Source organism: Loxodonta africana, chromosome 19 (genome assembly GCF_030014295.1).
Source record: "Loxodonta africana isolate mLoxAfr1 chromosome 19, mLoxAfr1.hap2, whole genome shotgun sequence".
In the NCBI taxonomy this organism is placed as follows: domain Eukaryota; kingdom Metazoa; phylum Chordata; class Mammalia; order Proboscidea; family Elephantidae; genus Loxodonta; species Loxodonta africana.
Genome location: NC_087360.1, coordinates 11,130,367 through 11,411,013, shown reverse-complemented (window position 1 = coordinate 11,411,013; position 280,647 = coordinate 11,130,367). Strand labels below are relative to the sequence as shown.

The window sequence follows — 280,647 nt, the reverse complement described above, 5'->3', positions numbered from 1 at the left end:
GAAACAGACATGCCTGGGACACTAACATCCATGATCCTATCCCTCTGTGGTTCAGGGATGATGGCAACCAGCCTTTGCCTGAGACCCTACAGTAGCTGGCAGACTGGTCAGAATACCCCTATCACATTGCCGTTCACCCTGGTTCTGTTCCATTTGCTCCCCGGGGTGACCTTGCCATCTTAGGGTCTCTGTCTTCCCATATGAGTGATGGGACCCAGAACCATACCTGCAGGGGCCTCTATATTTAAAAATGAAGCTATGCCCAGACAGCAAATGTCCATCAGGTGATGTACGGGTAAGCAAAATGTGGTCCATTCACACAATGGAATAGTAACCTCAAACCAAACCCACTTCCACTGAGTCAATTCCAACTCATGGCGACCCCATGTGGTACAGAGCAGAACTGCCGTATAAGGTTTTCTTGGCTGCAAGCTTTACAGATCTCCAGGCCTTTCTTCTGTGGTGCTGTTGATTGGGTTTGAACCACCAACCTTTGTTTAATTATGGGCGAAAGGTCAAAAAAAAGGGAATGAAGCTTTGGTATGTGCTAAATATGGCTGAAACTTGAAAACATTATGCTGAGTGAAAGAAGACAGATACAAAAGGCCACGTATTTTGATTCCATTCATCTGAAATGTCCAGGATAGGCAAATCCACACAGAGAGAAAGTAGATTAGTGGTTGCCTAGGGCTGGAGGTGGGGAGTTAAGGAGAATGGGAGATCAGAGGTGTAGTGAGGGGGGAGTAGAGGGGGGCACTTGCCCTGAGTGCAAGTCCAAGGGGGCTCCAGATGAGGTGTGGAATGGCATTCCAAGGTGCCACAAATGTGAAAGGCACCCTACCGAGGCAGCCAGACAAGAGGCGGGAAGGCGTTTCTGCCGAGGGATCGCTGCGATGGACATCTATTCATCTTGAAATTGGGGGCAGGTGCAATTTAGAGATTGGTCCTAGGGGCTTGTTACGCTCACTACGCCCCTGTGGGAAATGACTGCTAATGAGCATGGGGTTTCTTTTGGGGGGTACATATATGTTTAAAAATAGATACACTTGAAATAGGTGAACTATATGGTATGTGAATTATATCTCATTAATACTGTTATTTAAGGAGCCCTGATGGCAACAGTTAAGCACTCGGCTTCTAACAAAAAGATTGATGGTTCCAACCCACTCAGCGGCTTAGAGGGAGAAAGACTTGGCAATCTGCTTTTATAAAGGTTATGGCCAAGAAAACCCTATGCGGCAGTACTACTCAGTCACCTGGGGTCACCATGAGTCAGAAATGACCCAGCAGTACCCAACAACAACAACAAAGTTGTTATCGAAAAGATACGCCCAGACAGGATGCCAAACAGTGATACATATTTTATTATTTTCCCCTTTTGGTCCACAAAGTCCTTGGGATTCCTTTCCATTTTCATTCCACCGCTGTCCCCTACCACCTGGGCAATTTTTCTCAGCTCTCTGAGACGTTCTGGGCCTGTAACACGGACTTCAAATGCCCCCTCACCTGGCCGTTTGAGGGTTAAGTGAGTCTCCGCACGGGAAACACCTGGCATGGGGCTGGGCACCAGCAGGTGCTCAGGCAATATGAGTGCCGGCTGTATACACTCAAATCATAGGAAGGGGTCTGTGTCTACATCTGAGCTCCTTGATGGCCTAATCACCCCCACTCTGCCACCCCGTGTCCCCAACACACACCCTACGGTGTGTGTCCCACTGGGGAGGGGGCTTGGGTGTCCCTAATGAAGGTCACAGGGGGGCTAGCAAGAGGGACAGCATGTCCCACAGGGAGAGAGGGCTGCACAGGCTGCTTGTGCCTGGCTGCCTGCTGTCTCATCAATATTCTTGTCCCAGCCAGCACGACAAGAGAGCTTTGTTGAGGGGGCCTGGGAGAGGACTGGCCGGGCGCGCGTGTGTGTGTGTGTGTGTGTGTGTGCGCACGCGTGCACGCGCGTGCACTGGCGTGCACGAGCCCGCACTGCCCCATGGACAGGCAGACCCCTGTACACAGTCTGGAAAAGACAGAGACGTGGGGAGGCATGGCATGGGACGGAGTGATTTCAGATGCGAGACCCTCTCACCCTGCGATGATGACGATGAGGATGAGGGTAGTGATGGCAGTTAACACTATTGAATGCTCACGCTAGGCGAGACCCCTTACATACTTACACTGTCATGTTATTTAATCTTCAGAGGGAGGTACCGTTACCATTCCCATTTTACAGATAAGAAAAGCAGTTTGAACACACCAGTGGCGCCACGGGAGGCTCCACGGGAGAAAAGACCCGAGATGTGCATTCCTAAAGATTACAGTCTAGGAAACCCTACGAGGCAGTTTTTTTCCGTCCTATAGGGTCATTGTAAGTTGGAATCGACTCAATGGCAAACAACAACAACAAGGGCTCAGTGGCAGTTAGACATTCTGGCTGTTATTGTTGTTGTTTCTTGGGCACCTACTATGTGCCAAGCACGCAGTAGGGACTTTCAATGCATGATCTCATACCCTTTTCTTAACAGTCCTTGTGAAGCAAGTATCATCCCCATTTGCGAGTGAGGAAATTGAGGATGGAGAAGGGGAGGTGATGAGAGGGGAGAGAAGACCCCGGAGAGGGAGACAGGAGTGAGCCGCCCTCTCCCCTTCTAGAAGCCAGGGGTGGCCTCAGGCCAGGGGGTGGGTCCGGTGGGGGTGTGGCCAGCCCTGGGGCCCCATTGGCTGCCCGGAGGAGCCAGGGGAATAAAGCCCTGGACTGAGTAGAGCCTGAGACAATTCAGAGGCCACTCTGCCTGTCATTTTTCTCTCCATCCTTCCGTGGACCGTCTACTGCTAGTCATTCCCTCCCTCGCTCCCTCTGTCCAGCCACCGGCTGCACTGCCTTTGCCTGGTATGTAGCCCCATCCTCTGTCCCTCCTCAGGACTAAAATGCTTGGGGCCAGCCTGGAGGTTTGAAGGTGGGGGAAACAGGTGGGAGATTGTTTGAGTATAAAAACCCAGGCTTTGGAGCTAGACTCGCCTGGGTTCATGTCCAGCTCTGTGCCTCAGTTTTCTCATCTGTAAAATGGAGACAATAATAGAACCTTCCTCATAGGCTTGCTGTGAGGGTGAAATGAGGTCATACACTTAAAGTGCCTAGTGCAGACAGAATAATAGTATTTATTGAGCTCTTACTACGAGGAAAGTGATAGGGAGCAACTTCTGACACCCAGGGGTCACACAGGCAGTACCTTCCTGTACCCTCTCTCTCCTCTGTGCCTGCCTTCTTTCAGGCAGGGTGGCCGTCGCAGGACAGTGTGTTTTACAGATGCCTCTTTAGTCAGGGTGCTCGGACAGAGGGGAAACGCCTGGACAGGGTGTGGGAAGATTCTTCCCCAAAGGGGTCTTCTGGTCTGCTTCTCCCACCTCCAACCATGAGGCCAGGGGCTTAGCGATCTAAACCAGCCTTTAACATCTAACTGGGGTGCCATTGTTTGGGGAGTACGCCCAGGAGCTGGAAATTAATTCAAACAGATTTGGGGATGTCCCTGTTTTGGGGTGACTTTTATTCAAGAGAGTTAGGGAAGAAGTGGTATCTGTTTGGGTCCCCCCTCCTAGGCCTTGTGAATTTAGAGAGACATGGGAGCACCCACATTTGGGGGTGCTAAGATTGGTGAGGTGGTCAGAAACCCCACCCCCAATTTCCTTCTGATCCAAGGGTATCTGGCCCAGTCTGGGAGGGGTGATGCCTGAGCCAGGAGTCCCAGGGTGTGGGGACTAGACCAGATGATGCTTTTGGGAATGGAAAGGGGAGTAATTACTCTTGCCTGGCCTTCTGGATGGTGGGAGGGGAAGTCAGAAAAGCCCTTCATCCAACCACCTGATCTTCCCAAGCTTAGCCCAAGTTGGGGAGAATCAAGGGAAAGAGGGAAGGACTCACATATGTATGAGTGCATGTGGCCAGGCTCCAGGCCACCTCAACTTCTCAATCACCCAGAGCCTTCACACTCATGTGTCCTGGACTGAGTCTGGGCTCTGGAGCCAGGGGCGGATTAAGCAGTAAGCAAGGTACGCATGGGCTTACTTGGGTTTACTTATCAATCTAGTGCACAATTTCACATGGGTTTCACAAGCGAAATTGTGCACTACAAATCAGCGAGTAAGCACAAGTAAGCCCATGGAACCTTGCTTATTGAGTAATTCACACCCTTCTGGAGCCAATGGCCTGAATTCGAATCCTGCCTCCTCCTCTTGCTAGCTGTGTGACCTTGGACAAGTCACTTTAATATTCCATTTCCTTTTGCTGTGTAACAAACTCCCCCAAAATTTAGTGGCTTGAACCAATAGCAATCATTTTATTATTATGTGTCATGGTTCTGGGGCTTGGTTGGGCTCGGCAAGGCCGTACTCACTTGGTGTGGCTGGAATCATTTCAAAGGTTTCCTTGCTTATATGTCTGGCAGTTGATGTGGGCTGTCAGCTGGGATCTCAGTTGGAGTATCTTTGTGTGGCCTTTGCATATGGCTTGGGCTTCCTCACGTTATAGCGGCTGGGTTCTGCTTGGGAGTGTCCCAAGAGACAAGGGGGAGTGGGGCTTTCAACTTCCAGCCTTGTCCTGCAGCCAGCTCACACAGGCTCTCTGGACCCAATTGTGTGCTTCTCTCTCCAGCTCTGAGTTCAGGGGCGAGATATAATGTAGCTTGAAATTGGCCGCCGTGGGAGTATGTACAAGAGGGAAATGAGCAAACGCTGCAAACCAGAACTTTTTTTTTTTTAATCCTTCAGAGATTCCATTGTTAAACATTTACTAGCACATCACTACTTGGAAATCACAGTGTCTCTCCCACTGTAGTCACAGAACCCCTGGGGAAACATAGACCCTCACCTCTAGATGAGAAATGAGTCCACATCACATTATAGGAGGTGCATGTGGGATGAGAGAGTTTATGGCCATCTTGAAAAACACTGTCTGAGCCTGTTTCCTCATCATGAGCACTTGGGAAAGAAGTGCACCCCCCTGCTAGGACTGTTAAAAGGAGTAAATGAGTTAATATCTATAAGACATAAAACAGTGCCGGGGATGGGAGAGTCACTTTACAAGTGACTATTCAACCAGGTAATAATAGCTTTCCTGGTTGGGCACTGGGCTGTCCAAAGATTTGTTTTTTAAAAAAGGTATGCATTTAAGTAAGTAATACATGCACGTGGCAAAGCATTCAGACAGTATAAAAGGGGGTGCTGTGAACACAAGTGCCAGCTCTCCCTAGAGCCCCTGCCCTTACCAGTTTCTTGTGTATGTTTCCTGAGATGTTCTGTGTACGTGGAAGCTTCTGAATTGTCTATATGTGCGTATACGGAGTATATGCGTGTCCCCCTGTATTTTTTGCAAGAGGAGACTATGGCTGATATCCTGCCCTTGCTTTGTTCACTTAACCGTCATGCGGTTCTGAACACAGAAGTCCCCCTCCACCTCATGCTTTTCAAAAGCTGCAAAAAGGTCTTATAAATATAGATGCAAAAACCCTCAACAAAATACTGGCGAATAGAAGACAAGAGTTATTGTATTCTACCATTAAATTGATTTATATTAAATTATTATTATATAATATATATTATTATTCATATAGATATTAAATTAATATTAAAAGAGTCATATACCATGACCAAGTGGGATTTATTCTAGGAATGCAGGGTTGGTTCAACATTAGAAAATCAACCAACATAATACACCCTTCAACAGAACAAAGGAAAAGGACCACATCATCATCTCTATGGATGCAGAAAAAGCATTTATAAAATCCAACACCCTTACATGAGGAAAACCCTAAAGAAGATTGAAATAGAAGGGAAATTCCTCAATATGACTCAAGGCATATATGAAAAATCAACAGCCAACTATATGCTTAATGGAGGAAGACTGAGATATTTCCCCCTGGAAATCAACAGCAAGACAAGGGTGCCTTCTCTCACCACTTCTATTCAATATTGTATTAGAGGTTCTAACTGGAGCAATAAGACAAGAAAAATAAATAAAAGGAATCCAGATTGGAAAAGAAGTAAAATTATCTGTATTTGTAGATGATATGATCCTATACATAGAAAATCCCAAAGAGTCCACAAGAAAACTTCTAGAACTAATAGAGGAATTTAGCAAAGTTGCAGGTAAGAGGTCAACAAACAAAAATCAGTTGGGTTTCTATACATCAACAATGAGAAATCTGAAAGGGAAATTAGGGAAACAATTCTATTTACAATAGAATCCAAGAGAATAAAATACTTAGGTATAAATCTAACCAGGGACGTGAAGGACTTATACAATGAAAACTAGAAAATGCTGCTGGAAGAGATTAAAGAAGACTTAAACAAATGGAAAGATGTTCCATGTTCATGGATTGGAAGACTTAATATTGTTAAGGTGTTAGTACAACCCAATGTGATCTATGCATTCAATTAAATATTAATCAATATTTCAATGCCCTCTGTACAGAAATAGAAAAATAAATATTCAACTTTATATGGAATGGCAAGAGGCCCTGAATAGCTAAAACAATGTTGAAAGAGAAGAGCAAAGCAGAAGGACTCACACTTCTGATTTTAAAACATACCATACCGCTACAGTATCTAGTATGGTATTGGTACTGGTATTGATAATAGACATATAAGCCAATGAAATAGAATTGAGAGTCCAGAAATAAATCCACACATCTCTGGTCAACTGATTTTTGACAAGGGTGCTAAGTCCATTCGATGGGGAAATAAGAGTGTCTTCAATAAATGATGCTGGGAAAACTGGATTTCCTCATGCAGAAAAATGAAGCATGATTCTTGCCTCACACCATACACAAAAACAAACTCAAAATGGATTAAGGACCTAAATGTGCAAACTAAAATCATAAAATTCTTAGAAGAACAAGCAGGGACAGCACTCTCAGGCTTAGCTGTCAACTGTGGATTATCTAATACAATAACAAAAGCACAAACAGCAAAAGACTAAGTAAATGGACCTCATAAATATTAAAAACTTTTGTTCATCAAAAGGCTGTACCAAAAAAGTGAAAAGACAAGCTACTGACTGGGAGAATACCTTCAGAAACCAGGTATCTGACAAGAATCTAATAACCAAGATAAATATAAAACTTCGACAACTTACCAACAAAAAGACGAATAACCCAATCATAAAATAGGCAAAGAACTTGAACAGACATTTCACCAAAGAGGACATTCAAATGGCCACCAAACACATAAAAAGATGTTCAGCATTGTTAATCACCAGAGAAATGCAAATCAAAACCAAAATGAGATGCCACTTCACTCCCACTAGGATGGCTAAGATAAAAATAGTACAGCCATTGTAGAAAACAGTGTTTGGCGGTTCCTCAAAAAATTAAAAATAAAACTACTACATGACCCAGCAATTCCACTCCTAGGTATATACCCAAAAGGCTTGAAAGCAGAGACTGAAAAAGAGACTTGTACACCAATGTTCATTGCAGCACTATTCACAGTAGCCAAAAGGTGGAAACAACCTAAATGCCCATCAACAGATGAATGGATAAACACAACGTGGTGCATACGTACGGTACAGATGGAGCTTGAAGACATTATACTGAGTGAAATAAGCAAGACCCTATCATCTGGTCTGTTCCCTTGGGCCCCGAGAGAGTGAGGGGAGGGCTTGCCCGCAGCCATGCTACCCTCCATGGGGCGGCTGCTGACTTCATGGCCAGCTCTGCTGATACTCTGGGTCTCTTTCCTTTCCCCAGCAATGACATCTGAAGAGACCCTGCATGTGAAGACCCCCATCCGGGACAGCATGTCCATGTCCAAGGTGGCAGGTACCAGTGTCTACCTGAAGATGGACAGTGCCCAGCCCTCTGGCTCTTTCAAGATCCGGGGTATCGGACACCTCTGCAAGATGGTACAGGACAAGTGTCCATATCAGCTGGGTGGGGGCAAATCCTCTTTCCTGGACAGGGCAGTGCCAGTGTTGTGTGCAGTCTAAGGGGCCCCGGGGTGGGCCTACTGCTCCCACAATGACTGAGCACCCACCTTTAGAGCTTTTTCTGGTTAAGGGGTGCCCATCCACGAGGGTCCTCTCATGGACTGATCCCTGGGCCATCAATTGCCTATCTATCCTTTACCCTCCCATCAGCCAGATGTAGTCTTGGAGAGCTAGGGCAGTACAGGACAGGCCAATGTAAGTTGGAATCTTCCAGACGGCATTCTAGGTGGGAGGGAAGAGCCCAGGCCCAGGCTGGGAGGTGGGCTTACCCCCTCTTCCCCGCTCCTTGTCTCCACAGTGGGCTGAGCGAGGCTGTGAACATTTCATCTGCTCCTCAGGTAAACAACTTGCAGGCTACGTGCCTCTGCCTGCTCTGGGCTGCATGTCCCAGGGCCAGGTCCCTCACCTCTCTGGGCCCTGATTTCCCCAGAGGTTGCAAACATTTGCAGGATTCCCGATTTGCAATTTGGGGGGCAGCCAGTGGTTACCCAGAGCTCTGAGTCGGGGGTGAGAAGTCCCAGGCTGGGCTCCCAGGCCCTCCCATTCTGACCTGGTCTCCCATACCCACCCCTGGCAGCAGGCAACGCGGGCATGGCGGTTGCCTATGCTGCCAGAAGGCTGGGCATCCCCACCACAATCATCGTGCCCTGCACCACACCTGCTTTCACCATCGAGCGGCTCAAGAATGAGGGTGCCATCGTCAAGGTGATGGGCGAGGTGAGTGCCAACCCAGGGCAGAAGCCACAGAGGCACATGGTGGCAGGGCAGGCTGCCCCAGTCCCTCACCCCCTCCCTCCTCTCCTGTGGTCTTACAGACACTGGACGAGGCATTCGAGCTGGCCAAGGCCCTGGCAAAGAACAACCCAGGCTGGGTCTACATCTCCCCCTTTAACGACCCCCTCATCTGGTACGTGGAGCTCAGGGACACCTGGTGTGGGTGGTGGCCACCTCCCATGCCACTGGGCAGGCACCTGCCACAATGCACGCCATCACCCTGTCATGCGCAGCAGTTGCACACATGAGCACACAGATCTTGTCCCCACCCTGTATGCACACCTTTGTGCAGAAGAACCTGCACACGAGCACGGCCAGCAGGTGCACACACACGTGCCCACAGATGCCCTCTGCCAGAGGCTGCACACAGCACATCCAGCAGGCAGACCAGATATGCAGGTGTCTGAGGTTGGGTTCCCCAAAACACAGACCCTGAGACAAGGATTCCAGGGAAAGCAGCTTATTTGGGAGGGATCTTGGTTTCCTAGTGCTGCCATAACAGAAATCCCACAAGCGGGTGGCTTTAAAGAACAGAAATTTACTTTCTCACAGTTCTGGAGGGTAGAAGTCCCTCTCAGGGTCTTGGCAGTGTCGATTCCTCCTGTGAGCCTCTCTCTTAGTCTCTGGTGTCTGCTGGTGAGCCTTGCAGTTCCTTTGCTTGTAGGCGATCCTCACGTGGCACCTGTACGTGCCTGTGTCTATTCTGCTGTTTGTATAACTCAGGAACGATTAGATCTAGACCCCCCTTTCTCAGGTGCGATCTGATTAACATAACAAAAAGCCCTATTTACAGGATTACATCCACAGGTATGGGGTTTAGGATTCCAACACTTATTTTGGGAAGACACAACTTAATCCATAATAGAAGGTGATCCCAGGAAACACGAGTGGGGAAGGGAAGGAAGCTGATAAAGGGTGCTTTCATGAGCAGGTGACTGCTGGGGACATCTGGGGCTTAATCGCTTTGGGGAACCTTGGGAGCTAGGGTAGAAGATGCACTTCAATGATTCCAACCAGAGGAGAGGGGGATGGGGCATTTATACACCAACTCGTGTAGGCATTGGTGGAGGGCTGCTCTCAGGGGGTGTTAATGCCCTGGCACTTGCAGTTCACACCTGTGGGGGCAGCCCCATGGCCAGGGGAAGTCCTCAACAAAGGGATACAGACTGCTGGCAGTGGGAATCCAGGTGGCATGGGAGTGGGGAAGACTAGTCCAAGGCCTCTCAGCTGCCTGGAAGGAGGGCAAAGGCAGACCCTCCTCAGCTGGATTCTCCAGGAAGCCCAGCCCTGACCAGCCATGCTCCTTTCCCCCGCCCTGCAGGGAAGGCCACACTTCCATCGTGAAAGAGCTGAAGGAGACGCTGAGTGCAAAGCCAGGGGCCATCGTGCTGTCGGTGGGCAGTGGGGGCCTGTTGTGCGGAGTGGTCCAGGGGCTGCAGGAGGTGGGCTGGAGAGACGTGCCCATCATTGCCATGGAGACTATCGGTGCTCACAGCTTCCACGCTGCCACCACTGCCGGCAAGCTGGTCTCCCTACCCAAGATTACCAGGTGAGTAGCTGAGTGCCCAATAAACCTTGGACAGCCAGCTGGGAGCGCCCTCCACCATCAGTGCTGGCTGCAAGTTTGGTCTTGACATCAGTCAGCCCATTTCAGATGAGGACACTGAAGCCTTGGTTACTTGCCCAGAGTCACACAGCGGTGACTCCAACCCAAGTCTGTCTGTCTGACTCTTTACTATTACAGTATAGCAATAATTGTTTATTGAGTTAAACGAGCCTCATTTCATTAATTCACCAGCCATTGATTGAGCTCCTAATATGTGTAAGATGCAGGCTGATCCTGGGGAGTGAGCAGTGAAGAAAAGCAGCCCCTGCTCTCAAGAAAGTTTATATCGCGCCCCAGACCTTTGATAGATGACACGTAGTTAGGATAAGGTTAGGCCGCATTACCCAGAAACCCAAAATAACAACGGCTTAAACAAGGCAGAACTTTCTTATATATTAAAAAAAAAAAAAAAGGCCCAGAGGTGGGCAGTCCAGGAGTGGAATAGTGGCTCAATGAAGCTTCATTTCATCAGCCTACCGTCCTTAGCATGTAGCCTTATGGTCCAAAATGGCTGCTTGAGCGCGAACTATCACATTCACACTCCATCTGGCAGGGTGTCCATTTAAGGACAGACACAATACTTCCACTTGCATCTTATTGGCCAGAACTTAAGTTACATGGCCACACCTAGCCTCAAAGAAGGCTGAGAAATGTCTTTATACCAGGCATTCACGTGTGTAGCTAGAACAGATATTGGGGGTAGACAACAGTCTCTACCACAGATAGGGAAGACCGAGTCCATGTAAGAACTTCCTCTGGCTGCCTGAGTTCGGCACCTGGAGCTTGTGCCTCCCAGGTTGCTGGAAGGCCTCTCTGCTGGCACACACACACACACAAACACACACAAACCAAACCTGTTGCCTTCGAGTCAATTCTGACTAATAGTGACCCTATAGGACAGAGTAGGACTGCCCCACAGAGATTTCAAGGTGGATTGAAACTGCCAACATTTTGGTTAGCAGCTGTAGCTCTTAACCACTACATTACCAGGGTTTCCACCATTAACCCCAAAAACCTTTTGCTGTGGAGTCAATTCTAACACAGCAACACTATAGGATAGCGCAGAACTGCCCCACAGGGCACAGTGTTGGGACTGAAGAAATCATTGAGTGACTACTATGAGCCCCATGCAGGGCTAAGGGCTAAGGTGGTCCAGGCCCTGGAGATGCTGATGGGTAAGAGGGGGAGATGGGAGGGAGAAGAAAGGGGAATAGAACTGGTAGTCACCCCAGGGAGGCTGGGAGAGGATGAACACAGTGATTACACGTGTGGGTTCTGAAGTTACATGAATCCTGCCTGCAGTCTCAGCACCGCCACTCCTACACCTGTGACAAGTGACTGTACCCTTCTCTGCCTCAGTTTCCCAATCATAAAATCAAACAGGTAATAGCAACCACACCAAGAATTGTTGGGAGAATTATGTAATGCTTGTGAAACTCTTAGCACCTGATACTTTCTCAAGAAGCTGTCACTATTCTTATTATTATAGATTGGGGCAGGGAGACTCATTTGAGAATTCTATGCAGGACCAAAGGACTGAATGTAGCCCTGGAGGGCTCCCTGGAGGAGGCAGGCTTCATCCTGAGGACAGGGTAGGACTTGGGCAGGCAGAGCAGTGCTAGCTCGGTGAGGACATTCCAGATGGAAGGTACAACCCAGAGCAAAAGCAGGGGTCCTGTCTGGATTTTTTCAGGCATTTACATCTGAGTTGACGTTGAACAGAATAGATGCTGTTCAGCCAAATTCAAACCATCCATGCCTTATTAAAAGCCCTCCACTGTTTGGGGAAGCCCCTGGGACTTTTCAGTGCCTTACAGCTGCAGGGGGTATACCCCATTGCTTCCTCCCTCTCACTGTCTTTCAGTCTCTTCCTCTCGTCTCTCTTCCTTCTCTCTGATTCTCCGATTCCTGTCCTCTTCTCCTGTTCCAGTGTTGCCAAGGCCCTGGGCGTGAAGACTGTGGCAGCTCAGACCCTGAAGCTATTTCAGGAACACCTCATTTTCTCCGAAGTTATCTCGGACCAGGAGGCTGTGGCTGCCATTGAGAAGTTTGTGGGTACGTGCCAGTCCTTCCTGATGACTCAACAAAGTGGTTGTCTACTTTGTGTGCCAAGGGCTCCCACTCATCTCACATTTTCCTCACAGTTCTATCTCCTATCCCCACCTAGAACTTCTCCATTAAGGAAAGATGATACAACTCAGTGACAAAAATAGAAAGACCAGAGCCACAAATGAATTCTGATGACCATGACATTATATTCTGTTCAACATCAATGACATTATGACTACCAGGTTGTCAATGCTGATTCTGAGCTTCCTGGCAGCCAGGGTAATAAAGGAAAGCATGGGGCTCACAGTTAGATTCAGAAATGGGTCTGTCAAAACCACTAAAAACCAAACCCACTGCTGTCGAGTCGATTCCGACTCATGGTGACCCTATAGGACAGAGGAGAACTGCCCCATAGAGTTTTCAAGGAGTGCCTGGCGGATTTGGACTGCCAACCTCTTGGTTAGCAGCTGTAGCACTTAACCACTGCGCCACCAGGGTCTGTAGCTATGGCTGAAACTTAGACTCTGGGATCAGCTTAGGACAGGGCAATAAAAAGGAAGCATTTATACAGTCACTTAACCCTCTTGTACCCACAACCAACTTGGCTAATCTAGTATGGCACTATTGTTCAAAGAATGCCTCAGAATCCTTTTTTTTTAGCTTTATTTTGAAATAATTATAGACTCGTGGGAAGTTGCAAAAATAGTACAGAGAGTCCTCATGCACCCTTCCCCCAGCTTCCACCAATGGTGGGGTCTTAATATAGCTGTAGGATAGTATCAAAACCAGGAAATTGGCATTGGTGCAGTAATATTAAGTAGACTGCAGACCTCATTCACTTTTCACTTTTTATGTGCACTCATGTATGTGTGCCAGAGTCCCTGGGTGGGACAGACGGGAAAGTGCCTGGCTACTAACTGAAAGGTTGGTGGTTCAAGTCCACCCAGAGGCACCTCAGAAGCAAAGCTTGGTGATCTGCTTCCAAAAAATCACATATGGGGTCACCATGAGTTGGAATGAACATGATGGCAACTGGTTTTTTAAAATTATATGTGTCAGTGTGTGTGTACTTGTTGGTATATCTTAGAGATTTTGAATAGCAGGCCCTATAAATCTACTTTATTATCTTTATGAGCTATCCTTTATCATTTATTTAACCAGATCCTATTGAAGGCCACTTTGGTTCTTTATGCTTTTCAGAATCCTTCTTAACACAGTGCTAAGGCAATTATAATCATTTTAATAGAGTTAGCACTCATGATGAAACCTAGGCCCCAGCTCAGGGCTGGGGACGGTCAGTCTAGGGGCTGAGGGGAGGCTTGGTCCAGGGCTGAGCTCTGATCAGCTCACTGTCCCCAAGAGCTCCCCCAAAGGCCTGCAGTTCCCTTGCCCTCTGTGGAGCTCAGGCCCGGCCCTTACATCCCCCTCCTCCCGCAGATGACGAGAAGACCCTGGTGGAGCCTGCCTGTGGAGCAGCCCTGGCTGCAGTCTACAGCCGCGTGGTTCAGAAGCTGCAGGGAGAAGGGAAGCTCCGTGCCCCCCTAGCCTCCCTCGTGATCATTGTCTGCGGCGGCAGCAACATCAGCCTGGCCCAGCTGTGGGAGCTCAAGGAACAGCTGGGCATGAAGAATGGGCTGCCCAAGTGAGCCTTCACCCACTTGACCCCCTGCCCAGGACGCCCCTACTGGGGCTGGAGTTTTATCCAGCGACTCATCGCAAATAGTATTCTTGTGTTTGGTGGTGAGCCTGTGGCCCGGACCTGCAGCTGCCTCCTGGCTATCAGGAGTCCAATGTGGCGGGGGGGGGGGGGGCTCCCCAAGATGGGGCCATCGAAGCTGTGAAGTTAAGGGCCAGGCTCTTACATTCTTCGGTATCTGTGTGGCCACTCAGTGACCATCCTTAGTCACCCCTGCTAAGGATTGTCCACATGTAAGCCTGTAGCTGCCATTTTAGAGCTGAGGATTGTGCGAAACTCCCAGCATGAGCAGCCAAGTGAAGCTGGCTGTCTCTGTAAAGGTGGGCCCTGTCTTTCCTGGGTCCCCAGAGCAGGGTAGACGGGAGGGACCTGGATCACGGCAGGCCAGATCTTCTTGAAGCAAGCAGAGCCTGCCCCAGACTTTCTCCCTGGGAAAACGGATGGGCCAGCGTCCAAGGTCAGGAAGCCATCTCATCCTTCCCCTCCAGAGGCCTGACCCCACCCTTACTCATTTTTCTAATGTGCAGAACTTTTTCACCGACAAAGAAAATACGTATTTGTGAAATATAGCTCCTTTGAGTTTTTCCATCATCAGCCGTCTTCCCCTCTCCTCCTCCTACCCTACCATGCTGGTTTTCAGCCACATGCTCAAGCCCCGTGTGTTCCACAGAAAACCCTGGGACCAGACATAGAAGCCAGGAAGCTATTCCAGTGGGGTTTGAGTGCCAGGAGGGGGCATCCCTACATCACAGGAAGCAGGTGAGGGAGCTAGAGCTGAACAGAAGGGGCTTGGGACAAGACAAAGGCTGTGCCATTGAAGACAACCCACCGGGGAGGCAGGCCTTGTTCTGATATAACTCCATCACACAACTACAGAACTTGCAAGCACAGGTATTGAGTTCCCCATTCCTGGGGGTGTGTAAACTGACCTGGACACCCACCTCTGGGGAAGGGGAGGGCTGGATTTGAAGTCAGTGTCCGCAAACTCTTGAAAACACAAAATTTTCTTCCAATAAAACCAAATGCTGAAGCCCAGTGTATAAAACACGTAAGTTTTTGGGGGTGTGGGCAAGGACCCCACGTCTGCTCACACATGCCCCGTCATCACCTATAGCAGCCCCTAAGACATTTTTTTTAGAACCCCAAGTTCATAGCTAAATTTGAAAACCACTCTAACCCCCCACAGATACACACCAGTCGCCGCTGGGTGGATTCTGATTCGTGACAACCTCATGCGCTTCAGAGTAGAATGGTGTTCCATAGGGTTTTCGATGGCTGATTTTTCAGAAGCAGACTGCCAGGCCCTTCTTCTGAGATGCCTCTGGGTGGACTCAAACCACCAACCCTTTGGTTAGCAGCCAAGTGTTTGTACAACCCAGGGACTCCCAGATCCACACAGCCTTGCAGAATTCGCCCCCAATCCAAAATAGGGGCTAAAAAGTTTCAGGGGGACAGTGGAAAACAACCCCAAACCCACACCGCAGCAAGCCTACCTACCCATTTTTTCAGGAGGGACAGTGCAGTGCACAGAACGCGGCATTTGGAAAAACTGCAGGATGGGGCTTCAAGGATGGGCTGCCAGAGGCAGGGAAATCTAATCAGCCCCTGGGCCCCAGAACTTCTGCTGAGGGAGTGTGAAACTTTAAAAATATTACTCAGTTCAGGAAAACCAGAATTGCTTCCAGCTTCTACTGCCCTGCCTGAACCAGATATGGGAACCCCTAAAGAGGCAGAGGAGCTCTGGTGGTGCAGTGGTTAAGAGCTCAGCTACTGACCAGAGGGTTCAAAGTTCGCATCCACCAGCTGTTCCTTGGAAACCCTGTGGGGCACTTCTATTCTGCCCTATAGGGTCACTATGAGTTGGAAGTGACTCGATGGCAGGGAGTTTGGTTTTAGTTTTAAAAAGCAGACACGCCTGCCCCCTAGAGGAGGGGCTGAGGCACTGCAGGCTGGGTCCTCAAGGAAGGGCAGAACCAGAGATGAGCCTGCAATTGCCATCTTAAAACCAACCGTTGTGTGAAGTCTGTGTAAAGGTGGACCCTGCCTTTCCTGGGCCAGGTGAAGCCCTAGGGGAACCATCCACGACACGCCCATACCCTGTTAAGAGTCTCCCTGGCTTTATAGTGCCCCCACACCCCCCAGTAAGCAGAAGGGGGCCAAAATCATCCTAAGGAATAGGCTGGAGCTGGCCCTTCCCATGGAGTGACCCTGGACAAGGACCACCACTGCCGTGGGCCTCCGCTTCTTCATCTGTCAGATGGGCCTCATGGTGGCCCCAGCCCCAGGGGTGGTTGTGAAGGTTCTGTGAGTGGCGCACAGTAGGTGTGCAATGCGCGCTACCTACTGTTCCACCAGGGCCTGCACCGTCACAAGGAGATGTGTGTGGGGCGGGGGAGTGGGTGTGGGAATTACTGGGTCCTAGGTAAGTCCACAGGCCTGGGCTCCAGTCACTTCCCTCCACCAAGCCTGCTTCCTCATCTGTAAAAACACATGAAAATCATGGCCTCTCCCACCCAATAGGGGTGTTGTGAGCATCAGAAAGAGGCTCAGGGTACAAAAAGATTCTAGTGGAGCTGGAATTGAAAGCCGGCTTTTTAGAAGCACAAGTTACCAATTCGCAGAAGACAGGGATTGCAGACGTCCAGTGAGGCGCGGGAAGAGCACGCCCTCCCCAGGCCCGCCGTGGCTTTGTCCCCTCCAGGGCATGAATCAGCATCCGACGCACTGGGTCTTTACTTTGCTTCCTGTCTCCCTGGTTTGAATGTGAACTTCACAAGGGCAGGGATTTTTTTGTTCACAGCAGTAACCCTAGGACCTTGTACTAATACCAGGTGTGTACAGTGTCCAGCAAATATCTGCTGATGAATAGAGTGTGTGTGTGTGTGAGGCCCTGTGTGGACCACATCACGGCAGAGAAGCCTCACCACACTCCCACCAGGGAAGTATGGTTCGTGTCATTACCCCATTTTACAGATGAGGTAACCAAAGCTCAGAGAGGCTGAGCGCCATAGCACTGATAGGAGGAGAGAGGATCAGAACCCAGGTCTCTGACTACAGGGCTTGTGTGCTTTCCTCTCCCAAGCACACAGCGCTCGTCTGCAGTGTAAGCTGCATGTGGGCACAGGTGGGAGGGACCCTGTTTTATGCTGGTCTGGACTAACGAGGGTCTCAGTGGTTAACAGGACCCCGGAAATACTGAACATAGTAGGTGCTCAATAAGCATCTGGATGGATGAATGGATGGGTGGACAAAGGGTAGATAGGTTGTCAGAGTATTAGACAGCTGAACAGGTGGATGGATGGACAGATGGATGGACAATGGGTAGACAGGGTGTCATGATTAGACAGATGGACAGGTGGATGGTGCAGAACTCACACCTGAGAGAAGAAAAGGCGTCGACCCAGCCTCCCCGCTGCCCCAAGAAGCACAGCCAAGGGCCACAGCCTCTCCTTTAATGTGGCACAGCCTGCAGTTGGCTCCTACAGCAGGGGGCTGTGGTCACGCCTGAGGCCAGAGACAGACCCAGGTTGGGGGTCAGAGGGACTTGGGCAGGAGCACAGGTGCTGACTCTCCTGCTGGCCCCAGGAAGGAGGAGGACACTCAGGCCCTCCAGCCACAAGTTGCCAGAAACTTTGGTTTTTGTTTTCAAGTTTCTTCCTTGAGGAAGCTGCTCAGAAGAAGAGACAGGGGGCTGCTTCCCCAAGGAGCAGAGGGGCTGGGGCTAGGGACGAGGTGGGGGGATGCCTACTGGAGAGAATGCCCAGGTCCTGCAGCTGCAGCCATCCTGCCCCTGGCAGCTGGGACGTGAAACCCTACAGGTTCAGCATCACCACCGAGGCTGGTCCTGGGAACCTCCTAACCTTCAGGAGGGGGTAGCGATCAGAAGGGGGCCCCAGAGGCAGGAGAGAAGCAGAGAGAGACAGAGAGACAGACACAGAGAATGGGAGATAGAGACAGAGAGATGGAGAGAGAGGCAGACATAGACAGAGGCGAAGGGGACATGGACAGTGCTCACCCACCTCGGGAGAGAATGGGTGTCAGTTCTGGACCCCCAGGGGCACGCCTACCCTGGGAAGACACCTCCCAGACAACAGTGAACCCGGTAAACATAGTTCCAGGGTGCAGCAGGTAGCAAGGCCCCGGAAGGGATGGGGCAGGAGGGTAGCGGCCGGCAGGGTGGAGTTGCCCTGCTGGGGTCAGCAGGGCAGAAGGCAGCATGGCAGTGGACAGGCCTCAGTCCCACCAGACCTCGATGGGCAGGAACTTCCAGAGGTCAGGCTGGCCCATGTGCAGCAGGCTGCGGAAAGGTGAGGTGCTCCACTGGAATGGGGGCAGCTGGTCCCACGTGGGGCCACTAACTGCCAGCAGGCGCAGGGCCTTGGCCATCGCTAAGCTAGTCACCTGGGGGCCAGAGCCGAAGAGGTAGCTCAGTGCTTGCACAGGCCCCAGCCTGCCCAACCCGGGGGGGTGAGGAGAGGCTCTGGCCCCAATCCTGAGCCTATTTCTGGTCCTGACCCCCACCCTAACCTGGACCCCACCCCAGAACCCAATTTTGACCCTGACCCCACTTTAAAGCTGACTCCAAACCTAACTTCACCTTAACCTTGACCCCTACCCCAAGCTCAACTCTGACCGTGCCCCAGCATCTGCTTTGACCCCAGCCTTCACCCCACCTCTCCGCAGGGCTGATGATGACCACTCTAACCCACACCCCTCAGGCTCCCTGGTCCCCTGGGCGGGGGGCTACACCTTCACGTCGATGCCCCCATGGGAGCGCTGGTGCAGGGCTTGGAAAGGGTAGGAGCCGTTGGCAGGGTTGAGGTCGGAGCGGGCCGAGATGGCATTCTCTGCATTGGGCTGGGGGGTGCAGGCACTGCACAATGACAGCGGGTCATGCCGGAAGTCATTGTACCTGGAGGGGCCATAGAGGGGGGACATCAGTCATCCTGGGTGGGGGAGGCCTCCCCATGGTGGCAGCCCCATAACAGCCCCCCAGCCTTCTGTCCGCTTCTTCTCCGTGCCTGGCACCCCTGCCGCCTACCTTTTGCTCAGCCTGTTTCCTCTCCCAGGGTCCCTCACCTGTCACCAAGCCATCCCACACTCAGCAGGCCTCCCCCTGCCCAAGCGAGGACCCCTCCTTCATCCCTGGAGAGCATTTCTCAGAACCCAGACAGTTCTGGCACCCATCTACATCACCCAGAGCTGTCGCCGGATTTCTGCATCTCCCTGAGGATGGTGGGCAGCAGCTTTGGTGCCTGTTTCTCCCAGTCCCAAGCACAGCACCCAGCACAGGGGGGTCATGGTAAGATGGACAGTACCCTTGCCACACCATGAGGACGGTAACAGGTCCACCCTCCTACTGGCCTGGAGGTTGAACACCCTTGTTGCCCACAGAACCCCCTAGGGCACAGAAAGCCCAACTGAACCACAAACTTCTGGGCTCAATCTCCCCCCTCCGCCGCCAGCCCATGCCCACCTCATAAGCTGCATCATGGAGTCCACGTCATGCACCAGGGACTGGTTCCGTAGGAAGATCCGGGCCCGCGGGCTCCCGTCGTAGGAGAACCAGTCCCCGTACCGGGCCACCAGGGCCTGCAGCCCACTGGCGTTGAAAACAGTCTCAAAGGACCTGCCGGGGATGCAGCTCGTCACCCAGGAAGCCCTGGCCACACTCAGCCGCGGCCTGGTAGGCGGAGGGCTCATCATGTCAGAACATTATCACGGGACGTTATTATTAACAACACCGTCAGGGTAACGACAATGATGTCTTTTGCTTGTGCTGGAAGTGGGTGGCCAAGCTCGGGCACTTGGCTCCAACAGACATGGTTCAAATCCTGGCTTCACTGTCCACCGGCTCTGGAACTTTGGGAAAGTTAGGCAATCAATCTCTCAGGGCCTCAGTTATGTCATCTGTGAAATGGGAGCAGTAACAGTAGCTACTGTGTACCATGGTTGTAAGGATCAAATGAGATAACACAGTGAGTATCTAAGAGGTGGGGGCTGCAGAGACCAGGGCTCACAGTTACCCAGGTGGTGCTGGAGAACCAGGGCAGGGCCAATGCCTGGGCCTGGCCACCCCCACCACCTGCCGTGGGTGCCAGAATTGGAAGGTCACATGGATGCTGAACTAAGCCACACTGCCGCACCCCAAAGCTGTCAGGCCTTTCCTGAATGCAGAAGGGTTTAAGAAGTCACCTGGGGAAGGACGAATCCTAACTAGCGTGGAGAGCTGAGCAAGGGGCGAGGCAGATATGGGGGTGGGGAGGGCACGTACGGTAGGTTGTAGCTGGCCCAGTAGGTGTTCCGGTAGAGTTCCGAGGTCTTGTCAGCCACCACAACCATGCCCCTGGGACCAAGAAGTGAGATGGGGTGGGGTGGTCAGAGAAGGAGCCTCCATGGGCACTCCCCTGCTCAAGCACCCCCGATGGCTCCCCATTGCCTGGGGGATGGATTATATCTTGAATCTTCAGCCGTGTATCCACAGCCCTGCCCAACCGGGGGTTGCCCTCTCTTCCAGCCTCACTTTCCTGAGGTTTGCCCCTTCCCACAGGTGTTCCAGCACTTTCACCTAGGCAGTTCCCTCTGGCTGGGGTGCCCTGCCCTCTCTCTCTCAGCTACTCACGGGATCTGCTCCAGGATAGTTAGCACCTTGCTCCCAGGGCTGGGCTTGCCGGGGACAAACGCCTTGTAGTCCACAATCATCCACTGGTTGTTGTACCTGCCATGCCCAAGGACAGAGGGCTCAGCAGAGCCTGGGGCCACTGTCCCAGCCTGCCCTGCCCCCTGTGCCCCACACAGCCAGGAATCACAGGGTGGGGGTGCGGCCTGGGGTATCTGGCCATCAGACTGTCACTCTGACACTGCAGTTTGATCAGGCTTCCAGAAAGCCCTCTCCTGTCAAGCTGCTCATCTGCTTCTGAATATTCTGTGGTTCCCTAGTGCTTATCAGAACAAAGGTCAGTTCCTCTCCCTGACGCCCTAAGACCTGCACTACCCAGTCCCAACCTCCCTGATTCACCTCTTTGGACGGCCCTCCCCAGCTACCTGAGTCCCCAGAGCCCTCAAGTTCCAAGTTCCCCTCCTGCCTCACCTCCAGCAGGCCTCTCCCTGGGCTAAGGAGCCTAGAAAGGAGGGCAAATCCTTTCCTTCCTGAGCCTCAGTTTTGCAAAGTATAAAATGAAGCCGGGGACTCTAGGATACCTTCCAACTCCAATGAGAATCCAGGAGAGGGCTCTGCCAAAGGCGTGGGGCATGTGGCCCTGGCCCACATCAGTTCCCCCAGGGTCTGACTGTTACAGGGAAGTTGCTGCATTTCTTAAGAGCTCTGGTTGCATACTCGGTTGCTAACTGAAAAGCTGGAGGTTCAAACCCACCAGCCACTCCTTGAGAAAAAGATGTTGCAGTCTGCTTCGCATAAAGGTTATAGCCTTGTAATGGGGTAGTTCTAGTCTGTCCTATAGGGCCGCTACGGGTTGGAATCGATTTGGTGAAAATGGGTTTGGTTTTCTGGGTTTAGTCCGTTTCTTAGGCGGAGGGGGGGCATGGTGCCAGGAGCCCACTCACGTGCCACTGTTGAATTTCTTGAAGATATCGGCCCACATGGCCCCATCCAAGGCCAAGCGGTTGGCCACAATGTTGCGCACCCACTCCAGCACACCGCCCTCAGGCTGCACATACTTCCACAGAGCCGGGTTGTTGTTGCCAATGGTGGTCTCCAGTGTCACCTACGGGAAAGCAGAGGGGGCACTAAACTGAAGGGCATGCTGCTACCAAGTGGCGGTGCCACCTGAGTCACAGCTCATACGTTGGATGTTTAACAGCTTTTTTAAAATTCATGACCCAACGGCCAAGGCTATTTTATTGAACCTGACTTCCTATGGTACATGTTATGAATATGGGGGAGGGTTCTAAATATAAAATTATCCTATATTATAAATATCTATGTCTCCAGAAATGCTAATACACCCTTCTAGGGGTGCAGACTGACATCCTTACACCTGGTTGAGAATTACTGGTCTATTTTAAAGTATATGCTGCAGGCACAACTAGCTTAAAATAACAATGACAACCACCCTTAAGTCACTCAAAGACACAGAAACAACACAAGTGTCCTGTGCCAGCCCCATGACTGGTTGCGGATCAGGCCATCGTGATCCATACCATTTCACTGGCTGATTTTCAAAAGCAGGTTGCCAGGCCTTTCTTCCTAGTCTGTCTTAGTCTGGAAGCTCCACTGAAACCTGTTCAGCATCACAGCAACACACAAGCCTCTACTGGCAGGCGGGTAGGGGCTACAGTGAGATGCACTGGCCAGGAATCAAAGCTGGGTCATCCTCGTGGAAGGTGAGGATTCTCTCATCGAACCCCTACTGACCCCTCTTTCCACATTAACAGGGGAGCAGACTACACGCTTTCCTCAAAAAGTAATAGAAAGGCAAAGGAACGGCGAGCCCTCTGCTCCCAGCAGGAGCAGGCGTCCCTGCACTGAGGGTTTTTCTTCACACAGTGGTTTTCCTCTCCTGCAGCCGTTGCCCTGGCAATCACAGGGCTCACTGCCTTGGCTGGGGTGCCAGGAACAGATTTCTAAATGAGCTTGGACCCCAGAGAAGAAAAGATAAAAACAACACATTGTAAACAACACTTATTCAGAAAACCTGACCAGGTAACAAGGGGTTTTGTGGAAGGCAGGAGGGAAGTGCATAGGAGAGACAGCGGGGTCACTGGGGGAGAGAGGCAGTTTATCTTAAACAACACAATGAGTCATCCAAGTGGGGTCGTCAAGGTCAAGGGCAGTTCAAAAGGTCCCGAGACCAGCAATTTCTGAGGAACTGGGTCACAGTGCAGAGTCCTGGCCATGCTTTGGGTTTCAGAGGCCCTGTGTGGAGCCTGGGAATCTGCATTGCAACAAGCCCTCCCAGAGATCCAAGCACCACACCCAGACAACTACTTCAGCCCTGTACGCAGGGGACTGGGGTGAGGGCTGTGTCCCTCCGACTCAGCGCCCAGAGTGAGGCTGACACTCAGGTCCCACTGGCCAAGGAAATGAATCCCGCTGGCCCAGAGCTGCTGGATGGTAACCCATCCTGTGGACGAAGGTGACCTGTGAAGAGAGACTCACCAGCCCGCTGTTCAGCACATAGAAGTCATCAGAGGAGAAGATGGTGCCGGGATAGGATGAGAAGACCATACTGTTGCCAGGAGCCAGCAGGGAGTTCTCTGTGGGGAGAGTGTCCAGGGTTGTGGGGGAGGCTGGTCAGATAGGCCTATATGGGGCCCCGCATTCCCACCCAGCAAGGCAACAGGAGGTCTCCAGCTGCAGAGCCAGCAGGCCTCATGGAAAGCCCCGTCCTCCCTGTCCTTTAGCACACCAGGCCATTTGACATATATAAACGTGTGTGTGCGCATGCGTATAAAAACATTTATTGTAGTTAAAACCCAGACCCAGTGCCATCGAGTTGATTCTGACTCATAGCGACCCTATAGGACAGAGTAGAACTGCCCCATAGAGTTTCCAAGGAGCGCCTGGCGGATTCGAACTGCCGACCCTTTGGTTAGCAGCCATAGCACTTAACCACTACGCCACCAGGGTTTCCACTGTAGTTAGGGGTGATGGAAAAATACAGGAACAGTTCAGGGTGATGGCTGAACAACATGACAAACATAATTAACGTCGCTGAACTATGTATGTGAAGACATAGAAACGGCAAATGCTTGCTGCCTGTATACCTATGTCAATAAAAAGGAAAAAAAAAAGATTTATTGTAAAAAAAGACAATTCAAGACAAATGCATAGAGACCTAAGTTTGTTAGTAGTTGCCAGAGGCTGGAGGTTAGAGGGAACAGGAGTTACAGCTGAAGGGGTACTGAGTTTCTGTTTAGGGGATGAAACACGTTTGGGACTACAGAGGGGTGATGGCTGCCTGACACGGGGAATGGGATTAATGCCACTGAATTCTACATTTAAACATGGCTAAAATGGCAAATGTGTGTGTGTGTGTTTAAGGAGCCCTTGCAGTGCAATGGTTAAGCGCTTGGTTGCTAACTAAAAGGATGGTGGTTTGAACCTACTCAGCCACCCCGCAGGAGAAGAGACCTGGAAATCTGCTCCTTGTAGAGATCACAGCCTAGGAAACCCTACGGGGCAGTTCCACTCTGTCCTAAAGGGTCACGATGAGTAGGAATCGACTTGACGGCACACAACAATATGTATATTAGTGTGTGTATGTCTTAGAATTCTTTGAACTTGGAAATAAAGCGCTCTTTTCACTTACAAATTTTTTCTGATATATTGTGGATCTCATCGAAATTTTTTAAAACTTGACTTGTAAGGTTCCACAGCTGGAATTAATATGCACAGTGATCCTGAATAAGGAACACAATCTTTGACTTATTTAAATCCATTTGTTTTGGAAATAAGTGAAGGGCACATTCATAAATAATACTACTAATAAAAAGACAATTCAGATGGCAAGACCCAGAAATTGAGCCCCTGCTTTTGGGAGAATCCCAGGTCAGCCACTTATTAGTTGTTTGACCAATGGCTAGTTAACTCAGCTTTTCTGAGGTTGTTTCCTTATCTATAAAATGGGAACAGTATTTCCTCATCCCCACACAGGGAGGTTGTAAGGATTGAATTTAAAGATCACAGATGCCAAGAGCTTCTGGCACAACAGGGGACACACAGTAAGCACATAGTAAGCGGTGCCACAGAATCAGATCAGTGAATGAGGCCACCCGAAATCGCCCGCCTGCCCCAGCTGACCTGCCAACTGACTGCAGGAACATCAGGGGGCCCAGCCAAGATCAGCTAAGCCTTGCTGTTACGGACTGACCTGTGTCCCCTCAAAATACGTGTTGTAAATCCCAACCCCTATACCTGTGGCTATCACCCCATTTGGGAAAGGGATTTTTGGTACGTTAATGGGTCAGTATTAGTATAAGGAAGGAGTCCTGGTGGCACAGTGGTTAAGCACTCAGCTGTTAATGAAATCTCAGTGGTTCAAACCCACCGGCCGCTGCACAGGAGAAAGATGTGGCAGTCTGCTTCCATAAAGATTTACAGCCCAGAAAACCATATGGGGCAGTTCTACTCTGTCCTATAGGATCACTATGAATCTCTTCCAACTCATAATGATCCTATAGGGCAATGGGACATCCTATAGGCAACAGGGTCTTTATTAGTGTAGTTTTTTTTTTAATACTTTTTTTTTTTAATTATGCTTTAGGTGAAAGATTACAGCTCCAGTTAATTTCTCATACAAAAATTTATACACATATTGTTATGTGACATTAGTTGCAATCCCTGTAATGTGACAACACACTCCCCCTTTCCACCATAGGTTTCCCGTGGCCATTCAACCAGCTCAGGTCCTTTCTGCCTTCTCCTCCTGCCTCTGGGCCCGCGCCGACCATTTGGTCTCGTGTATCTGCTTGAGCTAAGAAGCATACTCTTCACGAGTATTAGTTTATGTTTTACAGGCCAGTCTAATCTTTCTTTGAAAAGCGGGCTTCCGGAATGGTTTTAGTTCTTAGGGTGTGTCTTTAATTAATTTCTTTTTATAGATAAAACAGCAGATTAAGCAAACAAGCAAGCAAGCAGGCAGTGATGGGGGAAGAGAGACGCCACACCACATGGAGATCACCAAGGAACCCAGAAACAGAAGCTGAAAAGAGACCAGGACCTTCCCCCAGAGCCAGCAGAGAGAGAAAGCCTTCCCCTAAAGCTGGTGGCCCAAATTCGGACTTCTAGCCTCCTAAACTGTGAGAAAATTAAATTTCTCTTTGTTAAAGCCATCCACTTGTTGTATTTGTTATAGCTGCACTAGCTGACTAAGACACTAGCCCAGACGGAGAAAACCACCCGCTGACCCACTGACTGGTGAACAATAATACGTGGTTACTATTTTCAGCATTGGCTATTTTAAGTTTGGGAGTGATTTGTTAACACAGCGACAGCTAACTGATACACTTTGCAAAGGCAAAAAATGAAAGGAAATGAACGTGCTGCAAACAAGGTGAGCTCGGAGAAGGGCCCTGCATTGACCCTAGCGTGTATAGCGAGGCAGGAAGGGCTGCCCACTCCCACGCCTCCTAGCATCACCCCTCCTGCCTGCCCACTCACACTCACACACAGACACACCCACATCCACCCACCTCGGGGGCCTTCGTGGAAGTGGAACGAATACTTCTTGACAACACGCAGCATGTGCTGGTAAGAGTTCCAGGTGTTGTGGGCGACCAGCAGGTCACGCTGGCCAGGCAGCAGCTTGATGAGGGCTGAGCAGGAACCCGAGCCCAGGGCACGCTTGGTCTTGGACTTATTCAGAGCTGGCTCCAGGTCTTCCAGGTCCCCGGAAAGCTGCAACAGGCTGAGGAGGGCCAGGGCAGCAGAGAGTTACCGCCATCTGTGGTGGGTACTATCAGCATACCCATTTCAAGGAGGAGGAAGCTGAGGCTCAGGGAGGTTAGCCGACCCGTCCAAGGCCATGTAGCCAGGAAGTGGCAGAGCAGGTACTGGAGCCCAGGTCTGTTTGACATTGAGGTGCGTGGCCCATTCCCCCACCCTGTCCACTCTTCAGTGGCACTTACAGAAACCCCAAGGGTTTGATGGTGAACTTCCCAGTTGGGAAGGTCATGCGGCCTCCATAGCTGTCCTCCAGGCCTTTCAGCTGCAGGAGGGTCAGCCGTACCTGAGGGGAGGGGGCAGGGGGCAAAGGGAGGGTGAAGCCTCTCCCCCAGGCTTACACTTTCTCTTCTAACAGGTAGGGCTTCAGCCTGGAGACCCACAGACACCCTCCAGGTTCCAGCCAGCCCTGACCCTATTAATCACCATCCACCCCTCCATGCCAAGCACTGCCTTCAATTAATTAACTCTATATCCCCGGCAACCCAAGATCATCCCCACTTCAGAGCCCAACTCAAAAGCCACCTCTTCCAGGAAGCCTTCCAGTTGGTCCTGGCCTACTGCTGAGAGCTCCCTGTTCTGAATGTAGTTACTGGCTGCACTGCTGCCTCAAGGCACCTGTCTCATGTGGCTAGCTTCTCCCCTTTGTCACTGTTCTGCCTCAACAGGCTATAGCAATGGAGTACCATTACCATGTCCCCCATAGGGCTTTGGCCTGTGCTGTGCATATAACAGGTGCTTAGAAAGCACCTGCAAGATGGATGGATGGGAGAATGGATGGACAGATGGATGGATGGAAGAACAAATGGATAGATGTACGAATGAACAAATGGATGGATGGATGGACAGGTGGATAGAGGAACAAATGCATAGATGGATGATAACCAGATGGATGGATGGATGGATGAAGAAACGGATAGACAGAGAGATGGATAAATGATGAATGAATGGATTGATGGACAGACTGGAAGGACTGATAGATGGATGGGTAGCTGCTAAGTTAAACAGCAGGGAAGGACAGAGTGAGAAGCAACTGGCTAGATGGATGGAAGGGAAGAGGGATAGACAGATGTCAGTCAGGTGCATGGAGTGGATGGATAAGACAAGATAGAGTTATAAATCTTCAACAAACATTTATTTATCAGGCACCTACTATGTGCTGGGCACTGGGGATACAGTGGAGAACAAACAGATGTGGTCCTTGTCCTCTTGGAACTCAGTTGGGCTGAAAAGACAGACTCTGGATACCTCCCTATAGTTAGCATTTTCAGTGCTACAGAGACGTCTAGGGACAGAACGCTGAAGGTGAGGACTAAGTAGAAGTTAGCCAGGCAAAGGAGAGGAGGGAGTTCTGGGCAGAAGGAACAGCATGTTCAAAAGCCCTGAGGTGGGAGGTAACACTCTGATTCAGGGAAATGAAAGAAGGCCAAGGGGGCTGGAGCACAGGGAACAAGGAGGGCAGGGAGGTGGAGCTGGGGAAGAGAGGGCAAGGAAGGTGCTGAGGCCACATCAAGGAGCAGGGCTTCATCATGAGAGCAGTGGGCAGCCCCCGACGAGATGCAAGAGGACAGACAACGAGCAGATGTGATGGATCAACAGACAGATGAGGTGAGAGATGCCCGTGTGGCCAGGAAGCAGAAGCAGACAATGAAGCAGATGGGGTTGTCGGAGAGAAGGGTGGGCAGACGGATGGACAAAACTTTGGGAAGGCAGGTGCACAGACAAGTAGACCAGGGACAGGGAGATGGGCAGGCAACCAATCGGGGTCTATCAACAGGGTGGGTGGATGGGAGAAGCAACGTCTGGGCCAAGATGGGCAGGTCGGTGACAGAAATGTTCAATGAGGTAGATAGGTAGATGAGAGGAAGACAGTGACAGATGGAGAGACTCGTGGGTGGGCAGACAAGCTAGACGTGTGAGTGGGATACGGATGTATGGATGGAGGGAGAAAGGGAAGGAGGGAAGGAAGGAGACTGGATGGATGAGTGGTGGATGGGCAGATGAGCGGCTGGATGGGTAGATGGGTAGACAGGCAGATGGGTGGATAGCTGGGTGAATGAGTAGAAGAGCCTGTTCTAATAAAAGTATTAGCAGATGGGCAGGTAGACAGTAAGAAATTCTACTGAAGGGAATGGGGCAAACCTAAGCTAGGTGGAGGTGCCAACAGACACCAGCGGCCATTTTACAGAGACAATCTGTCACGTGTACTTCATATTTAAACTCTCTGAGGTTTTGCAAGGAATCCATAATGGTATTCTTTATTTTTGATGATCTATCCAGCTGCCCAATGGCAGAACACCCTGCCTGGGGCCTCAGCAGCTTACCCAAGGAAAGGAAAACAAAATTCACTGTGCCCAAACCATCTGCACTATCTTTCTGCTCCCCTGTTCTTCTCCCCTCCCCCTCTTTCTCTGCACTCAGTGTAATCAACCTATCGATGTGTTGAGTGATCGTTTCTGTATACACATAAGCTAGCATGCTAACAATGGACTCGATGTCTTTGGTTATTCTTTGACAACAGGAAGGCTAGGATGGATGGCTGGAGTACCATGAAATGGGCAAACAGACATATGGACAGGTGGAGGCTGGACAGATGGATGAATGGCAGGTCGGCTGGGAGGGATGGAGATCATGATGGACAAGGGTAGCTGGGCAGCTGGACAGTTCACAGGGCTGGCCAAGATGAGTGGGAGATGGGGCAGTTGGCCGGACAGAGGACCAGCAGCCACTGGGGCTGCCCTCTCAGGCAGACCCAAACCCCTTCCCCACTATGCTGAGTGTGGTGGCTGTGCCTACCTGGTGCCAGTAAGCAGAGTCTCTGTTCAACTCCATCTCCTCCTGCATCCACTCCAGGTTGGCTTCCAGGAAGCTCTTGAGCTTCTCGCAGTAGCCAGCTTCATACTCGAAGGGGCCGCAGTAATTCACCACTGTATTCATCCAGTGCATGTAGATGAGCTGTCGGGGGGACAAAAGGTGGGCCAAGGCAGGGCAGTGGGGCTGACCCCTTCCCTGAGGACCCCCCTGGACACAGCAGTGAACAAAAGAGCAGATACCCCTCCTGACCCGCTTTGGGCAACAGAATATTGTCCAGTTTCAACCAGGCCTCGAGAGGCCTTCCACATTTTCCTGCCCAGAGGCCCTGTGAATGAGCCTGGGCTAGCCTGCTAGAAAGACCACGTGACCCCAGCCATGTGAACGAGGCCATCCTAGATCACCAGCCTGCCCCGGCTGACTGCACAGCATCAGTGAGCCCAGCCAAGATCACCGAGCCTGGCCCAGACTGACAAAACCACCTGCTGACATGCTGGAGGGAGAAAACAGCTGATCTTGTTGATGTACAGAGGGGTGGTCAGTTGCTCACAGCTAACGTTTAACGACCACTCTTTGAACTGACACATTCAAACCTCGCAGTGACTCTGTGGGGAAGGTGCTAGGATCACCAGCTCTACTTTGCAACTGAGGAAACTGAGGCACAGGTAGGTCACCCAGGTAAGGAATGAAAGAGCCAAGATGTAAACTGGTGTAAGGATGAGGAGCTGTGATTTCCCAAACATTTGGCTCACTGGGCAAAGGTTGGAGGGTACCTTTCAGCCACACCCTCCACCCTGTGGGAAATATTCATTTTATCATTATGCTTCCTTACTTAAAATATATCATGTATTTTTTACATACATCAGATAGTTCATAATGTAATTTTTTTTTTTTTTTTTAAGAATACATGTGAACCTTTTTTTCCCAACTAGATGGAAAGTCCGGGGACCGAGTTCACTCTACATACACCTTGAAACCCTCCAAAGCATCCCAGGGAGCCCACTTGGTCGGGGCAGCCTGGGGCCTCATTCCCCTATAACAGCACTTACCTCCTCAGACACGGCGGCCTCCACCACGCCTGCCGCGTAGGCCTGCAGGCTGTCATTATAGCGGCCACTCGTGCCCAGCTCCAGAAAGGCCCACCTGGTGGGGAGGGGACACCCGGTCAGCGGCAGGGGCACTTGCAAAGCCAGCCCTCAGGCTGGACGTGCAGGCCATCTCCAGTTTAAACCGTGATCAACAATACAGCAATGGACAGCTGTTCACATGAATATCTTGTCTGTCTGTGGGCACTGATCAGATGAAATCCCTAAAAGCAGAACTGTTGGGTCAAAGGGCACCCACATTTTTCATTTTAGCCAGAGTTTGCAGAAAACCCAGATAGGTGTCATTTTAGCTGATGCTGTCAAACAGCCCCTCCAAAAAGTTGTACCTATCTATATTCCCACCACCCCTAACAATACTAGCTAACATTTATTGAGGGGGCCCCAGGCTGTACAAATGGTTAATGTGCTCGGCTGCTAACTGAAAGGCTAGCGGTTCGAGTCCACCCAGAGGTGCCTTGAAAGAAAGACTTGGCATTCTACTTCCAAAAAATCAGCCACTGAAAACCCTATAGAGCACAGTTCTCCTCTGACACGCCTGGGGTTGCCACGAGTTGGAATCGACTTGACGGCAACTGTTTCAACCAGAACACTTAGTGAGGGTGTCCTTTACTCCAGGCACCTGTTCTAGTCACTTTCATGTCTATCAACTCACTGAATCCTCAGGATAGTCCTGCAATCCTACAAGGCAGGCTGTTATTGTCCCATCGCAGGGAAGAGGAGGAAATGAAAGCCTGGAGTTACGAAACTGCCGGGGTAGACTCCCCGACAACCAGTTCCAACTCTCCCCCGCCCTCTGCCCATGCCTTCTGCTCTGTGACTTTGTAGTCCCTCCCACCAAGGCCAAGTGTCCTTCTCAGCCCTCAGATGTGGGCTGGGCTTTGGGCAATGGAATGTGGGTGGAAGTGACAGCTGCCCATTCTAGATTAGCCTTCAGGAGGCCCCTGTTTTTACTTGCCCTCCTGCACCTTTGCCACCCGTCTGTGAGAAGAATGGCCCCAGGCAGCCCACTGGTCCCGGAATAGAGAGACACGTGGGACAGGCCAGGTCCTCAGACCTGCAGCATGAAACAGAGCTGCTGCGGCCACCCCAAAGGTGCACAAGGATCTGGAGGGTATCAGGCCACTGGGTTTGGGGTGGTTTGTCACATGGCACCGTTGCCCATACTAGCTGATACACTTGCCAAAGGTCACACTGCTAGCAATGGGCAGAGCCTCTGCTACCCGATGTGTTCCATAAGACTAGCGTTCTTGGCCAAGTGGCACCTATCCGGGTTTTCTGCAAACCCTGGCAGAAATAATAAAACCCATTTAAATGGAGTCACCCCAGCTGCCCTTGCTGCTGTATGAAATGGGGAGGCTGGGGTGAATGGCCTCTAGAATCCCTTGCGGATGAGCTGCTCAGCAGCTTTGAGAAACTCTACCCCAGCCCCTGACAAAAGGAAACACCTACAAGAGAGTGTTTCTAAAGCCCACCATACTCGTGCAGGTCGTTCTTTATTCAGAGGTTGTGTCCCTCCTGCTCAGTTAGTTCTTAAACAGCTGTTCTTCTGTGAGATAATACTGGCTGAGGTCGATAAATATTGTTCTCTTCTGTTCTTAATGTATGAGCATGACAAAAATAAAAAGTTGGCAGTACTGGATCTATTTCCCCAGATTTTTTTTTCTGGAAAGTCTACTGATTACAATGTCTTTTTGTCATCTATGCCAAAAACAAAAACAAACCCGTTGCCATCGAGTCAATTCCGACTCATAGCGACCCTACAGGACAGAGTAGAACTATGCCATAAGGTTTCTAAGGAGTGGCTGGTGGATTTGAACCACCAATCTTTTGACTAGCAGGTGAACTCTTAGCTACTGAGAGGGACAGCTAATATTTCTTAGACAACATGAGGGTCTGATCCAGGGACCTCTGTCCTCAAGAGAAGGAGTTCCTGGGTGGTGCAAACAGTTAACATGCTTAGCTGTTAACCAAATGGCTGGAAGTGCGAGTCCACCTAGAGACGCCTCAGAAGAAACGCCTGGCAATCTACTTCCAAAAAATCTGCCACTGAAAACCCTATGGGGCACAGTTCTACTCTGACACACACGAGGTCACCATGAGTCAGAACTGACTTGACAGCAACTGGGGGTGGTGGCAGTCCTTGAGACAGGCCACATATGGAAAAAGCCAGATCTGAGATGGGCGGGTATCATAAATCTCTCCTTCTCACCACCCCCGCTTCAGTGGCCCTGGACACCCTCCACTACATGGGGCCTTCTCATCTGTGGTTATCACTTCTTTCTCATTCTTGATGGAATATATTCATTTTTTGTGACTTTTGAAAGAAACAGCTGGGTCTTATATGTCCTTTTTCCTGGGGTGGGTTTTTGCTTGTTGGTAGGTGGATTTGATATTTATTATTCTCTTGATTCTCTGCCCAGGCACTGCATGGCAGGTGACCCGGGAGGAGGGGCCTCATCTCGGAAATAAGGATAGTGATAACCTTGCAGGCTTAGGGAGGAAATCGCATGACAAGGCCTGGGGCCTGAGGCAACAAGGGGGATTCTCAGAGGCTAGGTTCAAGGCCTCCGGTGTTAAAATCCAGCAGCAAAACCTCATTAATGGGAGCCTCCCTTACCCAAGGTGTTCCAGAAAGACTAGTGTTGCTGGGTGCATGCCACCTATCTCGGTGTTACTCGTTAGTTCCCTCTTATTTTTATTCATTTGGCACAGTTTGCACTTTGCTGCTAAACAAAAGGTTGGTGGTTTGAACCCACCCGGCGGTACCATGGAAGAAAGGCGGCCTGGCAATCTGCTTTTGTAAAGATTACAGCCAAGAAAACCCTGTGGAGCTTGGTTCTACTTTCTAACACATGGGGTCGCCATGAATCCCAGGACAAAGGTCAGAGCTAGGATGGAGCAGGAGGTGGCCAAGGTTTTTCTGATTTCCAAGCATCAAAGCCTAACCATTTCTGGGTCATGTAGGGGCTCAAGTCCAAAGTCAGATACAGCACAACTGTAAGAGGCGGGGCTATTGGTGGAGGGTATGTGATTTGTCTTGACGATCTCAGGATTGTCAGCCAAATCTGGGAGAGAGAAAGGACCCCAATTCCAGAGGAAGAGAGGAGTCAAATCCTTGGCCCACATCTTCCAAAAAATATATAAGTGAGTTATACCCAGATCAGAGATTCTGCTGGTTAGGGATCAGGACACTCCAGGTATCTGTCTCTTATCTTATCCCTGAGTTCTCAGGAGGCTGTCTCTGAGGACCTCGGTTTCCCTGCCTGTAAAATGGGGTTCCAGATACAATTTTCCCTGCCAAACTCAGAGGGAAGGGACACGTGAGCATAAGAGAAGGGAGTGTGAGACTGGATAGGTAAGATTCCAGAACCGTGAGGGGAGAGGGAGAAGACCTGGGTCTACCTCTCAGGTTTCAGTTTCTCCAACAGTAAAATGCGGGCAAAGAATAGCTGCTCCTTTCTTCTTCACTCACTCCTTCCTTCAGTAAAAAACAGCGATGCTTTCTATGACTCAACTGAATTTCCATGACTCTGAGCCCTACCTTCAGGAGAGGAAACAAGCTCAGAGAGGTGAAGTGATTTGTCCAAGGTCACACAGCAATGGAGTTGGCCCTGGAACCCAGGGATTCTGGCCTGTCTACCCCTGATTGCCCATCCAACACAATCAAGAAAGCCTTCTCTCCACTTCCCAGTTTTCCATAATGGAGAACAAGCCAGCCTAGTGAGGGCCTCCTGGGACCAAAGCCCCCTCCACATGTGGGCATCACCTCTGTCCCCCTCTCTAAGTTGGCACTCCGGCAGAGGGCTCTCATGCCCCCTTGGGCTGAAATGGTGTGAGTAAGCAGAGGATGGGTCACCAGATCCCAGAGTTATGGCCACTCCTGTGGCCAGCCACAGAGCTCTGATGCCCTCCAAAGAAGCCAAGGCCACACTGTGGCTTCCTCTCCCTGGAAGCCTTCCCAGAATTGCCCCACCTGCTCTTATCTGCAGCAAATCTCCTCCCCCAAACTTCCCACCTACTGTCTATCCGATATCCCCCAAGCATCATAAAGCACCAGAATGGGCGTGTCCTCAGTGTTCTGTATCTCCCCAACACTTGCAGGATGCAATGCACGCCAGCAAAATGGGTGGGTGCTGCGGTGAGAGGTGGCCATGCCTGCTGAAGGGGGCAATGAGCGCTGAGGCATGCTGAGGATAGGGTTGTGGGGGCTCAAGGTTTGCTAAGATACCAGCACTGCCTGGATCCGGGTCCTGGGCCCTGCTGTCCTCCCCATTCCCACTGACTCTGGTTTCTCTTCTGGCACTGTCTCCCCCAGTGAGCAGAGACTGCAGCCTTCCTCAGTTCTGTGTCCCTAAGGCCAAACTCCAAGAGAATGAAATGAATGAATGATTGGCCACAAGCCTGAAAGGCTACCCCATCCCTTGTACAAATTCCAAGGGTTCCCCACAACCTCCCTGCCAGAGCACAAGCTAAAAATCTGGCCACAGATAGAGAAATGAGAGCCCATACAGGCAAAGGAGCTAGGTAAGAGTCATACAAGAGAACGACAGCCTAGGTCCCAGTTATACAGAGAGTCAGCACGACTGCCAAGTATGGAGCTCCTTGCTAATTACCTGGCCAAGGAGAGAAAGGAGCAGAGCCCTGGCAAGGATACTATCTGGGTCTATGTGAATTTAGAGACTCTCCACTTTCAGAGGAAACCCTGGTGGCGTAGTGGTTAAGTGCTACATCTGCTAACCAAAAGGTCAGCCGTTCAAATCCACCAGTTGCTCTTTGGAAACTCTATGGGGCAGTTCTACTCTGACCTAAAGGTTGGCTGTGAGTTGGAATCCACTTTCAGATAGCCTGGAGCCCAGGCTCAGTCCTGCTGCCCTGGTTCTGGAATGAAGAAAGGGGTTTGGCACCTAGAGAGCTGTCACCACCACCCCAGGCCTGGGGACAGGGTGCTGGCCTCCATGGAGTAGGGCACTGAGGTCTGGGGAAGTGGGCTGGCCCCAATGGGGTTGGGAGGTTTGTATTCCTACCTATCCAGGAACCTGGTCCAGGCTGGGCACTGCAGCCTAGAGGCAGAAAACTGGCCTCTATGGGGCAGAGGTACTGTCACTCCAGGATGCAGAAAAGGGATTGGCCCCCATAAGGTGAGGGATGCTGCATTAGCCCCCTAATCATGGACTTGGTCCAGATAGGGGCGGTGCAGCCTCAGAGGCGGGGAACTGAACCCCGAGGGGGAGGGACAGAAGGGGCTGTCACTCGGAAACAGGTTGGCCCCAGGGATATCTACACCTCCGGCAGAGGCAGAAGCCCAGCGCCCTGGTACCCCCTCCCCGTCGGCTCCGCGCGGGGCCAGGCCAACCCTTACCCGGTCTCGCGGATGGCGTTGGTGAGGTTGGCCCAAGCCACCGCGTCAGGGTGGCGGCCGTCCACCAGGCGCAGCTGCCCGGTGGCGGTGTCCAGGAGCACCGAGCGGCTGCGGGAAGCGGGCGGTGCCGGTCCGTCGGGTCCCCAGCGGTGCCCCGCGAGCGAAATCGCGCCCGTAAGGCCGCTCAGGAACAGCCCGACCAGCAGGGCCAGCACCAGAGCCACCGCCAGCGCCTGCGTCAGCGCCCGGGCCAGGCGGCCGCCCGGGGAGCCGTACACCGGGGCCACCATGACGGCGCGAAGCGGCGCGCCGCAGCCCGGCTCACGTGACTGCGCTCCCTCGCGGGGGGCGGAGCCGAGGGCACCGGGGGCGGGGCCTGGGCGTGGCCTGCGGAAAGAAGGCAGGGCCCAGAGAGAGGGGAGGAGCATAGGCCGAGCCTTTCCGGGGTGGGTGGGGCCCAGGGTGAGACGTAAGGGGCGGGCTCGATCTTAAAGGGCCCCGGCACCTCTTTATACCTTTACAAGCCCAGCCTACTTTATCTACTCCTCCTCAAACTTATTAATCCGCAACTTTGCAAGAACAGTTGCACGAATAGAAAAAGAAATCTCCACACACCCGTCATCAATTTCTAGTATTTTACTACAGCTGATTAATATCTCTCTCTATATTTTTGTTGAACTGTTTAAGTAATCGAACACATCATAACATACCAACCCTAAATACTGAGCATGTATCTCCTAAGGGCAAAGACATTATCCTACAGAATGACAATAACATTATAACACTCAGAAAATTTGCCATTTATTTGATACTATTATCTAATTGTTGTTGGTTGGCAGTCCAGTCAAGGTGGACTCATGGCAACCCTATGTGACCCCATAGTTTTATACATAACAGTGAAGGATAATTAATAAAAACATCAGATTGATAGTGAGTTCAGAGGTTTCTTGAACAGGGTGGAGGGTACCTGTGTGTTCATTTTATTGTTTTTTTAAAACTGTAAATAATCACGTTATGCCCTGTTTTGTATGTACAATATGTTCCATAATAAAAGGTTTTTTAAAACTAAGAAAGAAAGTAAAATAAGTTATAAATCTTCAGAGGGAGACAGAACAGAGTACATCTGGAGTATCTTGGGTGGAGATTATGAATTGGTTGTTCTCCAAGAATGGGTGGGAGTCCAATGTTGGGAGGCACCATGAAGAAAATCAGGGAGCTGGGGTGGGCTGGTCTCTGGCCTCATCCTTTCTTTTCTCAATTAGTTCAGAGTTCTTCCAACTTCTCTACATCACCTGAGGTCTAGACTGCTTCCATAAGGCAGTGCTAGAACTGAGGTAGATAAGTTCTAGAAAAGCAGATTGTCTGTCTCTAACGAAGAACTCAAAAGATTTTCCCAGTGCAATACGTGTTTGATGCATTTGAATTATGGTGTTGGAGAAGAATATTGAATATACCATGGATGGCCAGAAGAATGAATAAGTCTATCTTGGAAGAAGTACAGCCAGAATGCTCCTTAGAAGCAAGGATGATAAGACTTTGTCTCATTTACTTTGGACATGTCATCAGGACCAAGCAATCGGTGGAGAGGGACATCATGCTTGGTAAAGTAGACGGTCATCAAAAAAGAGAAAGACTCTCAATGAGATGAATTGACACAGTGGCTGCAACAATGGGCTCAAACATAGCTATAATTGTGAGGATGGCACAGGACCAGGCAACATTTCATTTTGTTATACGTGACGTCTCTGAGTCCGAACCAATTCGATAACACCTAACAACAGCAATGAAGAAGGAGAAAAAGAAGGAAGAGAAGAAACCAAAACAAGAAATTTGGTAGATTTAGTTCAACGGCTAACGGAGAAAGGTTGGCAGTTTGAACCCACCCGGGAGCTCTGCAGAAGAAACACCTGGCAACCAGCTTCCGTGAAGATCACAGCCAAGAAAACCCAATGGGGCAGTTCTACTCATCACGTGGGGTCACCATGAGTCAGGTGGACTGAAAGGTACCCAACAACAACAAAGACAGCCACCATTCTTTGCTGCTCCTCCCACTGAGGAGCGGGGTCTATTTCCCCATCCCTTCAATCTTTAGCCCTGGTGGCATAGTGTTTAAGTGCTACGGCTGCTAACCAAGAGGTCGGCAGTTCAAATCCACCAGGCGCTCCTTGGAAACTCTATGGGGCAGTTCTACCCTGTCCTATAGGGTTGCTACGAGTTGGAATAGACTGGACAGCAGCGGGTTTGGTTTTTTTTTGGTTTTCAATCTGGGCATATGACTTACTTTGACCAATAAAATGAGGCTAAGTGATGTCATGTGACTTCTGAAGTTAGGATTGAAGAGGTGCTACAAAGTCAACCTTCATAAGGTCTTGAGACCACCATGCTGTGAGGAAGCTGGGAATGAAAGACCACAGAAGAGGGAAGCCTGGCTGTCCAGTTGTCCCCATTGAGCCCATCTCCCAGTGGACACCATGAGGGAGCCCAGGTGAGATCAGTAGACAAACCACCCAGCCAACCCACAGACTCACAAAAAAATGCTAAAATTGTTACTGTTTTCAGGCTCTAATATTGGGGTGGTGTCCTACCCAGCAATAAATTACTCAAACAGAAAACATTCCATTGTTTTGAAGACAAAAAGCTCTACCTACTTATCATAGGGAGACCGTGAGTGGTGCAAATGGCTAAGGCTCAGCTGCCAACCAAAAGGTCGGAGGTTCAAGTCCATCCAGAGGCACCTCGGAAGAAAGGCCTGGCAATCTACTTTCAAAAAATCAGCCTTTGAAAACTCTATGGAGCACAGTTCTACCCAGACACACGTGGGGTTGCCATAAGTCAGAGTCAACTCAACGGCAATGGTTGGTATTTATCACAGACAAAACAGAAAATACAAATAAACAATTTTTTTTTTTACCTTTGTTTACCTAAAATTCCTTTATTTACCTAAAATTCCTAGAGAGAGAATTGGCTCAGTGTATATCTTTCTAGACTCTTTTCCACACATACACATAAAGTATATGTTTAAGAAATATAATTTGGATTTTACTGTATAAATGGGTTTAAATGCTTTTTCATTTATAATGTTTTATACAGTTTTAGTGGCACTGAACCAGGATGTTAAATGGCTTGCATAGCTGTGTTTCCTAGGAGGTACTATGAACGATTTACCCAGTCCCCTATTGTTGGATACATAGGTTGTTTCTAGTGTTTGCACAATTGGGAGGATCACTGTAGGAAACATGGTCCAAATCTTCATTTATTTACTTCAGAAAAGCTACATAAACAGCATTGGTGACTCAAAAGGAACATGTGTTTTCAAGGCTCTTAAAACTGACATTTATCAGTGGCCAAATCACTTTCCAGAAATATTCCCACTGAGACTCCTCCCAGAAATGTCAGTGGAAAAACTTCCACACAACTAGAACTAGATCATTACTAACCAGCTGTTAATTGAGCTGCCTTGTGAGGAAATGGGCAGGGGAGGGGGGGTTCAAGTAGGGACTGTGTGACTATTTGCCCAGGGCTGAGCCCTGTGGTGTAGTAGTTAAGCACTCAGCTGCTGACTGGAAGATCAGTGGTTCAAACCCTCCAGCTGGTTTGTGGGAGAAAGGTGTGGCAGTTGGCTTCTGTAAAGATTACGGCCTTGGAAACCATTTGGGGCAGTTCTACCCTGTCCAATAGGGTTGCTATGAGTTCGAATTGACTCCAGGGCAATGGGTTTAGTTTTGGTTTGGCCATGGTCAAGGGGAGACTTTAGCCTTTCAGACTAAGACAGAAAGCTCTGTCTTTCCTCTTTTAAGTAACCCCCAAGCCTTACTGCTTCTCTTCCCAGGTACTTGCATTGTGCCTGGGGCTGCCGCCCACACCTCGAGCCTCCTAACAGGCGTGCCGAGTGTCAAGTGGATCTGGCCTTACCTGTGAATATGGCAGGACACTCCACCTGTGGTGGTGAAGGGCATTCAACTGGGGTCACACAGACTGGGTGCAAATCCTATCTCTGTCACTTCCCAGGGTGTGAGCCTCTTCATCTCCCTGAGCCTCAATTTCTCTCCTTTCTAAAATGGAGATAATTGGACCTCTTACCCCATAGGGCTGTTAAAGAAGACAAACACATGGACCCTCAGAATAAATGTCAATCTTCAACAAAAAACCAAAACCAAACCAAACCAGGTACTGTTGAGTCATTTCCAACTCTTGGAGACCCCACGTGTTTCCGAGTAGAATTCGACTGCATAGACCTTTTATGGGTGTGACCTTTAGGAAGCAGATCGCCAGGCCTTTCTTCCAAGACACCTCTGGGTGGGTTCTAACTTTCAGTCTATCAGTTAGCCACCAAGCATGTTAACCATTTATACCACCCGGGGACTCCTCTTCAATAAATAAATACCTATTATTTGTTTTTATTTGTTTGGGGCTTGTTTATAAGATGCCGAGGACAGGGCCAGCCTGCGTGTGATGCTGTAGGCAACTGTCCACCCAGTGGGATTTGAGAGTCCTTTCTCCTCCCTATCCCCAAAACACAGCTCCCACCACTGTGCATCATGCTGCCCAAATATCCAGTTAGGAGCCCTAGTGGCGCAATGGTTAAGCACTTGGATGCTAACTGAAAGGTTGTCAGTTCGAACACATCTACTGGTTCCACGGTAGAAAGACCTGGCAATCCGCTCTCATAAAGATTACAGCCTCAAAAATCCTATGGGGCAGTTCTGCTCATCACATGGGGTCGCTGTACATTGAAATTGACTCAACGGCACCTAACGACAACAGTCAACTCTGTGGATTAAGGCGCGGTAGCAGATTGTGTTTTCCAAACATAATCGCATCTAAAGCTCTGGTCTCACATGCTCTTCTCACAGTGTAACTTTGACAACCTCCCACGGAGAGGTGGGTCTAGGTTCCCTCTCCTTGACTCTGGGTAGGCCCCTGACTATGGTGGAAGTGATGCTATGTCATATAAGTGTCACTTTCTCAGCTAGTCCTAAAAGGCCAACACAGCTTCCATATTGTCTCCTCGAGCCCTTGGACTGTGCCTTGAGCCACCCTGTAAGCAGTCCTTCTGCCCTGAGGCTGCCATGCTCTAAGGAAGCCCAGAAACCAGCTTCTGTGGACAGAGCACATGGAGGGGCCCTGTGACTACGTGAAAAAAAGAGAAATGTCCAGGCAGCCCCCAGCTGCTCTGGCCCCAGCCACCATTTGACTGCAACCTCAGAGAGACTGGGTCAGAACCACCCAGCTGACCCCTTCCTGAATTCCTGGCCCACAGAAAGCCCAATACATGCTGTTGTATCAGACCTCTAAGTTTTGGGATGGCTTGTTATGTGGTAATAGATAACTGATACAAGCACAGAATCCTCCTCTTAAAGGAAAGGGAAATTAACATTTGTACCTACTGTGTGCAGAAACTGTGCCAGGTTCTTTTATACTCAGTGATAATGATGATCACAACAGTAATAATAGCAGCTTCCATTTATTCAGCTTTTACAAGCACCAGGCATTATGCTATGGGTTTAACACCACAGCCCTGAGTGACCTATATGTGCTCTTATTATTCCCATTTTCCATATAAGGAAACTGAGCCTGAAAAAGATGAAATGGCTTGTCCAAGGTCAAATAGCCAGTGAGTGGCAGAGCTAGGATTTGAACCTGGGTCTGAGTGACTTTCAAGGCTACTTCCTAACAACCAAACACCTTAAAGTACTTAGTCACTGGGCTTGAGGGCTTATGACCATAGTCTCAGGGGACATCTAGGTCAGTTGGCATAACATAGTCCATAAAGACAAAGTTCTACATCCCACTTTGGTGAGTAGCGACTGGGGTCTTAAAAGCTTGCAAGTGGCCATCTAAGATACAATCATTGGTCTCTTCCTGTCCAGAGCAAAGAAGAGTGAAGAAAGTCAAAGACTCAAAGGAAACAGTTAGTCCAAAGGACTAATGGACCACACGAACCACAGCCTCCACTAGCCTGAGACCAGAAGAACTAGATGGTGCCCGGCTACTACTACCGACTGCTCTGAGCAGGATCACAATAGAAAGTCCTGAATGGAGTAGGAGAAAAATACAGAACAAAATTCAAATTCATAGAAAAGACCAGACTTACTGGTCTGATAGAGACTGGTGGAACCGCCGAGACTATGGCTCTTAGACACCCTTCAAACCTGGAACTGAACGCACTCCCAGAAATCAATTTTCAGCCAAAATAGACAGGCCTATAAGTTCTTCCCATGAGGAAAGTGCTCCTCAGAACGCTCAACCATATGAGACCAAAAGGGCAGCATTTGCCCAAAAACAAAGTTCAGAAGTCATGAAGGGGCAGGAAAGATGGGGAAATCGAAAGGGGGAACTCTCAGAGGAAGGGGGTAGAATGCTGTCACACTGAGGGGATTGCAAGTAATGTCATGAAACAAAATGTGTACAAATTGTTGAACGGGAAACTAATTTGCTCTGTAAACTTTCACCCAAACCACGATAGAATGTTCAAAAAACATGGGGTCACCATGAGTTGGAGTCCACTCACCAGCCACTAGTTTTTAAACCCCAGAACTGTGAGATAATACATTTCTGTTCCCCTAAAAAAAAAAAAGGCTGCTCCCTACCTCAATAACAGATTGGCTCACAAAATAAAGAATATTACTCATGAATACTGCGTGCCTTTAAAAAATCATCTAAGAGGAGGCTAGAGGCTGGCAAAATGGACACAAAAAGAGAGAGTGGAAGGAGGGGTTGTCTCACTAGGGGCTGTCTCATAAGCGGGAGAGTAATTGGGAGTATGTAGCAAGGTATATATAAGTTTTTCTGTGAGAGACTGACTTGATTTGTAAACTTCCACTTAAAGCACAATAAAAATTATTTAAAAAAATCATCTATATGAAACAAAACAGTCAACAATTATTTTAAAACAAAGATGAGAAGGTAAGGGTGCAAGGAAACTAGATGAATGGAAACAGAACCACCAGAATGGAAATAATGAGAATGTTCACGCATTGTGAAGAATGTAACCAATGCCACTGAACAACTTGTGTAGAAACTGTTGAATGGGAACCTACACAGCTGTGTAAACCTTCACCAAAGACATGGTAAAATAGTATTTAAAAAAAAAAAAAAAAAAGATCGTTCCCACAATGTAAAAGGACCTTTCCCAGCCTGGAAATAGGTCCTAATACTGATCACCAATCACTAGAGCAGGGGTGCGCCAGGGGTGTGTCCACAGCTGATCCCAGGCCCCGTCTGTCTCGCCTCTATGGTCCCAGTGATTCCTCTCCCTCTGGATCTTTCTAGGGATCCCCCCACAGAAACTTCCACCTTCCCCCCAGGCCCTGGGAGACAGACGTAGTGACCTGCCTGCTGAGCTGACGCAGGATGGATAGGGACACTGAGGGCTCACCCTGACTGGCCCGTAAGTACCAGGGCCCCTGGAGGAGGACTTTGGCTCCAAAGTCAGCAATTCTGGGTCCACTTCCCCAGGCAGCAGGTGACCTAGGGAGCAGCGAACCCCACATACAGATACTAGCTGTGGGCCTGAAGCTGTACTGGCCGTCTGGACATGGGGGCTAGCTGGGACGCGGGTCTGCTCTGAAATAATCCCAGACCTTGGGGGATTCAGGAATGTAAGTCACCGCATTGTAGTGATAATAATGGAATAATGGCAACGACAATGCCTTCCACTGAGGGAACATTTACTTGGCACCAGGCATGGGGCCTGGGACTTTACACACAGCTTCATATTTCATTGTGCAAGGACCTTATGAGGTAAGTACTATTATGATCTCCATTTTACAGGAAAGGAAACTGAGGCTCAGAGAGTCCAGGTGTCTTGCCCAAGGTCACACAGAAACCCAATGCACTGGGATTCCAAACATACCATTTTGTTCCCTACCGCAATGTCATACACCCCACAGGTGGGGCCTACAGTTGTACTCTGAAGGTAAGGAACCCCACGGGGGCGGTAAGGGGCAGGGCGGGTGCAAGGCCACCCAGAGGGGATGGCCTGGCAACATGAGCTGGAGTTTTCAGGTGGAAAGGGGAGGTGGCACGCTGAGGGGAGTCCCTGGGTGGCACAAACAATTAAGCACTCAGAGGCTAACCAAAAGGTTGGAGGTTCTAGTCTATCCAGAGGTGCCTCGGAAGAAAGGCCTGGAGATCTACTTCTGAAAAATCACCCACTGAAAACCCTATGGAGCACAGTTCTACTCTGACACACATGGGGTCACCATGGGTTGGAATCGACTTGACAGCAACTGCGGGGCATCTCGGGCAGGGAGCTCAGAAGGAGTAGACGTGTGGCTGTAAGTACTCAGCATGTTCAGGGAATGGGGAGCCCTTCTAGGCGCCAGAGGTAGAGGAAGAAGAAGGTGGGAATCAAAGTTGAAGTCTGAAAGGGGTCCTGGGGCAGATCAGTGAAGGGCCTGGAAGGCCAGGCTCAGAGCTGGGCCTGTGCTCTGCAGGTGATAGGGAAGCAGGGCAGACTTTGAGTGAGACAGGTGATGGGATTAGGTGTGTGCAGGGTATGGGGGCCTATGGGAAACGCCCTGGAAGAACAAGAGAGCAGGGCTGGAGGAGTGGCCTGGGAGGAGATACTTGGCCCCAGCCTCATCGCCCCCAGTCCCAGCCCCTGCACCTAACCTCTCCTTGGCGAGAGGAAAGGCAGATGACCAGGACTTGTCCAGGAGTCTGAGAAAACTATACAGAGCGGGAAATAGACCCCTCAGGGCAGGTAGATCACTAACTCCCCTGCCTTAACCTGCTTGCCCTACTCTTGTTCGAAAAGTGATGTTAAACCACTCGTTGCCAAGTGGAGTCGATTCCAACTCATAGCGATCCTATAGGACAGAGTAGAACTGCCCCATTGGGTTTCCAAGGCTGTAATCTTTATGGAAGCAGATTGCCACATCTTTCTTCCGCCCAGCGGTTGGTGGGTTTGAACCGTCAACCTTTTGGTTAGCAGCCAAGCACTTAATCACTGCGCTACTAGGGCTCCTTAAAGCATGCTGCTAGAAGGAAACGCTTAACTCAGTTCGGAGGTCTCTCAAATGGAGACATTTCAGACAGGACCGCCAGAATAGTTGTGGCTGGGTGGGGGCTTCCAAGACCTTCTCAAATACTCTTATCACCATCCATTGCCAGAAGCATTCTGCCACCTCCTTGCCCGCTACACTCTCTGGAATAGAGCCCCTAAGTGTCACCCTCTAACTGCTTCTTTCCGACCTCCCCCGTCTTTATCTACCTAGTTTCATCTCAGCTTCCGCTTTGGAGGCAGAAACAAAAGGGACAGTCGCCAGCGGAGAGAGGAGGGTGGCGTGAGGTTAAGACCCTCGAGGGCTTCTCAGACGACTGTGCCTTTAAGGGAAGGGGCGGGGCGAGCATTTGGGGCGGGGCCGGAGGCGGGGTTGTCGCGGGGGTGGGGCGGTGCCAGCGGTGGCTAGTGGATCCAGCCGACGCTGCAGCGGGCGGGGCGCCCGCACCGGGCGGTGTCGGGGGCGGAAGGTCGGGAGGCGCGGGACCGCGGGAGGGACCGGGAAGGCCTTGGGGCCCGACGGAATCCCGGTTCGGAGTCTGTGGGCCCGAACCCGACCTGAGGTAAGAGGAACTTCCCTGCCCGCCTGGGCGCCTCCGGAGGGTCGGGGTACTCCGAATTCAACTTTTCGGTCCAAATGGGGAAAGTGAGCACAGAGACGTTCCCGGGGTCTCGCAACTAGCAAGTGCAGCCCTAAAGGTGGTTGCACCCCAATTTGCTGTCACCACCCCTTCCTATCTAGTCTGCAAATCCAACACGGGGCAGGCACACCGGAGGCGCTCAATAAATGCTCACTGGTGAATGAGTAAAAGAAATTGGCAGCCAGTAGAGACAGATGCATGTTCTGATCCTCAAGTCGGGGACACCAGGGGAGCGAGCATTTATTGAGCCTCTGTTGTATGCCCCCGACGGCCAGTATTTATTTCCATTTTGCAGATGAGGAATCAGAGTCTCAGAGAGGTGAAGTGACCTGCCTAAGGTTGAACAGCTAGTAAGTGGCTGAGAGTGAATGGGAAACGGAGTTTCGGTTCCAAGGTGGTGCCAGGTGGAGTCACAGAAGGACAGAAGAAGGAAGAGTCAGTGTCTTCTCCTAAACAGGAGAGGAAGACGTGCAGAGACAGGGAATCTTCCCCTCACCTTTCTTTTCCTCCTCTCCTCTTCCTTCCTCCCTGCCCTGCCTCTCCCCTGACCCCCCCACATTATCTTAGGCTGCCAGGACATTGAGAAACGTCTTGCAAAGAATTTCCCAAGAAACGAGTGCTTTCTGTTGTTTCTGGACTGCAAAAATTGAACATGGTCATTGTAGAATATGTGGAAAAGCCAAGAAAAAGAAGAAAATTCATGTGCCAAGGACTTGCTTTTTTTTTTTTTTTTTTTAAGTTTAATTTCTTTGGAAGAAAAATGAAGCCATTTTTACCCTACGTTGAGGGAAACAGCAGAGGCTAGCATCCAGCCAGCTCCCCTGCTTGCAGGCTGTGTGACTTTTAGAAAGTCATTTCCCTCTGGGCCTCAGTTTCCCCATGGGAGGAGCTGTTTGCTCTGTGGCTTCCTACTATGTCATTTTGGACAGGCTTTGAAAGTCTTCTGAGCTCAACCGTCTCATCTGTAAAAGGGGTGGGACAGTAACATCTCCAAAATTGTCCTGAGGACTAGATAAGGGAGACATGGTGCAGTAGCAGGAAGACTGGCCTGTCTGCAGCACCTGGGGCCAGCGACTTCACCTGTGTCTCAGTTTGCTTATCTGTAAAATGGAAATAATAATAGTACTACCCAGTCTAGGGGCCCTGGTGGCACAGTGGTTAAGCTTTAGGCTACTAACCAAAAGGTTACCCTATCAGGCAATTCTACCCTATCCTATAGGGTCGCTATGAGTTGGAATCGGCTTGACAGCAATGGGTTTGTTTTTTTTAGTTTTGGTCTGGGTTGTTGTGGGAATTAAATGAGGTCATCTGTGTAAAGGGCTTGGCCTATTGTAAGAACAGCAGCATTGCTTAGAATCCCTAAAATGTGGTGGGCTAGCCTCCTGGAGTCCAACTGGTGGCCTAGAGGCCAAGCCCACCCCTAGAAGTCTGTTTTCTTTGAGTATTTTTCTAGTTTGTCCCAGTCCTCACCACTCCCCACTGCCCAGCTGGCCCCTGAGACATGAGTCTTTGGATCCCATCTGAAGCCCCTTCTAGCCTTGCTATTGTGGTTTCAGGAAACAGACTGGGGCTGAGGGGAGGACTGAGGGTTTCCATGGAGATGCCATTGGGAGCCCATGAAGATGGGAGGTATCTAATCTAGAATGTGGGCATCTATACTGGCTTTCCCTTGGTGAGGGCGAAAGGAGCCGTGGTTCCTCACCTGAAAACATTCTGGCTCCTGGAGTCTTTGGTGACACTGTTATCCTTCTCACCCCAACCCTGCAGGCCACGGCCCACTAACTGTTTGGAACTGAAATACTACATAAGGGGAAGTGGCGAGTGAGGCCCAGGTCTGTGGCGCTGATGGCTGGAAGGTGGCTGATGGTGGAGAAAGTATTTGGAGCAGGGCCTGGGGGTCCCCCTGCAGAGGCCCCTATCAGCCCCCTGCTTCCAACTGCAGATGTGAACAAGACCCTCAAGGTGGATGTGAGTATCCAGGCAGGAAGCTGGGGTCAAGCGGGGCACATTCATCCAGTTGAGTCCTATGTGCCAGGCACTGTGATGAGCCCAGAACAAAAATCGCTGTCCTCATGGAGCTGACAGTCTCTTGGGAAGACAGATCGAGACTAGGATACAGAGATAATGGGGGTAAGGTCAGCACACTGAGGAGTATATCTCCAACCATTTCAGGAGTATATCTCCAACCATTTCAGGAGTATATCTCCAACCATTTCAGATTGGGTGGTTGCGAATAGTTTCTGTGAGGAAATAACATTTAAACCAAGCCCTAAGTGGCAAGAGGAAGCCACCTCAACATACACCTGGGGATGAGTATTCCAAGAAGAGAGGACAGCCAGTGCAGAGGCCCCGAGGGAGGAATGCGTTCCTAGAACAGGGAGGAGGCCAGCATGGCTGGACCAGCGTGAGCGCGGGGGAGAGTATTGAAATGAGGGTGGAGCAATAGGGGTGGCCAGATTACAAAAGGCCTTACAGGCTGAGGCTAGGAGGTTAAAATTGTTCTACAACAGTGGGGAACCACTGGAGGATTTTAAGCAGAGCAATGTCAACATCTGATTTACTTTTTCAAGAGATATCTCTGGCTGCTCTGAGGGGAATGGATTAAGAGGGGTGGGGGTAGTAGCAGAGAGAGCAGTGGGGAGGTCCCTGCTGTCACCCAAGTGAGCAATGGTGGTTGTGGAAGATAGGAAAGGAGTGGTGGGGTTTGAAATAAATGTTGGAGGCAAAGCAAGCAGGAGGTACTGGTGGATGGGGGTGGAGGGACATGATGGTAGGGGAGGGGAGGAGTCAGGGACAGCTCCAGGTTTCTGGGGATGGTGGCACCATTGACTTGGATGGCCAGCACAGAGCAGGAGTAGTTGGGATGCTTCTGTGGGGGCAAGAAGGCTCCCTCCCGGGGCAGTGCCCCAGAAACAGGCTGCAGGGAACTTGCACCAGTCCACCCTGATATCAGTGAGGGGAGGAGAGGGCATAGCGGACCTGGAGTGTAAGGGCAAGGATTGGTCAAGATGACCTCTGTTCTTCCTTCCAGCTGCAGGGGGCTGGAGTTCTCAAATGAGAATAACTAACTCCTCCCCTTTTGGAGGCTAAGAAGGCTTAGTGCCCACACTAACTTTATGGGGCTGCAAAGCGCTTTCATGCCCGCCTTCCAAAGTAGGCAAACGCAATTATGCCCATTTTATAGATGGGAAAGTAGTTTGTGGTTGCTGTGGATATAAAGTTGGCTGCTCCTTCTTGGGGGCAGTAAAACTGGGGTGATCTGTGGCTCATGCCAGACAACCTCTCCAAATATTGAGTGCTTATGCCAGCCCTGTTTCCATGCCATGTGCCCTGTACCTCCCAAATATGCTACTGGCGTTTGAATCTTTGGCTCTGATTCATCTCCAGAGGAAGCTAGCCTAGGATACCCTCTGACTCAGCACTTTCACTTCCTGAATTCCCTCTGACAAAATATGCTCCCATGTATTCAGAGTCACGTGCAAGGAAGCTCAGCGCTGGTAATATGGAAAAACACCCATAAGCAGGGAAATGATTACCTCAGTCACGCACCATCCATAGTGTGAAATTCTATCGTTGTTGTTAGGTGCCGTTGAGTCGGCTGTGACTCATAGCAACCCTCTGTACAACAGAACGAAACACTGCCCTGTCCTGTGCCATCCTCACAATCGTTGCTATGCTTGAGCTCATTGTTGCAGCCACTGTGTCAGTCCATCTCGTTGAGGGTCTTCTTCTCTTTCGCTGACCCTCTACGCTGCTGTTAAAAAGATTCTGCCGTGAGACAGGGACTGTGAACAAGGGCTCAGGGAACTCAAACTACCTAGGTTCAAATCCTGACTCTACCGCCGAGTGAACCCTGGGGCAGTACCTCAGTCTCCTCTGTAAAGTGGGAATAATATTGCCTTCCTCACAGGATTGTTGTGCAAATTAGTTGAGATATATGTTAAGCTCCTAGCAGTGCCTGGTATTTAGAAATCACTCAGTATGTTTTGGCTTTTATTCTCCTCATCATCATTATTTGTGTTGATATAGAAAGCTGTCTGTGATACCTTGGCAGAGGGCTAAGTGGATAAAGCAAATTGCAGAAACAAGAGATTTAGGATGGACCCATTGCCGTAAACAAAATAAACAGTATGATTTCCTGGAAAAGGTTAACACACTAGGCTGCTAAGTGAAAGTTTGGAGGTTCGAGTCTACCCTGCGGCGCTTTGGAAGCAAATCTGGCAGTCTACTTTCAAAACTTCAGCCACTGAAAACTCTATGGAGCACAAATCTATTCCGATATACGTGGGGTCACCATAAATGGAATCGATGGCAACTGGTTTTTTAATCAGGAGCCCTGGTGGCACAGTGGTTAAAGCAATCAACTGCTAACTGAAAGGTCAGCTGTTCAAAACCACTAGCAGCTCCACAGGAGAAGGATGTGGCAGTCGGCTTCCGTAGAGATTTACAGCCTTGGAAACCCTAGGGGGTTGCTATGAGTTAGCATTGACTTGACAGCAAAAAAAAAAAAAAAAAAATTTTTTTTTTTTTTTTTTTGACAGCAGTGGGTTTGGTTCTTCCTGAAAAAAACAAACCTGTTGCCGTTGAGTCGATTCTGACTCAGTGGCCCCATTGGACAGGGCAGAACTGCCGCGTAGAGTTTCCAAAGGCGCCTGGTGAATTTGAACTGCCAACCTTTTTGGTTAGCAGCTGTAGCACTTAACCACCACGCCACCAAGGTTTCTTATCAGGTGAATATATAAATGTAAGGAGCCCTGGTGGTGCAATGGTTAAGCACTCAGCTGTTAACCGAGAGGTGGGCAGTTTGAACCTATGAGCTTCTCTGCAGGAGAAAGATGTGGCAGTTTGCTTCCATAAAGATTTACAACCTTGGAAACCCTCTGGGGCAGTTCTACCCTGTCCTGTAGGATCACTATGAGTCAGAATCAACTCAACGGCAACAGGTTTTTTTTTTCATATACAAATGCAGTGAACTGAGAAATGCGTGTGAGGGTATGATTCAAACAGATCAAGGGAGGGCCTCTGGAAGGAAGTGGGCTTATGGAGGGCAGGGATGCAAGGGAGAATTTAACAGTCTTTATATATTGTTTGATTTTTTAAAAAAATAAATAAGTATTCATGAACTACTTATGTCAGTTTCAAAGACAAGATTATTTTGAAAAATAAAAGTACACAGTTGGTGGCCAAAGGGTGTGAGGAGCTTGGAGATCAGGCTGGAGGGGGGTGATCTTTAGCTGCCTGGATAGGCCTGGTCCAGTCACCCACAGATTCTCAGCTGCTGACGCCCCCCCCCCCCCACAGTGCCGCGACGTGTGTGGCCTGAACATCTCTGACCGCTGTGACTTCATCCGGACCAACCCTGACTGCCGCAATGATGGGGGCTACCTGGACTACCTTGAAGGCATCTTCTGCTTCTTTCCACCCAACCTCCTTCCTCTGGCCATCACCCTTTATGTGAGGGCCTGCCCCTAGGGAGCCTGGTGACGGGGGCTCGTGCCCAGCTGGACATTCACACTTCCTTCCCTCTCTGGCCCTCCCACCAGGCTCTCTGGCTACTTTACCTGTTTCTGATTCTGGGAGTCACTGCGGAGAAGTTGTGAGTTTGGCCTTGTGGTCACACCCATTTTAGAGATGGGAAAACAGAGTTCTAGCAGATTGACATTCAGGTGATCCCTGGGTTTGAGGGAAAGTTGGGGCTGTAGTGTTGCTAGCTGCCATTGAGTCAGCCTCCAGCTCATGGCGAAATGCTGCCCTGTCCTGTGCCATCGCCATGATCAAATGCAAATTGGACCATTGTGCTCCATAGGGTTTTCACTGGCTGATTTTCTGAAGTAGATCGCCAGGCCTTTCTTCCTAGTCTGTTTTAGTCTGGAAGCTCCACTGAAACATGTTCAGGATCGTGGCAACACACAAGCTTCACTGATGGATGGGTGGTGGCTGCCCATGAGGCGCATTGGCTGGTAATTGAACCTGGGTCCCCTCCATAGAAGGAGATAATTCTACCAGTGAATCACCATGCCCCAGGATGGAATTAGGAGCCTGGTAGCTGTGGAAGCATTTAACTGTTTGCATTTTCTCTGTAGTTTCTGCCCTAACTTGTCAGCCATTTCTACCACCCTCAAGCTCTCCCACAATGTGGCAGTATCCTTTGTCCAGGGAGGGAGAGAGGGCAGTCTGGAGGGAGGTCGGGGGCAGAGTGGCAGCCCTTGGCAAAGGGTTGGCCCTGGTGGTCTGCGGCCCTTGTGCTGACCCTCCTTGACACGCTCCTCCCATGGCGTCACCTTCCTGGCCTTTGGGAATGGTGCCCCTGATATCTTCAGTGCCCTGGTGGCTTTCTCGGACCCACGCACAGCCGGCCTGGCCTTTGGGGCACTATTTGGTAAGAGCACCCCTGTTGGGGTGGGGGCAGGGGCAGCAGGAGGGGACAAAGGACAGACTGAGCTGTGCCCACCTCTCCTCCAGGCGCCGGCGTGCTCGTCACCACAGTGGTGGCCGGCGGCATTGCCATCCTGCGACCCTTCACAGCTGCCTCCAGGCCCTTCCTCAGGGACATCACTTTCTACATGGTGGCAGTGTTCCTGACCTTCACTGCACTCTACTTTGGCCGGGTCACACTGGCCTGGGCCCTGGGTGAGTAACCATGGGGCTGGTGCATCCCAGGGCTGGTGGGTAGGAGGCACGGGGACTACCCGGGGACAGAGGGAGACAAGGGGGCAGCCAGCAGGGCACAGAGTCAGCGTTCCTTTGATTCTGCGTGACAGACCTGGATCCACGTTGGCTGGAGCAAAAAGGGAACATGTTCAGATGACTGATGTGGGCAGGGACAGAGGGAGGGTGATGTCAAAGTGCTTAACAAGCAGTACAGCTGGGATGCTGGCTGCGACCATGAGACTTCTGGCAGCAAACACATGCCATTCAGATGGCTCAAAAGATGTCAATGGAGACACTATTCACTGAGGGTTAAAGAGACCAAAGCACTTGACTACTAACCTAAAGGTTGGCAGTTCTAACCCACCCAGCAGTGCTGTGGTAGAAAGGCCTGGCGATCTGCCTTAAAGATTACAGCCTAGGAAACCCTATAGGGCAGTTCTACTCTGTCACGTGGGGTCGCTATGAATTGGAATTGACTCAGTGACAATGGGTTTGGTTTGATTTTTTGGTTTAAGGAGACCAACAAGGGATGCTGAGATGCTGAGGCCCCCAGGGACCAGCTGTTACCTCCTCCCAGGGATGGAGGGGCTGGAAGTGGGGTGACGGGAGCCTAGTGAGGGCTGGAGCCATGGAGATGGGGCTGCCCACTTGAGCTACAGTCATGAAGGGTCACAGACCCTGAGGGAGACACAGTACTACAGCAGGGAAAGAGTGGGGAAAAATACCCCAGGCTTTTTCCTGCTTCCCTCTGATTTCCTGCTGGGCATCCCATTGGCTGAAGCCACTAGTAGCCAGGGCTGTGGTGATGCAGTCAGCAGGGTCAGCCTCCCAGGGCACAGAGTAGGACCCTGAACCGAACGGGGTCCTGGAGACCACTGGGTCAGGCATTACCTCCTTTATTGCTGGATTGACAGGGCTGTGGGGATGGGAAGATGGGTCAAGGAAGGCAGGAAGAAGTGTGGAGGGTTCAGGGAAATGGGCTTTACCTACTGGTACTGGGCTGGCCTAACACAGACAGGCACCACTAACAACAGATACCAACAATGGAACAGCAAGTGCTTGCTCGCTGAGGCCCTTCTTCCAGGACGCTGCTTGGTGACAGCCTGCACCCTTGTCTGCAGGTTACCTGGGCTTGTATGTATTCTATGTGATCACTGTGGTTCTCTGCACCTGGATCTACCGATGGCAGCAGAGGAAATCCTTGGTTTACTCCTCGCCAAACACTCCAGGTAAGGGCCTGAATGAAGCACTCAAAAGAGGGCAGATTAGTGGGGACTGGGACCCTCTGTGCTCCTCACTGCCGCCTTCTCTTGGTTGAGGCCATTCCTGCTGGCCCCGCCAAGTCCACCTCCTTGACTTCTTCACACTTTACACCTTCAAGGTCCCCCCTCCATGCTTTTGCTGCTGCCAGCGAAGCCTGCTCTTCACCTGTTTGTCCAAGTTCATCAGTTCTTCTTCCATGTTGTTGTCGGCAATCTGCTCTAAAAGGGGTCACTGCTCATATCCCTTAATGGCTCCCCACTATCCTCAGGGGGGAATCCAAACACATCTATGCACACAGATACACACATAACACACACATATACCCAAATACACAACACACACACAGATATATAACTTATACACACAAACACACAGCTCACACACATATCAAATATGTACACACCTACATATGCACAAATACATATGCACACTCATACAAATACCTATACAACACACATACGTAAATACATACACCCACACAAATATATATATAACACACACGCACACAAATGCGTACATCACACACACATGGGTAATTTACTGAGTGCTTACAATCTGCTAGGCACATGTATCATTTCATACAATCCTCTCGATGACACTTTGAGGCAGAGACAATTACTATCCACCTTTTATGGATGAGGAAACCTATTCAGGAAGTTAGGTCCTCCCAGGCCAGGGGGTTAGAGAGGGGCAGAGTTGGGACTTGAACTCTGTTCTCCCAAACCCCGAAGGCCACCCTCCACTATTACATAATTTCATGGCACTTGCTAAGAAATCCAGAATGAAGAGGGCCTGGACAGACACTGGAGCCCTGGTGGTGCAGTGGCTAAGAGCTACAGCTGCCAACCAAAAGGTCAGCAGTTCGAATCTACCAGCTGCTCCTTGGAAATTCTATGAGGCAGTTCTACTCTGTCCTATAGGGTTGCTATGAGTCGGAATTGACTCAACGGCAACGGGTTTGGTTTTTTTGTTTTTTGGATGGACACTTGCACCCTTGAAACTGCCCATCCCAGAAGTGCCCCGTGCAGTGGTGGCGGGGGGCAGGCTCCTTAGCTGGGCTCACACAAACCCCCTCTCACCTACAGAGCTGCTCTCAGATTCTGAGGATGAGCGGGTGTCTTCTAATACCAACAGCTATGACTACGGTGAGTCCAGTATCTGTGTCCAGTTGGGGTGGGAGTGCCAGGGCAAGGGCTGGGATGGGAGACAGGGGATGGGCCCATCCAGGCCTCGGCCCCAGGAATGAGGCTCCAAGCCAGCCCAGGCTGAGCCATGGGCCAGGTCATCTGCCCTCTGCAAGGCACCTGGTGCTTCCTTCTCCCCCAGGGTAGGGAGGACTGGTGGGCAGGAGGGGAGAGGGTTCCCAGAGGCTGAGGCAGGCCTAGCTATGTCTTCCCCACCCTCCATCCCTCCCATACACACAGGGGATGAGTACCGGCCGCTAGTCCCCTACCAGGAGACCACGGCTCAGATCCTGGCCCGGGCCCTCAACCCGCTGGACTATAGGAAGTGGAGGAACAAATCAGCCTACTGGAAGGCCTTCAAGGTTTTCAAGGTAGGAGAGGGGGACCCAGAGGACAGGCTATGGTGTCATGACAGTGTAGGACAGTGGCTACCCAACCTTCTCTGGCTCAGCAAGAGGGGAAAGGGCCAGAGTCTGCTGCGACCTTCTGAGAATAGCTCTCATGGGACTTGATGGGGAAACTGAAGCGCAGAGCGTGGCTGATGGCTGGCACTGGGGCTCTGCCCCTATGGAGGAAGGAGAGTGTCTGCCCAGGAACAAAGAGGAGAAGGAGGGGGCCGCGTCTGCCTGGGAGAGGGTGGGGAACTGAGCTGGGCTGAGGGTATTAGGGTAGGGGCATGTGTCAGTCAAGATTCTCTAGACAAACAACCAATAGGAGATGTATATATAATATCATATAATTATATTAACATGTAATATTGCATAATTATATAATATTACATCATTATATTTATAACATTACATACTTACTTTAATATACATTATGACATTGTTAGTTGCTGTCCGGTTGATTCCCACTCATGGGAACCAACTGTGTGCAGAGTAGAACTGCTCCATAGGGTTTTCAAGGCTGCAGCCTTTTGGATGCAGATCTCCAGGCCTGTCTTCCGAGGCATCGTTGGGTGGGTTCAAACCGCCAACCTTTCAGCTAGTAGTCGAGTGCGTTAATGGTTTGTGCCGTCCAGGGACTCCAGTGTAATCACAGGGTCCTTATAAAGGAAAGGGGGAAATAGAAGAGTCAGAGAAGGAGATGTGAGGACGGAAGCAGAAGTCAGACTCATGTGGGGCCACAAGCCAAGGAATGTGGGTGGCCTCTAGGAGCTGGAAAAGGCATGGAAACAGATTCTCTTCTAGAGTCCCCAGAAGGAGTGTTGGATTCAGGACTTCTGGCTTCCAGAACCATAAGAGAAGAAATGCGTGTTGGCAGCCACGAAGTTTGGCGTAGTTTGTTACAGCAGCAGTAGGGTACTCACACAGGTGCCTGGCCCAGCACCTGCTCACAGTTGGGCTTCCCCAGTAACAGCCTTGCTCTGTGTCACTGAGGTCAGTCTTTGGCTCCCTGGCAACACTCTTCCATCTCTGTCCACTTGATAGTTGCCCGTGGAATTCATTCTGCTCCTCACGGTATCTGTTGTGGACCCAGACAAGGATGACCGCAACTGGAAACGGCCGCTCAACTGCCTGCACCTGGTGACCAGCCCCCTGTTCTGTGTCCTCACCCTGCAGTCGGGGGTCTGTGAGTATCCCCTCCCCCACACTGGCCCACCTTCCTTCTCTTCTGTTCCAGACCTTTCCTCTCAACCACACTAGGGGGCCCTGGGCCAGTGGCACAATCCTGGACATACCTATACCCGTTGCTGTCCAGTTGATTCCAACTCATGGCAACCCAGTAGGACAGAGTAGAACTGCCCCATAGGGTTTCCAAAGCTGTAATCTTTACAGAAGTAGGCTGCCACATCTTCCTCCCATGGAGCACTGGTGGGTTCGAACTACACGACCTTTCAGTTAGCTGCTGAGTGCTTAACCACTGTGCCACCTGACCTCTTTCTTAGACATACAGCAGGTGCTTAATATGTGCTTGTGCCATAAAGGAGACCAGCTGTGACATTTGGCTGGTACACAGTCAGTTACAGACAGAGTATGCAAACGGGTAGGGTAGCCCTGGGGCCAAATTCAGCCCTCCGGTTTATTTGCCTATATTAAAAACCTGGAGATTTTGATCTCACATCAGAATCCAGGTTTTGGCTTCTCGAGATCTGGGTCTTGTTCCTGAAGGCAGAAATTGGCTGGAGTTGAGATGAGGCCACCCCCTGGTGGGGGTGGGGGAGGGGACACCTACTGTCTAACTCATCACAGCCCTCTCCATTCCATATTAGGTGACCCTGCTATGTCACTCATTTGTGTGACCTGGCTGCTCCCCATTGGCATTTGAGGTTCCACCATCTGCTCTAGACTGCCCTTTCCTTTTCTGACCTGCACCCTCATGCTTGTTTAAGACAATCTCCAGGAAGCCCTCCCCAACCACCCACAGCCCAGCCATCTCCTGGAACTCCTCCAGTAGGGGCCTTACCTAATACAGAGAAAGGGCTTCATACACCAGTGTCAGGCTCCAAGGCCAGTACCGAAGGTGAAAATCACATTCTGTCAAAGTGACCGCTTGAAATTCACCCGTAATGTATCATAGATAGAATTTGGTATATGCAGCAGCTCCCTCAGGTAATTCTTAGGCATGGTAAAATTTCAGAACCAGTGAAAACCCCCAAAACCAAACCCTTTGAGGTAGAGTCGATTCAGACTCATAGCAACACTATAGGACAGAGTAGAACTGCCCTGCAAGGTTTCCAAGGCTGTGATCTTTACAGAAGCAGACTGCCACATCTTTCTCCTGCAGAGCAGCTGGTGGGTTCGAACGACTGAACTTTCAGTTAGCAGTCAAGAACTTTAAACACTGCGCCATCAGGGCTCCTAGCAGAACCAATAAGTAAGACAAAAAAAAAAAAAAAAAGGGAAAGTCTTGATGCATGTATCTGGTCAGTTAAATCATCACTGCCTTTAAGATCAATACAGACTCCTTAGTGGTAAAAAAAAAAAAAAAAAGATGGGGTGTAGAGAATTCTAGAATGTTCTTTCTGCCTGTAGGTTTTCCTATCCTTAGTGTTTTAGTAGGAAGTCTCTAGAACCTTTATAACTTGCTAATAGATTGGCAGAGTCAGTGAGGAAGGGTGTCTGACTTACTCTACCTTTCATCTCATGGAGTGACACCCATGAATTAGTACTGCCTGGCTGGAAGGTGCTGCCTTGAAGCTCAGTTGGATAAAAGTATCATGGTTGATTAGTGATATCTGCCATGGGGATGGGAAAGGATAATAATGGTGGTACATCGTTTTAGCCATTCCCATCCTAGTTTCATTGCCGTGGCAAGAAACAGCAAAAGGCTGGAGAGAGTCTGTTTTTAACAAGTCTTTCTTTCCTGTCAAATGTGACTATAGCTTGAGGGTAGGGACTGTAGCTTTAATTTCCCTCCATTCCCCTGGAGTGCCTAGGGCAGGTCTAGGCACACAGGAGGCATTGGTCTTGTATCCAAGCAATAGAGTATGAGCGGTTTTATCTGTGAGTCTCACCCCAGTCCTCAGTCATTCTGGCGGACTTCAGGAGGTGGTGCTGAGCTGAGGCTGTGGAGGGTACCAGCGCCCTTTCTTGTCTCTACAGATGGCCTCTACGAGATCGGCAACCTCTTTCCCGTCTGGGCTGTGGTGGTGATCGCGGGCACAGCCTTGGCTACGGTGACCTTTTTTGCCACATCCAACAACGAGATCCCCAGGCTTCACTGGGTGAGAATCAGACTCCCTGAGCTGCGAGAGGGAGACGTTCTGGCCAGTAATCACTTTCCCTTATGGCAGGCGCATAAACTTCAAAGCCACTTTGAGGCTTTTTGTACCTGTTCAGAGGTCTTTTTTTTTAAAACTCATCGCCGAGAATTTGTTACTTACTATTGGATTCTTTTTTTTAAAACAGGTTTAATTAAGATATACATTTATATACCATACTTTTCACCCATTTAAAGTATAAAATTCAGTGTTTTTTAATATATTGACGGAATTGTACAACCATCACCACAATCAATTTTAGGACATTTTTGTAACCTCAAAAAAAAGCATGTACCTTTTAGCTATCACTCCCCCAGTTCCCCCAGCCATAGTCATTACCATTAGTAATCTACTTTTTAGAGCTCTTGTGGTGCAGTGGTTAAGAGCTCGGCTGCTAACCAAAAAATTAGCAGTTCAAATCCACCAGCTGCTCCTTGGAAACCCTATGGGGCAGTTCTACTCTGTCCTGTAGAGTTGCCATGAGTTGGAATTAATGGACAGCAAAGGGTTTGGTTTTTAATCTACTTTCTGTCTCTGTGTATTTGCCTATCTTGGGAATTTCACATCAACGGACTCATATAATGCGTGGCCTTTGGCGACTGACTTCTTTCACATAGCATATTTTCAAGGTGCATCCATGTTGTAGTGTCAAACAGAACTTCATTCCTTTTTATGGCTGAATAATATCTCATCGTATGGCTGTGCTGCCTTTTTGTTTATTCATTCATCAGTTGATGGACATTTGAGTTTCCAGGTTTTGGCTACCATGAATAACGCTACTAAGAACACTCATATGTAAGTCTTCACGTGGACATGTTTTCATTTCTCTTGGGTAGATCCACAGGAGTGGAATTGTTGGATCAAATGGTAACTTTATGTTTGAGGAACTGCCAGTCTATTTTCCACTGTATTAACGAGGAAGCCTCTCCCCATTTTCTAGATGAGGAGCTAAGGCTGAGTCCCTGTTGGGGGCTGGCCTTGGCCCCATCAGCACCCTGTTGCCTCTACAGCTGTTTGCTTTCCTGGGCTTCCTGACCAGTGCCTTGTGGATCAACACAGTTGCCACAGAGGTGGTGAACATCTTGCGGTCCCTGGGTGTGGTCTTCCGGCTAAGCAACACAGTCCTTGGGCTCACGCTGCTGGCCTGGGGAAATAGCATTGGAGGTGGGTGTGTAGGTGCCTGCCTGCCCCCAAGCCCAGACTCAGGGCTGGGTGGGATTCTGGGCTGAGCTCAGCCACATCATACCTTTGTGCTCCCCCAGCCAAAGTTGCATCTGGGCAGGGCTGTCCAGGGCATCCCCTAAGCATGTGCTTGGTGCCTACTGTCCTTTGGGCTGAATCAAGGTGAGGTGGCCTGGACTGCACCTGGGCTGGGAGACTCTATAGTGGCCCTAGCTTCTTCCCCCGTCTCTGATAGGTAGACATTTGGTGGTTCTCTAGAGTTCATGCAGGGCACAGGCCCATTGCAGACAACTGAGCTGAGCGGGTATATAGGTGTGTGATGTGCAGGCATTCACACGTGCACACATACTCTTCTCTAGCTAGAGCTGCTGGGTAAGGTTGGCCAGGTTGTGCACTGCACAAGAGCATCCAGACAACAAGGGGGCAGGGCCTAAAAGACAGCCCTCCTTCCATTCACCTTTTTGGGTACCTTTTTCTAATTCACACAGAGGTGCTGTGTTTCTAGCAGTAGATGGAATTTAGGGGGAAAACTGGCAGCAGAGTGTCACCCAACCCCCACAAAGATGCCTCTGGTAGGAAGGAGTAGGTGAGGAGTATAGGAGGGCATTGTGTTTTATAGGACACTGTGGCTCCCCCCAGCCCTCAGCCGGCTGGTGCCAGGCTCAGACAGGCGTCCATTAATATTTATTGACTGAATGACTATGGGTGAAAGGGAAAGAGTGAATGACCAAGGGCAAGGGGCCAGCCACACTCCTCTGAAGAGCTTCTCTGGTTTCCTCACAGATGCCTTTTCAGATCTCACCCTGGCTCGCCAGGGCTATCCGCGGATGGCGTTCTCGGCCTGTTTTGGTGGCATCATCTTCAGTATCCTTTGACGGGCTGGCGGCTCAGGTTCTGGGAGATGTGGGTATGCTCCATGTCCTGCCCTCAGGACCGGCTCTCTCTGTAACACCTTGGGCAAGTGACTGGCTGCTTAAGCCTCAGGGTCCTCATCTGTAAAATGGGGTATTGGGAGGACCGAGCACATAGGCTTGTCGTAAGGGTGGAATGAGGAAATGCTTGTACCTGGGAGTGCCCAGTAGGTGGCCATAACCTGTTGCCATTGAATTGGTTCTGACTCTTAGTGACCCTATAGGACAGAGTAAAACTGCCCCGTAGGGTTTCCAAGGAGCAGCTGGTGGATTCAAACTGCCAACCTTTTGGTTAGTAGCTGTAGTTCTTAATCACTGCACCACCAGGGTTTCCAGGGCTCCAGTAGGTATTATTAAGGCAGTGGTGTTATTAGTAGATGTCCACATGGTGAGCTTATGTGTGTCCTGTAGAAGACCCCTCTCCCCCTTGCTTGTGAGGACATGTTATGGTCTATATGAGTTATTGGCAGTCTTTCTTAAAGGACCAGAGAATAACTATCTTTGGCTTTGGGAGTCATATAGTCTTTGTCACGACCACTTAAGTCTGCTGATATAAGTGGCCATAGATACTACATAAACAGGTGAGTGTGGCTGTGTTCCAATAAAACTTTATTGACAGAGACAGGCAGTGAGCCAGATTTGGCTTGCAGGCTATAGTTTGCCAACCCCTGGCCTATGGGGAAAATGCAGGTGCAGACAGCCCGGGGCTGTGAAACCCGACTTCTGGTGGGTCCCACTTCCAGTGCTGCCACTTGCCCCGGTGTGACCAGGGGCACATGCCTTCCTCCCTCTGAACCTCCGACATCTCTGTAAATTAAAGATGGGCTGGGGTGAACTGACAATTCACAGTGCCCACCACATGACAGCATTCAACAAGCAGTGGATACTGTGCGTTGTTAAAAAGTAATACTTATTAAAATCCCTGCAAGTACAGCTCTCCCCACGCTCCACGATGAAAGGGCCTGCAGTGGAGGCAAAACACAGTCAGAACTGGTGGGGGCTGCACGGGCCCCCCTGCAGTAGGTAACCCCCAGGCAGAACAGGGCCCTTGGGACTCTTCTGTGCCCACAGGCCTGCTCCTGGCTTTTGGGCTGTGGCCTTTGCTGGCCTCTCAGGTTGGGGGTGACAAGGAAGGAACCCTACCTAGAGCAGTGTCCCCCGAATACCTCCTAGAGTGGCCTTGATCCACACACCATCACTAGTTCCCGCAAAGGACCATGGGCAGGGTACTTCACCTCCCCTAACCTCCATTTCTCCATCTACTGAGTGCTTACCAGGTGCCATGTATTTCTGTCACCTCAACTGATTCTTATAAACCGTGCAAAATGTACACTCCACAGCCACTTTCTTAGAGGTGCTAGAACTGGATAGGGTCTCCTCCTCAGGTTTTGGGGTTTTTTGAGGGGGGAGGGGAAGACAAGGGGAACAGATCATGAAGAAAGCTGAATTCAGGTCTCGCTCTGGCATCCCAAGGCCCAGGGTTGAGGCTGGTAGGAAGGGACAGCCATGCGGTTGGGGTTACGGGGCAGGTTGTTGGAAGAAAGTGTCCTGAGCCGAGCCGCAGATATCCTCGTGGGCGTGGGGCTGGGCTGCCTGCTGCAGATCTCCCGGAGCCACATGGAGGTGAAGGTGAGTGGCCAGAGCTTCTGGAAGGGGCGTCATTCTAATGCTCTCTTTTCGTCCTCTTCTGGTCCTCTGGCCTGGGAGACCATTCAGATCTCTGCAACTTACACTTCCTAGGGAAGAGAACTTGTCTGAACTCATGATTTGTAGAATATTTTAAAAATCTTTGGCACATAGGGTTGAAAAAATGTACTCTTTTCAGTACACAGAGTAACGATGAGGCAGCTGGGAAGGAAGGGGCAGGAAGGCTTTGGATTTTGGTCCTAGTTCTGTCACCTAAGTTTCTTGTTGTGTGACCTTGAATGACTTAGGGTACCTGTGAGCCTAAGTTTCCTCCAGGGCTTCAGACTGGTTCCTTAGGGTTGGAACCACTGCTGAGAATTTGCATTTCTAATAAGTTTCCAGGAAGTTATATATAAAAATCACCTGGCGATCTTGTTAAAATGTAGATTCTGATTCAGTATACCTATGTGGTGAAAAATCCAGCTTCTCAGGAGGGGTTCAAACTGGAATGAACCATTCAAAGCCCTGGTTTTCTCATCTGGAAAATGGGGCTAATGACACCTGCCAAGCTTCCTGGATGAACATGCATGAAGCAAGGGATAGGCTAAACACCATATCCCAACATTGCCCATATGAGAGGAACTGGGATGAGAGAATGATGACCCCCATCTGTTGAAGCCAGCCCAGAACTGGAGTGTGTGTGTGTTGGGAGGGTGGAACCCAACAGATTTGGAGAAGATTCTGGAACACATTGAGCGGCAGAGCTTCTCACACTTCAATGGTGCCTAACAATTTCTTGGGGTACGTGAGACTCACTGACCCCCACATTTTTAATGAGCTGCTGCCGTAGTACAAGGACTCCTTGGGAAACACTGTTTAACAAGGGTCAGAAACGAAACATCTGGCGGGGCCAGGCAGGTAGTATAAATGAGTGGAGAGATTCAGGTGGGCTTCCTGTGGCCAGCGATTCCAATTTTCCTTGGAAAGCAGAAATCAAGATACGTAGGTGACCTTTTTCTATTCGCAAAATATTGCTCAGGGCAAACAAAACCCCCTGCAAGACAGATGTGACAGCCGCCATTATGGTATCTTTGTTCCAGTAGAGAGACTTCAGTTTACAGAGCAAACAAGGTTAGAGTGGGAAGGCAGATGTAAGCAGGGGCTGGTTTTCATCCTTAACCAGGAGCCCCCTGCAGGAAAGCACTCAGAATGTTGTGAGGCTGAAAGATGGTGCTACTGACGGGAACAAGGTCACCTACCTCTGTCTTCCAGAGGTTATCTGGCTCTGAATGCACTCTGGTCAGCTGACTTCTAATTAACTGCTGGGTGGACCCACCTTTATAGTGGCCCCGCCCACAAGCAAATGTTACTTAAGGGCTTAAAAAGTTTACTTTTCTGAATAGGTACAGTGTTAGTTTCCTCTAGCTGTGGTAACAAATTGGTACAAACTAGATTGCTTCAAACAACAGAAATTTACTCTCTCCTGGTTCTGGAGGTCAGAAGTCAAGGTGTCAGCAGGGCCATGCTCCCTCTGAAGGCTCTAGGGGAGGGTCCTTCTTTGTGCTTCCTGCTTCTGGTGGCCGTAGGCATTCCTTGTCTACAGGCAGCCTCTCTCCAATCTCTGCTTCCTTCCTCAATGGCCTTCCCCTCTGTGTCTTCTCCCCTTCTTACGAGGACCCCAGTCATTGGATTTAGGGTGATCTCATCTCAAGATCCTTGACTAATTATATCTGCAGACCCCATTTCCAAATACAGTCATTCTGAGGTTCTAGGTAGACCTGACTTTTGGGCGGATGCTGTGCAACCCACTACATATATAATATGAAGTCTGACAGCTTAGAATCTACCAACTCATCCTCTCAGCTGCAAGGGGTCCGTCCAGTTTGGAAGCTGTTGTCAATTTCTCCCTCACCCACAGAGCAGCTGACACTCTGACCTTCATTTATTCATTTCTTTTATCTTTCCTTCATCACCCATTCATCATTTTATTTAGTTCCCAATCTTTCCTTCCTTTCCCCCTGGTGGTACGATGGTTAAGCGCTTGGTTGCTAACTGGAAGGTTGGCAGTTTGAACCCATCCACTGGCTCCGTGGGAGAAAGACCTGGCGATCTGCTTCCATACTTTGTCACCTGGGGTCGCTATGAGTCAGAATGAGGTTGACGGCACCCAACAACAACAACAACAACACAGCAGAGGGTGTCAGCACAGGTTTTAGAGTCAGGCCTGGGTTCCAATCCCAGTACTGATCTGTGCCTTGAGCAAGTTACCCAATCTCTTAGAGTCTTAGTTTTCTCATCTGTAAAATAGTTAGTCACAGCACCTACCTGACAGTGTTATTGTTAGATCACACAGATAATGCTTGTAATGGCACAGTGCTGACATATAGTAAACACTAAACATACATAAAAAAAAAATACATAAAACCCCAAAAATATATATATATATTACATATGTTATTACATATATATTATCAGACATATATTACACTATATTACACATATATTACACTATAGTACGTTATATATATTATCTATACATATATTATATATATATAAAATATACAAAAAAACCAAAACCAAGCCTGTTGCCATTAACTCTGACTCATAGGAACCCTATAGGACAGAGTAGAACTGCCCCAAAGGGTTTCCATGGAGCAGCTGGTGGATTTGAACTGCCAACCTTTTGGTTAGCTGCCAACCTTTTGGCAGCTAACCAAAAATGGTGAACATATATGTCCACCATTTCTTCAAAAACCATAGAAAGATATTCCCAACATTTTATTAGGAAAATTCAGATGCAGAACTGCTGAGAGAATTATCACCCAGAGAACACACCGGTTCCCACCATCCAGGTGCTCCTAGGAACATCTGCTACATTTGCTTTGTCACCTACCCGTCCATCTGCCCGCCCATTCCATTCATCCGTCTTGTTTTTGGATGCATTTCACAGCACGTGATGGCATCTGAACACCATTAGCTAGAGTTTAATATTAAAAATGTGTAAAAAGGTAATTACATCAGATTGGAGGCAGGGGAGAAGCACCCAGGCAAGTAGAACTGCCTAAAGTTGGACAAGAAGGTTCCTATCTGGCCGCTTCTGAGCCTGAAACATCTGGGATGATGACAATCTGGGTGACTTCAAGGTGGGGCAGCCATCCCCCAGGGCTGGCCTTAAGCTCAGGCCAGAGTCCTTGACTGGCCCTTCATGGGTGCTGGCAAACGTTAGACTGAGGGTGCAGTCAGGAGGGGGTGGACTGTGATGAGCAGTGACCCAGCCTCTCTCCTCTTGCTCTCCCCAGCTGGAGCCAGACGGACTGCTGGTGTGGGTTCTGGCCGGCACCCTGGGGCTCAGCCTTGTCTTCTCCCTGGTCACGGTCCCTGCGCAGTGCTTCCAGCTGAACAAAGCCTATGGCGTCTGCCTGCTCATCTTCTACTTGAACTTCCTTGTCGTGGCCCTCCTCACTGAATTCGGAGTGATTCACTTGAAAAGCGTGTGACTGAAGCCATATGTCAGAGTCTGCCTGGTGGCCTGGGCTGTCATTGCAGGCAGGCACCCAGCAGCTCTCTGTAAGGGGAGAATTGCCAATGGAGGCCCCTTTTGTAGAATGCAAACAGGCACGCACGGTGTGATGGGATCAGGGCTCCTGTGGGGTGGTTGTTGCTGCTGAAGGTTTGAAGTCACTGCTCTGTGCAGGAAGAAAGGCCAAGTCTATCTTACTGCCAGCACCCAACAGTGCCATTTCGGATTTTGGACACCACTGCCCAGGGATTTTGGAGACTGCGCTTTGCTGTGGACAGAGCTCCAAGAGAAGCTAGAAGCCTTTCTTCAACGATCTCCAGAGCATCTCTGAAGAGGGTTAGAGTTTAGGGTGACTGGGATGACTGGGAGCCTTCCAGGCCACTTTTGAAAGACCCCTGAAGTGTTCAGGGCTGGAGGCAGCTGCTGAGACACAGGACCCTCCCGCGTTCACCCCTGCTGCTTTCTGTCCCCCTTACTTAGCTTTAGGCGCACTGGAATCTTCTCAGGGCTCAGACGGCTGCCACACCCTGGTGTGGAAAACCAGGATGACTACACAGCTTCTCACTAAGGTCAGGCAGGGAACCGTGGCCAAGAACGCCTCGTGTGCTGGGGCACTGGGCTGATGGGGGCTGGGCCCTAGATCCACTTTGTCTGACAGAAACCGGATGTGAGGCACACTCATCATTCTGAATTTTGTAGAAGCCACATTAGTAAGCCAAAAAGAAACAGGTGAGGTTCATGGGAACAGATTTTATTTAACCCAGTATATCCAAAATGCCACCTTGGCGTGTAGTACTGGCCACATGAGTAGCTGCCATGCTGGCCGGCTCCTGGCACTACGTCCAGACTCTGCCCTGGCTGTGGACAGACTCCTCTGCTCAGAACTGTGGGCTTCCCCAGCTGCACAACAGGGGTCACTACTGACTGCCCTGCACCTACCTCAGGGGGAGGCTGGACTAGGGGCTCAAATGGCCTCAGACCTCAGGTGGCCAGGTGAGAGCGTGCTGAGCCTTGCTGCCGTAGCCGGTGACCCCACCTTTTAAGCAAGCACCTCCTCAGTTTGCCCAGTGGCCTTATGCTGGCTGTGAAGAAAAGGAACTTTTTTTTTCCCAAATAAAAAAGGTTATTAAATATGTCAAATATACACAAAGCATCATACACCCAACTCTTACCGATTCTTCCTTCCTGGGGCTGCTCCTAAGGCTGCTAGGGGCTCCTGCGGCCTGAGATCTGAACTTTGGAGCTGTCAAGGGTGGGACTGAGCGGGGGTGAGCCATGGCCAGGGATGGGACCTCTCCCCTCTCCCCACAATTCCTAGCAGAAACCACACGGCAGCAGCCAGATTTACAAAGCAGAGGTTCTTTTATTAATATACCAGAAGTCTGGATTCTCTAGGTAGCAAATCACCCATGTACAAAACTTTCCAGCATTTCTCCCATTATCCTTACAAAATGATTGTCTGCATGGTTTGGAGTTAGGCTGGGGAGAGGGGAGCAGGAGGAGGGGCAGAAGGCTCCCCCAAAGCGCCTTCACCAAGGTTGGGGAGGGGCGTGACCCCTCCCTCCCTTTGGCTTCCTTCCGCGATGATGAGGGAGGTGAGAGGGCAGCTGGGTTAGAGGTCATCCCAGGTCCCTTGGGGAGTCCACGGCCTATGGCAACACTTGTCCCCTGCTCTGTGGGCTGTCAGCAAATTGGAGACTCGTGAACACCTGCAAAGGGCTGTGGTCCCCATCCTGGACCAGCCCCTCCTACCTGAGAGGCCCCAGCTGCACTGGGGGGACGCTGCTTTGTCTCTGTCCCCTGGAGGCAGGGAATAGGGCGGGGGCCCAGATTCCCAGGGTCAGAACTCATGCCCTCCTGCAGCTGTCCCTCGAACCCTGGTTCCAAAACGCCCGTTTCAACAAAAGCTAAAAGGCACCCAGTCGTGCAAATAGTTTCTTCTCTGGAGAGGGAGGGGGTTTGGCCTGGGGCTCAATGCAAGGCTCTGTGACAGGCACTAGAGACAAATGTGCAGCCTGCGTCTCCTGATTCCAGTGGGAACCACAGGGAGCCTCAGGATTCACCGTTTGCAAAGGGCTGTGCTTTAAAAAGGAGCCCTGGTGGTGTAGTGGTTAAAGCGCTTGGCTGCTAACCAAAAGGTTGGGTGGGTTCGAACCCGCAAGCCTATCCCTGGGAGAAAATTGTGGCAGTCTGCTTCCATTAAAATTACAGCCTTGGAAACCCTGTGGAGCAGTTCTGCTCTCTCCTATAGGGTCGCTACGAGTCGCAATCAACTACAAAACGAGTCGCAATCAACTACAGCAGTGGGTTTTTGGTGCTTTCAAAACAAACACCTGTGCTGCTCCCCTGCTGAGGGGGCAAATCGAGCAAAATTGATGGATCAAGAAGGCTTGGCCTTGGAAACAGCCAGGGAGAAGCGCCTGCTCCCCTGGTCAGGTCCTGCCCTGCCTGCCCTGTGGCTGAGATAAGGATGTAGTGAGGGGGACTTTGGCCTTCCCCACTGTTCCAAGTCATGGGGAACAGTGGAAGCAGCTGGAAGCTGGGGTCAGGGCCAGAATGTCCACCAGTACCCATTTCCTCCACCCACTCCACACCTCCTCACCGCTGCCTCCGGCTGCCAGCTACCATGTCAGTTTTGCGGCCCAGAAGCACCCCAAGGAGGCAACCTCTCAGCCCTGCTGTGCCACCACAAGCACTGCTCAGGGAGGTGACCCCACCAGGCTGCTCTGGATTTGGGCACCAGTCCTGCCTCCACCAGGCTTGATCTCATCAAGTACAACAACTCCCACCAGGCACCGAGGGGTTGGCTAATGGAGGGTTCAGCTGAGCCCATCTCCTGCTGTCGAGTCCCAGGCATGGGGGAGCAGGGCTGACCAGCTCAACTGGGGGAAGCTCTCCCGTCTGTAGGGGGCGTCTCTGTGCTGTCTGCCTCTCTTCCCAACAGGGGCCCTAACCATACTGAGGGAGGGAGTAACTCTTCCTTTCCTTAGCGGAATCCCTCTTTAACCCAAATGCCTATCTGCCTGAACCGGTAAATGATAAGGAAAAGGGATTTTGTCAGGAAAGCTTAATCCAGGAGTGGTCGGGGATGTAGCCTGCTGTCCTCCTCCTGGTCAGGCAGAAAAGCCTGGACTCCCACAGAGGCCATTTTAGAAGACTATTCATCAACAAAGGTTAAAGTTTGGGAGCGAAGGCTTACAGAGCCAGGAAAGGAGCTCTGTCAGCACAGCGCAGTCTTGCTGCCAGCACCCTGGACCATGTGGACACCATCCCCCCGTCACTTTCCATCGGGCCAGGTCTGTCCCCGTTGGAGCCTCCGGCCACATTATCCCCTACACACAGAAACACAGGCCTTGGGGATGTGCGTTCTTCCTTCCTATATGGTTTTGTCCCTAAAGCCAAACCTGGGAACCCTGAGACAGGAGCTGCTGGGTGGGGGAGTCTGAAAGCAGCATCAACAAACTGGGCCTGGGGCTGGCCTGTAGAGGGCTGACCCACCTTAAAAGCCAGCCCTGCGGAAACGGGCAGAATCTTTACAATCGGTCTTCCCATAGAGGGCATCTCTGAACCCTTAGGTGGTAGGAAGTACTCACAGTGGTCTGACCCCTAAAACCCCACTGGCTTCTGGCGTTAAAGAGAACAGGGCAAGGTAGTTACGAACCAAGCCCCGTCTTGTATTTGTCCTTCTACATATAATAAATATGTGCGTATATATGAATATGTGCATGTATATATATACATATACACATATATATACATATACACACAGGATTTCAATACATCGTAGTAAAATAGTACTATTGTGTTATTGCATAGAAGAAATGGCTCTTGTAAGCTGGGGCTAGGTGATGGTCTGGGAGCGCTGGCGGCTGCCTGGGGGCTGCTGGGTGCTGGGGACCCCACCACTGCCGCTGAGCTGTCGCTGCTGTTCCTCCTGTCTCCGGGCGTGCTCCTGGTACCACTCCTGGGGCAGAGAGCAGGTGGATGCTGAGTGGGCTGTGCCCTTGCTGGCCTCCCGGCCAACCCTGTGCCTCCCCCAGGCTGACGAGGTCACCACATCATGGCAGTGACAGAGGTCAAGCGGTGCTGGACTCTCAGGCCCACAGTGGGCAGCAGCAGCATGCCTCTGCCTGCGAGCGTCGGGAACCATCCAGGATGGAGCAGGCACAGCTGCTGGCCACAACCACCTGGGACCCCCACCCCCAAACCTGGGTTCCAGGTACCACCGGGAGTGGTCCCAGTGGTTAATCCCATACCTCTCCGCCAAGCCTTCAAACTCTACTAAAGACAGGGACTGGCAAGCAGCCCCTGCTCAGCAGGGGCAAGACCCACTCCCAGGATAGGACAGGTGGTGAGGGCCTGGACAGCGCAGCTGCGAGGGCATCTACCTGGATCTCCTCTTGATACATCTTTAGGCTCAGATCGCTCTTGGTCCTGGATCTCCGTCCCAGAAACACCACAGAATTTTGCTAAGGAAGAGCAGAGGCTGCAGGGTCCTCTGGGGCTGGGGCCAGGGCCAGGGGCCAGGCCTCTCCCATTCTTTGGCAAAGGGGCAACCCAAAAGTGTGACTGCCATTTGAGGTGGTGGGCACTGGAGGAGGGACGGCACCAAGCTGAAGCCCACCCAGTGTCGTCAAGGCCCCGGGAGGTTTGCCATCGCTCCTCACCTCATGCCTCTCCATCTGGGAGAGGGTCTTGAGCAGCCGGGTGACATCGGAGGCGGCTCCCCGCACCTCCCGGTAGAGCTCGAGGATGGTGACCAGCTCTTCTTTGGAGAGTTCCTTCTCCAGGGTGATGCCACTGTCCACTGTGAGCAGGGCGGACAGAACGGGAGAGAGCCCAGGGCTGGGAGCCGCTGGCCTAGCCTGGCCTTCATTAGCCATCCTCCCTGCTGCCCCCGCAGGGTCTTCCCTGTCCCTCCCTCAGCTTGGGATGTAGATGACAGGAGTGCTGGCTTAGCCAGCAGCTGACAGAGGACAGAGGGTTTCAGAAGGGAGGCTCCAGGACAGCAGACAATGGGCAGACAGCTTATGCCATGGAGATTCGGAGACAGTAAGAAGAGTAAGGAGCCCTGGCAGTACAAATGGTTAAGCACTTGGCTACTAACCAAAAGGTTGGTGGTTCAAACCCACCGGTGCCTCCACGGGAGAAAGACCCGGCCCCCTGCTACTGTAAAGGTTACGGCCTAGGAAACCCTACGTGGCAGTTCTGTTCTGTCCCATGGGGTCACTATGAGTTGGAATTGACTCAACAGCACACAACAACAGCGAAGAACAGGTGTGGGGCAGTGTTGGTGGGGCATTTGAAAGCTGTACACCCCCAAAAACACGCAGCAATCGTTAAAACCCGGATGACTAATACATTGCAGGAGGAAGTACTATTTGGCTTGGCAGTGAACGATATTAATTCAAGAACCAGCCGTATGAACGTATTGTTTAGAAATATGGAGATAATTAAACGAAGAAACAGCTAAGAGTTCAAAGTCTCTGCACGAAAGATAGGGGTGGGGAAAGGCAGGCCCAACTAGCCACCCAACCAGCTAACCAACCAGTTGCCATTGAGTCAATCCCCACTCCTGACGACCACATGTGTGTCCGAGTAGAGCTATGCTCCATAGGGTTTTCAATGACTGCTTTAGCAGAAGTGGGTCAACAGGGCTTTCTTTCAAGGTACCCCTGGATGGACTCGAACCTGCAAACTTCTGGTTAGCAGCAAGTGTGTTAACTGTTTGCACCACCGAGGGACTCAAGGTAGGATAAGGTATTGCTATTTTTCACAATAAGTCTCTACTATTTGTTTTTTCTTAAAGTGTGACGTGTTCTGTTTTTTATTTTAAAAACTAGATCATAAGCATTTTTTTTGTTGTTAATGATTATTTGAAAACCAGTGCAGATAAGAGGCAAGCCAGATAGGTAAGCTGAACAGAAGTTTATCAGAAGGCTGGACTGACCAGACAACTGAACTGGCAACCACTGGATGACCAGAAAGTTGACTGCTAGACAGACAAAGAGATGGTGGCCAGCGACTGCCCGTGGCACTGACTCTCTGCACAGACCTTCTGAGTCCTGGTTCTTGCGGCTGTAGTTCATTCGGAAGACGAAGGCCTCGAGAATGAAGGCGACGATGATTGTCATCACCACCTGGCCAGGAATGGGAGAGAGAAACAAGCAGAGCCGTCAGATGTGACCGCTGCCCCTTCCCCTCCCCAACACTGCAGCCCCTGTGAGCAGGGCGGCTGGAGATGTTGAAGGTGAAGGAGGAAGAGTGCCCTATAACCCAAGACCTACCATGGTCACGATATAAAAGGTCATGAAGTAGAGACGGCTCCAGTGGGAGGTCTGGGAGGTGACGCCTTCCTGGGGACAGAGTGATGTGGCCACATGGTGAGCCTGGGCAGGGCCATGTGTCTGTCCACTCAGGCCCAGAGCCAAGTGTCATCCAGCTTTTCACAGATCCCTCTGATTTGCCTTTGGTTGTGGGAGACAAAGAAGAGGGAGCCTGCTCCCCTGGGTCTTACCTGTTCTCCCTGCTACCTACACCCCGGAAGTACCCCAGAACACTGGATTCAGGATGAGCCTGGACAAGTCTTCGCCCAAGTGGGGATGGGAGGTGGGAGTTTAAGGAGTGGAAAAAAGAACCCTTGCCACACTCTCTCTTGGCGGAAAGTCACCTCCAGTGGTAGGGAACAGGACAGAGCCTCAGAAGCTAATGGACCCTGGCCACAGGGGAGTGCGACGAGGCAGGTGTGAAAGCCTGTCCAGCCAATGTGAGGGGGCAGATCCTGGTGGATGCAGCCAAGGCCCAAGGCTCCCAGGGTCCTGCACACACTGGCCTCCCTACAGAACACAGCCCGTCAGACTCAGGGCCCCAACCCTGCACAGCCTGGGGGACAGGGCACCCACACAGGGTGAGGAAGACACAAAGCTGGTGGGAAATGCCCAGAAGTTGACTGTGATTCTTACCATGATGATGTACCAGTTGTTGACAACTGTGAGCTCGAACAAGGTCACTGCCAAAGGGAAAGGAGGGAGAGAAGTGTCTGAATCAGACTTACCCTCTCAAAGTCAAATTTTTTTTTTAATTTTATTGTGCTTTAGGTGATAGTTCACAGTGCAAATTAGTTTCTCATTCAAAAATGTACACACAAATGGTTCTGTGACATTGATTACAATCCCCGCAATGTGTCAGCGCTCTCCCCCTTTTCACCCTGGGTTCCCCATGTCCATTTGTCCAGTTTTCCTGTCCCTCCTACCTTCTTGCCTTGCTTTCGGACAGGTGTGGCCCATTTGGTCTCATATACTCGATTGATCAAAGAAGCATGTTTCTCACATGTGTTATTACTTGTTTTATAGGCCTGTCTTTGGCTGAAAGGTGGATTTTGGGAGTGGCTTCAGTTCTGAATTATCAGGGTGTTTGGGGGTCATAGTCTCGGAGTTTCCTCCAATCTCTGTCAGACTAGTAAATCTGGTCTTTTTTTTTTTTTTTGTGAATTTGAATTTTGTTCTATATCTTTCTCCCACTCTGTCCAGGACCCTCTTCTGTGATCCCTGTCAGAGCAGTTGGTAGTTGTAGCCGGGCACCATCTAGTTCTTCTGGGCTCAAGCTGGTGGAAGTCAAAGTCAATTTCTAGTGGCCTCTGCCCACCTATTGTCTGTGGTGTGCACCAAAACGATGGTGTCCCCGTCAGCTAGCTTGGGCTCTGAGCACCAGGAGAAGCTTCAGGCCCAGCTGCCAAGCAACTGCTCCAGGGACTTCTGCCACTATGGCCTGTCCCCAAAAGGATGTGTATTTTGCCTGAGTAGCCTGTGATGGACCATAGCTGTGACTTGGGGGTACAGGAGGGGAGGGCAGAAGCATTCACCCTCTACTGGTGTGGGTCTGGGGAAGCACTGAGGGCCCCCTGTCCTCTTGAGAAGCTGTGTCCAGCAGAGCCACTTCTCCCCTCTGCCCACCAAGGCCTCTCCATGGAACCTGACACAGTGCTGGGGGGTAGCACTGCACTGTGGCAGTGCTGGTGTGGCTGGTTCCCACTCTGAGACAGAGGGGCTGTATTTCTCCCAACTAAGGCATGAAGCTCTTCCCCTCCTACCTGGAAAAGGAGTAAGATCTGGGGGCTGAGGGAGCCCTAGAAGCTGGCCTGGTCTCCACCCCTACAGCTGGGCAGCCCCCACCCTCCATCTGGGCCAAAGAGGAAAGGGCTGGAGAAAGTGGGGCAAAAAGCTTGGTGCTATACACTGGGAACGCCCTACATGACAAAGGTGACATGCACAGGGAGCGTCCCCCCTGTGGTTTCTCGACTCACCAAAGCTGTTAAGGATGTTATCGAAATTATTGAGATAGTAGTAGCCTTCCTCCACCATAGTCTTGTTGCCCACGGTGTGGTTGACCCAGCGGTAGGCATCCGCGACCGTGCTCAAGCTAACCGGGGAGACAGGAGGTAGAAGGGAAGGTCACAAGGCAATCATCACCTCAACAGAGGACAAAAAGTCTAAACAGACCGCAGAAGCAAATCTACGGAAAACAGTGCCCATGGTAAGCACTGAAATTGCGACCCTGGGCAGGGCTGGAGTGGGGGTGATAAGCGCTAACGGGCAATCTCTTAAGTTGTACCCCCCCAAGTCAAGTGTCCAGGGGCAATCGCTAAGTCGCACTCCCCCCCAGTTTCAAGATGAACACATGATAGCAGCAATGTGTCAGGTGAAATGCTTTCCCAGCTCTTGTCTGGCTGCCTCAGTCCGACGCCACTCATATTTGTGGTGCCTTGGAATATCATTTTGTGCCTCATCTGGTGCCCCCTTGGACTTGTGCCAGGACAAGTGCCCCCCTCTGCCCTCTGTGCTCCCCCATGCCTCTGTATCTTCTGTGCTTGAGGAAGGACAGTGGGCGGTACAAGGTTAATAGAAACTGCTCAGTGGCTCTTTGCCCCCTTCAGGTGGCACCCAGGGCACGTGTCATACCTGCTATACCTTAGATATGCCTCTGGCAGACCAAGCCAGGACCAGGGATCTTGCTGGCTGCCTCTCCCCTGGCTCCTGGTCCGGTCCTCCCTAGTTCTTCCCACCACCCTGGATGGAAGGCAGCCCTTGGCCCCTCTCTTCTGCTGGGCTCTGTGTGGAGCCCTCAGGCCGCCACCTCCTATCTACCTTCACTTGGCGTTTCCTTGCTGCTGGCTAGGCCTTGGCGCCCTGCTACCAGATGTGATGCTGCGGGGGGGGCGGGGAGGGGGTTGGAGAAAGGCAAGTGCCTCCTCTGTCTCCCCCACCCAGGCTTTGCTCTGGAGGCTGGTGCTCTGCAGCAACCCCAGGAAGGGAGAAGCCTCGTCACGGTGTCTTGTACTTTGCCTGAGTGTGCCACGTGCTTTAAGAGGCTGCCCCTGTTTTGAAGCCCTATTTGCTACTTTCCTTCCAATCCAATCCTTTCTGGCTGTTCTGTTAAAGTCCATGGCAACATTTCTAGAAGTCTCATTCTTGGACCACAGGGAGCAGGCTCAGACAGCAGAGTCCGAGTGTCTTACCAGACACCCTGCATCAAAGCTTGTGTGAGGCCTGGCATTTGCCCTTAAGAAGCTCCCCTGGCCATTCTGATGTCCTTTCAAAGCCTGTGAACCATGGATGCAGGCTTTCGGCTCCCAGCTCGGTTTGATACACAAAACAGCTACCTGTGCCTTTGGAAACTGTTACCAGTGCACGAGGCCTTGGGGCCAGGTTTGAGGGGGAGCCAGGAATGAGCAGGAATGGCAGAACACACTAATTCACTGGCAGCTGAGGAGGGGAGGGGAAGGGGAGGGCGAGGTCCTGGGAGGGTTTCTCCCTGAACCCAAAGATCTACATGCTGTGTGTCCATCTGTCTTAGCCTAACAGACTGCCCCTGGGAAATGTGTCTCTGCCCGGGTCACCAGCCAATCCTGGAAAGGAGTGGGAAGACATCAGGGGACTCAGGCCTCAGACTCCTTCTGGCTCTGAGGCGGCCTCTATCCTTAGCCCAAAGGGTGAGCCCATCCTGGCTGGCCGGGGTGCGGCTCCCAGGCCCTGCTCAGAGGATGGGAGACGCTCTGATGTGCCTGCTTCTGAGGCACCTGTCTGACGCAGGGCCCTTGCCGAGTGACCTGTACTGGGCTGAGCCCTGAAAGCAAAGCAGAGTGACTCCCAGGGCTTTCAAGGCCCTGAAGCTTGAGGACACGCTGTGGGCTGGTCCGGGATACAGGCTGCTGGGCGGGGTGGGGCGGGGTCGTGCCTACTCACTTGCAGCAGTTGGGGTAGAGGATCCCACAGAAGAATTCCATGCCCACGATGGCGAAGGAGTAGTAGAAGATGAGCAGGGTGAGGCCCAGGCTGGGGAGAAGGTCGACAGGGACGGGGTGAGGGGGGGCCAGCAGCCTCGGCATCTCCAAACCCTGCCCTGCCTGTGAACAGACATGCCCCAGCCAAGTGCGCCAACTGCGAAGTGCCTGTAGGGGAGGGGCCTCACGATTCAGGACTCTATGAACAGATGCCCCTTCAGCAGAGACGCACCCCTTACCTGTGAAGGCAGACTCACAGGTGAGCCCTTACCTGTGAATGTAGACACAGGTGATAAGTGAGGTGACGGCTCCCTGCCCTCCCTATTAAACATTCCAGACAGATCTTGTGGCGGGTGGGATCTTGTCCTCCTTGAAGACCCACCAGGCCTTCGGTTTCAGTCCTTCTTGGGACTCCCCCTGACCCCCTGGTGTCCCCAGCCCCCCGACCCTATGGAGCCAGCCTCCCAAGGCCTGGACTGGGGCCCAGAGGCAGGCAGTACCTGCCCATCCGTGGCAGCAGCTCGAACATGGTGTCCAGCACATTGCGGTAACGTTTCTTCAGTTTAAACAACCTGAGCAAAGGATGAACAGGAGGCGCTTAGAGACTCAGGGGCATGGCCTTGGCTCGCTTCCTAGAGAACACACCGGAGCCCTGCCTTGCTCCCCACCATGGCGGTGGGACAGGCTGGGAGGTCCAGTACCCTCGGGGGGCTCTGGACCCGCCAGCTCGGCACCTCTGCTCAAGTAGCTTGTGCACGTGGTGGCACTGGGACAGGGGCTGGAAGGGACCCTTCCCTGAGGAGAGGCAGAGTTGCCCCATTTCTCTTCATTTGTCCTCCTCCTAGTATTTTACTCAGGTGAGGAGGAGGCCGTGACAATTCACCATGGTTTACACATGAAGCCAGGAGGCTCACAGTGCTCTGGTGTCCCCGAGGCAGAAGAGGCAGGTCCCCGTGCCCCTGGAGAGGGGAGTATGGAGGCATGAGTAAGGAAGGGGTGGGCAGTATGAACTAGAGTAGGCCCTCAGGCAGGAGCAGGTTCTTCCTCTAGAATGATGTCCCCAGGACCACCACCCACACCTGCGCCTTTCCTTCGGGAAGGAGAGGACAGGCGATGGGTGGGCAGGAGGAAAACCCATGCCTCTTAAGAGTGTGAGATCCCCAGTGAGTAAGAGACACCAGGAGCTGTGTTTCTCAGAACAGCTGTGTGTCTGTCGACGGAACGGTGTTTCACTGGGAAATGGTGAGACCTGCCTGAGGGTTTTTTCTGACAAGAGGCTATGCCAGAAAAGCATCAGAAAGGGCCACTGGAGGGGCCTCGAAAGTCCATCTGACCCTCAAGAGTCTGTGGTCCTCTGGTCTATGACTGGGGCATGTTTCTGTGGCTGCAGCTGAGGCCATCTCAGGCAGCTCACCCCACGGGGAGGCATTCCGTCCGCCTGGGCACAGCGACCCCTCCTGGTGGAGACACTGACACCCTGTGGGGCTGGGAGCATGGTGTTGGCCACACTGGGCTTGTGGCTCTTCTGGCTTGTCCCTGGGCCCCTTCCCACACCAGCTCCAGGGCTTTCCCTCCCTCCCTCAGCCCACCTCTGCCCACCCCAAGCCCTGCCCTGTCACCTCAGCAGCTGGAGGGGACGCAGGACTACTATGAAATAGAAGGGCTCCATGTTGAAGGCCAGAGCCAGCAGTCCCAGGAAGGCGAACACTGTGACCGAGAAGTCAAACCTGGGAGAGGAGGAAAAACCACAATCCATTCGGCCCACTCTGAGACTTTCACAAGACAGAGCCACGTACCCAAGCCCTTTTCTCGGCACACACCCTTCCAAGGGGCCCAGACACAACCCAGCAAAACCCACAGCACACAGAGCAGTAGTCCACAGCGGGCAGCTTTGGTGAGCCACTTCTTGCTGCCTCCAGGTTCTGAGGTTACCTTGGCCTGGCCCAGGCTCAGCCATGTCTTGGGGTACAGGCCTGAACTCTCTGGCCCTTGGAGCAGAACCCTCTCCTGGCTGCACTGGTCAAGGACAGAGAGGATGGGCCCCAGCCTCTGTAGTGCCCACCATGGGCCTCTTGTTCCCAGCAGTAAAAACAAACCTGTTGCCGTCGAGTTGATTCTGACTCATAGAGACCCTAAAGGACAGAGTATAACTGCCCCATAGGATTCCAAGGAGGGACTGGTGGATTTGAACTGCGGACCTTTTGGTTAGCAACTGAGTGCTTAACCACTGTTTAATTCATGACCTGTCTCTGACCCTGATGAACTCACTGGGGGCAGGGGCGGGGTCTACAGGTAAGAGTCACACCTGAGAACAGCCGGCCCCGCCTTAATACAGAGGGCTTCTTCTCTCTACAGATGCATGCTAAGACCCTGCAAACAGCAAGACACCCATTCTTACTTTTCTTCTTGGGCTCTTTACTTATTAACTTGTTTTACCCTCATGACCCCTCAGGAGTCTAGTCTGACTTCACAGTGAGTTAACACTAAGGGCCAAGGACATAATCTGCCGGAAGTCTCAAGTAGACCGGGAAGAAGGGCCACTTGGTCTCCTTGTGGCCATCAACTTGCTGCTTACCAAGGGAGGTGGTGGAACTTTCTTCCCCCTCTGTGCACACTGTGGTTGTTATGGAAGAAAAAGAAGCTAAGTGGCTTGGGTAGGTGTAGGGGGTTAAAAGTCCCTTAAGAGGCCCTGAAGAGCCAACCAGCCTGAAGAACCTCAGAAGGCTGTGTCCAGGAAGAGCTGGTACAGATGAACTGAGAGACCTGAGATAAGAAACCAGCCCTAAGCATTCCTGGGCCACAGCAGGTACACCAGGGAGACAGGGCCCTGGGCCAGTCCTCAGATCTCCCTCTCCAGCTCCAGAAACTGCGGGTGCTGTGCGTGTGTGTGGGGAGAGCATTGTGGCTGCTGTTCGTCTCAGACCTGGCCAAGAGGCATGCCGTCCACTTACAGGTTCCATCCCGAGGACAGATACTCAACGGGGCCCAAGCCGGCAACTTTCAGGAATAGCTCCACTCCATAGACTGTGAACAGGAGGAGGTGGTCAGCGCCAGCACCTCCCACATCCTCCCTCCCTGGGCCAGGTTTCCTCCCGAGGCCTCTGCAGGTCTACAGCCACCCCCGCACGCTGCGTGCACTGCCTGCTGCGCCCACTCACGCCCAGGCCCTGCTGGAGAACATGGTGTGGGTCAGCTGGGGCAGCGTAGGTAAGGAGAGAAACGCTCCTTTCCCCTCTGTGGGCATGGCCCAGCCATCCATCTGTCCATCCAACGAGTACTTCCCAAGCCCCCATCCTGCGCCAGGCATTGTGCAGGTGCTGGCGTGCTGCAGCGAGCACGCCGCACAGTGCCTGCTCCCACAGAGCGCACAGCCTGGCAGCGGGGAAGGCAGGTAGACAGGTGGTGACAATACAGCGTGCTCAGGGGTGTTTGGGCTTCAACTCTGGCAGAGACGGGTGGCAAAGGCAAGAGTGTGCCAGGCAAAGAAAATGGTACATGAAAAGGCCCAGAGACAAGAAAGGGCGTGGGGCACTTGGGAACGGAACGCTGCTCTGGAAGGCTAGGGTATGGAGTGAGGGCAGTGGTACTGGTAAACGGTGACACTGAGGAGGTAAGCTGGAGGGGTCATGGCCAGCAGGCAGTGAGTCACACCTAGGATCGGGACTGGAGAACCACTAAAGGGTTTTAAGCAGGAGCGAGATGTGATCAGGATACATTTCTGTCCCATTTTCCTTAGGGTGCCCTGTTTTGGAGAAGAGCCACAAGATTCTAAACCAAAAATGCATGTTCTCCTACTCAGGGTCAGCAGCTTACTCGTAAGAAAGACGAGGTAACTCCAGGGCACGTGTTTGGCAAAGAAGTTCCCACCTGTGAGACAGAGAAGCCATAGCTCAAGAAGCAGCCCGGTGGGCCAACTGGAACATGGCCAGTCCCAGCTGGGGCTCACCTTTCAGCATGAATGTTTCCACCAGGATCCAGATCCCATTGACTGCCACCACCAAGTCTGCAACAGACAGAAAGGACAGGCGGGCTTGGGTACCTAGAGGTCACAGCTGCAGAGATGAAGCTCTGGGGGATGCAGAGAGCAGCGCTGCTCCACACACCCACTCTGACAGGTGATCTCTTTCCGCTGGTGCTTTTTACCCCATGAGCTCAATCAACCAGCGGTTTCATTCCGAAAATAGCCAGGTATTTCTAAATACCCTCAATGTCACTGTGGGAATACCAGTTAAGACGTTTCAGTAAACCCTACAGATTATTCCAGGTCAGTGTAAAAGGTGGACAACTGACAAGGAGTTCAAGTACTGAAAACATTTGCTTTCCCCTAGAGGTGTCTGATTTAAAACGGCTGCGTGAACTATTTCGCAGAACTGCATGGACAATTTTCACCCAGTAATCCGACTTCTAGGGATCTATCCCATGACACACTAGCAAAATGCACCAAGATGTATACTCAAAGCTATTCACAACAGCACTATTTGTGAAAGCCCAAAACTGGAAACAATCTAGATGACCATCAATAGGGGGCGGGTTAAGTCAACCCTGGTACATTCGCAAAGGAGCAGAACTATAAAATGGGGTGAGGAACATCTCTCCATATTCAGATATATTGTGAACTGAAAAAAGCAAGGTAGGCAAAATGCACAGAATATGCTATTGTTTATTTAAGACAAGGAAATGTGGCTACATATGTATCACCTTGTGTTAAACCAACAACAAACAATGGAAGGGTAAACCAGAAAGTAAGTTACCCCATTGTGGGAGGTGACAGGGATATAAACTAAACTCTTGTCAATTTAACTTTGGAACCATATATGGATTGTACATAATTATAAAACAAAACTAAATATAAAATGCAATCCCTGGTAGCACCGTGGTTACAGCTCTTGGCTGCTAACCCAAAGGTCAGTGATTTGAGCCCACTGGCTGCCCCACAGGAGGAAGATGTGGCAGTCTGCTTCTGTAAAGATTTATGGCCTTGGAAACCCTATGGGGCAGTTCTACTCTGTCCTATAGGGTTACCAGGAGTGGGAATTGACTTGATGGAAGTGTTTTTTTTTTGTAAACGTGAAAAATGAAATAGAAACCTAAATATGTGTCCAGTTGGTGACATGCCCACATGGAAAGGAACTATTCCAGGTGACCTTAAAACACAGTGATCTGAATGTACTGTCCTGGAATGATATGCCCTAAATTATAAAAAGAACTAAGGAAAAAAAAAAAAAAACCCAAAAAAGTTCTAGTAATTATATCAATGGGATTGTGTTGATATTGTTATTCTGAGACTACTGTGTGTGTGTTGTGGGATAAAAGTAAATGAGTGTGTTAGTGTTGTTGGGAACCTGGGTTTTCCGTGTGGGAGTAAGGAGATACATATGTAAGGTTCTGTAAGGTTGATAAAGTTAGGTAATGCTCCTAGAGTCCTGAATTTGAATTAGAAATATCAGGATGAACTCACAATATAGTTTATCTTCAAAAACACAAAATCCTAGCTCTGTCCGTGGAAAAGGCCGAGAAACAACAACCAACCCCAAGCAAAGAGCACCTCTAGCATCCCAGATTGTGGTCTCTAAACACCATTTCCCACTAAAAGGAATCATAATCCATTGCCTACGAGTTGATTCTGACTCATAGTGACCCTATAGGGCAGAGTAGAACTGCCCCATAGGGTTTCCAAGGCTGTAATCTTTATGGAAGCAGACTGCCACGTCTTTCTCCCTTGGAGGGGCCTGTGGGTTCAAATTGCCAACCTTTCCGTTAGCAGCCGAGTACTTACCCACTGTGCCACTAGGGCTCCTAAAAGGAACCACAGTGCCTTGGAAAGACTGAATCCAACTAAGTCTCTGGATTGGTACTGTTCCAGAGAACTTTCTGTGACAATGGAAGTTTTCACTCTCTCTGCTGTCCAATTGGTAACCATTTTTGGCTACTGAGCACTTGAGATGTGGCTAGTAAGACTGGGGAACTCTAATTTTAATTAGCTTAAATTTAAACCTTGGTGGCATAGTGGTTAAGAGCTACGGCTGCTAACCAAAAGGTCGGCAGTTCAAATCCACCAGGCGCTCCTTGGAAACCCTATGGGGCAGTTGTACTCTGTCCTATAGGGTCGCTATAAGTCAGAATCGACTCGATGGCAATGGCAGAACAACAACGGCAAATTTAAACAGCAACAGGTAGCTAGTGGCTACAGTATTGGATTATGCAACTCTCTATATAACTGCCAAATTACAGGGAACAAACAACAGAGAAGCATGAGAAAACCAAACTGTGTAAAATCTAAAGGACAAACAACTCTGCAAGAAATAAGGGGGGGGGCGTGGAATGGAAGAGGAACCTATAGATTAAAAGAGAGTTAAGAGGCGTATCAACCAATCTCCCTCTATGGTCCTGGAATTTGCTTCAGAAAAATCTGAGTCTAGAAAGGGGATGGTGGCCCAGAGTGAGAGTCTAGGTGAAACAAGAAAGATTGGCCATGAGATGATAATTGTTGAAGCTGGGTGACTGGTACACGGATGCTTATTCTAATCTTCTTTCTACTTTTATACATGTTTGAAATTTTCTATAATAAAAAGCCAAACAAATGAGTGCAGGACTAATCTCTTGCCTCCCCATCTTCTAGAACAGCAAAGGACTCAAGAGAAAAGGGGCCTAGAGTTGTGATATTTCACACTTACACATGAAATACTGGTAGGCCTTGGACTTCACAAGGATATTAATTCCTATTGGGAGAGATAGAATGGTAAAATCAAAATTTTCATCTGAAAGCACACATTCCCCTACCACGTACTTCGTGCATGTGGCCCATTAGGGGGTCTGTGCTCAGTGGTAATAAAGGAAGGGACTGCTCTAAGAATGACACCCACTTCTGCTCAGACCACCCGACAAGACTGCACTGACCATAGCTGCTCTGGGGCCAGCCTGGGCAGCCCAGAGCCAGGAGAGCAGAACAAAGCTTTGGTGACCACCACTGCAACTTCAGTTGCTGCTCCCCCCATTCTGGGACTTCATTCATCCACATAATTATCATCCCAGTGGACTGAAAAACCCCCTAAAGAAATGGGATAACAACTGTGCCCAAAGGCTCAGCGATCGGAGAAACCACAGAAACAGAACTCACCATCTCTGCTTTTGTTTGTAATGGCCTAGACCCAGGGTTCAGGCTTTTTGCCCAAGAAACTCCCCGTGAGCTAACCATACTCACACTTGGAGCTTTGAAACTGGTGTTAAATTATGGCACAACTGTTAGGCAAATAACATGGGCGCCCGAAGTAAAAAATTTTTGAATTTTATGCTATGTTTATGCAAGCATTGATGGAGATCACATAAGCTAGCTATATATTCTGCCATACAAGAATGGTCAAGATACATTATTAAATGAAAATGCAGGGTTACAGAATATATAATGTGGTCCCATTATTTTAAAAATGCACAGAAAATAATCAACAGGAGGAAACACATCAGAGATTTAACAGTAGTTATTTCTGGGTAGTAAATTTTCATTTTCTTCTAGTTATCTGCCTTTCTAAATTTTCTTCAATGAATATTGCTTTTGTGTAAAGAAAAAGCCACAAAATGTCTTAGCTTGGTTTTCAAGTTACCAATTTTCTTCCTAGTTTAACATTTATTGCCCTGCTACTCTGTCTTTTTTACACATGTGGGCATTCACACACACACACACACACACACACCCACACCATCTGAACATGCTCCTCAAATGCTCCCCTGTTGTCTCTGGTAGCCTCTGCCAGCTATCCGGGCACCATATTGGTTTTGGGCCAAGCTTACCTTTGAAGATGAGGAACGCTGTCCTGGGCAGCTCATCAAACCAGTGCTCTCTATTTTTCTTTGCCTGGCCAGGAAAGAGACCATGGGAGACGGTGTCAGGGCTCCTTTCCTGCCTGTCCAGCTAACTTGGGAACAAGGTAAACACTCAGGTATCTCAACAACAACAGACAGCCAGTGTGCCAGAAACTGCCATGCACTTGCATTATTTTTACATAATCCTCAAAATCACTCTGTAGGTACACAGGATCATTATCCCCTTTGGCGTGTGAGACAAGCCTTGGAAAGGGTCAATAACTTGCCTGATGCCACCTGACTGGGCCTGACTGAGATACAGTGCTCTTAACCATAACACTGCCCTACAGATGGAAGGAGCACAGGGGACACCTGTTCTCCCTGAAGTGCATGCTGCCAAGCTGATGGCTGAGCTGTTCTAGCAGGGGAAGAGCTAGCCCTCAGAGTACCTCCCATCCTCATCGCCCACTGTGCAGCCCCTCCACCCACTCCATCCCTCTCTGGCCTCACAAGAGCACTCACCTTCCACTTCAAGGCGGCAACTTCGTAGATATCATAAAAGTCCTTCAGGCTGTCAGAGTAGAATGAAAAAGCAAAGCAATCAGTGCGTGTTCCCATGGGCTTCAGGCCTCCCATTCACCTGCCTTTGGCTACCTTCCCAGGGTGAGGGTAGGAGAGGAGGAGGGGACCTGTTGTATATATCCCAGCACATCAGTGAAGCAGGGGATCCTGACCCGCAGGCTTTTTGATCTCACCTTTCCTCCATGTACCATGAATACTTAATCCAGGTCTGCACTGATTTACAGTTTCAATTCCCCCTGGAGAGGGAGCCCCCAGACAGGTAGAAACTTAGAGTCTCTACACATGGAACAAGTGGGCCTGTGAGTTCAGCTCAAACCCAGTTCACTCTCATCACTGCTGCCTTGTGCATCGACAGGGCTGTGGTCAGCAATAGTGCAGGAGACCGATGCTATCCACAGAGATTTCGGGGTTGTGTCTTTGAGGCTGTGCCAGGCTTGAGTGCACGCGACGGGTGCGTGCGTGTGTGTGTGTGTGTGTGTGTGTGTGTGTACGTCCTTGCTCCGTTCCTTGGGCTCATGTAGGACTGCCCGTGCCTTACTCGTGGCTCCCGGGCAAAGAGTTAGACTGGTCAGTGAGTGCATCCCTGCTCCCCAGGCCCTGTAACTGCTTCCGGGATGAGCACATGGCTCAGGATGGTCGGTGAGTCCCTCCCTGGCTCCCCTAGCTTCTGCCAGAGCATCTGCTGGGAACAGAGTGCTCTCTTCCTGCTGGCTGGGGCTGCTTAGTGGGGGGAGGTAAACCTGGAGCGGCTCCCTGAGGGGGAGCCAGCCCAGGGCAGTGCAGGGGTGCAGGAAGGGCGAGGGCGCAGGAAGACACAGAGAGACCCCAATGAGATCACTGAGTGCCTGCATCCTGCTTTACCCTGGATTTTCCATCTCACGAGCCAGTACGTTCCTTTTGTATCAAGCCAGTTTACATTGAATTTGGGATGGACTTCTGTCACTTCCAAAGAGTCCTGACAAATACAGCCTATGTGTATAAAGGCCTCTGTGAAGAAAACGAAGACTCTACCAAGCCTCTCTGCCTGCCTACTCACTGGTGCCTTTGCAAGTCCCAGCTCCTGCTTGTGAGAGCCTGGTCTGCCCTCACTGTCTCCACCTGGCATCCGCTCTTACCTGAGCTGAGGCGTGTTGCTCTGGTTCAGGGCCTTGAAAGTAAGGTAGCGCTCGCCAGCATTCATTCGGGGCTTGTAGAACCGCATCAGGCCCTCAAACTGCCTGTAGGAGATGCCAGCGGGCCTCTGGGGGAAAGTGGAGGCTGTGCTGTGGGACGAAGGAAAATACAGGCCCGAGACACCCTGTCCCGTGGGGCAGCCACTCAGATCCCAGGACCCTGCTCTTATTCTCCCAAGGACTGGGCTCCTGGTCTCTAGAGCCACTGGCTGCACCATGCTTAGGAGCAAGGAGTAAGAGAGGGAGACCCCAGCCCAGCCCCGCCCCAGACCCCACACCCCCCTACCCGCTGGCTGATGAGCAGGCGGTACGCATGCTGGATGGCGGTTCGCTTATGTAACAACAAAGACTTGAATTTGTGCTTCTCGATGTCATTGAAGGTGTCAAACACCACGGCCAGAAGCTGTGAGGGAAAAGTAGAAATTTGGCTCCTGATGGGGCCTCAAGCAGTCGGAGTCGGCCCTTTCATGCAGCCACCCCAGGAGGTGGGCTTCAAGAGACCCTCTTCCAGTGCCTTGAGGCATAGGAAGTCTGTCTCCAAGTCTCAACAGAGGAAAGCCCTTCATGGCCCCTGGTACATTTTGTCTTCAGATATACGAAGACAGTTGGTATTTAATTTTCTCCAGGCCCCCTTCTCTCCAACCTTCAGCATTTCCCTGCTGGGCAGTTTTATAACTGGAGGAGAAAGGAGTGAGAAGAACAGGCCTGGGTTCTGAGCCCAGCTCAGCTCCCTATAGCAGCTGGGCAGAGGCTCTGCGTCCACCCTGTGCCCACTCCCGTCCAACCTCACAGAAGCAAGGGACATCACTGGGCCGGATGGTTCCTCACCCTGTCCTCTTGTTACCTCTCCTGTGAGTCAGAGTTTCCCAAATGGTCCCAGAAATAAGGGAAAGGAGGAAGCCTGCACTCAAGGGCATAACATTCTAGAATTGCCTAACACCAAGGCCAGGCAAGTTAGCTTCTAAATAATACAGTCTGCATTATCAGAGGAAGGGTGGGAGGGCGGGGGCAGAAGGTGGAATAATCCCTTTTGGTAACCCTTTGTTTGTCTTTCAAAAATGTGTTCAGAGAAACTCTTGTTCTTTGGACCCCTTTGCACAAAACACTTTCCACAGTGCCTGGCTAAGGCTTAGTAAGTGTCCACTTTTATTGTTATTATAATACATGTTTGCTCTAAGAATGAAAACGTCCCAGGGTATCCTTGTCTTAAAATACGGCTCTGTCAGTAGCAGCCTGTCTTCTGATGTGCCTCTGGGTGGGCTTGAACTGTCAATCCTTCAGTTGGTAGTCCAGCGCTTAATCATTTGCACCATCCAGGCCTGGCGATCTGTTTCCAAAAGGTCGCAGCCTTGAAAACTCTATGGTGGAGTTCTACTGTGCACATGTGGGGTCATCATGAGTCAGAATCGACTTGAGGACAACTAACAACAACAATTGGCAGCGGCAGCATTAACCCATGAGGCTTATACCAACAGTACCCAGCTGAATTCCTTAAGTCCTTCCCAGGCATTCCTCAATACTTTACTACCAGTCTCAGACTTCCTTCCCTGACGTGGTGCCCTTGGAGGCCCGGGACCGTCCTTACTTCTCCATTCCCATGGTGCCCAGCGCCACATGGCCTGGTCACTCACCAGGTTCATGATGAAGTACAGCTCGATGGACAGGTACACGATGAAGAAGACACAGGACCAGGGGTTCCGCGAGTAGGACGGCATCATCACATCCGGGAAGCTGTGCGTGCAGACTGTCACCTGCATGGCCCTCTGTCTGCCTGTCTCCACTTCTCCAAGACACGCCCTCCCCGCCCCCACGCCCCACCGAGCCGACTCTCAGTCTGTGGACTGCGTGGCTCCCCATGCCAAACACCCGGCACCTTTCTCCTGAGACGGGGAGAAGGCCCTGCAGCACCAGCAGAGGGCAGAAGCTAAAGCCAAGCCCAACTTACTTGGCCGTAGTCAGAAGGACAAACAGACTAATGATGCTGTTCTCCAGGGTGTTGAAGTACTATAAGGGAAAAGGAGTCAGAGAAACATGTGGGGCCAGCAGAGAGTACGCAGTAGCCAGGAACAGGCTGTGATGGTCACCTCATGCACCCACCCCCGCCCCAGCCCCGTCTCCTCCCAAGGAATCCCCAAGGGACAGCAGAGGAATGAGCAAACAGAGGAGGCCACGGGCCTCCGCCTTCCTGAACACAATGCTTCCGGCAGAAGCAGACAACTGACTTTGGGTTTTTCTTCCAGGGAACCACAGGTTTGGGCAATTAGCTCGGCTCTTCTCCACTGTTCTGCCACCAAAATGTTCCAAACCTGACTCTGGAAATATCCCTGTCAAGGACAGTAAAGGGCGTTCCCTTAGCTCTCAGGGAAGGAACCTGCTCACGTCTGGGTGAGGGGGAAATTGCAGGTATCACAGGCTATGATCAGAAACCAGGCAGGACATCCCTTTCTAGTGGGGCTTGAGGGAAAAGGCCTCACATGAAAGGAAGAGGCAGACAGATTACTTACAGGGTCTGAAGGATTGGGGGAGAATAAGTAGAAACCTAAAAGGTGGTGGAAAAAGATGGAAAATGTCAGAGCCGAGGTCACAAACCCAGTTGTCAAGAAGACTGGACAAGTAAAGGTAAATGAGTGCAGCGGGCTAAGTGAGGACAAAAGGGAGTGGTGGGGGCTCCGACACACAGGAGAACACGTGGTCTGTCTACTCGCCATCGGATGACTGCTGCCATGCAGGAATGCCGCCCGAGTACTGTCAAGTCTATTATGAAAAGTCGGGAAGCCTACATCTTTATGCGATTTTAATGCTGGCGCAAATTTTTCAGACCAAACAAAAACACATCCGTAGGCTGGCTTTGGAATCCAGACTGCTGCTTTGTAATCTTTGGTTTGAGAACATGACAACCAAGTAACAATTCCAGAGGGATCCTGTTGTTCCCCTGCAGCCAAGGGGTGGGAACACCATGACTTTCCTCCCTCCCAAATCCTTGGAATCCTGAGTGGGACAAGGGAGAAATCTGTTTACTGAGAGGTGGAGAAGGCCCGGGGACACCAGCAGAGGGCAGAAGCTAAACTTACTTGACTGTAGTCAGCACGACCAACAGACTTCCCCCTGAAGGGAAGTTAGTCCTGCTGGAGGAGCAGAAATGAAATTCCATCGAGAGCAGCTGGGGGGTAGGGGGAAGTGGGAGCCAAGGGCTTCCTGGGCTGGGATGAGGTAGGCACGAGGGCCCGAGGGATTCAGCCCTGGCACTGGCCTTTGAGTCAGGACTCTGTGGCTGCACTGTCGTTGCGAATCATGAAGTACTAGAGGAAGGATCTCGGGTTTGCTGGCTGTGTTCGGGGCCTCCACCAACTAAGCCTGAGTCTGCATGAGCCAGCCACATAAACTCACAGCCTCATCTGCAGAGGCCAGGTCCCACAAAGTAAAAAAGGATGTAACCCTGCTTTACAAGGGGGTGTGTAAGCCCCGATAGCCTAGGTATACGCATGCCTTGGAGACGCTCCCGTGGACAGACCCCAGGAAACACACGAGAACGTTCACTGCAGAGCTACATGTATAGTGAAAACTGCCCACCAGCAGAGGGACAGATAAATTATAACAGATCACTGCACACCAACGAAAATAAACGAACCTCATCTCCTTGTGTCAACATGAATAATCGTCAAAAACGTAATGTGGAGCAGAAGAGCAACTTGCAGAAGGAATGCTCACATTACGCAACCATTTATGTAAACTTTTTAAACATGCAAGCGATACCATCTGTCGTTTAAGGAAACGTCGACACGAAGTAAAAGTGTCAAGACACGCACGAGGATGAAAAACTCACGATGGGGGTACATCTCGGGGAGAGAGGGACTGAGACCACGAAAGGATACAAACGTGGCTTCCGTTTTATTTCTAATACTCCATTTTCTGAGTTGGGTGGTGGGGCCATGGGCGCTTATAACTCAGATCTTTGTAAAGCCTTTCTGAGTTTCTAAAAATGTTGTGATGCGTGTTTCTTCCCCTATGGACTGGCCTTTAGGGACGGACGCCTGGGTGGCGGGCACGGTGACTCACCGAGGATGGCGAAGATGGTCATGAAGAAGAGCAGCAGCAGCAGGATGTCCATGAAGGGCGGCAGTGACTGGAAGATCTGCCGCAGGTTCCTGTGGGGACAGATGAGTGGGCGGAGGGCGCTGTCTGGGGCCCCTCGGTGGGGTGCTCCCTTGTCCCGAGGGAGCTCAGAGGATCCTAAATCCCACTGCACCATGGCTTGTGACACTGGGCTTAGTTTTTTCCTAAAGCAGCTTGAGGCTCCTTCACTCAGTGGGTGACCAGGCAGACCTGGGGCAGGTGCAGCACTCGGCCACCTTCTGCTCACTACAAAGCCCAAGCAGGAGCGTGCACTGCAAGGCGAAGGAGCCACGATGGCTAAATATGTGGCCTTCAGTGCAAAGGCCAGCTGCCCTGCATAAGCTGTGGGATACATGAAGCCACCTGGCCCTGGGACACTTGTGTCTGGCTTTGAGGGTGGGCACAGAGAATAGATTAATCCGTTGCCGTCGAGTCAATTCCAATTCAATAGCAACTCTCTAGGACAGAGTAGAACTGCCCATAGGGTTTCCAAGGCTGTAATCTTTCCAGAAGCAGACTGCATTTCCTTCCCCCAAGGAGTGGCTAATAGGTTTGAACCGCCGACCTTTCTGTTAGCAGCTGAACGCTTTAACCACTGCACCACTGGGGCTCCTTAAAGAATAAATTACTAGCCCGCTATCACCAGCAGTACCTAGCCACAGGATTTTCCATATGGAGTTTTCCAAATAAATGTCACTCTAGGCTGATGGTCTGGTTAGAGTTCAACCCTACAGCCTGGATGGAGGTGTCAGGAGAGCCTGCTTGCATCACATGGACTTTGCTGAATTCCTTGCTTTAGGGGACAGCTGATGTGTCTTGGGCAGATAACGTTCCCTGAGAGAGGAGCCAGCTTCTGCAGGCTGCAGGTTGAATGGGAAAGAGCCTAGAGCCAGAACTCCTAAATGGCAGAAGGAACAGCACCCATGTGTGGGTCCCATGGCAGAGAGTAAGTGACATGTTTTCTACTACATTGATGCACCGTACTGATCTTGTCACTAACTGACTCACAGCGTTCTGTTCTGCTGGCCCAGAGGTTCAGGCCAGGCCATGATAGCATCTGTCTGACCAGCGCCTCCGCCCAGCCTTACCGCCGGACGCCGCCGCAGTACCGACAGTCCACCAGGAAAATGCAGCGCAGGGCCCGGGTCACCCGCACGTGGGACGTCTGCCGTACCAACACCACAATGGCCTCGATGAACTGCACCACGAGCACGGAAGTCTGCAGGGTGGGCAGCACAGCACTGTCAGCGCCCCCCCAGCCCTCCCCCTGAACACCCTGAACTGAAGGCTGGGGAGAAATTGCCACTCTGGCCTCGAGAGCTCACGTCCCTCCTTCATCTCTCTCTCATACCTCCCACCAACACCCAGTGGCCACCCCAGAAGCACCCAGCTGGCCCAGATGTGTGGCCCCAGGAAGATGGAGCCCAGGGGGTGCCCCCACCAGCTTGGACTGTGGAAGGGGGGGTCAGAAGACAAAGCCTCCACTCAACCCTTTTCCTTGCCATTCAGCTCACCCAACCTGTACCAGGAAGCTGCCTCCTGAGGTCTGCAGCTCATCTCAGTCCCCAATTACTTGGGCATATTCTCCTGGACAAGTGTGTGCTTTTTACGTGACACAGTGCCACTGACCCAGTACCACCTCCTCCACTCTCTGCCACATGGAGGGAAGGGATACAGCCCTGGCCACAAACAGTGTGGGTGTGGAAGTCATAGCGGGGCGTGGTTAGACACCCACCTCTGGGATTCAGAGCCTATTCTGGCTGGTTCAATGTAAAATTGGGAGAGGGATCTATCTACCTCAAAGGTGACCGTGGGGATCAGCACAGAGCCCAGCACGCCCTGGACACTGATAGCATCAGCTCCTGTCAATCTCATCATGCTATCCAAGCCTCTGGCAAGGCTGGGGCAATCACGAAGACAAAACCAAAAAAACTACACCTGAGACTAGTCGATTCCGACACATAGCAACTCTGAGGACAGAGTAGAACTGCCTCATAGGGTTGTTAAGGAGCGGCTGTTGGATTTGAACTGCCGACCTTTCGGTTAGCAGCCGAGCTCTTAACAGCTGTGCCACCAGGGCTGCATTGTGAGGACAGGGACTCGATTTTACACTTCTGAGCCAGGACTGGGAACATAGGGAGTTCTGAATTGAACCCAAGACCCAGGCTTGAGGGTGATAGGAGAGAAAATGCTGTGAGGAGGTGGACAGACGGACAGATGCATCACCTTGACCATGGTCCGCTTGTGCCGGATGAAGGTGTGGAGACCCAGCCACCGCAGCTTCATGCAGAGTTCAAACACGACCACCATCAGGGCAAACAGTTCCAGGGTTGCATGGACCTGCAGCCAGGGGGTATGGAGAAGGTCGTCACTGCCGCCCTGCCCACAGCCACATCTCTCTTGACCCCACCCTCTCCCAGGACCTGGACAACTGTCACGGGACTCCTGCCCATGTCCCCCCAGTCCACACACATACCACACACACACACACACACACACACACACCAGTTAGAAAACTAGGCCGTGTGCCCAGATATACATAGTTTTTTTCCGAGAACATCTAAACGCAACTTCAATATTCATGAAACAGACACACTGATCCATACACAGAAGAATTAAGAAGGAGACCAGTTTTAAAAAAAAGATGAGATAAAAATTTATATCTAGCCTTGTTCCAGGAATGATTTCATATCGTTTGCAAAAGACCCATAAAATACACTATCCAAACCAAAAACCAAAGCCGTTGCCACTGAGTCAATTCTGACTCATAGTGACCCTAGGGGATAGGGTAGAACTGCCCTATAGGGTTTCCAAGGCTGTAATCTTTATGCATGCAGATTGCCACATCTTTCTGCCATAGAGCAGCTGGTGGGTTCGCACCACTGACCTCTGGGTAAGCAGCCAAGTGCTTAACTACTGCACCACTAAGGAAGCATGAATTGGGGGCCTAAACTTAAGAGTTTGTGTAAAAACAAAACTGAGTGGAAAAAAACACCAGGATACTTGAGAATCTAAGAGCCCAAGAGAAAACGGCTGTTGAGCAGACAGGGGCCCCAGAAATTCTCCTTGGTCCTCACTTGCTCACTTGCGGAAAAGGACAAGGACACACGAGAGGCCCCGAAACGAGCCCCTTTCTACTTTAGGCCGACTGCAGCTCCCTAGGGGCGGGGGCCTCCTCAGCCGTCCTGTTTGTTCCCTGACCAGCAGGGTGGGCCCCAATAAGGGCCTTAAATTTAAATGAACATCAATGCCTATGTGGTCCTTGCCTCACGGGAACTCACTGTCCTGAAGGCACTTCAAGGCCTCTAGGACCAGATGTGGGAAATCTAATCCAGCCGTGGATGGGGCCTCCTGGAGGAGGGGCAGGAACTGGCAGGGTGAAGGGACAGCGTGAAGGGAGGTGTGGAGAGGAAGGAGAACGGGTCGGTTCAGAATGGCGCTGAGGGTTTTTAGGCATGAAGAGGGAGAAGCTCAGGATGGAAAGTGATTTACTCACGATGGACCTCGGACACCCTCAGACCCCAGGCTAGAAAGAGTGCTTCTCTAACAAGACAGGCACAAGGCAAAAAGAGAGAGGGATCCCACTTCTTCCCTGGCTCCCCACCTCCCACACTCCCCCTGAGAAGAGTGATGAGGGTCGCCTCCACAGACAGCCCTGGCTCACGTGAGTTGATGGGCTGGATGTGAGGACATTGTGGGGCTGTGGCTGCCAGGATACACCCCGCCGCCACTGGTGATCACACCCGATTGCCTTTTCTGTTTCTGCTGAGGTTGGATACAATGGTGTGAGCCTCTCAGGAGGGTGTCCTGGCCACCATGGCCAAGGTGTGGGTGCTGGTCTTAAACGAGGCCAACAGGATGCTGCCCCTCCTTGGAATTGGATAGTGAGCAGAGCCAGAGACAGGCTGGGGTACCTGGGCCAGCTGGCCAGGCCACTGCTGCTCCTGAGGCCTCTACGACCACCCTGTGCCTCTCTGTTTCAAGTCTGTTTGCAGTGCCGCCCTTCCAGAACATCCCCTCTCAGGCTTGAGTAGCCCAAGCCGGTCTCTGCTGCTTGCCCGCCTGCAGGGAGCCCAGGGGCACTCACATAGATGCCAAGCCGGAGCGCGGGGACGGCGGGGGCCTCACATAGGGAGAGCAGCAGCAGGAGCAGGGCAGTCAACAGCTCCATTAGGTAGAAGAGGTGGTTATGTACAAAGAGGTAGGCCGCCAGCGCTTTGGCATCCTTGGGGTGGGTGAAGAACTTGTCATTATTCTCGCCTTCCTGGGAAAACAAGAATCATGTGGGTGAACGGGCCTGGAGATGGCACGGCACCAAAGATGTGCGTATGGTGGGCAGGGGAGGGGAGGAAGGTGGTAAGAGAAGTTCAGGCTGGAGACAGAAGACGACAGGACATCACAACGATCCTCTTCATAGAACTGCCCATCGGTCAACCTCACCCTTAGGGCTGACAGGACTCGGAAGACTCACTGCTTCTTAAAAACCACTCTGAGGAATCAAAGAGCAGAAAGGTCCTGAGGGAAGGTGACAGGAAGGCAGCATGTCTGACCCCCTGAGAGGCCAATTCTCAGTCTCAGAAGTGCCTGGCACAGGGGTCCTGGTGTAAACAGACTTGGGTGGGTCCTGCCTGCCGCATTCCCTCTCCACGTAACATTGAGAAAGTTCCTCCGCCTCTGTGGGCCTCAACTTCTTCAACCATCAAGGGGAAGACACTGGTACCTACTCAGAGGGCTACTGTAAGGATGAAATGGGAAAACAATGACAGACCCTTGAGACAGAGGCAGGCACACAGCAAGCTCCCCACAGATACTAGCTAATTAAAATTGACAGTGAAAGAAAAAAAAAATGAAGCTAATAACCATACCTAGTCAGACCTTTTAAAATCATCAAGCGCTAATACACTCAGCTGCTAACCGATAGGTTGGCGGTTCAGGTCCACCCAGAGGTGCCCTGTAAGAAAGGCCTGGTGATCTACTTCCAATAAACCAGCCATTGAAAACCCTGTGGAGCACAGCTATACTCGGACGCGCGTGGAGTTGCCGTGAGTCAGAATCGAATCGATGGCAACTGGTTTTTTTTGCCCCCAGCGGGGTGTCCGCTCTGGCTTTGCTCAGGCTTTCCAATATCCCACTTCTGACTTGCTGTTACTATCTCTTTGCTATTCTTCCTAATTTCCGAATCTCTGCAGGGCCTTGCAGACCTGCTGAACTCACCCTCAATTCTTGCCCCCGGAATAGTCATAAAACAGTGGCCATCAGGGACTGAGTGATCACCATACACCAGGTGCCTGCTCAGTACTGCCCTGCAGCACTCACTCAGTCCTCACAGCCTTCTGGACAGGTGGGTACTTGCATTATCCCATTCACCAGAGAGCTGAGGAAACCAAGGCACAGAGAACTTCAGTAACAACCTGAGGTTACAGGCTCCAAAGGACTCTACTGCCCTCCTGCTAAGGATGCAGAAATAAATGACACAGCCCAGGAATGCCCACTTGGGGACACCAGCAGGTGACACCCCCAAGGCCACTGCTGAGCCTCTGACAGGCCCTGAGAGGGTCAGCCCAAGGGGGCGGAGGGTTATTTCACTGCATCCCTGGTGTTCGTGGGCACAGGCTAAGTAAGGAGTTTTCCCAACTCGGCAGCATCACTGCCCAGCAGCCAACGCTCAGTACTCACCTGGCTAATGCTTCGCATGCATCACCTTGCTGCAGTGGTTCTCAACTTGGGGGCATCTTGCCCCCCGCTCCGGGGCACATCGTAATGTCTGGAGATATTTTTGGTCGTTATACCTGGGGGTGGTGCTATTGGCATCTAGCGGGTAGGAGCCAGAGACGCTGCAAACATCCTACAATGCACAGGACGGCTCCAGAGTTACCGGGCCAAACTCAAACGTCCTGAAGCTGGGAAACCCTGTCCATTTACTCCTTCACTCACCCTCAGGGTTGAAACTGTTCCTATTGGCTCTGCCTCATAGAAGAGGGAAGCAGGCTTAGAGTTCATGTGCCTGGATCCAGCAACCACGAAGTGGCAGAGCCAGGATGTAAGCCTTGGTCTGTTCACCCAGAGCCCCTTTGAAAGTGTCCAGCTGTCTCCAGAATGCACGCATACCTTCGGCTGCTCTACGATGAGGCCACCCACAGCACCCTCACAAACCCTCACTCCCTGGAAGGCTGAGCTCACACATGCCATGGTGATGCACTCGAGAGTTGCACGCAGGAGCTGAAGGGCCAGGCCAACGAGAGAAGTGTCTCTGGGCCGTGGTGCAGGCCCATCCACGGTGCCCTGGAAAGGGCTCTGGCCTGGTGGGCTCCCATGCTAGCCATGAGGGGCTTCAGCACACCGAGCCTCCGCGCCAATGTCAGGAAGGAGGGGTGTGTACTGTCAGTGCCTCGCCTGGCATGGTGCCGGCTACGCAATAGATGTTTATTAATCACACTAGACCCATTGTCATCGAGTCGACTCTGACTCACGGCAACCCCATGTGTTGCTGTGATTTTCCATAATATTTTCTTGGCTGTACTCTTTATGGAAGCAGATCACCAGGCCTTTCTTCTGTGGCACTGCCGGGTGGATCTGAACCCCTTGTGCCACTCATGGCCTTTGGTGTTTTACACATGTTTGGATGAACCACAGCTGCAAGAGACCACTTCTCCAGGCCCCAGCCCAGCCTGGAAACTGTCCAATAGCTTAGGAGGCTGTGAGCTCAGACTCTGGCTGTGGTTTGCTGGGTTATTCTGAGTGAGTCACTTCTCTGAAGGGGGTATGCTGCTTCCCTCATCAGCAAAAAATAAAGGCAAACCGCAGACCTGACAGGGCAGACTGGGCAGAGGAAACAAGCATCTCGGCAGTCAAGCGAAGGGCCAGTGGCAAGCCTCGCTCACATTACTGTGGTTTGCGCAGAGCCGTGGTTTCCGGCAGCAGCCTTCAGGGTGGGGGGTTGGGGGGGAACACACACAGTGGCCTGGGAACCTTCTGGTTCGAATTACTAAGAAAAGCAATTTCTTCTAGCCCATAGCCAGGAATGAAGGTCCAGCTTGAGGCAATCCCTGACACGGGAGGTGGAGGGCTCGGATTTTAACTACAGGACTTGGAATTGCCGCAGAGCAGCGGTGACGAGGTCTCCACCGATGAGAACAGAGTGAAATATTGACCATGTCACCGGACTCTGAGCCAAGACCCCAAAGGAGAACACGAGCCTTGTTTCCTGGTTGCAGATCACCAACTAGGTCAGGAAAATAAGAACACAGGCCAGGGGTACGTGACTTCCAGGCCTCGCTCTCTGCTCCCTGGGGTGGGACTCAGTGCAGAAAACAAGGCTGTCTCAGGGCGCTAGGCTCCCGAGGGTGAGCGAGCTAACAGCGACAATCTGGGAGGAGAGGAAGATGCGGGCTCCAGTTAGCCTCAGAGCAGCGAGCAGCCATTTAGCCAAGCACACCCACAACCTGGTGCAGGGGCTGAGCTACGGCTCAGCTATTAAGCACCAGAAGGAAGAGGCCATCTCGGCACCAGCTAAAGACATCCTCCAGAAACAGCCACAGATTCCCCTTCAGAGCGGCCTGAGGTTGGCTTGGTTTTTATTTTTATTTTTTACAAAATGATGCAAAGGTTTTGGTAAAATAACTCAAATAGTGCACGGGATGAAAAGGGAGTCAAATGACTCAAAATCCCATCAGCCAGAGATGATCAGCGGTAATAGATACACGCAAACACCTACACATACGTGTGCATGTAGCAATGTGTGCATACATTTTATTTAAAAATGATCACACGACACCTGACACTCAGGAACCTCCTTTCCCCACCCACGGGCGCTGAGAACGGGCAGGCCCTGACCAGGTGATACTCACCTGGAGGTAGATGGCTGCTTCTTGATAATTCATTTCCCAGTTGTGTCTGGTGGGGCTTGGGGGGAAACTCTCACCCCCAGAGCTCAGGCTGGGGTCCCGGGAGTCGTCGATGGCATAGCTGCTTCCGTCTGCATTGAAGGAGAGAGAGAGTCACTTACAAACCGGGCTTTAGAGAAAAAAAGGCACCATTCACCAGAAATAAAGTCTGGCGGTCACCTTGTATGCTCACACATCTATCCTATTATACACAGGTCAGATGCCAAGAACTACTACGGTCAGTTGAGAAATTTTTAAAAAGCAAGTGCAAAAGATCACATAGAGTACGCTACCTTTTGCGTAAAAGAAAAAAAAGAAGAAACAAGAAATTATACACATATCTAGTTATCGTTATAAAAAGAAATACCCAAACCCGTTGCCATCGAGTTGATTCCAATTCATAGCAACCTAAGAGGACAGAGTAGAACTGCCCCATAGGGTTTCCAAGGAGCAGCTCATAGATTCAAATTGCTGACCTTTTGGTTAGCAGCCAAGCTCTTAACCACTGCACCACCAAGGCTTCAAACAAACAAACAAAAAATACAGGAAAAATATATCAGAACTCAGTGAAACTTGTAGGGGGAACAGGGTAGGAGTGGATACTTTTGACTTTTGGAAGCACGTTAATATTCTACTGAGTTCTGAGTTCAAAAATAAAAATGGATGGATTTGCTCCCTGGCACAGGGTCATTGGGTATTTTCCCTCCGAGCCTTCTTCTTCCAGTGACCCTGCCCCATTTGCCTTGGTGGAACCACCTCTCCTCTGCTCCAGGTTGCCTGGCTCTTCTTGCCTCCATCCCTGGTTTCTGTATGTGGTCAGGCCTGGCAATCAGCATCCTCAGCAACCCTGAGCACAGTGATTGGTTCAGGCCTGGGCACTGGCTCAAGCCCAGCCAATGAGGGCTCAACCTGGAATTTTTTCCGGACTAATCAGAAAGGAAGGAGCCCTGGTGGGGCAAATGGTTAAGCGCTCAGCTGCTAACTGAAAGGGGGGCAGCTGGAGCCCACCAGCGGCTCCGCAGGAGAAAAGACCTGGTGATCTGCTTCCCTAAAGATTACAGCCTAGGAAACCCTACGGGGCAGTTCTACTGTCACATGTGGTCGCTAGGAGTCAGAATTGACTCAATGGCACCCAATAACAATTAGGAAGGAGGGGCTCTTTCTCTGTTGCTGGCGGCTGCCACCACGTGGGGAGAGCCAGCCTGAGAAGGAAGCCAGAAAGAAGAGAACAAAACTGAGAGAGAAATACCTACTCCTGAAAACAACAATTGCATACCTGGCATCTGGCTATGCCTGAACTCCATCCCTGAACTTTTCCAAAATCTGCACCAATCAAGACGCTTTTTACTTAGGCCCACCTGAGCTGGGTTGGTCATGACAATCAAGGGTCTCCACTGATACACATGATAAACAGTGGTACCAAGGAACGATTCTCAACTCGCTAATTTATTGGGAAGGTGTGAATCTAAGATTAAAATCTGGTTCTCCCCACAACGCAGCCACTAAGTGATCTACCTGCACGAAGATGAAGAATTACAGGTTTGGGTAATGAGATTTGCATAGCTAGCAGGAAGCAAATATAAGGCTCAGCAGGAAACAGGAAGAGGAATGGGGAACTAGTAGGGTTCATAGGGCCGTTGGGTCACAATGGGGTCTCCTGATCTCAAACAGCCAGGTCAGGCCCTCCCACCTGCAAAGCTCTTCCCAGTTTTGTTTCGTTTTTTTTTAACAGTTTATTTAAGGTATAAAACCCATTGCTGTCAAATCAATTTCAACTCGTAGAGACACTACAGGACAGAGTAAAACTGCCCCATAGGGTTTCCAAGGCTGTAATCTTTATGGAAGGAGACCACTACATTTTCCTCCTGCAGAGCGGGCTGCTGGGTTCAAACTGCTGACCTTTCAGTTAGCAGTCAAGCTCTTTAACCACTGTGCCACCAAACCAAAAATCCACTGCTGTCAAGTCATTCCAACTCACAGCGACCCTGTAGGGCAGAGTAGAACTGCCTCATAGGGTTTCCAAGGAGCGGCTGGTGGATTCAAACTGCCAATCTTTTGGTTAGCAACTGAGCTCTTAACCACCGTGCCACCAGGGCTCCTTAATTGAGATATAAGCAGCATACAATAAACTGCACATATTTCAAGTACACAGCTTGGTAAGTTGTGACATATACATGGACCCGTGGAACCATCACCATAATAAATAAGTATATCCATCACCCCCAAAAGTTCCCTTGTTTCCCTTTTGTCTCCCCTCCCCCCCCCACACACCCCCGGCAACCAATGATCTGCTTTCTGTCACTACAGATGAGTCAATAGTTTTTAGAGTTTTATATGAATGAAATGATACAGTACGTACTCTTTTTGCTTGGCTTTTTTCATTCAGCAAATTATTTTTAATTTCATCATGTTATATAGTGTAGCAATTCATTGTGCTGTACTGCTGAGTAGTTGTTACAGATTGAATTGTGTCCCCCCAAAATGTGTGTCAACTTGGCTGGGCCATAATTTTCACTATTGTGTGACTGTCCACCACGTTGTCATCTGACGTAATGAAGCAGGGCTCAATCTACAGGATTAGGTTGTGTCTTAAACCAATCTCTTTTGAGATATAAAAGTGAGAAATGAGAAGAGAGACAGGGGGACCTCATACCGCCAAGAAACAAGAGCCAGGAGAATAGCGTGTTCTTTGGGCCTGGGGTCCCTGCATTGAGAAGCTCCTAGTCCAGGGGAAGATTGATGACAAGGACCTTCCTCCAGAGCCGACAGAGAGAGAAAGCCTTCCCCTGGAGCTGACACCCTGAATTCAGACTTACAGCCTACTAGACAGTGACAGAATACATTTCTCATTGTTAAAGCCATCCACTTGTGGTATTTCTGTTATAGCAGCACTAGATGACTAAGACAGTGGTGTTCCATTATATGGATGTACCACAGTTCGCTTATCCATCTCCCGTTGATGGACATTTAGGCTGTTCCCAGTTGAGGGCTATTTCAAAGACAGCTGCTATGAACACTCATGTGGAGGCCTTTGTGTGCACATATATTTTCATTTCTCTTGGGCAGATAAAAAAACAAAACAAAACAAAAAAACCTGTTGCCATTGAGTCAATTCCGACTCATAGCAACCCTACAGGACAGAGTAGAACTGCCCCACCGTATTTCCAAGGAGTGACTGGTGATTTGAACTGCCGATCTTCTGGTTAGCAGCCTAGCTCTTAACCACTGTGCCACCAGGGCTCCCTTGGGTAAGTAAGTAGGGGTGAAACAGCTTGGTCATACAGGAAGTGTGTCTTTAACCTTTTAAGAGGCTGCTTACAACACTACCATGTCTCGATTCCTGCGGCTGTGTAAGTCTGGAAGATCAGGTAGTGTAGTTCTCTGACCTGTTCGTGCCTTTCAAAGACGAGTTCTCTGCCCAGTGCCAACAGAGCAGCCTCTCCCAATTCTGCTCCCAGCGCCTGTTTGTGAAAGAACTAAGCCTCACGCGGAGACAGGAGAAGGTCAAACCATCTTCTTCAATCTGCTCCCGTGAACTAGGGAGGCACCAGCCAAAGTGCAGCTCCTGAGTAAGGAGAGCCTTGGGCAGGTGGCTGGAGAGGACCGTACCCTCGTGTGCCCGTGCCCTGTCCTCCTCGACCTTCACACACCACTGCAGGCACCAGATCTGGCTACACAGCAGAGTCCTAGGTCAAATAAATAACCACTGACAGAGCGGCTGGGGTGCTGGCGTGGGCACAGATGGCAGCAGACATTAGCGCCACATTCCCACCCTGCATTAAACAGCGAAGTGTCTGTCTGAGGCCCCCCGCCTGGGAGACACCCCATCTGAGCCTGCCTGCCCCTTCCACTTCCTGGGGATCTCAGCAGATTGATCTCAGCATCTTCTTCCCCCCCCCCCCATTAGCTCTCTCAGCCCATCCCTGGCGGCGAGAAGGCACCTGGCCCTCCTCAACGTCCCCCCTTTGCCCCCTCACCACCCACATCCTTAAGCACCACTGGACCAGATGGTCTAAAGCACCATGTGGTGTCCTTTAGTGTCCTGGTACAGGTCAGAGACATCCATCCCCTCTTCCCTGGCACACAACCCCCTGGAAGCCACAAACAATAGTTCTGCCCAGCTTCTGAAATCCGTGAGGACCACGGGGACAGGGGGAAGGACCACCTTGTGAGGACTGCCCTCAGAGACAGAAACCTTGATACCATCTGCTTCACTCCTCAAGGCCCGGAAGTCACCAGGTTTGGGAGGGCCTGTTCTCTCAAACCCACCTCCACACCCATCTGCCTTCTTTTGGGCCTCCTTGTTTTCTACCTACAAGATGGCTCCAGGCTTCAGGCTGGTTCTTGCTGCCAGGCCTTTACCGACCACCCAGCCCCGAGCATTTGCTGCGGGGGAACTCTGTGAAGCACAACTCTGATCAGGTCACCTTGCTGCTTCCAACCGTCCAGTGGATCGCCCTGAGTCAGATTTGGACTCCTTAACAAGGCAAGCAAACTCCAAACCTTCACCCTGGTCCATATAGGATGGTTGCTACCGAGCACTGACAATGCCCAGAGACAGATGGCGCCCTCTGTGGCAATGAACATCATGCCCAAAGACAAATGTGCCCTCCAGGGCTGCAGCTGACACCTGGCAGGCAGGTAAGAGTGGACATGCTGCAGATGAGGTTAGGGGTGGACGTCACAGCGAGGACGGCGTCTGCCACAGCGAGGACGGTGTCTGCTAGACCCACAGAGAGACTTCCTGACAAGCAGAGCTACCCAACGACGGACTGGACAGAATGGGTTTACCTCTGGTCTCCGGGGGCACATGTCTGCTGAGGCAGCAAGCACACATTGCTGGGACCCTCAAGAAGAGGCTCCATGGCCATTATGGGGATGTTTCCAGAAAGGAGGTTCACACGGCAAGTGCGGAGTTGGACTAGCTGCCCTTCTAATTTGAAGCATCTATGCGTCTGCAGGTGAGCAGAGGCTGCGAAGGGGGCCGGGCTGGAGGACACAGATAGCCTTAACAACGATGCCGAATCCATGGCTGCCCTTGTGGGCCAGCAGGGCCCACTCCACAAAGGCCCCGGTGCCCAGATCTTGCTGGTTACTAAAAGGCGTCTGCAGGCACTGTCTGCGGCACCGTGTGGAGAAGACAAAGGCCATCTCCTCAGCACACACTTTCCTCCCACCCCAGGTAACTGCAGTCCCACAAATCTATTCCGCCCAAACCGTAGCAACTCACTTATGATGAAAGTACAAACACAAATGGTATGACACACTCTGTGTGCCAGGCACGTGGTTGTTGGCTGCCATCGAGTTGGCCCCCATCTCCCGGGGACTGCATGCACAACGGAATGAAACACTGCCCGATCCCATGCCACCCCCATGATCAGTTGAGGATAGGACCACAGGGTTTTCATTGGCTGATTTTCAGAAGCAGACCACCAGGCCCTTCTTCCTAGTCTGTCTTAGTCTGGAAGCTCCACTGAAACCTGTTCAGCATCCTAGCAACACACAAGCCTCAACTGACAGATGGGTGGTGACTGCGCATGTGGTGTGGTGGCCAGGAATTGAACCCAGGTCTCTCACGTGGAAAAGTGAAAATTATACCACTGAACCACAGCTGCCCCCTAGGTGCCAGGCACGTGTATACATATATGTGTAAAATTCCATCCTGACAACAACCCTGTGAGGTCTGGTTATTCCTCATTTTACAGTTGAGGGATGGAAGCACAGTGAGATCTGTGAGCCTGCCCAGGTCACAGGTTTAGAAAGTGATGGAGCCAGGGAAAGGACCAAATCTGTGCTGTGAACCACAATGCTAAGCCTCAAAGCAGTGTCACTCCATGGTGGGCACAGCGGGACGGGCCAAGGACAGCACGTCACCGTCCATGGTGGGATACATAAGGGAATTACAGTTGGTGTTTAGGAACTAGCAAGGAGTGCTGCTGGCATGGTGGGTTAAGCACTCAGCTGCTAATCGAAAGGCGGGCGGTACCAACCTACCAGCCGCTCCGTGGCAGAGAGATGTGGCAGTCTGCTTCTGGAAAGCTGACATTACAGCCTTAGGAACCCTGTGAGATAACCCTATAGGGTTGCTGAGTCAGAGCTGACTCGACGGCAATGGGTTGGACTTTATAGTAATTGGCGTTAACGCAGCATTTCCTTTTACTGGTACAGGCAGTCCCCAGGTCATGAATGTCCAACTTACGTACAGCCCGTAGTTACAAACCAACCCCTGTAAAGCCTCTTTTATTAAAAATTTGAGGCACATACGCCATGGTTCGTAATAACAAAACGGGAGCTACTTTGCGACTCACATCGAAACATTATTATTATGTTAAAGATGTGTTAATGTATCTGGAAGTATTTCTTTAATGTTTTTTATGCATAGAAAGGTATACTATATCCTATGACAAACATTTGCCTCAGTGACATTAGATATGAACCGTACCTAACCATTTCAACTTACGTATAAATTCAACTTACAGGCAGATTTAGGAACGAAACTTGTGTGTAATTCAGGGACTGCCCATAATTCATTTTTACTGTATTTTGTGAAAGCACAGGTCCTCTAGCAGACGAAGGCCGAGAAACACTGCTATAGAGCTTTCCTGCTCGGTTTTGGGGTACTTTCAGCAGCTGGTCCTAGAAACAATGGCTATCGGCTCTGGAATGGATCGTACAGACCATTTAATTCAATGCTCACATTTTAGAGTTGGGGAAATAGACCCAGGGAGGCCTGGGCTCTAGACCTAGCTTTGTACCCAGCTGCCCCTGTTACACGGGCCTCCTGGCTTCCAGCCTGGAGCTCCCCCAAGACAAACATTTACCGTTTATCCATCACTGCAGAAATGTTGGGGGTGGTCTCTGTGAGACAAGTTTAGCATCTGTGACCAAAAAACAAAAATGACAATCTGTCCTTGTACAGGCTGTCATTCCCATTAGCCGGAGCCATGAGGGACTGGGGGATAGGCAAGAGGCTGCGGTGGGGTGGCTGCTGGGGGTGTATTTTCCCTGACCTACAGTCACGGAGTGCAACGGCTGCATCGACAGAGGATCCTGGGGCAGGGAGGGTCCTGGGACATTAGGTGGCTCATTCCACGCAGGACTGTGCACAATGACACTGGTTACACAGAGACCATAAGGTCCCACCTGTTGCTGGCTCCACCATGACTGCCATGACCCTTCGCAAACCATCCCTCCCCTGGACTTTGCAATCCCTTCCCCGATGCATCCTCTACTCCCTGCTCCCTGTCCTGCCCCTCTATGATCTAGTCTCTACACTGTCCGAGAATTCCTGTTTCATCCTTGTTGTTTAAGTAAATGCTTTAGTAACTCATCAGATTACAGTGATCCTTGAAAACCCTGAAGTGGAGCATATCATTCCTCTGCCCCAAACTGTATGTTATGGATTGAACTGTGTCTCCCCCCATCCCCTCGCAATATGCATTGTAAATCCTAACCTCTATACTGCTTATAATCCCACTTGGGAATGGGTTTTCTTTGTTATGTTAATAGGGCAGTATTTTTGTAGGGTGTGCCTTGAGTCAATCTCTTCTGAGATATGAAAGAGCAGACTGAGCAAGCAGGCAAAAAGCAGAGATGAGAGAGGACAGATAGATGCCATGCCACACAGAGACTGCCAAAGAACCAAAGAAAAGAAGCTGAAAGAGACAAGGACCGTCCCTGAGAGCAGAGAGAGAAAGCCTTCCCTTACTGCCGGCACACCCTGAATTCGGACTTCCAGCCTCCTAAGCTGTGAGAAAATAAATTCTGTTTGTTAAAGCTGCCCACTTGTGGCATTGCTGTTATAGCAGCACTAGATAACTAAGACACTGTGCCACAGCGATCCGTCTCCCTGAGAAAACACCAACATCCTGCCTGTGGATTTAAAGGTCTTGTGAAATCTGTCCCCACAACCTCTGTCATCCCCTTGCCCCACTCAGCCCCTCGCTCCTGCCCCACTGGCCTCCTTGTCATCCTGGAACAGACTTGGAGCATTCTGCCTGCGGGCCTTTGCACATCTGGTTCCCTCTGCCCTCTCCGGATTTTTAAATGGCTGGCTTCCTCACATCTTTTAGTTCTCTGCCAAACATCCTCTTACCAGAGGCCGTCCTTGACCCCTATAAAGCTACCCTGTCACTCTCGCCCCCTCCCGCTGCTCTACATTCCTCAAGGGGTTGTATTACTGCCTGCTGGGGCATTTGTTGACTTGGTGGCTGTGCCCTGAATGTCAGCTCCATAAGGGCGGGACTCTTGCTCCCTGCTGCACCCCTAGGGCCCAGAACTGCCTGGTACCGGCTAAGTGCTCAGTAAATACATCCGAAGCCAACTGCAATATAAGATCTCGCCCTGAAGATTCTGCACGGTGCATTTAAAGGAGGCCAGTGAGTTGGAGGGCAGACAGTGAGAGCCAAGGCAGGGCTGGGGGTCTCGGGGGAGGGTACAGACAACCTCGGAGTCAGCGGGGAGCACCCCAAGGTGTTAAGAAGGGGCATGACATGATTTCCAGGTGTTTTTCAAAGATCATTCCTTTAAGGAGTTGCTGAACAGTGTCTATTTTGTATAAAAGTAATTCAGGGCAGAACCTTGAAAAGAAAAGAAAGGTAAAATATTACTTAAAATGCTGAGGGGAAAGAATGGAGACTTCTCCCCTCCCAGGGTGGACTTTGTTCAGTGTATCTAACCATTCAATCCTAGGCTTTCTCAGAAAACAAAACTTGGCTTGCGGACAAGGTCCAAAAAGGCAAAATGCAAGAGGCTGTTTGTGGTTTTTATGGGGGGCGGGGTGCTGAAAGGCCAGAGGTGACGCGGGCCTCTGAGGGGCTTTTCAAGAAACCCACAGGTAATTTCAAAGAGCCTCCTTTGTGCCCAGCCCACATGGCTGGGCAGCACATTTGGGGATTATACAAAGGGTGCAAATCAAACGCAGGGAGCCTCGGTGCCGCCCCATTTCTTCTATAGATAACCTCGAGAGGCAGGCAGCAGCTGCCGGGCTAGCCAAGCCTCAGAGCACTTCAGTCCTCAGCCAGAGGCGGGTGGTGGCGCCTCACGGCTTCTCAGTCCCTGCCCTGTCTTCCCGGGCTGGAGAAATGGCCACAGAAGCCATGGAAATGCTCCAAGTCCACGTATTGTTCTGGTAGAAGGTCTGCTCAAAGGCTTAGCGGCTTCCCAAATGAAAGGACAATTCAGTCCGAAAATGCTCCAAGTCCACGTATTGTTCTGGTAGAAGGTCTGCTCAAAGGCTTAGCGGCTTCCCAAATGAAAGGACAATTCAGTCCGCTAAGAAGGGAAGGCAGGAGGGGGAGAGGGAGGTCAGAGGTAAGAGGGTCCAGGTGGAGAGCAAGTCCGTGGGAGACCAAGTACAGACCATACGCTCAGGTAAAGTAGTACCTGGCGGGGAGGGGAGCCTGTTTGCTGGGGGACCAGTTCCAGGGGCCCGACCTCCTCAGAATGAGCTCCACAGAGCCGGACATGGCTGGTCACCGCTGGATGCAGAGCCCAGAGGATGGTCAGTACCCACCTTCCTGTCTAGGCTCCTGTACCACACCTGCTCCTCTGCCCAGGGACCTCTGCCTGGGGAGGCTCAGAACCCAGAGGCTGTCAGCATCCCCCTGCCCAGACACTGGTGTGCTGCCCTGGTCAGCTCCTGCCCACTTCCCACGAGAAACACCAGCTCCTACATGTCTACGTGGATGACTGTGCTCATGTCATTCAGGGTGTCCTCCACACAGGAAGATCCCCCAGCACAGAGAGGTTAGATCGGCCCCATACACCGCTCCCAAGGCCCGAGCCTACCCTCTGATTTGGGAGTATAAGCAACTGCCGACTTGGGGGCCACACTCCCCCAGTGTGGGGCGGGCTGCTCCCCGCACACTGGGAGGGCAAGGATGGAGTCATACCGCATGGGCCCAGCTTGCCGAGACCGGACGAGCTCACCACGGGGCTGTCAGGGAACAGGCCTGCCACAGCCTCCTCCAAGAAGATGCTGGCAGGCCCTTGCCTCTTCATTCCCACCTTTGCCGGGAGGCAGCTGGGCTGGAGACTTGGGAGGGAAGTAGAGAGAAAGGAAAGCAGCCCCAGAGAAAAGCAGCAGAAGCCATCTACCCTGGCTCTCACGGCAAGGGAGCGTCTTCCCTTGTGGGGGGTTTAAAAAGTGCCGGAGGAGGCTGACCAGGAACAATCTTGGCAACCAGGACGATCCCATTCTGCGCCTCAAGGGGAAGTTCCACGAATTGAAACATTTTGTTCTGTGCTCCTGGGCTCCTGCTGCCCCGGGCAGACAGCTCTCATGCGAAAACCGGACAGAGAGGACAGACCGGCTGTTTCAGGCCTGTGGACTTTTGCCACTAGAGATTTATGCCCCTAACTACCCTCCCTGGATCGTGGCCACCCGCCCAGAGAGGTGAACATAAAAGCACTCAGAGGAGGAGGGGAAGGAGCGGAAAGAAACTGCTGAACTGACAGGGATTAGGATACAACAAAGAAAAGGTTGTGACTCCAAGTGCACCCAAGTCCTCAGTGCAGAGAACAGGCAGCCGAAGCTGGATGACCTGTTTGCACAGATGGTAACGCTTCCGCCACGCTGACGTAACTGGGCCCAGGCGCTCCCTGCAAAACAGCTGGCTGCTTTGCATGCAGCCTCCGAAATGACCCTGCGGGGACTCCAAGGTTTCCGTTCGCTGGAGCACTGCCTGCAGCAGCGTCCTGGTGGTGCCGGTTAATAGAAACAGTCTCCATATGCCGGCCATAAAGCTGTGCAAGGGAGGAGAGCGAGTGCCCAGGAGGGGGGCTCCGAGGCAGCCCACGTCCAGCCCGCCCAGGGTCGGGCTCGGGCTGGTGGACCGCCGGGAGTTCGTTTGGGGTGTGGGGCCAGAAGTTGCTTTGGATCCGAGGCCTATGAGCTCCTGCAGGAGGTGGCTCTGATCAGAGAGAATATAAAGGAGCGACTGTTCTTGGGTTTATACTGAGGGCCACACTCCCTTTCAACACTCACTCTTTTTCATTCTTATTTTCTTACGTGTGCATAGCCCCACGCATTGTCAAACACACACACGTACACATGCACGTATGCACGTGCACATACACCCATGCATACGCATACACACAAACACAGATCCATGTGTGTACACACATGCACACGCGTTCACACACAGACACATGCACACACACACCCCTGCACATCCTCTGCAGCCCTGGACACCTGGGTCCACTTCCAGTTGTGCCCTGCCCCCAGCGCCCGGTCTACAATCTTAATCCCCAGAGCCTCAGTTTCTTCATCCATGAACTGGGATCGCTGCCAAGTGTGCTCCAGGCTGTCAGAGAAACAAATGCGAATACCCACAGAGCACCCCGCACCCCCCGGAACCAGTGCTTGCCAGGATGACAACGAGCCATCGCCCAGCCGTTTGCCAGTTGTCGTGGAGAGCCCCGCTCCATCGGAAAAGGCTCAGCGAGGACAGGAAAATGAGCCAACGCAACACCACTGGCTTTTGCAGGCACAGTGTCTCGGCAGTGCTTCTGCACTGGCTGGCTCTTTAAAGGCCCAGGATAAAAATCGGGCGTAAGATATGACACTGGAAGACAGCAGAGGGCACGTGAACCCCTGCTTGGACCTTCTCTTTCTGATAAGTGGCTGCAAGAGGGCATGGGAAGTAGACCCACGGTATCAGTGCCTGTTCATAAAGGCTCCAAACCAGGGCAGAGCCCCTGGCACACACACCCACCCCGACAAAGGCCAAAATGGGCACAGAGCCCTCCCAGTTGAATTGCTGGCCTCAAGCCCAAAACCTGTCCTGCCAAAGGCTTAAGCCTGACAAGGAAAGGAAAAATGGAAGGCTCAACCAGGTCAAGCACTGTTTTAGAAAGAAGGGCTCTGATTTCTGCCTGTGCCACCTCCAACTTTGTTTCTGGCCAGTTGACAGGGACCTAATGGCCAAATCCAGGGGATTCCCTATAGATAATGAGGTTAGCCCTGGAAAGGGAAGGAGGGAGGAGAGCAATGCTTCAAGAAGAGCTGTGGCAAGGCAGGAGGGGTGAAGGTCGGAAACAAAAGGCTCTCGGGAGGCAGAGGCAGAAGAGAACAGACAAGGGGAAAGAGGCCAAGAGAACGATCGCATCTTAGTAACTGGGGTAATGATTACTGCTCAGCCCTAGATGCCCGCCACCAAACTGGCTACCCAGGAACGCACCAGAGGGCAGCCTCACGCTGCAAAACTCACCTCGAGAGCAACTCTCTAGCCTTAATAAATAATCATGGCTGCAGTTTGGGGAAGAAAAAGGGAGGGTGGACTTTAAAGGGGCTGCCCTGTAAAGACAGCCTCTTTAACAAATGGTGCTGGCATAACTGGCTATCCAGCTATAAAAAAATGAAACAAGACCCATTCCTCACACCATGCACAAAAATTAGCCCAAAATGGATCAAAGACCTAAATATAAAATCTAAAACGATAAAGATCATGGAAGAAAAAATAGGGGCAATGCTAGGAGCCCTAATACATGGTATAAACAGAATACGAAACATAACTAACAACCCACAAACACCAGAAAAGAAACAAGATAACTGGGAGTTCCTAAAAAATCAAACACTTATACTCATCAAAAGATTTCACCAAAAGAGTAAAAAGACAAGCTATAAATTGGAAAAAAAATTTTTGACTATGACATATCCAATCAGGGTCTAATCTCTAAAATCTACAAGATACTGCAAAGCCTCAACAACAAAAAGACAAATAACCCAATTAAAAAATGGGCAAAGGATATGAACAGGCACTTCACCAAAGAAGACATTCAGGTAGCTAACACATACATTAGAAAATGCTCACGATCATTAGCCATTAGAGAAATGCAAATCAAAACTACAATGAGATACCATCTCACCCCAACAAGGCTGGCATTCATCAAAAAAACACAAAATAATAAATGTTGGAGAGGTTGTGGAGAGACTGGAACACTTATACACTGCTGGTGGGGTTGTAAAATGGTACAATCACTCTGGAAATCAATTTGGCACTTCCTTAAAAAGCTAGAAATAGAATATCACACAATCCAGCAGTCCCACTTCTTGGAATATATCCTAGAGAAATAAGAACTGTCGCATGAATAGATATATACACACCCATGTTCACTGCAGCACTGTTCACAATAGCAAAAAGATGGAAACAATCTAGGTGCCCGTTAACAGATGAACGGATAAACAAATTATGGTATATTCATACAGTGGGATACTACGACATGATAAAGAACAACAATAAATCTGCAAAATATCTCACAACATGGATGAATCTGGAAGGATTACGCTCAGTGAAATTAGTCAGTCACAAAAGGACAAATATTGTATGAGACCACTATTATAAGAACTAAAGAAAAGGTTTAAACAGGGAAGAAAATAGTCTTTGACAGTTACGAGGGTAGGAGGGAGAGACAGGGAACTCACTAACTAGACAGTAAAAAAAAAAAAAAAAGACAGTAGACAAGAATTATCTTAGGTGAAGGGAAAGGCAACACAAAATACAGGGGAAGTGAGCACAACTGGACTAAACCAAAAGCTAAGAAGTTTCCTGAACACAGCCAAAAGCTTTGAGGGACAGAGTAGCAGGGGCAGGGGTCTGTGGGCCATGGTTTCAGGAGACATCTAGGTCAACTGGCATAAAAAAGTTCATTGAGAAAATGTTCTGCATCCCACTCTGGTGAGTGGCATCTGCGGTCTCAAAAGCTTGCGAGTGGCCATCTAAGATGTATCAGTTGGTCCCAACCCACCTGGAACAAAGGAGAGTGAAGAACACCAAAGACACAGGAAAATATTATCCCAAGAGACAAAAGGGCCACATACACCAGAGACTCCATCAGCCTGAGGCCAGAAAAACTAGATGGTGCCCGGCTACCACCAACGACCACCCTGACAGGAAACACAACAGACAGTCCCTGATGGAGCAGGAGAAAAGTGGGGTGCAGAACTCAAATTCTAGTAAAAAGATCAGACTTAATGGTCTGACTGAGACTAGAGGAGCCCCAGAAGACATGGCCCCTGAACTCTCTGTTAACCAGAACTAAAACCATTCCTAAAGCCAACTCTTCAGACAAAGATTAGACTGGACTATAAAACATAAAATAATACTCATGAAGAGTGTGCTTTTAGTTCAAGCAGATAAACACGAGACTAAATGGGCAGCTCCTATCCGGAGGCAGGATGAGAAGGCAGAAGAGATAGGAGCTGGTTGAATGGACACAGGAACCCGAGGTGGAAAGGGGGAGTGTGCTGTCACTTTATAGGGACTGCAACTAGGGTCACATAACAACATGGGTATAAATTTTTATATGAGAAACTAACTTGAGCTGTAAACTTTCACCTAAACTACAATAAAAGATTTTTTTTTTAAAATCGCTACCCTTCTATATGCAAGCAAGTATGGCTTACTTGAGTTAACATTTAGCACCTTTTTTTTTTTTAAAGGTCAGCAGTTCAAACTCACCCATCAGCTCCGTGGAAGAAAGGCCTGGCCACCTGCTCCTGTGAAGATTATAGCCAAGAATACCCAATGGGTCGGGGGTGGGGAGGAAGCCCTATGGAGCAGTTGTACTCTGTAAATATGGGGTCGCCATGAGTCTGGATCGACTCTATGGCGACAGGTTTGGTTTTTCTGGTTTACTGCATACCAGGCATTGTGTTAGGTATTAGATTTGAAAAGAGTAAAACTCCTGGAGTTCGCTCAGGAAGAGAAAGAAGGAAGGCAATTCTAGTGTACTAACGTCATCTGTTACTCACGACAGCCTCGGAAAAAGGAATGATGACAATCACCTGCTAGTTAAACTGGCCAGGGGCCATCCCAGTCATTTTCATGGTCTAATTCTCCCAAAACAGCCCTGTGGTACAAATGGATAAGCACTTGGCTGCTAACCAAAAGGTTTTGGCTGTTTGAACCAACCCGTGGCTCCATGGGAGAAAGACCTGGCAACCTGCTTCTGTAAAGATTACAGCCTAGAAAACCCTGTGGAGCAGTTCTACTCTGTCACATGGGATCACTGTGAGTCATAATCAACTCGATGGCACCCGACAACAATCCTCCCAAACACCCTTGTCGGGAAGGAGAACTTTGTCTTGCCATGGCTGCGCCCCACCCTCCACCACCACCCTGTTGCCGAGGCAGAGGAAGAACAAGTGGTTTGCTGGATGTCAACAAGTAATTTCACGGTGAGGCAGCCCATCCAGTCTCCTTCTTTAGTCTGTGAACTTTCAGGTCTAACTTGTACCTCCTGCCTCCGTACCGCTGAGTTTATTATGAAACAAAAGACTTTCACTACCCCCGCCCACAAAGTATTTACTGAGCATTGACCATGTGGAAAGCAATTCAGGTGCTTTCAGCACATTTTTAAAGACTCCCCCACATCTCGAAGGCCCTGAGCCGAGCACGCACATGCACACAAACACGCACACGCACACACACGAGCACAGAGGCACGCAGACTCCGCTGTTTACCTAGTGGTGGGTACAGCACCTGTGCGAACATCTGTCCCGTATCCACTTGGAAGCATCAGAAAGGCTGTGAACCGTGCAGGGACGAGGAAGGGCTCACAGGAGAACTGGTGAGGCAAGGCAGTTTTCTCTGCACAGCGGTGCTCCTGGTGCCCCCGTGAGAGGTCAGCAGATGACCTCTGCTCTGAGGGACAAGTCTGGCTGGGAGACTCGACATGCATGAAGGCGACTGATGTGTCAGCTGGCGGTGCCCACTCAGCACAGATTAAAGGTTTACTTTATCCCTTACCAGGAGCACGGGGGCTGGCTGGACCTGGCCTTGATGAATCCTGGTCACGCCCAGCATCTGCTGGAGGCTGCTCTGATCAGAAGAGCAGAAGCAGGGGCAGGTGGCCTGGAGGCAGGGCACCTTGGGGAAGCTACAACTGGGGGAATGTCTACTTGCTGCAGAAACATGGACAGCCTAGGCACTGGGCCTGAGCTTGCCAGGCTGCTGCTGCCCCCCAGGGGAGCCAGCCGGGGGCCTGGAAACCCTAAGCGGTCAATGGTCAGGCATGGGGCTAAGTCCTGCTCTTCTTTTCCTTGGTTTCCCTTTCTGTCAAATGGGAAGACAGCCTGAAAGAGGCATCATGAATAAAGAAAAACACGATGGAAACAAATAAGTGGCCCTGAAGGATGGGCAAGAGATGGGGCTGCTTGATTGTCATTACTCCGGTAATGCAATGCGGACTGCAGGCAATCAAGGAAGTTAACCATTTGACACAAAAGGATCCTTAATAAAATGCAAAACAGCAGCTACCATTCTGTAAGAGGAGGGCAAAGAATTTAACACAAGGGAAAAAGGGCTCAGGTCCTCAAGGCAAGGAGCCTCGGGTTACCTGCCCAGGGCTCAGAAAAAGGGTTACATTGCTTCTTCGTTGAAAACGAAGCCATGATAGTCATTTAGGAGCCCTGCTGATACGGTGGTTAAAGCGCTGGATTGCTAATTGAAAGGTCTGTGGTTCAAAGGTACAAACTGCTTCACAGAAGTAGGATGTGGCAGTCTGCTTCCGTAAAGATTATAGCCTTGGAAACCCTACGGGGCAGTTCTACTCTGCCCTATAGGGTCGCTGTGAGTCAGAATCGACTCAACAGCAATGGGTTTGGTTTCGTTTGGATAGTTTCCATTTATCGAGCTGGGACTGCGATACGTAATATAAAATTTCCCGTGTCATTCTCACACCAGCCTGAATGTAGATGTCCGTATCCCCACTTTACAGATGCAGAAACTGAAGCTCAGGAGCTTGGCTCCTCTTTCAAGGTTGCAGCAACCAAGAGATGAAGCCAGGAATTCAGCTCCAACCTTTGCTGAAGACTGTGAGACTTGAAGAAATCCCTCAGCAGATGACATCACCCCCTCAACACACACACATTCCTAACAACCCAACACACAACCCTAAGAATTCTCCACGACCACCCCAACTCCAGGCTTTGAAGGCCCTAGACCCCCGGCACAATGTGGGCTTTCCACCAGGAAACGACGCACGGCAAAACCAAACAGGCCAGTGGGTCTGGAGGCTATGTGGACGTTGGTACTGAAAACACTCAAACGCCATCGATGCTACCAGACTGGCTCCAGGGTGAGCAGTAAAAACCACGATTCCAAAAAACAAGGCGGGCCAGCCAAGTGTGAACAGCCGACGCCGCAAAAAGAGGGGGCCCTGGAGAGTCACAGAGAGAAGACATCACGCTTGTCGACGACCACCCACAAGTAAAAGCTGGGGCAGCCAGCAGCTTGGAGCGGCTCCAAGCCATTAGCCACCGCTAAGCACAATAGCTCTGCCCGAGCTGATTTTCAGCGAGAGCTCAGAGAGTAAGGAAAAAATATAAAGTAAAATCCCACTCTAACAGAAAGAGAGACAGGAGGCCCAGGAATGGTGGAGCGGTGATGGGAAGGCTCAGATGTGAGGGAAGGTGGGAACTAAGCGCCCCAGGCCGGTACAGCCATTGTGGACACAGGTGGGCTCTCAGAGAAGTGCCAAGTGCTAGCAGCAGAGACCTACCTGTCCTAAAGGAGCCCTGGTGGCACAACGGTTAAATGCTTGGCTGCTAACTGAAAGGTTGGTGGTTCAAACCCACCAGTTGCTCCGTGGGAAAAAGGCCTGGCGATCTGCTTCAGTGAAGGTTACAGCCTAAGAAACACTATGGAAGTTCTACTCTGTTACATGGGGTCGCTGTGAATTGTAATCAACTCGATGGCACCCAAAACAACAACAACCCATCCTAAAAGTGGGCTGCTCCCAGGGGAAGCCAGGCCAGGCCCTGCCTGGCCTATTTCTGATCTGAACACATGTGAATGAGTCTCCTCGTCACCCCAGACAGCTCCCAGGGCTGGCTGAGCTGTGACAGACCGAGTTACCCAGGACTTGGAACCTACTTTTGGAACCTGGTGACTCACCCCCAGATACGTTACTTCCTTCACATCTATGTAGTAAATGCCCAGGGTATGTGCAGAAAAGATGTGGTCCTTGCCTTTGCAAAACCGGGGCTGCCAGAAAGAGGCACAGTTGTGTGCCACATCGGTGCCCAAAATGACAATTAGCCACCCAGGCGTTACACTGGGCTGGGGACTATCCATTCCTGCCCTGTCCAACCAGGTCACCTCAAATGGGCACCGTGGAGACATAAGAAAGAAATCCACACACAGGTTAAGCCTTGATTGATAGAAACATGATTTATAAAACCCAACTTGACACTGGGTGAACTAACGGGGATTATCCACAATGGGAAAGGAGTCCTTGCCAAACCCAGCCCTCCAGCTCATATTCTACATTACTGACTTCACCAAAATTCCATTTTCTCACAATCTTTAGGAATCCATCATTGCACAAAGCAAACCCCGACTCAGCACAGGAGACATTAATCACATATATGGCATGCGGGTGCTGGGGGCAGTGGCGCACAAAGGATGAGGCTTCCATGGCGTCTTCAGAGAGGGGGAGGCTGTGGAGACACAGTCCTGACCTCACCCGCTCAGGGAAGGCTCCCTGGGAGAAGAGGACAAAGGTCTTCCGTTGAAGAAAGCTGAAGTGGAACCCAACGGAAGCAGTGGAGACAGACGCCCAAAGGGAGGTTTGGCAGGGGAGGTGGATTAAATAACTGCACAAAGAGGGGATGTGAGCGGACAGAGCCAGGCGCTGACTGCTGATTGCTGGCTCAGATTTCCAGGATGAAGTAAAAGGATGGAGGCTAGGCACCCAGAAGTGTAACTGAGGCATGATTCCTTATAGCCTGGAACCTGCTGGGGCCGCTGCAGGTTTCAGGAGCCAAGCAGGGAAGGTGGGACTGGATACTTGGTGTTATAAGGCTTCATCTTTCTTAAACCTTAAACCAAAAATACCCACTGAAGTCTTCTTTAAGCCAAACAATAAAACCAAAAACTAAACCCATTGCCGTTGAGTCGATTCTGACTCATAGTGACCCTATAGGACAGAGTAGAACTGCCCCACAGGGTTTCCAAGGAGTGCCTGGTGGATTTAAACTGCTGACCTTTTGGTTAGCAGCCATAGCTCTTAACCACTATGCCACCAGCGTTTCCAAACGAGAGCAACGCTTAATTAGTAAAGACAGTCCGCTGTGAGCATTGTGGTCTTTTAAAGAACTATCTATGTGGGATCAACTGAGCCTTGGTAGTGCAGTGGTTAACAGCTCGACTGCTAACCAAAGGGTCAGCAGTTCAAATCCACCAGCCGCTCCTTGGAAACTCTTTGGGGCAGTTCTACTCTGTCCTCTAGGGTCGCAATGAGTTGGAATCAATGGCAACCGGTTTTAATTTTTGGCTGTGGGATCAAACTGACAACAGCAACTCAGAAGAGCAGATAAGAATCTTAGTTGGCAATGAGTTTATGTCAAGGTGGGAGGAATGATTCGGGAAAGGAGGGTGAGAATGGTTGCACAACTCAAAGAATGTAATCAATGCATTGAACTGTACACGTAGAAATTATTGAATTGGCGTATGTTCTGCTATGTATATTCTCAATGAGAAATTAAACAAATTATTAAAATGAATTAATTAAACCCCAAGTTGGTAAAGCAATACAAAAGGAAAAGGTTTCATCTTTCATTCAGTTCAAGAACTTGGCCTAACCACACCAAGTGAGCTGGCCTAAGTTTGTGGGTTCTTATCTACACTCCGATGTTATTGAAACCTTCAGGACTACCTGAACCTGAGCAGAGAAATGCTTTCTGTAGGCAAGGCCTTAAAAACAGAGGTAGCAGCGCTCTGTGACTAGAGAGAAAGGGCATGCCACACTTCTGACCTGCTCAGGTGTCTGGCAGGCATGCTGAGTGAACGACCCCTACTGTTCCATTGTCTGACTGAACAGATCCCTTCCTTTCTGCGCCTCAGCCTGCACATCTGAAGAATGGGGATAAATCCCACCTACTTCACAGGGGCTATTAGGATACACCATCCGTAAGCATTATTATATGTGTTCTTTACAACGGTGAGCTGTGCTCACTGCCTGTACCAAGAGGGTTACAAGAGTGGCTCTGGGGAAGACTCAGAATTTAGGTGGCATGAAGGATTCTCTGATTTGCAGCTGTTGGACTCATTGTCGCGCCAGGGAGTGGGGATGAAACCCATCACTGTTTGTGTTTACTGAAACAAGAAAACACAGAGCTTGTGGGAGCTGTTTACAAGTGCTCCAAATGCACTGAAGCTGGGAGGCCGCCAGCAAGTTTATCTAGAAGGTTCCCTGAACATAATTGAGCCTGTGGTGCAGTGGTAGAATTCTCACCTTCCGTGCAGCAGACCAGGGTCCAATTCCCGGCCAGCGTATCCCATGTGTAGCCACCATGTCAGTGGAAATTTGTGTGTTGCTATGATGCTGAACGGGTTTCGGTGGAGCTTCTAGATGAAGACAGACTAGGAAGAAAGGCCTGGTGATCTACATCCAAAAATGAGCCAGTGAAAAACCCTGTAGATCACAACAGTCCGATTCACAACCCATCACGTGGATGGCTCAGGACCGTGCAGTTTCATTCCATTGCGCATAGGGTCGCCATGAGTCAGGAGCTGACGGCAGCTAACAACAATATGGAAAAACAAAACCCCTAAACTCACTGCTGTCGAGTCAATTCTGACTCATAGTGACTCTATAGGACAGAGTAGAACTGCCCCATAGGGTTTCCAAGGTGTGGCTGGTGGATTTGAAGTGCTGACCTTTTGGTTAGTAGCTGAGCTCTTAACCACTGCACCACCAGGGCTCCAAGCCCCTAAAGTATGCCTCAAAAAACAAACAAAAAAGACATGGGGAAAGAGATTGGAATTAAAAAAAAATGTTTTTAATCTAAACACCCTCCTTGTTTTCCACGATGCCAATTCCTCAATACATGGAGGGTGTTTGGTTATGAGGACGAACCCTACCCAGCCCTCCTTTTCTCCACTAGGGCAAATACCGGATATTCCGGCTTTATCATGAAGGCTGGGAGGCAACACTTCCTGGCTGAGCAGATGGAGGGCTTCCTGATCAGCCCTCGATTAGAATGGCTTGTTTAGCGGGGTGTGGGTTCCCCTTCATGACAGCCGGGAACAAAGCAGAAACTTATCTGACGGAAACATCCGAAGCCATCCCTTTTTAACCAGGAGATTGGTTCTGGTCCTGCAAGGTCCTATCGGATCCTAACTGTTTGGCATGGCAGGTGGTCAGGAAGGACAGGGCAGGAGAGATGTGCTGGGAACAGCTGAACATATTCATCCCATCGTCCCTGTTTTCCTTTCATTAACTACTTCCTCCTGGCCAGATAGTGCTTCTGATGTTTCTGGTCTAAGAGGCACCCTCCTTTGCCCCAGGCCAGGTGAAGCTGAGAAAGTACTAATATTCTTCAGTATTGTCCAGACATTTCCTGAGTGCCTTTTATAAGCCAGGAACTGCGCTTCAAGGCTGTGCAGATGGGTAGGCTCATCTATACAGGCTTTGCCCTGGGGAGCTTCAGGGCCTGGTCTGGGAGACAAACATAGGAAGAAAAATGCCAAATCTGGCTCTTGCCACTTAGAACATCCTGCAAGTTTCCTCTCCACCCGCCTCCCAATCTCCAGGGAAGGAAATCACCCCCTATTCAGGGCTGGCCCACCCCAAGGTGCCCAGGGGGGTTATGGTGGTGGCGGGAGGAGGCACCCAGAGCTGGCAAAGTGTTAAGTAGGCAGACACTCTGTCATTGTGTCACTTTTGGGCCCAAACACATTTAGTAGCTCTACATGCTCCACTCAACCAGGTCCAAACTCCACCATGGGTATTCCGGGCTCTCCATAAAATGGTTCTGCCTGTTTCTGAACCCCGGCCATGGTAATAGCAGCTACATCCACTGGGGGCTCACCCTGGAGGCACTGTGCTAATTGTCTGAGGTATACCGTCTTGTGTAAACCTCAGAACTACCCGAGTATTATTAGTATTTTCATTCTACAGGTGGGCAAAGTGAAGCTGCCCGTTAGATGGCACGTGTACCCCCAGCATGCCCCATGCCTACCAGAACCCACACGGCCAGTTCCCCACTCTTAACTACAAGAAAGAAGTATAGCCAGCATGCTCCTTAGAAGCAAGGATGGCAAGACTACATCTCATGTACTTTGAACATGTTATCAGGAGGGACCAGTCCCTGGAGAAGGACGTCATCTTGGTAAAGTAGAAGATCAGCGAAAAAGAGGAAGATCCTCAATGAGCTGGAATGACGTAGGGGCTGGAAAAATGGGCTCAAACATACCTACTATCGTAGGGATGGCACAGGACCAGGAAACGTCTTGTTCTGTTATACGCAGGGACGCTATGAGTCAGAACCGACTCCACAGCATCTAACAACAACAACTTCAAGGTCACGTTCTCTGAACCAGGTTCTCCTGAATGGTTTGGGGAGAGGAAGAGCTGCCTGTTTTTGCAATTAGATAAGTACCTCCAACAAAGTGCAGATCAGGCAAAGGGTCCCTGATGCAAATGGCACCCATGGCCCCATTTTAGCTATCCAGGCTGGTCTCCATGTGTGCTCACCTGCCATTGGGAACCATTGACCTCAGAGGGGTCGCCTACCCCAACAATCCCACCCAGCTTCTGAGTCAGCTCTCAAAGCCCAACCCAAGGCATCCTATCCTTTTTGGCCCTTCCTTTCCCATTCTCAAATCTTCGCTCCTATGAATTTCCATTTTCAGCCCAAATTTTCCTGTTTCCACTACCACTATGTACAATTTAAGCAGATGCCTGTCCAGGGAACAAACTGGGGAAGGGCACACATTAAGGAGGAAGCCTTCGTTTTCGCTGGATCGGTGACACCGTGGCTCTTTTTTATCATCTGATCCTCACTTGTCCATGCTGTCTGGCTTCTCTGTGATGATCAGATACAGCGTTTACCATGCAACACCAACTGTTTGGCTATTTTTACAACACGGAAGGGAGCTCCAGGTATGGAATCCCAACTGAGAATAACATGCCTTCTAAGACATCTTTAAAAAAAAAAAAGGGTAAAGATAGAAAGCCAAGTTCATTTTGGAAGAGAAAATACAGGCTTAAATTCTACCTCTTGCACAAAGCTTTACTTCATGGCGTTGTACAGCGCCAGGGGTAAGTTTCAACCTCTCAGGTCCTCAGTTTCGTCTTCTGTAAGACGAGGACACTGAAAACACCTTCCTTCAGGTCTGCTAGGAGGACTGAATGAATCAACACAAGCTGAGTGTGCCGGACACTCCCTGGCACATAGTAGGGGCTTGATACCTGTGGCACAAAGTAGGGGCTTGATACCTGTGAGCCATTATTATTATTGTGTGCAATTTCACTCAAAAGAAGCCCTGGTGGTACAATGGCTAAACACTTGGCTGCTAACCAAAAGGTTGGCAGTTCAAACCCACTCAGTGGCTCCAAGGGAAAAAAAACCTTGTGATCTGCTCCCATAAGATTACAGCCTTAGAAACCCTATGGGGAAGTTCTACTACATCACCCAGGGTCGCTATGAGTTGCAATCAACTTGGCGGTACACAACAATAAAAACAACAACTTCACTCAGCTTGGAATAATGGGGGCTCAGGGTTGGCATCTGGAAATGTTTAAATTAGGGAACACAGCAAAGGAGTAAGAAAGGGCTCCCTGAGCATGAAGGTGGGATGGGGTGGTCTCGGGGCCGATGTCTCCTACAGGCTCTGTCCCTTGGTGCTTCCTCTGAAGGAGACAGGTTTCTTTCCTGGGCCGTGGTGCTGAAATGGCTCCGGGGAGGACACCTCAACCAGAGGCCACCAGAGGCACGCTACTATAAGCCATCAAAGCCCTCCCATGTTTCCTCACCGACATGGAGGCTGTTCTGGCTCATGAATCCCTCTCAGAGCAAATGTGAACTTAGACCTCCCTACGGCAAGCCGTGAAGAGCGGTGCAGCAGGCACTCCAGCCCTCACCCAGCTGCTGCTGCTGCCATTTAGACACAGCAGCGTTCTGTGGGCAAAGAGGAGAACGGCATTTCATGGCGGGGGGCCCAAGGCAACAGATAGGATCCCCCCGTGAAGACATAGAGGGTTGAGGAAGGGAAAGGCTTTGAGTCTCCATCACGAGGCTCAAACCCAGCATGCCGGGTGCTTGCTCATTTTAATTGGCGCCACTGCCGGTCTGGCGACACCCAGCATTCTGCCTGGGCGAGGCCCTAAAAAAGCCAGGGGAGTGACTATGGTGGAGCCAAATGCCTGCGCGCCCAGGGAGCCTGTGAAAATCTAATTGCTGTTTGGTCTCCAGCTGCCATGCTGCCTCTGCTCCCCAGCTGGGCGGTGGCCTCCAACTGGGCCAGGAGCGAGGCAGAAGAAGGTTTGGATCATGGCTGGAATGGGGATACCGACTTGTGGCGGATGTTCCAAAGAAGTAGCCCAATCTCCAGCCATGATAACAACACCCACAACGGGCCGGGCACTTACTGTGTGCCGAGCACAATGTGCCTCACACACGATCACCCTGAATCCCCCACGGCCCCACTCTACAGATGAGGAGGCTAAGGCCTGGGGAAGCCAAGCTCTGTGTTCAGGGAGCACGGAAAGCCTCGGGGCTTGACACCAGAGCCCTCACACTTACCCACTCCTCCACCTGGGACATCACAAGTGACAAAAGCTATGCAAGTCCCTTGGGCACTCTTTGGCAAGTATGCTGGGGCACTTGGTCAGAGAAAGAGCCACAGGCCCAGATTTTTGTGATGGAGAGTCCACCTTGGGGTTAGAGTCCCTCTCCCTCTCCAAGCTCATCTTAGCCACGTCTGCCCCAATGCCAACAGTGTGGGCCCATCCTGACAGAGCCTGGTGCCAATCAGCCCTGGCTGCACGAGGCTCTGGGAAGGTGGCCAGGGCTCCACATGTTGGTCCCCTGCAACGGGGCAGTGACCTCCACATTGTTAGACACAGCACTAGGTAACTCCCAATGGCATGCTAGGTGTCAGGGGGTCCTCTGCTCTGTTACTTTCTTGGGCCTTATCCCTGCTTGGCCTGTCACCTGGAAACCGTGGGCAACTCAGCTCCAAAAGAGCCCATGAGGCCAGGAAGTACCCCGCTCAAACCCTGACCACTCCCCTGACCCATTCTTTCTCACCCAGAAAGGGCATGTGGTGGAGGCTCATCTTATGCAGCAGCTGGGCAACGAGAAGGCAAACACTGAGCATGACCAAAACTACCTTGGAAAATCCCTGTGTTGCCCAAAATGTTCTGACTCCCTGAACGTGGTGGTCCAGCCCACTACCCGGTGCAAAATGTGGACCGTGGGCTGTATCTAAACTGCACCACCGAAGCCAGCCCCGCTGATTGTTTTCAAGGTTATTCCTCAGGTCTGAGCTTTAAATACCTCTGCTCCTACCTGCCTCCTTTATCAGCCTGACACTGTTCTGCCAGTGAGTCATTCATTAGCATGTCAGCAGCCACTTTTATGGCCCAAAGATGTTTGAGTCTTGGATAAAATCCATCCTTGCCCATAAAAAAAAAAAATAGCTTGCCCATAGGAGGAGAAAAATCCCCACCCTATAGATTCTTGCAGGGACATGGTTCTAGCAAGGTCAAGGCTGCAAAAGACCTTCCTAAAGTGTTAAAAAGCAAAGATGGCACCTTGAAGACTAAGGTGCCCCTGACCCAAGCCATGGTATCTTCAATCATCTCCTATGCACGCGAAAGCTAGACAATGAATAAGGAAGACCGAAGAATTGATGCCTTTGAATCATGGTATTGGGGAAGAATATTGAATATACCATGGGCTACCAGAACGAACAAATCTGTCTTGGAAGAAGTACGGCCAGAATGCTCCTTAGAAGCAAGGATGGCAAGACTACGTACGTCTCACATACTTTGGACATGTTATCAGGAGTGTTCCATCTCTGGTGAAGGACATCATGCTTGGTAAAATAGAGGGTCAGTGAATAAGAGGAAGGCCCTTAAAGAGATGGATTGACACAGTGGCTGCAACAATGGGCTCAAGCATAACACTGATTGTGAGGATGGCGCAGGACCAGGAAGTGTTTAGTTCTGTTGTACACAGGGTCTCTATGAGTTGGAACTGACTCCATGGCACCTAACAATAATAACAAGGTCATGGCCATACCACAGGTCATCTCTAGTACAGGGTAAATGTCAGGCCTTGCAGCCAGGTTCCTGGGTACCTGCATCTGAGGGAAGGGCAAGAGGATGTAGGTGGAGAGCCAGAAGAAGGATTCTGCAGTGGCTGCTGGGTCCAGGGCTGAGGTCCAGGCTTGTTCAACACAACACTCACGCACTTAGAAAGCTTGCTCAGTTCTCAGTGGCTAATACCCATATCACTGCCAACTCTGCTAAAGGCCTCTGTCTGCATTCTGCCAACTCCTTACTATCTCAAGGGTTTACATCCACCACAGACTGGTGGCGAGGATGGCAGCCTCCAGGACAATCGGCTGGGCTAGGAGAAATGGGACTCAAAGCACCGGTTAGGAGAAGAGGTAGGAGGGGATGCCACCCACCTCTGATGAGGGCCCTCAGCCAACCACTCCCATGAGCTCCAAGCCTCAGAAACCCAACTAGGTTTGTTTTGCCCTCACGTGTTGAGTACATACATATCGTAGGCATTGAGCTAGGTGACACAAAGATGAATAAGGTCTTTCTGGTGCCTGTGGAACTTAGGGCCTAGTAGGGGATTCAGACGGTTAAACAAGTAATCACCAACACAGTCAGCTACTTGTAATAATAGAAGCCGTATTAAGACACCAAAGCAGAAGAGGGCAGTGAGTAATTAACTGTCAGGAAGGGGAGGTTCAGTGAGGCTTCAAAGAAGAGATGGCATTATCAGAAAGGTTTTCAACCAGTCTGTTCCGGTTCGAGCCCCTGCAGAGAATTTGCATTTCCACCCCAAATATACTGAATCAGAACCCATATTTTAACAAGATCCTCAGGTGATTCTTATATATAATAAACTTTGAGAACCACTGTTCTATTAATGGTTCTCAGAACTGGTCCCTAACCAACAGCATTAGCATCGCCAGGGAACTTGTTAGAAATGCAAATTCTCAGCAGGGGTTCAAAGGAGAATGAACCAGTTCGAAGCCCTGGTGTCTTATCTAGTGCTGCTATAACAGAAATACCACATGCGGATGGCTTTAACAAAGAGAAATTTATACTCTCATAGTCTCGGAGACTAGAAGTCTGAATTCAGGGTGCCAGCTCCAGGGGAAGGCTTTTTCTCTGTCACTCTGGGGAAGGTACTTGTTATCAATCTTCCCCTGGACTAGGAGCTTCTCAACGTAGGGATCCCGGGTCCAAACGACCCACTATTTTCCTGGCTCTTCTTTCTTGATAGCATGAGGTCCCCATGTCTCTCTGCTCACTTCTCTCTTTTATATCTCAAAAGAGATTGGCTTAAAACACAACCTAATCTTGTAGATTAAGTCCTGCCCCATTAACAAGTGTTGCTAATATCACCTCATTAACATCATAGAGGTAGGATTTATAACACAGGAAAATCACATCAGATGACAAAATGGTAGACAATCACACAATGCTGAGAATCATGACCTAGCCAAGCTGACAGATATTTTGCAGAGGAGGAGGACAAAATTCGATTCATGACACCTGGTTTTCAAGACCCAGGTGAAGCTCCTGAGCAAATAAGAGGCTGGGCAAGGCATTCTAGGCAGAGTTACCAGCAAGACAGAGCAGTTTAAGAATGCATGGGGTATTCACAGGACTATCAGTAATCTGATGCTACAGGCTGAGGCAGGAGATGGGACCAGTCAAGCACGAAGCTGCTAGAATACATAAGGCCTCATATGTCAGCCAAAAGTAGTCCTGGTTGTGCAGTGGTTAAAGTGCTCGGCAGCTAATCAAAAGGCTAGTGGTTTGAACCCACCAGCCACTCTGTGGGAGAAAGATGTGGCAGTCTTCTTCCGTAAAGATTATAGCCTTGGAAACCCTACGGGCCAGGTCTACTCAGTCCTACAGGGTCGCTATGAGTTGGAATCAACTCATTGACAATGGGTTTGGCTTTATGCCAGCTAAAGAGCTTGGCTTGTATCCTGTAGGGGATGGGAAGGTCTTCAGGGGCTTCAATCAGGGGGAAGTTCCAGGTCGGATTTGTGTTTTACACGAACTGCCAGATGGGAGGGATGGTGGGGAGGGGTGCCATGGGTAGAAGGTCAATTCCAAAATCCAAGCATGAAATAACAATGGCCTGAAATTTTTTTCTGTGGAGAGGCCCAACCATTTTTCCCAGCCAGGCTTGGTGGAGCAAACACACAAGTTCTTAGACGTTTTAGCAAACGACCCAGGAAGAGGGTAAGAGAGGAAACGGAGGCACCAATGCACAGAGCAGAAAGCACAATTTCCCTGGGTACTGTCAGTATATATTTCTTTTTCTTAAGAAACAAGCTGAAATAAGCCACTGACTTTTCCAGTCTAAGAGCAGCTTCATTTGGGGCCTATCCAAGGTCAGGTCTATTTCCTACTCATCAAGGTCCAGCATCAGTTCAAAAACTTGATCTTGACACAGAACTGGGCTGCTTTTTCCACTTTTACCTACAAGAGAGTTGGACGGCCTATCATCAGCACTGATACTTTGGAAAGACTTAAAAGTGGCACCCACATCCAAGATGCATCAATTGGTCTCAACCCCCCTAGAGCAAAGGAGAATGAAGAAACCAAAGACACAAGGCAATTACAAGCCCAAGAGACAGAAAGGGCCACATGAACCAGAGACTACATCATTCTGAGACCAGAAGAACTAGATGGTGCCCGGCTGCAACCGATGACTCACCTGACAGGGAATGCAACAGAGAACCCCTAAGGGAGCAGGAGAGCAGTCGGATGCAGACCCCAAATTCTCAATAAGACCAGCCTTAATGGTCTGACTGAGACTAGAAGGACCCCGGTGGTCATGGCCCCCAGACCTTCTGTTGGCCCAGGACAGGAACCATTCCCGAAGCCAACTCTTCAGACATGGATTGGACCAGACAATGGGTTGGAGAGGGATGCTGGTGAGGAGTGAGCTTCCTGGATCAGGTGGACACTTGAGACTATGTTGGCATCTCCTGCCTGGAGGGGAGATGAGAGGGTGAAGGGGGTTGGAAGCTGGCGAGGTGGACACGAAAAGAGAGAGTGGAGGGAGATAGCAGGCTGTCTCATTAGGTGGAGAGTAATTGGGAGTGTGTGGCAAGGTGTATATGGGTTTTTGTGTGAGAGACTGACTTGATTTGTAAACTTGCACTTAAAGCACAATAGAAATTATATAAAAAAAAAAAAAGTGGCACCCAGCAGAACAACCAAGATTCCACTTTAGAATCTTGTTGTTGTTAGGTGCGACAGAGTCGGTTCAAACTCATAGCGAACCTACGTACAACAGAACAAAACACTGCCTGGTCCTGCGCCATCTTCACAACCGTTGTTATGCTTAGGCCCGTTGTTGCAGCCACTTTGTCAATCCATCCCATTGATGGTCTTCCTCTCTTTCACGGACCCTCTACTTTATCAAGGATGATGTCTTTCTCCAGGGACTGGTCCCTCCTGATAACATCTCCAAAATACATGAGATGAAATCTCACCATCCTCACTTCTAAGGAACATTCTGACCATACTTCTTCCAGGGCAGGTTTGTTCATTCTTCTGGCAGTCCATGGTATACTCAATATTCTTCACCAACACCATAATTCAAAGGCATCAATTCTTCTTCGGTCTTCCTTATTCATTGTCCAGCTCTTGCACGCATATGAGAATCTTGGGCCTGGCTATTTCCAGACTTGATCTACACCCTTAGTACTTCAACGCTTTCTCTTTCTGTCCTGTCCCTTGTTTTGACTGGGGAGTAATGGCCTCCCTCCCTGGGGGTAGCCTCCTCTGAAGTGAAGTCTGTATCTTATTTATACAGAGAGTAGAAAGATCAAATAGATGTTACTGCTTACTAGTTGTGTGATCTTGGACAAGTTACTTAACGTCCCTGAGACAGTTTCTTCCTCTGTAAAATGTGGATACCAATAATTTTACAGTAACTCTGTAACAAGATGTTGTTGTTGTGGTTAGGTCCATCAAGTTGATTCCAACTCATAGTGACCCCATGTGACAGAGTAGAACTGCCCCATAGGGTTTCCTAGGCTGTATTATTTATGGAAGCAGATTGCCAGGTTTTTTTCCTGAAGAGCCACTGGGTGGGTTCAAACTGCCAACTTTTTGGTTAGCAGTCGAGTGTTTAACTGTTGTGCCACCAGGTCTCCTTATACAATGAGGTAATATATGTAAATATAACATGGAAATAACTGCTAAGGGCCAACATTCATATTTATTATGGGCCTATGAAGACATGGAGGAAGAAGAAGGGAAGGATCTTCAGAGTCAGACAGTCCAGGGTCCAAGTCACTACTCAAATACTTGTTGGCTTTGTGATCTTGGGCAAGTTACTTAACCTCTCTGGTCCATAATTTTCTCCTCTGTAAAACAGGGCTAATACTGCCTACCTTGCAAGGGGAACTTAGTGAGATAACAGATAAGAAAGAACCTAACAATTAGCTTGACAACTCCAAGGCATTTAAGAAAACCAAAAAAACCAAACCCATCACCACTGAGTCAATTAAATCACAGCAATCCTTTAAGATAGACTAGAACTGCCCGCTGGGTTTCCGAGGCTGCAATCTTTATGGAAGTAGACTGCCACTTCTTTCTCCTGCAGAGCACTGGTGGGTTCAAACCACCGACCCTTTGGTTAGCAGCCGAGTGCTTAACCACTGCACCACCAGGGTTCCTTGGCATTTAAGAAGTGTTGCTAAAATCAGAGTCACTGCTTTCTCAGCCCTGAGTGGCACTTAGGGAAATACCTAGTTTATATTCTAGCCCTCCTGCACCACAACCAACCAGCACCAGCTCTGCACCTTAGATGGGATGAACATGCAGAAACAAGGAGAGGCCAGTCTGCAGGGAGCCAGGCCTCCTTGTGCACTCTCACCCCCAAGGAACACTGCTCGCCTTCATTACTTCCAAGGGAGGCTGCTGAGCGCCCTATAACCCACTGTGCTCTCTCCAGACAAAGGAGACCAGGGAGCCAGGCTTGTCCTTCCATGGGCCCAAGTATCCACACTTGCAAACTGGAGAAGAGCAATACCCCTCTGTCCTGGCTGAGGACGAATGGCAGACAGGGGGAACATCCACTTGCCAAGGAGACCCCAAAGCTCTGGTCTCTGATGACTTAGGACCCTCCATAAAAGGCAAGTTATTTGAAGCCTCTCCTGAGCCCGAAGCCTGAGCAAACGAAGCAAATGGCTTTGGGACAAAAACCAGAAACGTTCTTAAGGCCTCCCATTCTGCCAGAAACACAATTAAAATTTAAAAAATTAAAAGCTCATGACCTCTCTTGGGTTCACTTTGTGCTAGGCTTTGGCTTAAAGGAAGACAAAGCAGAACCCAAAACCCTCAAATCAATGGCTCACTTGAGTGCGTCAACAACATCCACAACAAATGCCAGCTCCCTCCCACCCTGTCCTGGGCAGTGCAGGGGCTGAGCTCAAGCAGAGGGAAGCAGTCAGCTCCACTTTCCTGCCAACAGTTTCAGACTGGGACAGGCTGAGGCTGGTGTGGAAATCTGTTTCTTTTTTTAACAGGGAACGGGGCCGGGAAGCTAGCCAAGAAGCAGGTTAGACTGAGGCCCTAGCTAGACATCCACGGTCAAAGCCAAGGTATCTCTCAGGTGCAAGGGATGCAGGTGGCTGAGGGAGACAAGGGTCCCAGGAGGGCAAGGGAGCCCCCAAAAGCATCATGAAGCTGGGTGTGTAGAATGGGAAACGCCAGGGTCTTCCGGTAGTCATTTCAGTGGCACGACTTGGGGGGTCCGATGTGGGTGTGAGGCAACAGGTATACATCTCCCCATAGACCACAAAGCCCACCATCTCTCAGCCCCCAGCCCATCCCACTGACTTACTTTTGCTAGGCAGTTCCTCTTGGGCCAGTCCATTGGAGGGAGCCAGGGGAGTGCTGCTGCCCTCATCCAAAGTCAGGATCAGAGGCACGTCATCATCTAAGCTCACAGCCATGGTGTCCTCTCCTACAGTCCTCAGGATGCGATGGCCAGGGCCTTAAGTAGTCTCGGGTTTGATGTCCCTTTCAAAGCCACTGCCCCCGAGGTGCTTCTCAGAAACTCCTCCATTAGCGGCATCTTCTAGGGTTTCGGGGGACAGAAAAAGGAAGCGAATCATTCATACACAACCGTCACTGAGGGGCATGTTCTGGGAATAGATGGTGGTTTTGGTTACACAACCTTGTGTCTATATTAAAAACCGCTGAATTGTAGACTTTGAAATGGTGATTTTCATGGTATGTGAATCATATCTCACAAACCTGGAAAGAACATATACTGAAAAGTTAAGAGTAATTAAATTTGGAGAGTGAGATTACGGCTAATATGTTCCACCACCCTCCCTAGACATTTGTGTGTGTCTTATAAAGATTTAAAGATTCGGAAAAAAATATATAACCATTAAAATAATATTGGTTAATACGCTTTTTTTGAGCACTTACTATGTACCGGGCACTCTTCTAGCCCCATAAGAAAACCAAAAAAACCAAACCCAGTGCCATCGAGTCGATTTGACTCATAGCGACCCTACAGGACAGAGTAGAACTGCCCCACAGAGTTTCCAAGGAGTGCCTGGCAGATTTGAACTGCCGACCCTTTGGTTAGCAGCTGTAGCACTTAACCACTACTCCACCAGGGTTTCCCCATGAGATAGGTAGGATTACTATCCCTCTATGACAGAGGGGCACAGAGGGGTTAGGTAACTTGCCCCAACACCCACAGGTAGAAAGCCAAGCTTGGAACAACACAGTCTGATTCCAGAGCTGTGCTCCCAGCCACCACACCACGATTTCTCTAAGTAGCAGGCTTGATATTTAGGGAGTACCTAGCTTCATCGACCTTAGCACGCCAGGTTATCTGTCGCTATTAGGTGCTGTTGAGTCGATTTTGACACCCCATGTGACAGAATCGAACTGCCCCATAGGGTTTCCTAGGCTGTAATCTTTATAGGAGCAGTCTGCCATATCTTTCTCCCACGGTGCTGCCTGGGTAGGTTCGAACTGCCAACCTTTTGGTTAGCAGCCAAGTGCTTAACTGCTGTGCTATCAGACCTCCTTTCCATTTCCGTTTAGGAGGACCAAAAGAAAAGCAAAGACTCAGCAGATCTGACTGTGGACCTTTGAACTTCAAAACAGCAGTAGGTTCCGCCCTCCAGCTGTTACCTTCTGGGCTCAATCAACTTTGCCTCCAAGTTGATGCACTGAAATGGCAACCAGGCAACTTAGTTCTTTCACAAAAATCATCAAAATGACTCTAGGCAGACCCTAGTGCATCAACAGGGAACCGCAGAGCTTCTTAAAACAAGGCAGCAAAAAGTAAACACCATTCTACTTACTGCAAGCTTGTAAGTCTGCCTGGCTAACTTCCTGTGAGATTTTTTTTTTTTAAGTTTCCTCCCAATCTGGGGATTTATTTTGCTTTTGAATCTCAGTAGTGAGGAGGTAGAAAAAGAGGAAATCTCACATACGACATCATTATGCTGTCTTGGGAATTCTGTGCGGTTTATCTTGTTTTAACTTTTTACCATTGATACTTTCAAACACACATAAAAGTAGTGAGAATATGTAAATGAACTTCCTTGCATTCATCACCCGCTTCAACAACTACCAACATTTTGCCATTCTCTCCTGTGTTTATTTTGATGAGAGACTCTATCAACCTTCTCCACACATCAAGAAGTGGTTTCCTAATTTTATCGTTACCATAACGGCTACTGGTTTTGTCGGTTTGTTTAACTGTTTAATACATGACTGCTTGCTTGCAGTGTCTTAGCTCAGTGGGTTTTCCCACTAAAGGGAGATTTGACAATGTCTGCAGCCATTTTTGATTGTCACAACTGGCTGGAGGGAGGCAGGCAGGGTTGTTACTGGCATGTAGTGGGTAGAGGCCAGGGATAGTGTTAAGCATCCTACAGTGTACAGGATAGCCCTCCACAACAAAGAATAATCAGGCCCAAAGTGTCAATGGTGTCTGTTGAGAAACCCTACCTTAGCTAATATCCCTGTTTCATAGATAAAGGAACTGAGGCTTAGAGAGCTTAACTGAAGTTGCCTTTTGTAAGTAAACAACAGGGAAGTGGTCCATACCAAAATAACCCATTCCTGTCAAGTGGATTCCGACTCATAAGGACCCTATAGAGAAGTGGTAGAGTCCAGATTTCAACCCAGGTAGTCCGAATTCAGAGACTTTCCCCGTTTAATTATTACCCTATACCTCTTCCCAGAACAGCGCCCCATAACATTCAAAACCATGGTTTTAGAGAAGGAAAAGTTGGGCCCAGAGAGGGGAAGGGACCTACCCAAGGTCACACGGTGCCCAGGCAGAGCTACAGAGCAGACTCCTGAGTCCTAGCCCAGTGCTCCTTCCAGTGGGCTTTGCTTCTCGCTCTATAGAACACCGAGGGCCGCGGGGAGTCATCCCAGGGAAAGGGGATCAGCAGCTGTCCCGTTACCCGCTGGGGCTGCCTGACCCAGGCATGAGCCCGGTGTAGGGCTGCCTGAGGGTGCCAGGGAGAGAGCTGGAGGGGGAGGAGGAAAGGCTGAGGAGCGCCGGCTTCACGTGCTCCCAGCTCTGGGCCCCAAGTGGGGGTCGACCCAGGGGGCCAGGGGCGAGAAAAGGGGGTGCAAAGCGCCGGCCTGGGCTGGAGGAAGAGAAGCACGGCGGTGATTTTCCTGCGCCCCCCCCAGGACCCGTCCTGCCCGCCCGCACACCCCGATGCCCAGACGCAACCTCATACTCAGCGCCTTCTGACCTCTGCCCCCTGGCCTCTCCCCCAGGCCAAGTCCTCGCGCTCCCCAGATTCTTACACGCGCCGCCCCAGCAACCCGGACCACGCGCAGGGGTCCGCACAAAACAGCACAGCCCGCCGGTGCCGCCGCCCAAGCTCCGAGCTCGGAGCTGTTGCAGCCGCCTCCGCCGCCACTTCAGTCGCCGCCACTCCAGCCGCTGCCACCACGGCAGCTGCGCCAGCGCTCCCATCCGCCGCCTACAGTGTCCTCAACACTGCTGGCCCCGCCCCATTTCTCCGCTGCCGCAGTCTATTGGCTTCTTGGGTTGCCATGCTGAACTATGATTGACCAAATCTCACGTCCTTCTTCAGTCTTCGCCCACTGCCTGAGCTAAACTCTCTGCCCCCGCCTTGGAAGGGGCGGGACAAAGAAGTCCCGCCCCTTTCCCCGCCCACTCTCCCCGCCTCACCCGTTTGGCCCAACCCAGAGGGAGTCCCGGCTCTCTCAATTGGTGGAGAGTCAGGGATAGGTTACTCCTGAGTGGTCAGACTCCCAGGAGGCGGGATAAGCTGGGCGGGAAAAGGAGTTGAATGGTGAAAAGGAAAGTCAGTCAGACCCCGAGTCCCGCCTCCTGAGATTGGCGGGTAACCTAGCAACGCGGGGACCTCGGAGGTAAACTGTGGGTCAGGAGACCTGGAGGCCTCAGAACGGGTGAGTGACCAGGTGGGTTAAGGGGTGGAGGTGAGGGGGAGATGTAGAATGGGGTCTAGGCTGCCCTCCTTTGGATCCCTTAGGAATAGTAGCCCGCACCCCATCCTGTCCCAGCCCCAGGACCCTACTCTCCAGCCTGTTTCCCCTCAGTCAAGTGTAGTCACATCATAGTTAATTTATTTCCAGCCAAACATAGGTGCCGGAAGTGAGAAAGTGGTTATAAATCCCCTACCGTTCCACTCAACGACTGTACGTTCCAGGGTGCATGCAATGAAAGGTTTCTCACCTGACTGAGCATTTCAATTACATAATTTTGATTAGGATCCCTGGTGGGGCAGTGGTTAAGAGCTCGGCTGCTAAGAGTCGGCAGTTCAAAGCCACCGGTTGCTCTTTGGAAACCCTATGGGGCAGTTCTACTCTGTCCTGTAGGGTCTCTATGAGTCCAAATCGACTCGATGGCAACGAGTTTGGAGGTTTTTTTTGGGGGGGGGGGGAATTTTGATTACACCAATCTTTGCCTTATGTGCCCACTTTAGAACCTAACTCCCATTCCCATCCTTAAAATGCAATTCCATTGCACATACCTCAGACAAAGTGTTTGTTGTGAGGATTAAATGAGGTATAGCAATGAGGAGCTCAGCAAAACGAAGCAACATAGTAAGTGCTCAGTAAATTGTGGCAAGTATTATTATTACTAATTTTCTAAAAGCACGGGTAGCCACAACTCTTCCTGCTTAAAACTGCCCCAAGGAAGTTCTCTCACATCATACCTTAAATATTCACAAGTTCGATGAGTAATTACTGAATGCCTCTAAAGGGCCAGGCACAGTTCTAGGTGCTGGGGTAGAACAGACAAGAAAGCAGCTTCTCTCCTCTGGTTATGGAGCTTGCAGTCTATCATGGGAGACAGACATTCATCAAATAATATACATATTAATATGAAATGACACCTGTGGACATTCACTTTCTATGATGGAAGAAGAGGCCAACACGCCCCTTCTCAAAAACTTTAACAACTATAAAGCTAAACAAAACTGTCTAGGGGTATTTCATCCCTGTGGACATCAACCAAAGGCATACAACAAGTTGAGAGAGCTTATTCATGAAAACTACTGAACTTGGAGTTTGTGGTATACTTACCCAAGGCTGTTCCTATTCCCCCTCACCCTAGTTCTGTCAGCATGATAGTTCAAAGAGGGTGGGGCAGGCCATGAAAACCAATAGCTTCACTGTCATTGCTCACTTGATTTGGAGTGTTGTCAGTTAAAGTAGGATATGTTGATGGCAAGTAAATAGGGAGGGCCAACAGACCTGGTTGCAGCATTATTCAAAATAGCCCAAAACTGGTTGTTGCTATGTTAGTTGCTGTCGAGTCGATTCCGACTCATGGCAACCTGGCAACCCCACATGGCCAGAGCAGAATGTCTCCATAGGGTTTTTAAGCAAGCTGATCGCCAGGTCGGACTTCTGAGGTGTGTCCAGGTTTGAACTGCCAACCTTTGGTCTCATAAATAATCGCCTAACAGTTTGTGCCACCCGGGGACTCCTCCTGGTCCCACAGGCACCTCTAACTTGATTACATACAAATCTGAACTCACCACCTTCTGTCCCCACACACCACTCCACCCCTCAAGCTCTGCTTCTCTTCCTGTCTTTGCCCTTTTGGTAAACAACCATCCAGCCAGCAACCTGGTTTGCTCTCCCTCCTTCCCCAAGGAGCCTTGGTGGTGCAGTGCTTAAAGCACTTGGCAGCTAACCAAAAGGTCAGGGGTTCAAAGCCACTCCACGGGAGAAAGATGTGGCAGCTTCCATAAAGATGACAGCCTTGGAAACCCAGTGGGGCCAGTTCTACTCCGTCCTATAGGGTCACTGTGAGTTGTAGATGACTTGATGGGACACAACAACAGCAACACAGTCCTCACAGCCAGTCCTTCATCTCATCCTATTGATTCTTCCTCTTCAATATTTCTCAAAGCCATCCACTTCTCCTCATCATCACTGCCTTATCCCTGGTTGAGGTCACCTCATCTCTCTTCCGGACCTCTTCACCAGCCTTCTAAACCTGATCCCCTTGCCATCTTGCACCTGCCAACCCTTTCGTCACCCTTCATCCCAGGCTGCCAATCTGGCCATGTCCCTCGCTCCCTGCTTAAAACACTTCTGGGAGCCTTCAATTCCTCCTCCTGAGTGAGGAAAGCTGCTATGCCCAATTTTCTAACCCCATCAAGTCGGGGGAAGCTGCCTCATTTCCTGGTCCACCTGTAAGGTGATCTAGAGGAAATGAAAATCCTAACCAGTATAACCAGGCCAGGATGGAACAAAAGACCCAGTAGTGGAAGTGGTTGGAAACTTAAGAGTGAGAGGGGGTGAGTGCTGAGGTCACTGTTCCATTATGCCTTGTCTGAGTTAAAAGGAAAAAAATGTTAGTTGAAGGGAAGAATCTAACCTACCCATTCCCTTTCCCAGACTTTACCCTCCACCCAGAAAGCTGAAAATAGCCTTTTGATTGAAAGCAGCCGCGGCATCATAGCATCCATCCCCCTGCCTCCACGCTGGCCAGACTGCCTAGAGCACCCGGACAGGCAAGATGCTCAGCCCTGGCTCTGGGTGGGGCATTCCCTTGGGAACACATTCCAGGCATACATGGTCAGACACAAATGCCTTGGTTTTGGCTTGGGGGTTATACACAGTCCCAGTGAAGGATGAAAAGGGTGGGCCTAGCCTGCTAAATGGCTAACTTCCCCCCACACACTTCCTTTGTGCCCAAGGAGAGGGAAGCTCAGAGCCATAAGGCTGATGCACCACCGGATTTATGCTTCCACATGTAATCATCATCGTCGCTCACCTTTGAAGAGGGCTTTTAACTCTCCCAACAGCTTCCCTATTTATTAAGCCAACCCGGCTCCACACAGCTCCCCTTTGATGTGGCTGGGACAGAGGTTATATCCCTAGTTGTCAGAGATAAGGGACTTGCCCATAGTTATTCTGGAGTCTCCAGCAGGGGACATGTACCAGGTCTCCTAACACCCAGTTTGTGATCTGATCTTGATTCTGTAACTGATGGTGACTTTAGATGATGCAGATATCAGGCAGGACTGGGCCGGACTTGTGAATGAGAATGACTTTGAACCTGGATGGAGCACTGGACTTGGGGGTGGGGAGGCCAGGTGTTTCCCAGCTGACCCAAGTCCATTGTTACTAGGCCAGTGGTTCAGAAGACTGTTTTGATTGTCACAACCGGGGGTCCTACTGGCATCTAGTAGGCAGAGGCCAGGGATGCTGCTAAATATCCTACAATGTGCAAGACAGCCCCCCACAACAGTATATTATCTGGTCCAAATGTCAATAGTGCTGAGGCTGAGAGACCTTGTTCTAAATTGATATTTTCATGCAAGGCAAATGCTACGCACACACACACACTTTTTCCCTTCAGGCCCTAGTTAGTGGAACCAAAAGCTAAAGTGATTAGAAATCAAGAACATTTGAAATACAGAGCATCAAGGAAAGGTATCTCTTTGACCTTAAGCTTTCAAATAATAGCAGCAGGTTATTTCCTGCGGCCAAATACCTTTAACAAAGGGGCTTTTGAACACAGAAGTTTGTTTTTTTTAAACCAGAAGCCAGAGTAAGAAAGATGTTTTCCTTCTCAACCCAGCGCACACGTGTTTAATTACAGAAGAATGCTTGCTCCATGCGACACACCCGATTCCATTTATTTCTAACAGTGGTCCCAACCCGGTGAGACGATTTCACCACCGGCTAAGGGTTCACAGCCTTCAGTTGAAAAAAGCACCTCTTCCACGTGATACCATTACGGGAAAACCAGTCTTTTGCATTTGATAAGGTTGTGATTTAAAAATAGATATTTTTAAGTTGACGAAGTTTATTTTAAGAAGAATCTAAGTTCACTGCTAGGAATTCTTCCTTCCGTTTGAAGCAACTTCAGCGGCATTCTCTACAGTTAGATATAACCAGGGAGAAACATTTCCCAAGTTACACGGCTGCAACCAAACGAGGAATTAAAGACCTGTCAGGAGGAAGAGACTGGAAAACAAGCAGTTTAAGGAAACGCAGTCTTCTTCCATCACAAACAAAAAAATGGGAATAGCGTAGACATCAGCAAAACTAAAATGGAAATAGTGAAGAACGGTTCCAGCTTGGCTCTTGGTAGGCCCTTCTGTTCACAAATGTACACATTATCTTCGGGAAAATTACATCTCCTGTTTTAAGAGGTATTCAGGTGTGAGTATTATGTAAATTTTGAAGTAGTGATAAAAGCTAAGAGGTCCCTGAGTGGCACGAACAGCTTGCGCTTGATTACTAACCTCAGGGTTGGTGGTTCAGACCCACCCAGCAGCATCAAGGAAGAAAGGCCTCATGATCTCCTTCCATAAAAATTACAGCCAGGAAAACCCTGTGGAGCAACTTCTGCTTTGGAACACATGGGGTCGCCATGAATCAGAGTAGACTCGACAGCAACGGGCTTGGTTTGGGTCTTTAAATAAAAGCTAACAGTACTGAGCCAGGATCTCATTTAATACTCACAACAATTCTACCAAGTGTGGGTTCCGCTATTGTTCCCATTTTATGGATGGGCAAACGGATGCTTTGAGAAGTTGAGCAATTTGCCCAAAGCCATACAGCTAGGAAGTGCTGGTGCCCAGGGACTGAACTCCAAATTTGTCTGATGCCAGAACCTACAAACCTAATCGCTGCACAATAGTCGCATGTTTTTGTTTTTCATGTCAGAGATGAGGTCCCGGAAGGTCAAGTGCGTTTGCCTGAGGCTATAGCGTGGCCAGTGGCCAGTGGAGAGCTGTTCATCACAACCAGTGGCTTCAAAATCTGTCCCCTGAAGCACCTCGCCTCCCATCCTCCATTGTTATCCAGTGTCCTTTGTCTCCAAAACACCAGAATTACATCAGAGCCGGCCGCCACAGAGCCATCACCGCAGACGGAACCCCGTCTGTTCATTCCTCCGGCATTCACTGCTGCGACTCCAGCCCAGAGATGTTTCAAAAACCAATTATAACCCACAAAACATGGGTTCTCAAAAAGGACACAAGAGGATTGGGTGGTAGTTCAGAAGTGGTGATGGGAGGAAAAAAAAAATCACTAAACTAGGAAAAAAAACATTAGATTTAAATCATTCATTCTAAATTCCAAGCCCCGAGTGCAGAGGTGAGAAACAATCCAATAAGCCAAACCCTGGCCTGCAGTGTTGGCTATTGAAATATGACTCTATTTTCTGGCTCTAATTGGGAACATAAGACAGTTCCTGGGTTAAGAACGTCCAACTTAGGTACAACCATAGTTACAAACCAACCCCTTTAAAGCCTATTATATTAAAAATCCAAGAAGCATACAATGGTTCGTAGTAACAAACAGGAGCTACTTTGCAACACACATCAAACATTACTGTTACGATCACTGTACTATTACATTAAAGATGTTTTTGTGTATCTGGAAGTGTTTCTTTAATTTTTTATGCATAGCGAGGTACGCTATTTACCAAGACAAACATTTGACTAAGTGACGTCAAATATGAACCATACCGAACTGTTCCAACTTAGTACAAATTTGACTGAAAGACAGATATAGGAATGGAACTCATTCTTAATCTGAGGACCGCCTGTATATATTTTGGAAATAACATTATCCTATTGTACATGGAGCCCCTGGTTGACACAAACAATTGAGCACTCAGCTACTAACCAAAAGGTTGGCTGTTCAAATCCACCTACAGGCACCTTGGAAGAAAGGTCTGGGGATCTACTTCCAAAAGATCAGCCCACGAAAACCCTACAGAGCACAGTTCTTCTCTGACACACACGGGGTTGCCATGAGTCGTAATCCACTGAAGGGACAACTGGTTTTTGTTTTGTTTGTTTTATTTATTGTGCCTGCATTTCCCTGTGAGGAAGTGGGCCCACTGGTGAATCTGAGTTTGCCATCTCTTCGTTTATTCAACAGTTGTTTACTGAGCACCTCCTCTGTCATAGTTGCTTGGGATAGCAGTTTTCACTATGAATTTGCTGCCCCTTCGCAGCCCCTCGTAGCCCTGGTGGCGCAGTGGTTAAGAGCATGGCTGCTAACTGAAAGTTCAGCAGTTCGAATCCACCAGCTGCTCCCTGGAAACCCTATGGGGCAGTTCTCTGTCCTATAGGGTTGCTATTAGTCAGAATCAGCTCCACGGCAATGTGTTTGGTTGGTTTTCGTTCACAGCCCCTCACTTTGCCTGCTCTGGACTTGGAAGCTCAGAGAAAGTATTTAGAAAATCCTAATTCTGAAGAAAGCTGGATGCATAGTTTGCAGGCAAGTGGACCTTCCTGAGGCTAAAAGAAAAAATTCCTGCTGCTTCAAAGGTAAAACCTCTGCCCATTAGCCCAGGGGTCCCTGGGTGGTGTAAATGGTTAAGCACTTACTAACGACACTCAGAGGCACCTCAGAAGGAAAGCCTGGCAATCTGCTTCAAAAGGCCACAGCCATGAAAACTCTGTGGAACTCAGCTGTACCCTGCAACACATGGGATCAGCATGAGTTGAAATCAACTCAACAGCAACTGGTTTGTTTCACTAGCTCAGCAACTAGGTAGTGGAATCAGAACTAAGCAGCCAGGGATCTTATACCCATCAAGGACTTAAAGTCACAAGCGTAGCATCAGAGTGAGGACGAGGCGGGGGTGTTAGGTCCTAGGATAGCAGCGGAGGGAATCATACCGCTCAGAAATCTGACACAGCTGTCAGAACTACAGGGAATCAGCTATGGAAATTGTGAGAGCCACGACACGGTTTTCTTCTCTCTGCAGTTATGCAGAAGTTGTGAATGTTTCATCCGGATACAAAACAAGAACAAAGACCATGAGCTCTGTCACACGCAAAAACTTCTCTGCCATGTCTACCCCCAACTCTGTTTTCCACCCTAAACCATTCTATCTCAGCGCCCTTACGTCTCAGCTGGAAGCATTTTGTTGTGTCAAGCCATGGGGAGTGCCAAGAATGAAGCTCAGAAGACAAAACCTCAGCTGCAGCAAAAATCCATGAGGGAAGGTTTATGTCGTGTGGGAACCCTCGTGCTGGCACTAACGGAGCATGTGTTTAGCTGGTTTTGTTGATGGGATGAAATCTGGTTTAGGACGAGATGTGCAACAACGGCGTGAAAGGGCACTCAGTCCCGTGGTGAGAAGCCATTCCCTTTTCAGGTCTCTCTTAATTCTAATTACCCCAATGAAAGAGGCTCAGCTGGGCATTAATATGCTTTCAACATCTCCCTACCACTTGCTAATCTCACTTTTTAGCTACAGAGGTCTGGGCTCAGACTCAGCACTTTCCTGGGAAATAGTACCTGGCTTTTGTCATTGTTAGCTGCCGTCAAGTTGGCTCTGACTCGTGTAAAACAGAACAAACCATTGGGCAATCCTCCACCATCTTCATGATCTTTGGTATGCTCTAGACCATTGTTGTGGCCACTGAGTATTTTGAGTGCCTTCCAATCTAAGGGTCTCATCTTCCAACACTGTACTGGACATTATTGTGTTGTAAACCACAGGGTTTTCACTGGCTAATTTTCAGCAATAGGTCGCCAGGCCTTTCTTCCTAGTCTGTCTTAGTCTGGAAGCTGCACTGAAACCTGTCCACCATGGGTGACCCTGCTGGTATTTGAAATACTGGTAGCATAGCTTCCAGCATCACAGCAACACAAAAGCTATCATAGTTAGACAGAGCCAAGTGGTGGGGTACCTACCTAAAATAAGCTAATATTAGGATGTAGGCATTGTTATATTCTATTTAAGGAAAGCGATACAAATTTCCCAGTTACAGTGGAGACATAAAGTTTCATTTTTAGTGAAAAGCACTTAAGAATGAAAGTATAGTTAAAGAAACAAAACTGAATTGCTAACAGTACAGCTTGGTCTATAGATTTGGCAGAAATCATACAGGTGGTATCCCAGGAGAGAAATTTGAGCAACTCTAAGGCGTCTTTCTTGACCCACCAGTTTTTGTGCTTCAGTTAGCGTGGTATCATGCTACCCAACTGTTATAGATTGAATTATATTCCCCAAAACTATGTGTTGTAAGTCCTAACCTCTATCTACACCCGTGGGTTTTTTTTTTTATGCCTGTGGTATGCCTGTGGTTTTTTTTTTTTTTTTTTTTAATGCCTGTGGTTATAATCCTATTCGAGGAATGGGTTTCTTTGTTATGTTAATGAGGCAGGATTAGTGTAGGGTGTATCTTGAATCAAACGCTTTTGAGATATAAAAAAGATTAAACAAGTAAGCAGGGGAGAGATGGGGTGAGACAGGTGCCAAGACACATGGAGATCTCCAAGGAACCAGGAAGCAGAAGCTGAAGAGATAGGGACCTTCCTCCAGAGCTGACAGAGAGAGAAAGCCTTCCCCTAGAGCCGGCACTCTGAACTCAGACTTCTAGCGTCCTAAACTGTGAGAAAATAAATTTCTGTTGGCTAAAGTCACCCACTTGTGTATTTTTGTTATAGCAGCACTAGACAAATAAGACACCAACAACCCCTGATCTCCAAGTCGTGATTAGGTATAAAGAGTGTCTTGGTAATTAGTTGGTAATAAGTTCCAAAGTATGTATGTCGTTGACTCAAAAACATAAAAATCAATGAGAGCTGATTCAAGGCTTTTCCTAAAATAACTTAGTCACTCTCACTCACTTGCAGTCTAATAAGCTTTCTTAAGTGAGGAGAAAGGAACAACGGGGTGACAGCTATATTGTTGCAAATTGTATAATCCTGGGTGTGCTCCTGGGAGGATGACACTAGTGTGAACACCAAGTGGCAGTAGAAAGAAAGATGAAGCAATCTAAACTCATTGTCATTGAGTCAATTCCGATTCATCACAACCCTATAGGACAGAGTAGAACTGCCTCATAGGGTTTCCAAGGCTGTAATCTTTACAGAAATAGCTTGCCACGTCTTTCTCCTACAGATTGGCTCATGAGTTCGAACCGCCAACCTTTTGGTTGGAGGCTGACCTCTTAACCGCTGCACTACCAGGGCTCCTTTGAAGCTACTCTAGTGAAGTGGAAAAAGCCCCAGTAACAAGCTCACGCCAATCTGGTTTGTTTCCAGTCCTTGCTACCCTACAGGCATGTGGACTACATATGTATTGCTGCACAACAAACAATTTGAAAACACAGCGGCTTAATACAATACTGCTTTATTTGCTTAGGTTCCTGTGGGTCAGAAATATAGGCAGGACTGGGCCAGGCAGTTCTCCTGGTGGCGTCAGCTGGAGTTACTCACTTGGCCACATTCATCTGGGACTGGGCTGGCATGGAAAGTCCAAGATGGCTTTACTCACATGTCTGATCCCTCAATCCTCCTCCACATGGCCTTTTTCTCTCCATGAGGCTAGCTTGGGCTTTTTCATTGCACAGTGGTATTGAGGCAGTTGGACATCTTACATGATGGCTGGCTTCCAAGAGGGAACATTCCATGCAGTGAAGGGGAAAGAAATTGCAGAAGTCTTAAGGCCCAGCCTTAGAAGTTACACAGCATTACTTCTGCTATGTTCTATTACCCAAAACAAGTTGCAGGAAGAGTCCAGATTTGAGGGGAAATAGACTCTACCTCTTGATGGAGAACTAGAAAAGTCACATTGCAAAAGTGTATATGGGATGGACTGGTATTAGCCATTTTGATTACAAGATCTATCCTGAAGTACAACGCTGCCAGTGATAGGATAATATACATACCCCTACAAGGAAGACCAGGTAATACAACTATTACTGAAATTTATGCCAACTACTAATGCCAAAGATGAAGAAACTGAAGTTTTTACCAACTTCTGCAGTCTGAAATTGATCAAATACGCAATCAAGATGCATTGATAATTACCGGTGATTGGAATGTGAAAGTTGGAAACAAAGAAGAAGGATCAGTAGTTGGAAAATATGGCCTTGGTGATAGAAATGACACTGGAGATCGTGTGATAAAATTTTGCAAGACCAAAATTTCTTCACTGCAAATACCTTTTTTCAGCAACATAAACAGTGACTGTATACATGGACCTCCACTGATGGAATACACAGGAATTAAATCGACTACGTCTGTGGAAAGAGATGATGGAAATGCTCAACATCATCAGTCAGAACAAGGCCAGGGGTCGGCTGTGGAACAGACTATCAATTGCTCACATCCAAGTTCAAGCTGAACCTGAAGAAAAATTAAAACAAGTCCACAAAAGCCAAAGTATGACCTTAATTATATCCCTCCTGAATTTAGAGACCATCTCAAGAATAGATCTGATGCATTCAACTCCAGTCTGGACTGAAAACCAGACCAGTTGTGGGATAACATCAAAGACCTCATAGAATAAGAAAGAAAAAGGTCATTATAAAGACAGGAAAGAAAGAAAAGACCGAATTGGATGTCAGAAGAGACTCTGAAACTTGCTCTTAAACGTAGAGTAGCTAAAGCGAACTGAAGAAATGATCATGTAAAAGAGATGAACATAAGATTTCAAAGGGCAGCTCAGGAAGACAAAGTAAAGTATTATAATGAAATGTGCAAAGGCCTAAAGTTAGAAATCCAAAAGGGCAGAACACGCTCAGCATTTCTCAAGCTGAAAGAACTGAAGAAACAATTCAAGCCTCAAGTTGTGATATTTAAGGATTCTATGGGCAAAATATTGAACGACGCTGGAAGCATCAAAAGAAGATGGGAGGAATACACAGAATCACTGCACCAAAAAGAACTGGCCAACATTCAACCACGTCAAGAGGTAGCATATGATCAAGACCCAATGGTATTGAAGGAAGAAGTCCGAGGTGCACTGAAGTCACTGGCAAAAAAAACAAGTCTCCAGGAATTGATGGAATACCAATTGAGATGTTTCCACAAACTGATTCAGCACGGGAGATGCTCCGTCATCTATGCCAAGATATTTGGAATACAGCTACCTGGCCAACTGACCAGAAGAGATCCATATTTGTGCTCATTCCAAAAAGGGTAATCCAACAGAATGCAGAAATTATCCAACGATATCATTAATATCTCACACAAGTAAATTTTTCTGAAGATAATTAAAAAATAGTTGCAGTAGAAGAAAAACTAGTTACCTGGGAGCTCCTAAAAATCAAACACCTATGCTCATCCAAAGACTTCATCAAAAGAGTAGAAAGATTACCTACACACTGGGAAAAAGTTTTTAGCTATGACATTTCTGATCAGTGCCTGATCTCTAAAATCTACATGCTACTGCAAAAACTCAACTGCAAAAAGACAAATAACCCTATTAAAAAATGGGCAAAAGATATGAATAGACACTTCACTGAAGAAGACATTCAGGTAGCTAACAGATAAATGAGGAAATCTTCACGATCATTAGCCATTAGAGAAATGCAGATCAAAACTACAATGAGATTTCATCTCACTCCAACAAGGCTGGCATTAATCCGAAAAACACAAAATGATAAATGTTGGAGAGATTTTAACACTTCTACACTGCTGGTGGGAATGTCAAATGGTACAACCACTTTGGAAATCGATTTGGCGCTTCCTTAAAAAGCTAGAAATAGAACTACCGTACGATCCAGCAGTCCCACTCCTTGGAATATATCCTAGAGAAATAAGAGCCTTTACACGAACAGATATATGCACACCCATGTTCATTGCAGCACTGTTTACAATAGCAAAAAGATGGAAGCAACCAAGGTGCCCATCAATGGATGAATGGATAAATAAATTATGGTATATTCACACAATGGAATATTACGCATCGATAAAGAACAATGAGGAATCTGTGAAACATTTCACAACTTGGAGGAACCTGGAAGGCATTATGCTGAGTGAAATTAGTCAGTTGCAAAAGGACAAATATTGTATAAGACCACTATTGTAAGAACTTGAGAAACAGTTTAAACTGAGAAGAAAACATTCTTCTGTGGTTACAAGAGGAGGGAGGGAGGGAGGGAGGGAGGGTGGGAGAGGGGTACTCACTAATTAGATGGTAGATAAGAACTACTTTAACCAAAACCAAACCAAACCCAGTGCTGTCAAGTCGATTCCGACTCATAGTGACCCTATAGGACAGAACAGAACTGCCCCACAGATTTTCCAAGGAGCACCTGGCAGATTCGAACTGCAGACCCTTTGGTTAGTAGCCACAGCACTTAACCACTACACCACCAGGGTTTCCTAAAAACTACTTAGGTGAAGGGAGGGACAACACACAATACAGGGGAGGTCAGCACAACGGGACTAAACCAAAAGCAAAGAAGTTTCCTGAATAAACTGAACACTCTGAAGGCCAGTGTAGCAGGGGCAGGTGTTTGGGGACCATGATTTCAGGGGACATCTAAGTCAATTGACATAATAAAATCTATTAAGAAAACATTCTGCATCCCACTTTGAAGAGAGGCGTCTGGGGTCTTAAACACTAGCAAGCAGCCATCTAAGATGCATCAATTGGTCTCAACCCACCTGAAGCAAAGAAGAATGAAGAACACCAAAGACACAAGGTAATTATGAGCCCAAGAGACAGAAAGGGCGGCACAAAAAGCAGAAGCTACATCAGCCAGAGACTAGAAGAACTAGATGGTGCCCAGCTACAACCAATGACTGCCCTGACAGGGAACACAACAGAGAACCCCTGAGGGAGCAGGAGAGCAGTGGGATGCAGACCCCAAATTCTCATAAAAAGACCAGACTTAATGGTCTGACCGAGACTGGAAGGACCCCGGTGGTCATCGCCCCCAGACCTTCTGTTGGCCCAGGACAGGAACCATTCCTGGAGCCAACTCTTCAGACATGGATTGGACTGGACAATGGGTTGGAGAGGGATGCTGGTGAGGTGTTTCTTGGATCAGGTGGACACTTGAGACTATGTTGGGATCTCCTGCCTGGAGGGTAGATGAGAGGGTAGAGGGGGTTAGAAGCTGGCGAAATGGACACGAAAAGAGAGAGTGGGGGGAGAGAGCAGGCTGTCTCATTAGGCAGAGAGTAATTGGGAGTATGTAGCAAGGTGTATATAAGTTTTTGTGTGAGAGACTGACTTGATTTGTAAACTTTCACTTAAAGCACAAGAAAAATTATATAAAAAAAAAAAATAGTTGCAGTAGTACATTGACAAGGAACTTCCAGAAATTCAAGCCAGATTCAGAAGAGGTTGCAAAATGAGGGATATCATTGCTGATGTCAGATGGATCTTGGCCAAAAGCAGAGAATACCAGAAAGTTGTTTACCTCTGTTTTACTGACTATGCAAAGGCATTTGACTGTATGGATCATAACAAATTACGGATAACATTGTGAAGAATGGGAATTCCAGAACACTTAATTGTACTCACGAGGAACCTGTGCATAGATTGACAGGCAGTTGTTCAAACAGAACAAGGGGACACCATGTGGTTTAAAGCCAGGAAAGGTGTGCATCAGGTTGTATTCTTCCACCAAACTTGTTCAGTCTGTAAAGCTGAGCAAATTATCCAAGAAGCTGGATTATGTAAAGAAGAACAAATCATCAGGATTGAAGGAAGACTTTTAACAGCCTCCAATATGCAAATAACACAACCTTGCTTGCTGAAAACTAAGAAGACTGATGAACATCAAAGACCACAGCCTTCAGTATGGATTACAACTCAACATAAAGAAAAGAAAAAAAACCCTCACAACTAGACCAGTAAGCAACATCATGATAAACAGAGAAAAGATTGAAGTTGTCAAGGATTTCATCTTACTTGGATCTACAATCAATGTCCGTGGAAGCAGCCGTTAAGAAATCAAATGACATATTGCATTGGGCAAATCTGCTGCAAAGGACCTCTTTAAAGTGTTAAAAAGCAAAGATATCACTTTGAGGACTAAGGTGCAACCGAACCAAGCCATGATATTTTCAGTTGCCTCATATGCATGTGAAATAAGGAAGACCGAAGAAAAATTGATGCCTTTGAATTATGGTGTTGGCAAAGAATATTGAATATACCATGGACTACCAGAAGAATGAAGTCTGTCTTGGAAAAAGTACAGCCAGAATGCCCCTTAAAAGCAAGAATGGTGAGACTACATCTCACATACTTTGGACATGTTATCAGAAGTGATCAATCCCTGGAGAAGGACATCATGCTTGGTAAAGTAGAGGGTTAGCCTAAGAAAGGAAGACCCTCAACAAAATGGATTGACACAGTGGCTGCAACAATGGGCTCAAACATGGCAACAATTGTGAGGATGGTACAGGACTGGGCAGTGTTTTATCCTGTTGTACATAGATAGCATCGCTGTTGAGTCAGAACTGACTCAGCAGCACCTAACAACAACATATGGGTTGGGAGATATTGTTGTGGCTATCTTTGAAAACCATTCTACCATAGCATATTAATTAAAAATCTTTCAGAACCTTAGTTTTCCCACCTGTAAAATGGGGATGATAATACCTACCTCATAGGTGTCTTGAATATTAACAGGAATAACTATACTTCTTCCAGCTTAAGGCTAAAATTTGACTAATAAAGAGAAATGAAATAATGTAAGGAAGATACCATGCCCAGAAAGGGCGTCAATATTATTTTTAAAGGCCTTCTTGCCTCATCTCTCCATCCAGTATTAAGCTAACCCCAGTTCTCACCGCTTCCATATAGCCTTCTTACCAGACCCTGGCATTATTTCTCCTTCTCATGAACCTCCTCCACTCTGCAATCCACTGAGACATCAAAGCTAGTGATGACCCTTGCCCTCATCACAGCGCCAGAAATGCTCCTGACTTCCTGCTTCTCTCCAGCACCTCTTCTGAGGTTATTGAGGCCATGGTATATATGTACGGAGACTATACATATATACCTACATACATGCATACATATACACATGTATACATATACATACATATATGCACACACACACATAAATACGTAGCTCGAGGGTAAAATACACACATACTGTTTGTATTTGTTGATAATAAGTAGATGGAATGCTATAGGAACTGAATCTTGAGGACATCTAGGTCTTTTCACTTGACAGGATTCATTGAAACCAGGAATCAGTCAGCATTCTACCCTGTCCTCCATAGAAGCCCATCTTAAAATTGAGAGACTAGACCGAATTGTGTTTATGGGGTGCAGGCTCCTGAGAGAACTCACTTAGGCTGAAATGTCAGCTCTGTCGCTTACTAGCTATAAAGTAACTGGAATCACTTAACTGCTCTCTGCCTCGGTTTCCTCGTCTATAAAATGGAGGTAGTAATAGCACCTACCTCATAAGGTTGTGAGGATTAGAGGGGTTCATTCCTGTAAAGCACTTAGAACAGTGTTGGGTAGGTAAAAAGGTCTCAGAAGTTCGCGAATACTGCAATGGCATTCCTTAAGACGAGATTCCAGACACACAGACACCCCTGTTTCTTGAACACCTTCTGACTTCATGTACCACTGGTAGATTTGTGGGGTAGTTGTTTTTTTTTTTTTTTTTTTTTGTAGGTATGAGATTTTCTTCTTCTTTTCTCCTCAGGGGGAAAAATATAATTTTCCTCAAAGCTTTTTTTTTTTCCCAAAATGTTCAGAGAGAGGGAGAGAACATAATAAAATATCCAACAAGCCTATTTGAATAGACGAGGTATAATTTGCATGATAAAGATATATTTCCATTTATAAAGTCCATCAGCAGAATTAATGACAAATAAAGAGAAGATCCAATTAAAACCCCCCATCCATTAACAGCCTTGCTTCACTCTGAGGGCAGGAATTTTAAAAGGCGAGGATGAAGTTGGAAATGATTTAAATATTCAGGTTGGTGGCATTAAAAAGGACGTGAAATGATCATATTAGAATTCAAGGGAAAGAGATTCTCCAGTGATTTTTGTCATCAGAGTGAGATGCATTTCCCCCCCATCCTAGTCCACAGGCTTTTTCTTGTTCTCCCAAATGAGCTGTCAAGAACTGATGGGCGTCATCATAATCAAAGAAAACAAGTTTGCCCTTTAAAGCAAAAGAGGTAATTTGGCTGAAAGCAAATTGGAAACATTTCATGTAACGTTGCATTTCCAGTCGCAATTTCTGATGAATTCAGGCATTTTGATTTATGCCCGAGAGCTTTGGGGGACGATGGGAAGAAGTCCGTTCATTAAACACTTTGTTCACCTCAATCCTGTGGCCACGGGGCAGAGATCCTTCACGCTCAGAGAGGCGGCGGAAGCTCCGCGTCTGCCCCTTAAACCGTGTTGTCAGGAAAAGCCTAGAAGGAACTCACGAGACTGATTGGGGTGTGGATCAACGAGCTGCAAGGTAATGGTGTCCTTCTCTGGCCGTGGTCCCAAGCTCCCCAAGAGGCTCCTGAGCTTAGGTCCGTTTTGGCCAAGCATCCTTACCACTTGGTCTAGCCTGCCTTTCTTCCATGTCCACAGTCAATCTTTGGTTCCGCGCTTAGTTTCCTAGCACTCCTATAACAGAAATACCACAAGTGGGTGGCTTTAAAGAAGAAAAATGTATTTTCTCATCGTTTAGGAGGCTAGGAGCCCATATTCAGGGTGTCAGCTCTAGGGGAAGGCTCTCTCTCTCTCTCTTTCTCTCTCTCTCTGTTGGCTCTGAGGAAAGACCCTTGTCTCTTTTGGCTTCTGTAGCGAACAGGCAGCAAGGTCTGTCTTGTGTGTTAGGAAGGTGGAAGGTTTTCCAGAAGCCCCCAGCGAACTTCTCTTTCTACTTCATTGGCTTGAACTGTGCCCATAGCCAACCCTGCTGAAAGGGAGGCTGAGAAGGTGAACATTAAGGCTCTCTACCTCTACAGCATAGGCAAATGTGATCATTCTCTAGAGCTGCCGAGTAACAAGGTACCACAAATTAGGTAGCTTGTAAGAACATAAACATATTGACTCAGAGTTCTAGAGGCTGGAAGTCTGAAGTCAGGCTGTCAGCCATGTTGGCTTCTTCTGAAGGCTCTGAGGGAAAAGCTGCTCCATGCCCCTCTCCCAGCTCCTGGTGACAGCCAGCATCCCTCATCACGCCAATGTATGACTCCGTCTTCACCTAGCTGCCTTCCCTCTGTATGTTTCTGTGTCTCTTCTCCTCCTTTATAAGGGCACCATTCATATCGGATTAGGATCCACCCTACTCTAGTATAACCTCATGTTAACTGATAATGTCTGCAAAGATCCTATTTCCAAACAAGGCCCATTCACAGGCACCAGGGGTTAGGACTTCAACGTATCTTTTGGGGAGATACAATTCCATCCATAACAGCAGGCAAGAAGGAAGGTGGCTGGAGTGAGGGGTGGTGCCTGGCACAGAGGGGCCTGGCTTGAGAATCTATAGTGAGAATTTGACCCAGTCAGGAAGCCCAGTGAAGACTTCCCTGAGGAAGTAGCACTTGAACTGAGATCTGAGGGTAAGGAATTAACTTGGTGAGGAGGAGGGAGAAGATTGTTTCAGGAAGCCGAAACATCATGTGCAAAGCCCTGAGATGGAAGATTTATGACAGCCCAAACTATCTACTTGTCGCCAGCCTTTTTCCCTATACATCAGCCATTATGGTAGGTCTTTCTCTAAATCTGATTTTATCCTACTACATCCTTGCTCAAAATGGATCCCAGTATCTTACAAGAATGGAGCCATTGCGGTGCAGTGCTTAAGAGCTCGGCTGCTAACCAAAATGTCAGCAGTTCGAATCAACCAGCCACTCCTTGGAAACCCTACGGGGCAGTTCTACTCTGTCCTATAGGGTTGCTATGAGTCGGCGTCAACTCAACAGCAATGAGTCTTGGTTTTTGATCCTGCAAGATAAACTCCCAAGTCTCCACTCTGGTATTGAAGGCTGGTCATAGCCTGGGCCTACTCTGTGAATACAACCTTATCACATTTCTTCTGTAGTTGCTGGACCATCATGTCTGCATGTTTCATATCCCAAACTGGGTTTATCAAAGAGTTTATAACTAATAGAGTTTATAACTCTGGGAGGACAGGAGCCATATCTTGCATCTCGTTTGTATTCCCAGGGGTACAATAGACCCCTGAATGAATGGCTACATGGATGATCTTTATAGCAGGGAACAGGAGCAGATGTGGGCAGACCAGTGAAGAAGCTCTTTTAATCGTCCAAGTGAGGGATTATAAGGCCCTTACTCAGGAACAGAGAGGCTGCTGAGAAACAAATGGATTAGGAGCTGCTATGGAAACCCTGGTGCCGCAGCGGTTAAGTGCTACGGCTGCTGACCGAAAAGTCGGCGGTAATAATCCACCAGGCGCTCCTTGGAAACTCTGTGGGGCAGTTCTACTCTGTCCCGTAGGGCCGATGTGAGTCTCGACTCAGGTAGCTATCGACTCAACGGCAACGAGTGTTAATAGGTATCGATTAAATAGGGAGGCCTGGTGGCGTGGTGGTTAAAGTGCTCGGCTGCTAACCAAAAGGTCAGCAGTTCAAACCCACCAGCTGCTCCGAGGGAGAAAGTTGTGGCAGTTTGCATCCATGAAGATTTGCAGCCTTGGAAACCTTATAGGGCAGTTCTACTCTGTCCTGTAGGGTCACTATGAGTCAGAATTGACTCGACAGCAGTGGGTTTGGGGGATATAATAAACCTAAAAACCAAACCCTTTGCCATTGAGTCGATTCCGACTCATAGCGACCCTGCAGAACAGATTAGAACTGCCCCATAGAGCTTCCAAAAAGTGCCTGGTGGATTCAAACTGCCAACCTTTTGATTAGCAGCCAGGTCACTTAACCACTACACCGCCAAGGTTTCCAGGTGATATAATAGTTTTTATTTATTGAGCACCCAGCGTGCAGGCCCTGTGCTCGAAGCTTCCCGTTGATCCTGGTGATTCCTGTTTTATGACTGAGGAAGCCCAGGCTCAGGGTGATTAAATAGCCAGATCGGGGTCATTTGGGAAGGATTTGGACCCAAGAGGGGCCGCCTGCAAAGCTAAGTACTCTTCACCATTGTGCTATGTGGGCAACATAAATTGTCGGTTCTGATTGCTGCCATAATTTTTCTGAAAAATTTTTTTAAAATAAACTTTTTATTTTGTAGCAATTGTAGATTTACAGAAAAATTGCAAAAATAGTACAGAGTGTTCCGGTATACGCTTCACGCAGCTCCCCCTAATATGAACATCTAACATACCGTGATACATTTATCAAAACTGAGAAAGTAACATTGATACAATATTCGTAGCTAAACTACAGATTTTGCTAGTTTCCCCATTGATGTTCTTTTTCTGTTCCTGAATCCAATCCAGGATCCCATGTTGCATTTAGTGAAATAGTTTTTTGGTGTTTTTGTGTGTTTGTTTTATTTTGAAGTCACTGTTTATCTGCACGCCCCTCACTATTGTTTTTAAGTCAGTACTTAAAACTCAGTAACAAAGCGCTGAGCTGGCCCTAATCTTGTGTGCCCTTAAATCTGTCCCTCACTCCTCCCCTTCTCTGCTCCGTGTCTCAGGTTGCTGATGCCTGCAGGCTGTTGGTTCCCAGGCCCCCTGGTCAGTTGGCTTCCCTCCTGGTTTGGCCAATAGGAGGCACTGGTGTTGGCTTGGAGGGCGGGAGGAAGGAAAAAGCCGGGGTATTTCTCCCCTCTCTGCTTTGGGTTGTGTTCCCAGCAGTGACTGCATCTCCTCTGTACCTCCGGCTCCTCCTGGACAGGTGATGGAGGAGTTGGGAGGCCAAGCCAGCCACAGAAGGAGGAAGTGGTGAGCTTGTGGACCAGGGTCACCCAGAGGACTCTGGAGCCACAGCTGGCTTGGCCTCCCAACTCCTCCATCACCTGTGTAACCAGTTCCTTGTAGTTAAATACTGAGTTTAAATACCGTATTTAAATCCCAAGAGCAGCGTCCGCTTTCCCGGTTGGTCCCTGAGACTCAGTTCTCCACGTTTAGTCCTCTTGCCCTCGCGGCACTAATGCAGTCACAGAGTGAAAAACTGCTTCTAGATTCTGTGCAAAAGCTCCAGAGCCCCTAACGTGCACTCTCAATGACAACAATTTATGGCTGCTGTGCAAAAATTTTTTTTTTTTTTTTTTGTGGCCATACTGGCGAAGTGGTTAAGCATTTGGCTGCTAACCAAAACGTTGGCTGTTCGAATTCACCAGCCGCTCATTGAAAACCCTATGGGGCAGTTCTAATCTGTCCTATAGAGTCGCTATGAGTTGAAATCAACTCAACAACAATGGGTCTGTTGGTCAGTGCCCATACTAGCCACATGGATGCCCCACAACTCTACTAACAGCTCACTCTGTCCTTTTTTCAGGGTTGCCAGAGACAATAAAAGCAGGAGACCGACATAGGCTACTGAAGCCTCAATCTCCTAGGGTGTTCAAAGGCAAAGAAGGCTGCTCACAGAATGTCTCTGGATGTTGTCTCCGTGGCCCCCCTCTACCAAGGCCCTGACTTCCACAGAATAAGGCTGATGACAACAGAGGCAACCAAAAAACCAGCCTCCCCGCTCAAATCCTTTGTCCCCTCTAAGACCAAACTCACCACCATCGAGACCAAGAGAATCATGTCCGTCCTGGATGAGGCCATCCGCAAGGTGGAGTTGGTGACCCTCCTATCAGATGTGGTAGCCAATCAAGCGTCTCTGGAGGGGATCCTGGGGGAGGACATCATGAGGGCAGTGAGTGACCATGAGGACCTCTGTAAGACCCTCCTGGACAGTGTCAGTGACCTGAACGACCAAGAAAGGCAGGTGCAGGAGTTAGAAGACATGGAGGATGAGAGGGGGCTCAGAGACCTGCTCCTTGTCATAGAGGAGCAGAAATACAGTCTCCCACCACTGATGGGACAGATCAAAGCCTCCACCAAGAGCATCCTGCGGCTCTTGCTCAACAACCCCCAGGCTGCCAGGCTCCTGCAGATGCAGACGCTAGGCAGAAGTGCAGAAGCCCAGAGTTTCATCGATAGCCTGGTAGAACTCCGTGGTTTCCTGTTTGAGAAGCTACTCACTAGCCCCATGGAGGTCAGGGACAAGACCCAGTTCATACAGGATATCAGTAGACGGAACAGGAGGAACCAAGAAGCCGTGGAAGCTCTTGAAAACGAGTTGGCCAAAAGCCTCAAGAGCAGGGATGCTGAGGTATCGCCTCACAGTATCCACTGGGTTATGGAAGGAGTCACACTGAGTAGCAGGAATTTTTTGGTGGTTGGATTTTTCCTTAATGATGTAAATGTTGTTGTTAAGTAGAGTCAATTTCGACAGAGTAGAACTGCCCCGTAGAGTTTTTTAGGCTGTAATTTTTTTTTTTTAATTTTTATTGTGCTTTAAGTGAAAGTTTACAAATCAAGTCAGTCTCTCATACAAAAATTTATATACACCTTGCTATATATCCTAATTGCTCTCCCCCTAATGAGACTGCACACTCCTTCCCTCCACTCTCTCAGCTTCTAACCCCTCTGCCCCCTCATCTCCCCTCCAGGCAGGAGATCCCAACATAGTCTCAAGTGTCCACCTGATCCAAGAAACTCCTCACCAGCATCCCTCTCCAACCCATTGTCCAGTCCAATCCATGTCTGAAGAGTTGGCTTCAGGAATGGTTCCTGTCCCGGGCCAACAGAAGGTCTGGGGGCGATGACCACCGGGGTCCTTCCAGTCTCGGTCAGACCATTAAGTCTGGTCTTTTTATGAGAATTTGGGGTCTGCATCCCACTGCTCTCCTGCTCCCTCAGGGGCTCTCTGTTGTGTTCCCTGTCAGGGCAGTCATTGGTTGTAGCCGGGCACCATCTAGTTCTTCTAGTCTCTGGCTGACGTAGCTTCTGCTTTTTGTGTGGCCCCTTCTGTTTCTTGGGCTCATAATTACCTTGTGTCTTTGGTGTTCTTCATTCTTCTTTGCTCCAGGTGCGTTGAGACCAATTGATGTATCTTAGATGGCTGCTTAGTATAGGCTGTAATCTTTACAGAGACAGATTGGCAGGTCTCTCTCCTGCTGGAAACTCTGGTGGCATAATGGTCAAGAGCTATGGCTGCTAACCAAAAGGTCGGCAGTTTGAATCCACGAGGCGCTCCTTGGAAACTCTATGGGGCAGTTCTACTCTGTCCTATGGGTCACTATGAGTCAATAATCAACTCGACGGCAGTGGGTTTTTTGGTTTTGGTTTTCTCCTGCTGGGTGGGTTCGAATGACCAACCTTTTGGTCATCAGCTGAACACTGAGCCATTGTGCCACCTGGACTCATAGTGATTTAAATAGCTTTTTTTCATTCATCTCCTCCACAAATATTGTTTTGAACACTTATTAGCTACCAAAAAACCCATTGCCATCAAGTTAATTCCAACTCATAGCGACCCTATTGAACAGAATAGAACCGCCCCATAGGATTTCCAAGAAGTGGTGGATTTGAATTGCCAGCCTTTTGGTTAGCAGCCGAGCTCTTAACCACTGTGCCACCAGGGCTCCCAATAGGTGCCAGGCCTTGTAAATAAGCCCCATGTGATCCCAGTCTCACGGAGTTCATAGTTGAATAGGGAAGGTAGGTATTAAAAACTGATTTCATTACAGTTGTGAGAAGTACAATGTAGGGTAAGTACAGGGTGATATAAGGGAGTGTCATAGGAGAACAGAACTTAGACCTAAAGGACCAGGAACAATGAAGCCAAGATGTAAAGCAAAAGAGGGAAGGGACCAGCCCCTGTGTGGAGGTGTAGATGGAGATACTAATGTTTTCTGATAAGGGTTTCTGAAGCTTGTTTACAAAACAGCCCCATCCCCCCCACCCCATTCCCGTTGTAGAACAGGCCGAGGGCAAGGGACAAGCCAGGGGCTGACCCCAAGGGAGAGTCTGGGCTGCAGAGGTGTCTTCCTCTCTCCTCTCAGTGTCGCACCCCTGCTGGGCCCCGGGTGGCAGAGAGCTTCTCTGCTGACCCAGAGCTCTCCAGTGGCCTTGTTCGGCTCGCCTGTGCCCCTCACTCATGCCAGGAAACAGAGGTGGTAGCCAAGAACCGGGGCTCTGGGCAGACAGAGCTGCCCGGCTTCAAAGCCCAGCTCAGCTACGTAACCCCAGCCAGCTGATGCGCCCTCCTTGAGCCTCAGTTTCCTCATCTGTACAGCGGGCTGTCCCTGTCCCCTGTGGAGGGGCTGTAGGGAGGGTTGGATGAGGTAATGACGCAGGTGGCATGCCCGGCCCTGAGTGAGCATGCAGTAACAGAAGCAGCTCCTGGGATTGTCGTCATCCTGTAGGGATTAACAGAGCCCCTGCTCTTTCTGGCCCAGGTGGAGAAGGAGAACTTTGTGATCCAAGAACTGAAGAACCACCTGTACCAGGTGCTCAAGTTCTCAGAGAACAGCCTCCTTCGCACCAAGCAGGAAGCCGAGAAGCAGCAGAAGGCAGACTTCCGGGCCTCACAGGCCAGGATGGCCAAGATCCAGCAGGAGATCCTGACGCTGCGCACACAGTACCACAACCTGGTCACGGAGAACCGGGAGCAGGAGCAGACCCTGAGGAAGGTGCCCCGGATGGAGGGGAGGGTGGGACAAGCGGCCGCGGGGGCAGGGGTGGGGCAGGCCTGTTCCATCACTCCTAGGGTTCCAGCAGTGTCAGCCTGTGCAGCTGCTTGGGGAGCACCAGAAGCCCAGCCCTGAGCCACGGTCCCCTGGGAGGCAGGAGGGTGCAGCAGACAGGCCTGGGGACTGGGGACAGGGAGACCTGGGTCTCCATCCCAGCATCACTACATGCCAACTAGAATGCTGCAAGCCAATTAGAACGCCTGTCTTGCACACAGCTGTATCCCCAGCACCCAAACAGTGGCTCAACGAAATAATTGTGGCATGAATGAATAAATGTGGGAAACTGAGGCTGAAGCAGACGTTCTAAAAGGCTTAATCTGATCGAGCTCCGAATCTCTATGAAAGTATCTAACACTTATGGAGCACATAGTGTGTTCCAGAAACCATGCTAAGTGTTGGGAGTCTCATTCCATCCTCTTAACAATCCTACAGATGGCAGAACAGGCTCAGAGAGGTGAGGGAACTTGATAGTAGAGGGTGGAGCAGGAATTCAAACCTAGGTCTCTCTGGCTCCACAGCCAGGAATGATCCCTTCGAGAAGGTCAAGGCCCAGGGGCTTATCTGCAGGGGTGTACCCTGAAGGTGAGCATATAGGATGGAAAACAGGAAGCCTGGGGGAATGAACTTCTTCAACACACTGCTTGAGCACCTGCTGTGTGCACAGATGCTGGGTTATAATGTCTGGTTCTGCCAATAAAGTCTTTTTTCTCCTTTGGAAAATGGAAGTGACTAGTCCTGACTCCCTCATTCTTTGCGGGATACCGTGAAAATAAATTTCACTTCAAGGACTGATGCTCCTAGGGACACGCTCAAAACTCAAGACGTTATTCTCTGGGCAGGAGTACAGAGCCTCCCTGGCTGGCCTCCCAGGTTTTGAACAGCTGGGGGTAGGGAATAGACTGAGATTCACAAATTCCATGGCTCCTGAAGCTTGGGGCTTGGAGCTGAATCCAGACCCATGGCCCTCACTGCCCAGCTGGGTGACCTTGGGCAAATAGCTTCTCCTCTTCAAGCCTTAGCTTCCCCATCTGTAAGGTGGAGATAACAGGGCCTATCTAGATGGTTGTGGTCAGCCATGGGGGCAATAACAGAAACAGCTGTTGTTTACGGAGCATTGTTCTGTGCCAGGCACCAAAGCCCTTGATGCTGTTGGGCGTGGAGGCCTGAGAGAATGTTCTGGAGTCAGACTGCTGGCTTCAAATCCATGACTTACACTCCTGAGCCTCAGTGTCCTCATCTGTGTGATGGGGACAATAGAACCGACCTTATTGTGAGGATTCAATATGGGGAGACGCGTAGCTCTCCCACCACAGGCCCGATGCAAAAGTGCCTGGAGCTGCTTGTTGTTAACCTTGCTCCATCCAACAATGACTATGTGATGTCTTTCTTTTTAGAAGAAATATAAAGTGGAGACAGAAATAGAGAACTGGATCCAGAAGTATGATATGGAGATGAGCGAAAAGCAGGTATTTGGTGCGGAATTTGTCTCTTTCAAGACCTTCTAGACATGGGAGGGGAAACTCCAAGATGGGTCGTGGTTTGTGCTAGGTTCTGAGCCCCCGAGAGGCCCTGGAATGGGCCTTTTGCTCAAGGATTTGTCCAGCCTGGGGCAGAGAGAGGCCAGGTGGGAAAGGAAGAAGCCAGAAGCCCTGAGCCACTAGGAAGAGAAGTGCCCGGGCTCGGCCTAATGATTTTGGCTCCATCTAGTGTCCACACCCCATACTCCTCTGCTTCCTCCTGGCTCAGCTCAGCCAGCACCCCACAGCCGGTAGGTACACACCCCAACAGGGTCAGGTGTGAGGCCCTCCACCACGGCACTCGGCCATTTAGCCGGTTCTTACTGAGCCCCTGAGATGTGTCAAGTGCTGGGGCTGCAGCAGTGAAGACAGGAAAGTGTCACTTAGCAGCTGTGTGACCTTAAGCAAGGGACTCAACCTTCCTGAGCCCACTCCTGCATCTGGTAAGCAGAGGCAATGACATACGTCTTGGCCCCACAGTGGGATCAAATGACACACCGTTGTCACAGATGCTTGTACCCAGCACAGGGTCTGGCCTGGAGGGAGTGCTCAGGGAGAGGCAGCCTACAAACTGGGGCACTCCTGAGCCCTAGGGGACAAGAAAGCCTGGGCAGCACTGAAGATGGCATCAACCTCTGAGTGCCCAAAGCCAGGAGTGCTGTTCAGAGAGGGTGAGCTAGGGCCTTGCTCTGTCTGACTGTGCAGGCCCAGGGAGGGGCGACTTTGGAGACGGGTGCTGGAGGGACCCTGTCTACTCAGCTCTAAGTTCTCTGGAAGGGCTTCGCTTTTGGTAGGTGCTTGGTAAACTTTAGCTGAAGGAAGGAAGTGGGGGGGGGGGAGTAAGGAGGGAGTAAGGAAGGAAGGAAGAGAGATGGATGTAAATTATAGCAGGAAGAGGCTGCGATTAGACCTAAGGAAGAACTTCGGGACTCGGTCACCTGAGGAGGTTCTAGAAATCCCCCTCTGGGTGTCTTTGTGGCAGCAGCCTCCCCTCCTTGTATCCCCACTGTGTGCCTGGTATCAGGTCGAGTACATGGCACCTGTTATGTCACTTAACCCTGAAAAACAGCACCTGGGTTGGGTATTGTTCTCTGCTTTGGATGAGGGAAAACGGAACCTTGAGAGGTGAAGCCCCTGAAGTGGTGGCGGAGCTGAGATTTGAAACTCAGTCACCCAGCTCACAAGCCCATGTTTCTCTTTCCCATTCCTGAAACTATTTCAGTTGGGCCTACCTGGAGCTAGGGTGGACCCCATCACCTCTTAGTGCATGTAGGCGGGTTGGGAAGGGCAGGGTGGGTTTGCAGAAGGGTGGGAGGCCAGCTCCAGCCCTGGTGACCTTGACCCCCCAGATGGAGTACGAGGAGCTGGAGGTCATCCACAAGGAGGAGAAGGTGCAGCTGGAGGAGCTGAAACAGAAGCACGACGTGCTGGTGGAGGAGTTCTCCCAGATCCGCACGGAGAGAGAGATTAACTCCAAGAAAAGGATGGAGGCTGAGGAGCAGCTGGTGCGCATGGTGCGGGCTGCCACGCTCATCCAGGCCATGTGGAAGGGCTACCTGGTCCGCTCCATGCTCAGGTCCAAGAAGAAGAAGCGGAGCAAGGGCAAAGCGAAGGACAAGGCCAAGGAGAAGCCCAAGGGCAAGGAGAAGCCCAAGGGCAAGGAGAAGCCCAAGGGCAAGGAGAAGCCCAAGGGGAAGAAATGAGCCCTCCCATCTGGGAGCCCAAGCACCACCCTCCTAGAGGTTAACCAGGAAGCCCCTGGAATGGAGAGCCCTGTGCTTTATGGCTTCATAAGATTACTTAAATTAAAAAGCATTTTAAACCACATGCAAAGGCACGGCCTACAAATAAACCTCTTTACCAGAACTGCGTGCATTCTTGTGGCCACAGGACTTCCATGAGGAGGGCAAAGCAGGGGTGACCGCTTCTCACCGTAACCTCAGTGGGAAAGCAGACCTGCCTGGGGCCAGTCACTATCATGGCTGCCATGGCCACGTGACCAGCCTTGATGAGTGGTTTTGGGGGCCAGGAGGTAGGGTATTAGAGCTGTGGCGGGGGGGGGTGTGGCACTCCAGGAGCAGGTCCTCAGGATTTCAGACTGCTCACACGGGCCCTGCTCTAGGATTATCAGCTTGCCTGAAACTTCTTCCCCCTCCAGGTCTTGCAAAGCTCAGCAGGAGTCCAGGGGTCATAGCCTACAGCCTTGCCCTGGCTTTATTTGGGGCCTAGGTTGCTGAAATGTTTCCAAATTAGTCACTGGCATTAAGAATCAGGGTCATCACATACAGATCCAGCTTTCTGCCTTCTCTGAAAAATTCTAATCATCAAGGGCACTCTGGGCCTACATCCCCATAGGCAACCATTGTCTGTCTTCTGGAGCTGAGCAACAGCCTCTCTGCAGCTGCCCCAATCCCCACCACTCCCAATAGTCTCTCGGACATGAAGGCCTCACATCAGTTGTCCCATCAGGGCTGTTGTCTCCTTTAGTACAGCTGGGAGGAAAGAGGAGTATTTCTGGGCTGTGTCTATTAAAAACTAGGGGAGGGTAAAAAGACAAATCAGAGTTGGATGTTTCAAGGAAAACCAGAAGAGGGGGGCGCAATTCTTTTTCGAAGTTCTAGAAAGCCTAAACATCATTAAAAAAAAAAATTTTTTTTTTTTATCATACATGTTAAAAATTCAAAGTATGTCTGTGCCCAAAGAACGCAGTCGGTCTGCTCCCCTGGTGGCCCATCTGACCCTGCAGGCATTTGCACTCGTGACCCTGGTCCAGCAATGTCCACTCTGTCCTTTCCCCTCCCCAAGGCAGAGGTTCAAAACCCATGATGCAACCTCCATTGGGCTCCTTGGTGCTTCCCTGCGGGGAGACAGGGGCAGGCCCCAAACCCAGCCCCCACCTGCAAATCAACCAGGGCAAAATGTTGGGGGTCGCGGGCAAATCCATTTGAGCAAAGCCTTTTGCTATCTTTCCCAACTGATCTACTCCAGGGCTAAGCAGCTACAGGAAGCAGAGCCGGGCGGGATACAGGCAGTGCCCTGGCGTGGGGGTGAGGGCTGAGGCCTCTGTCCTGAGATGCCCAGATACACAGGTAATTTTCTGGCCTTTTTGGACCCCGCCTCCTGGCAAAGGCCTAAGCATTGTTTTCTGAAAAGGTGGGAAATACACGCACATATATATGACTTCAAAACAAACAAAAAACTAAGGTTCCTATTCTGTACTCAGGAGCGACCTAGCAGTCATTGGCATTGGCTGGCAAGCAAGGACAGGAGGGATCCCGTGTTGCTGTGTCCTCCAACTCCAGCCACCCACTGGCCACTGTTGTGGGTTCTGCCCAACTTTGTACTACCTGTTATATTACTTAGCTTTGTTATTTAATCAACTCAGGCCTGACACTGGTCTTAAGAAGAAAAATCAGTAAGCATCATGGTTTTGATATATTTAATACACATGAAAATACACGATTATTTGTTCCTCCGAGTACTAACCCAGATCCTCCTGTGTCCCCATGTCCACTATCCTGGGAGTCTCTGGGGCTTCTAGACTCAGCTGGAAATGACTCCTGAGCTGCAAGCTCGGCTTGAAGTGGGGGAAGGAACCTTTGGTCCCAGTTGGCAATCACATTTATTCACACTTGGCACCAAGACCACGTTGTAGGCTTGGTGGGGGAGGGAAAGGGTTCCTCCCCTGGGGGCACCTGGGTTGGCACTGATATGGAGCATGGCTGAGACAAGAGAGGCATCTCAAGGACCGCCTCCCAATCCACGTCAGGAAGCAACTACACATTGTCAGAATGAAGGGAGGTACTGCCCACCATGCTTTCCCTCACCATCCCCTGGGTGCTTCTCCCATACTTGGGAGACTCCAGTCTGGGGCCAGAGGCTAGCGGGCCTCTCTGGCAGAAGAAGCCACCATCAGTGCTATACTCTGAAGCCGTGCCCTTCGCTATGACCCCACAGGCAAACCCAATGCCAGGACCAGGAAGCTCATTTCCAAGGGGGCTTTGGTGTCTGGGGGGCCCTACCACGTCGGGGACTGGCTGGCACTGACACACTGATGGAGTGAGCCCTGGGAGTCACCAGGGGACTCCGGAAGGTCACCCCTGACAGCGGAGACTTGGGGTCCCGAGGCCCATTGGCACGAGGAGGGCTGGCACATGGATGAACAGTACTGGGAACGTTCAGGTGGGTGAGAGACTGGGATCGTCCCCGCCGCAGAGGGTCTGGAGTGTCTAACCCATCCAAGGGTAGCATCTGGGAGTGTGCCGCCACCCTGGGCTCTGTTTTGGAGGGACTGGCTGGGTGGACAGCTCGAAGCGGGGTTTCCCTGGGCCGGGGTGAGTGGCTACCCTTGGGAGTAGCGGGGGGTGTCCAGAAGAGGGCACGGAGTTTTGCAGCATCGCCCTTTGCCATCCATGAGGCCTCCCAGCCAATGCCCCCAGGTCGGGGGCCAAACAGCGACTCGTCACAGTAAGATGGAGTGTGGCTGATCAATCTGGTGGAGGGAAGAGAAATGCAGTGAGCTGGGAGAGAAATAACCCCCAAAACCTTAACACTCCCTCCAGCACCCACAACAGCAGAAGGGTTGCCTGCAGATCCCAAGAGTCCCTGTTCCCCAGCCTGGCACCACAGTGCATCCTGTCCCAATTCCCCAGCATGTGCCCCCGGCCTGGCCAATCAGTTCCCACAGCAGGTCTGTCACAGGAATGCAGATGGCTGCATTGAGTACAGAGTACAGCTCCCTACCCCGCTACCTGTATTTGTTCTTCTTTCTTGCTGTGAGGGTAGGGGTGCTGCCCCTGGGCGGGGTGCTCTCATAGCTCTCGTTGGCCCCCGAGGCCTGCAATGCCCCTATACTCATCCCCCTGGTTCTGCTGGTCTTTTCCACCCAGGGCGGGTCGAAGTCTGGTGGGGTGGGTCGGGTACCCGCAGGGCTGCCAAACAAAGTCTCATCCACGTATGACGCCCTGGCCTTGGGCCGGTGGCCACCCCGGCAGCGGTGCTGAAGGTGGAGGGTCTGCATCCTGTTGATGGCCAGCTCCACGAGGGTCCTCATGGCTTACACTGGGTGCACTCTGAGTGCCAGGCCCTGCCTGCAGGGCTGCCTGTGAAAGAGGATGGTATCAAGTCAACAGCAGTGCTGCTGAGGGAGACTGGTAGCTCCGAATCCCACTGACTCCTCTGGCTGAGTCCCGCTAGCAAAAGGGTATAATTCTCCCTCAACCAGTCCTCCTAAAGTGAGCGTTGCCAACCCCAGGGGCATTCTGGCAATTCGTTGGGGTGTTTCTAGTTGTCACAGTGATGGTGGGGTGGGGCTACCGGCAAATAGTGAACGAGTGAATAAACAGATGAATCGAATAGTTTGCCTGCATGCTGTGGGTTCTCAATTTATGTAACGACTGGGAAGATGAAAGAATGATGGGGTCTGTGTCCACTTGAAACACACTACGGTACGGCAGGAGGGGAAACCCTGGTGGTGTAGTGGTTAAGTGCTTCGGCTACAAACCAAAGGGTCGGCAGTTCGAATCTGCCAGGAGCTCCTTGGAAACTCTATGACACGGTTCTAACCTGTTCCATAGGATCACTATGAGTCAATATCGACTTGATGGCACTGGGTTTGGTTTTTGTTTTTTTGGATGGCAGGAGGGGGAGAAGGGCAGGTCCGCACTCACATACCCTGTGTATATTTAAGAGGGTGGGACTATTGACCGCCAGTATTGACCACTTACCTCCTTCCAAGTGGTTGTCAACCATCCTCTCATTTAATGCTCTCAACAGCCCAGTGAAGCAGCTTCGATTATGTTCATTTCACAGATGACAAAATAGCCTTCAAAAAGTGAACTCAGATGTGTAGGCAACACCTGGAAAGTGATGGAAAGGACATTTGAATCTTTTATGAATTGAGAGTGGTTCCTGGGTGGTGCAAATCGTTTGTGCTTGACTACTAATGGAAGGGTTGGCAGTTCGAACCCACCCAGAGATGCCACAAAAGGCAGGCCTGGAAATCTGCTTCCATGAAGTTTAGAGCCAAGAAGATCCTATGGAGCAGTGCTATTCAGTAACATATGTAACTGTCATGAGACCGAACCCAATGAACCCGTTTGATGTGGGGTTTTTTTGGTATGAATTGAGAGCCTGAGCACTTAACCTCTCTAGTATTTTGGTTTTACTCCTCCGATTCCCCGCTGCTCCCTGGTTAATGCCCAAGCTCTCTATATTCTTGAGTTATTCTCTTACCTGGGCATCTCGGCTGGCAGCCAGCCCCCAGCCCCCGTCTCGAGCGCCCCCTCCCCACCAAGTCAGGACCCCATTGCTGGGGCGCACGAGCACCCGGGGCGCACGAGCACCCAGGGCGCCCTATGCATCTGTGATCGCACTTCGTTCGCATCCGGGAATCCCGGAGCCCAGGCCGCCCCGGCCCCCAGCGCGGATGCACTCACCCGGGACAGCCATGCCCTAGCGACGTGTGCTCGGCGCGCGCTTCCAACAACAACCACTGCGCAGCGGGGCCGAGGCGGCTGGAACCATTCCTGCCTGGCGGCCGCCCCGCTCCTTACGCCCCCGGGGATCTCCCAAAGGCAGGAGACGGTCCCCTGGCAGGGCGGGGGTTTACGTGCCAGGCTTCCGGGGCTGCGAAAAGCGGCGGGGGCGCAGCCAAGGGCGTGGAATGGGCTCCCCCCGCCCGGCCGCGCAGTTGGTGCGGCCCGCAGGCTCCGCCCCCTTCCGTCTCCGTCCGCCGGGCCCGCATGGCGGCCGGCACGCGTCCCGCGGCCGGATCTCGGTCCCGCACGGCCGGATCCCGGTCCCGCACGGCCATGGCCCAGTGGAGGAAGAAGAAGGGGCTCCGCAAACGCCGGGGCGCGGCCTCCCAGGCCCGCGGCAGCGACTCGGAGGACGGCGAGTTTGAGATTCAGGCGGAAGATGACTCCCGGGCCCGGAAGGTGGGAGTGCGGGGCTGGGATACGCGGGGGGGCCGGCACGTTTGCGATCCGGGCGCTGAGAGCCGTGCTGCCGCGGCCTCGGTTTCCCCGCTGTGGGGTGGACACGGCTGAGGGTAGGGGTCGGGTCCGCCTACCCGGCGGCCTGAGCATGGGTCTCGGGGTTTGCCGGGGCTGGAGACTCCCGGTTCCGGTGGCCCGTGCGGTGCCTGCAGGCGTTGCAGCCTGGCTTCTGATAGCGCGCTACCTCATTGGCTACCTTCTGCCCAGGGGGCGAGTCCTAGCCTCCATTCGTCCAATGAAAAGTGCGGGTGAAGGTCTGACTTTGTGAGTTTGGGGGATTCTTGGGAGGTTGCTGTAGGGAGAGGGCTGAGAGACTCACGCCCCTACATCTCCTGGAAAACTAATAATAAATGAAACTTGGCGCTTGTTGAGCGCTTACCACGTGCCGGACCCCGTGCTAAGAGCTTTTTACTTGCCTTATTCAATCCTCACACCAATTCGGTGATCTAAGTACTGGGATCCCCATTTTCCTGACGAGGAGACTGAGACCTAGAGGGGTGAAACAAGTTGACCAAGACCTCACAGTTTGTGAGTGGCATGTTGTTGTTTTGTGCCATCGGGTGGATTCTGACTCACACGCAGAGGAGGACTGCACTCCTTGAGAGCAGGTGCCAGATGAGACCTCGTTCCACCGTTTCCCCACCCCAGCCTCATCAGGTGCCTGGCACACAGTAGGTGCTCTATAAGTGCTGAAGGCACTGAACAGCACAAGAGGGCAGAGATCGTAGTAAGTGCCAAAGAAGAGGAGCTCACACAGTCGTTCAGACCCAGGGCTTTGTCATGACGCAGCCCTGCGTTCAAATCTGCCCCAACCTTGTACTGGTTGTGGGACGTTGGTTGTTGTTGTTGGGTGCCGTTGAGTTAATTCTGACGCGTAATGACCCCGTGTGACAGGGTAGAACTGTTCCATAGGATTTTCTAGGTTGTAATTTCTACAGGAGCGGATCGCCAGGTCTTTTCTCCTGCAGAGTTGCTGGTGAGTAAGGCAGGTAACCACTGACCTTTTGGTTAGCAGCCGAGTGCTTAACCATTGCGCCACCAGGGCTCCTTTTGTGGGAAATTGGAGAAGGTGCTTAACCTCTCTGTGCCTCGGTTTGCACATCCATGGAAGGCAGGTGATTTTATGTGCCTCGAAGACTGTGGAAAGGATTAAATGACAGGGTATGTACATTTATGCATCCCTTCAGTGAATATTGCTAGGACATCATGTGTTCCTGCCACTTTGTTTTTGTGTACCTAGAGCAAGAAACTCAAACCAAACATGTTGCTGTCAAGTTGCGATTCCAACTCACAGTGACCCTGTAGGACAGAGAAGAACTGCCCCATAGGGTTTCCAAGAAGCAGCTGGTGGATTTGAAGTGCTGACCTTTTGGTTAGCAGCTAAACTCTTTCCGCCCCCCCCCCCCGAAGAAAACCAGTTTATTTGACAAACGAGAACATGACTCTAGAGATATAACCTATTGTCTTAGTCATCTAGTACTGCTGTAACAGAAAGTAGGTGGCAGCCAAACTCTTAACTACTGTTTCACCAGGGTTCCTATCTAGAGCAGGGGTTGTAAATTTTTCCTATAAAAGGGTGTGGTGGTAAATAGTTCAGGCATGTGGGCCAGTTAGTCTCTGCCTTTTTTGTTTGAATTTTTCAGTCTTTTAAGAAATGTAGAAACCATTCCTAGCTCACAGGCTGTACAAAACAGGCTGCATCCTTGACCTAGAGAATCATAGTGGAAAGAACATAGACCCTGAAGCCAGTATTCAAACCCCTGAACCCCACTTGCTGGCCGTATGACCTTGGGCAGGTCACTTCCCCTTTCTGAGCCTCTGTTCCCTTCTCTGTGAAATGGACATAATAATAGTGTCTATCTCACAGCCCTCCCAGGGCTGTGATGAGGAGTAAGTGGGTTAATTTATGTGACTGTTCAGAGAGGCACCTGACGTATCGTAAGTGTAGTGTCAGTTTAAGCTTATTATTAATTAGTGCTCCATAAATGTTTCTGAGAGGAAAGGGATCAGCCTTATAGTCTGAGAAGGCTCCGCAGAGGCGGCATCCGGTTGGATTCAGCTTAAAGGACAAGTGGAACCTGGACAGGCAGAGAGAAGGTCAGGGGAGACAGAGGCCAGAGTTGGGGTGGGGTGAGTCAGAAAGGAGATTGGGGAGGGGGCCAGGACAGCTTGGAAGAGTAGTACCTTATACAAAGTAGGTGTTTTCATTGACTTCTTACAGGTTTTAATTTCGAGAGCTCTGAATGACAGGCCAGGGCGATGGTGATGATGTTGATGATAGTACTACCAGCTGTGTGCTGGACCCTACTCTAAGTTTTCCACTTACCCATTTAATCTTCACAACAACTCAGTGAGGCAGATGCTCTTGTTATCCCTATTTTCCGATGTGGAAACTGAGGCCCAGGGAGATTAAGTCACTTGCTTGAGGTCTCACAGCTGGTAAGTTACAGAACTGGGATTCAAACCCAGGCAGCGTGTCTCCAGAGTCCACGTTCTGAACCTCTGGCTTGTCCTGGCCCAGGCACAGGAGAGACAGTTAGCAGAGAAATCATGTGATTTGTGAGGATAATTGGTTTGAATCAGGGAGAAACTGGCAACAGGACAGTCTCTTCTCCTGCCCCCAGCGCCTAGAGTGATGCTGCCTCTGTTCTTCCCTCCCAGCTGGGCCCTGGCAGACCGCTGCCCACCTTCCCCACCTCAGAATGCACCTCGGATGTGGAGCCAGACACCCGGGAGATGGTGCGAGCACAGAACAAGAAGAAGAAGAAATCGGGAGGCTTCCAGTCTATGGGTGGGTTAGCCAGGCATCCGGGGGCCTTAGGGAAGCAGTAACAGGGGTCATCATAGCCTCTGCACTCGATTACTGATGTCTGCGCTGGGCCCAGCACTGTGGTGAGTGGCTGAGGCAGCAGACATGATCTCTAGGCATTCAGGGCCTGACACGTAGGAGAACAGTCAGAGCAGGACTTGGAAAAGGCAATGCCAGTGCAGGAACAGGCAAAGACATTTGGGGATTTAGTGCACGACAAAACTGCATTTCACACCAAGGGGCAAAGTGGATTAGTTGGGCAGTGGTGTTGGAACACCGGGCCAGCTCTTTGGAAATAAAGCTGATCCTTCTGCCTTGCTCTTTACAGATCAGTAGCAGCTGGAGCAAAGATTTGAATGTCAAAGTGAATATTTTTATGATCTTAGGAGGGAAAAGAAGGCCTTATAAGTGTGGGCACTACTTAATCTCACTTTTTTTTTTAAACTAAGCATGCATTTGGCCAAAAAACACTATAAACAAATTAAAATAAATGCCGTATTTGTAACCTATGGGACAAAGGGTTGGTATCCCTCATATACAAAGAGTTCTTTCAAATCAATAAGAAAAAGACAGATACCCTGGTAGAGAAATGGGAGAAGGAAATGAATAGACAGTTCACAAAAGGAATCTTAGATGGCCAATTGATAAACTGCAAAGTGTGCTAAGCTTCATCAGAAATCAAAGAAAAACAAGTAACATCTACGTATGGCAATATTTTGCCATTCCGAACAGCAAAGATGAAAAATTGACCAAAAAGTAGCTAAGGCTGTGGTGCTTTCCTGTCTCCAAGCTTTTCCAGTATCCTCCCATCTCCACACTCTTGAGTCATATTTAGTCTCCAAAGGCTGCCTCCTCTCCCATGTGTCTCACTTCTCAGCACCCACACCTGCACCTTGTCCTTAACACGTTTTTTAAAAATATTTAGAAAATTTCAAACATAATTAAAAAAGAACCTAGCACAGTACAGTGAGTCTCCAGGTACCCATTACCCAGCTTCAGCAGGCTGTAACAGTCAGCCTTGTCTCATGCATATACTCCCCACCCCTGGGTGATTGCAGAGCTGATTGCAGACACCAGGCCATTGTATCCATAAATTCTTCGTATATGCCTTTGAAAGATGGCAGTACCTTCCCACACCTAAAACAGACAGTTCCAGAATTCCACCCTAGACCCAGTCTGGTTCAGAGTTCCCCAGTTGGTCACGACATTTTTAGACCATTTCATCAGTTTGATGGGATCAGAATCCAAATAAGGTTCACACACTGTGATCAGTTGTTTTGTTTCATTTAATCTGTACATTTCTCCTTCATTGCTTTTCTAAAGGGCCAGACAGTAAATATTTTCTGCCTTGTTACACCATTACAGTGTTAAAGTAACCACAGATAATATGCAGGTGAGTGGGTATGACTGTTCCAATAAAACTTTATTAAAAAAAAAAAAAAAAAAAGCGTTGGATTTGGCCCTAAGAAACCAGAGTCTGAGAAGTCTTCAGAGCCTGGAGGGGATTGATTGAGGACCTTTCCCTCTCTCTTCCTGAGGTGGCCTCTCCTACCAGGCCTGGTGTCTTCACTAATCAGTGCTGCTGGAAACACTTAAGGTACCTCAACTCAATTCTCGCAGCCCATCAAGAGAGGCACCATTATGGTCTCTGAGGCACAGATGAGGACCCTGAGGCACAGAGAGGCCAAGCCACTTGGGTTGCACAGCTGGGATTCGAATTTGTGTCTGTCGAGGGTAAATGTCGGAGGGGGTTCCCCAGACCCTTGACTGTTCCCCTGTCTCCCAGGCTTGAGCTACCCGGTGTTCAGAGGCATCATGAAGAAGGGCTACAAGGTGCCGACGCCGATCCAGAGGAAGGTACGAGGCAGTGGCTCAGTCTCGGGGGACGGGGTCGCTGGTTAAAAACCTAGCCCTCCTGTGTGGCCCCTTGACAGCCACCTCTTGTCCCAGCTGTCACATCTGTCATCTCTTACCCTGCTGAAGCTCCACCAAGCTTGCCTGTCTTAACCATGGAGGAAGGTCGACCCAGCAGACTGGAGGCTGAACCAGGCTTCTTTGCCCATCAAGCCTCCCCAGGGCTGCCCACTCACTGCTGAGGCCCTGCCCAGGCAGCTCTCAGTGCCCCTTTCTCACCCAAGGCTCACGATTGCTGCCTGCAGATACTTGGTCGAGAGGGAGACAATGTTTCTCTGGGGTCCCAAGTACAAGGATTAGACAGGGAGGTAGAGTCTGACTCAACCGGAAGAATGCTCCAACAGTGGAAAGAATTTGGGAGTAGTGAGCTGCTTATCCCTGGAGGTGTGCAAACAGGCTCTTTCAAGAATGAGATCAGGGCTGGGTAACAGTCCCTTCCTATTCACTGAGATCTCTAGCTGGCCCACTCCCTGGAGACTTGAAGCTCTGGCTCACGTGGTATTAGGTGCAGGAGCTAACCACCCCCGACCCACCTCCCGCATGTGTTCCTCTCCAGACCATCCCAATGATCCTGGATGGCAAGGACGTGGTGGCCATGGCCCGGACAGGCAGCGGCAAGACGGCCTGCTTCCTCATCCCCATGTTTGAGCGACTCAAGGCCCACAGTGCCCAGACTGGGGCCCGTGCCCTCATCCTCTCACCCACCCGGGAGCTGGCTCTGCAGACCATGAAGTTCACCAAGGAGGTGTGTGAGTGCTGGGGTCAGGAACAGCCGGGCTGACTTGGGGACCTGTCAGGGAGTTTGGAGCAGGGAGGTGTGAATGGGCCGGGTCATTTTCTCTTACCTGGTCTCTCTCTCTCCACAGCTGGGCAAGTTCACAGGCCTCAAGACTGCCCTGATCCTGGGCGGGGACAAGTAAGAGCCCCTCCCCCATGCCACAGTCACCACCATTCAAGCATATCCCTTTACCTCAAGGGCCGATGGAGCCCATGTTGCCTATTAATCATAGCAGCTTCTCTGCACATGCAAAAAAAACTAGCAAGGGGAAACACGCAATAACATGTGAAAGCAAATTGGCCACAAAGTACTGCAACACAAAGATAACAAGGTTCCAGAAAGTGAACTGTGGGTTCACAGTGTTAGTTTAGCTCACCAGTGGGTAATTTAGTATGAATATGTGTGTTTCTTTTTCCTTTTTAAATTTCACTTTATTGTTGTTGTTGAGAATATATGCCGTAAAACATACACCAATTCAACGATTTCTACACGTGCGATTCAGTGACACCAGTTACATTCTTCCAGTTGTGCAGCCATTCTCACTTTCCTTTTCTGAGTTGTTCCTTCTCCGTTAACGTAAACTCACTGCCCCCTGAGGTTCCTGTCTAATCTCTGGAGTTGCTGTTGTCAGTTCGATCCCATGTAAAAAACCACAAACCAAACCCATTCCCGTTGATTCGATTTTGACTCATAACAACCCTGTAGGACAGAGCAGAACTGCCCCACAGTGTTTCCAAGGAGTGGCTGGTGGATTCGAACTGCTGACCATTTGGTTAGCAGCTGAGCACTTAACCATTGTGCAACCAGGGTACCGTACAGATTTTAAAAGAGCATGATGCTCAAGGCAGACCTTTTTTACTAGTTTAGCTTAACTATTTGGTTTTAAAAAGACTTTAGGGGATGTTTTTGGTTTAAAGTTTAAGTCAGAGTAATAGTTTCAAGGGTTTATCCACCCCCCAAGACTCCAGAAATTCTAGAGTCAATGAGAATCTGAAATTTTGATCTGGGTGTCTATATTTTAATATCTCTCATTGTGGGTTGTTTAAAAGTTGAATGCATCGAAATTGAGGAATATTTATAATTGCTCAGATTTGCAATATATATTTCTTGACATGCTTGTTCCATCCTTCCAAGGTAGCAGGTGCCACACGTGTTTTACAGATGAGCAAACTGAGGAAGTGATAGGCCCAGGGCCACGCAACGATTCGCTAGTAGAGCTGAGCTCAGAGCCCAGTCTACTGTGGCCCACCCCCTACTTGTCCCACAGTCTCCCCCTCAAAGGCAGCCCTTCCTTACCCTTCTCCCAGAATGTCATTGTTGACAGTCACTCTTCATTCTGTTTTGCTTCTCAGTGTTCTTGTGTGTACATTATTATTTATTATCTCTAAAGCTTGTGATTGTCAGCCCTCTCTGGCCTAGGCCTGGCCCAGGATTCTGGCTGCTACAGGTGTCCTAAGGGTGTTTCAGAGGAAGATTAAAGTTAGGGATCTGTGCCTAAAAGATTTAATTAAGAACAAGCATTTAGACATTCAGAGAACCTGGCTGCTAGTTGGAGCCAGCAGTTCCAGGGTTAGTTGCTACGTGGTGCTGTGGGTCAGAGGTAGCTTTGTTACTCTCTGCAGCATGGGATCCTGGTAAGCTTTGTGGCTGAGCTCATCTCTTTGGGGAACTCTTGGTTGTAACCAATTTGTATGTTTCAACTTGTATCTCTCCGAGGCAGTGCCTCTGCCTAGCATCTCAGCTGCAGCCTTTCCTCAGCTCTAAGCCCAGGGTCTGTCTTTGTAGGGATGGGGTCAGGGGACTCACCTGGGGACTCATTTGGTTATAGAATGGGAGAGAGACTGAAGAGGCCTGTCCTGTCAAGCTAACACCTCCTCTCCTTCCTAGAATGGAAGACCAGTTTGCAGCCCTGCACAAAAATCCCGACATGTGAGTTTGTAAAACAGGGGTGATATTCTGGGGCCCCTTCCCCAGATGGCCACTGGCCAGGGAATGGGGGTAGTGGCCCTGGTCCTGGGGTGACCTGGTCTGTGTTCCCCCTTCCAGAATCATTGCTACCCCTGGACGGCTGGTGCATGTGGCTGTGGAGATGAGCCTGAAGCTGCAGAGCATGGAGTACGTGGTATTTGACGAGGCAGACAGGTAAGGCTGCAGGTACACCTGTGTGCTCCTGTCAGTGTTGGTTCCAAAGCTGGGAAAACAGAGGGGGCAGCGTTGGGCAGGAGGAAGCAGCTCTGCCGGAAGGGACCTGTGAGGGCAAGGCTGTAGGAGTATCAAAAAGAGTAATAAAATTGCAATCACGTGATTTTTAAGTGATAAAAATAGCACAAAGCTAAGAGCCCAGACTCTGGAGCCAAAGAGGTGCGAGATCAGATCCCAGCCCTGCTACTTCCCAGCTCTGTGAACATGGGCCCCAATCACTGAAGATCTCTGGGCCTTGGTTGCCTCAGCTGTAAAATGGGGACAAGATAGCTTGTACCTCATAGGCTGGTTGTGAGGGTTAAATGAACTCATGAGTGTAAAGGACAGGAAGTCCCCGGGTTATGAATGAGATCCATTCCTAACTCTGTAATTAAGTCGAATTTGTAGGTAAGTTGGAACAGGTACATACGGTTCTTAGTTAGCGTCAGTTAGTCAAATGTTTGTCTTCGTATACAGTATATATTTTACTTTTTTTTTTTTTAATTTCGTACTCTAAGTGAAAATTTGCAGATCGAGTCAGTCTCATACAAATATTTATATGCACATTCCTATATACTCCTAGTTGCTTTCTCCCTAATGAGACCACAAACTCCTCTCCACCCTCTTATTTCCATGCCCATTCAGCCAGCTTCTGACCCTCTTTGCCTTCTCATCTCCCCTCCAGACAGGAGCTGCCCACATAGTCTCATGTGTCTACATGATCCAAGAAGTTCACTCCTTACCAGTATCATTTTCTCTCCTATAGTCCAGTCTAATCCCTGTCTGAAGAGTTCAGTTTGGGAATGGTTCCTGTCTTGGGCTAACAGAAGGTCTGGGGACTATGACCTCTGGGGTTCTTCTAGTCTCAGTCAGACCATTAAGTCTAGTCTTTTTACGAGACTTTGAAGTCTGCATCCCACTGCTCTGCTGCTCCCTCAGGGGTTCTCTGTTGTGTTTCCTATCAGGGCAGTCCTCGGTTATAGCTGGGCACCACCTAGTTCTTCTGGTCTCAGGCTGATATAGTCTCTAGTTTATGTGGCCCTTTCTGTCTCTTGGGCTCATGATTACCTTGTGTCTTTGGTATTCTTCATTCTTCTTTGCTCCAGGTGGGTTGAGACCAATTCATGCATCTTAGATGGCTGCTTGCTAGTGTTTAAGACCCCAGATGCCATTGTCCAAAGTGGGATGCAGAATGTTTTCTTAATAGATTTTATTATGCCAATTGACCTAGATGTCCCCTGAAACGCAATCTCTGCCCCTGCTACGCTGGCCTTCAGAGTGTTCAGTTTTTATTCAGGAAACTTCTTTACTTTTGGTTTAGTCCAGTTGTGCTGACCTCTCCTGTATTGTGTGTCGTCTTTCCCTTCACCTAAAATACTTCTTGTCTACTATCTAATGAGTGAATACCCCTTTCTCTCCCTCCCTGCATACTCATAACCATTAAGAATATTTTCTTCTCTGTTTAAACTATTTCTCGAGTTCTTATAATAGTGCTCTCATACAGTATTTGTCCTTTTGAAACTAATTTCACTCAGCATAATGCCTTCCAGATTCTTCCATGTTATGAAATGTTTCACAGATTCATTATTGTTCTTTATCGATGCATAGTATTCCATTGCGTGAATATACCATAATTTATTTATTCATCTCTTGATGGGCATCTTGGTTTCTTCCATCTTTTTGCCATTGTAAACAGTGCTGCAGTGAACATGGGTGTGCATATATTTGTTCGTGTAAAAGCTGTTATTTCTCTAGGATATATTCCAAGGAGTGGGATTGCTGGATCGTATGGTAGTTCTATTTCGAGTTTTTTAAGGAAACACCAAATCGATTTCCAAAGTGGCCGTACCATTTGACCTCCCCAGCCAGCAGTGTGTAAGTGTTCCTGTCTCTCTGCAACCTCTCCAACATTTATTATTTTGTGTTTTTTTGGATTAATGCCAGCCTTGTTGGAGTGAGATGGAATCTCATTGTAGTTTTGATTTGCATTTCTCTAATGGCTAATGATCATGAACACCTGAATGTCTTTTTAGTGAAGTGCCTGTTCATATCCTTTGCCCATTTTTTAATTGGGTTATTTGTCTTTTCGTAGTTAAGTTTTTGCAGTATCGTGTAGATTTTAGAGATCAGACGCCGATTGGAAGTGTCATAGCTAAAAACTTTTCCCAGTCTGTAGGTAACCTTTTTTCTCTTTTAGTGAAGTCTTTGGATGAGCGTAGGTGTTTGATTTTTAGGAGCTCCCAGTTATCTAGTTTCTCTTCTGATATTTGTGCGTTGTTAGTAATGTTTTGTATACTGTTTATGCCATGTATTAGGGCTCTTAGCGTTGTACCTATTTTTTCTTCCATGATCTTTATTGTTATAGATTTTATATTTGGGTCTGTGATCCATTTTGAGTTAATTTTTGTGCATGGTGTGAGGTATGGGCCTTGTTTCATTTATTCGCAGATGGATATCCAGTTATGCTAGCACCATTTGTTAAAAAGACTGTCTTTTCCCCATTTAACTGACTTTGGGCCTTTGTCAAATATCAGCTGCTCATATGTGGATAGATTTATGTCTGGATTCTCAATTCTGTTCCATTGGTCTATGTATGTGTTGTTGTACCAATACCAGGCTGTTTTGACTACTGTGGCAGTATAATAGTTTCTTTAAAATTAGGTAGTGTGAGGCCTCGCACTTTGTTCTTCTTTTTCAGTAATGCTTTACTTCTCCAGGGCCTCTTTCCCTTCCATATGAAGTTGGTGATTTGTTTCTCCATCTCATTAAAAAATGTTGTTGGAATTTGGATCGGAATTGCATTGTACCTATACATCACTTTTGGTAGAATAGACATTTTTACAATGTTGAGTCTTCCTATCTATGTGCAAGGTGTTTTTCCAATTACGTAGGTCTCTTTTTGTTTCTAGCAGTAGTGTCTTGTAGTTTTATTTGTATAGGTCTCTCATGTTTCTGGAAACCCCGGTGGCGTAGTGGTTCAGTGCTATGGCTGCTAACCAAGAGGTCAGCAGTTCAAATCCATCAGGCACTCCTTGGAAAACCCTATGGGGCAGTTCTACTCTGTCCTATAGGGTCGCTATGAGTCGGAATCGACTCGAGGGCAGTGGGTTTGGTTTTTGGTTTATGTTTCTGGTAAGATTTATTCCTAAGTATTTTATCTTCTTGGGGGCTACTGTAAATGGTATTGACTTGGTGATTTCCTCTTTGATGTTCTTTTTGTTGACATAGAGGAATCCAACTGATTTTTGTGTGTTTATCTTGTATCCTGATATTCTGCTGAACTATTAGTTTCAGTAGTTACTTAAGGATTCTTTAGGGTTTTCTGTGTATAAGATAATGTCATCTGTAAATAAAGATACTTTTTATTTCTTCCTTACCAATCTGGATGCCGTTTATTTCTTTATCTAGCCTAGTTGCTCTGGCTAGCACCTCCAGCACATTGTTGAATATAGAGTGGTGATAAAGCGCATCCTTGTCTGGTTCCCGTTCTCAAGGGGAATGCTTTCAGACTCTCTCCATTTAGGATGATGTTGGGCTGTTGGCTTTGTATAAATGCCCTTTATTATTTTGAGGAAAATTCCTTCTATTCCTATTTGCTGAGAGTTTTTATCATGAATGGGTGTTGAACTTTGTCACATGCCTTTTTTGAATTGATAAGATCATGTGGTTCTTGTCTTTTGTTTTATTTATATGATGGATTACATTGTTTATCTGATGTTGAATCATCCCTGCATACCTGACATGAATCACACATGGTCATGGGGAATTATTTTTTTGATATGTTGTCGAATTCTGTAGGCTAGAATTTTGTTGAGGATTTTTGCATCTAAGTTCATAAGGGATATAGGTCTGTAATTTTCTTGTCTGTGTGCTGTCTTTACGTGGTTTTGGTATCAGGGATATGCTGGCTTCATAGAATGAGTTTGGGAGTATTCCATCCTTTTCTACGCTCTGAAATACCTTTAGTAGTAGTGGTGTTAATTCTCCTTTGAAAGTTTGGTAGAACTCTGCAGTGAAGCTGTCCGGGCCAGGGCTTTTTTTCTTTGGGAGTTTTTTAATTACTTTTTCAATCTTTTCTTTTGTTACGGGTTTATTTAGTTGTTCTACCTCTCTTTGTGTTAGTTTGGGTAGGTAGTGTGTTTCTAGAAATGCATCCATTTCTTCTAGGTTTTCAAATTTGTTAGAGTACAATTCTTTGTAGTAATCTGATATGATTCCTTTAATTTCAGTTGGGTCTGTTGTAATATCGCCCATCTCATCCCTTATCCGGGTTATTTGCTTCCTCTCCTGTTTTTCTTTTGTCAGTTTGACCAGTGGTTTATCAATTTTGTCAGTTTTTTCAAAGAACCAGCTTTTGGTCTTGTTAACTCTTTCAGTTGCTTTTCTGTTCTCTATTTAATTCCGCTCTAACTTTTATTATTTGCCTTCTTCTGGCATCTGAGGGTTTCTTGTGTTGCTCTCTATTTGTTCAAGTTGTAGGGATAATTCTTTGATTTTGGCCCTTCTTTTTGTATGTGTGCATTTATTGATACAAATTGACCTCTGAGCACAGCTTTCGCTGTCCCAAGGGTTTTGATAGAAAGTGTTTTCATTCTCATTGGATTCTATGAATTTCTTTATTCCATCCTTAATATCTTCCATAGCCCAGTCGTTTTTGAGCAGGGTGTTGCTCAGTTTCCAAGTGTTTGATTTCTTTTCCCTGCTTTTTCTGTTACTTATTTCTACTTTTATGGCCTATGGTCAGAGAAGATGCTTTGTAATATTTCGATGTTTTGGATTCTGCTAAGGCATGCTTTATGACCTAATATATGGTCTATTCTAGAGAATGTTCCATGTGCACTAGAAAAGAAAGTACATTTTGCTGCTTTTGGGTGGAGTGTTCTGTATATGTCTATGAGGTCAAGTTGGTTGATTGTGACATTTAGATCTTCAATGTCTTTATTGAGCTTCTTTCTGGATGTGCTGTTCTTCACTGAAAGTGATGTGGTGAAGTCTCCTACTATTATTGTGGAGCTGTCTATCTCACTTTTCAATGCTGTGAGAGTTTGCTTTATGTATCTTGAAGCCCTGTCATTGGGTGCATAAATATTTAATATGGTTATATCGTCCTGGTGTATTGTCCCTTTAATCATTATATAGTGCCCTTCCTTATCCGTTGTGGTGGATTTAATTTTAAAGTCTATTTTGTCAGAAATTAATATTCCTACTCCTGCTCTTATTCAATTGTTGTTTGCTTGATATATTTTTTTCCATCCTTTGGGTTTTAGTTTGTTTGTGTTCTAAGTCTAAGGTGTGTCTCTTGTAGGCACCATACAGGTGGATCATGGTTTTTTGTCCGTTCTGCCACTCTGTCTTTATTGGTGCATTTAGTCTATTTACATTCAGCGTAATTTTGGATAGGTATGAGTTTAGCGCTGTCATTTTGATGTCTCTTTTAGTGTGTTGTTGTTTCTTTTCCCACTTAATTTTTTTGTAATGAGAAGTTTATGTATTGTCTTTTCCTCTTATTCATTGTTGTTGATTTTGTTTTTGCTGAGTCTTTATTTTTTTCTTGTATTTATTTATTTAAAATAATTTTTATTGTGCTTTAAGTGAAAGTTTACAAATCAAGTCAGTCGGTCATATATAAGCTTATATACACCTTACTCCATACTCCCACTTACTCTCCCCCTAATGAGTCAGCCCGCTCCCTCCTTCCAGTCTCTCCTTTCGTGACGATTTTGCCAGTTTCTAACCCTCTCTACCCTCCTATCTCCCCTCCAGACAGGAGATGCCAACACAGTCTCAAGTGTCCACCTGATACAAGTAGCTCACTCTTCGTCAGCATCTCTCTCCAACCCATTGTCCAGTCCCCTCCATGTCTGATGAGTTGTCTTCGGGAATGGTTCCTGACCTGGGCCAACAGAAGGTTTGGGGACCATGACCGCCGGGATTCTTCTAGTCTCAGTCAGACCATTAAGTCTGGTCTTTTTATGAGAATTTGGGGTCTGCATCCCACTGTTCTCCTGCTCCCTCAGGGGTTCTCTGTTGTGCTCCCTGTCAGGGCAGTCATCGGTGGTGGCCGGGCACCATCTAGTTCTTTTGGTCTCAGGATGATGTAAGTCTCTGGTTCATGTGGCCCTTTTTGTCTCTTGGGCTCATAGTTATCGTGTGACCTTGGTGTTCTTCATTCTCCTTTGATCCAGGTGGGTTGAGACCAATTGATGCATCTTAGATGGCGCTTGTTAGCATTTAAGACCCCAGACGCCACAGTTCAAAGTGGGATGCAGAATGTTTTCATGATAGAATTATTTTGCCAATTGACTTAGAAGTCCCCTTAAGCCATTGTCCCCAAACCCCCACCCTTGCTCCGCTGACCTTCGAAGCATTCATTTTATCCCAGAAACTTCTTTGCTTTTGGTCCAGTCCAGTTGAGCTGACCTTCCGTGTATTGAGTATTGTCCTTCCGTTCACCTAAAGTAGTTCTTATCTACAAACTAATCAGTAACTAACCCTCTCCCACCCTCCCTCCCTCCCCCGCCCCGTAACCACAAAATTATGTGTTCTTCTCACTTTATACTATTTTTCAAGTTCCTGTAATAGTGGTCTTATACAATATTTGTCCTTTTGCCTCTGACTAATTTCACTCAGCATAATGCCTTCCAGGTTCCTCCATGTTATGAAATGTTTCACAGATTCGTCACTGTTCTTTATCGATGCATAGTATTCCATCGTGTGTACATACCACAATTTTTTAACCATTCATCCGTTGATGGACACCTTGGTTGCTTCCAGCTTTTTGCTATTGTAAACAGAGCTGCAATAAACATGGGTGTGCATATATCTGTTCGTGTAAAGGCTCTTATTTCTCTAGGATATATTCCGAGGAGTGGGATTTCTGGGTTGTATGGTAGTTCTATTTCTAACTTTTTAAGAAAACGCCAAATCGATTTCCAGAGTGGTTGTACCATTTTACATTCCCACCAGCAGTGTATAAGAGTTCCAATCTCTCCGCAGCCTCTCCGACATTTATTATTTTGTGTTTTTTGGATTAATGCCAGCCGTGTTGGAGTGAGATGGAATCTCATTGTAGTTTTAATTTGCATTTCTCTAATGGCTAATGATCGAGAGCATTTTCTCATGTATCTGTTAGCTGCCTGAATATCTTCTTTAGTGAAGTGCCTGTACATATCCTTTGCCCACTTTTTGATTGGGTTGTTTGTCTTTTTGTGGTTGAGTTTTAACAGAATCATATAGATTTTAGAGAACAGGCACTGGTTGGAGATGTCATAGCTGAAAATTCTTTCCCAATCGGTAGGTAGTCTTTTTACTCTTTTGGTGAAGTCTTTAGATGAGCATAGGTGTTTGATTTTTAGGAGCTCCCAGTTATCTGGTTTCTCTTCGTCATTTTTGGTAATGTTTTATGTTCTGTTTATGCCTTGTATTAGGGCTCCTAACATTGTCCCTATTTTTTCTTCCATGATCTTTATCATTTTAGTCTTTATGTTTAGGTCTTTGATCCACTTGGAGTTAGTTTTTGTGCATGGTGTGAGGTATGGGTCCTGTTTCATTTTTTTGCAAATGGATATCCAGTTATGCCAGCACCATTTGTTAAAAAGACTATCTTTTCCCCAATTAACTGTCACTGGACCTTTGTCAACTATCACCTGCTCTTATGTGGATGGATTTATATCTGGGTTCTCAATTCTGTTCCATCGGTCTGTGTGCCTGTTGTTGTACCAGTACCAGGCTGTTTTGACTACTGTGGCTGTATAATATGTTCTAAAATCAAGTAGAGTGAGGCCTCCCACTTTCTTCTTCTTTTTCAGTAATGCTTTACTTATCCGGGGCTTCTTTCTCTTCCATACGAAGTTGGTGATTTGTTTCTCCATCACATTGAAAAATGTCATTGGAATTTGGATCGGAAGTGTATTGTATGTATAGATGGCTTTTGGTAGAATAGACATTTTTACTATGTTAAGTCTTCCTATCCATGAGCAAGGTATGTTTTTCCACTTATGTAGGTCCTTTTTAGTTTCTTGCACTAGTACTTTGTAGTTTTCTTTGTATAGGTTTTTTACATCTTTGGTAAGATTTATTCCTAAGTATTTTATCTTCTTGGGGGCTACTGTGAATGGTATTGATTTGGTGATTTCCTCTTCGATGTTCTTTTTGTTGATGTAGAGGAATCCAAGTGATTTTTGTATGTTTATCTTGTAACCTGAGACTCTGCCAAACTCTTCTATTAGTTTCAGTAGTTTTCTGGAGGATTCCTTAGGGTTTTTTGTGTATAAGATCATGTTATCTGCAAATAGAGATAATTTTACTTCCTCCTTGCCAATCCAGATGCCCTTTATTTCTTTGTCTAGCCTAATTGCTCTGGCTAGGACCTCTAGCACAATGTTGAATAAGAGCAGTGATAAAGGGCATTCTTGTCTGGTTCCCGTTCTCAAGGGAAATGCTTTCAGGCTCTCTCCATTTAGAGTGATGTTGGCTGTTGGCTTTGCATTAAAAAAAAAAAAAATGCCCTTTATTATGTTGAGGAATTTTCCTTCAATTCCTATTTTGCTGAGAGTTTTTATCATAAATGGGTGTTGGACTTTGTCAGATGCCTTTTCTGCATCAATTGATAAGATCATGTGGTTTTATTTATATGGTGGATTACATTAATGGTTTTTCTAATATTAAACCAGCCTTGCATACCTGGTATAAATCCCACTTGGTTGTGGTGGATTATTTTTTTGATATGTTGTTGAATTCTATTGGCTAGAATTTTGTTGAGGATTTTTGCATCTATGTTCATGAGGGATATAGGTCTGTAATTTTCTTTTTTTGTGATGTCTTTACCTGGTTTTGGTATCAGGGATATGGTGGCTTCATAGAATGAGTTAGGTGGTATTCCGTCATTTTCTATGCTTTGAAGTACCTTTAGTAGTAGTGGTGTTAACTCTTCTCTGAAAGTTTGGTAGAACTCTGCAGTGAAGCCGTCCGGGCCAGGGCTTTTTTTTGTTGGGAGTTTTTTGCTTACCGTTTCAATCTCTTTTTTTGTTATGGGTCTATTTAGTTGTTCTACTTCTGATTGTGTGTTTAGGTAGGTAGTGTTTTTCTAGGAATTCAACCATTTCTTCTAGGTTTTCAAATTTGTTAGAGTATAATTTTTCGTAATAATCTCATATGATTCTTTTAATTTCAGTTGGGTCTGTTGTGATGTGGCCCATCTCGTTTCTTATTCGGGTTATTTGTTTCCTTTCCTGTATTTCTTTAGTCAGTCTGGCCAATGGTTTATCAATTTTGTTAATTTTTTCAAAGAACCAGCTTTTGGCTTTGTTAATTCTTTCAATTGTTTTTCTGTTCTCTAATTCATTTAGTTCAGCTCTGATTTTTATTATTTGTTTTCTTCTGGTGCCTGATGGATTGTTTTGTTGCTCACTTTTTATTTGTTGAAGTTGTAGGGACAGTTCTCTGATTCTGGCTCTTCTTTTTGTATGTGTGTGTTTATCAATATAAATTGACCTCTGAACACTGCTTTTGCTGTGTCCCAGAGGTTTTGATAGGAAGTATTTTCATTCTCGTTGCATTCTATGAATTTCTTTATTCCCTCCTTAATGTCTTCTATAACCCAGTCTTTTTTCAGCAGGGTATTGTTCAGTTTCCAAGTATTTGATTTCTTTTCCCTAATTTTTCTGTTATTGATTTCCGCTTTTATGGCCTTGTGGTCTGAGAAGATGCTTTGTAATATTTCGATGTTTTGGATTCTGCAAAGGTTTGTTTTATGACCTAATACGTGGTCTATACTAGAGAATGTTCCATGTGCACTAGAAAAAAAAGTATACTTTGCAGCAGTTGGGTGGAGTGTTCTGTATATGTCTATGAGGTCAAGTTGGTTGATGGTAGCAATTAGATATTCCATGTCTCTATTGAGCTTCTAACTGGAAGTCCTGTCCTCTCCGAAAGTGGTGTGTTGAAGTCTCCTACTATAATTGCGGAGGTGTCTATCTCACTTTTCAGTTCTGTTAAAATTTGATTTATGTATCTTGCAGCCCTGTCATTGGGTGCATAAATATTTAATATGGTTATATCTTCCTGATCAATTGTCCCTTTTATCATTATGTAGTGTCCTTCTTTATCCTTTGTGGTGGATTTAACGTTAAAGTCTATTTTGTCAGAAATTAATATTGCTACTCTTGCTCTTTTTTGCTTGTTGTTTGCTTGATACATTTTTTTCCATCCTTTGAGTTTTAGTTTGTTTGTGTCTCTGAGTCTAAGGTGTGTCTCTTGTAGGCAGCATACAGACGGATCGTGTTTCTTTATCCAGTCCGTGACTCTCTGTCTCTTTATTGGTGCATTTAGTCCATTTACATTCAGAGTAATTATAGATAAGTATGTGTTTAGTGCTGTCATTTTGATGCCTTTTTATTTGTGTTGTTGACAGTTTCATTTTTCCACTTACTTTTTTGTGCTGAGATGTTTTTCTTTGTAAATTGTATGTACCTCATTTTCATACTATTTGACTTTGTTTGACGAGTCGTTATGTTTTTCTTGGTTTTTATTTTGAGTTATGAAGTTGTTATACCTCTTTGTGGTTACCTTAATATTTTCCTCTATTTTTCTAAGTAAAAACCTAACTTGTAGTGTCCTATATCGCCTTGTTTCCCTCTCCATATGGCAGTTCTATGCCACCTGTATTTAGTCCCTCTTTTGATTATTGTGATCTTTTATGTATTGACTTCAATGACTCCGTTTTGAGCATTTTTTTCTTTTTAAAATTAATCTTAATTTGTTTTTGTGATTTCCCTATTTGAGTTGATATCAGGATGTTCTGTTCTGTGACCTTGTTTTGTGCTGGTATCTGATATTATTGGTTTTCTGACCAAACAATTTCCTTTAGTATTTCTTGTAGCTTTGGTTTGGTTTTTGCAAATTCTCTAAGCTTGTGTTTATCTGTAAATGTTTTAATTTTGCCTTCATATTTGAGAGAGAGTTTTGCTGGATATATGATCCTTGGCTGGCAGTTTTTCTCCTTCAGTGCTCTATATATGTCATCCCATTGCCTTCTTGACTGCATGGTTTCTGCTGAGTAGTCTGAACTTATTGATTCTCCTTTGTAGGAGACCTTTCTTTTATCCCTGGCTGCTTTTAAAATTTTCTCTTTATCTTTGGTTTTGGCAAGTTTGATGATAATATGTCTTGGTGATTTTCTTTTTGGATCAATCTTAAATGGGGTTCAATGAGCATCTTGGATAAATATCCTTTTGTCTTTCATGATGTCAAGGAAGTTTTCTGCCAACAGATCTTCAACTACTCTCTCTGTATTTTCAGTTATCCCTCCCTGTTCTGGGACTCCAGTCACACGCAAGTTATTCTTCTTGATAGAGTCCCACATGATTCTTAGGGTTTCGTCATTTTTTAAAATTCTTTTATCTGATTTTTTTTTCAGCTATATTGGTGTCAATTCCCTTGTTCTCCAGATCCCCCACCCTGCATTCCAATTGCTCGAGTCTGCTCCTCTGACTTCCTATTGAGTTGTCTAATTCTGTAATTTTACTGTTAATCTTTTGGATTTCTGAATGCTGTCTCTCTATGGATTCTTGCAGCTTATTAATTTTTCCACTATGTTCTTGAATAATCTTTTTGAGTTCTTCAACTGCTTTATCAGTGTGTTCTTGGCTTTTTCTGTAGATTGCCTTATTTCATTTCTGAGGTCATCCCTGGTGTCTTGAAGCATTCTGTAAATTAGTTTTTTATATTCTGCATCTGGCAATTCCAGAATTATATCTTCATTTGGGAAAGATTTTGATTCTTATTTTGGGGAGTTGTAGAAGCAATCATGGTCTGCTTCTTTATGTGGTTTGATATCGATTGCTGTCTCCGAGCCATCTCTAAGATATTGTAGTGATTTATTCTATATTTGCTCACTGAGTCTTATCTTGTTTTCTTTCAATATATGTAGATGGGCTACTAGACTGCGCTGTCTTGATTGTTGTAGCCCTTGAATCACTTATGTCCTATTACCAGCTGGTTTGGGCTGTTACCAGATATATATGCCTAAGAGACCATTCACTATCCTTGAGTAGAATCTGATTTTGGGTCACCAAGTGTGTGGTGCAGACTGTCACCTGTCCACCTAGAGAAGTAGTGGTGATAGTTGTGTGCACCAGATTGTAGTAGCAGCAGGGTTTCACACTCCAGGGAGGGGCAGGATGCTGACAGGCTTCCCCCAAGTGCCAGTGTGGTAGGTGTGTCTCTATTCCTAAAGCACTTTGGTGGGCGGGCTCTGCAGCTGTACCTTAGGCCCCCAGTGCAAGTACCTCTCCAGATTGGTAGGTGTCACCCTCCTTAGACCCCTAAGGCAGGAGGCTAGGTGGTCTGGGGGGAGCTTCAGCCCTCAGTTCCCTGTTGTGGGTCAGTGAGGGCTCTGTTGAATACGCAGAGATATCGGACCTGGGAAACTTGTCTTTCCAGTAATCTGCTAAAACAATTACGGTCAGATCCCTATCAGAATTGCCTTTGCATTATAATAGCCACCTTGTTCCCTGTAGGGATGAAAGCCCAAGACTGTGGATCACATATGCTTGGCTGGAGCTGGTTCTGTGTTTTTAGTCCAATTAGGGAAGGATTTTAGGTCCCTGGGTTTTTTGTAGCTGCTTCTCTTGGGCCAGGAGAATGGGTTAGGAAAAGACAAAAACAAAAAACTGCAGTGTACTTCACTCTCTGGCTCGGGAAATTCCAATGTTAATGAAGCTGCCTGGGAAGGGGAGGGGAGGGTTCAGATAAATAGAGAGTAAAAAATAGAGAGTAGCACCCCGGAATATAGACAAAGTTACTTATCTTGCTTTGGATGACTGTTTTATCTGAGATTTCCGAGAGGCGCGTTGACTGCGTGCGCTGGCTGGGTAGAGATTGCCCCCGAGGGTCAGGCCGGTGTCCCGTGCTTGCACTGTCTCAGAAGCCGTGGTCAGTTCCTCCTCTCCCAGTCCAAAGCCCAGTGCCAAGGTTCCCCGGCTGGGACGCCACACTCCAGGCTCCAAAACCAGTTGCTGCCTCCCGGTGACTTCTCCTGTCAGCCGTGTCGCTGCTCTGCCTGCGTTCACTGGCTGGGCTTCCCCCGAGGTCACTTCTGGAGGCTAGGGCTGCGCCCCGTGTTTGCGCTGTCTCAGGATGCCGTGCTCAGCTCCCCTGCGCCCAGTCCAAAGCCCGGCGCCAAGGTTTCCTGACTGGAACGCTGGCTTCAGGCGCCAAAAACAGTTGCTGCTTACCCGTGTTTGTTCGTTCTCAGTCTCTGTCACTCAGGTCAACTCTTTAGATCTGTGTTTGATGGTTAGGGTTCGTAGATTGTCATGTATGTGATCGATTCACTTGTATCTCCGAGTCTTTGTTGCAAGAGGGATCCGAGGTAGCTGCTACCTTCTTGGCCCCGCCTTCCTCTTGTATTTTATTTTGATGAATAGAATTGTTAGTCTCCCTTGTGGTTACCTTAATATTTCCCTCTATTTTTCTAAGTTTAAACCTAACTTTTATTTCTTTATATTGCCTTGCCTTCCTCTCCATATGAAAGACCTATGACTACATTTCTTAGTCCCTCATTATTGTTTTAATGTTGACTTTTACGTAATGATCGGCTGTTTCCCTATTTTGAGCATTTTTTAATCTTGATCTATTTTTTTGATTTCCCTATTTGGGTTCACATCTGGTTCCTCTGTCCTGTGTTCTAGTCTTGGGTTGATATCTGATGTTGTTGATTTTCTAACCAGAGAATTCCCTTTAGTAGTTCTTGTAGTTTTGGTTTGGTTTTTATGAATTCCCTAAACTTCTGTTTATCTGGAAATGTCCTAATTTTGCCTTCATATTTGAGAGATAGTTTTGCTGTATATATGATTCTTGGCTGGCAATTTTTTTCCTTCAGTGCTTCATATTAGTCATCCAATTGCCTTCTTGTCTGGATGGCTTGTGCCGAGTAGTCCAAGTTTATTCTTATTGACTCCCCTTTGTAGTTGACTTTTCGTTTATCCCTAGCTGCTCTTAAAATTCTCCTATCTTTAGTTTTGGTAAGTTTGATTATGTCTTGGTGACTTCCTCTTGAGATCTACTTTATGTGGCGTTCAATGAGCATCTTGGATAGATATCTTCTCACCTTTCATGATATCAGGGAAGTTTTCTGCCAATAAATCTTCAGCAATTCTCTCTGTATTTTCTGTTATCCCTCTCTGTTCTGGTACTCCAGTCACTTGTAGGTTATTTCTCTTGGTAGAGTCCCGCTTGATTCTTAGGGTTTCTTCATTTTTTTTAATTCTTATATCTGACTTTTCTTCGAATATATTTGTGCCAAGTGTTTTATCTTCAGTCGTACTAATTCTGCCTTCCACTTCCTCAATTCTGCTTTTCTGACTTTGTACTGAGTTGTCTAATTCTGTAATTTTATTGTTAATCTTCTGAATTTCTGATTGCTGCCTCTCTGTGGATTCTTGCAGCTTATTAAATTTGTCATTATATCTTTGAATAAGCTTTTTAATTTCTTCAACTACTTTATCTGTGTGTTCCTTGGCTTGTTCTGTGTTTTACCTGATCTTATTCCTGATGTCTTGAAGAGTTCTGTATATTAATCTTTTGTATTCTGCATGTGGTAATTCCAGGAAGACACCTTCATCTGGAAGATTCGTTGATTCTTTGTTTTCGGAGCTTGTTGAAGTGATCATGGTCTGCTTCTTTATGTGATTTGATATTGACCGTTGTCTCCAAGTCATCTATAAGTTATTGTTTATTTTATGTTTGTTTACTGTATCCTAGCTTTTGTTTTGTCTTAATATGTCCAAATGGGTTGCTTGAGTGAGCTAGCTTGATTATTTTCACCTTTGAAGCTCTAACATCCTGTCACCAGATGGCTGTAGCTGTTACCAGTCATATGAGCCTAGGAGTCTGTTTAGTTTTGTTGTATGGATTCAGCTCAAGTGTCCAGGTAGTTGGTCATCAAGTGTGTGGTACAGGCTCTGTCCTACAGCCTTAGAGGGGCAGGGGTGATTGGTGTAGGTACAGATATCTTATTGCAGCAGGGGCTCACACTCTCAACAAGGCAGGGGGCTGACAACCATCCCCTGAGTGTCTGTGAGGAAAGCACGTCCCTGTTCCCCAGAGTGCTCAGGTGGGTGGATTCTGCAGTCGGACCGTGGGCACCCAGTGCTTTTGGTTGTAAGGACTGGGAGGTGCCACTTGTCCTTGGACCCCTGTCTCAGGTGGCTAGGTGACATGGGTAGAGCCACCAGTCCTTTGGCTCCTGGTGTGGGTAGGTGAGGACCCTGTTTAACAGGCAAAGTGGTGTCAAACCTCAGAACACCCACCTCTATACCACGTAGCTGAAACTGTTGCAGTCTGCTAGCAAGGGCTTGTTCTCCTGAAACAGGCCCACACAGGTCCATGCAGGGGTGAAAGGTATTCAAAGTCCATGGACTGTTTGTGCCTGGATAGGAGCTGCTTCTGTCCTGTTCTCTCCAGCTTAGTGGAGCTGGCAGATTATCTTTTCCCCCAATTGTGAATTTATTCCTTCTGCAAGGCCGGGAGAATGGCTCAGGGCGCGCAGCAGGACCTATCTCAGGCCCGGGGAAATCGACAGCAATTGAAGCCAGTTTGGGGGCTCGGGGTGTGGTAAAATAAACGCAAGTACTTAGCTTTTGCTGGGAGTACCATTCTTCTCTGATTCTGGAGGTGTGAGTGGGCTGTGGGGCCTGCTGTCTCTCCCTGAGGAAACCGCGTCTGAAATGCTACCGCCAGCCCCGCTGCGGTTGCTCCAGGGAATGGTGCCTGAGAGTTCCCGGCAATTCAGGTCTGGCAACACCTCGCTGCTTGTGAATTTTCTTTCCCTCCCTCTGCCGCTCATTCTGTTTTCTAACTTTGCTTTGATGTTCAGGGCTCCTAGCTTGTCTTATATATCATCATTTCACTTGTTTTTTTCGGTTCTTTGTTGTAAGAGGGAGCACCAAAAGCATCTGACTACTCTACCATCTTGGTCCGCCTCTCTATATTTTACCTTTCTATGCATATAAAGGAAACCCTGGTGGCATCGTGGTTAAGAGCTATGGCAGCTAACTAAAAGGTCGGCCATTTGAATCCACCAGCTGCTCCTTGGAAACTCTATGGAGCAGTTTTACTCTGTCCTATAGGGTCACTATGAGTCGGAATCAACTCCATGGCAATGGGTATGGTTTTGGTTGGTTATGCATGTAAAACACTTCAGCACTTCGGACTGCGCAGTATTTTCATAACCGTCACAAAGTAGTGTGTGCATTCGTTATTACGGACCATGGTATTTAACTCAAACTTTTAATGTATTAGGCTTTATGGCAGTCCATTCTTAAGTACGAGTTGTCCATAAGTCCTGTGTTCATAACCCAGGGACTGCCTGTACTTAGAACTGTGTCTGGCACAGAGTGAGTGCTGTTATTGTTTACCCTAATACGAATTTGTAGGAAACATAACTAAGGTAGCAGACTCAAGATTTCAAGGTTATAATTGCTTAGGAGGAGTTCCTGGGTGGTGCAAACAGTTAACGCACTCAGCTGCTAACCAAAAAGTTGGAGGTTTGAGTCCACCCAGAGGCACTTCAGAATCAAGGCCTGGCGATCTGCTTCAGAAAAATCAGCCACTGAAAACCCTATGGAGCACAGTTCTACTCTGACACAAGTGGGGTCACCGTGAATCGGAGTCGACTTGACAGCAAACTTTTTTTCTGGTTTTATTGCTTAGGATGAGGTTGTCAAATAAAGAGAAAGTGAGTTGAAGGAAAGAAACATGTGAGGCCCACACCAGTCCCCTGGGCAGATATTGTGGTGGGACAGGGATGGCCGAGGCTGGGACGCAGGGGAGTGGAAGCCCCTCTCCTGACCCCGTCCTGACCCGTGCCCCCTGCCCTGCAGGCTCTTTGAAATGGGGTTCGCAGAGCAGCTGCAGGAAATCATTCACCGTCTCCCTGGGGGCCACCAGACAGTGCTGTTCTCTGCCACACTGCCCAAACTGCTGGTGGAGTTTGCCCGGGCCGGTAAGCCAGGGGTAGGGGAATGGGGACCTGGCAGGGGTCGGGACTGGGGGGCTCATTCCTCTTGTCTCCCTCACTGACCCTCCTCTGTGCTCACCTCAGGCCTCACGGAGCCCTCGCTCATCCGGCTGGATGTGGATGCCAAACTCAACGAGCAGCTCAAGGTGAGGCTCTCCCAGCCCCCCTTACCCAGGCCTGCTGCCAGGACCCATGAGCCAACAACCCACACGGCCTTTGTCCCCACAGACTGCCTTCTTCCACGTGCGTGAGGATACCAAGCCTGCTGTGCTACTCCACCTGCTGCGCACTGTGGTGCGGCCGCAGGACCAGACTGTGGTGTTTGTGGCCACAAAGCACCACGCCGAGTACCTTTCAGAGGTGAGCAGGATCCTGACCTGGTTCCCAGGCAGGACGAGAGCCTGTGGGGCGGAGTGCCAGCTCTTGAGCTTGGGGCTGCAGTTCAGTATGCCGCCACCAGAGGGCAGCATCAGATTGCAACATGGACCTGGGCTCTATTTTTTTTTTTTCATTGTAACTTTATGATGAGATATTTCGAACACATGTTAAAGTACAGAAATTAGTGTAGTGAATTTCCAAGTACCCGTTATCTAGGTACAGCAATTATCAGCTCATTGCTAATCTTGATTATTCCCGCTCTGCCCCCTCTATTTTGGGGTTCATCCCAGCCATCCTGCCTGTAGGTTTGATGTTTTACTTATTTGAGTTGAGATACAAGCTGCATGCAGTAAGCCGTGTAAAGTGCCCTGGCCTTAGAGAGCCACTTGATGGGTTTTTCATACCTATAGACCTAGAAGAAAAGCCTGGAGATAGACATAAAAAACCAGCCACCAGAAAGCCTCCGGAGCACAGCTCTACTCTGTTACACATGAGGTCGCTATGAATTGCAGTCAGTGCCGCGGTAACTGGTATATACCTGTGAGAGCCCTCCTAGATCCAGGTGTTCTGGGGCCCTTCTGTCGGTGCCTCCCAGCTGGGTTAGCCCAGCTCACTGGGCTTCAGTCACTCGCGCATGTTTAATGGTGGTTCCTCTGCAGCTCTGGCCGCCCACCAGTCAGACCAAAGCAGTCATTTTTAAGGACTAGGTGACACTTGCCCAGCGCCCCCTGTGTCCCAGGCCTTGTCCTCAGCACTGTGTGTGTATTAACTCACTTAATCTCACAACAACGCTGCCGAGAAAGAACCATTGTTTCCCTCAACCTACAGATGAGGAAGTGGAAGCACAGAGGGGTTAAGTAGCTTTGACAGGTCACAGAGCTTGTTAGTGATATAGTCTGAGACAGTATAAGATGAGCCTCGTACCCCGGGAGGCCCCTTTAGATTTCCTAAGGGACTCAAACAGCCCTGCAGGGAGGTGACGTAAATGTACTGACGAAGACACTGAGTCATCCAGCAGAGCTGGGGTTGAAAGCCAGGGTGCTGGGCTCCAGGCCCATGGTCTTGTCCACTGCGTGTGGCGCCCCCTGCTGTGGCCCACTCCAAGGCTCTCCCTCACTTCCTGCCCTCCCTCCCACCTCCACTCCGTGCAGCTGCTGACGACTCAGAGAGTGAGCTGTGCCCACATCTACAGCGCCCTAGACCAGACGGCCCGTAAGATCAACTTGGCCAAGTTCACGCACGGCAAGTGCTCTGCCCTCATCGTGACTGACCTGGCGGCCCGTGGCCTGGACATCCCACTGCTGGACAACGTCATCAACTACAGCTTCCCCGCCAAGGGCAAGCTCTTCCTGCACCGCGTGGGTAAGGGCCAGAGCCCGGACCAGGCGTGGATCTGTGGAGGGACCCAAGGGCACGGGACTCAACCTTGGCCATGACAGATGGGGAAACTGAGGCGCAGGGCAGGGAGCAGGAAACGAGACTGAGGGATGCAGTCCAGGCAGGATGCTAACAGGCAGTTCCACAGCTCTGACAAGGAGACTCTTCCTCTTGTAGGTTCACCGGGCCTGGGCTTTATCTGTCACGTTCCTGCTGTGGTCCTTGCCCATGTGGCCCCCCAGGTCCCCTCCTCCCTGACAGTCCTCTCCCTGAAGCTGGTTCTCTCAGTTGCTTCCTTAGGTACCTTTGCAGCCTTTTAAATAACATTTAAAGTAGTGAAGGCCCCTGGGTGGCACAGTTTGTGCCTGACTGCTAACCTGAGGTTGGCAGCGTGAACTCACCTAGTGGCCCCGCAGAAGAAAGCCTTGGTGATCTCCTTCCGTAAAGAGTAAGCCAAAGAAAACCCCGTGGAGCAGTTGTGCTCTGACACGCAGGGTTGCCGTGAGTCAGGATCGACTGGACAACAGTGGGCTTGCTTTCTGGTCTGGCTTATGGCTGTAATCTAAATAACCAGCTCTCAGTCAGCGGGCTTTTAAGCCGTCTCTCGTTCGGGGCTCTGGAAGTCAGCCCTGCAGTCAGCATCCTGTGGCTGAATCTTTGCATTCTCAATTATTCCTTTTGGGAAAATCCCCAGAAGTGGGGATGCTAAAGTCTGTGGATACCGACTGGAGAAGTGCTTCATGTGTGGTTTTGCCAGCCTTCCCAGAGTGCCATGTGACTGTCAGGCCCCTTCCCTTTCGTAGATGGGACCAGTGGCTCAGCTAGGCGGGGGCCTTGCCCTGGCCCACACCCTCGGGGTTTGGCACGGGGACTCGTGGCTGAGGGTGGGGTTCTTCTGCTCCTTGGTTTGATCATCTCTTCCCCACAGGTCGTGTGGCCCGGGCTGGCCGAAGTGGCACAGCCTACTCCTTGGTGGCCCCGGACGAGGTCCCCTACCTGCTGGACCTGCACCTCTTCCTGGGCCGTGCCCTCACCCTCGCCCGCCCCCACGAGGAGCCCTCAGGTGAGTGGAGCGGGGCCCGGCTGGGGGCCCCCATAGAGTTCATGTTGGGGACAGGGGTGAAGCTTACCCATCCTGGCCTGAGAGAAGGTGGGGGCAGGTATGAGCACAGGAGCCTCAGCTTCCTCATCTCTAAAATGGGATCATCAGAGTGCTGCCTTGCAAGACTGGCAAAACATTGGTAGTTCATACTCCATTCTTTTTGTCTTTGCTTATTATCCATAATAAAAAGCTAGAACAACAAACACCACACAAAAAAGAACAGGAGGCACTTTCCTCATGGGTTTGAGGGAAAAAGGAGATAATGTATTTATTTAACATGGTGTTGGGCACGTAGTAAGTCTCCATAATTGGGCTCTTGATATTGTTGAGCCTGCCTCTGCCCCTAACTCATTTGATAACCCTGGGGAAGTAATTTAACCTCTCAGAGCCTCAGTTTTCTCATCTGAAAAATAGGGTTGCTGTGGAGATTGAATGATGTAATGTGGGAGCCTGCACGCATTTTCTTACAGAGCTAGATAATATTTTAGGTTTGGGCAGCTACTTGTTTCTGCCGTTGTGGCGTAAAAGCAGCCATAGACAATACACAGATGGATGCGTGTATTTACAGAAGCAGGCGGCTGGTCTCCAAGCTGTAGTTTGCTGACCCCTGGTCTAATGCTTTCAAGTGCTGAGCACAGTGCTGGCAGTGGGAGCCAACCTGATAAGTGGTGGTTTCTTACGTGGTCACGATTTTGTGACTGTTTCTCTGAGAATTGGGGACCAGGAGAGGGTCGGGAGGGAAGGCAGGGGTGTGGGCAGGGGAGCCGGGCTGGATGGCCTCTGACGGGCGCTGTGTGGGTGGCAGATGTGGCTCGCGTGGACGGTGTGCTGGGCCGCGTGCCGCAGAGCGTGGTAGACGACGAGGACTGCAGCCTGCAGAGCACGCTGGTGGCATCGCTGGAGCTGCGGGGCCTGGGCCGTGTGGCCGACAACGCCCAGCAGCAGTACGTGCGCTCCAGGCCAGCACCCTCACCCGAGTCCATCAAGAGGGCCAAGGCGCTGGACCTTGCGGGGCTGGGCCTACACCCACTCTTCAGTGAGTCCCTGCATGGGGTGGCAGATGGGTAGCGAGGCGGAGGGCGGGCCCTGCAGAACCGAGCCCTGGCCTCACACCTCCCCCCCACCAGGCTCGCGCTTCGGGGAGCAGGAGCTGCTGCGGCTGCGGCTGGTGGACAGTATCAAGAAGTACCGCTCACGGGCAGTGAGTGAGGGCCTGGGCGGGACCACACACTGGCTCGGAGCAGCCTGGGCACAGGGGTGCTGTGGTGCCTGTACTTCGGGGGCACCCCTGATCTGGGGCAAGACCATGGGATTGAGCTTCTTAGTCTGCAGCCTGGGCCCCGTCAGTGTCTCTAGAAATGCCTCTCGTTCTGGAATCATCTCTGCTGGTCTCCAGCAGATGCACAACTGAGACCACCCCACCGTTTACGAATGGGTAGACTGAGGCGCATGGGGCAGGAAGTGTAGAGGCCTGACGACCTGGCTTCCGATTGCCTCTCCTCCCTCCCTCATCTTGACCCCCCCCCACAGCACCCATCTTATGCTTAAGGAAGGGTGCACAAGAGAGAGACCATTGTCAGGGATGGGGCTGGGGGTGGTCCTAGCTGTGTGACCACGGGCAGGTTATCGCCCTCTCTGAGCTCCTCTTGTTGTGGGATGGGGGTGATGAGGGTACCCGCCTCGTAGAGCTGAGAGGACTTGGGGATCTCAGTCCACCATCTGGCACCTGGTAGGCACCTACAGAGCTGGTGAGGGTGGGGCTGGTGCAGAGGAGACCCATGGCTGAGGGACTCGGGTGTCTCCCTGCAGACCATCTTTGAGATCAATGCCTCCAGCCGGGACCTGAGCAGCCAGGTGATGCGCGCCAAGCGGCAGAAGGATCGCAAAGCCATCGCCAGCTTCCAGCAGGGGCAACAGGAGGGTCTGGCAAACCCAGCCCCAAGCGCCCAGGCCCTGAGCATCCCGGCACTGAGTGACCCTGCCCTGGTGGAGGAGAAGCCCAGGGGGGAGGAAGAGGAGGCCGAAAAGAGCGTGGAGGTACAGGCCCTGCCTTGAGGACCCTGGAGGCCAGCCCCGAGGTTGCGGGGTTGGGGGTTGTCTCAGCTCCTTGCCTGTTTACAGCCTGGGGGACTGGAAGCTGTGGCTCACCCGCTCGGCCTTGTCCCTGCCTGTCCTTGAGACAGGGCCTGTACCTTGTGTGCAGATGAGGAAACAGGCTCCAACAGGAGACTCGGCTTGGGCCGGTGGGTGGGAAGGCAGGAGGGCATCCTGGGGCTGCAGCCATGACACTGGGCCTCGGTGGCCAGGACGTCTTCACAGAGATTGTGGGCCGGAAGCGGCGGCGGCTAGGTCCCAACGGGGGAGCCAAGAGGCGGCGGGCAGAGGCCCGGCAGCAGGACCGGGACTTCTACGTGCCCTACCGGCCCAAGGACTTCGACAGTGAGCGAGGGTGAGTGGGGTTGGGTCCCGGGGCTGGGTCGGGGCCAGGGGGGCCTTCATCTCCCCTTTCATGCCTTCCTGCCTCTGCAGCCTGAGTGTCGGGGACAGTGGGGCCTTCGAGCAGCAGATGGCCGGGGCCGTCCTGGACCTGATGGGGGACGAAGCCCAGAACCTGACCCGGGGCCGGCAGCAGCTCAAATGGTGAGCGAGCTGGAGCTTGGGCCCGCACTGGTGATGCCACCCCCGAATGTCCCAACCCCACCACCTGGAGCAGGTCCCGTGGCGTGGGCATGACCCCGCCTGTCCTTTCCCCTTGCTTTGACCCTCTGCAGCGGAGATCCCAACCCCATCTCCACTTTTTTTGCTGGCTGGTTTCTGCAGACAGGGCCTAGAGCCTGTTTTGCCCATGAGGACTTGGCGGCCCAGATCAGTGACAGGATTCTTCCGAGGGGCCAGAGAAGTAGCAGAGCAGGGATCAGAAACCCCTGAAGCAGGTCCCCCAGCTGGTGCCAGGACCGTGTCCCCACACTCCCTATGGGACTCGGGGCTGCAGGGAACAGGCCTTTATTGAGTACCCGCCTTCATTTAACCCAATCACCCAGGGAAGGGGGCAGGAGAGGAGATAGGCTTCCCAGGCCCCTCCACTGCAGCCCCCAACTCTCCTCCCTCCCCCAGGGACCGGAAGAAGAAGCGGTTTGTGGGGCAACCTGGACAGGAGGACAAGAAGAAGATCAAGACTGAGAGTGGGCGCTACATCAGCAGTTCCTACAAGCGGGACCTGTATCCTTGGGGTGGGGTGGGGGCTGGAGGAGGGGCTTGTGTCTGCTGGACAGGGAGAAGCCTGACTGGATGGGGCCTGTGTCTGTGGGGCGGGGCCTGCTTCCAGCCCAGCATGCACCGTCCCACATGAGCTCCCTTAACGTGGCCTCCAAGCTACCAGAAGTGGAAACAGAAACAGAAGATTGATGACCGGGACTCAGAGGAGGAGGGGCCGTCTGAGCGGCGAGGCCCCGAGAGAAGAGGTGGGAAGTGGGGCCATGGCCGAGGTAAGGGCAGGGTGGGGACTGTGGTGGGCACAGCCGGGTAGGGGTGGACAGGTTGATGGAGAAACTGAGGCACAGAGGTGCTAATGTCACATGGCCTGAGTGTGATGGCGTGGGGTGCGTGCCGGTGTATGTAGGTACTTTGTCACCCGCCCACACGTACCTGGACCCCACCCACATCCCCACAGGTGTCACTCAGCCTGAAGTCAGTCCCCTGTCCGGGGTTCCTCCTCTCTGCCCCCTTGTGTGTAGCTCTGCCTGTCCTCTTGTCTTTGATATCTGATCTCTTTCTCTATGTGTCTCTAGGTCTCTCTGGGTCTATCTCTCTCCTTCGATTACTCTGTTCTTTTTTCTCTTTCTGGCTATTTCTTTTCATGTTTTTCTCTCATTATGTCTATTCTTGTCTCTCTCCTTTTGCTTTTCTGTGTGCTGATGTGTGTCTGTCCCTTTCTCGTCTCTGGGCAGGCCCTGCCTCTCCTGGGTCCTCTCGTTTGTCAGCCCCGGTCTCACCTTTGTGGAGCACACAGTGCTCTGGACAGTGAGGGTGGTCCTGGGAGGCGGGTGGGGAGGGCTGTGGGAAGTGAATGCAGTGAAGGTGGTCCCAGGAGGTGAGGGGGGAGCTGTGGGCAATGAGTACAGTAAGGGTGGACTATGGGCAGTAAGGACGGTGCCAGGAGGTGAGGGTAGACTGTGGGCTGTAAGGGTGGTCCTGGGAGGTTAGGGAGTTGTGGGCAGTGAATACGGTGAGAGTGGTCCCAGGAAATGAGGGGGCTGCGGGCAGTGAGTGCAGTGAGGGTGGTCCCAGGGGGTGAGGGAACTGTGGGCAGTAAGGGTGGTCCCGGGAGGTGAGGGGGCTTGGCTGCGGGAGACCAGCTGCTGCTCCTATACCCATCCTTACTGGTGGTGTGGGGTCCCTGTTGGGCAGTGAGTGCACTGAGGCCCAGTGGAGACATTCGGGGCCACCCTAGTGACCATCTGTCTGGGAGCCCTGGGAAGGTTACTGTTGTGGGAAGGGGCCTGGTGAGAAAGGAGGAGGAGGAAGCAGGGCTTAGTGAGGTGGCAGGAAGGCATGTGGCAACTGCCCTCCCACAAGGTGGAAGAACAGGCTTTCCTGGCACTTGCGTGGCTGGCCATGCTGGGGCTGCTGACCTTACCGCTGCCACTGTGCTGTGTGACCTTGGGCCAGGCCCTGCCTCTCTCTAGCCTCCTCTCGTCTCTCTCCTGCCAAAGGGAAGGTTAAGCGACAGCCTTTTTCATCTAACAGGCCTAGAGCATGCAGTCCACAGAGACACTCCGTGACTGCGGGGTTCCCAGAACAATGTCTGGTACTAGTAGGTGCTCAACGAACCTTTGTTGGATGATCGATAATGACAAGGGTTATACTTAGCAGGAAGGAGCCCTGGTGGTGCAGTGGTTAAGCACTCCACTGCTAACCGAAAGGCCGGCAGTTTGAACCCACCAGCTGAAGCTAATGTGGCAGTCTGCTTCCATAAAGATTTACAGCCTTGGAAACCCTACGGAGCAGTTCTCCTCTGTCGTATAGGGTCGCTATGATTGGGAATTCACTGGCTGGCAACGGGTTTATAGTTAGGAGGCGCTTACTATGGACCAGGCCCTGTTCTGAGCACATTACCCATACTAGCTCGTTCACACCTCATTAGGACTTCACGAAATAGCTCCTGTTATTCCCAATTCACAGGTGGGGAAAGTGAGGCCCAGAGAAGTAATTTGCTCAAGGTTCAAGAGGTCACAGCTGGGATTTGAACCCCAGCAGTGCTAGCTTGAGGTTCCACGCTGTTGAGCAGTACACTAGACTGCCTAGCTCTTATTAAGCACCCACTGTGTGCTGGACACAGGCCACAGCAGTGCACATGGGGTACAGGAGCAGCCCAGGGGGCTTCTGGGAAGAGGAGATGTGGGGAATCGACCCCAAGACTGAGCTCACGGATTCGCTGTCCCTCCCACAGGCACGTCCCAGCCCCGTAGCCCAGGCCCCCCTGCAGGCCGAGTGCGCTCCGAGCTCAAGACCAAGCAGCAGATCCTGAAGCAGCGGCGCCAGGCCCAGAAGATGCGCTTCCTGCAGCGCGGGGGTCTCAAGCAGCTCTCAGCCCGCAATCGCCACCGGGCCCAGGAGCTGCAGCGGGGAGCCTTTGGCCGGGGCACCCGTTCCAAGAAAGGCAAGATGAGAAAGAGGATGTAAGGATCTGGCCCCAAGGCCCTCACTCGGCTCAAGGTGGACGTCGGGAAACACTTCCTGACTCCTACTGCATGCTTGGCCCTGTGCCGGACACTCGGATTGGGGCTCCCTGAGGAGGCCTTGTCCACAGGAAAAGTGCTGTAGGGTCACTTCAGCAGGCTCTTGAAGGGTGCCTAGGAGTTCGCCAGCAAAGCCAGGTCGGCCAGGCTTTAAATTGGCAACTTCACTACTGCTGCTTCCATGTGTGCTGGGGTCCGAGGCCATGGCCACATGGTCTTAGCCCCGAATGCCTGAGCCCCTGGGATGTGTATTTTAAATGTAATAAACCTTTATTGAGCACCCCTGGTGGACGAGAGTGCCGCGTCTACTCAGGGAGTTGGAAGGGGGAGATACAGGTACAAAAATCCCAGCTGACGTTGTGGTGGGTAGTTGCAGAGCGTGTGAACACGCCCAGAATGGTCCTACCTGGCCTCCCACAGCCCGCTGGGGTGGGCTGTGTTGGTGTCTCCATTTTGCAGATGACAAAACTGAGGCTCAGAGGCTGAGGCAGTTGCCTTGGTTGGGGAGCCTGATGCTGGTGGTTCCCCTGCTTCCTGTGGGACAGGCTGTAGCTGGAGGAGGATGTAGGAGTGGGTGGGGTACAGCGTCTGGGTCAGAGGGCACAGCAGCTCCCCTCTGGCCGGCCTCTGGCTGTGAAGGGGTTAACACTGCCCACCACACCCTGAGGTCAGAGCCAGGCCTGCCCTCTGCGGTGGCCACCAGCTTGCTCCAAGGCTTCCCACTCCTGTTTGGGGTCCTAGGAAGGTCAAGGGCAACCTCCAGTGGCTGGAATTTCAGCGCAGGGCCGTCAGTCCACAGTGGAGGGGCCTTGTGGGCAGGCACCGTCCTACAGATTTCCACACCCCCTGATGTGTGACCCTCCTGCTGGTCCTAAGAAAAACCCCACTGCCATCAAGTCGATTCCGACTCATAGTGACCCTATGGGACAGAGTAGAACTCCCCATTGGGTTTCCAAGGAGCTATTGGTGGATTTGAACTGTGAGTCTTTTGGTTACCAGCCATAGTTCTTTCACCACTGCACCACCAGGGCTCCCCTGTTGGTCCTACTTACTTTAATTTGCTGTGGGTCAGGATCCAAGCTAGTTAGTTTAATCCCCACAACTGTTCTGGTGGGGAAGGTATGGTCCCGACCCTGGTTTACAGGTGAGGCACGAGTCACTGGTGCCAGGCCACACAGTGGATGAGGGGCCAGCAGGGACTGGCATCCCACACACAACTCCTCATCACTGTCACCATGGGCCACAGTTATGGAGTACTTGCTGTGTGGCAGGGTCATTTAAGCCCACAACAACCCTAGCAGGCTCAGATCTTGCCCACCTTTTAGGTGAGGAGACAGTCCACATCCCATAGGAAATGTGGGAGCTGTTTTCCAGGGCCAGGTCCCCAGTGGGGCCCTCCTTCCCCACTGCTCACCTGGGTCAAGGTTCAGCCTGACGGAGGCTGGCCAGCATGCCGGAGAGGTCTTGGATGAACTGCTTGACCTGGTGGGCCCCGACAAGAGCCAAGGTCACATCCTCGAGTCACTGTCCAGTCCCCACCCCCTGGGAGGTGGACAAGCAGGGTTGGGAGGCTAGAGACCCCTGTTAAAGGACCAGCAGAGGGGTTTCCAGAGGCAGCCGTGAGGTCCTAGCCTGTGTCCCGGGTTTTTCAAGCCTCTGGCCAAGCCTCTCAGATGGTGCTCTTTAGCAGCCATCTTGCAGGCTTTCTAGCTGACTCACCTGTTCCAAAATGAATCTCATTCACATAAGTTTACTTTTTTTCCTTTTAATTGATTCACTCATGTTTGTTGGTTTATGACCTATCATCTTCTCTATGTTGGCCCTCTTTTATTTTGTTTTAATTAGCTTATTTATATGAGCTTAATGAACACGAGGGACCCACTGCCAAGAACAAGAAGTTGATGGGTAATTTACAAGTCCCTATATGTTCCCCCTTCCCCTGTATTTGTTATTTAAATAAACATCTGAGAAGGAAACTTCGTCTCTGCCAAAAATGAGAACAATAAAGATACAGGTTTTGCTAAACAGGAGAACTGGAAAAATAATAATGCAATGGAAATAACTGTTCATTGAATTCTGGCCACTGCTGCTCCCTGCTGGAAGGTGTGAGGCTCAGGTCTGCAGGTGCCGGAGTATTTCAGGCTGACCAGAGAGCCCTGGTGGTGCAGTGGTTAAGAGTTATGGCTAGTTAACCAAAAGGTTGGCAGTTTGAATCCACCAGCCACTCCTTGGAAACCCTATGGGCAGTCCTACGCTGTCCTATAGGGTCGCTATGAATTGGAATTGACCCAACAGCAATGGGTTTGATTTTTTTCCTTTAAAAGGCATAGTTGGAGCCCTGGTGGCACAGCGGTTAAAAGCTACGGCTGTTAACCAAAAGGTCGGCAGTTCAAATCCACTAGCCACTCCTTGGCGAACCTTATGGGGGCAGTTCTACTCTGTACAATAGGGTCGATGGTGACGGTTTTTTTTTTTTTTTTTTTAAAAAGGCATAGTCAAGAAGCCCTGGTGGTGTAACAGTGAAGCCCTCTGCTGCTAGCCGAAGGTCAGTGGTTCAAACCCATCAGCCACTCTGTGGTACAAGGATGTGGCAGTCTGCTTCTATAAGGATTATAGCCTTGAAAACCCTACGGGGCAGCTCTACTCTGTCCTGTAGGGTCTCTGTGAGTCAGGATTGATGGCACACAGTGACAGCAACAAAGGCACAGTTGACCATCTGTCAGTTTGTCACACTCTGCTGTCGTGTTGCTGTGATGCTGGAAGCTATGTCACCAGTATTGCAAATAGCAGGGTCACCCTGGTAGTCAGGTTTCAGCAGAGCTTCCTGTCAAAGACAAACTAGGAAGAAAGGGCTGGCAATTTACTTGCAAAAATCAGCCAGTGGAAACCCTACGGATCATAATGGAACACTGTCCAACTCGATTGCTTTGGACATGTCATACAGGGAGTGAGAGGGTCAGGGATTACTAAAAGCCAGCCTCCTAGATTCTTATCAGTGCTGCCACTTGTTTGAGCTGTTGGATCTTGGGAGGAAAGAGGGGCTCGTGGCATAACGTATGGGGGGGTCTGTCAGTACCTGCCCTTCATCGGGGAGAGCACCAAGTCCGGGGTGGGGGCACTTCACCTTCCTTCAGGTAGCAAGCAGGTCACTGAGTCACCATCAGAATCAAGACTGGAACCCAGGACTGCCAGGTGGAGTACCCCAGGCAGCAGTGGAACCCCCATCTGTGGGACTGGGGGCACTGGGCCCTGACCAGAGGCCATGCTTAACCTGGAGAAGCTGCCGCTCATGGTGAGATTTCTGGCATCACGGTGTTTCTGACAAGTGTTTGGGGACTAGAAGTGAAATAGAGAGGGGGCCTCACCTGCTCCAGCTGCCCCTCAGTGTCCTCGAGGTCCAGGTTGGGCGGCTGCCTCTGATGCTGGCATACTACTTGGAACAGGTTGAGCGCCGCCATCCTCGTCCGTCCCAGGAGCAGGGTCTTCTCCGCTGCTGTGTTCTGGATCTGAATCCACTTGGATTCCTGGTAAATAGACCCCCACCCTTTTGAGCAAGGATCGAACTGACGGCCGGATGGCTGGAGTCTCATCCGCATCCACTTCCGGCCCAGTCAATGCAAACATGCGCTCGGGTTCTGAGAGGGCCGGCCGCCTGTGCCCTAAATTGCTTTCAGATGCCTGAAATCCCAACATCGGTGCCGCTGCCCTCCGTGTTAAGCATTGCCCCTCCGTTCTCATCACTCCGCGCACACCCCTCGCGGTGTGAGGCTGGAGATGGGGGCTCCCACCGCGCCCTGGCGGCCGTACCCAGTGCAGCGTGCGCTCGCGAGCCTCTTCCAGTCGCTCCCGCAGCTGCGCGCGCCTTTGGCCATGCCAAAGCACCTCGTCCTGCCAGGTGTCCTGCAGCCGCTGCAGCCGCGCCCGCGCCGCCTCCAGCTCTGCCAGCCGCTCGCGCTCCGTGCGCCTCAGCGCCGCCTGCGTGTCGGCCAGGCTGTCGAAGCGCGCCACCAGCTCCGGGACCCCCTGGAACTAGGGTGGTGGAGATCAGAGAGGAACTCACACAGGGCAGTAGCCCCCCGCCCTCCTCATCTCAGCTGGCGCGCTCCTCCCAGAACCTCCTCACTTAGCCCAGCTGTAAAATGGGGGCATCGCACGGCCCCTGCCCCGGAAGTGGTATTACAGAAGCCAGAAAGTCTGAGATGAGAGCCCTACCCCTCCCCACCAATCAAGACCAACTAAGCTTTACCACCTGTGGCTAATATGCATCCTTAATTTATTCAACTAATATTTACCAGATGGTTAGGCCCACCCCTCCCCACCTGCCTGACTGTGTGACCTTGGGTAAGAACTTTCTGAGCCTCAGTTTCCCCATTTGTAAAATGGGGTTGACAATAACAGGACCTGCTCACTTTATTGGGCTGTGGGGGAAGAATCCAGGAGCACAAATCGTGTCCCTGGCATACAGTTAAGGCTCAATAAGTGGTGGGTCCTGCCATACAGTCAGCGCTCCAGTACTGTGCCCACCCAAAGCCGTCCCCGAGGCCACCCAAAGCCGTCCCCGAGGCCACCCGGCGCTGCACGGTGGCGCTGAGTCCCAACGCCTCCTGCCCGAGGCTTACCTCGGGCAGCCGCTCCAACACCTGTCCCAGCAGGCGCGCGCAAGGCGCCAGGTGCTCCAGCCTGCGCTGCAGCAGCGCGCGCTCCCGCCGTAGCTCCTCCAGCTGGGCCCACAGCCGCCGCGCCTCCGCCTCCTGGCGGCCCGCGCAGTGTCCCTCCTCCGCCGCCCTGCGCAGCGCGCGGCTGCGCCGGGCCTCCGCATCCTGGGGCGGGGGCCAGAGGCGGCAAGCCTCAGGATCCAGAGTTTGAGGAGCTTGCCCCTTCCACGTTTCCCCAACGCTAGCACCCCTTGCCCTGGATGGCAAACGCCAGGGCCTCTGATTTGGGTCCTTCACGCCGCCCCCTTTTTTCAACAGCTACAGGCTGTTAGTGCGAACTTCCCACCACTACCTTTTGTATTCCTAAGCCCACTTATTTATGTGACCTATCCGGCCCCTAATAGGGTTTTGACTATGACCCTTTCGATCCCCTCCCCCGTCAGTCTCCACCTACCTGCAAGAACTTGTCAAAGCGCAAAAAGGACCCCTTTAGCTCCTGCTCCTTCTGTTCCAGCTGTTCCCAGCGCTGCTGTAGGGCCGCCATCGTGGTCTGGAACACCTGGGTGTGAGAAGAGGGGTGTTTGTCTGGAGGCTCAGGTCAAGTTAGGGGTTTAGGTTCACACTTAACACCTCCCCTCTATTGTCCCTGATCTTGTCGCAGCCCCCCCTGCTCAAACCTATCTGTGTCCATTGCCCTCAGGATGAAGTCCAAGCACTCTACTGCAGCCCCGGCTTGCCAGGGTCCCTCCCCTTTGGGGCTCACCTTACCCTTTCTCCTCTGACACTCTGCCAAGCACTTGACCACTTTGCTTTGTCTTCACCTTCCAGACTTTGCATATGATGTTCCTTCTGTCTGTTTCTTCCCCCTCATCCTGTCCTACTTTGCTAGATAAGCTGACTTGCCCTTCAGCAATCGGTAAGACATCACTTTCTCCAGGAAGCCCTCCTCGACTACTCCCATGTGGAGTTAGAGGCTTCCTCTGGGCTCCCACAGTTCCTGCCTGGTGCTTTTCTGCTTCCCCCATCTTAGCAGTCACCACCCAGATGCCTGTCTATCTCCCTCTCTAAACTATGATCCCCATGAGGACAGCATTGTGGTGAGACCTCCAGAGCCCTATGCAGGTGCCTAGTACATAGTAGGTGCTCAGTGCATGCTTATTGGTATCAGTGACTGATCTCACTTGATCCTCATTTCACAGATGAGGAAATCAAGGTTGAGTGCGAGTGGCTAGCAAGTGGGCTTTATCACTTCCCGTCCCCCTTCTCACTGCCCAGTCCCCACTCCCATTTTTTTGTCTGCTGTCCCAAAGAGTCTCGGGGGACCAGCTGCTCACCTCCTTCTGGGCCCGCAGGCTCTGGTCTGCAGCCTTCAGCTCCTGCCTCTTCTCCAGGAGCCGCAGCACTGGGGGGAACTGGTGCACATTCTGCTCTGGTATCTTCCTGCAGAGGGGTGAGGAGGAGGTGGAGGTGAAGAGCCAGGGGTGGCTCAAAAGCCCCAAAGCAAGACAGGGGCAAAAATCCTCAGACAAATTCCTTCCCAGCTTGGTGTGAATGATTTCACTTCAGCTGAATGTCAGTTGGGTGGGGGTCAGAAGCAGGTTAGTGACCTGGGCTATTGGCCCAGCTCTGCACCTAGCTTCTCTGAGAAAGCCCAGGGTTCCTCTCTGATCCTTGGTTTCTTCTTCGTGAAGTGGGGCGATAGTCCACCATGAACTGTCCAAGGAAGCCAGGACTCAGGGGAGAGGATTAGGGGCTGGGCCACCCCACCCACTCCTGACCTTTCTCCTGATCTCTCGCCACTGCTGGCCACTCACCTTGGCAGCTTCTCTTGTAAGGCCAGTCGGAAGTATTCCTCCCAGGGGACTGCCATACTTCCGTCTTTCTTTCCACTGGCTGGGGTTTTGCACACGCTTAGGAGGGCCTGGGGGGCTCTGATGGAGGAAGGAGCAGCCACTTGCTTGCTCAGTACTCCCAGAAGGCAGCACCAAGCAGGCCCTGGTTGCCCGGGCAACCAACGACACAACATTCCATTTCCTGGCTGAGGCCAGAGGAATCCACACCGGAAGGAGAGGGAGAGGATGGGGGGGAGGGGAGCAGCGTCTGCCCCTCTGGGGGAGCCTTGGATTCTGGATCTGAATTGGGGTGCAGTGGAAAGAACACGGGTCTCTTGGCCAAGAATTTGCCTCTCACAGTGCCCAAAATCTGGTCCAGCCCTGGGCTATCACTCCCAGGAAAGGCGCTGAGGGCCTGCTGCATTCCATCCAGCCCTGAGCTGGTGATGGGCTAACCTGGCCATGTCTCATGGGGTCCCCAGTCTGGTTAGGGCAGATAGAGGGGTGCCCTCAGTACCTCCTAATGGAGACTGGCCTGGAAGGGACATGTGATCTGGACTTGGAGGTGGCGGGTACGTGCATGGGGACGATGGGAGTGAAAGAGCTGACATGGTATCTAATTTAACCCTTGAAACAGCCGTGCAGGGGGTGATATTATAGAAAAATACTCAAAATAGTTTAACAAACACCTGTGGGTCTTCCACCTGGAAGGGAACCCAAAACCAAAACAAAACCTGTTGCTGTCAAGTCGATTCTGACTCATAGTGACCCTGTAGGACAGAGTAGACCTACCCCATAGGGTTTCCAAGACTGTAATCTTTACAGAAGCCGACTGCCACATCTTTCTCCCACAGAGTAGCTAGTGGGTTCGAACTGCCGACCTTTCGGTTAGCAGCCGAGCGTTTAACCACAGCACCACCAGGGCTCCTTGGAAGGGAACAGTATGTGCAAAGGCCCAGAGGCAAGAGGGTATGGCCCCTCATTAGAAGGGAAAAAAAGGCCTGAAGTCGTGTATTCTGGTGGGTCAGGTCAGGGTTGGATGGAGCCAAGAAGGGGCTAGATTTGTGCTACAAGCGGTGGACAAGGAAACAGGCCCAGGGGAGTTGAGTGACTTCCCTGAGGATACTGGCTGAGAAGTGGTGGAGCCTGGTGTTTGTCCACCACGAAGGCCTTGGGCACTGGAATACCTGGAAGCTCATGGCTTAGAAAAGTCCCCACACTTGTCTTAAGAAGGCTAGAACTGTGGTTTCAGCTTTGTCATAGGCCAATGTACCCCCTCAGGCCTCAGTATTCCTCTCTGTTAAATGGGCTGCTTCCCATTTATGGGCTCTGTCTCCTGGGCTCCCCACCGCTAGTTTAGCTTCCTGACATTCTCTGTCCTCACCTCCTGGGGGTGGGTTGGATTGGCTGCTGAGTGACAGCAGGACACGACTTCTCAGCTGGCCTTGCCCTTGGCTGCAAACCCACAGGCTCTGGAAATACCCACTCTCCACACCCCCTATGTCTCACACTCCAGTGACTTCCCTCTTCCTATTTCTCCACTCCAAGGAGGTGGCAGGGTGACCATTTTGGGGGGTAGGGCTGAGGAAGGAGGAAGCGGGGGTGCAGACCGACAAAGGGACACCTGGTTTCTCAACCCCGGGAGGAGGGGACTTACCAGGCCCTGCTCCCCAGCAACCAGCCCAAAGGAGGGGCTTTTGGAAATCCTGCCTGTCCCTCCCACCGCTGCCTCCTGGCCCACGTGGCTCCCTGCCCAGAATCTTGCCTGTCCAGCATCACAAATGGGGCTTTGTGTTCCCAAGACAAAGAACTGCTCCTCACCCCAACCTGGGCCAGGCTGTCTACCCTGCCCAGATCTTGGCCTCAGAAGGGATGCTGCCCATTTCTCAGGAGGGGAAACTGAGGTCTAGAGATGGGCAGGTCTGTGACACCTGAGGATGGGGTCAGGCCTGGTTTTGGGATACAGCCATAGGAGGTAAGTTAGCATAACTTGAGTCCCTATCCTAGGCACTGTGAGGGGGGAGGAAGGAAAGATATTGACCTATTATGACAATGAGAGAGGCCAGATTCCAGACCTCAAGGGCCACTGAGTTCTATTTAACCCAGCAAGTGTGTTTTGAGTTTTACTTATGTGCCAAGCAGTGTGGGAGGCTTGGAATGAATCAGACATTGTCCCTGACATTTAGGAGATAAGATGAGCATGTAAACCACCACAAAACAAGGGAAGAAGACACTAAGGTTACAGAGAAGGCCAACGGGGTGTGCAGGGCGGCGGTGGGGGGGAATGGGGGGGTGGAAAAAGGGGGCATTTGTCGCTGTCTTCCCAGCACATTGGTAAGGACTTCTTCAACTCTGTGAGCAGAGCTACTGGTGTTACTGAACGTGGAGTTGAGAAGGCCTGTGCGCAACTGGCGTTCACGAGCTGATAGGAGCACCCCACTGCCTGGGTCCCCAGACCCAATCACCCCTCTGGGATGAGAAGCCTTCTCTACTCCGAGTCTGTGAGTGCTGCCTGGGCCTCCAGGCCAGCATCTCAGAGGAAGGGGGGCTCGGCCAGTCTCTGTGCCAGGAACGATGCCAGGTGCCTTAAACTGTTCTCTTGATTCACCCTCCAGTCACTTCCTTGAGAACGGTGAGACCCTTCCCACATGGCACTTATAGATGCACCCTGTCCCTCTCCTGGGTGGATGGTCCCAGCAGGCTACACCCCTCTCTGGGCAGCCCTTGCCCCTCTGTTCCCTCATTGGGGGGCTGTCCTGAAAGACCTCAACCCACTACACATTTCAGGTCAACGCTTTTCAGACCAACAGGAAGTGGCCCAGCCAGGCATAAAATATGGGCAGTGTGGCCGCAGCCCCAGGCAAACTGCGGGGTCAGACACCGGATATTTGACAGGTGACAGAGCTGGCTCTCTGGAGGCTGGGCTGGCACAGTCGATAACCTTGGTAATTCCTCCCAGGGAGGGGTGTTTGGGAATGTGACTTCCTGTTCAACTCCGGAAACGCCTCGAGACAGCTGGGTGGCAGTTTGGTTGGCATCCCAGGGGACCCCCTGAGTAGGCCCCCAGGTTCCACCAGGGGCCCTGGGGGGTAGGGTGCAGCTGAATGGCTTGCCTAAGGCCTCCGCAAACTCCCTGGAGAAAAAAGTTGGAGGGAGGGGTGCCAGGACACCTGTCCTGAAGCCACAGCTATGTAGCAAGTACTGTTTCCCCCTTAGGTTGTACATTTACTTTGGGGAGGGTATACAGCAACAGATAAAGATCACTGGGGCAGGCGGGAGGGGGAAGGTTTTAACGTTGAGGCCACCACTGTTCTGGGTCCAACACTGGATCACCCTTCATTCCACACTGAAGGATGTCACAATACCTCTAAGCCTCGGGCCTGCCCTGCTAGACCCATTTCCCAGATAGTCAAACTGAGGCCCAGGTCTCTTTGGGTCACAGGACACACCAGGCGGTGGCAAGCCAAGGAGAGAGTTTCCAGGTTCTGAATCCCTCACCAGCCTGGTGGGAGCACAGGGTGGGGGGCCAAGGAGAGAGACTGGGAAACAGGAGTTTGAGCCTGTCTTAGAGCCTGGGCAGGGTGTGCCTAGTCCCGCTGGTCTGGGTGTGGGCTCCTTCACTCATTTGGCAGGTGCTTTCCTGTTGGTGCCCAGCCCTGGGCTGACCTGATTGAGTCAGGCTCAGTGCCAATCCTTCTAAGAGCTTTCAGGCAGGTAAACAACAAACCCACAGGTAGAAATGAGTGTCTGCAAGTGTATGCCCTGGGACAGGCCCTTCTGGTCACATCATCGCATTTAAACCTTGGAAAATGGACCCACCTAGAGCTGTGGGAGCGGAGCAAAGGGAGGAAAACCATCTGTCCAGGGTGGGAGACATCCCAGAAGGCTTCCCAGAAGAGGAGACATTTCAGCCATGCCTGAAAGGACAAGACTATCAAACAATTTCTGTGAACATCTTATCTGCCTGTCACTTTTCCGAGACCTGAATTTGCATTACTCCATTTAATTCCCTCAAAAGCTGGTGATTGAAATGCTATAGGATCCCCACGGGACAGATGAGAAAACCAGAAAGGCTAGGTGATTTGTCCAAGACCACACAGCTACCAAGTGGTGAGGCCAGGATTCAAACCCAGGAGGTCAAACCAGTTACTAGCTGTGAGACCTGGCCAGTTATTTACCATAAAAAAATTTTTTTATAACCTCAGTTTCCCTCTCCATAAAATGGGGGTAACAATACTTATTAGCCTATAGGGTTATTGTGAGGACGAATATGAGATAATTGTAAAGCACTTAAAACAGTGCCTGGCGCACAGTAAGCGTTCAAATAACTGTAGATGACTTGACGACTTTCATCATCGCTGTCGTCGCTGTTACCTTCAAGACTCCCCTCCCCCTCCGGCCGCGGTTTCCTCCCCCGCAGTACCAGCCCGTGACGTTGGAGCAGCCGCTCTCACAGTCTGGGTTTACTTGGAAACTAAAAAGCGAGGGAAGGGGGTGTTCGCAGCCCCTCCCTTGACTCGGAACGGACCCCAGGGAACGTGCGACTCTCTCTCTAGCGACTCCTCCCGTCGCCCGCGGAGACTGCTCCGGGACAGGGCGCACAGGTCCCACCCCGGAGGCGGCACGGGATGGTAGGCAGGAGGGGCCGCGGGAGAGGTGAAGGGGTCGCAGGGAGGGGCGCAGGCAGGAGACAGACTGCCCTCTGAGCCCAATTCCAAGGCTCCAGGAGCCAACCGCCACGCCCTCGATGACCACTGGACCCTCCCCACCTCGCAGTCCCAGCCTCCAGTGCTCTGGGCTCCGCGGCCAGTGCGCTTGGGCGCGCGATGCTGGGGTGCCGGCAGAGGGCGCGCGAGGGGGCCCGGGGTGGGCGGGGGACCCCGCGGGAGGCGGGATTGGGAGGAGGGCCCTGGCCGCCCCCTCCCTCCCGCCCGCCCGCCAGAAGCTCCAGACGTAGAGGCAAGAGCCAGCGATGACCCCCGCACGCTTCGTCTGCTCTGCGCCCCGCTCCTACCTGTAGAGTCTCGACGAGCGCTCCTTCCCCGGGCACCTGTCCCTTCCCCGCCTTCGGAAACCTCCCGTCCACCTACCCAAGTCTCGGATGGGTGGTGCTGGGACCCCGGGGCAGGGCGCCAGAGTCGCAGCTGGTGACATGTAGACGCCCCCGGTCCAGCCTCGGAATCTGGGCTCCCTCCTGCCTGGAAAGTTTGGGCTGGGCGCCATGGCCAAGAGCAGCTCCCTGAATGTCCGCGTGGTGGAGGGCCGCGAGCTACCCGCCAAGGACGTGTGAGTACTCTGGGGTGCGCCGGGGGTGAGGGACGCGCCGGGCATGGAGTGGGGCGGGTCCCCCTTCTGCAGGCCCGGGCGGGGCGGTGAGGAGAGGTAGGGGTGGTTGGATCCTGTCTAAGCTCGGGTATTGGGGCAAGTCAGCGTGTGCGGGGCGCTAGCCCCATGCCCATCGCTGTTCTGAGGGAGGGGGCGCCCACACTTAGCAGATATTCCCCCGAGCCCTCTAGGGAAAGGGGGGCGTCTTTGCTCCTGGGATGTATTGAAGGGCGTCTTCCAGGGTGAAAGAGGGGACCAGAGGGTCATTCTGTCAGAGGTGGGGAGGAAGTGAAGGGGGGACTTGCCTTAGTCCAGGCAAATGTTGGAGATGGAGCTTCCCCAGTGTTGGGTGGGGGCTTATCAAGTCAACCCTGGGGTGGGGTCCCAGAGGGCGGGAATTTAGGTGGGCCCCAATATTCCTCTGTGTGCATCTGGTGTTTCTGCGTGTGGAGTGTCACCAGATAGCTGGCCAGCCAGACCTGGGGGAGCCTGGAGTCCTTTGGACTCAGAGGCTGAACCCTCAATATGGGGTCTCCCAGCTGAGCAGGAGCTGTCCCTGGATGCTGAACTGCTAGAGAGCCAACTCCCCCTTGCAGCCCCTCCCTATCCAGGCATGATGGGGTTGTGGGGTCTCTGGGCTCCCCTCAACATTGCCCCGGCTATGATTCCCCCAGTGCTGAGTCAGCAGTTGCCGAATCAGCAGAAGGGGGGCAGGGAATTCCTTCTTGCTTGGCCTGGAGCCCAGAAGGGGCTCTGAGGGTGTCAGCACCTGGGTCAGGTGTGGGATCCTTGGCAGGATATTGATTGTGTGACCTTGGACCTGTTCTTCTCGGGGCTTCGATTTCCCATCTAGGCCATGGGAGCTCTGGGCTGGAGTCTCCAAGCCCCTTCCAGCTGTGAGGCTGGGGGTCCTGTTAGGATTTACCCTGTGGCCACAGTGAGCAGGAACGTGGATTTAGAGCCTTTGCCCAGGTTGGAGTGGGGCTTGGTCAAGCCTGACCCCCAGGCAGGCCCTGCTGGCTCCCAGCCAGGTGTATCCTGCCTCCGATTTGATGACCCCCCCCCAACACTGCAGGTGTGTCAAGGGTGGCTGCTTAGAGCAGTTTTAGCGCCCCTATCTTCATCAGCCACCGCAGATAAACATGCACCTGAAATAGGACAGAGCTTGCTGCAAGAATGTAGCATCTGGAGAAGCCCCCCACCACTCTCTTTCTGAGATGTCCCCTCAGAGCCCCCCAGAATCAGAGCTCCTGGGACTCTCAGGACAGTGAGGCTGGGGTGGGGCCTGAGGGGGCCTTTCCAGAAACTGGGTTCCCATCTCACCCTCCCCCCGTTCCTGGGCCCGGGGCCATGAGGGCTGGTCGTTGCTGCCCCAGGCCTAGATTCTGCCTTATGGGGCTCCCTTGACCTTGGCCTGAGGGAGGAATTGGGCCATGTCTGGTTTCTGCACCTCTTGCCTCCCCTCCCCACTTACCCCCTGCCCAGGTCCTAGGCCAAAGTGAGCTCTGAGGTGGCCCCAGCCCTAGAGCAAGGCCACGAAGGGGCCACCAAGCCCCAGCTGGGGTTCCTGCCACCTGCCTCAGTCTCCCTAGCTGTTGGCTTCCTTCTTCTAAGGGTTTTCCTCAGAGCATGCTGGGATCTCCAGGCCCCAGGGGGGCTCTTAGACAGAATGTGTTCCCTCTCCCCTCTTCCAAGGGAAAGGCCCTCAGACTCTTGCCAGGTTTGAGGGGGTCCCACCAGGCCTCGGGAGAGAATTTTAGAGTTATTATTATCATTAATAGTAGCAGCTGTAGATCACTGAGGGCTTACCATGGGCCAAGTCTCGTGCTTAACATTTCCTATGGACCTATTCGCATCTCCACTTCACAATCGGGAAACCTGAGGCCCAGAGAGGCAAAGCTGTTTGCCTAAGGTCACCCACTGGGACTTGAACCCTGACTACTTCCAGTGCACAAACCAGACTGGGCAGGCGATGGCTGAGGGGCCTGCTTTCCCACGCTTGGGCTGGGGCACAGGCCGTGGGAGAGAAGCCAAGGGTCTGGAGAGAGCAAAGGTCTGGAGGAGGCGGCCCCCCTGCCACCACTGCCCATACCTGATGGGCACCTGATAAGGCCCTTATGCGTCACAGCCTTGGAGCTGACGTCTGGAGCTTGGCTCCCATGAGAGGCCCAGCGGTCAGGCTCCATCGGCGGGAGGGGCGTGTCCACCAGCCCTTTGCTAGTGCAATCCCAGCCAATCTGCCCCCCCCATCTGCAGCTGGGGAAACTGAGGAATGGGACAGCCAAGGAGCACTACACAGAAGGGGGTTCAGAGATGAAACCCAGAGAGGGACACGGAGACACAACGTCATCCAGTCTGATGGGCTCAGAGTTAGTACCTGAGCCAGAGGCTTTGGGGCGGCAGCCAGAGAGGGCTAAGGGAAGGAATCCAGAGGCGCAACTGAGGCACAGGGCAGTGCTCACTAGCATACAAGGCTCTTGGTGCCAATGTGACTCTTCCCTGGAATTCCTGAGGCGTTTGAGTTTGGGGACCTGTGGCGGAGGTAGAGAGATGGGGGCTGGGGCATGGAGGGAGAGGGCCAAGGGGAGGGGAGGGTGATAGGCAGAGGGAGCATTGGTTAAGAGCATGGGCTCTAAGCCTCACAGAGCCGGGTCTGAATCCTGGCTCTTCCATTACTCCTTGTGTGACAAGTGTCTTCACTTCTCTGAGCCCCCTGGGAAAGCACAACACATTCATTGGTTCAGACTATCTCTGGAGGGCCTACTATTACATGCCGGGCAGTGAGGGGACAGGGGGAGACAGCGGAGACCAAGGCAGTTCCTACCCCAAGAAGCTAACAGTCTGGAAGTTGGGGGGAGTGGAGACAAACTTTAGACAGGGCAGTGGTAGTCAGGGGAGGCGTCTCTGAGGAGGTGGCTTTTCGGCAGAGATTGGAATGACAGGAAGGAGCGGGCTGTGACAAGATGAGGATCAAGAGTCCCTGGCAGAGGGAATAGCATGCGCAAAGGCCCTGAGGCTGGACTGAGCTTGGTGGAACACAGACGAGGCCCATGGAATGGGGCAGGGGCAGGAGGTGAAGGGCTGGAGTAGATAGCTTGGGGTCTGCTGGTAACTCTTATTATGAAGGGGGGTTAGAGGATACAGAGGCTTGGGGTTTACTGGTAACTATTATTATGAAGGGGGGATAGAGGATGTGGTGGTGCACTGGCTACTCCAGGCAATGCAGGTCATGTCTCCTGTTGGTTGAGCTTTGAGGTCTGGATCACCTGGTCTGTGCCTGCAGTGAGAGGGTCAGCCAAGGTCCATCGCTGCTGACAGAGAGCAACTCACTGATCCTGTCCCCAGGGAAACTCCCACTGAAGTGAAAGCTGGGGAGGGCAACGCTTACCCCAGAGGATGCCAGTTAAGGCAGGTTAAGCTAGCGGGTGGCGAGGCCAGGGATGACTCCCAAGCACATGCTCTTGACCTTTGGGCTTCCAGGGTCAGGACTCTGGGCTGTCTGCCTCCACATTCCATTTTGATGCATGGAAGACCAGAGAGGCCGTTTGTGGTGGGTCAGGCACATGATGGGTGGGTTGTGCAGCCATGACATCTTCTGCTGGTCCCCTGGGGCTCTGCCTCTCACCTGCATGTGCTGTGTGACCCTGAGCAAGTCCCCTCCCCTCTCTGGGCTTCAATCTCCCCTATCTGTATAGCGAAGGTAGATTAGGACCCCACCCACGGCTGCCCTCTCAACATCCCCCTCCAAACCCCTCCCTTCCGCAGGTCTGGGAGCAGTGACCCCTACTGCATAGTGAAGGTGGATGATGAAGTGGTGGCCAGGTGAGGAGTGGGGACACAGGCCTGGAGAGAGGGGAACACATTTAAAAGAGGAGCAGGGGAGAGTAATGCTTATGGGGGGCTAGCAGGTCTGAAAGAGGATGCTTTGTGCCCTAGCTTCTCTGGGGCTGAACAGCAGGGCTGCCACCTCCTGTCCTGCTCTGGCCCTATCAGCCGGCCAGGCGTCCTCCCTCTCTGGACCCCACGATGTCCCTGCTGGCTCCCTGGGGTTGACTCAGCGGCTGCCAGCCTGTACCACAGTGGCCTCCCTGGGGGCAGGCAGCTCACGCTTGGCTGGGCTGCCTGGTTCTGAGCCATCTGGGTACTGCGGGCACCCGGGTGTGTGCGAGTGTGAGCGTGAGTATGTGAGTGTTGGTGGGAATACCTGTGACCATGTGTGTGTCCCTGTGGGTATACCAACGTGAGTGTGTGTACACACATGGCTGCCCCATACACACATGTGTGCACCGAAGCCTGCTTATTTGGGCACATGGTCGCTGCTGGTGTGAACATGTGAGGATGCGCGAATGTCTGGAGTGTGAGTGAGGGTTGGGGGGGCATCAGGCTGGGCTGTGCTCGGCTCCCACCCCCGCAGGCCGAGGGACAGCTCTCCGCCCCCACAGGCCTTGAAGGGGGGTGGCTAAGGCCTCGGTTCCTATGGAGACAACAGGATTCAGGATGCTTCTGGCGCTGGTTCTGGTCCAGATGGGAAGGGAGCTGGGAACGAGGAGCTTGTGGGGGGCAGGGGTCCCCTGTTGTTCTCTTTGTGCCCACACTCCATGACACAGTCTCCAAACCTGCAGCTTGAATTTCTGTGTGACCCCAGGCTGCTGTCTCTCCCTCTCTGGGCTGTGAGGAGCCTCCCAGATTCACAGCTAGGAGAAGGTCTGGGTGGGGGAAGAGGGTGTTTGGAAAGAAGCTATGAGGGTATACCTGGTGGTGGTGCCTATGGGCTGGGTGCAAGGGCAGGGTGTGTGTGTGGGGGCATGTGCACACTCTTTGTTGGGGGGAGTGTGGTGAATGGGAGGAGGAAGGGAGTGGCAGATGCAGGAACCAAATTTTGCAGCCAGACATTTGGGCGTGTCTTCAGTGGGCCAAGTAGGTTCTTTGTTCCCTTTGGGTAAAGGAAGTGTTTCTACAGGGGAGTTGGGGTGGAGATGCTGTGTGTGTGTGTGTGTGTGTGTGCCTGCCTGTGTGTGCCTGTGTGTAGATCCTGGATGGTTTGGGGCCCTAATTCTTCTGAGGTCCTGACTTACCTTGCCATGTGCTCCAAGGCCCTGAGTGCTCTCAGGGTCTCCTAGCCCCTTATACTCCCCTTCCCCTTCCTGTTCCTCAAACTCACCAAGCTCATTCCTGCCTCAGGGCCTTTGCACATGCTATTCCTGCCACGTGGAATGCTTGCCCTCATCTTCCCTCCCTGCTTTGCCTGAGTACCTCTTGCAGGAAGCCTTCCCTGATCCCCCTCCCTATTCCCACCCCTAGACCCAATCAGCTACCACTGAGGGAACCCATCACACAGCTCCTACCACTGTATCATAAGTCCAGAGAGCACCTGCCCCATGAGGGGCTCTGTGGGGCAGGGACCTGTCCCATCCTCTGACTCCCCAGAGCCCAGCACACTCACACAGTGAGGGTGAGTGTTCCCAGAGTGGAGGAATGAATGAGTGAAGGAATGAATGGAATTGTGTATGTGTATGTGCCTATATGTGTGTGTTTATCTGTGAAATTCTGTGTACGTGTACACCTGAATCTCTGTGTATCTACATCTCTGCATGTGAGTGTGAATGGGAGTGTGTCTATGGATCTGTGTGTGTCTCCATTTTCTGGGTATTTCTTTTGTCTCTGTTGTCTCTTTGTGTGAATGTGTCTGTTTTCTCTGGGTGTGTCTGTGCATGTCTGTATGTATGTTTCTAGAAATTTCTGAGGATGCCTATGTATGCCTATACATGTGTGAATGTGTCTCTTTGTGTCTATGGCAAAATGTGTGTTTTTTTGTTTCTGTGCGTGTGTCTGGGCTCTTAGGTGTGTATTGGGGCCCCCGGGTGTGCATATGTGATTAGCTGTGTGTGTGTTTGAGGGTGTGTGTTTTAGTCTCTGAGTATGTGAATATGTGAGTGTCTGTGTGTGTGTCTCTGGGTTCATGAGCGTGTGTGTGTCCCTGGGTGGATATGGATCTAGGTCCTGGGTGTCTGTGCTCATGAAGTCCTTGTCCTTGCCCGTGTGTGTGTGAGTGTGAGTGTCTAGGTCCTATGTGTGTGTGTGAGTGTCTGGGTCCCCATGTGTGTTCCTGTGTGGTCCGAGGGCCCCCAGCCCCTGCACCCCGTCTTACAGGACAGCAACCATCTGGCGGAGCCTGAACCCCTTCTGGGGCGAGGAGTACACGGTGCACCTGCCCCTGGACTTCCACCACCTGGCCTTCTACGTGCTGGACGAGGACACTGTCGGGTGTGTGACTGGGGCAGGGGGCTGTGTGTGTTGGAGGCCCAAGACTGGGTCCCTGAGGGGAGGCAGGACTCAGGGTCACACCCTGCAGCCAAGTGCCCACCACCCAGCCCTTGATGCCTACCCCACTATCCACACCCCAGCCCCGGGGTCTGCATGGTGGGGCAGGGGTCCCCGACTAGAGCCCTTACCTGTCGGCCCTTTTGCAGGCATGATGACATCATTGGCAAGATCTCGCTGAGCAGGGAGGCGATTACTGCCGACCCCCGAGGTAGGTGTGGGACTCCAGCTCCCTGCCAGGCAGAGGGAGGAGAGGGTGGCTGTGCCGGAGGCCAACCGGGCATCTGTAGGGGCACAGGAAGTGTCACAGGGAAGCACAGAGCTTCAGTAGAGAATGACTTCTGCTGTTGTTTATGCTTTTAATTTTCAATTTAGTTCATTTATTGGGCAGTTAATTCATTTATATTGTTCAATAGTCAAAAGGTTCAATAATTGGTGAAACTCTCCTTCTCACCCCAGCTACTCCGTTCCTCTCCCAAGTGTCGCCGGTTTTTTTTTTTTGTACATCCTTCTAGAGATATTTTAAATATGTATATGCAAGCAAATAACAATAAGAGCAAAGACTTATATGGTGCTTACTTTATGCTGAACGCTTTCTAAGTGCTTTGCACGTATCCACTCATGCGATTATCATAATAACCCTGTGAGGTAGGTGCACTTATTATCCCCACTTTACAGGTGAACAAACTGAGGCACAGAGGCTTAAATGACTTGCCCAAGATCACACGTTATTAAGTGGTTGGACTGGGATTTGAACCATGGTTGTTTTGTTTAGTTCCAGAGTCTGTGCTCTTAACACTGTGCTATATGTTTTGTTTTTTCCTGTTTATATGAATAGTAAGTAGCCTATTACATTCACTGTTGTTTCTTGCGTTTTCACTTAACCATGTATCTTGGAGATCTTTCCATATTGAGCTTCCTCATTCTTTGGCTGCATGTGGACGTACCATCATTTATTTGCCTAGCTCCTTACTGATGGGCACCTGCATTGCCTATAATCTTTTTCTAGTTCAAACAATGCTGTAATGAATAGTCTTGTACAACGTGATTTCACACATATGCAAGTTACAGCAGATAAATTCCAAGAAGTGAATTTGCTGGATTAAAGACGGCCCGCATTTGCACGTTTGTAATTTACTCTCCCTGAGAGGAGGTACCAATTTACCCACCCACGCTCTTGCCAACAATTATCAAAATTTTTAATCTTGTATCTGATAGGTGAAAAATCGCCTTTGAGTATAGGTTTATTTTGCACTTCTCTTTGAGTAAGGTTGAAAGTCTTTTAATATATTTAAAAGTCACTTTATTTTCTTTTCTGCCTATTGTCGATTCATATTGTATGTGCATTTTTCCTCATTGGGTTGCTTGCCTTTTCTTATTGATTTGTAGGAGCTCTTTACATATTAGGGAAATAAACACTTTGTGATATTAGCTGCAAATGGATTTTCTCTCTTGCCTTATATTTTGACTTTGCTTATATTTTTTCCATGTATAAATTTTTTTCTTCTTCAGTAGTCAATTTTTTTTTAACATGATTTCTTCTAGCAACATTTTGTTTCATTTTTTGTATTGAAATCTTTGATCCATATGGAATTTATCCAGACATAAGGGATAGAGTAGGGATTGAATTTTATTATTTTTTGTCTAGATAGTTACTAGTTGTCCCGACACCGTTTATGGGATAATCTAGCTTTTTCTTCAGTGGGAGTTAGTTGAGACCTACTGTGTGCTAATCATCTTCATAATCATTGCTCCTATTTAATGCGGACTTACTACATGCTAGGAGCCCTGGTGGCGCAATGGTTAAGTGCTTGGCTACTAACTGAAAGGTCAGTGGTTTGAACCCAGCAGCCGCTCTGTGGGAGAAAGATCTGGTAGTCTGCTTCCATGAAGATTTACAGCCTTGGAAACCCTATGGGGCAGTTCTACTCTGCCCTAGAGGGTCGCTATGAGTCAGAATTGACTCCTCGGCAAGGGGCTTTTGGTAACTATGGGCTAGGCACAATGCTAAGTGCTTTACATTTAGTCCTTGCAATACCCCAGTGAGGTATGCACTCGAATTACCTTACAGTGGATGGGAAGCAAAGTTTAGAGAGGTGAGGTGACTGCCCTAGGTCACATGACTAGACAGTGCAGAGGTGGGACTTGAGTCCAGGTTGTGTCCACCTCCAAAGTCTGTGTTCCTAACCTGCCCACTGAGCTGCAATGTGCCTTGAACATCCATCCAAGGGGGCGGAGTTAGATGAATGAAGTGTGAGGCCTGAGGCTTCAAGGAACTCATTGCAAAAGAAAACACATTCACATAGAACAGGAAACAAGAAAAGGAGGAAACTGTGTGTGTGTCTGCAACTGTGTTGGGTGCTTTTTATTTTTTAAACAAGACTTTGACAGACTGCGACAGAAATGTGGGGGTGAGGGTATGTGGGGCGTGGCAGTGGATGTGGAGGAGAGGGCGGTGAGGGCTGATGTGGTCAAGGAGGGCTTCCCGGAGGAAGGGGAATATGAGTTGGTCCTTAACGGTGCTTAGGCAAAGACAGTAAGGTGCATTTCTATGGATTCTCTTCTGGAGGCAGGTGTGAACCAGACTTTATATGGCAGGCTGAAGAGTGTGATCTGTACCACTATAGCATGGGGCCTGGGGTTATACTGCCCGTGTTCAAATTCCACCTCTGCCATTACTAGCTGGGGGATCATGGACACGGCTCTTCCCTCCGGGTGCCTCATTCTTCTCATCTGCAAATGGACATAATTTTAGTCCCTACTTTAGAAGGTTGATATGAGAAGTCACTGACTTAATACATTTTTAATTTTAATTGAACTTTTAAAGTTAATACAATGCCTAGTTACATGGTAGGTGCTTAATAAATGTTGGTGCCTATGCCTGCCAATGAGCCTTGGTGGTACAGTGGTTAAAGAGCTCAGCTGCTAATCGAAAGGTCGGCGGTTTGAACCCAGCAGCCGCTCTGTGGGAGAAAGATCTGGTAGTCTGCTTCCATGAAGATTTACAGCCTTGGAAACCCTGTGGGGCAGCTCTACTCTGTCCTACAGGGTTCTCATGAGTCAGGACTGACTCAACGGCAATGGGTTTGGGTTTTTTTTTGGTTATGCCTGCCAAAGGAGCGCTGGTGGTGCAACGGTTAAGCGCTTGGCTGTTAAATGAAAGGTCGGCAGTTTAAACCCACCAGCGGTTCTGTGAGACAAAAGACCTGGTGATCTGCACCTGTAAACATTAAAAAAATAGAAAACCCTATGGAGCAGTTCTACTTTGTCACATGGGGTTGCTATGAGTCGAAAATCAACTCGATGGCACCCAACAACAACAATGCCTGCCAGGGATTGACAGCTGGATCAACCTGAGCCGTGTGGACCCAGATGCGGAGGTGCAGGGTGAGATCCGCCTGTCGGTGCAGTTGCTGGAGGATGTGAAGGGCCGTTGCCTCCACTGCCATGTGCTCCAGGCCAGGTATGGTCACAAGGGGGAAGTGCATATTGGAGAATGAACAGGTATCTCCTGGGTTCCCCCAGCTACCCTTGCTTTTAGGACCTCCTTACTCCAGGGGCACTTCTGGGCTCACAACCAGGATCCCTGTGTGAGCAAACAGCTCCAACATCATCGGTTGCCAGTTCCTGGGGACAGAACACAAGCAGAACTCCTTACTGGATCCCCACTGACCGGCAACAACAGGCCAGACATTTAGGATGGCCAGATAGATGAGTGTGGAGGTATACTAATCAAATCGGAAGTGACAAAAACCCAGTTCATACTGACTTCAGCAGAAGAGCTAATTGATTTGCTCAAATGACTGACATGTGCTTTAGGCATGGCTGGATCCAGGTGCTTGAACAGTGACATCAGCAATTTGTTTCTGTCTTTTGGCTCTGCTGTCCTCTGTGTTAGTTTCATTCTTAGGCAGGCTTTCCCCAGTTGGGGGGCAAAGATGCCCAGCAGGCCCAGGCTGGCATCCTACCAATTTAGCAGCTCCAACTAAAAAATACCTTCTATTTCTAACCAATGTCCTGGGGACTAATTCTTATTGGCTCAGTCTGGGGTGCATGGTCATCTCTGAACCAATCACATGGACTCTAATAGGTTAGGCCTGAGTCATGAATCTATTCCCGGAGTGGAGGGTGGGGTCAGTTCACCTAAGTCAGGGGGTCTGGGAGTGGGGAAGGGGTAGGTACTGCCCCAAAGAAAACTCAGAAGGAGGAGGGATACAGAGCCAACAAAATCCACAGATGTCCCCTTCAGGGGTACCAGCTCATGGGATATCCATCTTCCCTCTGGCCCACTCACTGCTCTGCAATCCGCTCCTTTCCTCCTCAGTTCGCCTATCAGTCTACCCCCTTAAATGCCTTCTTTTTTCCCTCTTATTTCCCCTTCCTGTCTTTCTGCCTTATTTTCCCACCTCACTCCCCTGATCCCACTTTTAGGACAACCGTCACCCAGGGAGGGGAGGACCTATATTTCTAGCTTGCTGTGTGACCTTAAAACCCTTCCTTGCCCTCTCTGTGCCTTTCCCATCATCTCCAGATTTCTGCTCCTAGCTTGGGCCCCAGCTGGGGCTCCCTGGAGTCTGGATTAGGGAGAGCCAAGGAGGCAGGGGACAGGTGAAGAGGCTCAGGATGGGGCAGGCACTCTCTGTCTGCTCTGTCGTCATGGCCCCCTCCCCAGCCACAAGGCTGTGCCGCATCCTTGCAAGCAGGAGAGGGACTGATGGCTGTCGCCTAGCAACTGGGCTGGCTCCTAGGAAACCAAAGAAGGCTCTGGATGCCAAGGAGCGGTGGGAGAGGAGCAGGAAGAGGAAGCAAGCAGCCTGGGGAAGGGGGTGTCCTTGGATTTGGGGGACCTCAGGAAAGAGGAGTGGGGGAGACTGACTGGGGTGGGTCTTTTGGATTGTTATGGAAACCAGAGTCAGGGGTTCCTGCCTCATGCCCTTGCTTGAGCCCTAGGCAGGGTGTAGGAACATGTTTGTTGAATGAATGACTGAGCTGAGCACCGCTATCTGCCAGGTGCTATGCTAAGCCCTTTACACACCTCATCTTATTTAATCTTTGGCCCTAAAAGCTTGGTCTGTTATTACTCCCATTTTACAGATGAGGCAAACTGAGGTTCAGAGAAGTGATGTGATTTTTCTCAGGGTGACCCAGCCTGGCATCCAGTCTCCTATCCAGGGGCTCCAGGGAAACTGAGGCTCCCTGCTCCCCAACTGCACCTTGATTTCATGATGCAGGACTTGACTTTTCCGTGCCTCAGTTTCCTCATGTGGAAAATAGGGTCATACTAGTGCCTCCTCATAGGGTAGGTGTGAGGCAACAAGAAGATACCAGGTCTGGGTGGACATGATGACGGGTGCCCCTTGCTGGCCCCCTGCAATGGAGCAGGTCATTACCTTGGAAACCAGTGGCATTTGAATGATCTACCCTGAAGCCCACCCCCTCAACCAACTTAATCTTGGTTCCTGAGAGTCCTGTCTCCCCTCACCCCTTTCCCCATCTGTCCCCAGGGACCTGGCCCCCCGTGACATCACTGGCACGTCTGACCCATTTGCACGTGTGTTTTGGGGCAGCCAGAGCTTGGATACCTCAGTAAGTGGAGGGAGGAGGGGAGCCAGGAAGGGGAGGAGTGTCGGGGGCACCAGCGCTCTCCCTCAGAGACCACCCACTCCTCCCCAGACAATCAAGAAGACCCGCTTCCCTTACTGGGACGAGGTGCTGAAGCTGCAGGAACTGCCAGGAGCACCGTCCCCGCTGCGGGTGGAGCTCTGGGACTGGGACATGGTGGGCAAGAATGACTTCTTGGGCATGGTGAGCGCCCTGTTCCCGACACCCTCTGTGGCTCCCCAGTCTCCCCAAGGGGAAGGAGGGGGAGATAGGCTGAGCCTTCTGGGGCTGGGATGGGCAGATGTGGAGGCTGCCTCCTCAGGTTCTCCAGGAGCCCAGAACTGGCCCGGCCTGGGTGATAGCATTCCATTGCCTCACTGTTTAGGTGAGGAGACTGAGGCTCTCAAAGGGGTAGGGACTTACCCAAGGTCACAGGGTGAGCCCAAATTCTCATTCTGGGAAGAGAACAGCCAGGACAACCGCGCACATGCCTTGTGCTTCTCCAGCAGGACCTCATTTGACTTAACCCTCAGACAGCCCTATGAAGCTGGGACTGTTGTTATCACCATTTTACAGATAAGGAAACCGAGGTTGAGAGAAATCAAATAGCTTGCCCAAGGTCACATGACTAAGAAATGACAGAACTGGGATCTGAGTTCAAGTCTCTCTGATTCAAGGCCTTCCTCCTGGAGCCTCAGCTTTCCCATCTGTTAAATGGCTGTGATTGCAGCTGCCTTCACAGGAATAGTGGGTGTGAAAATGGCTGTATACTCAGGGCTGTCATTTTTGTAAAAATTTTTAAAGGAGGCAGGTTTAGAGCAAATCAAAGACAGACTCAGTCATGCGTTGCTGGTAGGATTTTAAAATGGTGCAGCTGCTTTGGAAAACAGTCTGGCAGTTCCTCAGAAGGTTAAATATAGATTTACCATATGACCCAGCCCACTTCTAGGTATGCACCCAAGAGAGATGGAAACATATGTTTCCCCAAAAAGTTGTATTCAAATGTTTATAGCAGCATTAATTCATAGTAGCCGAAAAGTGAAAACAACCGAAATGCCCATCAACTGAGGAATGGATACCCGAAAAGTGGTCTTCCCATACAATGGAACGTGCCCGCTAATTGGCTCGGGATTTTGTGGTGTGGGAGGTGATGAAAATGTTCTCATATTAGTGGCGATGGTTTCACAACTCCGCGACTGTCCTAGAAACCACTGAATTGTACACTTCAAATAGGTGAATTGTATGGTACGTGAATTCTCTCTCAATAAAGCTGTTATTTAAAAAAGAGAGGGGGCAAGAGAGGGCTCAGGGACCTTCTGGCTTACCTTAAGGCTTTTGACGGATGTAATATGTGTCCCCAAACAGAACTGAAAAGATACCCAATCCAGCCATGTTTGAGTCCTGGCTCTGTCTCTAGCAGCTGTGTGACCTTGAGCCAGTCTCTCCACCTCTCTGAGCCCCTAGCAGGAGAAAATAACTGGGGGCTGGGGCAAGAACAGGGGAATTGATGCTGTGTCAGTGGGAGATGGTGGGGGTAGAGGGGGCCCCTGGCAGGCCATGCTGCCCTCCTTGGGTGATCTGTCTGAGCTCCTTTTCCACGCTGGAGGCGGGAGGTCTGGGTTGGACAGGGCATGGCTCAGCTGAGGGCCCATGTGCCCCACAGGTGGAGTTCCCTCCCCAGGTCCTGCAGCAGAACCCACCCAATGGCTGGTTCCGCCTCCTGCCGTTTCCCAGAGCTGAAGAGGATGTTGGGTAAATATGGGGCCCAGGGAGGGGGTCAGGCTGGAACTATACGGGGCACTGTGCCCAGCCAGCCCACACACTATCACCATGTCACTTCATTCATTCATGCATGCATGCATTCATTCAACAAATGTTTGTTGAATGCCACTCGATTTGGGCTTATGTATATCCAAAGGAGTTCACCTTAACACCCGCTCACCTATTCATGTAAAAACATGTCATTTCACATTACTGGGTTCTCACTATCCACACCTGTCTACACCCGTCCACACTATCCACAACTGACTACACTGCCCATACCTGTTCACACTGACCATTCCTGTACACACTTGTTTATGCTGGCCACATCTTTCCACGCTGGTCACACCTACGCAAACTATATGGTCTGCACATTTGTCCTTGCCCGTTCACGCCTGTTGATACCTGCTCACAGCTGATTTTCTGCTTATACCTATTCATACCTCCTCCATTTTGCCCACATCCATGCAAATATCCTTATCTGTGTTCACACCTGCACACCTGGCCATACATCCTTATGCTCCTTCACCTGTGACCTGGCCCTGGCAGGGGGCTCCTGGGGGCTCTGCGGCTGAAGGTGCGCCTGACCGAGGATCGTGTCCTGCCCTCCCCGTACTACCAGCCGCTAGTGGAGATGCTGATGGAGTCTGTGCTGAGGCCGGCGGAGGTGGGTGCACCAGGCACACGGTTCTGCTGGGGATGTGGGGGTGTCGGGATTATGGCCTCCCTGCTTCAGGGAGCCCCACCTGGGCTCTTCTGCATTGAAGCCCCAGGGCCTCAGACCACATCTCCCACCTCTCGCCCCCACCCAGGAGGATGCTGCTAGTCCCTTGGCTATCCTGGAGGAGCTAACCTTGGGGGACTGCCGCCAGGACCTTGCCACCAAGTTGGTGAAGCTCTTTCTCGGCCGGGGCCTGGCCGGGCCCTTCCTGGACTATCTCACCCGGCGCGAGGTGGCTCGGACCAGTGAGTTGCCCCTGGACTCCCAGACACTACTCCAGAAGGCTGGGCCTGCAGGAGGGTCCCTGTGTGTGAGGGTCCCTGCTGTGTGCACCTGCAACCAGCTTGGGAGCTCAGTCCTGGGCTCAGACCCTGGTTTTGCTATTTGTGAGTTGTGTGACCTTGGGCAACTCACTTATCCTGTCTGGGCTTCTGCACCATGAAAAGGGTTGACTGTATGGGTCTCCCTGATCCTGAGCTGGGAAGAATCATGACTTCCACCTTGGACGGCTGGGGTGAGCTGGGTCCAGCCCCCCATACCCCAGCAGTCCTTCCCCCCTGTCCTCTCAGCCGACCCCAATACTCTGTTCCGTTCTAACTCGCTGGCATCCAAGTCGATGGAACAGTTTATGAAGGTGAGAAGGGCTGGCAGGGCCGTGGGGCCGCTTCTGGAGAGGACACCCTTCCTGGTGCTTAGCTGGACACAGGGCTTGGCCAGCCTCAGGTGGCACTGGGTGGCTGGGCTGGAGTGTTGGTGGCTGGTGCCTGGCCTTGCCGTGGGCTGTGCCTCCCATAGTAGCCCTGCCCAGCCCTTGGTTGTACCCCACCTGATGCCCCCCAGCCTTGCCTCGTGTGCCCTGGAGGGTGTCCCCTGCCCCAGTTCTTGGATGTGCTGAGCCTTGTCTTGAGCTGCTCCCTGCATGCCCCCACCCCGCTCCCAGCTCATGAGCATGCCCCGGCCACACCCTCAGCCTTGCCCCGTGCGGTGCTCCCTGCCCCTAGCTCGTGGGCATGCCCTACCTGCACGAGGTCCTGAAGCCAGTGGTGAACCGCATCTTTGAGGAGAAGAAGTACATGGAGCTGGACCCATGCAAAATGGAGCTGGGCCGTACCCGGTGAGCAAAGCTTAAGGGGGGCCCCAACCCTCCTTCAGGCCCCTGTGTCCCTGAGCCTTGATAAGTGGGCAGAGCCAACTGTCACCCCACGCTAGGGGGACAGCTATCCAGGAGTTCACAGACAACCTCAGAGTCTTGAAAGTGAGCATGTGGTCCCTTAGGCTGTGTAGTGTAGTGGTTATGGGCAGGAATCTGAAACCCACCTCCCTGGGTTCAAATCCCAGCTCTGCCTCTTACCTTTCATGCCTGTTATTTCATCTGAAACATAAGTTCATGACATTGACCTCATGGGTTGTTATGGGGCTCATGAACCAGTGTGAGAATTAAATGTTACACATGCAAAGCCCAGCACACGGTAAGCACCCCAGAAGTATTATCTTTATTATGGTGGCAATGGTTTTATTATTCTCTTATTGTTGCCATCCTGAGTTGTAATCTCAACTTTGCCATTCATTTGCAAGGTAACTTCTCTGAACCTCAGTTCCCTCATCTGTTAAATGGGACCAATCAGGCTACTTAACCCATTTGGGTTGCCTTTTGGATCAAATAATCAAGACCAACTGACCCCGGATCAATTTCCAGAAGGCAGTTCATCCAGGGCTTAGCTAGCTGACTCCATGCTTTGCTCCCCTGGAGTGTGCAGTCTGCAGGTGAACAAGACAGACACTAAACCTGTAGCTAGAGAAGGGAGGAAGATAACTGCAGGAAGAAAAGTGCTATTCCGTCCTCCATTCAACAAAACACTTGAGCAGCTGCTGTGTGCCAGGCACTGGGCTGAACAATGAGGATACATTGGAGCAAATGGACACACACACCCCTTCTTGGGAAAGACAGATAATAAACTAAAGGAGAAGGGTATTGGAGACGACCAGCAGACTAGAGGAAATAAAACAGGGAAGGGGTGGGAAGTGCCAGCAGGCGGGAATGGGGTCCTACAGACAGCCTCCAAGAGAGGGGGACATTTGAGCAAGGACTTGAAGGAGGTGAAGGAGGGAGTCATGGGAAGACCTGGTGGGACAGTGTTAGAGGCAGAGGAAAGAGCAAGTGCAAAGGCCCTGAGGTTGGAGGATGGGTTTGGCATGTCCATAGTGGAAATGCAATGACCCAGGGTCTGTGATGATGAGCAATGGGGTAGGACAGCCTCCTCGAGGAGGAGACACTTAAGCCGAATGTGTGGGTAAGAGTGTTCCAGGCAGAGGGAACAGCATGTGCAAAGGCTCTGAGGTGGGAATGATTTCAGCGTGTTTGAGGAAGAACAAGAAGCCCGAGGTTGCACAGACAGATGCTGTGCTCTAAGGATGAGCTGCCCCACTTGCTCCTCCAGGCGGATTTCCTTCAAGGGCACGTCCTCAGAGGAGCATGTGAGGGAGACCAGCCTGGGGCTGCTGACTGGCTACTTGGGACCCATCATGGACGCCATTGTGGGCTCTGTGGAGCGCTGTCCGCCCGCCATGCGCCTGGCCTTTAAGCAGCTGCGCCGGCGCGTGGAGGAGCACTTCCCCCAGGCGGAGCACGAGGTGGGTATGGTGGGCCAGGTGCTCCCATTGGGCAGGTGGGAAGACTGAGGCTGAGGAGGGGCAGTGACTTGTCCAGGGTCGCACGGAGAGGCAGAGGTGGGACCAGGACCTAGGCTGTCTCTGCTAAAGCACTCTTCCAACAGAAGCGGGACAGCGTTGCTGGCAGCAGTAATAAAAACAACAACGAAAACAACTAACACTAGTTGTAGCCCTTACTGTGGCCAGACCTTGTTCTGAGTGGTTTACACATTTATTACTGCCTCCATCCACCCTACGAGGCCCATTTCACAGAGGCCCAGAGAGGTAAAGTCACAGCTCTGGAAAGCGGTGGCGCTGGATTAGGAACCCAGACAGGTTGGCTCTGAGTCTTGCTCATAACCACCAAATAATACAGTCTGGCACAAAGTAAGTGCTTCTTAAATTCCAGCTGTTATTGAGAGAGAGAGACACAGACAGCCAGCCACACAGATCTGGCACATTGTAGGTGCTCAGTCAGGACGAGACACCAAAAATAAAATTGAAAAATAAGTCCCTGACACCAAAGCTGAAAACGCAGAAGCTGTGGGTTTCAGGCAGGTGAGGTAAATGAATGAAGCAGGCGAGATGTGGGGCAGTAGGGAGTGGTGAGGACTGTGGCAAACTGCAGTACTCACAGTTTATCTAAAGGGGGCAGCTCCAGGCTATTATTACCACGTAGGAATTCAAAAAGAAAAAAAAAAAAGTCCATTGCTATCGAGTCGATTCTGACTCATAGTGGATCTACGGGACAGAGTAGAGCTGCCTCATGGGTTTCCAGGGAGCAGTTGGTGGTTTCAAATTGTTGCCCTTTTGATTAGCAGCTTTAGCTTTTAACCACTGCACCACCAGGTAGCAAGATGGTCTCATATTGCCAGAGCTGAGTTTTTTTTTTTTTTTTTTTAAGCCAAAATTCTAGATTTTATGTGGGGACTCTCAATTTTTTTAAATGATGGCACTAATTCATCTTTAAAAAAAACCCATCTTGGGCCAGTCATTACACATTTGTGGTTGGACTGGCCCAGCGGCCACCAGTTTGAGACCTCCTGGCTTAATGCTCAGCACAGCCTGCGAGGTGCTGCCATTGTCCTTACGGACAAATGACATTGGGGAAGATGAAGACTAACTCTTACACAGCCCTGATGTAGCAGAAATGCGCGCCGGGATCTAACCTGCTGAACGGTGAAGCTGGAATGGCCCAATCCTAGAGCCGTTATTTACACCACATTGCTCCCCACTTCCTTTTAGATGGGGAACCCAAGGCCCGGAAAGGCAAAGAGCCTGGGCCAAGGGTTGCAAATTTAGACCTAGGTCTCCAGACTCCGGGCTGAATGTCTTTCCCCTCAGCCCTCCCTCCCCTCAGCCCCTCCTTATGCTCAAGGAGTGCACTCTGGGCTCTAAACTGGGACATGGCTTGATTGACACCCCACTTTGCTGGGGTCTCACCTGAGCTGCTGGCAGAGGTGCTAAGTGGGGCAGAGCTGTGGCTGGAAGGAGGGACGCCAAGGGGGCAGCTCCCCAGACAGCCCAGCCCTTGCGAGAGAGCCAGTATCAGGGACACGCCAGTGCCCCCCCTAGTTCTTGGCCTCAAGGTGGGCAGTGGCCTTAGGCAGGGAGCAGGGACTTTCTGAGGCCCATGAGGGTGGGTGGGATCAGAGGAACCCAAGGGAGCCCCTCTCTGATGCTCTGACACCTGTTTTTCCCCTCAAGAAAGGACGAAGCTGATGTCAAAGGCTAAATTTACACTGGAACCTGGCTGGGGAGGGGGTGGTCACCTTGAGGGCAGCTCAGGATTCGAGGGGAGCCTGGGGGAATGTCGGGAGACAGAGACCCTCCACCTGGGCAGCTCTGGGGCCCAGCTCCTGGCAGGGCTTGTTGTCAAGGCTGAGGTGCCCCAGGGAGCTGGGCCACACCGAGAGGAAGGTACTGTCTCATGTGTGAATACCACCCCTAAAAAAACACAGGAGCACAGTCTCGGGCTAAATATAGCTGGTGAGTGTGAGAGGTGGGTGCGGAGCTGGTATTGGGGGATCCAGATGCACCCAGGATGAAGGCACACCCTCTCCCGGAGCCTTTAGTGCTAGAGCTGAGGGAACCCGCCTCACACGGAGGGCCACCAGACTTTACAGTTTGTAAGGGGCAGAGGCCTGGGGCTGAAGAGGGCACATGGGATGAGTTCTGGAGCTGTCTGAACTGGTTTCACTACTTAGCCTCAGTTTCCTCGTCTGTACAATGTGGATGACAAGACCTACCCCACAGAGTTATTTGAGGGTTAAATGTGACAGTTTAAGCTTAGCTCCTGGCCCGCAGTGAGTGAGCACTCCACAGTAGCTGGCGTTCAATGGCAGTGGAGCATGGTTAACAGTAGAGTTCAAATCCTGCCTGAGTTCAAATTCTGACTCTGCCACTTATGACCTTGGGTAAGTGACCTTCCTTCTCTGGTCCTCGGTTGCCTCCTTTGTAAAATGGGGATGGTAATCCCTCCTAGGCTGAGTATTAAATGAACACATGTATGGAGAAGTGCCTAGCCTGTTGCTGTTATTACCGTAGGTTATACAGATATGGGTTTGAATCCTCCTCCACTCATCAGCTCTGTGACCTTGGGTCAGTCACTTGACATCTGTGAGCTTCTGCTTCCTTATTTGTAAAGTGGGACTAATAATGGTGCCTTCCTCATAAGCCTGTGCCCTTAGGACAGTGCCTGTCACAAAGCCAACTCTGAGGACCATTGGCTAAATCTGAATGTGCAGGTCCGGTCTTGGCCTTCCATTTTTCAGGTGGAGAAACTGAGGCATAAAGAGGAAAAGAGATTTCCAAGTCCACACATCTGGTCCTTGGCTGAACTTCTTGATGGTCTACGTCCCACTTCCCTTGCACCACCAATCTCTAGGCCCTGCTGCCTCAGTTTCCCTAGCTGGGAAATGGGCAATGGGGGCCCCCCCCTCACCTGCCACTTCTTCCAGCAGGACTTGAAGTACCTGGCCATTAGCGGCTTCCTCTTCCTGCGATTCTTTGCACCTGCCATCCTCACTCCGAAGCTGTTTGACCTCCGGGACCAGCACGCAGACCCCCAAACCAGTCGCTCGCTGGTGCTCCTCGCCAAGGTGTCTGGAGTAGAGATCCCCATCCCCAAAGCTCTCAGGCAGGGGAAAGCGTGGTAGGAAAAAAGCTGAGAGGCCAGACACTCAGAAGACCCACCTGAGACCCAGAGAAACCCAAGTGTGAAGCACCACTAATTAGCATTCCACTCTGAGTGTGAAGGCAGTCATTAAGCTCTTCAATCTCCTCTTTTGAAATGAAGTCCCTACCTGTTAAGGAGGAAAGTGGGAAGCAGGCTAGCAGTCCTTTACACTTTAGTGTGAATTAGCTCATCGTTTACAACGTGGTAACATCTTGAGATTCTTTGGGCTCCAGAGTATGCATGGTAGGATTGGGCAGTACTGGGTGGGGAGATCTAGGCCTGTGGGGAGTGATAGGGTAAGGACAACAGGTGAAGACTGCAAAAGGTGAAGGGGGCAACAGATTTTCTAATACAGGCTCTGCGATGGGTCTTCTCTGTCAAGCAATGGTTTGGAAGTCAGGACTCTGGGACTGTGTTTGGGGTCCACGGGGGGCTTCCCCTCTCTTGCCCTCTACCTGCCCCCCCCCCCCACAGTGGCTTTGACCCTGGCATCTCCTGCCTCTCTGCTCCAGGCTGTGCAGAGCATTGGGAACCTGGGCCAGCAGCTGGGCCAGGGCAAGGAGCTGTGGATGGCCCCCCTACATCCCTTCCTGCTGCAGAGTATCTTGGGCGTGAGAGACTTCCTGGACCAGCTGGTGGACGTGGAAGGGGAGGGGGGTGAGTTCCCGGGCCCTGCCACACTGGGCTAGTCACCTGCTGGGCCCTCAGGACCTGCCTTACACCCTCCCCTCCCCGGCACTGAGAATGTGGATCTAGCTAACATTTCCTGGTATTTTACTATGCTAGGTCCTGGAGATGGATAGGGTCCAGGTCCCACCCTTCAGGCCATTCCAGCCAATGAGGGGATGTGGGTGGGACCATGGCACAGAGTGCATTCAATCAATAAATATCCTGGTGGGGCAGTGGTAAAGCATTAGGCCGCGAACTGAAAGGCTGGCAGTTCAAACTCACCAGCTGCTCCACGGGAGAACGATGTGGCAGTCTGCTTCTGTAAAGATTACAGCCTTGGAAACTCTATGGGGCAGTTCTACTCTGTCCTATGGCATTGCAATGAGTCGGAATCAACTCAATGGCACACAACAACAACGTCACAGGCACCACCTCTGGTGCTGGAGATGCAGTAATGAGCAAGACAGAAGAAAATCCTGCCCTAATGCAAGCTTCACTCTAGCTGGCCACAGGCTGTAAACAAGACAAATAAGTAAATTATAAATGCTAAGGATAAAAAATAAAGCAGGGAAGGGGGCTAGGGAGCACATGGGTGGAGGTGGTTGCTGTTGTTAGGTGCCATTGAGTTGATTCCAACTCATAGTGACCCTATGCACAACAGAATGAAACACTGCCTGGTCCTGCGCCATCCTCACAATTGTTGCTATGCTTGAGCCCATTGTTGTAGCCACTGTGTCAATCCATCTCACTGAGGGTCTTCTTCTTTTTCCCTGGCCCTCTACTTTACCAAGCATGATGTCCTACTCCAGGGACTGATATCCTCTTGATAACATGTCCAAAGTATTTGAGACATAGTCTTGCCATCCTCGCTTCTAAGGATGGAGGTGGCAGGCAAAAATTCTAGATAGGCTGAACAGGAATGGCCTTGGGGAGGTGACATCAGAGTAAAGACCTGGAGGAGGACAGAGATGAGTCATGAGGATCCTGGGGGAGAGTGTTCCAGGCAGAGGGAACAGAAAGTGCAAAGGCCCTGAGGTAGGGACAACAGTGAGAAGGCCAAGTGAAGAGTAAATGGGGGGAGAGGGGAAGAGGGGGGCCCAGACCATGTAAGGTTTTGGAGACCACTGTAAGAATTTTGGCTTTTACTTGGAGTGAAAAGGAGCAATGGAGGGTTTTATGCAGAGATGGGGTTGAGTCCATGTCACCGTGCAGGGTCCAAGTTATGACACAGTTGAATTCAAGTCATACAGGAGCCGCCTACTGAAATGTGGAGCCCTGGTTGTGGCATGGTGGGGTCTTTGTGGCAGTAGGGAGGGGTCTGTGTCCTGCTCCTTGGGGGTGGAGAGATCCAGGACCTTCCCAGGACTGGGCTCCACGGGGTGTGGCTCTCCCTGCTGGCTGCCTGCACCACCGACTGCAAATTCCAGGCCCCTACCCTGGGCCTCAATTCCTTTTGGAGCAAGTGGAGGTCAAAGGCCATCATGTTCATCCTCCAGGGGGCAGAGAAACAAGCTCATCTATGGGGGCACTGGGTCTGCTGGTGGGGCAGGTGGACCCTGGATAGGGAGGGCTGACTTTTCCCCTCCCCATTTCCCAGAGGCTGGGGGCTCAGCCAGGGCCCTGGTCCCGCCCTCAGTGACCATTCGAGAAGGCTACCTGCTGAAGCGCAAGGAGGAGCCTGCCAGCCTGGCAACACGTTTCGCCTTCAAGAAGCGCTACTTCTGGCTCAGCGGGGAGACGCTGTCCTACTCCAAGACTCCTGAGTGGCAGGTGGGGCCCAGCCCACAGTGAAGGGGTTTCCAGTGGCAGCCCCCCTCATAGAGCTCCTCTTTGTACCTAGGAGGAAACTGAAGCCCAGAGCACACCCAAGGGTTTGCTTAAGGCCCCCCAGCAACTTAGGAACTCCCAGCTCTCAGGCTAGGCTCTGCTCACAGCTTGGGGCAACTGTAGACACAGGACAGGAGCAGGCATACAGCTACACATGCTGACCACGCATCCAAATGTGCATGGAGAGACCCAGACATGCCCTCCCTTGTGGGGGCACACACAGGGCACGGGCACTGCTTGACCACCCTCACATGTCCCCACCCAGATTTATACCCACACGCTACGTAGACTCACATGAAACCTGAGGAGCTCACTTGCGGGACATGCCCAGCTGGGCAGACACATTTCCAGGCCTGCATTCATTTATTCATTCTGCAAACCTTTATTGAGTGCCGACTCACTGCCATATACTGTTCTCGTGAGGCTGGTGTTCAAGGTTGGTACCCATCCCTATAGATGCCATTCATAAACTGTAATGGCAGACATTGCAGAGAGTGCACACCCTTATTATCCCTGGTGGCACAATGGTTAAGCGCTGGGCTGCTAACAGAAAGGTTGGCTGTTCTAACCTACCCAGTGAGTCCACGGGAGAAAGATCTGGAAATCAGCTTCCATAAAGATTGTCATTGTTGGGTGCCGTCGAGTTGATTTAGACTCACAGCAATCCCATGTGACAGAGTAGAACTGCCCTATAGGGTTTTCAAGGTGGTGCAGTGGTTAAAGCAATCAACTGCTAACCGAAAGTTCAGCAGTTTGAAACCATCCTTGGCTCTGAGGGAGAAAGATGTGGCAGTCTGCTTCTGTAGAGACGTACAGCCTTGGAAACCCTATGAGGTCGCTTTGGGTAGGAATCGGCTCAACGGCAGTGGGTTTGGTTTTTTGGTATTTAAAATTTTTATGTGAGCAGACAGCCTAGAAAACCCTATGGAGCAACTGTACTCTGTCACATGGGGTCTCTGTGAGTCAAAATCTACTCAATGGCACCTCTAACAACAACTTCTAGAAGTCTACTCCCTAGGTGCCAATTCCGGCTCCACCACGTACCAGCTGTGTGACCTTGGAAGAGTCATTTATCCTCTTGTGCCTGTTTCCTTATCTGCAAACTGGGGAAAGTAACAGACTGAACCTCTGAGGTTTGTTAGGATGATGACTTGCATTGACAAATACAAAGCACTTAGAAGGGCATCCTGAGCTCCATGTAAGTGGTAGCCAGTATTATCATTATGCAGCCCTGGTGACACAGTGGTTAAGTACTTGGCTGCTAACCAAAAGGTTGGAGGTTCCAACCCACTCAGCAGCTCCATGGGAGAAAAGACCTGGCAATCTGCTCCCATAAAGATTATACCCTAGGGAACCCTATGGGGCAGTCATACTTTGTCACATAGGGTTGCTATGAGTCCGAATCGACTTGAGGGCCTGTATCTACAATATTATCATCATCATCACCATTACTGTTATTAAAGAAGAGGAAACTGATGCCCAGAGAAGTTGTCACCTGCTCAGAGGGACTCAGATATGGACAGTCAGTGGACACGCTCACACAGCATAAACAGGCCGAGTTGAGTGTCCCACCGTCGGGGGTACCCCCTGATACACAGCCCAGAAAGCTGACCCTGGGCCCCAGTCCCCAGCCCGCCCGGCAGCGACTGTCCTCTTTCCCAGAAGCGCTCCTCCATCCCGGTGTCGCACATTCGCGCCGTGGAGCGTGTGGATGAGAGCGCCTTCCAGCTGCCCCAAGTGATGCAGGTGGTGACGCAGGACGGCGCGGGGCCACTGCACACCACCTACCTCCAGTGTAAGGTGAGGCGCCGCAAAGATGGGGCTTGGGGGGCTTTCCTGGGGCCCCACCCTATCCCCTGACGCCCCCCATTTCCTATAGAACGTGAGCGAACTGAACCAATGGCTGTCGGCCCTCCGCAAGGCCAGTGCCCACAACCCAGACAAGCTTGCCGCCTGCCACCCGGGTGCCTTCCGCAGCGGACGCTGGACCTGCTGCCTCCAGGCCGAGCGCTCAGGTGAGGAGGCGGGGCGGGCTTCAGGCTCCGCCTCCCCACCTGTCAATCAGCGGGCGCCCGCCTCGGGCCTGGGCTAGCAGTGCAGCTTGGGGGAAGTTACTGGACTCAGTCTCCACAACTGTGAAATGGGGTTGCTAAAAGTATTTAAGGAACCCTGGTGGCACAGTGGTTAAAGAGCTCGGCTGCTAGCCAAAAGATCAGCGGTTCGAATCCATCCAGCAGCTCCATGGGAGAAAAGACTTGGCAGTCTGCTTCTATAAAGATTTACATGCTTGGAAACCCTATGGGGCAATTCTACTGTGCCTATAGGGTCGCTGTGAGTCAGAAGCGACTCCACAGCACTGGGTAAGATTGCTTACCTCATAGGGTTGTTCTGAGGATTAAATGAGTTCATATGTGATAAACCTTAAAACACTGCTTGGCCCATAGCAAGTGTTCATTCAGTGTGAGATAATTTTTAAGTACCTACTATATGCCAGGGAAACCCTGGTGGTGTGTAGTGGTTAAGTGCTATGGCTGCTAACCAAGAGATCAGCAGTTCGAATCCACTAGGCGCTCCTTGGCAACTCTATGGGGCAGTTCTACTCTGTCTTATAGGGTCACTATGAGTCAGAATCAACTCGACGGCAGTGGGTGGGTATATGCCAGGCATTTAGTGGCAGACAGACATCATGCCTGTTTTTAAGGGAGATGAGTGCATAACCAGACAATTATAATACAGTGTCATAAGTGCTAGGAAGAGGCCTTTGAGACTCCAGAGGGTGCCTCTGAGCCAGCCCCAGGGTGAGGGATCAAGGAGGGCTTCCTGGAGAAGGTGCTGCTCAAATGTGACCAGAGAAGAGTAGGAGCTAAGCAGTAAAATTGGAGCCAGGGATGGGATAGGGAGGAGTGTTTCTGGCAGAGCAGACAGAGTGAGCAAAGGCATGGAGGTGAGATGGAGTGGGCTGGAGGGCTGAAAAGGTTCTGGGTGGCAGGAGCCTAGAATGTGGGAGGTGGATGGTGAGGGGTGAGGCTATGGCTGGAGTCCAGGGACAAGGTGATGGGAGCTTCAGGGAAGCAGTAGGTTTGGAGAAAGATTTTAGAGGCAGAAGGAGCAGGGCTTGGCAGTTGACCTGGCCATGGAGGCTTCTGGGAGGGAAGGGGGAGTCACCGACCATGCTATGTCCCCCTCAGCCGCTGGCTGCAGCCGCACACACTCAGCTGTCACCCTGGGGGACTGGAGTGACCCTCTGGATCCTGATGCAGAGACCCAGACGGTGTATCGGCAGCTGCTTCTGGGGCGGGACCAGCTCAGGTGAGTGCCCTCACCTGGCTCACATCACCCTATGACCAGCTGGGCCAACTGCCTACTCTGGCCCCCACATTCACTTAATCATTCTTTCCATGAGCCTCTGGGGGGCCAGGTACAGGGCAAGCACTGGGTGTCCACAAAGGCAAGGCTTGGAAACCTCCTTGACCTGGCCCTAGCACGGAGCTGGATCCTGGGAGCTTAATCATACCCAGGGCTCCAGAGACAGGGCCACAGTTCACACAAAGTCCTGATCTCCTGAGCTTGCTATATGACCTTGGACATGTCTTTCCCCCTTCCTGGCCTCTGGATCACCATTGTTCAGTGAAACTGGCTTGCCTGGGTTCAAATTCTGACCCAGCCACTTACTTACTGGCTGCATGATCTTGGACAAGTTGACATTAAGTATTCCCTACTTCATTTTCCTTACTGGGAAATGGGGATAAGCTTAGTACTTACCTCATAAGACTGTCCTGAGGATCAAATGAACTAATACAGGTAAAGCACTTCATAGGTGCCCATCCACACATAGTTAGCTTTTAATAAATGGCGGTGCAATGGTTAAGCACTCAGCTTCTAACCGAAAGGTTGGTGGTTCAAATCCACCCAGAGGCTCTGTGAGAGAAAGACCTGACCATCTGCTCCTGTAAAGATTACAGCCAAGAAAACCCTCTGCAGCAGTTCTACTCTGTCACATGGGGTCACAGTGGGTTGCTGTGAGTTGGAATCTGCTCGAGGGCATCCAGCACCATTGCTGTTATGTTGTGTGACCTTAGGCAAGTTACTTTACCTCTCTGTCTCAGTGCTCAATTTGTATAATGGAGCTAATAGGGTTGTTGTGATAATTAAAGGGCTTAGAACAGTGTCTGACACTCTCAGTGTTTGCTGAGAAGATGATAACAAGGAAGACAATGAGGAGGAGGGGGAGGAAACACCTGTAATCTCTCCTGCAACCAGCAGACAATTCCTGAGGTAGGGAGTAGGATTCAAAACCAGTCCTTGTCTTTCTCCCTCTCAACTTCCAGGATGAAATTCCTGGAGGATTCTAACATGGATACAACTCTGGGGGCCGACACAGGGAAGGGCCCCAGTGTCAAGGGAGGTAAGGGGTTAAGGAGGCCCCTTTTCTTTGCTACCTTCTCCTCTCTCACAACTTGCCAAGCACACCCTTTCTCCCTCCCTCCCACCCTCCCTCCCCTGTTTCCAGTCCACCATGGGTGGGGGATCTGTGTGTGGCCTGGGACCTCTGGCCTATTTTAGGATTATCAGGGCACATGCAAATAACCCACTGGGTCCAGGCTATGGTGGTCTACCCTGGCCTGGCTGAGTCACCACGGCCCTCCTCTCTCTCTCCCAGGTGACTGTCCTGATATCCTGGCCCAGCAGAGAATGGCAGCTGCCCACCTGCTGGACGTGCTTGAAGACCTGGATCGAGCCCACGAGGAGTTCCAGCAGCAGGAGCGGGACCATGCAACTTCCAGGCCCCTTGAACCCTGAGAAGCCAGAGCCCAGCCAGGGAGGAGGAGCAAGGAGCTGTCAGACCCTCCCCAGCATACTCTGGTCCAGGTGGCCTGTCCTGTACCATCTTGATACAGTGGCTTGGAGTCTCTCAGAGATGTGCCTAGACTCAGAACCTGGAACCAGGTGCACAAAAGCCCTCAGGCAGAGGGCAGCCTTGCACTGAAGTGGACTGGAGTGGATGGGATAAGGAATCTGAGTTATGTGACTGAGCCTGAAGACTCTCCTTCACCTGACTGGCCTCTAATCACACCAACAAGGCCAGCCTGGCTCTGAGCTGCTGGATACAGCTGTACCTGAATTCCTTATGCCCGTGTGGCCATGTTTCCCCGGACACTAAATGGGCTCAGCCCTTCCTGCCGTCATGTCCGCCAATCCCTGTAACTCCCTGCACCTTGCCCTTGGGAAAGGACCCCAAACCACAAGCTTTTAGAATCAGGCACTCTCAGGAAAAACTGAGGCAGAAGTCCAGTGTGCCTGGGAAATCTTGGGGCAGGCTGTCTTCCCCCTCTCTGAGCTCCAGTTTACCCTCTATAAAATGAAGGAGGAGTGAATTTAGTTGTATGGTTCTCAAAATGTGTTCCACCAAGGTGCCTCAGGAGCCAGGAAGGAGTTTCTCAGACCGTGGTTCAAAGCCCATGGCGGGGGGGTGGGGGGTGACTGATGAAAATGCAAATTCCTGGACCCCACTGAGACTTAATGTGCCAGAATCTGAGAGAGTGTAGGGGGTAGGAATCACTATTTTAACAAGTTCCTCAGGGGAGGCCGGTGGCCATTTGTTTATAGAACAAGGTGACTGGGGCGTGGGCAATTTTATATATTAGGGTTTTGGTTGAGAACGAACCACAGAGGACAAAAAGTTTGAAAACAGCTGGCTGGCAGAACTGGAAGGGCCTCCAAGGACTTGTTTGTGGATTTGCATGACTAGAGGGTTGGATACAGCTGGCACCTACCCAGCAGGGGATAAAGTGGACAAGTGATGTGGCACTATTCCGTGAGCGGCCAGTAGGGGGCGCCTGGAGCCGCAGCATCCTTTACAGTAACCCTGGCAACTAGGGATGTTGCAGAAGCTAGAGTTTGGGGCTGGCAGATCCTAAGATCTGCCCGTTTCCCTCTAGAATCTGCTCCTCCTTTTCAAGGGCAGGGGCTGGGTCTCTGAGGTCCCAGTGATCTAATCATGGTGTCTCCCACATCCTCTGTATTTTTGCAGCTGTGGGCCTGAGTTTCAGAGAGCAGCTGTGTGCAATGCCCTGTGTTTGAGAACTGCACTTTCACCTCTGCTCTCTTGGGGACTGGGACTAGGAAGGCCTGCTTCCCCCACAGTCATGCCCTCTCCTTGCCCCAGGACGAGATAATTATGTCGACCCTCCACTTTGTCTCCACCTCCAGTTGCCCAAAGCTGAGAGAGACTATTACTCCTCCATAGTACCCCAAGGAACAGAGCTACCCACCCCTCCTGGCAGGAAAAGACCGGGTGAGGAGGAGAAAGACCATTTATTTCTCCACCCACAGTGGAACTGGTAGGTTTTCAAAAGAGCAATCGCTGAAGTCCCTTTAAATCTTGGCTGACTTCCACTGTGGCAGCCAATCATCAGAGGCGGAGCTGGTGAGTTGCCTGGGCAACAGGCCCCTGGTTGGCCGGAGACTATCAGCCACCCTACTGCCCACTCCCAAAAAGGGAAATTGACTCTTTGTTGTCCGCTCTGCTTTTTAAGCACGCTGGCCTAAGCTAGGCCTTCTCATCATGCTCCTGAAGCCAGAAGCTCCAGCCTTTGGATCTCAACGTTGGGAGTGATTTGGTGGGGAGGATGGAGTGGGGAGGGGAGGAGAACAGTGCCTTTATCTGGGACAGAGGTAAAGCCTGGAAGTGGGAGCAGGGAGGAAGGAGGTCAGGTCCCAGAAGGAGGAAGAGACACAAGCACAAAATAAGATACCTCTAGTCCCCCTCTCCGGCTCATCCCTTTGCCAAACTGTTCAGTAATCTGGGGGCTCCAACCCCACCAGCACACAGGTGCCCATTAGTGGGTGGCAGAGATGGGTGATGCTACAAGGGTGGCGAGGCATGGAGGACTGACTGAACTTCCCAAGCCCCTTGCCCAGAAGGCCCACTGGGTCCTAAGTGCTTCCCCTGAACCCTCTGTTTGCAGACAAGCCTGTACAGATGCCATAGACACAGGTGGGGATCCACAATGGGTACCACTGGGTCTTCCTGTCTCTTTTCCCCCAGCTTGGGGGTAAATAGAGGCACGTGTGTGTGCGTGCATGTGTTCAAAAGGACACGTGTGTTTGTGTGTGAGGGGGCGGGTCTCTGTCTTTTTGCTGGGGAGGCTGCTGTGGTTTCTGGAACTCTCTCTCTGAGGCCCTTTCAGGGAGCTGTGGATTGGAGCTGGCTGGCCTCATGTCCTCCCGACATCCCAAATCCCCTGAACACTTCCAGCTCCTTCTGAAGGCTCCTCCCCAGCCCTGAACTCGGGCCGCTAGGACTCTCTTATTCAAGCCTTCCGCTCTGGCAGAGGAAGGCGTGTGCCGGACCAGGGGCAAAGCAGGAGGGAAGGTGGGCAGCCTTGAACCTCAGGCCTTGGCCGGAGCTTCGGACACACCCTGGGCTGTGAGCTCTGCCAGCACATTGTCTAGGTAGCTGGCGTCCGGGTAGCCATGGCCCGTGAGGTTGGATCCGAACTCGGTCTTATGGTGGATCTCATTCCACACCACAGTGTCTGACTCGCCGGTGGTGTTGGACGTGCCGATGGTGAAGATGAGTCTTCGCTCCCAGGCGGTGATGAGCAACCGAAGCACCTGGAGGGTGGGGAGGAGCGGGATCACAGGCAGCCCTGCCCCCGTGGCTTGAGACCCTTGAGCTCCGCCTCTCTTCCCCCCACCTACTTGATGACTCAGCATCTACTAGAAGGAGCCCTGGTGGTGTGCTGGCTAAGCCTAGGTGGCTAACAGAAAGGTCAGCAGTTTGAACCCACCCAGAAGCTCCGAAGGAGAAAAGACTTGGCGATCTGTTCCCGTAAAGATGACAGCCTAGGAAACCCTATGGAACAGTTCTACTCTGTCCTATAGAGTAACTATGAGTCAACATTGACTTGATGGCATACAACAACAACAGCATCTACTAACCACCAGTAGATGACCAGGCCTTTCTTCTGAGGTGCCTCTGGGTGGACTCAAACCTCCAACCTGTCCGTTAGCAGCCAAGTGTGTTAACCATTTGCACCTACTAAGCTCTGAAGAATTCCCTCCTCAGACGGCCCGGCTCAGCCATTTCCTTCCCGTTTATATTTTCTGGACTGACTGCCCCCTGAGCTTCCTCAGTGAAGGCTCTTTCCACATTATCTGCCTGTTTCTTCTGGAATGAAGGGAGGCTATCAAACGGATGGCCCTCAGCTGCGTTTGGTTTGGCTGCTGCTCTGCATTGAAAAGCCACAACCTGGAGAATTCATATGAAGATCTAGCCTTCTGGCTTCTCTTGAAAAACAAATGAAAGTAAAATAGACAATCTACAGTATGGTGGTTAAGAACCTGGATCCCTGGGTTCAAATCCCAGCTCTACTACTTCCTAACTGTGCAACCTTGGGCAAATTGCTTGCCTCCTCTGAGGCTTTGCTTCTTTATCTGTAAAATGGGGTCAGAACTCCTTGACCTCAGCAGGCTGGTAAAGGAGGTGAGGGTGTGATGTGCCTGGCAGGGCTGGGGACACATAGGGCATTGTGGTTACTGCTGTCCAGCCACTGGGGCTGGGAGGGTTTGAGTGCAAGGATTGGGGATATTGGAGACCCGGCCCCCTCCTGCATCCTCACGATCGGGCACCCACCTTCCGGCCCTTCTCGTTGTTAGGCAGATAGCAGTGCCGTGGGAAGCCTCTTGCGGTAAACTTCTTGCCGGGGTTGGGGTGCTCAGGGCCCTGTGGGGAGGGGGCTCCATCAGGTCTGCAGTGGAGACTTGAACCACGGAGAGGTTGGCGAGGGGTAGAGGTGTTGGGGTCAGGGGTGAGTAGGGGCTACCTGGATGCCCGTGGGGATGTCGTAGACGATGCGGATGGTCTGGGTGTCTGCGAAGCCAGGCAGTGAGTGGGGGATGAGGTGGAACTCCATCTTCCCGGGTGGCTGGGTGCCCGTCTTCTCCCCGTAGATGGCCTTGCAGGTCGGGCACTGCAGGCTGCCATCCTGGGGTAGGGGAGGGCGGTGGTAAGGTCCGCGGGTGTCCCAGTCCCTCCAGCCTCCCTGCCTGCTCCCCGCCTGCTCCCCTGCCCAGCGCACCTTGTTGCCATTGGAGTACATGGCCACAAGGCACAGCAGATGGTACATGTGGCCGCAGCGGCCCAGGCGGCCCACAAGCTCAGGCCTCACGCCTTTGTGCCTCAGCACGCCCTCGTAGCCTGAGGCGGTGACCAGTCGCTCCATGCAGATGGTGCAGTCCTGGGGGCACGGAGGAGGATGAGCATGGGGAGGGCGGTGACACCCCCAGGCCATCATGAGACGGGATCCTCAGGCTGCCAAGGGTAGCAGGCCACCCCCTTCTCATACCCATTTGTCAAAGGGAGAAACCCGTTGCTGTCAAGTCGATTTCAACTCATAGTGACCCTATGGGGCAGAGTAGAACTGCCCCATACAGTTTCCAAGGCTGTAATCTTTATGGGAACAGATTGACAGATCTTTTCTCCCAAGGAGCTGCTGGGTGGGTTCAAACCGCTGACCCTTCTGTTAGTGGCTGAGGCTTAACCACTGCACCACCAGGGCTCCTTAAAGGGAGAAGGGACCCCCCCAATATACTGAACATGGATATATGACGAAGAGATCTTTCCTTCACCTCCCACCACCCTCTAGATGGACTAAAAAATATTTAAATATCAAGAGCAAGACCTTAAAACATTTAGTAGAAAATACAGGTGACAATATTGGGACTTTGGCTTAGACAAGAATGTCTTAGACATGACACAAAACCATTACGCATTGAAAGATGGATAAATGTTACTATATTAAAACCTAAGCACTTCTACTCATCAAAAGACATCTTCAAGAAGGGCAGAGGGCAAATGGGGAGAGATTTGTAACACACAGAAAAACCGAAACCAGTTGCCATGAGTTGATGCCAACTCATGGCGACCCCATGTGTGTCAGAGGGGAACTGCGCTCCACAGGGTTTTCAGTGGCTGTGACATTTTGGAGAGCATCAGGCCTTTTTCCCAGGCGCTTCTAGGTGGATTCCAATCACCAACAGAACCAACCAGGAATTCAAATCACAGCGCAGGGAGGTGGGGGCTGGGCCACAGACCTCACCCAGGCCCTACTCCCAGGCTCACCTCATCAGGGGGGTTCTTCACCTTCTGCATGTACCTTCGAACCACATCCTCCGGGTTCTTACCTGCAGGGACATAGGGGGACAGGCTTGGCTCAGGGTGGGGTCAGACAGTGGGGCCAGGGGCTATAAGGGATTGGCAGGGTCAGATATCAGGGGTTGCTGGATGTCTGATGTATGGTCCCTCTATATATGTGGGGGATTGGTTCCAGGACCTCCCACGGATACCAAAATCCTCGGATCCTCAAGTCCCTTTTATAAAGTGGCATAGTATTTCCACATAACCTACACACATCGTCCTATATACTTTAAATCATCTCCACTTATAATACCTAATACAGTGTAAATACCATGTAAATAGTTGTTACACAGTCCCGTACTGTTTAGGGAAGACAAGACGCTAGGGTAACAATGCTCAAACAGGAACAAAGCTCAGGCCAGGAGTGCTGGAGGCAGACTGAGGGTCTGTGAGATGGCCGGAGACTACAAAAAGGGATGCCTACGCTTGACTTTATTCCCATGGATTCAGCACAGCGCTCGGTGCTGGGCAAATTCAAGTTTTGCTTTTTGGGACTTATTTTTTCTTCCCCATATTTTCTATCAAGGCTGGTTGAATCTGCAGACGTGGACCACTCAGATATGGGGCTCCGACTATAATAGGAATTGGTGGAGATGGAGGAGGGGAAGAGGAGCTGACAGCAGGAATCAGAGATGGAGATGGAGTCATTCCTCCTAAGAAAGCATTGGAGTTGAGCGGTCAGAGGGGCAGGGGTCAAGGGGAACAGGTCGGGTGCGGGAGGCATACTCTTCTTGAGGTGCTTCTTCTTGGTCTTGCGGCACACGCCGGGCACGCCGGGCACGGGCTTGACGTCACTCTTGCTCACGGGCGGCGGGTGCAGGATGGGCTTGGGGGCCCGCGTCAGACACACCGGCAGCCCGGCCGCACACAGCAGGATCCCGGTCATCCCTGGGGACGTGCGGGGCCATCAGAGTGGGGCATCCACCCCGGCCCCCGCCCACCCTACACCGCCCCCACCTTGGGGTGGACGGATGGGGCTGCTGTTCCCCCAGCCATGCGCAGGAAGGCAATCTGCAGCAGCGATGTCGGGGACAGGGCTCCTCCTCTAGGTCCCACCCACCTGGCTGGGTCCTGGAATCTCAAGGCCTTCAGTTGTATGTGTGTGCATGCACACAGGGTGAATTGCTTCCCCTGGGTCCCTCCCACTCAGCCCCATCCCCGGCTGAAGCCAAGTGGAGAGCCCTCTGCGGCCCCACCCCCTCGCCTCAGAACCCTGCCCACCAGCCCCAGGACCCCCCACCACCAACCCTGCCATGGGGGAGTCACAGGCTGACAGGTGGGCTGTCTCCTTCTGGGTCCCGCCCATCTCCCCGGGCCCCAGGCTGGACCTCACCTGCCAGGGCCGGGTGGACTGGCCCAGTACCATTCAAGTTCTTCACCGGGAGTGCAGGGACCCTGTGGGGAGAAGAAAAGGGGCCGCAGCTGGACTCCTGCCCCCAACTCCAGGAGGTCAGGGATCCTGGTTCGCTTTCTGGCTGGGACTCCTGCTGTCCTGTTGCCCACACCTTGACTCCTTTGTGTCTATCTCCGACACCAGGGAGTTCCATCCCTGCTCCGACATCCTTCTATTATAAGGTGGGGTGTGGCCAAGGCCACAGCCTGACTTGCCCTGGACTCATGCTGACCCTCCCTGTTCCCGCACCCACCCTCAGCACATATGCACTTGGCTCCAAACAGCTTCCCCTCATTGGCCATTGTGCCTGAAACCCAATGATTAATGATTTAGCCATTCTAGCCTCTCCAAGTTTGCTATATGGAGCACTAATTCCAGTAAAAGGTTTCAGGAAAGAAGGATTCAGGGATTAAATAAGTCAGGAAACACTTCACTATCTTTCCCTCAGAGATTCACAACATAGCTGAGTATAGTAGAGGGTCTGCTCTGATAAATCCTGCAAAAGGAAATATGGTTAACAATGGTCAATCCAGGTGTTCCAAAGTTATTTTATGATGGAACATTTTTTTCCTTCCGGAATATCTATGAATGTCAGTTCCTGTGACTAAGGCATTGTCCCCTCTTCAACTGAAGAGCCGCTGGGAAAAGTCCCCTCTTCTCTCCTCCCTCAAAAGAGATCTGGCTTTTGGAGCCAGCCAGAACAGCTTTCGTAGCTCAGCCTCTAGCCAACTGGGTGACACAGAGCATGTCATCTGACCTCTGGTAAGCCTGCTTCCCCATCTATAAAATGGAGATAATATAGTAACTTCTTTGTTTGCTGTGAGGACTCAATGACATTCTGCATGTCAAGGTCCGAGTAGATTCCTGATACCTAATAAAGACTAATAGTATTAGTCATTGTTATCATCATCATCATCACCATCAGCTGTGTTACCCCAGCTGAGTGATTTCATCGCTGGACTTCAGCACACTAAGTCAGACTGTAACTTCTCTCCAGCTTGGAAAGGAAACCACAAAGCTACTGCAGTGACCACCTTGATTCTCAGTTTCCTTATCTGTAAAATGGGGGTACGAATACCTCCCTTACAGGGTTGCTAGGAGGGCCGGATGAGAAAGTATGCTGGGGTCAGCCTTGTACCTGTCTAAGTGTTCATGACTTCAGTGCTTGGTGATACGAGTAAACGGGTGCCTTGCTGTTGATGGGGATGGAATCCTGGATGGGTAAGATTTGATGAAGAGGAAGTGAGCTGAAAGTCAGGCAGCAGCCCAAAGGGAGTGGAGGATGGGGGCAGTGACACCACAGTGTCCCAGGGAGGAGGAAGGAGCTGTCATGGCCCCTTTTGTCTGCCTGCTGAGGTCTGAGCCTGGCCAATGCTGCCCTGGTCACCTGCCCCTGGCAGGCACAGCTGTCACCAGAGAGCTTGGCTGGGGAGTATCTACAAGCAAATGGCATCCTTGGCAGCCTCAGGTCCAGAAACACGTGCAAACACACTCTTGGGGACACTCGCTACTGAGGGAACACATCACACATACATGCACACAGATTCAGACATACATCATACAAACACACACATACACACCCAGGGAACACCTCACATACACACATGCAGACACACAAACACACATACACACATACCAAGGAACATACACCCCTGGGGAATGCACTCTAGTGGGGGAACACATCACACACGTACACAGATTCAGATACACACCACACAAATACATACACACAACAGGGAAACACCTTCCCCACAAGTACACATGCAGACCCACAAATACACCCATCGGAGCACATAGCATGCATACATATACACATAGGCACACAAAGACGCACTTGGGGAACAACTCCCCCACCACGCACATACACAGAGTCAGACACAGACACACACATACACCTGGACAACTCCACACAAACACGCCACACAGTCCAGGGAACACCCACACCAGGTATGCAGACACTCCCCATACTCCTATTTATCAGAAAGCACAGAGGCATTTGCCTCAAGTTTCTCCTTCCCTGCCTTCATTCATCCCCATTTTGCAGATAAGGAAACTGAGGGTCATAGAAGTCAAGTGACTTGCTCAAGGTTTTCACTGCAATTATGATAGCACTAAAACACCTCTAGTGTAGACATAAGGAGACCTGGTGGCTCAACAATTAAGTGCTTGGCTGCTAACTGAAAGGTTGGCAGTTCAAACCCACAGCTGCTCCATGGGAGAAAAAGCCTGGTGATCTGCTCTCATAAAAAATTACAGCCTAGGAAATCCTATAGGGCAGTTCTACTCTGTCACATGGGGCCGCTATGAGTTGGAATCAGTTTGACAGCACAAAACAACAGCAGTGTAGACACACTGGTTAGTGTGCTCACTATATCTAGGTCTCTCCCCATCCCTTTCCTTCCCTTCTGTCTCATGGGAAGGAAAAACCCTTCTCCCTTGGCAGGGCTATCTGTAAAATAAATGGAAAGAAAAATATCTCAGTTGCCATTACTGTCTTGTCTTCTACCATGGCAGACATCACTAATTGATTGCCACATTCTCAAGCTGAGCAGAATCCTTAACACAGCTCTCCAGGCAGCCATTACCCATTGGTAAAGCCAGTTTGCTACACCAGTTCTATCTAATGCTAAAGGCTGGTCCAGCTGATCACCTGGTCTTGCTGAGCCTTTGGCCTGAGGGGCAGGCAGAGGGTACCCCAGGAAGGGGAGGTTTTAGATCTCAGCTGCCCTAAGAATCTCCGGAACCCCTTAAAAACTACAGAGCCCTGGTTCTGGTTCAAAACAGTCAGCCTTGATTGTGGGAAGAGAGTTGTGAGTGGGGCATGACTGTGGGGCTGCTTTTTTATTTACCCGTCAGCGAGCTGGGGGACAGTCCCGAGGTGGCCCCAGCCCCTTGTGATCCATTGGCCTCCCGCGAGAACCCCGGGTAGCAGAGTTCCCACGCCGCGCCAAGCGTGGGAGCCGCCCGGGCCCCCTTTGATGTGGGACAAGCGGTTTCCTCACAATCAGTGAGAACATCCTCCTGGCCTGGACAAGCGACCGCTGCCCACAGACCTCAGGGAAGGGGGGGTGGCCCCTCATCCCCTGCTCAGCCTTCCTGGGGCCCAGGGATTCCTCAGACACCCTGAAATCTACTCAGGCAGAAGCCAGGCCTGGCTTCCTCAGGGCAGCGATGGATCCTGCTGCCACGGTCATCTCCCCACTGCCTTTCCCAGCCTGTGTCAGTTCCTGTCTCTCCTCTTGTCTCAGTCCCCCCATGGCTCCCACATGACCCAGGGTCCAATCTTTCCTCTACATGATCTGGCCCTCCCTGTCCCTGGAGTCTCATTTCCCCTTCATTCCCCCCTTCACTTCCCCTCCACACAAACACTCTGGTTTCCCTGCTGTTCCTCAAACATACCAGGTACATTTCTGCCTCAGGGCCTTTGCACTTGCTGATTTTTATTTACAGACATCATAATTATGTACAGGTAGTCCTTGATTTACGACAGGGTTCCGTTCCCACGACTCTGTCCTAAGGTGTTTCTGATGTAAGTCAAATGCCTCTTTTTTTTTTTTAGTTTTCATTATTCTTGCCTTTGATTACCAGTATCTTTATAAGTGTGATCTTTGAGCATCTGTGAGTGAGCATCTGAGAATGATAACATCAGCAAATTACGCACCGAAACACTGTATGTAGAACATATGACTAACAATAAGATGTACCAAAAAAAAAAAAAAAGCAACAGATAGTTGTAAGGATGTGTTTGCTGCAACTTGGATATATCGTACGTTAAGGACTACCTCTCTGTAGAAAAATCTTAAAAAATCTATTAGAATTAATAAGTGAATTCAGCAAGGTTACTGAATACAAAGTCAACATACAAAAATGAATTGCATTTCCACATCCAGGCCGAAAAAAAAAGAGCCAACTAGAAAGTGAAAAATTTTAAATTCCTCTGCCCAGAATAATTCACTCCCTCGCTCAATTCAGGTCTCTGCTCAAATGTCACGCTATCAGTGGGGCTTTCTGATACTTCTTTACTTTAGAGAAAACCTGTCTTTGCCCTTGTTGTTGTTGTTAGGTGCCGTCGAGTCGATTTTGACTCACGGTGGCTCCATGTGACAGAGTAGAACTGCCCCATACAGTTTTCTAGGCTGTAATCTTTTATGGGGGGGAAACCCCGGTGGTGTAGTGGTTAAGTGCTATGGCTGCTAACCAAAGGGTTGGCAGTTCGAATCCGCCAGGCGCTCCTTGGAAACTCCATGGGGCAGTTCTACTCTGTCCTATAGGGTCGCTATGAGTCGGAATCGACTCGACGGCACTGGGCTTGGTTTTGGGTGGTTAATCTTTATGGGAGCAGATTGCCAATTCTTTCTCCCTTGGAGTCGTTGAGCGGGTTCAAACTGCTGACCTTTTGGTTCTCAGTTGAGCACTTAACCGTTTTACCACCAGGGCTCCTTCTCTTTGCCCTTACTTCATTTTTTTTTTTTTTTTTCCATAGCATCAATCACTACCTGACATTATAAAGTCTTTAGCATGGCCAGGCCCCACCTCTGTGACCTTCTCCTCTCGCCCCCTCCCTCCATCTCTCCACCCTGGACACATCAGCCATCCCTCCAACAGGCTGAGCACTGTCCCCCCTCAAGGCCTTCGCATGGCTGTCCCCTCCACTGGGAAGGCTCGTCCCCCCCAACGCTGAGAGGTTCACCCAGGGGTCTGCTGAATTGCCACCTCATCACAGAGGCCGGCAGTGGCCCCGACTTCACCGGCAGTATACGGCACACGGTAGAGATTTGATACTTGTTGCATGAACGGCGGAAGGAAGGAAGGAACAGATTATGTAATTTTGCGGGGCTGTTCTGCACAGATAGAAGACTTGTGCGGGTATACTTGGGGCACACTCTCCCCACACGTCCATTTGATGCCCTAGGGTCCTTCAGCAGTGGCTAACTTTCTAAAGCATTGCTTTTGGTTGTTGACTTCATTTTTGTTGTTGATCTGTGAGTTCGGAGACCCCATGTGTTACAGAGTAGAACTGCCCCACAGGGTTTTCTTGGCTGTAAATCTTTATGGAAGCAGATCGCCAGGCCTTACTTTTGCAGTGCCTCTGGGTGGGTTCAATTCACCAACCTTTTGGTCACTAGCAGAGTGCAAACTGTGCCACCAGGGACCTCTGTGCACGCATTTGAAGTGAGCCCTGAAGCAGACATCCCACAGAATCACCCTCTGTAGCCTGTCCAGTCCTTGCAAGGCTCTGAGAAAAATTATCCCTGGGATTAGTCTAGAAAAGAGGGAGGGGCTGCTTGGCCCTGCACCTAGCCAAGGACGAGCACACAGAGGCAGATGCTCCATGCCTGCGCCGACTGGAAGGCAATGTTCACAGGCAGGATGAGACAATTCAGAAAGATTTTCCTACTTGCTGTTCCCCACACTGTTCCCTGCCCTTTCCTAGGATGCCAGAGGCGGGTCAGGACCCCGGAGAGAACGAGGAGGCTATGTTAACATTCCCTGCAGTGCAGCTCAGTTTCCATCCCTCCCCTGACAGCTAGTTTCCTTGCCAGTCCCTTTCCTCCTCCACCCTAGGCCCCAGGCTTGTCACATGCTCGATGGTAGTTTCCAGGTGCCGAGATTGGCCCCAGCCCCCTCAGGGCACCTGGACTTATCCAGCAGTCCCTTGGCGTGCAAGCTCATGCCTCAGTCATTAGGGAGTATGCCATGTCACGGGGAGAAGGAAGCTGAGCAGCACTTTGGGGCCCCCATGCTCTCCTTCTCTCCTGCCTAGAGGTTCCAGCCAGGGCCTGGGTCGGCTCTTGTCACCTACTCCCTTCCCTTCCAGGGGGGCCCACTCCACCTTGTGCCCACCCCCCACAGTCCTTGGGAACCCAGCCAGGGCCAAGTCTCCACCCCACCCCCTCTGCAGAGCCCTAAAGGGGTGTGTGTCTGGGGCTGGGGACACGGAGGGTGGGGTGCCCCATGGGCCCAGCAGAAGCCTACAGCCCAACGGCTTGCTGTCTGGAGGTCCCAGTCACACTTCCCCTTTCCTTGCTCCAGTGCCCTGTCTGCCTGGACCAGGCCTTGAGCTGTTATGGGGCTCAGTTCCCCTCTGTTAAAGCGGACTGCTCATCCTTGCCCTTGTCCACCTCCTAGGGACAAAGGGTGCAAATGTCCCCTAGAGAGGGGTATTGGGCATTTGGGGTTCAGCTTTATCCTGAGGCCTGGGGGCTCAGCACCAGCCTTTCCCACCCTCCAGGTCTCCAGACCTGCCCTGTGCTCTGTAGGGGGAGCCAGGCAGGGCAGGGCAGGGGATGGGAGGGCAGGGTTGGGTTCCCACGGCCTGGGGTGGCCACGTGCAGACAGGAGTGTGTGGTTTGGCCTCCCAGGCAGCACAGCAGGAAATGCTTCAGGTGGGGGGGTAAGCCGGGGGTGTTTGGTTTGACCTTGTGGTGAGGTGGCCGGGTGGGTGGGGGGCAAAATTACTGCCACTGCACCCCTGGGAGGCCAGGAAAAGGAGGAGGGTGGGCCAGCCAGCGGTCTGAGAGGGGATGGGGGGAGGGGGGCCCCCGAGACTTTTCATGGTGTGCCTTTCTATACTTATAAATTCTTGAGCCATTGAAATGTAATGCCTGTGAAAGAATTAAAGAAGCAAAATGTGGATTAAAAAAAATAAAAACATAAAATCACAGCTAGAAAGAAAAAAAAAGGAAAAATCAAAACACACCCACCACAACAAAGCCCATGTCCCCACTGCCTCCTGCTTCAGCACTTCCCCCTACCCCTCCCAATTCGCAGTCTACTCAGCATCTAGAGCGAACTTGTTAAAAGAAAGTCACGCCAGTATCTGCTCACAGCTGCCTCTGGCTCCTACCTAACTAATGCAGAATAAAAGCTGAAGTCTTTGCCAGGGCCTAGAAGGCTCCATAGGACCTGGCCCCATTTCGTCTCTGGCCTCCTCTCCCACTGCTCACCGCCTTGCTCACAAAGATCCAGCCACACTGGCCTTAAACACAAGAGGCCCACTCCTGCCTCAGGGCCTTTGCACAAGCTGTTCCTGTCCGGGCTGTGCTTCCCCTAGTTCTCAGTTCTCTGCCTGGCTTGCTTCTTGACCTACTTCAATCTTTGCTCAAATCTCATCTCCTCAGCAGGGCCTTTCCTGACCTCTTTATTTAAGATGGTACCCCTCTCTTCACTCCCTACACCCCTTCCCTGCTCTGTTTTTTCTCTGTAGCACTTACTACCATTTAACATACTCTACCATTTATTTGGAGACCCTGGTGGTCTAATGGTTAAGAGCTACAGCTGCTAACCAAAATGTTGGCAGTTCGAATCTACCAGGCGCTCCTTGGAAACTCTATGGGGCAGTTCTACTCTGTCCAACAGAGTTGCTATGAGTCGGAATTGACTTGACAGCAATGGTTTTTGGTTTTTTATCATTTATTTGGAGCCCTGGTGGTGCAGTGATTAAGAGCTCGGCTGCTAACCAAAAGGTTGGCAGTTCCAATCCACCAGCCACTTCTTAGAAATCCTATGGGGGCAGTTCCACTCTGTCTTACAGGGTCACTATGAGTTGGAGTTAACTCGATGCCAGTAGGCAATGGGTAATGGGTGACACAGTGGTCAAGCTCTTGGCTGCTAACTGAAAGGTCGGTGGTTCAAACCCACCAGCTGCTCCTTAGGAGAAAGATGTGGCAGTCTGCTTCTGAAAAGATAATGGCCTTGGAAACCTTATGGGGCAGTTCTACTCTGTTCCAGGGTCACTCTGAGCTGGAATCAAGTCGACAGCAATGGGTTTTTATAATTTAATTGGAGTCCCTGGGTGGTACAAACAAATAATTAACTTGCTTAGTAGCTGCTAAACAAAAGGTTGGAGGTTTGAATCCACCTAAAGGTGCCTAGGAAAAAAAGCCTGGTGATCTACTTCCGAAAGATGAGCCACTGAAAACCTTACGAAGCACAGTTCTACTCTGATATGAGGTCACTAGGAGTTAGCGTTGTCTTGACGTCAACTGGTTTGCGTTATAATTTATTAATTTTGTGTTTGTCTGTCTCCCACTAGGATATGAGCTCCACACGGGCAGGGATTTTTGTCTGTTTTGTTCACTGCTGTCTCCTCAGTGCCCGGCACATAGCAGGTGCTCAATCGATACGGGTTAACTAACGACAAAACTGATGAGCACGTGCTATAAAGAAAGGAAATAGAGGCACAAACCTGGGAAAAGACAGTACAGGATTTATACCCTATAAAAAATTTTTTTTTATTTATGTAGAAAGTGCACTTCCAAGTCAATAAGAAAGTGATAACCAGCCCAAGGGATGGAGAAGCAAGAGAAAGAAAATGTCAATGGCATCCCTTTGGCAGCGGTTAGATCAGCAAGGTTGTAAAAGTCTTATGCTGATAAGAGGGAACCAGCACCCTCTCCCACTACCGGAAGGGATTTAAATGGGTGCAGATTTGAAAAAGCAGGGCTCTGACATCTGGCCTCAAGCTAGTCCCATTTCACAGATGCCAAAAAAGAGGAAACAATGGGCTCAGCTGGGGTCCCACAGTGAGAGATGTTGAGGCCCAGCTCAAACTCAGTCTCCACAGGCCCTTCACTCCACACCATACACTCCCTGAGGTCCCTAACATTCTGTGGGATCAGGACTTGGTTCAGACCAAGGAAAGAGCCTGGGTGGGGCAAGCGGTTTGCAGCAGTGCTGCAGAAGAAAAGCTTGGCATAAATACTCTCATAAAGACTAGAACCAAGAAAACGCTATGGCACAGTTCTACCGTTTAACACACGGGGTGACCGTGAGTCATGGGTTTGGTTTGGTTTTCAGACCATGGGCTTCATCACGGGAAGGACGGTGGGGGGCACCCTCAGTACCATGGCCAGTGCGGCTTCTGGAATCAGATTCCTAGCTATGCAGTCTCAAGCAGGTGTCTTAGCCTCTCACAGCCTCAGTTTCCTCATTTGGAAAATGGGGATCATAGGATCTGTCCCCCGTTAGAGGTCTTTGAGAATTAAGAGGGACAATGCATGCAGAAGTTGTGGTACAGAGCCTGGGACCTAGTGAGCTCTCAGTAAATTCAAACAGGCTTGCATCTGCCCCTCCCCCTCGTCCTCCCTCTCCTGCTTCCCACCACGTGGGGTGGAAACTCTGAGTCCGTTCCTCTGCCCCACAGCTGTGTTCCAAAGTGCTGGCTGCTGACCTCTCAGGACAGAGGGCGGATCTTCCCCACCCCTACAGGGCCCCCTAGGCCCCAGCTGCCAGCTGGCTCACCACCCCACTGCAGGAGCAAATAGGCTGCCTGGGGAGTGGAAAAAACCCCTGGCCAAGTGAACACTCTGCCCCCACTGGCTGTGTGACCTTGGTCAAGTCAGTCACCCTCTCTGGGCCTCCTTCCTGTCGCCCATCCAGGGCTGCAATGAGGAGGGGGTGCACAGAGCAGCGTCAGAGCGCTCTGAGGGTTCCCTTCTCCCAAGCACACTGATCACACTTGACAATTTTTAATGCATTTCCATGCCAGTCATCAGCCCTGTGCATGTGTGCACCTGGTGACAGTTTTAGTTCCATTTGGCAATTGGGGAAACTGAGGCCAGAAATGTGAAGCCGTGTGTCCAAGGTGAACCTGGGCTTGTCTGAGTCCAGCAGGGAAAGCAGGAAGGTGGAGATGAGATAGGGGGAAGGAAGACAGAGCTGCTGACAGAAAGGAGAGGGTGGGTGAGAAGAGGCAGGAAATAGAGACAGGTGGATAGACGGAGATGAAAAGACAGGGAGACACAGTCACAAAGAGATACGGAGAGACAGAGATCAGAACACAGAGAGATATAAAAGGAGGAATACGAAGAGATATAAGAACACAGAGACCATGGGAAAGGCCACGTCCCCTAAGGGGCTAAGAGGGGCTTTGGGGACCCGAGAAGGGGCTGGGAAGGCCTGGCTGCCTGACTCCTCAGAGACCCCCCATGCCTTTCCCCTTACAGGCTCCACATGGGCCTCGGTTGCCTCAGCAACGAGAAGCTTCAGCCTCGAGGAACCAGGGTCTACCACCCCCATCCCTTCTTTCCTCCCACCCCCCTCATCCAGCAACAGACTCCAGTGGGTCCTGCCCCACCCCCATACTGAGCCAGGGGTATTTTTAGCTGGGATTCCTTGGAGATGAGGATTGGGGGGCCTTGACGCAGGCTTGTCTGGCTAGAGAAGGAGGCTTAGGCAGGCTAGGTTGGAACTGGGCAGGGTCTGCGTGGCTGAGGACAGATGAGACTAGTGTCTGGGCTCTAGCAGAGTGAGAAACAGCTCCCGGGGGGAGGGAAGGGGGAGGTAATGCAGATGGAGGGCACGTGGCTGGGGGGGCAAGCTCTGGAAGATTAGAGGAGGACATGTTTAATGATCAGCACTCCCAAGGGGAAATCTTTCTTCTCCCCATAGCCCTCTTGAGCTCAAGTACACTCCATAGCTCCCTATTGCTATCAACACTAAAGCCAGGCTCCCCGGAGGAGCCCCATAGTTTGACCTTGTACCATCACCTGGGAAAAATTTCAGTCCCCACTGTCTTACCAAGAAACCTCCATTTCTGGTGGTCTCCAGAAACTGCTGGGTCCATTCCTACCTCCACCCCTTTGCACTCACGGTACCCCACCTGGCATGCCCTCCCTTGCTCGCTGGCACCGCACGCCAGCCCTCTTCACACTTCCAGCCCTTCCCTGAATACGCAGTGCCCTCGCCAGCCCCCTGGAAGCAGCACATGCTGTCCTCTCTGCCTGGAACAGCACTGCTGCAGATCTGACTACCTCCCACTCCCTCTCGACCCTACCGCCCTCCCTGCCCAGCTGCCTCCGCAGCAGCCCCCTCCACTCCCATCTCGTTCATTTACTCCCTGACTTGCTAAATATGTCTCCTCCATCAGACTGCTCCCTGAGGACAGTTCGTCTGCCTTGTTCACCTCTGCGAACACACCCTCACAGAATATACCTGGAGAATTAAGACCGGCAATCAAAGCTGAGTAATTCCCAGCCTGCTCTACAACAGTGGCTCTTAACAAATTTGTCCGTGACTAAGGTTCATTTTACCTGGCAACCCATTAAACACATGGAGAAATGATATAAAAGGTTCATGGAATAATTCTAATTCCTCCTATACAGGATGCATGCCAATATTTTCTTTTCTATCCCATTCCATTCCAAGAAAGTGCTGGTTATAACCTTCCGATTTCATAATCTGCTAAAACCCATTGTCATGGGGTCGATTCCAACTCACAGCAACCCTATAAGACAGAGAAAACTGTCTCATAGGGCCTCCAAGGTTGTAATCTTTATCGAAGTAGGCTGCCATATCTTTCTCCCAAGGAGTGGATGGTGGGTTTGAAACACAGACCTTATGGTTAGCAGCCGAGCGCTTAATCGCTGTGCCATCAGGGCTCCTTTCATAATCCCCTAGTGGGTTACAACTTGCAGCTTAAAGAAATATTGCCCCAGAGAGAAGGTTCTCAAATTCCTGCTGTGGAGGTCCCTGGAATTGCCCTGGTGCCCTGGCCCCTTCCACACCCACTCTAGCTTGGCACCCAACTTTTCCTGTCATTCTGGGGCTCTCAGCCCCCTCTTTTAGGAGCCAGGTTTAGGGTGCCATTGACAAGGAGCCACAGCTGATTTTCCAGCTGCCTGTACTCATGAGATGGGTGAGTCCCTCCTTCATTTCCCTGGAAGCCTCCCCAGTCCCCTCTGGCAATGGGTCTGCCTAAGGCTGGGGTCACATGGGGCACACCGCCACTTGTTCCCTGTGGCCTCTGAGGGGATGATCTGGAGAAGGGAAGGGTGAGGCAGGAACGTGGGGTTCCTGCTGTCCTTTCCCTGGAAAATCCCAGTTCCATTGGCCCCCCTCATACCACCCCTCCTCCAGGATCCGAAGCTGGATCCCAAAAGTATCCCTAACAGCCGCTGCTGGGGCACTGAAATGTGGAGATACTGTGTTCAGGCACACAGCAAGCGGCTCCACACAAAATGGAGTCCTGCCCCCATTTTACAGATGAAAAGACTGAGCCTCAGTGAAGGGAAGTGACTCGCCCCAGATCACACAGCTCAGTGGTGGCTGAGAGTGGATATGAACCCAGCCAGTGAGACTCTTAAAGGGACAGAAGGTGGACAGGGCAGTTAGTCAGGGTCCCTTCCCTTCCCCAGGCCTCGGTTTCCCATGGTGAAAGGAGAGACCTGGATGTGGTAGCTTCAGACTTCATCTGATCTGACTCTTGCTGATCTCAGATCATCCTGGTCAAGCCCCTGGCCTTCCTCCTGCTCTTCTTCCTCTTGGGCACCACACCCAAGCTCAAGATCTTTGCTTCTCCCTCTCATTCCCACTCCTTCACGGCCTGTCTTCTGCTAAGACTGACCCAAGTCTGGACTCCAAGGCTCACTGAGGCCTGGGGCTCCTTAATCCAGGCGTTTTCAAACTTGGTATGGGCAAGATTCCTTTCTTAATGAAATCCTCCTGGAAATGCCAGTTGGCAAGAGATTCCCCAAAGGACTGCTCGGTTAAAGCAACAGCTGAGAGGCTGGCCTGTTCGTTTGACCTCATCTCATTATCCAACACTTCCCACTACCCCAGATCACCCCAGGAGTCCCTGGAGCCCAGTTTGAAAACAACAGTATTAACCCTAAGTAACGGTGACAAAAGGAACCCTGGTGGCACAGTGGTTAAGTGTTTGGCTGCTAACCAAAGGGTTGGTGGTTCAAATCCACCAGCTTCTCTGAGGGAGAAAGATACGGCAATCCGCTTCCTTCCGTAAGGATTACAACCTTGGAAAGCCTATGGGGCAGCTCTACTCTTTCCTATAGAGTTGCTATCAGTTGGAATCGACTTGATGGTAGTGCGTTTGGGTTTTTTTTTTTTTTTTGGAATGGTGACATTTCAGGAGGGGGCTATAGGAGCAATACTCTGGACAAGTGGCCACTGCTTCCTAGAGCCCCCACATGAGATGATGGGCATAGACTGGCAGACTGACACAGAAGCCCTCTAAAAATTCTAAGATCCCACTGCCCAAACTTGGGAATCCTACAGGTCTGGGTGCCAATCCCTGCTTCCTCCCTGGTTGACTCTCAGAAGGTGCCATACCTCTTCCAGCTACCCCATCTGTAATGTGGGGATGACGGCGTTGTTTGGAGGCTTAAATGAGTTGATGCTGATAAAGAGTTGAGCAAGTACTAAACAGCTAACAAATAAACAAATGGCAAATTTGTGCCCCATCACTTATGGCCCTATCACTTTTGAACTGTCAGATCCTAGAGGTTATTTGTTCTCCTGCTCCTTCAGTTTCCCTGGTGGTGCAAACAATTAAAGCACTTGGTTGTTAACAGAAAAGTTGGAGGTTCAAGGCCACCCAGAGGCACCTAGAAAAGCCTGGTGATCTACTTCTGAAAAATTAGCCACTGGAAACCCTTTGGAACATGTTCCCACTCTGACACACACGAGGTCCCCATGAGTGGGAATCCACTCCATAGCAACTGGGGATGATGGTGGTACCTACCTCCTACGGTCCCTGCATGGAGATAAATGAACGTGAACACGTTAGGGCACTTGGTTTATGTTTGGTACAAAGTAGAGACTCAACAGATGTCATATTACTTATCGCAATCATTATTGCCATTCTTGGATCCTGGCCCTAGTAGGCAGACACCCCTGGGCTGGGTCTCTGTCTGTAGGAGGCCCCCGTTCCTCGCCCCTGGGGCCCCGTCTTACCCCGGAGGGATGGAGGCGCGCGCGCTCACGCTGGTCGTGCGCTGGGGCCCAGGCCGATTGAGGTTGTTCTGCCCCGGGGTGGGCGCGCTGCTGGGGGCGCTGGGGCTCCGCGGGGGTGGCGCGGGCTCAGCCGGTCCAGCAGCGGGCGCGGCCCAGAGCGCTGCGCCGGCAAAGGTGGCACTGGGGCGCACGGCGAGCGTGCCCGGAGGCCCTCCGGGTGGCGGCGGCAGCGGCGGGGCGACGGGGGGTGCCTTGCGGCGCTGCGAGGCCAGGATGGCATTGGAGGCGGCACGCGTGCTGTTGACCAGCAGGCACTGCTGGCACGAGCAGGGCTGGCCCGAGCTGGCGCCCACGGGCCACGACTGCGACTTGGGGATGGAGCCGACGGTTAGCGGGTAGGCCAGGTCCAGGCGGCGGCGAAGGCGGCGGCGCCGCCGCGTCTGGCGGTTCATCTGCGACATGCTGTTGAAGTAGATGAGGTAGCAGAAGCCGAGCGACGAGAGGTCGAGCCACGGGTGCTGCTTCTCGTAGGCGTTCTGGATGGTGATGCAGATGTCCATGTCGTAGGCCGTCCACGCGCCGCCGTCGTTCTCCCACTCCCACACGATGCCCTTGCCCGGCGCCGACGACGGATCGTAGAAGTTGCGCCGCACGGGCCGCATGGTGCCTGTGGCCACAAAGGGAGGGGACATCGGGGGTCAGCTACAGAGGCCGTCCAGATACGGTAGGGGGTAGGGTGGAGGGGAACAGCACAGGCCTGGAGAGGTGCGGAGGGGTCAGTGTAGGTGAGGAGGGATGGGAGGTCAGTACAGGCTGCGGTGAGGGCGAGGGGGACTCCCGCTGGGAGGAGGCAGGGATGTGGCCAATACAGGCTGGGGACTGGGAGGTTCCACAAACGGGGTGTCAAACAGGGTGGGGGAGCGCATCAACAAAGGGGCAGGATAGTCAAGCCTCCCCCGTCCCCCCACTGATGTAGTGGACATGGAGGGGAGCCCTGTGCAGGAGGAAGGCAGAGGGGGTGTGGGGTTGTTTAGACAGGTGGGGGAGGTCCACGGAGGCCAAGACCATGCAGACAGGTGGGTGGCATGCAGCCTTTCCCTTCATTAGTTCATTTATTCATTCAATAATTCATTCATCAGTCGATCCATTCATTAGTTGACTTAATTCCAGCATTAGTTTATTTATTCATTCAATAATTCTCTCATTAGTTCATTCATTTATTCAGGCCTTAGTTCACCATTCAGGTATTCATTAGTTCATTCATTTATTCATGACAGTTCACACATTCATGTATTCACTGGTTCATTCATTCATGCCTGCAGCCATGTATTACCTTTCCCATTCATACCTGCATTTATGCTTGCTCCTTTGTTAGCTTACTGCTTTATCCATTCATTCAATCCCTCCTTCATTCACAACCATCCTATTTAAAACTATGTACCCCCCACATACTTCCCCTTCTTCCTCTCCTCCCCTGTTCTGTTTTCCCCTTCTGATGCACCTTATATTTTACCTGTTTATCTTGTTTCTTGTCTGTCTCCTTCACTAAAATGTCACAGTCACAAGGGCAGGAACTTCATTTTGTTCACTGCTATAGCCCCAGAGCCTGCACACAGTAGGTGCCCAATAGATACTTGCATGAATGAATGAGTGCACACATTGATTCATTTTGGGTTCGGTTTTTGTTATTCCTTCATTCCCTTTGTTCACCCTGCATTGGTCCATTCTTTCAACCATTCCTGTATTTGTTTTTTCAGTTATCTCTTTGTTCGTTTGTTTCTTCCTTCAACAAACATTTGCTGCCTTCCTGCTCTCTGGCAGGCTCTGTGCTGAGTGCTCATTCACAACCCACATAATAACCACATGGTAACCCTGGCCGGGTGGGTATTAGTGCTCCTAGTTTAAAAGTGAGGGCTCTGAAGTTTTGCTCCCAACCACTGCTTGGTGTTCCCAACGCTCTAGGTGCTCCCTGAGAGCACGGCACTGTGGGCAGCTCTGGGTAAACAGATCGAGGTCCAGGCTGCAGGACTTCTCAGGGCCTTTAGCTGGCTCCGTGCACTGGGACTCGGGTGAAGAGATCCTTTTGCAGGGTTCCTTTCGCACACTTGTGGGACAGCTGCACCCCTGACTGCTCCTCAACTGTGGGCAAGTCCCTTGAGTCTCCCTAGCCCTCGGTGGCCCCATCTAGAAAATGGGTGACAGTGAAGTTGTTTCCCAGGGGTCTGTAGCCAAATGGGTGGGGACCCCCTCTTGTTCAGGTTTCTCTCTCCTGACCATAAACTGACTGTCCCTCACTTGTATCCCTACCCAGGGCTCAAAGAGCCTTTCCTCTGCCCCCTCCTTTGTTGGGATCCCAGACACTGGGGAAATCGAGGCATGGAGCTGTAGCCCCCAATATGAGAGAGGTGATGGAGAGGGGGTTGGTAGCCCAGCCTCAGGAAATAAGGTTCCCTGGTGGTACAGTTGTTAAAGCACTCAGCTGCTAACCAAAAGGTTGGTGGTTCGAACCCAGCAGCTGCTCCATGGGAGAAAGATGTGGCAGTCTGCCTCTGTAAAATTACAGCACTGGAAACCCTATGGGGCAGTTCTACTCTATCCTATAGGGTCGCTGTGAGTCAAAATGGACTTGACAGCAATGGGTTTCGTTTTTTTGGTTTGGGCTCTGTCTTAGTCATCTAGTGCTTCTGTAACAGCAATGCCACGAGTGGATGGCTTTAACAAATAAATTTATTCTCTCACAGTCTAGGAGGCTACAAGTCTGAATTCAGGGTGCCAGCTCCAGGAGAGGGCTTTCTTACTCTGTTGGCTCAGGGGGAAGGTCCTTGTCATCCGTCTCCCCCTAGTCTAGGAGATTCTCAGCGCAGGGATCCTGGGCCCAAAGGACACATTCCCCTCCTGGTTCTTCATTCTTGGTGGTAGGAGGTCCCCTTGCCTCTCTGCTTGCTTCTCTCTTTTATATCTCAAAAGAGATTGACTCAAGATACAACATCATCTTGTAGATTGAGTCCTGCCTATTAACATAACTGCCTCTAATCCTGGCTTATTAACATCATCGAGGTAGGATTTACAACACATAGGAAAATCACCTCAGATGAGAAAATGGCAGACAATCACACAATACTGGGAATCACGGCCGAGCCAAGTTGACATTTTGGGGGACACATAATTCAATCCATAGCAAGCTCCTTTAATATTCTAGCCAATCATACAAAAACTCCCCCAGGCCTCGGGGTGGCCTCACTCAGCTACCTGATCTATCACTTTAACTGAGTGTGTGGGTACTGATTTCCTCCTCGCAGATGGTGCGTCTTCCAGGGCTGACCGGAGAGGGGACTGTTGTTGGGTGCTGTGGAGTCGATTCTGACTCATAGCAACCCTATAGGACAGAGTAGAAATCCCCCATAGAGTTTCCGAGGCTGTAATGTTTACAGGAGCCGATCACCAGGTCTTTTCTCCTACAGAACAGCTGGTGGGTTCAAACCGCTGACCTTTCAGTTACCAGCTGAGCGCTTAGCCATTGTGCCACCAGGGCTCTGAGAGGGGACTCGTCAGAGGGAAAACCCTGGATCCTGGTTCCTGCTCTGTTCCTGGGTGCTGGTCTTCCCCTCCTGGGGCCTCAGTGTCCCATCTGCAAAATGAGGGGTTGTGCTTGATTTTCTGTTCCGGCCTGTCTGAAGTACCACCATTAGCCTCCTGGTGACAGTTAAAGCTCTGTGTTACCCAGAAGGTATAACCCACTGGATGGAGGGGAAGGGACACCATATTTAACAACCTCCATGTGCCAAGTCCTGAGCTGAGCAGGGAGGGTTAGGGGTGGGAAGTATTAAGAAAACAGTTGAAACAACTCAAGAGTCCCACAGACCTTGTGCAAATCCTAGCTCCAAGCATAGCTTCAGTATCCTCATCCGTAAAATGGGAATATTAAAACCTACCCCACGGGATTACTGTGGGACAAAATACAATAATGCATGTCAAAGGTGCTTAGTAGAGCACCTGGCATGTAGTAAGTGATCAATGAATGTTAGCTGGGATGGCTGCTATTGCTACATACATTATTATCTACACTCACTCCCTACCCTCAAGCCTTGTTCATTTGGTGAACTCCTATTCATCCATCAAAACCCTCCACATGCCCACCTCTTCCAGAAAGGAGGTTCTGTTGCTATAGGTGGTACATGCAGCTTTTTACTGCATGTCTATCCTTGCACTGCAATTTAAATTAGATATTTGTTCTTAATCTCCCTCACTGGTCGGTGAGGTCAGGACTGGATCAGGTCCACATCTACATTTCCAGCACCAGGCACAGAGCCTGGCACAAAGGAGGCAACTGCAACTGAAATGTGAAATGGACAACCTGCTTGGCACATGTCAGGGCTCAGAGGGTGGGTGGGGAAAGAAGAGGGGTTGGTTTGATGCAGACAGAGTGGAGTCAAGCAGATGCAGCCCCACTAGCAGGCCAAACTACACACTGGGTCCCTGGGAGGGGGAATTCCAAAGCAGGAGAGGTGAGGCTTCCAGAGGTCAATCTCGGTCAGCTCTCCTGCAAAGGATTCTGGGAGCTCTTCCCGCCAGGTCAGAGCCAGTCAGCCCAGGCATCCTGCTCTCCAGGGCTCTATTTACCAGGTATTGATTTTCCTGCCTGTTTACTAGTAGTTATTAAAGGCTGTGTCTCTGGAGTCCTTTTGAAATGAAATTGGAACCTGGAGAGCTGGAGTAATTAGGGCAGCTGGTGCCCTCCCTGCTGGGCCCTGCATCCCACAGCACCCGCTGCTGCCCGCCTGCCCATTGTCCATCTCTCAGGCCCATGCTGGCTGGGGACCAGGCCCAGGGGGGCCGACTGGTTCACTGGTGACCCGGCTGGGCTGCGATCTTGAGATCTCCAGACAAGCGGCGGGAGGGTTCCTTCTCCTCCCCAGTGGCCTTGGCCTAGATTTTCGGCCAGAACAATGGGTCTTTAAGATGGGCCTGGAGGTTCTGCAGCCTGGGAGGCCTGGCTGGCCTTTCTCCTCAACCTACTCTGCTAAGTGTCCTTGGGCAGGCCACTCCCCCTCGTGGCCTCTAGGACGCCAGCTGCACTGGCCACGAGGCTTGGAGTCCCCACGGCTGTAGGGACCTGTGTCCAGCACGCATGCTTTTCTGGGTCTGTTTTTGTGTGTCTGCTGTTTTTTTTCATCCCTCCTTCAGTTTCCTAAGGATGTTTAGTTGAAAAATTCCAATCTTGTTCCAGCCGAGCTGAGGGGAAAGGGGCTTTGGCCAAATGTCAGCTGGAAGGTTGGAGGGCCCCCTGAGACCAGGCATGGGGGCGGCAGGGCAGCTGTAAGCAGAGACGCTCCGTGCCTGGCGCAGAGACAGGGAGGGGGAGTAGACACACACAGGGAGACCGAGAGAGGCAGGGACAGAGAGACTGAGGCTGGGGCACCGAGGGAGGTGACAGGGACGTGCAGATAGAGACAAACATGGAGAACACACCCAGAGACTGAGAGAGACACACATTTACTGTCAGAGAGAGGCCAAGACCAAAATGGGAATTACTGAGCAGACACAAGGAGAAAGGCCCTGAGCTGGGGTCAGGGAGACAGAGTGAATCTGAGAGCAGAAAGAAATGAAAGGCTGAAACCTAAAGACTGAGGGGTTGTGGACAGTCAGAGAGAACAAGCAACCAGGACCAAGAGACAGGGAGAAGAATGGAGAGCAGAGACAATGGGGTAGAAAACAGCCACAGTGGTAACTACAGAGCTAACACTTACTGAGCACCTACTACTTGCTAGATGCTGTGCTGGGCACTTTTCCTTGCACCAACTCATTCTAGTCTCACATCATTTCTTCCAGGGGGGTATTAAGATTATTCCCATTTTACATGTGAGGAAACTGAGGCCCAGAGAGATGAAATCTTGAGAGGATGAGAGCAGAGGTCTGGAAGTGATGCTCCATCATGGAAGGTCCAGGCTGGACTGGTTCTAAAGGGCTCAACCCAGCCAGGTGAGAGCCCAGTTAAGGATCCCTCCAGGGATGGGGAATTCACTACCTCAGCTTTGTCCTCAGTTGTTTAGCTGTGAGAGGTTCCTGTCCTAAGCTTGTGGCCCGGATCTGAGCTCCTTGCCTGAAGGTGGGGTGTGTCTGTGTCTCAGCCCTTCAGGAAGCTGACTCCATGGAGGATGGGGAGGGCCCTGAGCCCCCTTGCCTGCCCCTCAGCCTCCAAAGGGCTCTTCCCTGGGCTGAAATGGGGTCCTGAGGCCTGCCCTGCCCCAAGGTCCGGCAGAGAACCCCCTCTCTGGGAGTGGCTGCCTGGGGAGAAGTGAGCTCAGTTCAAGGGCCCCCAGACCATGACAGGAAGGCAAGCCCCATGGGAGGCGGTCACAGGACATCCTGTCAGGTGGGGGGAGTCCTGCTGAAGGTTGTGGCCTCTTAGACCCCAAGGCAGGGGCCTGTGTAGGGTGAGGGGTTGCTGAGTGTGAATAGGGCACCCACTGGGGGCCGGGCCCCAGAGAGGGACCTTAATGAATCCTCCACCAACATCTGCAGTAATAACAGTTGTTCACATTGGGAGAACACACTTGTGTGGCCCAGATCCACACCAACTCATTTAACCCTCACAACAACCTTTGGAGGTGGGAATGCTATTACCCTACTGTAGAGGCGAGGAAAGCAGCCCTGGTGGTGCGACAGCGAAGTGCTCAGCTGCTAACCAAAAGACTGGCAGTTTAAACACACCAGCAGCTCCGAGGAGGGAAGACCTGCTGATCTGCTCCCATAAAGATTACAGTCTAGGGAACCCCATAGGGCAGTTCTACTCTGTCACATGGGGTTGCTCTGAGTTGGAATTGACTCGACGGCACGTAACGACAACAGAGGCAAGGAGATGGAGGAACAGAGCGCTTTAGGAGCACGCTCAAGGTCATCTGCAGGAAGTGACTGAGCTAGAAGTTAAACCCAGGCCACCTGGCTCTACTTGAGTTCTTTTACTGCTCTCATCTACTGTCGTGAGCCTAAGTTCCAGAGGAGGAAACTGAGGCACGGAAGTCACGTAGCCAGCAAGTGACCAGGCTGCTATATCACCTTCTGGGATAACCACCCTCTCCCTTCGCCTCCAACCCCTCACTCTGGCTGATTATCTGAATGGCTGACCAACTCCCTCTAGCAGAAACAGCAACGGCAATAACAGTAATGGCTCCGGTTTATTGAGCGCTTCCACTGTGCCAGCCACTGTGCTAAGGGCTTCCGTGCATCATCTCCCAGGCCTCACGACAGCCCTAGGGGTGTGCTATTATTATTAGCCTCAACTGACAGATGAGGAAGCTGAGGCTCCTTGAGAAGACATGGAAGTCCCCGGCTCGGGGCAGAGGTTTGAACTGCAGCCTGTGGACCCAGAGCGCCTACCCCCTCCCACCCTGCAATCAATAATCCCGCAATGTTCTGTTTCCTTCCAAACCCTCCCCGGGGACTCTTCAAGCTAAGCTGCGGCCCATTAGCGGTTTCTGCACGTTTAGAGTCGGCCCAGGCTCCCCAGGGTGTGCTGGCAGCTGGGCTAGGGCAGTGGGGAGGGGACGGCAAGAGAGGAGGCAGCCCCCAGCCCAGCAAGAGATGGTTGAAGGGCTGCGTGGCCCTCACATAGGCTACCACCTTGGAATTGGCCTTGAAAACTCTCACCCCTTAGGCTACCAGGAGCTGGAGGCTGGCTGTGCACACCAAACAGCTCGCATGGGGGGCTCGGGGCTTCCAGGGCACCCAGAATTCCACACACTTGTGCGTTTAGACTCCCTAACACAGAAGCAATTGCTAAGAGTGGGAAACGGAAGGGTGGGAACAAAGGGCAGACAGTCCTCCACTGACCGGACCCCTCCCAGCTGCTCTTTTCTCATCTGTGAAATGGACGTAATAGCAACAATAGCAAACACTCACAGAGGGTCTACTGTGTGCCAGGCACTCTCCTAACAACTCTATGGAGCAGGCACCATTGTCTTTTGCAAATACTGAGGCACAGAGAGGTGAAGGAGCTTGCTCAAAGCTATGAAGTGGCAAACCCAGGATTTAGCCCAGCCAGGATCTGAACTTCTTCCCACTTCTTCTGCCATCACCCTGGTCCAAGTCATCGTAACTGCTCACTTGGACTATGGCATAACCTCCTTCCTGGTGTCCCAGCCTCCACCTTTTGCTTGCTGTAGCACATTCTTCATGTGGCAGCCAGCGGGATCTTCCACAAACTCCAATCTGACCGTGCCACTCCCCTGCTCAACCCCCATCAATAGCTTCCTAGTGCCCTTAGCAATCAGCCTAAGTGCCTTAGCTCGGCCCTCCAGGCCCATCACAAGCTGTCTGCACACACTGTAGCCACATCAAACTTCTAGTTTTTCTTGGAACACATCATGCATGCTTATGCCTCTGTGTACTTGCACATGCTGTTCCCTCTGCCTGGAATGTCCTTCCGCCCACCTCATCCCATTTGTCTCCTTGTGGAGTTCCTATCCAATCTTTCTGGCTCAGCTCATGCACTCTGTCCCCTTGGAGTCTTCTCTGCCATCCTCAGGGAGAATTACTCCCTTCCTGGTGCTCCCATAGTCCCTGGCACCTGCAGGACCTCCATTAAAGCATATTGTTAGCCCCTCCAGGGCTGGGCTGGTTCCAGCCACCTTAGCGTTCCTCCAGGAGCAGAGGGAGGTAGGCCCTTGGAACCTGCTAGTTGAATGAATGAAGGAATGAATGAATGACCAAATAAATACATTAGTGAACCTAACTGAATGCTGTACATGACTAGGCCGGGGTTGAAACTGGTGGTGGATTTGGTTTTGTTTTGGCCTATAAAGTGTTTACATAAAAAAAAAAAAAAGTGACCAACATTTAAAAATTGGGAGGTGGATTCCCATAAAAGTTCTGATTTCAAAAATCCCCAAATGTCTGAAGCTGTGACCACGAGGATTCCCACCCCTCCCTGGCAGTGGTTAGCAGAAGCTGTCTAGGCTGCCCGTTTATGCCTTTGAGAAGCATTTATTGAGCACCTATTGTGTACCAGGCACCAGAGAACAAGATGGTCAAAACCTGGGCCCTCCCAGCTGGTTCACACTTTTCTATTGGCTACTCAGGCCCTGTAAAGCATCTGAATTTACCACCTCTTTGCAGACAGGGAAACTGAGTCTGAAAGAGAAAGGGATTTGGCTAAGAACACATAGCAAATTAGAGACAGATCTTGAACCCAGGCCCCCTGACTCCCATTTCTATAGTACTAGGTGACTAGAGCTGGGGTTCCCTGCAATAGAGGAACCTGGGGGAGGGCCATGCTGACCCCCAACCTGGAGAAGGCGATGCTGACCCCCCACGTGGGGAAGGGTGATGATGACCCCCCACGTGGGGAAGGGTGATGATGACCCCGCTTGGGCAAAGGCAATGCGGCCCCTCCCCGCCGGATGAGAGCTCCGTAATGGTGCAGTTTCAGGCAAACTCTAGCTTCTCCTGGTGTGCTTTGCTCAAAGTCGGAGGGAGAGGGGACAAAGGCCCAGCCTGTCACCGGGAGACGAGGTGGCTACGCTGCGCTGTGCTGCGGCTGCTGGCAGGGCTGTCCTGGCTGCCAGCACTGCCTCCTTTGATTGCCTCATCCTTTGTTCTGCATTTCAGCGCACTCAGATCCAGGGCCTGCTGCCAGACTCCCTCCCGCACCCCCATCATCACCTGCCACTACTGCCAGGGCAGGTGGAGGAGGCGGCCTGGAGCGACTCCAGGGGCCCATTGGAGGTGCCCAGAGAGGAAGAAGCACTTCTCCAGGGTGGCAGAGCAAGACGTAGCCACATAGAACCTGGCAGGGGCTCAGTCCCAGCCTGGCAGCTTCTGGAGCCCCTGGGTCAGGCATAGCACCAGGTCCTGGGAAGCCACCCAGTGCCTGGCTTCAGGCATTACCCTATCTTCCCCACCTAAAGAGAAGCTTCTTGAGGGCAGGGGTTTGGGCCTATTGTGTTCACTTAGGACAGAACCCAGCACATAGTTCATTACATTTCTGTTGAGTAAACGAATGCATTAATATTGCCCACAGCCCCATGAGATGGGCCCTGTTGTTGGGCCCATATTACAGGCGAGAAAACTGAGACTCAGGGAGGTAGTGTGGTTTACCTGAAGTCACAACTCCACTTTTTCCCCAGGATTCCCATTGAGGTGCTGGGAAGGGAACAGGGACCCTGGTCCTCACCAGCAGGCTCCCCAAGGCAGCCAGTTCCAGGCTTCAGGGTCCATATCCTCAGCTGATGTCTCCAGGGGCAGTTAGAGGCTAGCAGGGGCGGGGGCGGGGTATCTGTGCCAACTGGGAGACTGAGCGGACTCTCAGAGGGCGACTGTCCTGGGGCCACCACTGGGCTGATGCCAGAACTGGGTGGAAGTTGGGAAGACCCAGGGAGATGGAGATGCAGGGAGGGGGAGGCATGGGAGGCCCCTGGGGACCCTTCGTACCTCAAGAACCGCACACTAGGGAGGGAGTAGGGGACCCCACTACCCCCGCCTGAATGGGTACCTTCACCAAGACCAGTCCTGCCCTATCGCTTCCCCTCTCACCTCCCCATCCCGGTCCCTCCTCATCACTCTCCCATCACCCCTCTATCACCTCCCATTATCACCCCTACACTTCCCCCTTCACTCCGTTTTCTCCCCCTTCACACATCCTCCATTACACCTCCATTGCCTCCTGTCCCTTCCTGCACTGATCCCCATCACCTCCGTCCCTTCTCCCATCCTGGCCCCCATCACCTCTTGTCCCCCCATCCAGGCCCTCATTGAGTCTCCGTCCCCTCCCCCGCCTCGGCTCTCCTCCCCCTCTATCACCTCCCCCATCACAGCTCCCATCACCTTCCCCATCTCTAGGTCAGACTCCACAGCTCCCTCGGAAAGGCAGGAGGCTGGGGTGTTGGGAGAGAGCAGGACGGAATGGGAGGTGAGAAGGAGGGGAAGCAGCGATGTGGTGCTGTCCAAGGTGCTGGGGCAGCCCTTGGCCTGGCATCAGGAGAGCCTGGCAGGTGCCCTGCCCACCCAGCAGCACACCTGGATCTGAATCTCTGCCCTCCTCTTCCTAGTTTCGGCAGGTGGCTCCACACCCCTCCCTTGAGTTTCACCTTTATTATGTATACAATGGGTTGTGGCCTGCTGCCTGGTAGAAGGAGGTCCAGACAGAGTGAGGAGGGCCTGGGTCAGCTCCTGCCTGCCTGCCCACCCCAGCTCTGGCCTCCCAGGCCTGTGAGTGATGAGACTGATCCTGCAGTGTGGTTCTGGGTTCCCGGGGTCCAGCTGCTAAAGGGCAGCAGCTGGCTCCTGCCAGACCCTGATAGGCCCAAGAGGCCTCCTTTAATCCCTCCTCGCCTCTCCTCTCTCCAGATGCACATCTCCCGGGGCCTGTGACAGTCCCCACTGCCACCAGGCCCAAAGTCTCCTCAGCCTTTGTCCTCCAAGCTCCTCCAGCCTCCAAGCCTTGGATCATGCTGTCACCTTCACCTGGAAATGCTCTCCCATCGTCTGCTTATCCAAACTCTTGGAGGACCCCTTTTTCAGGAAGCTATCCCTCTCAGGGCCCCCAACCACACACCACCTTCATCACCTGGCCAAGGGTAAGCTGTACCTCTCCTAAGAGGTATTTAAATCTTTTTCCTACTTGAACATGAGTGCTCACTATGTGCTGAGTAACACTCTCTATGCTTTTACCTACATGATCTCATTAAATCCTCATGACAACCCTCTCAGACAGGGACTCTTCTTAACCCCATTTCACAGATGAGAAAACTGAGGCTCAGCGAGGTTACAGGGTTTGCCCATGGCCACACAGCCAGCAAGGAACCAGAGCTATGTCTGTTGGCCTCATGAGTCAGAGGGTTCACTTCTCATAATATGTATTTGCCTTTGTCCCCATGAGACAGGGGGGGCCTTGCTGTTCTTCTCTCTGAGTCCCTAGGGCCCCTGGTACTGAGCAGGCACCAATGACTTTCAAATAGATGTGATGATGGATTTACGATATCAAAAGAGGCTCCTGGAGCCAGACAAGCAACCAGAGGCCAAAAGAGTCTGCAGAGGTGGAAACAGGCAGCGTGACAGGTGGTACTGGGGAGACCCCATGTGTGGATTAGCTGGACTTGTTACCACCCCAGGATGAACCCCTCCCCCCCCCATATGTCAGGCCCAGCCCCAGCACCAGGTGCCTCCCAGACTGGCTGCGAAGGGGTCCCCTGGGCATTTCCTGTAACCACGGAGCTGGGGCCTGGAGGCCTCCCAGGGTGGCACTGGCTGTCCCTACCTTGGTACAGACCCTGACAACAGGTCCCAGCAGAGCTTGAAAGTGAGGGGGTGGAGGAGACTCTCAGCCAGGGCATCGAATGCCACCTTGCTCTCCATCCCCGAGGCCTGCCTAGGCTCTAGGAGCCTGGGTTCTTATCCCAGCTCAAGACGGATTGGCTGTGTGACCTTGGCCAAATCACTTGCCCTTTCTGGGCCTCAGTCTCTTCATCTGCACAATGACCTGTCCTAGGGGTCTAAATTCTGGCTATACTTTCCCTGAGGATTCCCAAGGCTGTTCCTCTTCTCTGGGTGCTCCCACCAATCTCTAACAGCCTACGAGTGGACACCCCCTAAGGGCAGGGACCAGAGCTGATAGGAGCCCAAGCTCCAGGGATGGGATGCAGGCTTGGAAGATGCTGAAACCAGCCACCACGTGTCACTCTAACCCAACGGCTTAGGAGCACCAGACACAGCTGGCTCTGACCCTGAGGCACAGCATTTGTGCATGGTCCCCGGCCTGGCCTCCCCCGGCCTCAGCTGTTCATCTGCAGAACGGGCAGAAGGCTGCCACAAGTCCTTCCAGCAGCAGAGGGAGAGGAGAATGGGAAAGACCAGGCAGAAAGGTACTTCTCCCCTTCCCCCAGTCCTGTGAGACCAGGCCAGAATCTGGGAATGCCGGGAAGTGGCTGAGTCACACATCTGTCCAACTGTGTGGATGGATGGAAATCCGGGGTCTGAGTGATGCCCTTGGAGGTGCAGGCTACCGCTCCAAAAGCAGGGAGTGGGGATAACTCCTAGAGAGGCTGCGGTCTTCCATAGGGGCAGAAAGCAGTTCCCAAACCCTTCCCTCCATGCCGGTGGGAGCTAGCCTCCTCAGCGAAAGGCCCTGATGGCTCCTGGGCCCAGCTCAGCCACCTGCTGCTGTGCCCGCCTGGTCAAGTCCCTTAGCTTTGGCTCTCCCATTTGTGCAACTGGGAATTATCTGTGGTAGGGATGGCTCAAGACAAAGGAAGATGAGAAAAGCTTTAGGGAGACAAAGCACGTGGCCCAGCAAGAGTATCACCAATATCGCAGGACAAACGCATGGCTCAGAGAGCCTGAAGCTAGCAAGCTACGTTATCCTCCACCTACCTCTGGCTGTCCTCTCCAGCTCTCTGCCTGGGATAATACCATTAGTGAACCTTGGCCACCATCACACGGCCCAGGGGCACAGGGTTTTGCTGTCCACGTAGGAGGGTCCAGTTTCCATTCCAGGCCCTAGGCTTCTAACCTGAGGCCTTCAAAGGGAAACTCACCCCCTGCAGGGGGCAGTGAAAACAGCCCAGTAGGAGAGAGGTCAGGGGGCAACGGCTGTGTAAATAGTCACCCCCATGGGGCAGGGCTGGGGCCTCTCCCCTGTGGGCAGAGCCTGACACCTGGGCTTTCTTCCTGTGACTGCATGAAAGGCATATAGACAAAGCATGTATACAGCTGGTATACACACGTGTGCATCTCAGCACATGCCACAAGGAGAGTGCCTCAGCACGTGTGTGCATGTGTCCTGGCACACACCATGAGGCATGTATTTCAGCGTATACATGCTGAGTGTGCCTTGGCAGATTAAGAACGTTTTAGGATAGGGGCTGGTGAATTACAACCCATGGGCCAAATCCATTCACTGGTTGTTTTTGTACAGCCCATGAGCTAAGAATGGCTGTTACATTTTTAAATGCTTGGGGAAAAAAATATTTCATGACACATGAAAATCACATGAAATTCAAATTTTGATGTCCAAAGCTCATTGACTGGAACACAGCTACACTCATTTGTTTATGTATCGTCTTCAGTTGCCTTCATGCTACAACAGCAGAGTTGAGCAGCTTCAACAGAGACAGTATGGCCCGCAAAGCCTAAAATATTTACCATCTGGCCTTATGAGAAAAACCCGGCGGGCTCTTGTATCAGGGCACTGACAAAGTTGGTGGGACATACTCCTACCTCCCACAAATATTAAAGTTCAGCTCAATTAACTTATCAAGAATTTTACAATTAGAAAATCTAGACAGATGCTGTGTTAATTTCAGCACATACCTGCAAGTTTTGTGTTTTACAACTTTATGTTGTTTTTAAGTCTGTTAGGACCTCTAAAGGGCCACATTCCACTCCACTCATTCCTCTTATAATCTGCAGGGTTTACTACATGGTGGGCACATAGGGACTGATTAGTCAATGCTTGGGGATAAAAAAACAGGCTAAGTTCTCTCCATCAACCCAACACCCCTGCTAGTGAGACGCTCCTCTTGCCCATTTCATAGACGTGAAAACTGAGACCTGGAGAGGTCAGGACACCTACCCACGGTCACACAGCTGGTCAGTGGCAGAGGAGGGTCTGGAACTCAGGTCTCCTGCTTCCTGGTCCAGGCCCTGGACCATTAACAAGATGTCCTTTCTTAACACATTTTTTTTTTTCTGCTCCGAGTTGTAATGGGGGGGGGGGCGGTGGCAAACTATAACATGTGTGGTGGGGAGGCATCTTGCGCCTCCCTCCAGTGGATTTCTGGGCATCCTAGGTCCCCTGCCAGCCCTAATAGGTTTCCTTTGCTGGGGGGTCTTGGCAGGCGCCCAGGAGCCCAGTGAGGGATGAGTGTTTTTCCCTTTTCCGGCAAACAGGGGACAGGTGTGGAGTGAACTGCTCTGGGGAGGGGGTGGGGGGAAAGGATCAAAGCTGAGCTGGGGGATGCAGAGAGGCTGAACCATAAAAGGGTGCCACTGGGAGCAAGGGGCCTGCCGAAGGGGGAAAGAAGAGAGTTTGGGAGTCTGGGGAGCCAGGAATGGAGGTAGGGGTGCTGGGAATAGAAAAGGGGCCCTGAAGCGGGGGAGGTGGGTGATCAAAGGCAAAGTCGCCAACTTGGCCGCCTCAGGAGGGGCTGTCCCTGCTTCCAAAAGTTTAACAGTTACCATCGTGTTGATTATGACTCATGGTGACTCCATATGTGTCAGAGTAAAACTGAGCTCCATAGGGTTTTCAATGGTTGATTTTTCGGAAGTAGATTGCCAGGCCTTTCTTCCAAGGTACCTCTGGGTGGACTCAAACCTCCAACCTTTCGGTTAGCAGCTGAGTTGTATTAACTGTTTGCATCACCCAGGGACTCAGTTCCCCCTCAAACCAGACTCTGGAACATCCCTACACTTCAGCATTAGCCGTGAACCTGCAAAATGCCCAACCACCGAGGCAAGAAGAAAGTCCACTTCCTTCTGCTACCTGGGATTCCCTCGGTAGTACAAACTGTATTTTGCACTCGGCTACTAGCAAAAATGCTAGAGGTTTGAGTCCACCCAGAGATGCTTCAGAAGAAAGGCCTGGCAACCTACTTCTGAACAATCAGCATTGAAAACCCTACAGAGTTCTACTCTGATACACACAGGGTCACCACGAGTCAGAGGAGACTCGAAGGCAACTGATTTCGGTCTGCTGTCAGACTTCTGCCCCCCACCGGAGATGGGAGGACGGAGCAGGGCATGCCCGGAACTCTCATTTCTCCATTAGGGCCTCAGTAGCTGCTCTGGGAGAATGGATGGGCTCGAGGACTCAGCAATGACTTCCCCTGTTCTCAGAAGGAGATTCAAAGTCTTTTCCGCGGCTGTCTAAGCTGTGTGTCTGGTTCCTACTCTAACCTTGTCTTGCACCATCTTCCCCTTGTTTTCTGCACTGCAACCACAAGGGCCTTGAATACACTCTGAGCCTTCCCACCTCAGGGTCTTTGCACAGGCTGTTCCCCCTGCATGGAGCACTGCCCCCTCACTCATTCTTCTGATCTCTGCTCAAACATCACTTCCTCAGATTAGCCTTCCTTGACCACCCCAACCCACGTCTGTTTCATGCCATCGGAGCTGCTGTGAGTCTTCTTTGGGGGTACTTTTAAAGCTGATTACCTGTATGATTATCTGCCTGTCTCCCTGATATACCAGGACCTCCTTGGGGCCTCTGTCCGCCTTGCTACCTGCTGTGCCCCAGTGCTTAGCACCTGACACTCAGCAGAAGCTCAATAAATGAATAAAGGAATGCATGAAAGATGGGCACCACCAGGCTCTGAAGTCAGTCTCTGGAGCTATGGAGACAAGGATGGACTGACATGCAACATCAATAAACTATTGGTTGTTAATTTATCTGTTTCCAGACTCGGTGACCACCTGTAGGTACCAAGCCGCACTCTAGAGCGGTGCTGTCCAAAAGATTTTGCTGCAGCAACGGAAATATTCTGTATCTGTGCTGTCCAATATGGTAGCCACGACACACATGTGGCTACTGAGCACTTGGAATGTGTCCAGTGGGACTGAAGGACTGAATTTTTAGTTTCATTTCATTTCAATTAACCTAGATTTCAGTAGCTACATGTGATTAGTTGCTACCGTAGTGGATGGCGCAGCTCTAGAGAGAAGAGAAGCCACAACTACCCTACAGTCCCCAAGGCTGTGACTGCAGTTCTTGGTCTTTGGGGTCACACATGCCAAGGCTTCTCTGGCAGCTTCATGAGGCAGGACCTCAGGATTTCACCATTCTTTACTGCCAGCAAGCTTGTCACAGAGACTGGGCACCAACTACTCAGAAAGATCTCCACGGTGATGGCAAAGCTTGAATCAAACTTCAGGGTGAAAATAATGAAAATGGGACCTCATCTTGTTGTATCACCCAGCCTGTCACCACCAACGCTACCAACATCACCATCAGAGTGTCCCTGATACATTCACCAACACCTCCAAGCAATGACCACCATCGGCACTACCACCCACTCTACGTAGCCACCAAAACTGCCACCAACACCGTTCTCTCCATCATCACACCACCCCCATACAGTCATCAACACCACCACAACCCACCAATGCCGCAATCACTGGTATAACCCCAACCCTGTCCCCACCACTGTCCCCTCCCTCACACCAGCCGACACCACCGCCACCACCACCATCAATACCACCACTGACATCACTACTGATGCAGCCACCATCATTCTCTCTGTCACCATCACCGCCCACTACCACTGACGTCATCACTGACGTCATCACGACTATCTCCACCGTCGTTACCATCCCACCACCTCCAGCAAACCACTAGTACCCCCCACCTCGACATCAGTACCACCACCATCACAACCACCCAAACACCACCAACACTTGGAGCCAGTACAGGACAACAACTAAAAGCTTTGGCTCTGGAATTTAACTGCCTGGGTTTAAACCCCAGCTCTGAGTTTAAATCATTCAACTTCTGTGAGACTCAGTTTCTTCATCTGTAAAATGGGGCTAATAATGATAATACAATAATAAGATCTAAAGCAAAACCTGTTGCCGTCGAGTCAATTCTAACTCAAAGCAATCCTACAGGACAGAGTAGAACTGCCCTTAGGGCTCCAAGGAGCAGATGGTGGATTCGAACTGCCGACCTTTTGGTTAGCAGCCAAGCTCTTAACCACTGAGGCACCAATAAGACCTACTGCCTGCAACTGTTGAAAAAACAAATGAGAAGATGCCTGCACAGTGCTTAAACTACAGTAATTTAGCGCTGTCTTCTAGGTTCTGTGCTTAGTGAGCACAAGTTTACTTAATCTTCACACAGCTGTGAGAGATAGAGATCGAATCCACCCATTTTGCAGATGAGAAAACTGAGGCTCAGAGAAGTAACACAACTGGCCCCAGGCCCTACAACTAATATAAGAATGCTGGATTGGAATCTGAGTCTTCAACTGGACCAGGCTAGACTGTCCCCCTTTTTGGGGAGTAGTTGGGTCAGCAGATTGGTCCTTCTGCAGTTTCAGGCTCCACCTCAGGGATGCTGGGGGGATTTCAGCAGCCCACCATGAAAGGTGATGGGTGGTGGTGTTTGTGTCTGGCCCCGCCCAGTGGGTGGGTGGGTAGAGCCTGCTCACCTGTGTCCTGGCGGAACTGGTGCATGGATTGCAGGTCGATGATGTAGGGCACCAGCTGAGCATCCACCTGCCCCAGGACCACGGAGCCACGGGCGTCTTCCTTGAGCACATTCTCAATGTGGTGGCACACGGTGGCCGTGTAGGGCCGCCAGCGGCTGTGCTCGTTCAGCCACTCCCATACCACCACCCGAGCCACATTCTGCGGCGGGAAGCCCAGCCCGTTCACAGGCACCATCACACCCTGGCCTGGCCGAGACATGGCCGCTGTGGCCTCAGGGGCCAGGTCCCCACTGTTGCTTGGCCCAGCTCCTCCTGGGACCTGAGGGCAGACAGGGAACGTCCTCTCTTCCCAGGGGCGCAGCAAGGGCTGTCCCGCCTCCTTGCTAACTCTGGGTCCTCTCTGGGGCCTAGAAGCCTCAGGGAAGGAGAGTGGGGTGGTACTCCAGGCTCCAAGGACCCCCTTCCACACAGAGCTGTCTCAGTTCAAGGGTGCTGCTCTGGAAAGCCAATGTCTTCCTTACGGTGGGGGGACGCTGCTCTAAATTCCTTGGTCCCCTCACTCAGGTAAGGGAGTGAGGCCACCCCCACTCTAGATCAGGCCTCTTCTCTGCTGCTCTCTGATCATTCTTCCAGCCGCGCAGGGCCTGTCACACAGGAGGCCCCAGCCCCAGTCTGCTGCTCGCTGCTGTGGCGCCCAGCCAGCCCTCTGCGCTCCCAACTGCGTCCCAGACCCTGCGCCTGGCTCCAGCGGGCTGCTCGCTGTGCCTGGGTCCGCCCCCCGACGGCTCCTGCAAAAGGGGGTTGTCCCTGCACCCGTCCCCCTTCCACGGCGTCCTGGAAGGCCTGGGTGGCCGCAGAACGCACTGGGGTGGGGAGACGGAGTGCACCTCCGGCCCGCGTGAGCCTGGGCTGCAGCTCCGGAGTTGGGCTAGGGGCCGAGAGGGGCGGGGGCCCGTGGGCACGCCCCACCCCACTCGTGCTCGAGACCTGCCGAGACAAGAAGGGGAGAGGGCCCTTTAAGAAGAGAGCGCAGCACCCCCTCCCCCCTTCCCCGGAGAGCGCACGGCTGAGAACAATGGGGAACCGATGGGGGGGCAGCCGGGGGGCTTCAGGGGGTCGTCCTGCCCGCGTTCCTTTGGGGGAGGCCTGAAGGGAGAGATAGGCCGGGGGCGCTGTTTTCCGAGATGCCCGCCCGCGGCGCCCCCTCCTCAGCTCCGTGCGCTCCCCTCCCCCGGGCCCGCGCCCAGCCCGGGGGTGCAGGGCGCGGGGATGCGCGGCGCTGCAGGCGCGGCCCAGGGCCCCTCGGGGGTCGCGACACTGAGGGGGCGACGCCGGGAGGTGCGGCGCCTGCTGCCTCCCGCTTTGAGGGTGACAGCTCCCTTCCCCAGCCCAGCCCTCCCCAAACCGCGCGGGCCCTGCAGAAGCCGGGGGTGGGGTCCCCGCGCGCCCCACGCTCTCACCGCCTCTTCTCCGCTCTGCCTCCCTCTCGGCTCGCGCTTCAGCCCTGCAGCCTCCCGGGCTCCCCCCGAGCGGGAGGGAGCCACAGTCCCGCCTCTGCGCCCTGGTCCTAGCAGGCCCCGCGATCGCAGTCGCCGCGCGCCGACAGACTGCCCAGCCGACCGACGGACGCAAGAGCAGGCGGCCGGACGCCGGGATCCCGCGGGTGGGAGGTGGCAGCGGCCGCGCTCGGGGGAGGGGCGGGGGCGGGGGAGGAGGAGGAGGAAGGGGAGGAGACAGATCACGCCCAGAGCACCGCCAGCACTGACTTTCTAGTCTAGGGGCGCCCCAAATCCTGGGCTAGGCCCACCGGGGCCCCAAGCCGGGCGCTAGGCAGGAGGTGGGGTGTCTATGGGTCATCTGCTAGAATCTTAGTCATCTGTGCATTCCTGTCACTTAGTCCAGAGCTGGGCACACAATAGGTGCTCAATTAACGCTTGAATAAATGAATAAGGGTTAGAGACTGGCTAAAGAAAGACCTTAAGGCCTCCTGGCATCGCCTCCTCTTTACTCCCAGTATTCTGGGAGGTGGAATGGATTGGCAATGCCCATTTCAGAGCCAAATGAGAGTAGGCAATCTAAAGTGTACAGATGGGGAGACTGAAGCCCAGAGAGCGTAAGAGACAGGCCCAGGGTCACACAGCAGCTTAGAGCAGTGCCCAGAGGTGAACTCAAATCTAATTCTCTGCCAGTGCTGAGTTAGCGAGCCTGGAGCCCACTTCCCCAAAGCACCTACCTGCCCAGGTGAGTGGGATGGGGACAGCATCATGCCTCCCAGCCAAGGGGACCCAGACCAGGAGGCACGGACCTTGGAAGAAGGTCTTCAAGCTATTAGCAATAAGCTCCCAGAGGGCAGGCTTACTTCCATCTTGTTCACAGCTGTGTGCCAGTGCCCGCACACCACAGGTGCTCAATAAATGGTAGGTGAGCATTGGCTGGATGAAAGGGAAGGGAGATAGTGGCAGCAGTGTTAATGGGCTGGCCTGTCCCTCGCACCGAAGCTTGGCTGGATGCAGCTGAGGACACATATTGAGTGGGAGGGGGTGGACCACCCGGGGCCTGCGGATGTTTAGATTAGGGAAGATGAAGGATGGGTCCGGGAACTCCAGCCTGGGCGGCAGACGGGGATCAGTGGTCTGTTTGGGAGCCTGCCTGGAGCAGCCCACGCTCCCCTGCCTCCCCAGGGCAGATGGTGATAAACTAGGAGAGGTCAGGGACAGGTTGCTCAGGGGCCCTTTCCCAGAACCCAAGTCCCTCAGCCAGCTGGAGTGGCTTCCCCTCCCCAGGCTCCTGCTCTGTGCCGCAGGGCAGCCCAGTGCCTGATGAGCTTTTCCAGAATAGGGCAGACCAAACAGAGAAGGTCCGTCTGAGGGCAGGGCCAGGCCCGCGGTTATAACAGCATCATCGTGCTCTTGGATGGTAGCCTTGATGTAGCATTGATGGCTTTCAGGGAGTCCATGAAGTCCTCCACTCCACTGCAGGCAAACGTGTGTGCCTGTACGTTTTTTCTGGGAGGAAGGGCTCTGGCTTCCAGCAGATCCTCAAAGGAGGCTGGGACCAAAGAATTTCAGAGCTGATGCTTGACAACCTTATGTAACAGAAGGGGACCTAGGGACCCCAGAGTAGGGGACAGACTGGCTCAAGGTCACATAGGGATTTAGCAGCACATTGGAAAGAAGAACCTAAGCCTCCTTACTTTCTGTCTAATGCTACTCAAGACCTGACTAAATATCACCTCCCCCAGGAAGCCTTCCTTGCACTTACCCCATCTTCCTCTGTGCTTCTTTGCCCATACCTTGATCTGACATCTGTATCACAATTACCCATTTAAATTAAATATGCCCCTGCTAGAGTGACACACCCATGAGATCAGGGGCTGTGTCCTACTCATTTTTGTGTGATGTGGATGGTGCTCCTTACATAATGGTTATCATTTATTGAATCTGTTATGTGCCGGGAACTTACATGTTGTCGTTACTAGTTGCTGTCAAGTTGGCTCCAACTCATGGCGACCCCATGTATCACAGAACAAAACATTGCCCAGTCTTGCACCATCTTCATGATTGTTGGTATGCTCAAGTCCACTGTTGCAGCCACTGTGTGTTTTGCATGCCTTCTAATCTAGGGGCTCATATTCTGGCACTATGTTGGACAATATTGTGTTGTGATCCATAGGATTTTCATTGGCTGATATTTGAAAGTAGATTGCCAGACCTTTCTTCCTACTCTGTCTTACTCTGGAAATTCAGCTGAAACCTGTCCATCATGGGTGACCTTGCTGGTATTTGAAATACTGGTGACATAGCTTCTAGCATCATAGCAACATGCAAGCTACCATAGTACGAAGTTATGAGAGAATTAAGTGATGTTATGGATTGAATTGTGTCCCCCCCAAAAATATGTGTTATAAATCCTAACCCCTATGCCTCTGGTTATAATTCTGTTGGTGAATGGATTGTCTTTGTTATGTTAATGAGGCAGAATTATTGTAGCGTGTGTCTTGAATCAATCTCTTTTTAGATATAAAAGACATTAAACAAGCAGAGTAGAGATGGGGTAAGATAGATGCCAAGACATGTGGAGATCTCCAAGGAACTTGGAAGCAGAAGCTGAAGAGACAGGGACCTTCCTCAAGTGCCAACAGAGAAAGCCTTCCCCTAGAGGTGGTGCTCTGAATTTGGACTTCTAATCTCCTAAGCTGTGAGAAAATAAATGTCTGTTTGACAAAGCCACCCACTTGTGGTATTTTTGTTATAGCAGCACTAGATAACTAAGACAGGTGGTTTGCCCAAGTTCCCACAGGAAGTAAGTGGGATTTGAACCCCAGACCCTATTGCATCTTGTGTGGCACCATGCTGTCTCTGTGTTTGTTGAATGACTAACAGATGACATTCAGCTTAGGATCTGGTGCAATGTGGCCCTTACTGGCCCCCATCAACTGGGCCAGTCAGCCAAGTGGGCTGTAGAACATCTTAGAGTACAAAGCCCTGTTCTGGGCAGCCTGGGAGAAAGGAATTCCAAGGAGGGGAAAGATCTAGTTGGCCTTTAAGGAGCCATAGTCCACTGGGGAGATGGTACAGACATTAATGGAAAAGCCAAGAGAACAAAAGCAATCAATCATAAACTCATTTTTTCGTTCTCCCATTCATCATCCTCCATCCATTCATCTATACATTCATCCTTGCAAGCACTCCTC

At 50.7% G+C, this 280,647-nt stretch overlaps 10 protein-coding genes across 29 annotated transcripts; 5 read left to right on the top strand and 5 right to left on the bottom strand.

Annotated features, from left to right (window-relative positions):
• Positions 1-7,648: 7,648 nt before the first annotated feature.
• SDS (serine dehydratase) lies at positions 7,649-14,165 on the top strand. Its single transcript, XM_003419282.3, has 7 exons — positions 7,649-7,888; positions 8,271-8,310; positions 8,550-8,689; positions 8,788-8,879; positions 10,068-10,295; positions 12,283-12,407; positions 13,839-14,165. The coding sequence occupies exons 1-7, from the start codon at positions 7,658-7,660 to the stop codon at positions 14,045-14,047; spliced, it is 1,065 nt and encodes a 354-aa protein (XP_003419330.2). The 5' UTR covers positions 7,649-7,657; the 3' UTR covers positions 14,048-14,165.
• PLBD2 (phospholipase B domain containing 2) lies at positions 14,061-36,080 on the bottom strand. The gene is made up of 12 exons (XM_003419283.3): positions 35,777-36,080; positions 30,361-30,454; positions 29,297-29,455; positions 26,686-26,786; positions 26,251-26,465; positions 23,216-23,313; positions 21,661-21,821; positions 20,720-20,815; positions 20,372-20,443; positions 19,574-19,726; positions 18,847-19,009; positions 14,061-18,498 (listed from the first exon to the last, which is right to left on the bottom strand). Exons 1-12 carry the CDS (start codon positions 36,064-36,066, stop codon positions 18,331-18,333), a joined length of 1,770 nt encoding a protein of 589 aa, XP_003419331.2. The 5' UTR covers positions 36,067-36,080; the 3' UTR covers positions 14,061-18,330.
• A 9,133-nt stretch (positions 36,081-45,213) lies between these two features.
• On the top strand, positions 45,214-66,617 carry SLC8B1 (solute carrier family 8 member B1). Of its 5 annotated transcripts, XM_064272246.1 has the most exons (17): positions 45,230-45,346; positions 45,720-45,774; positions 47,192-47,392; positions 50,726-50,878; positions 50,968-51,020; positions 51,508-51,566; positions 51,699-51,803; positions 51,887-52,054; positions 53,197-53,304; positions 54,424-54,483; positions 54,763-54,893; positions 55,956-56,097; positions 58,071-58,192; positions 59,239-59,392; positions 60,194-60,274; positions 61,886-61,950; positions 65,247-66,617. In XM_064272246.1, the coding sequence occupies exons 3-17, from the start codon at positions 47,270-47,272 to the stop codon at positions 65,442-65,444; spliced, it is 1,722 nt and encodes a 573-aa protein (XP_064128316.1). In that variant the 5' UTR covers positions 45,230-45,346; positions 45,720-45,774; positions 47,192-47,269; the 3' UTR covers positions 65,445-66,617. The 5 variants fall into 5 exon arrangements, with proteins under 5 accessions (XP_064128314.1, XP_064128316.1, XP_064128317.1 ...); XM_064272244.1 differs by lacking the exon at positions 45,720-45,774 and having other exon boundaries at positions 45,214-45,346; XM_064272247.1 differs by lacking the exons at positions 45,230-45,346; positions 45,720-45,774 and having other exon boundaries at positions 47,274-47,392; positions 50,726-50,825.
• A 2,503-nt stretch (positions 66,618-69,120) lies between these two features.
• On the bottom strand, positions 69,121-132,270 carry TPCN1 (two pore segment channel 1). 8 transcript variants are annotated; one of them, XM_023559482.2, is made up of 29 exons: positions 132,112-132,268; positions 129,152-129,388; positions 97,258-97,385; positions 93,498-93,674; positions 91,637-91,750; positions 90,499-90,629; positions 89,354-89,442; positions 87,802-87,836; positions 87,520-87,621; positions 87,243-87,301; positions 86,929-87,028; positions 85,584-85,700; positions 85,241-85,365; positions 84,066-84,114; positions 83,532-83,652; positions 82,421-82,465; positions 79,693-79,749; positions 79,560-79,613; positions 78,698-78,770; positions 77,366-77,473; positions 76,247-76,318; positions 75,709-75,798; positions 73,770-73,885; positions 72,430-72,476; positions 71,755-71,823; positions 71,523-71,607; positions 70,135-70,274; positions 69,856-69,936; positions 69,121-69,431 (listed from the first exon to the last, which is right to left on the bottom strand). In XM_023559482.2, exons 2-29 carry the CDS (start codon positions 129,261-129,263, stop codon positions 69,309-69,311), a joined length of 2,619 nt encoding a protein of 872 aa, XP_023415250.1. In that variant the 5' UTR covers positions 129,264-129,388; positions 132,112-132,268; the 3' UTR covers positions 69,121-69,308. The 8 variants fall into 8 exon arrangements, with proteins under 8 accessions (XP_023415250.1, XP_010597258.1, XP_023415251.1 ...); XM_010598956.3 differs by having other exon boundaries at positions 83,532-83,595; positions 132,112-132,267; XM_023559483.2 differs by having other exon boundaries at positions 132,057-132,177.
• IQCD (IQ motif containing D) lies at positions 132,183-159,516 on the top strand. 2 transcript variants are annotated; one of them, XM_023559487.2, is made up of 5 exons: positions 132,183-132,744; positions 152,931-153,212; positions 155,887-156,120; positions 157,575-157,646; positions 159,047-159,516. In XM_023559487.2, exons 2-5 carry the CDS (start codon positions 153,024-153,026, stop codon positions 159,398-159,400), a joined length of 849 nt encoding a protein of 282 aa, XP_023415255.1. In that variant the 5' UTR covers positions 132,183-132,744; positions 152,931-153,023; the 3' UTR covers positions 159,401-159,516. The 2 variants fall into 2 exon arrangements, with proteins under 2 accessions (XP_023415255.1, XP_010597262.1); XM_010598960.3 differs by having other exon boundaries at positions 152,931-153,755.
• Positions 159,517-160,712: 1,196 nt separating this feature from the next.
• RITA1 (RBPJ interacting and tubulin associated 1) lies at positions 160,713-164,336 on the bottom strand. The gene is made up of 4 exons (XM_003419287.4): positions 164,135-164,336; positions 163,424-163,555; positions 162,449-162,799; positions 160,713-162,189 (listed from the first exon to the last, which is right to left on the bottom strand). Exons 3-4 carry the CDS (start codon positions 162,748-162,750, stop codon positions 161,682-161,684), a joined length of 810 nt encoding a protein of 269 aa, XP_003419335.1. The 5' UTR covers positions 162,751-162,799; positions 163,424-163,555; positions 164,135-164,336; the 3' UTR covers positions 160,713-161,681.
• Positions 164,337-164,426: 90 nt separating this feature from the next.
• DDX54 (DEAD-box helicase 54) lies at positions 164,427-198,272 on the top strand. 2 transcript variants are annotated; one of them, XM_064272235.1, is made up of 20 exons: positions 164,427-164,635; positions 167,357-167,486; positions 169,291-169,361; positions 169,975-170,163; positions 170,285-170,334; positions 172,084-172,125; positions 172,243-172,338; positions 189,261-189,382; positions 189,482-189,543; positions 189,626-189,757; positions 190,927-191,137; positions 192,081-192,215; positions 193,060-193,290; positions 193,382-193,455; positions 194,064-194,291; positions 194,561-194,703; positions 194,784-194,894; positions 195,369-195,473; positions 195,627-195,715; positions 197,704-198,272. In XM_064272235.1, the coding sequence occupies exons 1-20, from the start codon at positions 164,441-164,443 to the stop codon at positions 197,934-197,936; spliced, it is 2,649 nt and encodes an 882-aa protein (XP_064128305.1). In that variant the 5' UTR covers positions 164,427-164,440; the 3' UTR covers positions 197,937-198,272. The 2 variants fall into 2 exon arrangements, with proteins under 2 accessions (XP_064128305.1, XP_064128304.1); XM_064272234.1 differs by having other exon boundaries at positions 195,627-195,739.
• A 124-nt stretch (positions 198,273-198,396) lies between these two features.
• On the bottom strand, positions 198,397-205,431 carry CFAP73 (cilia and flagella associated protein 73). The gene is made up of 7 exons (XM_003419288.4): positions 204,462-205,431; positions 203,982-204,087; positions 203,102-203,206; positions 202,612-202,812; positions 201,800-202,021; positions 201,358-201,516; positions 198,397-199,474 (listed from the first exon to the last, which is right to left on the bottom strand). The coding sequence occupies exons 1-7, from the start codon at positions 204,671-204,673 to the stop codon at positions 199,412-199,414; spliced, it is 1,068 nt and encodes a 355-aa protein (XP_003419336.2). The 5' UTR covers positions 204,674-205,431; the 3' UTR covers positions 198,397-199,411.
• Positions 205,432-205,517: 86 nt separating this feature from the next.
• Positions 205,518-238,374, top strand: RASAL1 (RAS protein activator like 1). 7 transcript variants are annotated; one of them, XM_064272237.1, is made up of 24 exons: positions 205,518-206,454; positions 206,807-207,111; positions 207,267-209,110; positions 209,500-209,765; positions 213,570-213,626; positions 215,925-216,068; positions 216,275-216,336; positions 219,459-219,588; positions 221,630-221,711; positions 221,799-221,930; positions 223,390-223,478; positions 224,037-224,154; positions 224,300-224,453; positions 224,778-224,842; positions 225,210-225,322; positions 226,647-226,839; positions 229,818-229,958; positions 230,548-230,692; positions 232,302-232,474; positions 234,194-234,331; positions 234,411-234,546; positions 235,720-235,840; positions 236,860-236,936; positions 237,192-238,372. In XM_064272237.1, the coding sequence occupies exons 4-24, from the start codon at positions 209,701-209,703 to the stop codon at positions 237,329-237,331; spliced, it is 2,475 nt and encodes an 824-aa protein (XP_064128307.1). In that variant the 5' UTR covers positions 205,518-206,454; positions 206,807-207,111; positions 207,267-209,110; positions 209,500-209,700; the 3' UTR covers positions 237,332-238,372. The 7 variants fall into 7 exon arrangements, with proteins under 7 accessions (XP_064128307.1, XP_064128308.1, XP_064128306.1 ...); XM_064272238.1 differs by having other exon boundaries at positions 206,807-209,110; positions 234,197-234,331; positions 237,192-238,374; XM_064272236.1 differs by having other exon boundaries at positions 206,842-209,110.
• On the bottom strand, positions 237,738-277,555 carry DTX1 (deltex E3 ubiquitin ligase 1). Its single transcript, XM_064272241.1, has 10 exons — positions 277,415-277,555; positions 275,955-276,941; positions 257,818-258,484; positions 244,066-244,127; positions 243,459-243,620; positions 242,658-242,719; positions 241,615-241,773; positions 241,360-241,521; positions 241,170-241,259; positions 237,738-240,148 (listed from the first exon to the last, which is right to left on the bottom strand). Exons 2-10 carry the CDS (start codon positions 276,211-276,213, stop codon positions 239,924-239,926), a joined length of 1,848 nt encoding a protein of 615 aa, XP_064128311.1. The 5' UTR covers positions 276,214-276,941; positions 277,415-277,555; the 3' UTR covers positions 237,738-239,923.
• Positions 277,556-280,647: the final 3,092 nt, after the last annotated feature.

Excerpts from the sequence above, each read along its gene's own strand:
- TPCN1 (XM_023559482.2), bottom strand. The coding sequence starts at position 129,263 with ATGGCTGTGAGCTTAGATGATGACGTGCCTCTGATCCTGACTTTGGAT. Across the intron at positions 91,751-93,497 it reads CGCTCCGGCTTGGCATCTAT|GTCCATGCAACCCTGGAACT; the intron begins GTGAGTGCCCCT and ends CCCTGGCTGCAG. Across the intron at positions 90,630-91,636 it reads ACAAGCGGACCATGGTCAAG|ACTTCCGTGCTCGTGGTGCA; the intron begins GTGATGCATCTG and ends CCCACCCTGCAG.
- DDX54 (XM_064272234.1), top strand. The coding sequence starts at position 164,441 with ATGGCGGCCGGCACGCGTCCCGCGGCCGGATCTCGGTCCCGCACGGCC. Across the intron at positions 169,362-169,974 it reads CGACGCCGATCCAGAGGAAG|ACCATCCCAATGATCCTGGA; the intron begins GTACGAGGCAGT and ends GTTCCTCTCCAG. Across the intron at positions 192,216-193,059 it reads CCCCCACGAGGAGCCCTCAG|ATGTGGCTCGCGTGGACGGT; the intron begins GTGAGTGGAGCG and ends TGTGGGTGGCAG.
- RITA1 (XM_003419287.4), bottom strand. The coding sequence starts at position 162,750 with ATGAGGACCCTCGTGGAGCTGGCCATCAACAGGATGCAGACCCTCCAC. Across the intron at positions 162,190-162,448 it reads AGAAAGAAGAACAAATACAG|ATTGATCAGCCACACTCCAT; the intron begins GTAGCGGGGTAG and ends TCCCTCCACCAG.
- IQCD (XM_010598960.3), top strand. The coding sequence starts at position 153,024 with ATGTCTCTGGATGTTGTCTCCGTGGCCCCCCTCTACCAAGGCCCTGAC. Across the intron at positions 153,756-155,886 it reads TCAAGAGCAGGGATGCTGAG|GTGGAGAAGGAGAACTTTGT; the intron begins GTATCGCCTCAC and ends TTTCTGGCCCAG. Across the intron at positions 156,121-157,574 it reads AGGAGCAGACCCTGAGGAAG|AAGAAATATAAAGTGGAGAC; the intron begins GTGCCCCGGATG and ends CTTTCTTTTTAG.
- PLBD2 (XM_003419283.3), bottom strand. The coding sequence starts at position 36,066 with ATGGTGGCCCCGGTGTACGGCTCCCCGGGCGGCCGCCTGGCCCGGGCG. Across the intron at positions 20,444-20,719 it reads ACTATCCTGGAGCAGATCCC|GGGCATGGTTGTGGTGGCTG; the intron begins GTGAGTAGCTGA and ends TCTTGGTCCCAG. Across the intron at positions 19,010-19,573 it reads TCCATGATGCAGCTTATGAG|GTACAATGACTTCCGGCATG; the intron begins GTGGGCATGGGC and ends TGGCCCCTCCAG.
- RASAL1 (XM_064272236.1), top strand. The coding sequence starts at position 209,701 with ATGGCCAAGAGCAGCTCCCTGAATGTCCGCGTGGTGGAGGGCCGCGAG. Across the intron at positions 224,843-225,209 it reads CGATGGAACAGTTTATGAAG|CTCGTGGGCATGCCCTACCT; the intron begins GTGAGAAGGGCT and ends CCCTGCCCCTAG. Across the intron at positions 230,693-232,301 it reads GGACGTGGAAGGGGAGGGGG|AGGCTGGGGGCTCAGCCAGG; the intron begins GTGAGTTCCCGG and ends CCCATTTCCCAG.
- SDS (XM_003419282.3), top strand. The coding sequence starts at position 7,658 with ATGCTACCCTCCATGGGGCGGCTGCTGACTTCATGGCCAGCTCTGCTG. Across the intron at positions 7,889-8,270 it reads TCGGACACCTCTGCAAGATG|TGGGCTGAGCGAGGCTGTGA; the intron begins GTACAGGACAAG and ends TTGTCTCCACAG. Across the intron at positions 8,311-8,549 it reads ACATTTCATCTGCTCCTCAG|CAGGCAACGCGGGCATGGCG; the intron begins GTAAACAACTTG and ends CACCCCTGGCAG.
- SLC8B1 (XM_064272244.1), top strand. The coding sequence starts at position 47,270 with ATGGCTGGAAGGTGGCTGATGGTGGAGAAAGTATTTGGAGCAGGGCCT. Across the intron at positions 51,567-51,698 it reads GCTCTCCCACAATGTGGCAG|GCGTCACCTTCCTGGCCTTT; the intron begins TATCCTTTGTCC and ends GCTCCTCCCATG. Across the intron at positions 53,305-54,423 it reads CTCCTCGCCAAACACTCCAG|AGCTGCTCTCAGATTCTGAG; the intron begins GTAAGGGCCTGA and ends TCTCACCTACAG.
- CFAP73 (XM_003419288.4), bottom strand. The coding sequence starts at position 204,673 with ATGTTGTGTCGTTGGTTGCCCGGGCAACCAGGGCCTGCTTGGTGCTGC. Across the intron at positions 204,088-204,461 it reads TTACAAGAGAAGCTGCCAAG|GAAGATACCAGAGCAGAATG; the intron begins GTGAGTGGCCAG and ends ACCCCTCTGCAG. Across the intron at positions 203,207-203,981 it reads GCCTGCGGGCCCAGAAGGAG|GTGTTCCAGACCACGATGGC; the intron begins GTGAGCAGCTGG and ends TCTCACACCCAG.
- DTX1 (XM_064272241.1), bottom strand. The coding sequence starts at position 276,213 with ATGTCTCGGCCAGGCCAGGGTGTGATGGTGCCTGTGAACGGGCTGGGC. Across the intron at positions 258,485-275,954 it reads CCAGTTCCGCCAGGACACAG|GCACCATGCGGCCCGTGCGG; the intron begins GTGAGCAGGCTC and ends TTGTGGCCACAG. Across the intron at positions 244,128-257,817 it reads CGCGCCTCCATCCCTCCGGG|GGTCCCTGCACTCCCGGTGA; the intron begins GTAAGACGGGGC and ends TTCTCCCCACAG.